The sequence below is a fragment of the Muntiacus reevesi genome, chromosome 17, assembly GCF_963930625.1.
Source record: "Muntiacus reevesi chromosome 17, mMunRee1.1, whole genome shotgun sequence".
NCBI lineage: Eukaryota > Metazoa > Chordata > Mammalia > Artiodactyla > Cervidae > Muntiacus > Muntiacus reevesi.
In genome coordinates this window covers 5203601-5491958 of record NC_089265.1, presented here as the reverse complement: position 1 = coordinate 5491958, position 288358 = coordinate 5203601, and the positions used below count along the sequence as shown (strand labels likewise).

Genomic DNA, 288358 nt, shown 5'->3' with positions numbered 1-288358 from the left:
TCTCACCCGAGGAGAAGGTGTCTTGGTGGCACGGAGCGCCGGGCGCGATCCGCGGCCTGGTTCCTGGTGGTTCGGACGTCTGACAATTAGCGTTTGGGGGAGGCCCAGGAGCTGTATGTTGGGAGTAGAGGGTTATGGTCAGACCGCGAAGACCGGTCCGCGAATGCAGGGCACAGTGGGAAAGCTTGCAGGGTTTGTGTGCAACTGATCTGGTAATCCGATTGGAGAAATTTACATCAACTAGGACCTTGCCTTTTCGCCTCCATCCCACCTCCTGCAGAAAACACCCGCACATCTCGTCATCTCTACCCAGTGGCTGGATAGGTTGTTCCATAAAATCAGTAAAATCTTGTTTTCCACCTAACCTACCACGTGCTGGTTATCTATTTTAAAACTCCAAGTCTTTCTCTGTGCACTCAGTAGGGAGGTGGTGAAGCCGCCTGGTGTCAACCTTGGCAAATCAGGAGGGGAAAGCGTCACCGAGATTTCCTGGGTGTGCTATCAGCTGACCTCCCCCACCTCCCAAAGTATCGATGCGCATCCCATCCCCTCTCTGGTCCCTAATCTGTCCCCGAAAATCCCCTCTGCGGTCCCCGGCCGCTGCAGCGCCTCCTGGAGCAACGCACGGGGCAGCCAGACTCCGCCCTGCAGACCAGGCCACCACGGAGGGGCCTCGCTACTGGCTTTGGAAACTCCGTTTTTTCCCACAGTATTTCACAATCATATTACTTTTAACACCCTGTTAGGCAATAATAACACTGAACCTGCTAAATACTTCCATGCACCAAGTCAGCCCTCCCTCAATCACGGCCTTCATGGGCCTTCTCCTGGTGAGGAGATGGCTTTCTCAGGATGTGGCTGCGTTGGCTTCCTTCTCTCCTCTCCTGAGATCTATCTTCAGACCCTAGGAAGGTGGTCCTGGTGGTCGCTGCTGGGTGGGGGCACACAGCTGTGGAAGAGGTCTTAACCCTGGCCTTCAAGAGTGGGAGAGGGGATGGTTGTGGGGGGTGGGGGGAATGGATGTGGGGACTGTTTCAGTTTTGGTAAGTATGTGCTGCTAGCTGGGCCATTGTTCAATAAACAAGGCCTTGCTTCATACCAGGAGCAAGACAAGAAGTAAAACCTGGCCTGCACAGTAAGTCCTGCCTTGCCTTCAGGAGCCCGGGGCACAAGGGGTAGCATCTGGGCACTGAGGGGTCTGGGGTGGGGGTGGGGTTAGAGCCTAAGACCAGGTCCAAGAGCTTCCAAGCAGAGGAGAGGTCAGGCTGGTGAGGAAGCCTGGCTCCCTGCAGCAAGTCACCCTCTGGCTGTCGGGTGGATCCTGTGGAGTGGCACTTGCTCCCAGAGGAAGGGCAGAAGGAGCCTTAGAGTCCAGTTACAGTATTCTGGACCCCATCAGGCACAGTCGCCAACATGGTCCTGGCCCTCCCCTGTGTCCCAGGCCTGGTTTCCCCATGTGTACTGCCAGGTATAGTGAGGGGGCACCTTAGCAGGACTGAAGCAGGGGTCCTGAGCTTCAGTCTGAAGAGTCCGGGGAAGTTGAGAGTGATCCTCTGCTGCTCCTCAGGATCCTACCTCAGTTCTTCCATGAAGGGAAGCTATGATATCTGCTTTGGTTGGGGTGGGAAGGAAATAAGTTCTAAGGAGAGCCCCTTATGTGTGAAGCAGTTTGCAGGCTGCATATTGTTTAATCTTCACCAATTGTAAGAGGAGTATTTCCAAACCCTGTGTGTATGCAAGGAAGCTGGGTTGCAGAGATGAGGGACCTGGCCATAGCCATGGATCTGTGCCTCCAAACATACCGCAGGCCCCCTACTACCATTCCTACTACCTACTACCTACCTACTACATTCTAACCATGTCCTGTGAGTTGATGACACACCGAAGCCTGGGCCAAGTCTCCTGGTGATCTTGACAGGGAGTTGAGCTGCCTTCCATGAACCTCTAACATGCATTCCTAGAAGCTGATTCAGGTCATGGGAAATTCGGGAGCAGGAACTTGAAGCTTTGGGCACTATACAAGTTGTAGTGCTTTTCTACCACTTCCTCCAAAATATCCAGGATAGTGGAAGTTCCCAGGCTCTCTTCCTCAACTCAAGGAGCCCAGCATCCATCACATGTATTCCTCAGTGTCACTTATGGTGCCCCACACCAGCACTGAGATTGAAACTCTAATTCACTGGATTTGTTTCTGCTCTCCCACTAATATCTAACATGAGCCCAGAGCTCTCCCCTCAAAACTAGGGAGGCCTGGGAAGGGATTCACACGGTCCCTAACTTCCAAGGGCTGCCTCAGTTTTTTCTCCACTTGTTAGGGCTAGAGTTTAGAGTTGGTCGAGTGACCAGAAGGGACCACCCACCCCTAAGCTAGGGGAGGAGGACTGAGTGTGGGGCTTTGGAAACTCATGTGTCAAGTTTTGGTAGTGAAACCCTGGGAGCCCCACCTCCCAAACATTGTTATTTGTGTGTATCCACCTCCCAGCATTTGTTCAGTGGTTACCTCTTGGGGTCCTGGGCTCCCCTTTCATCCACAGAGAGGTGGTCTGGTGACTCTAGAGAAAATGCTTTAGATTTTGGATTTGAGGCACTGTGGAAGGTATGGTGAGCCAGAAGGCAGGAAAGGGCTATGTGCAGGCCTGTGGCAGGAGATGGTTGTGATTTGAGAGTTGCTTAGGGAAGTGATTTTTCCGTTTCCTGTACTACAGAGACAATCCCAGCCCAGATCCTCTCCATCCTCTATTCACTTTCTCCATTCCGTTTTTCTTTACTCTCCTGATGCTGAGCCTGGGAAAGGAGCATTATGGAGCAGGAGCCTACATCCTTCTTTTTAGGGCAGTCAGTGGCACAGAGGAGTGATTCCAGGTGGGCATTAAGGAAAAATTGTTTTAAAGAGCCCCTGAAGCCATACTCATCCCTGTTAAGCCCTCTTTTCCCTTTGGGCATGAAGAGGAAGTTCTGGAGCAGTTCCTCAATTTCTGCTTAATCTAAGAGCTCTGGACCCTCATTCCCTCTGGAACACTATTCTAAATCCGGAGGCAGCTAAATGAGTGGTCATTTAACAGGACTTTTTAAACCCTACAGGGTACATGAATTCATTTTACATTCATGGGGGAGTGGGAAAGAGGGAGTGACTATAGTGATTTCCTAAATGCCAACTAGTAGTTAGCCCCCCTATCCTGCCATTTTGTTTAGTTAACAGTGATGTATTACCTGACTCTGGTGACGAACAAGACTGATAGACAAATACAAACCAAGTTAGGGAGCCGCACACACGTGGATTTCTCCTCCGTCATCCTCTGTCATCATTTCCACCCCTACTTGTGGCGGGTTGGCCACATTCAACTTTAGGAACACCAAGTCCAAGAGACTGAACAGAGACTGGGATTAGATCGCCAGTCTGAGTTGAACTTGGTTTTTCTTCCTCTGACCAGAATGCCCTAACCCGGAAGTGAAATCTCCTCTCCTTGCAGGGACTCAGTCTGGAAAGAGTAAAAACAAGACATTCGAGATGGAAATGAAAAGGACCAGAAACTGTAGGAAGAGAAAGAAAGGGGGAAGTAATTGTGCACAACATTCGAAGAGCTTTCGGAACTCTGCCTGAGTTACCAACAACCGAAGCTAAAACTTGTTTGTCTCCATTTGGCTCGGTTTCTCCGCACGGTTTCTAGAGCGCAGTTCCCTAGCTCAGTATTTCCGGGGTTCTTCGCGTGGGAAGGGCACTTGCGAGCGAGGCTGCTCTCCTTCAGGGCTCTAGTCACCGGCGGTAGTACCGGAGGGGCACCGCGCCCACTGCCTCAGGGGAGCTTCTGGGCTGCTCACCGTTCCGGAATACTCGGACCAGTGATATTATTACAGTTATGACCAGGGTGATTTCTTAAGCCAAAACCAAAAAGAAACAGCTCCAAATGAGAACACCAGAGCAGCTGGGCTGTTCGCGCTGGCTGAGTGGGGATGGCGCCGGCGACAACGCCCCCAGCTGCTGCCTTGGCTCGGTGCCGGCCGACAGGCGCATGACAGTGGGCATCGAGCCGCGGAGGGTGCAATGGTGCCGGCCTGGAAGGCAGTGACGTGAAACGACTAGGCTAAGACACCCCTGGCTACTTAAGGAGACTTACTAGCTCCAACTTCCACCCAGCGGCAGGTTTAAGGTAAGTCTCTCCTTTCCTGAGGATGATATCCCTCCCCCAAAGCCTTCAAGGGTTCAGACAGTTCCAGGACTCTTGTAATACTAGGAACGTCGCGATGATCCCGCGTCAGCTCTTTGCCAGCGGCTGAGTGGCAAGCGCCTTAATGCATTTCGGGGCCAGGCACGCCTGAGCTGAGTCCTGGCTTCTGGACTTAAAGATTTGAGCCAGCATCTTAGCCTCGCGAACTTTGTTTTTACGTTTGAAAAACTGGGACCTGTGCCCAATAAGGGTTTGAAAGTGCCGCTTCTAGCCCTGGTGAGCCTTATCACTGTGTATTTGTCTTTGGGGAAATCCGCGTCATTTTTTTCCTAGAAACGCGGGATGTGATGGAACTGCCACCCCCTCTCCACGAAGTGTGGCTTCCTAAAAGACCCCCTGCCTCCCCTGACGACGGATTCTGGGGTCTCCAAGTCCGTCCCTTCGATCTCACAAGCGATTTGCTCTGAAATTTGCATTCTCCCCTCCCAGCCAGTGGGCGAGATCTGACCCTTGCATTCTTGCGACTGTGTTCCAGTCTGTTCTATTATTACCCTCTCGCTGCACGTCTCAGAAGCCAACATTAGACGACCCTACATTAGACGGCCCAAGAGGACCAGAACCTGTGCAAAAACCCACACTCCTGATGCAAGTGGAGCAAAGTCTCTTATTCACCTGCCAAACGAGCCAGGCCCCACATGCATGACTAGGGGGATTGGGAGTGGAAATGATGCAGTGGCCAGCTGGCCACAGGGACCAAGGGGTGACAACAACTGGCGGTGGAAGAACCCAGGGATTTGGGTCGTAGGGAGCCGCCTGGGTTTGGGGTCCTCAGATTGGCAGGTACTGGGCCCCTCTCACCGTGTGGTGCTTCTGAGGGAATCCTGCATTGTATGTCAGGCTCTTTTTAAAATTTTTTCACTAAGGCAAGTTAAACATCTTGTATATATTTCCATAGTGGCCAGGCCCTAATTACACCCAGGAGGGCACTGGGACCATGGAAGACGCTTGCAATTATACATAAATAGAAAAAATAAAGTTTAGTTTGGACCGTTGTGGAGTGTCCAGAACCGACAGGTTGGCCACTCAAAGCGGGCACCTGAATCCATTCCAAAAAGGGAGCCTCTGTGTCACCTTGCAGTTGAGAGCTTGAGAGGCAGTAGGTCAGTGAGATGAAGCTGCCTCTCTTGGACTCCTTCCTGGGCTCATATTTGGCCCGCACCACATTCAACTGGGAACCAGTAAAAATCTAAGTTTGCAGACTTGGATAGAGAGGAAGGTTGCCAGGCAACAGAATTGCGGTCACGTGAGATTTACTGCAGATCAGGAAGTTATCTAACTGCCAAAAATCTTCTGACTCCAGAACTCCAAATGTTGACTGTTTCTCACACCTCACCACCAGGGTCTGGGGTCTGCTTCCTTGGGGGGTTATCCAGATTGCCTATTCCTTTTCGGCTTCAATCTACCCCCACCTGCCCGGTTGCATTTGGAGATGATTTCCTTTTCTCCATTCCCGAGACCATGTGGCTCCCATACTTACCTGGGCTGGCTCTTCCCCCACCCACCCTCAGTAAGGGGAATTCCAGATCTCCTGAGGAGGGAAAGCCGGGTTGAGGAAGGGTCAGAAAAAGGAAGCGGAGCCCAAGTCCAGGCATGAAATATTATATTCTTCTCTGGGTGCCTTTGATTCATTCCAGAAAAAAGCACAACAGAAGAAGTAATTTTAATGTGCCCCCTCCTTTTTTTCTACTAATGCACTAATATCCAGTTCTGAGCCAGGTTCACGGGCAGAAAACTGGCCTTCTGTGGCCTTGGATCCCTCAAAGAGCTGGTAAAGATCTGAGCATACAGTAGGAGCTGGGACAATAGATCATGGTTGACAGACGGATGCTCCGAAGGAAAAGGAGCAATTGTTTGAGAGCAGCTGTAAATAAAGCTGGGCATGTGCCTGTGCCTATCCAGTTAATTTCAAGCTCATAAACGAGATCACCTCAGGTAGATCAACTCCTACTTTCAACACAGCGCTCAAACACAAGGGGGCCCAGAACCAGTCAATGGACAGGACATCAGTGTGATTTCTGCTGCCAGTGCTTCTCTCCTGACCCGCGAGTCTCTAAGCGATCTGAGCCCGCCCAACCGAGTTCACACTCAAGCCAGATTCACCCCAGACAACCAAGACCTTCTTGGAGACCAAAGCACATAAAGACCGTGCCTCGTGTGCCCGGTGAATTTACCCTGACTAATGGGGCACTCCGGCGTGCTCGAGTACCTGCGACGACAGGTGGGGCAGGGATGCTGCAGCGGCACCCTGGTCTTCCGCTTCAGATCCCCCTTCTCTGAGCAGACGCTAAGGTGCTTGAGAACTGGAGCTTGATCATGACTAACTGGAGAGGCTATAGTGTCACCCACCTGGATGTTACTGTTGTCTAAGGTAGTTTACTGCTCTTTTGGCTCTAACCTTCGCCTTGAGTATTTGTAATTAACCACAGGCGCCTACACAGTCCGTGTGGCTGCACCCGGAAGTACTTCCAGAGACCCGGAAGTGGTGGGAGCTCTGATGCAGCCGCTCTTGCTGGCCAGCCCTCTCCACTCCGCCCACTCGCGAGGAGCTGGGATTATCCAAGGCTTGTGCACCAGAGTCACTTCCAGGACTTCTCTGCCTCTGGGTCGCGGTGGGTGGCAGCCTGGCCCTCCCGATTGCTGGGAAGAGCCCTAGCGGATTTAGGGTCCTTAGAAGGTTACTGCGGAGGTAGAGGGAGGTAGAGGGAGGCAAAGGGAAGGAGGACTTGACAGTGGGCACATGAGGGCCCATTTGGTAACTCCTAACACAGTTAGGAGTTAGATGACAGGGTGACTCCTAACTCCTAACGTCCGTCGATAGGACACCTCGGGCCCAGCCTGGCTGGTGTCCACGACGGGAGAGCCCAGGGCCGCGCTTCCGTCCACGTGGCGGATCTGCTAGGGGCCTGCGGCCTGGCCTCGCCGTTTCCCTGTTTTTGGGTTCAGGCGCAGTTGGAGAAAGAATAATGTCTCTACTTTCAGGAAAAACATCAAAGACCGGGTCTGCGCAATATGGAACACATATGGAAGGTCTCGGAAGGCCGGGCCTGCCAAAACACGTTTCGCAGGATTTTCCTCCTCCTCTTTTTTTGTCCATCCCTGCCCCACCCCCACTCTAGTCTACTTTTTTTTTTTTTTTTCCTCCGGCAAATGGGAGGGAGCCACGGGCTTGGGTTCCCGGGGAGTCGGGCTTTCGCTTGAGGCGGCTGCGGAAGATCCACAAGGGCTTTGGGAAGGTGACTGTCACCCAGAAGGGACTGTAGGAACGGCAGAGCCATGACTCTGCCAGGGGCCAGAACAAAAGCGCCAGGTCGCTTTTAGCATTTTACCTGGTAAAAGCAGGTGAGTGTCCTGCTGGTAAGCACTCCCTTAATGTCAAGTTACACCAGCTGAGTCCCAGGCCTACCTTAGCGCATGGCTTCTTCAGTTCAGTTCAGTTCAGTCGCTCAGTCATGTCTGACTCTTTGCAGCCCCATGAATCGCTGCACGCCAGGCCTCCCTGTCCATCGCCAACTCCCGGAGTGTACTCAAACTCATGCCCATGGAGTCGATGATGCCATCCAGCCATCTCATCCTCTCTCGTCCCCTTCTCCTCATGGCTTCTTAGGTAAGGGCAATTCAATACTTAATGAGTGTTGAAGCGAAGGGTGGGCAGGAGTTTACACACCTGGCTCCAGTTTACTTATTACTTCGGTCTAAACAAGATTTGGGGCTTCCTAGGTGTCTCAGTGGAGAAGGCAATGGCACCCCACTCCAGTACTCTTGCCTGGAAAATCCCATGGGCAGAGGAGCCTGGTGGGCTGCAGTCCATGGGGTTGTGAAGAGTCAGACACGACTGATGGACTTCACTTTGACTTTTCACTTTCATGCATTGGAGAAGGAAATGGCACATCCAGTATTCTTGCCTGGAGAATCCCAAGGACGGCGGAGCCTGGTGGGCTGCCATATAAGGGGTCTCACAGAGTCGGACACGACTGAAGCAACTTAGCAGCAGCAGCAGCAGCAGCAGCAGCAGGTGTCTCAGTGGTAAAGAATCCGTCTCCAATGCAGGAGAGGTGGGTTTGATCCCTGGATAGCGAAGATCCCCTGGGGAAGGAAATGGCAACCCACTCCAGATTCTTGCCTGGAAAATCCCACAGGCAGAGGAACCTAGCAGGCTGCAGTCCATGGGGTCACGAAAGAATCACACACGACTTGGGGACTAAACAACAACAAACAAGATTTATTTAAAAGATGCAAACTCCTCTTCCTCAACAGCTATTTTAACATTATTATTACTACTGGATAATAGTAACTATCACAGTCTTTTCAGTTACCTTTCTGAGAGAGGCATGGGACAGTTGGCCCAAAGTTCAGGCAGTTTGCTTCAGGAATTTCTCAAGATAAAATCTGAACATGTAAGGGGTCATTAAAATGATCTAGTTTCAGCTTCTGGATTTCCCTGAAAATGAGCTGAGACCTAACAAGATAGCTACTTGCCCAGGGCACATACTAGGATGGAACTGGGGAACATGCTCTCTTTGAGCTTACTGCCCCTCAGTTGAAGGACAAGCTGGGTAATTTCTTCTCTCTTCGCTACTTCCATTAAATGGATTCCTATGATCACCTCTGAAAAAATGTTCTCAGGATATTCCTCAGCAAATTTACATGTAGAGTTGGTATTAAAGGCAGGGGCAAATTCATGGATTCTCCCATTTAAAAGCAGATCCATGTTGTCACCAGCACATGCAGCTTTTTCTAATGCACTATTGATGATGGTGGGGAAGGAAACATGCCACACATGGAGCATTAAACATGAATCTTACTGAATCTTCCAGTACCTGGTGACTTATAATTTGCCCACACCTGGGCCAGTGGGCAAATTATCTGACAAATAGTTAGAAAATCTGAACTTTCTACCTGGCTTTGCCATCAACCTGCTGCATGTGTGGACCAGTCGGTTTCTCTGGAGCTGTTTGCACATACTTTTAATTTTTATTATATACACATTTTAATTTTTATTTACTTATATGGGTGTGCTATATATTTGTGTATATACATATGCATGTATGTATGTCATTCATTAAAAATTTTTTTAACGAGTATAATTGCTTTACAATGTGTTTATTCTGTACAACAATGCATATTTCCTTTTTAATCTTGGTAATCTGTTGATTCATAAATCATTTGTCTTTATGTTGTCTGATGCTATTGTGTGTATCAACATATAGTGAGTCCCTTACTCATAGCAGATAGAGAAGCAGCAGAACCAACTATGGCACCCTGCTTATTTGTGTATTAAGTAAGCAATGAGTGTTAAACTTGCAAAGTGCTTTAGAGTTGCTTCTGGCCCCTTCTTGCAGATGAGTATAGGAGCCCAGAGAGCTGATTTCCCCAGGTTGCACAGCTGGAGAGCCCAGGATTGCTTCTTGCTCTGTGCCACATTCCTCTGTGAAAATTTTTACAAAGACAGGTCTCAAGGAGCCAACCATCTGCAGTCCTCACCCCATTTTCCCATTCAGAACAGCAGTACTTGAACCAGAATATAATAGTCTTGGGTTCAGGAGTACAAAATTAAAGCAAAACAAAATCAGCACCTTGTCACTTGTGCTGTTTCTTTAAACTTACCAACTCTGTTGTGTGAAATTTGAGCCCACGAGGACCTTTGGGACAAGGTTATAGTTCCTCTAATGAGGATACAGTGACAAGTCTCACTTGTTTTTAGAGTCTTGAACTCAGTGTAAGAGAGATAGAAATCCATGATCAAATAAAGAAGCAACATAATAATTAACAAATGTATAAAGTCAGTGTTCAGAAGTGATCCTTTTCCCTCACTCAACAGACTCCCAGATTATCAACAGTAGGGGCAGGTAGAAGAGCTAACAAAGGAGTTATTCACTATTAATGATAAGATGGTAAAACTGCTCTTGCTTGCTTTGGGGTAGCACCTTCTTGATGTGAGATATGATGTGGGGAACTGTCTGCCATGTTGGAAATTAAGTCTGGGTGCTTTCTCCTGTTTTGATTGACCTTGATGAGCCTTGCTGGAATCCAGGGGTATGTAGTGCAACAAGCAGTTTCTCTGCACTGAAGCAGTCTCTGCCTCTATCACCTGCAGGCTGGGAGACCTTGACAACTTGGAGGCTAAAAGAACCCCACACAGCACTGGGGCTGAGGGGTGTCCCTCAGCAAAGACCTTACGTCTGTGGGGATGGGCTGCCAGCCCAGACAACCACTCCTGGCTTGTCCTGGAGCAAAGATACTCACCTTCCACATTTGAGTCTGGCTGATTATGTAAGGTGTTCATTGCAACTCTAGCTAGAGCTCTCTAGCCCCTCCTTGTAAACCTCATCCTCAGGGTCCTATTCTAGAACTTTTTCTCTGCTGATATGAAAATCTCTCCCTGGGCAGTAGTCAGTCTAATCTAATCTAATCTTAGGAGTATCCCAGAGATTGTTATAAGAACTAAATGAGAAAACCTAATAGTAAGTACTAGATGCATGTTAGCAGTTATTATCATCACTTTTATTATTTTTAGCCATTCTGTGGTCAAAGATGATGTTGATGGCAGATTTTTCTACAATTCAAACCTTTTCTAGGAGCGCTAGACCTGAATATCCAACCCCATACAGGAGAGCATTTCCATATCCTAAGTAGATGTACTTAGATTTTTAAAATTCACCATTCTCAAAATGGAATGTAGTTGTAGTCCCTGTTGCAACTCATCGTCTGGTCTAGTCTCTGTGAATGGCACTGATAACAGTCGAGTTAGGCCTGACAACTATCGCCAGTTTCTCCTATTATCTTTCAAATCCACCTTCTTCACCTGCCCCCACCTCCTGCCTTAGTAATGACAGGCTCTGACTGTACTTGTGTCATTCTATCATTTCTCCTCCCGCCCGTGTGCACTTTAGTTTGTCCTTGAAGCAACCAGAGTCATCTTTATATAATGTGATCATATCATTTCCCTACTGTAAATCTTTCATTCACTTCCCACAAACTTTCAGGAAAATGCAAACATGAGCACGTGACGCTCCTTACATAACATCTCTTTTCTCACCACTTTCCCTTCTCACATAGTGAAGCCTGGCTCTGCTGAAAGGTGGTGGACACCAGTGGGTTTTTGCCTTCATGTCTCCACATGTGCTATCTCTCTACTCCATGCACACCTCCCTCCTCCCTCATAAGGTAGAAGGATGTCATTCTATTGGTCCTTCAGGATTCAGCCTGGGTGTCTTCTCTTTTAGGAAGTCTTCATTAAGCCTCAGGCAGATTACGGAGTTTATATTCTACAGGATTGTAATTTCTCTCTTTTTCACTAAGTGTGAGTTCCCAAGAGCAGTAGAACAAGTCTTTAATCTTGATGGCCATGGTGCTTTACTGGTATATAGAAGGCGTCCATCACATATTTGCTGAATATGAGAATGGCCTGGAACTAGAATAAATATATTTGGTTTTATAGCTTCTTTTATGCTGATTTGAAGCCATCCTCACTTTCAGTAAATATGTGATAGATACCAACACAACATTTTTTCCAAGCTGCAGGTTTTTCACCTGTAAAATGGGGACTAATGATGCCCCCTAATGTTGTGATGATTAAATGAAAAGTGAATGTAAAAGTCTGCTTTAAAGTGTATAGCACGGTGCCTGAGTCATTATAAGAAATGCAAACCCACATTTCCATACATGCACAAAATGTGTGCATGTTATATGCATCCAGGTGTCTGTTGGTGCACCTGCATGCTTACTCGGAAAAACAGCTTCCAAAAATTCACTGCTCTTGATCGCTCCGAACAGACCTGCTGAAATAGGTGGGTAGATAATTTTGATAAGTAGTCCAGGTTTAATAGCAGTGCTGTCCTGTTAGCAGTCCTATGAATTCATCATATCCATACACACGAATGCAAACTCAGTGCGAACTTATAGAGCACTGAACAGGTATTAGAATCCATTACAGCTTTTCTTACGACTGTGCTGCTTTTTCTGCTAAAGCACTTCCCAGTCGGGCTTTTGTTTTATTTTCACATCAGTTCCTGAACGCGTAGTTTTCCCAGTTTGCATGCCAAGGGGGTCCGTTCGACAGCCCTCCCCCTTTTCAGTGCTCAGCTGGGTGGGTAGCAGAGCCTGTCGTCTTTCCGTTCCCGGAGGTGGATGGAGGAAGTTTGTGCAGAATAGGTAATCGGTAAAATCCGCCAGAACCCATCAAGGCGTAAACCGACCGGTGCTTGTTTATAACGCTTTGAGTTGCCACCATTATGTCTGCGCTTCAGGCCTTCCCTAAATGTGGAATCTGCTCTTCTAACGTCTGTAGCGGGGGAAATTCTAGGTCTAGGTTTCCCAGGAGGGTAATTGCCTCTCCTTCCGCAGCGCGGGTTGCCAGCTCCCCGGCTGCCCCGGGGCTTTGAAGTGGGAGGCGCTCCGGGGCGCCCTCCCTCCGCGGTGCCCGCAGCCCCTCGCCCACCTCCTCGACCTCCTGCCTCCCGTTCTGCTCTGAAAAGCCAGGTGGCGCCAGCCCGCAAGCCCTGCCGGAGTGGAGGGCGCGGAGTTGGAAGGCAGGCAGGCTGGGCTGGCGCTCCCTCCCCTGCGCACCCCTGGAGGGATACGGGGTGTCCTGTGTGCCACATGCAGCTTGGGGAATGGAAGTAATTAAAGCCATGAGGTTTCTGGCTTTTCACGGTGTTTTCGGTGGGTTTTGATTTGGGGAAGGAGGGCGAGGAGTGGGGCAGGCCTGTTCCAATCTCGCAGCATCCTGTGTCCGCCCGCCTGCTGCAGATGACGCGCGCACGCGCGGGCAGGGTCGGAGACCTGGTGTCCTGAGCGACGCGTAACTGTGCTGAGTGACAGAGCCCTGAATGCAGGTCCTAAAGAGGCAGAACCAACCCGGCTGTGAAAGGAGGGCTTTGAGCTTCCCTCACAGGACAGCTGAGGGTCTAACTCTATTAGGGAAGGCACACGTTTCACCTTTCAAACCCCATTCTTTATCCTTCAAGTGTTTCCAGTCTTTGAGCTACTGTCATTTAACAGGGAGAAGAGAGAAACTCCATTATGCGATTCTATCGATTTACTTGATTTAAACCAAACTTCACTGAACAGAAATGTTTGTTGAAACTTAAGAAAATAACCACTTATCTGGTAATGAGAATTTAGCCATCTACACGTACTGCTGTTTCAAATCATCACCAAATTTTAAGATGAATCCAATAAAAGTAATTTTTTGGTATTTATTGGAAAACTAGGAACACAGAGTTGGTATTATGGCCTGTAGCAATTTTAGAACTTTAATAGAAATGACAGTAACACGTATGCAAACACATAGAGCTCTCAGCAATGTGGGTCATGATGACAGTGTGCTACTAATGCTACCTTTTCTGTGATACTGGTGGTGTGTTTATTACAGTGTGGACTTCAGAACAGTGTTTTTCATACTGCAGGTTGCTATCCATTAGTAACTCGTGAAACTAGTAATGTGCAATTTGACTAGCAGTTTTAAAGTGGCATAGAAAAGTTTTCCCCATATGTGTGTATACATGTATACTGAGTCACAATGCAAAATGTATTTCTTGTCGTGGATTACATTAAAAAGTGTGAAAGTGACAGTGGTAGAGAAATCCAACAAGGACCCCATCAGTGTTACGCTCTTGGAGTTTGGGGTGCAAGGCTTGGGCTCCTGCTGCTCTATGGTGAGCTAGAGGATATATGCCCTCTTGCAGACCTGACACTGAGCATGATCCTCAGTGAAAATGAGATAGGAAGATGAGGATTCAGTTTTTCAAATCTCAGCACTGTGGGTTTTTTCCTGGTTATAAAGTAATACATGATAAGAGATCAAGTCAGACCTCAGGTCCCAGGAAAAAGACTGGCATGGAAGAGTGAGATGCAGCCCCAGACCTCAAGGGGAAGGTAGCAGTGGTAAAATGAGGATATAGCAGAAGCCTGCTTATTCAGTCTGGGTGTAAAGGGGAGGGCAGCTGGAGCCAGACATTGGAAAGGGAAGTCTTCATCTTACCTTATCTTAGCAGGGGAAGGTAGAAAGAATAGTCTTAAACCAGTTCTTAAACCAATTCCCAAGCTCGGGAACCGACACTGGGTTGAGGAATGCTTCTGTCCCTCATCTTCCTCTCTGCCCCAGTGTCTAACAGGGGCAGATGCTTCAGGGCACTGATTAAACTGTATTTACTAGAGGGCAGGTCTTGTGTGTGAAGAGTCGATCTCGTATTTCCTGGTATAGGAGCCTGCCCTGTATGACACCAGGCATATCAACCAAGGTTCTCTTCTTCCACTCCAGATACTTGGATTAGTTATCTGAGCCAGACACAGACTGGATGTGGCCTTCCTTCTCTGTCTTCCCTGCATTCATGCTGGTCGTGACTTTAACCCTATCTCATATGGTCAGCCAGAGGGAAAGGAGACATAGGCTTAGACTTTAGGGTAATGGACCTAGCCCAGGCTCTATCTGAGCCTGACTGGGACCTCTGCTAAGGTATATGCTGTGTTCACCACTAGTAATCTAGTGGGCCTTGTTTCCACTTTCTGTTGCTCCAGAAATGCCTAATTTCCAACTGCGGGAGAGGGCATTTTTAGGCTACAGATTACTGGGCTCCGCCACCGCTTTGATGCACCAGGCCTGGGGTGCATTTTTAACAAGTTTCCAAGTGAAGCTGATGCTGCTGGCCCAGGACCAGACCTTGAGAACCAATGATCTGTAGACTCTTGGGAAGGGGATTGGGGGAGAAGGTGACTGGCAGGGCAAGATGAAAGTCTTCTTGGTATCTTGTCCTTAATACCACCTTAATTCCATGAACCCTGCTCCCCCCCCTCCACCCCAAGCCAGTCCCCTAACACTCAAGGCTGCTGGGGGATCAGATCTGGAGGAGGGTGACTCAGTAACACTGGCTCTGAGTGGTGTATTTGCGGACTCTCCATCTTGAGGGGACTCAGGAGAGGAGGGTTCCAGACATCTTCCTCTTGGCAGGCCACTAAGGATGTGGATGATTGTCCCTGAAGGAGAGCCTGCCCATGCCTGTGGTACTCTTGTGCTGGGGACCCAGGGTACACGGACTAGAATTCCCAGGACATCTGCAGCAAGAGGCAGGAGGTAGGGCAGGCACTGATAATGAAATGCAGTCACATCGCATTTGAAAGGCAGACAAGAGGAAGATACTTGTCTTTCCTCAGCTGTGGGGGTGTCTAGGAGGGCTCTGGAAGGTGGGAGTTTGGGTAGTGGCCCCATCCCATTGCCAACTGCCTGTTCCCCAACCTAGAGGGTGTGGGGGCTCTCACGGTGGCTGTTCCTGCAGCCCTTCCATGTCTACACTACTTAAGAGACTGTATTTTCGATTTCCAGCCTGAGGCTAAACAACTAGTTACTTGAGCGAGTTGGCCTGGCTCAGTGTGAACTGGTTGCTAGATGGACGATGCGGATCCCAGCCACAGTGGGGCTGCTTCCTCTGTCCGCCTTGCTGCCTAAGCCCCACCCTAACACCCTGAATCTGCAGATAGTATTCTGGAGCTGATTCTGTGGCTCAGCAATTCTTCCTGAGCAGAGGCAAGACTGAATCTATGTCACTTACTAATTTTTTCCACAAGGACTTGGTTGCTCTGCTACCGTCCCACTGCTCTCGGGCGCAGTGCCCCTCCCTGCAGGAGGAGACCTCCCCACTGTGCCATGCTCTGGTGTGACCCCGTGAACTGGCTCTTGCCAGTGAAGTGGGAGTGGAACTGACTGCCCTTGGTCTTTAGTCCCTCTGACTGCAGGTCAGCCATGATGCAGATAGAGGCAGCTCCCCAGCCAGGGTCCCAAAATGATGATGACGCTGCAGGAACCCAGGAGGGACATGGTGCTAACACTCTCAAAAAATATTAACTCTCTAGTAGTTAATTGAGTTCTGTGAAGTAGTTGGGATTTTAGAGGCCTCATAGGTTGTACCTCTCACCCCAGTTAAGGTTTGGTCCAAAAGAGCCAGTGGTTCTTCCAGATGCACCCAAGGGCTAGGTCAGCAAAGGGTGCAAGGAGTTAGTCCAAAGGCAGTCCTGTTATCTGAAACTTCGGGGTGGGGAATAGGAGAGGTTTCCAAAGGGATTTCATTACTGTAGGACTGTGTCACTCTCACTGTCTTACAGGATTTGCCAGAAATAGAAATATAAGGAGAGGCCATAAATGCCTTAATTCTTGTCTCATCTTCATTCTTGCATAATTGAAGGCCTAGGGAGACCATTCAAGTGACGGATCAAGGCATTAAATAAAATTTTAAGCAACGCTAATCCTATCCAATAGAGTTTCAGCTCCTTACTAGGTGAACCGTGGCCGGAACATTAACAGGGTGGACTCTCTGCCAAGACATCCCTGACTCTGAGGCCTGGCTCCTCGTTAACTGAGGCCTGTGGCTCCCAGAACAGTGCTCTGCTCTGGCTGCCGAGCCTCAGGGAACTGGGTTGTTTTGAAACCCAGTGCTCTTAATGAAGCAGTTCCTGGCCCTGAAATGTGCGGAAAAATATCTAAAAGTGAGACGAAAAACTGGTCTGTTGAAAAGCTAATGACCTTTCCAGGGTTGATTTTTAAATAATAGATTTGTTTTATTTGACACTTTGGTAAATGATTTAATAAAACATAACAAGGTCAGAGAAATTGCTCAGTGTATTTCATGTCCTGAAGCCTGGAATATCTGAACCCTGTGCTTGCAAACGAGCATCATTATTAGTGAAAATTTTGTTGTAAAATTTTGCATGGACTGTTTTGGAGTGTCAGACTTCTAGGCGCTATCACAGAGTTGGCAAGGTTCAAGAGATCTTTTTTTACTGACTTAATAACATTTTTCTTTATTGTCTCCATAATCACCTGCTTTATGAACTGTGGCTAGAGCAGATGTTGCAACTGGTAATTTTCTTAGAACCCAAATGCATTTATATTTTTCCATCTTTTGATTTTCATCATTTCTGGGAATTGTTAGTAGATGGAAAAAAAAGAGAATACATTATAAACAATTCAAAACACTAAAAACAAAATTCCTTGGACCTTTTACAGATACCACACATGCAAATAAATGTGGCTTTGCATTCCAATGACATTTGAGTGGGGATTACATTTTCCTCATTAACCTCTTTCTTAACCAAACAGTATTGTTTTTCAAGTCTGTTTTATTGAAATCAAGTTTGACATTTTAAATTAATTCACATTGACTCAGTTCAAGTGAAGAGGCAGAATGTCTTCTTTTGATCCCAGTCATTTGTGCAGTCCTGGTTGAACTGTGCAAAGTAGGAATGCCTCCTGGTTTAGGATGAAATTGGGAGGTTGATTGTATTGCTTGCAAAACCAAAACATTAGGGTACTAAGTATGTTTTTTCCTATCCTACTAAGGAGAGAGGTAGACAAAGCAATCATGGATGCACACCTCAGATGTGAGGTGCTTATTTTCTGTAAGTGAAAGTGTTAGTTCCTCAGGTACGTCTGACTCTTTTCAACCCTATGGACTGTAGCCTACCAGGCTCCTCTGTCCATGGAATTCTCCAGGCAAGAATACTGGATTGGGGTGCCATTTTCACCTCCAGGGGATTTTCCCAACCCAGGGATTGAACCCAGGTCTCCTGCATTGCAGGCAGATTCTTTACCATCTGAGCCACTGATGGCAAGCTATTTGTAAGATGAATATACTTACTCTAATCGAAGAAGCACCCAATCTGTCTTCCTTTGGTCATAACCCATGATTTCTCTGCTAATAAGTAGACTTAATTTGAAGCAGTGGGAGTCTTCTCTTTTCTCCAGGAAAGTCAACAGAGTTGTTTAGAAAGACTGCACAATTTTGGTAGGAACAGAAATCTAACTTGAGGTTTTATTTAAACTTGTATCAATACTTAGGCATGTATCTGCAATTCTTGCCCTAACACAGAACAAAGGTATACATCATTTTCAGTGTTGATATTTGGCAGTAGATGGTGAAATATTTTGGAGTAGGAAATCACAACCCACTCCAGTACTCTTTGCCTGGAAAATTCCATGGACAGAGGAGCCTGGTAGGCTACGGTTCATGAGGTCACAAAGAGTTGGACGCAACTGAGTGAGCATGCACACGCGGTGAAATATTTGTGAGTATTTAGGTATTCTAAGTAAAATGAGAGAGGTTAAAATAAGTCTGGGTCTGAGTTACATGCACCAATTTTAGGAAACCTTGTAGCAGTTGTCTTTGCTCTGCTGTTTGTACTCTCTTGTTTTGTCAGGGTTTCTTTTTCATTCCTCCACCTTCTCATGCATTGTTTTTAGCTCCTGTAATCCTAGCTCAAGATGGCATGAGTTAGAGTTGGAAAGAGAAGCAACACTAGTTTTCTCAGTGTCCACAGTTTCAGAACACACCCTTTCATGATATTTGACACCGTTTTGTACGGGTGCTTTCTTTAGTGGAAAATACGTTATTGAGAGTTTGTCAGATGATACCGTATTGCAAAATGTTTGCAAAACCGAATTGTTGACAAAATGCATGTGATTCCGAAAGGGACTGCTTGATTGAAAGCAGTTGCAGTATTTCAGCATGAGAATACTGCTCATTCTTTTCTGCTGTTTTTCTCTTTTGGATTTTACAAAGTATACCCCTGGACTTCTGCTGTCCACAGATAGCAGTTTCTACACTGGTAACTTAGAACAGATTGGAGCTAAGGTTTCAGAACTCTTTATGGCTCCTACTCCTGGAGTGAGCACTCAGGAGAATCGCTGTTCTATGATCAACTCCAGTTCACAGGAAGCAGAATTCCCCTGCATGCCTGCAGTGTCTCACACCACCTACTGAGTGGTGTAATCATGAGTGTGTAGTCCTAGCATGTGCGTTGGTCGTCACGATACAAGTGTGCCCTCAGTAGGTCCTTTGAGAAGATGCTCATTCAGAATTGATTTGCTGTTCACGCCTTAGCACCCAACTTGGGTGACACTTAGCCTACCTCTGCGAATGAAACTAGAATCAGTTCTGCCACTAATTATAATAGAAACAATGCAATTTCATCATGAAAGCACAATAGCCTCATGAAAAATTGCATTTGCATACTTGGGGATAATAATTGAGATGTTTAAAAAATTTTTAAAGCCCAAAAAAGTAGTGTATGTGATATATGGTGAGAGAGTTCTTCAAAAATATAATGTATTTTGCATCTCAGTTGCCTTTTGGCTAACACAGAATTAGCATCCTGAAAACTGACCAAGAAGGAGAAAAAAAATTTGCTATATTTTTTCATTTTCAATACACTTTCTTTGTCAAATTTCTTAATTAATTAATAAGGAAAACCATCCACAGCAATGTAGTTCATCCTTATTTGGAATTCAGAAAAGTTACTGTTCCCAACTGTTTTCTGAACTTTTCAAAGAATTTTTTGCTGTTGAGCTTACTCTTGTTTAAAGATGTTAGAGCTGCATTGAAATTAATATCAACAATCAGAAAGTAATATCACAGCTCTGGTTGTCATTATCCTGTTTAGACATGCTAGAACTAGATTGCCTGTGTTAGCTTAATGGGTTAGAGAAAAGAAACGTTAAGATTCATCATGATGGGGGCTTCAACTACCCTGGCATCACCAGATGCCTCATTTTCTAAACTCAGAACAGCTGATAAATTCATGATTCACCTTAATTACTGTTCTCAGCCATGTCTGGCTGTTAGAATAATCCCATAATTTTTTTTTTAATAGGTAGAACAGGCTCCACCCATTCTAATTAGAGCAGAATCTCTAGGAGTAGGGCCCCAGACATTGTTTGTTTGTTTGTTTAAATGTCCCTGCCCCCAAGTGATTCCAGTGTGCAGCAAGGTTGAAAGTCACTAACCCACATGATAATTTCATCTTTCAGAAGGGAGAGGATTAACACTCTGCTTCTAATTCTGGCCAACTCAGAGGCCCTGCATGGAAAATCAGAAGTGACAGGAATCCTGGAAGCGGGCCACCTGGCCATCAGAAAATTCCAGAGGGATGTGGTCACTACCAGACACACTCAGTTAGTTTGAGTTTTAAAATATCTCAGGAAATTATAAAAGCTTGACTTTGACCCCTTGGTCTCCCCTGGTCTGAGGGTACAAAAAGAAGCAGGGGAGAGTTCTCAGAAGGAAATTCTGATGCTAAAATTGTGAATGGTCCAAAGCAAGGGCTGGGGACCAAGGGGAAGAAGAGAAGAAAAGAGAACGGGGCAGCCAAAAGGATTTACTATCTTTGTGCAGGAAGCTGGCTGTTGAGATGTTTTTCAATAGTGTATATAAATGTGAAATATGATCTGAGAAACAAGCATGGATACAAAAAAATCTGTCAAGAACATGTGAGAAAAGAGTCATAAAGACTAAATGCAGAAGGAGGCCACCATTCCCGATAATGAAGAGGGTCATTTGAAAAAAAGCAAGTACGGAAGCCACACCTGGCTGGATGGCGTTTCAGCCATGTTATGTCAGCAGGAAAGGCACAGGGTGACCACACCCTCAGACTGTTTCACACTTTAGAAAGGATGGGACAGAGTTTGGTTAAAAGGGATTGAAGAATAAGATCACTAAGGAGCAAATGCTTGCTGACCTAAATAAGTTCAAACACTTGTCTGGAAATAACAAACTGGAATATTAATATAATTTTCAGATGAAATTGCTTTAATCTTTAAAAATAAGAATGTAAGATGAGCCTGAGGACTGTTCCACATTTTTTTAAGAGGAAAGTAGAAAATATCTTTGAAGTATAGACTCAAAGACCTGCTGATTCTTCAGTTCAGTAATTCTAGGACGTACTTTAAAATGCAGTTTGAATACATGACTTGCCACATTAAATCATACCAATGAGGTAGTTAACAGAGCAGAGACAAGGAATTATAACCTTTTAAATAATCTAATTCAAATTCAGAAGTTCAATAAAGAGAATTTGAGAAAAGCTGAAAACCCTCTTGGAATAGTTAAATAATACATTATAACTGACCACCCCAAAACTCTGTGGCTTATAACACTATTAATTTGCTCACAATTCTGTTTTCCTGGGCCCAGCTGGCTAGTTTTGTCTGGTGTCCCTTAGGCAGCTTCATTCATCTTTATCTAGAATGAGGCTGGATAGACCAGGCCAGCTTCAGCCACCTGTCTGGTGGGCATTGCTGGCTGCCGCCGCACCACAGCTCTGCCTCAGGGATGCAGGGCTCGTTTACATGGTGGCAGCCTTCCAAGAGAACAAGAGCAGAAGCTGCAAGGTCAAGGCTTACAAGTCACCTATCATCACTTCTGCCTCATTCTGTTGCTCAGGGTGAGTCACAAGGCCATCCCAGACCAGGGGACAGGGAATCAGATAATACCCTTCGATGAGAGTTGTTGCAATTTGTACATCTTATCTACCATTCTCTTTTCAGAGAAATGCTTCTACACTAATATGCATGAGATAGTTTACTTTCAGGGGATCCACAGACCCTTGCAATCCATGTTAAGAGTCTTTATTCTAACCATTGGCCTATTTAAACAAGGAAATTAAAGTCCAAAGACACTAAGAACTAGTTTGTTTAGGACACAAGCATTGGAGAGTGGGCTGTCACATAAGTTTCATAACTCCCAAGCCTGTGCTATTTTCATCCTGCCCAGTTGATAATCACCTCATTATTATCGGAAGGGAATTTTAGTGATTTTAGAAGTCAACTTTGATTCCCAAATCTGGACAACAATTCAACTGAAATGTATACAGTAGAATGTAAGTATTGAATATTTGATGTCATATTCTACACATATATCCAGGGAGGAAAAATGACTGGATAAAATAGATGTGGGGATTGAATCTGCCTGCAATGCAGGAGACCTGGGTTTGATCCCTGGGTCCGGAAGGTCTGGAGAAGGAAATGGCAACTCACTCCAGTATTCTTGCTTGGAGAATTCCATGGACAGAAGAGCCTAGTGAGTTACAGTCCATGGGGTCACAAAGACATGATTGAGCAACTAACACTATACCACTATGCTATTATTTTATTAATTTGTAAGCTGGCACAACTATTTATAAGTTATGGGCAGTTCCTTACATGTGGTTCTTTTTTTACTGACAGCTATTCTTTATGCTTCAACTTACTCATGCTGAAAAGTTGATTACACAGATAATTTGAGATTAGCAAGATTCTTTTCACTTTTACACCATCTATTTAAAATGCATTCATTAACAAGAACAGCACATTTTCAGTTATATTGATATTTACCAGGCACTGTTACCATTCAAGTTTTTGTTTCTTCCTCATAAGATAAAGACAATTAAAGGAAAGTTGAAGTGGTTTAGTTTAAATTACTGCCTTTTGTTGTTGCCAGTGGATGACTTTATGTGAACACTGCAGATTTTACTTAAAATTTATGTTAACCATTATTATTTTATTATTTTTTTGGTAAATTTGCCAGGTGGATCTGGTCCAGATGGATGGAGAGAAATGAATTAATTTTGAAACATCTACTTTTCAGAAATTACTGACTCATGAAGTTACAGGGTTTGTTTTAAAAAAACTTTTTATCATAAAATGTTCAAGCACGAAGAGAAATAGAAAAAAGTACAACAGATACCCATAATCCCATACTTTTAATCCATAATTGTCATCATTTTGCCATCTTTGCTTCATCTGTGTTCTGTTGTTATTAGGCCATTTTAAAGTCAGTCACCCCAAGCACTTCAGGACACATCCCCCAGAAATGAGAACATCTTTTTACATAATCCACTTAATAAATTAATTCCCATATCTAGTCCATATTCAAATTGTAATCTTGGCTTTATAGATTGTTTTTTTTCCAATTTAGAATCCAATCAAGGAGGGCATGTTGCAGTTGGTCTGTCTTCAGTTTCTTTTTATCCAAAATAGCACACACACACCACTTTCCCATGCTCCTGACTTTTAGAAAAGGCCACGCCAGTTGTCTTTTAGAATGCCCTAATTCGGGACTGCTTGGATTCTTTCTTCATGTGGTTTAACACATTCCTTCATGTTCTATATGTCCTGTAGAGTCTCTATAAGGCTCAGGTTACACATTTGAAGAATATTCCATACATGAGAGCATGTGCCGCATCGTGCGTGACACCAGCTGGGCATAAGCGTGGCTGCCACACTATTACTGATGTCTGGTTTGACCCCTGAGTTAAGGTGATGATAGTCCCATCTCTCTCCATTTGTAAGGTGGGTTTTCCCTTTGTCAATTAGCAAATCATCAGTCGAGCCATGAAAATATCCAGTTCCCTAAAGTTAGTCTGTTTTTAAAGCATACCTCACTGTACTTTCTATTTTAATAAAGAATTATATTTGGTTTTTCAACACTTTCATCAAGTTGGTATATTCAACTTAAAATTATGAAAACAAATCAATGTCTGCATTAAGCCAGTAGGTAATTATTCATTCTCTCCCTCCTGTCTTTGTCATTCTTGGCACCATTCTGGCTTACAGTGGTCATGCATAGCTGGGCTAGTACATTGGCCATCATTTGGTTCCCAGAGCTGAGTGTTGTAGTTTCTTCATCCACTCTTGGCATTTTATGGTTGCTCCATGCCTGTGTTCAGACCTAGAGCAATGTAGACTGCTGTGGACGTGAATGACATATTGTCCTGAGTAATGAAATGAGATCCAGGCAGGACCCAGTGACCAAGAAGGTGGGCTTTCCTGTAGGTATACGATGGCTGCTGGACTCTGACCATAAATGAATTGAGCCACACACTGGAAGTGAAATGCAGGTCCCTCAAAGTGACTTCTTTGTTTCTTTTTTTTTTTTTTAACAAGGTCAAAAGACATGAATGAAAGCAGAGCAGTAACCAAACATGGTGGTATGAAGTCTAATTAGGAATAGAAAATGATTTCTAAAATCTGTGTCTGTTCATTCTCTTTCTTCATTTGTTTTCATTTTGCCCTCATCTGTGATCTATTTGCCTTTCGTCATCTTCTACCATGGCTTCTGCAAAAATATCCATCTTGAAATGTCCAGCATGGCTCGCACCCACTTCAAACATTGTTTACAATCTCATTTATTATTTTGTACTGCGGTCTCACTTAAAAGCCAGGTTACTGAAACTGCAGAGCACATACCTTTAATTCCCAGGGTTAGAAGGAGAAAGAGAGAGAGTGGGAGGGGGGGATGTGCTAAAACTGTGAGACGCTCCACAACAGACATACCAGGAAAATAAGAAAATTCAGAAGACTTACAGGCAACTAAAATCTCTAAATGCAAGGAAACTGGGAACTGCTCAAACCTGGGCTCAGTAGAGTATAGAAATGTGATGAAGACCAGGACTGGTATTTTTTTTTCCCCAACAAGAGGTTAGTTACTTAAGGACCACATTCCCAGGATTAGAAGGATTTGCCTGAATAGCCAAGGGAACACTTATCTGCAGTAGAACTAGTGAAATGAAGATGGGGATTCTGTGCAAGCTGCCTGTTATAGGAGACTATATTTAGAACTTGAAATTGGCACTGGGAATAATCATATTAGATCGATATGAGCAGATGAAAGCTATATTAAGTAGGAATTATGTTTTGCTAATTAACTTAAATTTTCAGATACTAAAATCCAGGTGTTTGGGGGAGCCACTAGGGTTTAGCATTTCCTATACAGAAAAACAAACACAAGACCATGTGGGGGACATATCAGGCCAGGAACTTAATCATATTCATTCAGCTTGGTTCCTTCCTTCGTGCCCAAATAGAAAATAGGCACCTGCAGTAGAAAACTGGGCTTCCCTGGTGGCTCAGTAGTAAAGAATCCACCTGCAATGCGGGAGATGTGGGTTCAGTCCCTGTATCGGGAAGATCCCCTGAAGAAGGAAATGGCAACCCACTCCAACATTCTTGCCTGGGAAATCCCATGGACAGAGGAGCCTAGTGGGCTATAGTCCATGGGGTTGCAGAGAGTCAGAGACGACTCAGCGACTAAGCAAGGAATATATAACATTGCATTAGTTTTCAGGTGTACAGTAGAATGATTCAATATTTGTATATATTGCAAAATGATCACAATAAGTTCAGTTAACATCCATCAATATACACAGTTACAATTTTTAAAAATTTAACTATAGTTGACTTATAATATCATGTTAATTCCAGGTATACAACTTCAGCTTCTTTTCCACTGTAGATTATAAGATACTGAATATAATTCCCTGTGCTATACAGTAGGACCTTGTGTATCCATTCTATATATAATAGTTTGCATCTGCTAGCTCCAAACTCCCAGTTCATCCCTCCCCTCTCTCCTGGGCAACCACAAGTCTGTTCTCTGTGTCTTGTTGAGTCTGTTTCTGTTTCACAGATACGTTGATTTGTGTCATATTTTAGATTCCACATATAAGTGATATCACATGGTATTTGTCTTTCTCCTTTTGAGCTACTTAGTATGACAATCTCTAGGTCCATCTATGTTGCTGCAAATGACATTTCATTCTTTCTTATGACTGAACAATATTCCATCGAATATTGGTCAAGAATATTGGTCTTCAATGACCAATTCATTGAATATTGCTCAAGAAAAGCTATGAAAAACATAAATAGCATATTAAAAAGCAAACATTACTTTGCTGACAAAGTCCTGTCTAGTCAAAGCCATGGTTTTTTTCAGTAGTCATGTATGGATATAAGAGTTGGACTATAAAGAAAGCTGAGCACTAAAGAATTGATGCTTTTGAACTGGTGTTGGAGAAGACTCTTGAGAGTCCCTTGGACTGCAAGGAGATCAAACCAGTCAGTCTTGAAGGAAATCAGTCCTGAATATTCAAGGGGAGGACTGATGCTGAAGCTGAAACTCCAATACTTTGGCCACCTGACGCAAAGAACTAATTCATTGAAAAACACCCTAATGCTGAGGTTAAAGGCAGGAGGAGAAGGGGACGACAGAGGATGAGATGATTGGATGGCATCACTGACTTGATGGACATGAGTTTGAGCAAGCTCTGGGAGTTGGTGATAGACAGGGAAGCCTGGCGTGCTGCAGTCCATGGGGTTGCAAAGAGTTGGACACGACTGAGCAACTGAACTGAACTGGGAACTGAATATTCCATTATGTGTGTGTGTGTGTGTGTGTGTGTGTGTGTTTGAATTATAGCTTTGTCTGGATATATGCCCAGGAGTGGGATTGCTGGATCATATAGCAACTCTAGTTTTAGATTTTTGAGGACCTCCCTACTGTTCTCCATAGTGGCTGCACCAGTTTATATTCCCACCAACAGTGCAGAAGGGTTCCTTTTTATTCACTCCCTTCCAGCATTTATTGTTTGTAGACTTATTAGTGATGGCTGTTCTGACCAGTGTGAGGTGGTACCTCATTGTGATTTTAATTTGCTTCTTTCTAATAATGAGCTATGTTAAGCTTCTTTTCATGTGCCTATTGACCAACTGTATATCTGCAATTAAATAATACTCAGATTAAAATCATTTTCTTGTAAGAAAAAAGACAAAGCAAAATATGCATTTCAATCAAGACGAAAAATGTTGGCTATACCTCCCCATAGACATGAACACAAACAGGCAACTATCTAAGAGAAAATACAAAAGAGTTGAATTGATAATTTTTTTTAATTTATAAAATAAAAAATTTTAAAGTCACTGACAGCACCAGATGGAGTCACAGGTGATGGAAGCCCAGCCACATTATTCTGGAGCTTCCATGCAGGGGTCCTTGCCTGCAGAGTCCCTGCACCAAGACACTCTTTACCTCTGGGTCCTTGCTATGTGTGGTTGGCAGCAGTTTCCGAGAGAGGGCCTCCTCCACCCAAGAGCTGGGGAGCCTGATGGGGGACTTGGAATTCTCACTCCTCTGGGAGAACCTCTGCAATATAATTATTTTCATTTGCAGGTCACCCACCTTGTGGGTTTGGGGTTTAATTATATTGCAAAAGTCCCCTCCCACCATTTTACTGTGGCTTCTTTCTTTGTGTTTGGATGTAGAATATTTGTTTTGGTAGGCTCCAGTCTGTTTTGTTTATGGTTGTTTAGTAGTTAGTTGTGATTTTGGTGTTTTTGTGAGGGGATGTGAGCTCAAGTCCTACTCCTACTCCTACCATCTTTTCTCTACTGCCATTTTGGAAACTAATATAATGTTGTATGTCAATTATATCTGGGGAAAAAATTTAAAAATCAACTTTACTTCCTAATTTATGTATTTGGCTGCCTCAGCTGCTGGGCAGGACATTAATTCCTGGCTGACAGGAATGGGTTTCTCTCCTTTGGCATCTGAATATCCCACGTCTGGCACAGTGCCTGGCACAAAATACATACTCAACTGATATATGCACGGTTGATAGATGAGTTAATGAACTAGTTAAATAGTGCCTAATATTTGTAGAATTGTTTTTGGTGAAACAACAGTTTTTCAGGGAACACTGAAAAGGCCAACTAATTTTCCCTTAAAATGGCTCACTGAATCTTCAAATGCTCTATAACTGTATACTTGAACTTATGTTGCAAGCATAATTTTTTAAAGTAAATCTATCAACACTCATTTAATCTTATAATTGAATCTCACCTGCTGTGATGGTTAATTTTATGTGTCAGCATGACTGGACCAAGAAGCGCCAGACATTTGGTCAAACATGGTTCTGGGTGTGTACATCTGTGAGGGGGTTGAGAGTGAGATTCACGTTTGAGTCAGTAGACTGAGGAACGCAGTTGGCCTGCCCTCATGTGGGTGAGCCTCAGCCAACCCACTGAAGGCCTGAGTGGAAGAAAAAGTGACACCCCTGTGAGTGAGACAGAACTCGTCCTGTTTGATCGCCCTTGAGCTGCTATATCAGTTTTTTCTTGCTTTTGGACTAAAACCAAAACGTCAGCTTTTTGGGTGTCAGACCTGCCAGTTTTTAGACTGAGATCCTACCATCAGTGCTTCTGGTTCCCAGGTCTTCAGATTTGGACAGGAACTGCATCAGTTCCCCTGGGTCTCCAACTTGCTGACCACAGATCTAATAATCTCAGCTTCCATGATGGTCTGAACCAGTTCTTTATAATAAACTTGTATGTAAACACATGCATGCACGCATATGTGTGTCCTGTTGGCTCTGCTTCTCTGGAGGACCCTGGCACTGGCAAAAGGAAATCTAGTTTTGTCAGGTTCAGCCATGAAGTATCACAAAACTTCACATAAAAATAATACTTCTAAAGTTAATGTACTGGAGCTGCAACTTGTAGAGGAAAGCATATACGATAAAGATAAAATATCCATGAACAGTCAAGCATTAGACATTAAGTTTTATTTTTCTGTTTTCCTCCTTTAAAGAAAAAGTCTTCCATGATAAACTCTCCATATAACAAATGAAAACTTTTGTTGAAATTAAGGAAGAAACAGGTAAGAAAAGGAAGAAGTGGAGGTAGTAAGAGGTCAGTGTGAGTCTCACTTTCAAAAGTCATTTCCAACCCCTACCTTCAGGAGCTAGTGCCTCTCATGGGCAGGCGGTTGCAGAAGCTACCAGGGTAACCAGTGCACTGTATAACCAGGCAATCCAATCCAAAAACTGGTTTACCTGATTTTTTTAAGCTCTCAAATGGCCACAAAAACTTTTTAAATAGATTTTAAATACTCATTGAGTATAAAATAGTGTCTTGTTGGGGGAGGGTTTGCTTAAGAGGAGACTGTTCCAGTTTTCATATTGAGCTGCCCTGTGGATGGGTGATTCTCATCCAGGATCCAGGTCAGGACACATAACTACAATCAAGAAACCAAGAGGAGGGACTTCCCTGGCAGTCCAGTGGTTTAGACTCCATGCTTCCACTACAGCAGGCACAGGTTCAATCCCTGGTCAGGGAGCTAGATTCCACATACTGCGTGGTGTGCCCAAAGAAGAAAAAGAAACCAAGAAGACTCTAAAAGCCTTTTTAAGCCTCCAACCTAAAAATGCATTGTTTTCTCCCAATGCACCCAATATTTATTAAGAACCTACTATGTGTTTGACATTATAGAGGATGATTTTAATTCTTTGCCTTCTCATGAATTTGGAATTTATTCCCATAAGTCAATCAACTGATTTCTTGTTTTCTGAGTCTGTATTGCATTTCAAATCTCAGTATCCAGGACAACTAGACTTTAAAAACTTTGTGTGTAGTCAATATTATTTCATCACATGGGCCAAGTTCCTATGTTTCTTTTAATTTTCATAATATATATAACATCTTCAGCTTTTATTTCTTTGTAAATACTTAACCTTCAAAGGATAAAAATTATCACAGTTTTGAAATTTGATTTTACTCTTACTCTTTGATCTTTGGGAGAAAATACATTTAAAGTCTATTGCTCACAGAGGTGTTTTTTTTTTAATGCCATGTTTCCTAGAGTCCACTGATACTTCATGAGATTTATTCATTTCAGTCACGTTTTGGTATTGAACTATGAACATGTCTAACTTTAAAAGCTAGTAAGTAAAACTTATCAATAAATGGTTACTAGTTAGGGTAAGTGTTTCTAAATGTTCACATAATGCTACAAAGTAACAATCAAGGTGCCAAATCAAGATAATTTCATTGAACTATATTGAAAAGAAATAAAGACAAAAGTTATAGAGCTTTTTTAATGTTGTATAATGCAAAAACTCAGTAAGGAAATGTCCTTATGAAATACATTTAAAACAAAATGGTTTTCCCAGCACCACTTATTGAAGAGGCTATCCTTGTCCCATTGTATATTCTTGCCTCCTTCATCAAAAATAAAGTACTCATAGGTGCATGGGTTTATCTCTGAGTTCTCTACCTTGTTCCATTGGTTTATATTTCTGTTTTTGTGCCAGGACCATACTGTCTTAAAGACTGTAGCTTGGTAGTATAGTTTGAAGTCAGGAAGGTTGATACCTCCAACTCCATTCTTCCTTCTCAACACTGCTTTGACTAGTCAGGGTCTTTTATGCTTCCATATGGGTTGTGAAATTTTTTGTTCTAGTTCTGTGAAAAATGCCATTGGTAATTTGATAGGGATTGCATTAAATCTGTAGATTGCATTTGGTAGTATAGTCATTTTCACAATATTGATTCTTCCTACCCAGGAACATGGAATATCTCTCCATCTGTTTATGTCATCTTTGATTTCTTTCATCAGTGTCTTATAGGTTTCTATATACAGGTCTTTTGTCTCTTTAGGTAGGTTTATTCCTAGATATTTTATTCTTTTTGTTGCAATGATGAATGGTATTGATTCCTTAATTTCTCTTTCTGATTTCTCATTGTTAGTATACAGGAATGCAAGTGAGTTCTGTGTACTGACCTTGTATCCTGCAACTTGTATTGCTGAATTCACCGGTTAGCTCTAGTAATTTTCTGATAGTTTCTTTTGGGTTTTCTATGTAGAGTATCATGTTATCTGCAAACAGTGAGAAGTTTTACTTCTTCTTTTCCAATCTGGATTCCTTTTCTTTCTTTTTCTTCTCTAATTGCTGTACCCAGGACTTCCAAAACTATGTTGAATAATACTGGTGAGAGTGGACACCCTTGTCTTGTTCCTGATCTTAGAGGGAATGCTTTTAGTTTTTCACCATTGAGAATAATGTTTGCTGTGGGCTCTTCATATATTACCTTTACTATGTTGAGGTAGGTTCCTTCTATGCCCATTTTTTGAAGTGCTTTTATCATAAGTAGATGCTGAATTTTTCAAAGACTTTTTCTGCATCTATTGAGATGATCATATTGTTTTTATCAATAAGTGGTGCTGGGAAAACTGGACAGGCACATGCAAAAGAATGAAATTAGAACACTACCTAACACCATACACAAAAATAAACTCAAAATGGATTAAAGACCTAAATATAAGGCCAGAAATTATAAAACTCTTAGAGGAAAACATAGGCAGAACACTTGGTGACATAAGTGAAAGCAAGATCTTCTATGACCCACCTCCGAGAGTAATGGAAATAAAAACAAAAATAAATAAGTGGGACCTAATTAAACTTAAAAGCTCTTGCACAGCAAAGGAAAGTACAAACAAAGTGAAAAGACAACGCTCAGAATGGGAGAATATAGTAGCAAAGGAAACAGCTGATAAAGAGTTAATTTCCAAAATATAGAAGCAACTCATACAACTCAATACCAGAAAATCAAACAACCCAGTCAAAACATAGGAAAGGGACCTGAAGAGACATTTCTCCAAAGAAGACATACAGATGGCTAACAGACACATGAAAAGATGTTCAACATCAGTCATTATCAGAGAAATACAAATGAAAACTACAATGAGATACCACTTCACACTAATCAGAATGGCCATCATCAAAAAGTCTACAAACAATAAATGCTGGAGAGGGTGTGGAGAAAAGGGAACACTCTTGCATTGCTGGTGGGAATGTAAACTGATAAAGCCACTATGAAGGACAGTATGGAGATTTCTTAAAAAGCTAGGAATAAAACCACCATATGAACCAGCAATCCCACTCCTAGGCATATGTCCTGAGGAAACCAAAATTGAAAAAGACACATATACCCCAATGCTCATTGAAGCACTGTTTACAATAGCTAGAACATGGAAGCAACCTAGATGTCCATCAACAGATGAATGGATAAAGAGCTGTGGTACATTTGTACAATGGAATACTACTTAGCCATAAAAAGGAACACATTTGAATCCATTCTAATAAGGTGGATGAATCTAGAGCCTATTATACAGAGTGAAGTTAAGTCAGAGAAATACAAATATCATATACTGACATATATATGGAAACTAAAAAGACGGCACTGATTAATTTATTTTCAGGGCAGCAAAGGAGAAACACAGAACAAGCCTACGGACACGGAGGGAGGAGAGGAGGGAGAAGGGGAGATGCATGGAGAGAGGGACACAGAAACTTACCACACCAAATGTAAAATGGGAACTTGCTTTATGACTCAGGGAACTCAAACAGGGCTCTGACAGGCTGAGGGTGGGGTGGGGAGGGAGATGGGAGGGAGGCCTGGGAGGGAGGGGACATGGGTGTACCTATGGCTCATTTTTGTGGAGGTATGACAGAAAACCACAAAATTCTGTAAAGCAGTTATCCTTCAATTAAAAAAATTAAAATTCAAAGCCAAATTTGGAATGGTAAAGGCTGGGATGGCTCTATGAACTGTGGGATGTCAAGATGATGACAAGGATAAAATAAATGTTAGGAAATCCTCAAAAAAAAAAAAAAAAAAAAAAGGTAAGTGATCCAGTTTGGATCTTTGTTATTTAACAGTTAGCTTTGGTTGAAAGGTAGTTTATGTGTGGTTTTTTTTTTTTTTTTTGGTCTTTGCTTCTTTTTTCTACAGTCTTAACGATCACTTGCTTAGCAATCAGCCTACCTGACACATTAATATGATTTAAACACCAAATCGCCTGTGAGTTGATGTCAGTCATTTAGACTGTGAATGCCAAGAGGGAGAGAGGGATCAGACCCATTCATCTTGCACCTCACCTCCCTATGACTAGCATGGTGGAATGCTTATACAGTGGAGACGCTCAGTTAAAAGAAGCCTTTTAACTTCTACTATAGACAGAGTGCCTGATGAACTATGGACGGAGATTCGTGACATTGTACAGGAGACAGGGATCAAGACCATCCCCAAGAAAAAGAAATTCAAAAAGGCAAAATGGCTGTCTGAGGAGGCCTTATAAATAGCTGTGAAAAGAAGAGAAGCCAAAAGCAAAGGAGAAAAGAAAAGATATACCCATTTGAATGCAGAGTTCCAAAGAATAGCAAGGACAGATAAGAAAGCCTTCCTCAGTGATCAGTGCAAAGAAATAGAGGAAAACAATAGAATGGGAAAGGCTAGAGATCTCTTCAAGAAAATTAGAGATACCAAGGGAATGTTTCATGCAAAGATGGGCTTGATAAAGGACAGAAATGGTATGGACTTAACAGAAGCAGAAGATATTAAGAAGAGGTGGCAAGAATACACAGAAGAACTATATAAAAAAGATCTTCACAACCCATATAATCACGATGGTATGATCACTCACCTAGAGCCAGACATCCTGGAATGTGAAGTCAAGTGGGCCTTAGGAAGTGTCACTACAAACAAAGCTAGTGGAAGTGATGGAATTCCAGTTGAGTTTTTTCAAATCCTAAAAGATGATGCTGTGAAAGTGCTGCACTCAGTATGCCAGCAAATTGGGAAAACTCAGCAGTGGCCACAAGACTGGAAAAGGTCAGTTTTCATTCCAATCCCAAAGAAAGACAATGCCAAAGAATGTTCAAACTACTGCACAATTGCACTTATCTATTACACTCACATGCTAGTAAAGTAATGCTCAAAATTCACCAAGCCAGGCTTCAGCAATATGTGAACTGTGAATTTCAAGCTGGTTTTAGAAAAGGCAGAGGAACCAGAGATCAAATTGCCAACATCCACTGGATCATCGAGAAAGCAAGAGAGTTCCAGAAAAACATCTATTTCTGTTTTATTGACTATGCCAAAGCCTTTGACAGTGTGGATCACAATAAACTGTGGAAGATTCTGAAAGAGATGGGAACACCAGACCACCTGACCTGCCTCTTAAGAAATCTGTATGCAGGTCAGGAAGCAACAGTTAGAACTGGACATGGAACCATAGACTGGTTCCAAGTAGGAAAAGGAGTACGTCAAGGCTGTATATTGTCACCCTGCTTATTTAACTTATATGCAGAGTACATCATGAGAAATGCTGGGCTGGATGAAGCACAAGCTGGAATCAAGATTGCCAGGAGAAATATCAATGACCTCAGATATGCAGATGACACCACCCTTATGGCAGAAAGCGAAGAAGAACTAAAGAGCCTCTTGATGAAAGTGAAAGAGGAGAGTGAAAAAGTTGGCTTGAAGCTCATCATTCAGAAAACTAAGATCATGGCATCCGTTCCCATCACTTCATGGCAAATAGATGGGGAAACAGTGGAAACAGTGGCTGACTTTATTTTGGGGGGCTCCAAAATCACTGCAGATGGTGATTGCAGCCATGAAATTAAAAGACACTTACTCCTTGGAAGAAAAGTTATTACCACCCTAGACAGCATATTAAAAAGCAAAGACATTACTTTGCCAACAAAGGTCCATCTAGTCAAGGCTATGATTTTTTCAGTAGTCAAGTATGGATGTGAGAGTTAGACTATAAAGAAAGCTGAGGGTCAAAGAATTGATGCTTTTGAACTGTGATGTTGGAAAAGACTCTTGAGAGTCCCTTGGACTGCAAGGAGATCCAACCAGTCCATCCTAAAGGAGATCAGTCCTGGGTGTACATTGGAAGGACTGATGTTGAAGCTGAAACTCCAATCCTTTGGCCACCTGATGCGAAGAGCTGACTCACTGGAAAAGACCCTGATGCTGGGAAAGATTGAGGGCAGGAGGAGAAGGGGACGACAGAGGATGAGATGGTTGGATGGCATCACTGACTCAATGGACATGAGTTTGAGTAAACTCCAGGAGTTGGTGATGGACAGGGAGGCCTGGCGTGCTGCAGTCCATGGGGTTGCAAAGAGTCAGACACAACTGAGCGTCTGAACTGAACTGATAACATCCTATACCACCTGGTAAACATATATTATGGTGCTTACCAATGATAAACAGATAAGAGAGAGGGGGGAAGGGAAAAAAAGAAAGGAAATGGACAGATCACTAATATGAACTGTAACCCTGTTCCTAACTCTGCCTGGCTTCTCCGTCTGGGCTGGGCCAGATGCTCAGCCTCCCGACAAAGGTAAGACCTCTGGAAAGGCTGTCTCTCATGTACTAGAGAGACATGCGTGCAGGCACAGAGCCTGGGCAGCTACAAGGCAGCATAAGCAACAACATATGCCTCTTACAGTGTCCATGGCCACATGTAGACAGTCAGGCTACAGGAGCAAGCCTCCCCCTGGGCTGGAGGGCAGCTCTTCCCTACCTACACCCAGAAGGCCAGACTCCATGAGCCCCACCCCTCGTTCCCTCACCCCTCCTTCCTGCAGGCTGCTTTGTTGGTGTCTGATGCTGACAGAGGAATTCGCTGGTAAGAATTTATTATTCACTCATTTATTCAGCATCTTCCCTCCAGTGAGAAGAGAACTGCTGCTCATATCCAAAAATATCCTAATAGGGAATTTGCTTCCCATCAAAGCAAAATCCTCAATACATGAAATCTGAGATCTAGCCAATTTAATGAATTCCTTATAATTTTTAAATAGCATATATTATTTTAATGCTTTACCCAGTTGGAAAGTTATTGAGGGATAAATTGGCAGGATCTCTGTTTTTTTTTTTTTTGAGAAAACAAATTCATAAAAATAAAGTGTTCAACATTTTTTTAATGTTATTATTTTGGGAGCTTTCTTTTTATGACCCAAATTCTGAGTCGTCTTATATTGTCTGAATTCTCAAAAGATTCAATTGATTGCAGAAAAGCTTCCTTAAAAATTTGCTTTGCCATTTTTTTCTCTGGCTAATCCCTGGGTGGTTTTATGCAGTACTTACTATTTAAAGGACCTAATTTATTTTTTATGGCATATCACCAATATCCAAGATAGTATCCAATTCCTTAATTCTGAACTCTGCCTTGAGTGACAGCCAAGCTAAACAAAATGAAAATACCTTGGGCAGTCTTTGTTTATACACGGTGGCAGGATTAACTAAGTTACATGGATCACTGCACTGGGGATACTCCGAGTCGCTGCTCTGTATGTGCCTGCCAGAAACTTTCTACTCCCAGCACTTCAGGTAAAGCAAGACATTGTGATCACCAACTCTGAGCAGAACATGGTGCTGGGAACCCACAGGCGGCCAGGCTCACTCACTGCCTGATCTGCGGGCCTGGCTGGAGTCGGGTCTTGCCCTGTGCTGTCACTGCCTACTCTGTCTCTGGGGCAGAGAGTTCTCACTCTTGCTGTTTTTCAGGAGACAGAGTCTTATTCTTGTCCAGTACATCTATTAAATGTTTATCTTCATAGGGCTATCTGTGTTGCTCCAGATGGCAAAATTTCATTCTTTTTGATGTCTGAGTTATTGTCTATTGTACATATATATACCACATCTTCTTTATCCATTCATTTGTTGATAGACATTTAGGTTGCTTCCATATCTTGGCTATTGTGAACAGTGCTGCTGTGGACATTGGTGGGCACGTATCCTTTCAAATTAAGAGTTTTGTCTGGATATATGCCCAGGAGTGGGATTGCCAGATCACACAGAGTTTTAAGGACCTCCATACTGTTCTCCATAGTGGCTGAACCAATTGACATTTCTACCAACAGTGTAGAGGGGTCGGCCCCTTTTCTTTGAATTTACTGTTCATGTGCATATAGTACAATTCATTTTGTGTGTGTACATTTCTGTAAATTTTGAGAGATGCACAGAATCATAGATGCACCACCATACGGACCCAGAAGCAACCACTCCATCCCACAGAAAGCTCCCGCTGCTGCCCTTTGCTGTCAGCTCCCTCCTTCCCACCGACCCCTAGCAACTGCCTTCTGTTCTCCGTTACTGTTGTTTTATCTGCAAAGTTTGTGTTTCTCAGTGGGTTTCAAAGTAGGGATGCATCCACTTTCCAGTCAGACTTTGCATCGTTACTGTGCTGGCCTCTCCACAGTCAGGGTCTTCCTCTGATGTCTGTCAGTTGAAAAGGGGAGTGTCTAAGGACCTTTTCAGTCTCAGTCTCCTTCTTCTGGGTTATGTAAGAGCGTCAGTGGGAGAGATGCAAGGGCATCGGGTGGCTGTCCTCGTCTGGTTGGAGCTCAGAGAGTGGCTCTCGGAGCAGGGCCATCGCCTTCATTCAGAGCATTGTCTGGATGCCCACCCACGTGCTCGGCACTTAGCATGCACGATGGAAGGGTTTTCATCAGTGAGGGGTAAGTGGGAGGAGTTTGTGGGCCTATTGGCCTAAAATATGTAGGGAGCACTGACTTACCATCTAGACATCATTGAAATAATTATTGAACACTATTGATTTTTTTTAAATAATTCCATTTTTACAAAGCCTTAGTTCCATTTGGGTTCAATTATTTGGGGAGAAATCTCCTCATACCCCACCCTCTTGTAATTAAAAAACATGTTCTTTTTAGATGATTTCAAAATGTTCTCCAACTCCCAAGCTTGCTAGCTTGACTGACTTGATGTGACTCCACATCACTGGAATAGAAGAACACGTGTGGCTTTGGGAATTCAGGTGAAGTGGAACTGGGAGCAGGTTAAAGCAGCATAGAGACACTGAACCTTGGAGGACCATTTTAACAGGAGTGTTTTAATGCTAATAGTTAGCTCCAGCTGAGGGGTTACAAGAATTATAGGCAAATGTCCAAGTTGTCTCTAAGAAATTGTTGGCAGGCTTCTCCCAAAATAATCCAAGGCAAAAAATATTCTGGCCTTTGGTGACTAGCAGTTTTTGTCAACAAATGCGGGCTTTTCCACCTTCCTCTCAGTCACATGAACCCAAAAGGCAACAGCTGCAGGTCATGGGTACTGCTGTGCACCTGTGCTGGCTTGTCTCCTGCGCGGATTCACTGACTTTTAATCTGCAGAGACTTGAGTAGTCGATTAGGTTAAATTCTAGTGATTCTTTTGCATAATACAATAATGCCTAGATTCTAGACCAATGCCCCAAACTGGGTCCTGTGATTCTTTCGTACAACAGGAAAATGCCTTTTGTCAGTAGACTGTTTACTCACATCCAAATAAAGAATAGACTACGTTAACTTGATAAATTATAATTAAGAAAAAAAAATTTAAAGCATTGCTTCAATGCATTGTGTATTCCATGAGAAATTTTTTGTTAGTCCACATGATCCAGAAAATTCCCAGCTTCCTGGAATTTTAGAAACATATGTGTGTATAGCTACTACCCCTCTGTAGTATTAATATCAGGCCCACATTTGGAAGAGGGGGAGAACTCATAGCTGATAATAGTTCAGAAAGTAGAGAAACTAGTTGATAGACTAAGTTCATTTTTTCCCCTGTGGACATTCATGGTTAAGGTGGCTAGATCAGGTCTGTGAGTCAAATAGAATATTGGCATTTTCTTAAAATCTCAAATAAAGTAAATGAACATAATATTTCAGAATTATACATCTTAAGTCTGTCATAGCCCTCAAATTGATCATTTTTTCCAGTTCACAGTGTACAGTTCAATTCACAATATACAGTTCACTATGTTTTTATAGTTTTGCATATTAATGCTATCATTTTGTTACATATTACAGAGTTGAATGCTAAAATATCATTAGACCAACCACTTATCTCAGGTACCTGGGACAGGGCTGAGTTAAGTATTTGTACTGTTCCATGTTTGTGTCAGGTATTTACCAGGCCTGCCTTATTGTTTTGTCCATCTTCCTCTTTACCTTCTGAGCCACCAGGGAAGCCTGCCCTAAGTGAATATCTTGTACCAAACTCAAATTGCTTTCTGATTGGAATCTGGGTCTCTCCTCACACCAACACAGCGTTGGGTCCCAAATTGTATAAGGTTCCAGTCCTAATGTTCCCATTTGACTATATCTCTCTAGATGGATCTTCCCTGTAGCTCAGATGGTAAAGAATCTGCCTACAATGCAGGAGACCTGGGTTCGATCCCTGGGTCAGGAAGATGCTCTGGAGAAGGGAATGGCAATCCACTCCAGTATTCTTGCCTGGAGAATCCCATGGACACAGGACCCTGGCAGGCTACAGTTCGTGGGGTCACAAAGAGTAGGATACAACTGAGCAACTAACACTGCTACACTGCACTGCTCTAGGTGGAAGATGATGGAAAAATCTTGTGAAACTTCTAATGAAAGGCCTTGGAGGTTTTTACTCTCTGCACACTGAACAACTGCTTGCTGGGAATTGTTCCTTGGATTCCCTTCCTGGGATAGAATGTAACATATTCCAGCTGGCGCTGTTCAAGGCAAGAAAATAGATCATGATTAAGTTGATGAATGACTCTGAACCTCTCACTGCTTCTTGGGAATTCTCCCTTCGAGCACACTGCCTAGGACAAGTCTATGTACCAAGTAAAGAATTTGTTTCATTTGACTGCAAGTGTAGTGTATTCTGCAGTTTACAAGGTTTTCTCCTCCTCCTGCATCCTCTTCTCTTTTTAACCTGTCTCCCCACAACCTCTTTTTTTTTTTAAACTTCAGATTGGCCATTTCGTCCATAAATGTTCTTTAAGCCAGCCGGATGTGGGCCTGGCTGGTTTTCCGGTGCGCAAAGGAAGATGTGAGGAGAAGAAAAGGACACCCTGCACACATGGGGAGACAGAACGCTTGCCCCACACACAGAAGACCGGTCTGGACAGGGCGTGTATTGTCAGGCACCACTGACACTCCACACTCCACACACACACTCCACACACAATCTTGGACTAAGTCTTTGCTGTCTGGTATGGAAGCCACAATCCTCATATGGTTATTGAACCCTTGAATGTGACTTGTCTGAATTGAGACTCACCGTAGGTATAAAATGCATGCCACACCAGGAAGACTAGCATAAAATGTGAACTATCTCCCAAATAATTTTATATTGACTGCATACTAAACTGATCATATTTTCTGTATATTGGGTTAAATATTAAAAAAATTTTTCAGTTGTTTAAAATCTTTATTTTTTTCCATTAATATTTACTAGTTGGAGGCTAATTACTTTATAATATTGTAGTGGTTTTTGCCATACATTGACATGAATCAACCATGGATTTACATGTGTTCCCCATCCTGATCCCCCCTCCCACCTCCCTCCCCATCCCATCCCTCTGGGTCTTCCCAGTGCACCAGCCCTGAGCACTTGTCTCATGCATGCAACCTGGGCTGGTGATCTGTTTCACCCTTGATAGTATACTTGTTTCAATGCTGTTCTCTCTGAACATCCCACGCTCGCCTTCTCCCACAGTTTAAAAGTCTGTTCTGTACATCTGTGTCTCTTTTTCTGTTTTGCATATATTGCTACCATCTTTCTAAATTCGATATATATGCGTTAGTATACTGTATTGGTCTTTATCTTTCTGGCTTACTTCACTCTGCATAATGGGCTCCAGTTTCATCCATCTCATTAGAACTGATTCAAATGAATTCTTTTTAATGGCTGAGTAATGTTCCACGGTGTACATGTACCACATCTTCCTTATTCATTCATCTGCTGATGGGTATCTAGGTTGCTTCCATGTCCTGGCTATTATAAACAGTGCTGTGATGACATACACGTGTCTCTTTCAGATCTGGTCTCCTCGGTGTGTATGCCCAAAATATTAAAATTAATTTAATCTATTTTTCATATTTTTGATAAGGTTACTAAAACATTTATGGGCTTCCCCAATGGCTCAGCAGGTGAAGAATCTGCCTGCCAATACAGGAGACACGGGTTTGATCCCTGGGTCCGGAAGATCCCCTGGAGGAGGAAATGACAACCCACTATAGTATTCTTGCCTGGGAAATCCTGTGGACATAGGAACATGGTGGGCTACAGTTCATGGGGTCGCAAGAGTCAGTCATGACTCAGCAACTACATACTAAAACATTTAAAACTCCACACATGACTTGCATTTTACTTCCATAGGACAAGTAGAGCACTAAACAGTTGCTTATCTGCTTTTTGTTTCCCTGACTGGACTCACTTGTATGCTTTGAAACTTCCCCAAAACAGGGTCAGGACGGCTATACTCCCCTGCTACACCCCAGCCCCTAACAACCTATTAGGAGCACTTTCAGCTCTGAGTTCAGGTCACCTCACTGAGTCCTACCATCCTGAGGGCTGTGAGGGTTCCTGAAATTCTCGTTCCCCTGAGGGAATCCAGGGGTATTCCAGTCCCAGACCAGCAGTGGTCTGTCCCTGGTGGACACTTATGCCCTGCCAGGGAACCCTAGAATCCAGGGCAACCCAAGGCCCCCTGAATTCAGAAACACAGACCTTATACAGGAGATATGCGTCCACTCAGGGCACAAGAATTTCTTCAGGGAGACGAGAGGATGCTGAGGGGTGGGACAGAGGGCCAACAGGACACACGGATGGGCAGAACCTGACTCCATCTGTCCACGGAGAGTAGGTGTGACTTCCACATACTGCTCAGGACACGCGCAGGTTTGTGAAGCATCGCGCCCATCTGCACACCTGCACGTGGGGCGGAGCCTCTCCTGGCTCGAGGTCCAGGCTCGCCCCTCCCCCCAGCCCCCAGAGCTCCGCCCACTCACTGGAGGCCGGGTTGTGTCTGGCGCTTCTTTCCTGGTGACTCGCTCCACGTGAACTGTGTCACGTCGGTCTTTGTCCCCCACGGCCTCTCCTCTGTCTGACATCTTGCAGGCACAGACGCTGCCACCTGTGTTCTGGATGGACTGTCTTCACAAGGATGCCTCACAGTGAATGGCCTGAAGTACAGAGGTGGAGTTTCCCTCTGCAGAAGGCCGGCAGCCTCACTTCCCACCAGACAACCCTTGCGTTCCTTGAGCTCACAGTGCCTCTCCTGTAATGCCACCTGCTGCTGTGCAGCTGTCGCCCCATGGGGACTGAGGCTGGGAGCTGCCACAAAAAAGACTGGCACTCAGACTGTTGCTGTAACTAAGCCTTTATCTCTGACCCAGGGCCCTGTGTCTTCTGCCAACACCCAGGACACTGGCATGCTGGCACCTCAGTCACAAGTAGGGGAGAATCTCAGACATTCCACAGTTCTCAACAGGAACTTAAAGCTGGAAATCTAAATGCACCTGGGCAAGGAGCAAGTGTTGGCACCTAGGGAACAAGATGAAGGGAATAGGTTCCAGAATCAAGCTATTAGGTATAGACCCCTGATTGCCCCTAATTATTTGTTCTCACTTTTTTTCTTTGTAAAAATATTCCTAACTATTGTTTTAGCTGAGAACATTATGGCTAACTAAAATCATACATTTCTCAGTCTTCTTCGTAGTCAGACCTGGCAAATCATGGAGATCTAGCCAAGGAGACATAAGTGGAAGTGGAAGAGAGTGTTCCTTCATTCTTGCTCCCTTTTTATTTTTGCTCCCTGGACTGCAGATATAATTGTTGGCACTCCAGCAGCCATATTGGGCCATGAGGTGAATTTGAAAATAGATTTCATGCATAGTGAGTAACAAGATAGGAGCAGAAGTCCTTGACACCAGGAAGCCACCAAACCATCCATGAACAGACTCCTGACCACTTTTCATGAGAGAAAAATAAACTATTTTCTTTAAGCCACTGCTGTTTTGGATCTTCTAGCAATCTAATCCTAACTAATACACAAACTCTATTTTCACTAAGTGTAGAGTATATTATAAATCACATTTCCTAGGAAAGGTGCCATCCTATGTCTGTTTGACAGTCAAAATGTTGAAAAGTGAGGGCTACAATTAAACCACGTGCATGTCTCCATGCAACCCAGAGCAAACCCATTTTAAACAAGTGAATTCAGTTCTATATTATGAAGAACTTACTCTTACACATGTGAATAGTATGTCTTAGCAATACTTACCTCAACCTACTTAGGAATGGCTTATTTCAAATATTTTCTAACACTTTGAACATAGAAATTTTATCACCTTAAAAAAGATTTCTTAGTTACTTTGAAAAATGTTTCATAACCCTGCATGCTGCCAGCACAGCCCAATTCAGGCCGGGTCTGGCTGCCAACCTTGGCATCCTTTCTGTTGTACCCCAGTCAGCCCCAATTTTAATTTCTCAGGCCAACCCCACCAGCACCACACCCTAGGACCTTGCCTCCAGCTGACCACTGCTGCCATCGGCTGCCTTGTGCAGAAGCACGGTCCTCAATAAACCCTTCCATAGGATGTGGAGAAGGAGCAGGACGGGGAGTGCTAAGAGCACTTGTGTTCTAGATTCTAGCCCCAGTCCCCGGGGTCCTAGCTGTGCTGCCGTCAGGAATGCATGGGCGTTCTGTCTGCATGTCCTCACCTGACAGAGAAGGAATGATACACGGGCTTTGAGGTTTGACTGAGCAATTCATGAGGAAGAGCTCTGTAACTAGAAGGGCCCCATCGTGTCACAAACCATGAAGTTGGGATTCCTGACAGAAATCCAATGGAAAAACGGAAACCAAGGGCTCAGCCTACTTGGCATAGATTGATTTTATAGGGGTGTCAGCCTCTAGTACCAGTGACTTCCTGGGGTCTATCAACCCAAACCTACTAGGATCTTCCTTGGAGAAGGAGGATCTCAGAGGAACTATTTCCTTCTCAAACACCATGAGGAAAACTTAATGTTTTCCTGGAGTTCTTGGTCAGGACTTTAGAGAGAAGACCAGGGTTCTGACACAGAGCTGCCAACATCAAATGCAGGGGCTCCTTGATTCAGTTGCCAACCTGCTCACCCCTAGTAGGTGGTTTCAGTTTACATCCCAGCTTTGCTGTTCGTTCTTGTAAAGTGTCTGCCTGCAAGGTGGAAAACCTGGGTTCGATCCTTGAGACCTGGGTTCGATCCCCGGGTCAGGAAGATCCCCTGGAGAAGGAAATGGCAACCCACTCCAGTACTCTTGCTTGGAAAATTCCACGGACAGAGGAGCCTGATAGGCTCCTCATGGGGTCGCAAAGAGTTGGACACGACTGAGTGACTTCACTTTTCACTTTCACTCACATGAGCCTGGTTCCATAACCAAACTTCAGTTTCCTCATCTACAAAATGGGAATAACAAAACATACTAGATGCTTGTTACCCTCAATCCCATTCCTCCTAATTTCTAAAAATAAAAAACAAAAACACAAAAGAATATCTACAAGATCAGAGACCACTGCTTCATGTGCCGGAGACTTGGGGACTGGGCCTCACTTTCTGCATCGTCACAGGGCTGGGAAGAGATGAAAGCTGATTCAGAGATGTGCCCTGGAGAAACAGCTTCAAACATTGTGTCGGATGGGACTCTTGGATGCCCTTAAATCAAAGAGACAGGATCGTGAAGTAGACAAAGTCTGTTTTCAGTTCCTCCGTCGCCTAATTCCAGGTCCCTTCTCCCTCCCGAGAAGGTGTCCCTTTGCTTCTCGTGGAGGCACTGGGTTGTCTTCCTCTCCCGTGGAAGCCCGGTAGCCAGGGTAGGTCTCAGCCCCCACTCTCTCATCTCACCCATCCTCATCACAGCTTTCTTATGCCCAAAGCTACCTTCAGTTCAGATGCTTCTCAAGGAAGGATGCTCAGCAGTTAAGGAGCTAGTAAGATTCTTGGACTTTCCCTGTTCAAGATAGTTTGCAGTTCCTCCTGTAGGAGATTTTAAGGCTAAGGCGCCACCAAGAAGCCCTTTTTCTATCTTTCCTAATCCCATCTTGAACCCACATGTGAGAAGATTTTTATTTGCCAAAGAGGCGAAGTAAAAAGCTGTCACTCATTGCTTGCCATTGGCTGAAGTCACCAGCGCGGCCTGGGCCTCACTTGAGCTCTGTTGGTGGCTTGTGAACCCATTACTAGGTTTCTGAGATTAGCCTTTAGAAATTTATAACCTTAAAAAAAAGGATTTTGAAAATAGGCTGGTATGGTACTGTTTTTTTAAGGCCATAAACTATGTAAGGGTCCACTTAGTCTACCGACAGGAGAGGCACATTTTGACCCAAAGCACTGCCTCTGCATTACCTGGCCTAAGACAGGAGACACTGAGAAAGGGGGGAAGTCCTTTCAGCCTTAAAGGTTGGGAACAAATCAGTGCTGAAGTGGCAAAATAAAACCACCCATCAACAAAGCTGCCGAAGGACCCAGCCCACCTCAGAGGCCTCTCCCCGACCCCCTGAAAACAGTGTAGCAAGAAAGCTGGCCCCCGCCTGCCTGCCCAGCATGGGCACACGGGACAGCAAGAGGCTGGGTAGGAGGGGAAATCCCTGGTCACAGGACCCAGGGAAAGATGCTTAAGAGTGGAGACATCTGTGGGCCGTTGGAGCCAAGGGGCTGAGGCCAGGGTTGCTGGGTTGCTGCAGATGGAGTCCTGATGCTCTGTGACAAGCTGAGCTGAGTGCTGGGAGGCCCACACACAGACCCCACACAAGCTCTCCATGCCCCATACCACCCCCCGCCCCATAGAAAGGCCTTATCATCTGTCACCCGGATATTTTCAGTCACATTTGGCTACAGGGAGAAACAGTGTCCACGATATCATCCTTGACTACAAAGGACATCAGGGCCAGAACTCAGGCCCTTTGCATTTGAAGATAGCCTTGTTAGCTACTGTGGAGACCAGATCGTCTATTGTCAGTAGAGCTTCTCAAGCTATTTATACCTGCGGTGACTCACACGACATCACCCCCCACCCCATGCCCCTGCTTTTAGCAGCTTCCCTGTGACACAGCAGAATGGAAGAGAGCCCGCTGGGTACAGTGACACTTCCAGCATTGGCTGGATGACCACTGAAACCACAACCACTGTGGGATTGAGGCCTCGCATTCTGGCAGCCTCTCCACCTCAGCCCATCTCTCTCTCTAATTCCCTGGGGAACTGAATCCATGGCACAGAACGCTATCTCATCCTTCATCCTGGAAACTCTGAAAGCCTCCCAATAGGGTAAATCACTCCGTGAGACTTCTTCAACGCCCAGGCTCGACCATGTCTGCAAGGATTCTTGAAGAACCTGCACAAGGAGGTTGTTGTAAGCATGTACAAATAGATGACACAATTCCAAGGCTTACACCCTCCGCCAAGTTAAACTGCTGTGGAGCAGCTGTGCACATGTGAAGTGATGCCTGGCACCTCCGGAGATCCATAAATCAGCCCCTGCGTACTTTCATCCAATTAGGAGAGTCTTAGAAGAAAAAATCCGCAAATTAAGATGTGTCTAAGACATGGATGACATCGCCCTCCCTCTCCAAATGCAGAAACAAATACAAATAAGTCTTCATTTTGCTGGGGCTTCTTTTCAAGGGACATGAGTTTCCCAGCACCTGAATCCTGGCAGAAAACTTTGTTCTGGACAGAGTCACATTGGGCTGGTTGGTTTATCTTTCTGTATGTTGCAGGCAAAAGAGAGGAGATGATTCAACCTGAGAGGCAGTTGTGTTTTAAAAGGAGTTGATGGGTAAGCCAGAGGCCAAACCCTCCGTGAAAATTATACATTCAGGGCCTTCTCTGTGCAGTCTGTCTCTTTGGTCTGACTTGTCCATCTGCAGGACAGTGAGATGTGGCAGAGGTCAGATGGCCAGGCCAGCAGATGCCTCTCTCCAGCTTTGGCTGGCCTTGGGTGAATAAGCTTAGCTAGAGAAGTCAGGTCAGACTAAGATGGAGTGAAGTTGCATTATTAAGAATGCTGAAGTGGTCACCCCAGCAGGAGACTGAGTTTTAGGCTATTGGGGAAAGCGGAATCATCTTTGAGTCTAAACAAGCTGATAACTCTCAGCTTCTCTTTAGCTGAGTGATGTCAACACAGACAATCCAGTCCATAGCTCAAATGACCCTGGGATGGCATAGAGGCTGCCATTAACATAAGTTAATTGAGCCTTTGCTTTGTGCTCAGTATGGCACTCTACTGAGTAGAGATAAAAAGGAAAGTGTAATTAATTCCTCATTTTATTTTTAAAAAATACTTGTATTTATTTATTTGGCTAGGTCAGGTCTTAGCTGCAGCATGTGGAATCTAGTTCCCTGACTAGGGATCAAACCCAGGCCGCCTGCACTGGGAGCATGGAGTCTTAGCCACTGCACCACCAGGGAAGTTCGCCTTGCTTTCTTTTAATTTTGCTTTGCAGAGTACAGCCAAGTAACCTAGGCTAGCTCCAAAGAGACTTGCTTTTATAAGGAGACTGGGGGCTCTTCCCGGGCTCCTCCCCTGTAGTTGGACCTATGGTCCTTCACAACAGCTTTCAAGGTCAGGGTCAACAAGCATACAGACTGTTAGCTGAAGCTGTTAGAGGAGGGAGGAGAGAGAATGCTGTATCTCTATAGAGAGAGGAGATCGTTTCTTCTGTGGCTGACTCTTCATAGACTCTTCATATTCTTCAATTTGTTGTTATTGTTGTTTAGTCCCTCAGTTGTATCCAACTCTTTGCCACCCCATGGACTGTAGCCACCAGGCTTCTCTGTGCATGGGGTTCTCAACTCACTGGAGTGGGTTGCCATTTCCTTCTCCAGGGAATCATCCTAACCCAGGGATTGAACTCAAGTCTCCTGTATTGTAGGCAGATTCTTAACTGTCTGAGCCACAGAGGAAGTCCAATTCTTCAATAGGAGTCCCCCAAATGTCATTTGAATAAGTTTATCACCTCCTCAGGGAACTACCGGAAAGAAACGCTTTTATTTGATTTGGGAAAGTTTATTTAAAAATCTCCCTGTCTTATTAGAGTCAGGCACATTAAATCCTTCTACACCACTAATAAAATGAAAACACGATGCTCTTATGGTGGCTACCACTGTTAGAAGGCAGATAAATATATGCTCTGTGGTTGGAACTGAAATTCTATCCTTCCTGATTATAGGAGCAAAACATTTTTATTAATAAAAAGTTGGAAATTTTATGAAAATAAAACTTAAATCACCAAAATTATTATTATTTTATAGTTTCATCCTATTCCTTTTCTGTGCACATATATTTTCACATAGCTGGAGTCACTGCACATCCATTTCAGTGTTCTGCTTTGTACCCCTGGCATTGTATTTTCATGTTTCCTGAAGCACATTTTCAAGTTTGTGGTTTCTGGAGCCCTTTACACTCTTTATAAATACTGAGTACCCTGAAGAGGTTTTGTTAGTTGTATCTATTGACATGAATCATATTAGAAAATAAAAGGGTGAAATTTTAAAAATGTATTTACTATAGGACTTTCCTGATGGTTAGGAACCCCCGTGCCAGTGCAGGGAACACAGATTTGATCCCTGCTCCTGGAAGATTCCACATGCTGTGGGGCAACTAAGCTCATGAGCTGCAACTACTGAAGCCCACCACCCTAGAGCCTGTGCTCCGCAACAGGAGAAGCCACCAGCCCGGGAAGCCTGCACCCCACAACAAGAGAGGAGCCCCCTGGCTGCAACTGGGGAAGGCCTGTGCAGTAACAAAGACCCAGCACAGCCAAATAAAAATAAACAAATAAAAATTTTAAATTATGTAAAAATTTACTATTCACTTTATGTTAATAATATTCCTTATGAAAAATAACATCTTAAAAAATCAGGGAGAAGTGTGGCACTGTTTTAATACCTTAGTGTCTGACTTCATGGAAGGCAGCTGGTTCTCCTATCTTCTTGGGCAATCAGTCTACTATGATATGTTGTTTGGGTGAAATATATGAAGAAAATCCATCCTCTATCACATATATCATTGGCAAAGGGAGAAGAGTTTTAACAGCCATCTCAGATCATTGTAGCTCTTCCTCTCTGACTCTGAACCACAACTGGGCAAGTGGTGTTTGCTTCAAGTTTACATAATGTGATTCTAAAACCCTTCAGTGGACTTTGAATTCCTTCCAAAAGCTGACATGTTTCACAGTGCAATATCCAAAAAAAAAAACAAAAAACCACAGTAATTAGTAACACCACTGACTCATCAGAAATGCCTCCAGTATTGAGAAGCTATCAAGCTCGGACAGTAGCACACACATTTTTCAAAATTCAAATTTTCACTTGAAAGTACACTATCACTGGCAACATTCCTTGAAGTAACTGGCTCACTTGGTTCATTTTAAAGAAAAGATATGACAAAACTCAATCTGAATAACTGTAGTCTGTCTTTCAAGTAAAAATACTGCTTAATGACAAAAGAGGTTCATTTAGCTTGTAATGTAGATAATGACACAAATGCTTACCCTTGTAGGACTTCACATGCAGTAGAAGTGCTTCATGTGTCATAGCATATTATTAGCAGGCATGCTCAGAGTTGAGATTGAATAAAAGTCATAATTTTTACTAATTCTTTAAGAACATGCTTAATTAAAATGGGCTTTTTTGGGTTCCTGTGAATGCATGGCAATGAAGAATGCAAGGCTGACCACACAGCTGGATGCCACGGCGCAGTTTCCCACTAAGGGGCCAGTTTCACCCACTGTTGCCTTGAACCGTGGGTGCAAACATCAACAGCATGAGAAAAGTAGACAATGTCTTAGCATTATTGTGACCTCACAGGTCCCCTGAAATATGACACTTACATGGGCCACAGCCTAATCACAAAGAAAATAAATACTAATATAATCCTCACAAGCATGAAGGGGGAGCATTTTTATTCTGTATTCTCTGAGTTTTAAGAAATAATTCTATATGATTTTACAGTTAATAAAGTGAAAAAATAATTGGCTTAGAAATACCTCCATTAAAAAAGTGGGTTTGGGGCTTCCCTGGTGGTTCAGTGGTAAAGAATCTGCTTGCCAATACAAGAGACATGGGTTTGTTCCCTGATCCAGAAGATTCCACATGCAGCAGAGCAACTAAGCCTGTGTGCCATAACTACCGAGCCTGCGCCCCTCAACAGGAAACCCACCGCAGCGAGAAGTCCACATACCGCTAGAGTAGGCCTGGCCCTCCGCGACTGGAGAAAAGCACATGTGCAGCAACAAAGACCCAGTGCAGCCAAGGGTATGTAAAACTGATTTTAAAAAGTAGGTTTGCATGATGTCTTAAGAAGTTATCATGTGGGCCCAAATATCCTTCAGCGTCTCCTCAAAGAGTCTTGTGAAATGTCCCCTAAACCCCCCAGTCGATTCTGAGACCTGGCAGAGTGTTTATTTCCTGCACTGAACACAACAGAGGAATTATGAAGGAGACAGAGGATGAGATGGCTGGATGGCGTCACTGACTCGATGGGCATGAGTTTGAGTGAACTCCGGGAGTTGGTGATGGACAGGGAGGCCTGGCGTGCTGTGACTCATGCGGTCGCAAAGAGTCGGACACGACTGAGCGACTGAACTGAACTGAACTGAACTGAAGACAAGAACTACATGTGATACATATTCACAAGAATTTGAATTTGAAGAGGCTGACTCTCTTCTGTCCTAGTTATCAGTTACATGCTCTGTAAAAACAACTTTCTAGAAATACATCATATGTTTGACTCAACATGGCATTTAAAAAAAATAATTTCTATAAAAAGTCGGACACTGGGTTCTGTATCAGAATTGTATTATGAATTGGGACTTCCCTGGTGGTCCAGTGGCTAAGACTCCATGCTCCCAAGGCAGGAGATCCAGGTTCAATCCCTGCTAGGGAAACTAGATCCCGCATGCCACACTAAGACCCAGCACAGACTAATAATAAATGTTAAAAAGAAATGTAATATATAATATTTCTTCAAAGAGAAGCCAGATTTAATTTACATCAATTTAACATCATCTTAAACATTTCAGAGGTATAGGTGTATCAATTAGTATGCTTTCTTGCAAGGAGAAAGGCTAACTGGTTTACTTGAGAAGAACATTGATTAATTCATGTAGTTTGGAGACCAAATCAGAGTGGGCTTCAGTGAGGCACATCAGGGTCTCTCTCTCCTCTGGATTCCCTCAGCCTTGTCATCCTGCCAGTGCTGGACCATCTTCAGCCAGGGTTCTGGTGCAGACCTCAGGGAAAGACTTCCCTGACTCTAACACCCCGTCCCTTGTTTTCCTGTGGCCCTTGCAGTGTTGGAAGCAGCCATCATGTACAATGACTGCTGCAAGTCAGCACAGCTCTAAAAACATACTCTCTGTCCTCGAAATGCAGAAAGAAAGCTGATGGCATATCATCACACTGCGTGAATCATATAAACTGTGAGTCAAGGTTAAAGCACAGAGCCACAAACGTAGAGATCAAACATACAAGGCGGAAAAAGGGTGGGTGTGGGATGAACTGGGAGACTGGGATTGACATATACACATTACTATGTATAAAATACATAATTAATAAGAACCGACTACATAGCATAGAGAGCTCTACTCAGGGCTCTCTGGTGACAAAAAGGGGGATATATGTTTATATACAGCTGATTCACTTTGTGATACAGTAGAAACTAACACATTATAAAGCAACTATACTCAAATAAAAATTAATTAGAAAACCAAGAAACATGAGAGTTCAGAGGAGAAAGTCATCAATAAAGGCAAGGCAGAAACATCTCCCCAGGACACAAATTCTCCTCTAGCTGTCTGGAGACGCAGCACAAACCCCACTCTCTCCAGCCTCCCTGGGTCTGGGGGCTCGCTCTCCACAGACAGGTGACCAGCATCTGCAGGTCAGTCTGGGCCACTGGCACCACAGCTGTAATAAGACCATCCCCTAGTCTTCTCAGCCTTAATCATCCCAGGATGCTAGGGCTGATTCTAGATAAAAATAAGGAATTTCATCCTTGTTGACCAACTTTGTTGATACAAGTCCTAGATCATTTCCCACCTGTTCTGTGGTAATTCCCTCTTGTTCTAGACTATTAGGATGTCTTCTAAGGGGTCTGAAAACCCTCTTCATAAGAGGTAAAACTAGAAGCCTCACTCCAGTCAAGAGGTTTTACATTGAAAGAGATTAGAAAATCCTCGAGCTGAATGAGAAAGGAATTTGTGGGTTCTTCTCCCTTCTCATCAAAACTACCACTTTTAGGCACTTGCTAACCTGATACTTCAAATGTGTGCTATGAAGCACCACGCATCAGGCTAAAGGATGCATATTGAAAGGATCCAAAAATATGGAGAAACAGCCTTCAAATTCCTACCACATCTGCCCTCCAGAACTCCTCAGAACGCGCAGACTGAAGCTGAGGTGATGACTTCAGATTTCTCATGAGTTTCATGAGGTGAAAACTAGATGGGAAGCAGCCATAGATTAAACACAAGGAAAGGATGCCAGACTGGTTGGTGTGTGTGTGTGTGTGTGTGTGTGTGTGTGTGTGTGTGTGTGTGTGTGTTGCTCTGGGTGTCTGACATAGTAAACTGTTTAAAGATTCTTCAGTAACCAGACTGCATGCTCTGGGAAGCTCAGGGAAACTTTGCTTCTTCTCTAAAGTAAGGGGGCAGAGAGCTTACAGTAGAAAGAAGATGGTGAAAGCCGGACTTCATGTTAACACAAAAGACAGTCTGTCTTTCATGTTCTCCTGGATTCCATGGAGAGGAATCTTAACCTCATTACTGAGCCATAGATGTTCCTGGTGAATTTGGGTGTGTGGGCAGAAGCGGTAGAGGGGGGAGTCAGTCACAGGCCAGGACCCTAACTAATCACAGGTTTTGGAGATGCTTAGATGAGTGAGGCCGTTAAAACCAAGACACAAGATATACACACTACTATACGCTCAGCAGCAATCTACCGGCCAGTGCAGGAGACGTGGGAGATGTGGGTTCGATCCCTGGGTCAGGAAGATCCTCTGAAGGAGGAAATGGCAACCCACTCCAGTATTCTTGCCTGGGAAATCCCATGGACAGAGGAGCCTGGCAGGCTACAGTCCATGGGGTCACAGAGCAGGACACGACTTAGCAACTAGACAGCAACGATGAATATACAAAAGAGATAACCAACAAGTCAATATCTTACAATAGCCTATAATGGAAAAGAATCTGAAATTTACATACATATATATATATCAAAGTGATTCAGTTATATAATATAAATGTTATATATAATACATATGTATGTATATAAAAAACTGAATCACTTTGTTGTACACCTGAAACTGTTAATAACACAATGTTGTAAATCAACTACAGTTCAATTTTTAGGAGGGGGAAAAAAAAAACAGCCCATGCAGGCAGGCCGGAGAGAAAACCGGAGAAGAGTGATTCATGGACACGCAAGCCCAGAAGCAGCGCAGCCTCTGCGCAGCCCACCAGGTGTCCCGGCGCCCTGGCACGCGGCCCGGTGTGCGCTGCGCACCGTTGCCGAGATGTGCGCACAGCTTCAAGCGCACCCATTACACGTGCAAATATTTCATGCACGTTTGTGGGCGGCATGTACATTGAAGAAAACAAGAATGCACAGAGCAGGATTGTTTTGCTTCGGTGTGTAGGTGAACTCTGATGGAACTTGGTAGAACTCAGAGCGTTTACGAGCATGACGGATGACCCTCCGGGGGCTCGTTTCCCACCCTCGGCTCCGCTGGAGCGCAGGCCTGCGGTGACAGCACTGGCTTCGGAAGGGACGAACAATGGGTCCTGTGAGTTCGCGGAGCTGGGGCTGCCCTGCCTGAGTGGGAGGTCCGAGCATCCGTCTTGAACAGCACATAATTCAGAGGGGACTGGAGGGGTTCTCGTGGCATGTGGAAATAGCAAGGGGGTAAAATGAGAGCGAATCGTGAAAGTGCACTCCAGTCACCCAACGTGCTGAGGATTGTTCATGTCAACAGATCCCACCGCTGAGAAGCCGCAAGTGAGCTTCCCGATCAGATCCAGGGCCCACTCTTCCGTGCTATGCCCCCTACAGCATGACCCAGGCTGAGAGGCACAGGTGACCAGCTGGCTCAGTTAGAAGAAAAGTAGCCTTTTCATCCCTTTAAAAACTTGTTCGCTTGAACTTTTAAAATTCTAATACAGGTAAATCAGCAGGACGGGTTGCTTCAGCTGCAAACCCAGAACAGGGCTGCCCCCTTCCTCTACCTACCATCCGTCTGCGAGTCATGGAAGCGCTGCGCCCAAGCCACAGGATCCCTGTTTTTCTTGATCTTAACAGATCTGGCGTGCTTTTCTCTGACTGTGAGCAAAAAGTTCCTGACATCCTCAATTTTGTGACAGGTGGCAAGGAGGTAGCAGGAAGAGCAGGCACCCTTCTGCACACTTCCTTAAGAAGTGGGTCTTTGCTTCCTTGTTTTTGATACTGAGGTTGTCCTCTGCTCTATATTTCATTTCAAAGTCATAAAGCAAGAAAACTGACCCAGCTAAAGGTCAATGAGATTCTATGTTCTTTCAGATGTTCATAGGCAAATCTCATATGCTGGACAGAATATTCATAAGGCCTTATTATTTTCAGAAACTATTAACAATGCAATGTCTATCATAATTTTATAGATCTTCTTAGGAATGGTATTACTGAGCCTCTCTTGGGTATCTATTTTACCGATTTCCAATACAGAGAGTATTTGGATCCAGCCTAAATTCTTCCTTCTGCAAATCAAACATATTTCCTCTTGTTCCATTCTTAATGGAGACCAGACTTCTTAAATAATCACCCTTCCTTAAGGTACTGAAGACCTACCCTCCCCACCACACATTCCACTGCACTGTCTTAGTTACCCAGCCTGACAAGGATATCCTGCAGGGAACGGGGTGTCTCTCTTTATGAACCAAGTGCAATTTTCTCCTTTCTAGTTTTATTAGCAGTAAGAACTTCTCTTCAAATAATACACTGAAGTGAAAGGTGCCACAGAAAATGCACCACTTTCAAATCCCACAGGGGCTTGAAACTGTCGCTCTTGTAAATATTTTCCAAGTAATGCTGTTTGTAGGATAACTACAGTCTGAGTTTTTCTGTCATCAGAATCAAGTGACTGGTTCTCTAGTGACATTTTTCTGCTCTAAAAATATAATGATTCTGACTGTTTCTGGCAGATTATATAGTCCAAGGGTAAACTTTAATTCTCTCTCTGTTTTCAAAGTGAACTAAAATGGAGTGTCATCAATTCAACATCAGTCAGTCTGGATAATTAAATGCTATCTCCTCTATTCACCATCTATCCTACCTCCCTGCTCTTTCTCTACCCTAACCACATACAGTAACATAAAGTTCTTTATTCTCAATATTTGATTCTTATGCCTAAGATTTTCCAGCTATTTATACATTTTCCCCACCTAGACCTTCTATGTTTGTTGTTATTGTTTAGTCGCTAAGTCATGCCCAACTCTTTTGTGACCTTGTGGACTGTTGCCCGCCAGGCTCCTCTGTCCATGGAATTCCCCAGGCAAGAATACTGGAGTGTGTTGCCATGCTGTCCTCCAGGGGATCTTCCTGACCCAGGGATTGAACCCATGTGTCTACTGCATTGGCAGGAGGATTCTTTAACACTCAGCCACCTGGGAAGCCCGACCTTCTATATGCTGCTAAGTCACTTCAGTCGTGTTCCGACTCTGTGTGATCCCATAGGCAGCAGCCCACCAGGCTCCCCCGTCCCTGGGATTCTCCAGGCAAGAACACTGGAGTGGGTTGCCATTTCCTTCTCCAATGAGTGAAAATGAAAAGTGAAAGTGAAGTTGCTCAGTCGTGTCCAACTCTTAGCGACCCCGTGGACTGCAGCCTACCAGGCTCCTCCATCCATGGCCTTTTCCAGGCAAGAGTACTGGACCTTCTATATAGGTGTCCATTAATCCCAGAGAATAACCATGTACTCATAAGATCATTATAAAATAAGATAAAACTGTTAATCACAACCGCAAAAGCTACTATTTGTTAAGTATTTCTTATAATCCAGTGTTTCTGTTAAGTGCCTCCTATAAATTACCATATTCCATTCTTTCAGCAAAATGCTGTAAGTTGAACTATATTCCCCCCAAAAGATACCCTGGAGTCCAGACTCACAGTACTTCAAAGTGAGACCTTATTTGGAAATAAGGTCTTTACAGAGGTAATTAAGTCAAGGTGATGTATCAGGGAGAACCCTCATCCAATATAATTCGTGTCCTTTTAAAAAAAAAAAAAAAGAGGAAATGTGGTCACAGAGACACACACATGAACGCCATGTGACTATAAAGACAACTGTCTACACCATCTACAAACTGAGGACAGAGGCCTGGAGCAAATGCCTCCCTCACAGCCTCAGAAGGAACCATCCCTTGGTCTCAAACTTTCAGCCTCCAGACCAGGAGGTAACATCCTTCTGTTGTTTAAACCACCAACTTTGTTACAGCAGCCCTAGAAAATGAATGCACAACCTTACAATTGCAGTCTTCTCTTTTTTAAAATGAGAACCCTGTAGCATAAGACAATTAAAGACCTTCTCCAGATCCTACAGGCAGTAGTGGTAGGGCTGCCATGCAACATAGATCTGTTCTGTTCCTAACGCTTGCTAGTCTGTCTTGCTGCCTCCAACCTAAGCTTGCACATGGGCTTACTGTGCACACCTACAATTGCACAATCAAGGGATTTTTATGTTGCTTACTCTGAGGAGAACTTTCTGAAGATCTACTTCCCTATGTTTTGGGAATGAGTTATCACAGGAAGTTTGAGAAGGAGGTAGAGAGAGTGACCTGGTTTGGAAAAGGCAAGGTTATATAAACAAAAAGTGAACTTTCCTGGTGGTCCAGTGGTTAAGACTTTGACTTCTAATGCAGAGGTTGTGGGTTCGATCCCTGGTCAGGCAGCTAAGATCCCACATACCTCTTGGCCAAAATATCAAAACATAAAACAGGAGAGATGTAACAAAATCCACAAAGACTTAAAAAATTTGTAGTTGTTGTTCAGTTGCCCAGTCATGTCTGACCCTTTGCAACCCACAGACTGCAGGACACCAGGCCTCCCTGTCCCTCCCTTTAAAAATGGTCCATATAAAAAAAATTTTTTTAAATAAGTAATTTTTAAACATAAGTAACTCTCATGTAATATTTGGGACATGCTTATATTAATTTTTTCCCTTGTTTAATCAAAATTAAAATTTCACTGGTATTTTTGTAATTTTATTTGTTAAATCTGGCAATTAAAATTCTACCCCAGGAGAACTTTTAGTCTGGGGCCTCAGTCCCCGAGCTGGGAGTGAGGGCATAAAAGTGGCAGCAAAGATGGGGACACCTAGGCCTGCTCTGCATGTAAAGTTCTTGAATTGTCTGGTAAATGCTTGAGAATGTTCAATAAATACTGCCTAGTTTTATTATGGGGGCTTCCCAGGTGGGTCAGCAGTAAAGAATCCACCTGCCAATGCAGGAAATGCAGGTTTGATCCTTGGGTCAGGAATATCTTCTGGAGAAGGAAACAGCAACCTGCTCTAGTATTCTTGCCTGGGAAATCTCATGGACAGAGGAGCCTGGTGGGTTACAGTCCACAGGGTTGCCAAAGAGTTGGACATGACTTAGCGACTAAACAACAGCTCTCATTATTATAGCAATTGGGAAGTAACCCCTTAGGTCCCAGGAGAAGATGCAGGGGAAGGCAGGAGGCAAGAAGAGAAGAGCTGTTATTATTATTCCAAGGGTGGTTTGGCACTGGAGGGCTTACGTAATGAGGTAAAAGAATGATAAGATATGCCGGTTTAATGTCGAAATCTGGTCTTCCTGTGCATCTCACTGGGCATTGAGTCAAGAGAATGAAAGCACAGAGATCTGACCGCACAGCGGACTAAGGCCTGGAGACACAGCGGCCGCGTACTGACTCCTTAGGGGATGCAGGAGAGACTCAGTAGATGTCTGACACACATGGAAATGGATGTCTTTTAAATTAAGTGGAATGAAAGAGTATTATGGCATTGGAAAACTGCCGGGAAGCCCAGCTACCAATCAAAACAACCAGAAAATTCCTTGCTGCTGAATGAAACTCAAGAAAAGCATACGGTGATCTTTTCGAACAGCTTACGCCTTCTGAGTTTCTGGCTAGACACTCCTAAGGAGTCATGAGAGATCCTTTGGAAAATGGAAAGAATGCCACAAGACCAAAAAAAATTAATTCAAAGTCGTGGTCATGATATTGGAAGCTCACTGATAACCCTTTTTTCTTTATAGTTTCTCTTTTTAAAAAAGGATTTTATTTATTTTTGGCTGTGCTGGGTCTTCGTTGCAGCACAGGCTTCTCTCCAATTGTGGTGCACAGGCTTCTCACTGCCGAGGCTTCTCTTATCGGGGAGCAGAGGCTTTAGTGTACACGGGCTTCAGTCATTTTGGCTCCCACACTCTAGGGCACAGCCTCAGCAGGTGTGGTGCACAGAGTTAGTTGCTCTGCTACATGTGGGATCTTCCCGGACTAGGGCCTGAACCCATGTCTTCTGCATGGGCACACAGATTCTTTACCCCTGAGTCACCAGGGAAGCTCCATCTTTTTTTTTTCTTTAAAATACACTTCTACTGCTGGGTTTACTGGATGTTACAGAACTATGCAAGTATTTCCAAAGCAGCCAATTCTTGTCAGTTCAGGAATCATAAAGTACATATGTTGTTTTCTTTCTGATCACTGGCATAAGAACATGGAAAATTAGCAGAAATAGATGATGACTGACAATCTTGCATGTTCCTATGCCAATAGGAAGAGATTCAGTAGATTTGTGAGAGAATATTTATGATGAAACCTTATCAATTCAAGACACTAGGTAAAGCAAAATCTCAAATTTCTGTAACTTATTTCAAATGGTTTTTGACATCAGATACTTTGAACCATTGTATAGGATCCTCCTCCTCTACAGAGGTAAACTGTTTAACAATTTAGAACTGTTGTTTTCCTCCATTATCTTTATGACAATTCTCCTACCTTTCAACCTTATTTCCTAAGATGTATCCTTTGATGGTGATAAAAGGAAAGAGACAAGATTCAAATGAACACTTACACTCATGACAATTCTGGCAAATGTGTGGATGGGGAGGGGTGGGACGTGACTGGCTACAGCTAGCACCAAGTACATGTCTGTGAACAGAGAAGTCTCTCCATAAATCCTTCAATAATTAATTAATGAGGGACTCAACCAATTTCTGCCTTCTGGCCATTATCACACATAATCAGAATTTCATTGTAACTATAAAACCATATGAAACGACCAGTGACCGCAAGTTATATTTTAAAAAATTAATGGGCATGTTAATGCCCAGTCTACTAAAGGCACATGTGCTCTAGTTTTCCAGCCTCACAAAGCGTTGGAAAACCACAGCTGTTGATAATGCTTTCTACTTGCCAGATACTGTAACTGTGCACTTGCCTTCAACATGGCATTTGTACCACATTAAAGCTTGGCAAGCTTAATCTTCACTAACCACGGGCAAATGGGAACATGCTATAAAATATAAAAATAAATTTCAGCCAAAAGCCATTATCAAGTATATGTTTGTTTGGATTTGACTAAGAACTTCTCATTTGTTCAAGCACACTTGGCATCTTTACATTCCATGTATTGATTACACTCGCATTGAATATATCACATGCCTAATAGTCTCAGCACAGGAGAGCAGGAAAGAGAGGGGAGAGGAAGAAGTACTATTTCACTTCGGTCAGTGTGAAGACATACCTCCTCTGTAAACCTTTGGGGGGACTCTTCCTCCTCTCCTGCCCAATGTGCCACACTAAAAGTGTTGTTGAGTAGTTGGTAGTTGATTCTTTCAAATCATCAGATAGGAGAATCCAACCTTGCATTTATCTAGCAACAAGCCTCATAATAGAATAAAACTATGCTATCTGGCTATTTGCTTCTCAGGTGGCTCAGTGGTAAAAAAAAAAAAACCCGCTTGCCAATGCAGGAGACTGGGTGGGTTTCAATACCTGGGTCAGGAAGATCCCCTGGAGAAGGAAATGGTAACCCGTTCCAGTATTCTTGCCTGAGAAATCCTATGGACAGAGGAGTCTGGCGGGCTACAGTCCATGGGGTCACAAAGAGTCGGACACGATTGAGCTACTACACAACAACAACAACCCCCCTTAGTGCTCCATCCACGCCTACCTTCCAGTATCTTGAGATGGCAACCCCATTCCAGGCATCCTTTTTCAGTGCCCAGTAAATGGACATGTGGTATGAATAAACGCCAAACATGTGTACCCACATTCTGGGTTTCAGTTGGATTTTGTTCTATCGAGGAAATAAAACAAAGCAGCCCCCTCAGACAAACCAAAACAAAGAAACAGATCCTTTTCTTAACAGTCATCGACTCGCTCGCTTCTTTATTCAGTCATTTTTGAGCTCCCACTAAGTACTAGGTGTGACCTTTGACACGATTCACTTCAGGGAGTGGACAAGATGACCGCTTAGCACAGTGCCTGTACCTAGGTGACTGTACTTAGCACAGTGCCTGGTATGTGGGAGGCAAGCCACAAAATTAGATTTCTTTCCTTCTCTAATCCTTATCCTTGAGCTCATCAATTGACCAAAAGCCATCAATGGCCAACCTGAAGAAAACGATTAGCTTCCAACCCTGTGTCATTGTCCCTTTAAATCCCCCCACCCACCATGCAGTCATACATTGTGAGGTTAAGCATGTAAGTCAGGGAGAATAAAGCCACACAGGCAGAGTCACGGCTCATGATTCTTGTTTTGCCACGTTTTATTGTAAAAGAGGAGAGGAAATGGTCAGTGAAGGGTTCCAGGATTTCTAGGCTGTATCTGATCATACACACACATACACATACACACACTTTGGGGAGGTTGTGTTGTTAATCAAGGCAAATAGCTTTGCAACTGCCACTAAGCATTTACTATGCTCTCTGGTTGTTTGTCTGAATTTAACTTTTATTTACAAGCAACTTCTATAAATAGATACCTTAAAGCCAACACTTTACGCCCCATTTTTGCATCCTACTTGACATTTTTTTCCTTGGCTCCCAAAACTAGGTCACAGACGGAGAAGAAAACAATCTGAGGCATCATCAGTTTGTCACTTTCAGAAGTTTTCATGATATATATCAAATGCCACCTCCAGATTGATCACTGCCACAGGGCAACCCACACTAATCCCTGAGACATCCAGAGTGAACAGACTGACATAAAAGCAGATGTAGAAGTCTTTGTGGGTCCAAGATATTTAAAGAACTCATCTATGACCTCTACTGGTCAAGCTATTAAAACACAACAGCTACCATGATTTCAGAAGTGTTTTCATTCATTCATTGATCAAACACTTTTTAGCGTCTACTATGTGCCAGGCTTCCCTGGTGGCTCAGATGGTAAAAAATCAGTCTCCAATGCGAGAGACCTGGGTTCAACCCCTGGAGAAGGGCATGGCAACCCACTCCAGTATTCTTTCCTGGAGAATCCCCAGGGACAGAGGAGCCTGGTGGGCTGCAGTCAGCGGGGTACAAAGAGTTGGACATGACTGAGCGGCTAATCACACATATGCCAGGCACTGATGAAGGAATGACAATAAACAAAACAGACCTAAAAGCTCCTTTCCTCTTAAAATTCACCTGGGCAGCATTTAAACAATATGTGTTGTAAATAAGTTGATTGTAGAGTATTTTGGAAGGTAATAAGTGCTTTTAAAAAGAGGAAAAAGTAAATCAAGGGAAAGAGACTCAAAAGCACAGAGTAGGTGGAACTAGAGAAGCAGCTTGCAGAATTAAATCAGATCCTCAGGATACGTGTCAGTGCAAGGGTAGAATTAAGCAAGGAGTCCAAGGAGGTGAGAATCTTAGTAACTTAAGATGTAACACACAGGAACTTCCCTGCCAGTGGCTAAGACTTCTGCAGTCCCAATGCAGGGGGTCTGGGTTCAATTTCCTGGTCAGGGAACTAGATCCCACATGCTGCAACTAAAGATTCCACATACCACAACTGAGACCCAGTGCAGCCAAATTAATTAATTAATTTTTCAAAGACAAGATTCATTTAAAAAAAGGCCTAACACATAGATTCTCAGATTAGTTAAATTAGACATCGACTGAGAGCAAGTTTCTTTTTCACAGTTTTGCAAGAGATTCTAGAGTCAGTGAGACTTGTGTTCAAGCCTGTATGGGTCAGCTTTGCTGCAGCAACAAACAACCCCAAATTCTCAATGGCTTAAAGGACAAATATTCATTTTTTTGTTTACGTCTCATAAAGGCTGGAAGCTAACTCTGAGTCGACGGTGACTGGGGGGCTCAGCCCTGCTCCAGGTGTGTCCTATTTCAGGGGTAGAGCTGAAGGGACAGCCACCTTCTGCGGTATGTTTTCCCCACAGAGGACAGGGCTGCACCACGAAACTTACAGCCTCTTCTCATTTGGGGCATGCATCAAGTTCATTCACATTCCGTTGACCAAAGAAAGTCCCACTGGCCAAGCTCAGAGTCAGTGGGAGCAGGGAAGTGTAAATATGGTCCAGACACAAGGGCACGGAGGGAGTGGATAGCGGTGAGGAAATAATACAGCGTCACTGTGGTGCATCACTCGGACTCTCCCCTTATCCATCAGTGAAAGAGGAATAGGAACAGGCTACCTGTGAAGAACAACTGAGATATTATAAACGTACTTAGCAAAGTAACTGGTTTATATGAAGGGATCAGTGAAAGTTAGTATCTTTTTGTCGTCTTCTTCCAGAAGTTGCATCATCACTCTGGCCCAGTTCCTCTGGAGGGTTGGGTGGCTGTTGGGTGGGAGGTGGGGTGGAATTCCCTGGCAGTCCAGTGGTTAAGACTGTGTTTCCTTTGCAGGGAGTTAAGATCCCACATGCTGCATAACCAAATAAACAAATAAGCCAAATGTACCTTTTAAAAAAGTGTTTAAAAAAAAAGAGGTTATGGGGGCAAGGAGTGGATGTGTGGGAAAACTGAGAAGCCTGGGACTTAAATCTTGATCTAGTTATTTCTCTAAATCCTGTATAAGTTACTGATCTATAAAGTGAGGCATCCATCTAAATGATCTCTAAGGTTCTTTTCTGGTGCTAAAGATTCTCAGTTTGGGATAAAACATTAACAGGGTTTTTTTCCTTTTTCTCTAGAGCCGCTGCTGCCTAGTTCTAACACCAGGTGGCGCTAGACAACAACTTAATGGAAAAAGATGAGGGCTTTTCTGTGGAGATTGGAGAGTCTAGAATTATTTTCTTATAGATTTGTTACAAAGCAGAGCTGTTGCATCTGATAGCTTTTCAGAAAGCATCACTTTGAGGAAAAACCACCCCCAAACATCAAATGCTCCCTCTAGTCCTAGGACCTCATGATTTGGGAAAGGACTCTGGGAAGTTGGGAACCGCCACAGTTTCTAGGGATTTTGGAATAGGAGAGGTACCTTTTTTTTTTTTTTTTGAGCAAAAGCATGAGATCATTGGAGCTGTGCTATAAGATGATACAGATAGCAGCCATGTGATGGGAACAGAGGAATCTGACATGGGGGAGAATTATTCAGGAGACTCATATGACAGCATGGAATCCATGTTCACGGATCTGAGACAAAAGAGTGGGAGTGAGCACTGCAATGGGTGAGATGGTGCAGCAACAGACTCTAAAACTTGGCAACTATTTACATCAAGAGGCTTCAAGTAGGATAAATCATAATGAAAGATGGCTCCCAGATAAGTAGGAAGATGTTGGGCCACTGACAGAAAGCACATGACTTTGGGAGACAGTATGACTGTTATTCCTGCACTTGAGATGCACACCCAGAAGAAGGAAACATGATGGCTCCTGCCTCTTAGGTTCCAAGAAAGCCCTGGTGCACGAGTATGGGTCCTAAAGGGGCCAGACTTGCCAGCTGTGTAAAGCATTGAAATGCTCCAATATGACAACTAGCCTTTTCTCAAGAAATGTTTCCTTATACATGATTTTAATGGTGGTACTTCATAATCTTGGAGTAGGAAATGGCAACTCACTCCAGTATTCTTATTTGGAAAACTCCATGGACAGAGGAGCTTGGCAGGTTACAGTCCATGAGTCTGCAAGGAGTTGGACATGACTAGCATGCACATGCGCACACACACACACACACACTTTAAAAGAGAATCTGTGTCCCACCCTGGATAACAATTGAGCTGGCAGAATCTGTCTGATGTAACTACTGTGGAACCCTGGACAGTTTATTGAAGGCTTGCAATGTCCAGGAGAAGATGTGGACAGTTAATTCTGGCCAGTTTCAGCTCTCAGGACAGCAGCCTCGCACCCTCACCCCCATGGCAGGCAGCTATGCACGGTTCCTGGAGCAGCTTGTCCACAACTTGCAGGAGCCTGAGTGGGCAAAATGGACACCAGTGGTCTGTGCTCTGATCACTGGTCGCTGCTGGTGACCACATAGGTCCAGACAAAAAGGCAGTGTCACTGTTATAGCACCTCTCCCCACTAATGCAAGTCCCTCTTCATCTGGCTTAAGTGACAACCAGGAGATTTAAAGGGAACAGCATCCTTTTCTTTTATAAAACAGTGAGGTGCTAACAAGCAGACCAACACACACATGCTAGAGGTCCCAGAAAGAGAAGAGAGAAAAGGGCAGAGAGGATATTTGAAGAAATAATGGCTGAAAACATGCCAAACTTGATGAAAAACATGAATATAAATATCCAGCAAGTTCAACAATGTTCAAGGATGGTGAGCTGAAAGCCCCCCAAAAACAGAACATCCAGGAAGCAGCAATATAGCAGCAAATAATCACACACAAGGGATCCTTAATAGGACTATCAGTAGATTTTTTCATTAGAAACTTTGGAGACCATAAGGCAGTGGGCTGATATAGTCAAAATGCTATAAGAAAAAAAACCTGTCAACCAAGAATTCTATATCAAGCAAAACTGCTCTTGGAAAGTAAGAGAGAAATTAAGATATTAAGATAAAAGTGAGGGAGTTTTGTTACTAGTGGACATGTTGTGCAAGAAATGCTCAAGAGAGTCCTGCAAGGTGAAATGAAAGGATACTTGAAGCCATGAGAGAAACTCAAATCTCTATGGAAAAATCACAAGTGTTAGTCACTCAGTCCTGACTGACTCTTTGTGACCCCACTGTCTGTAGCCCACCAGGATCCTCTGTCCATGGAATTCTCCAGGATTGCCATTTCCTTCTCCAGGGGATTTTTCCGATCCAGGGATGGAACCTGGGTCTCCTGCATTGCAGGCAGACTCTTTACTGATTGAGCCACCAGGGAAGACCATCAGATGGAAAAATCAAGAAGCCCATCAGACAGAAAAACATTTATCTTTTTCTCTTCCTCGAGAGCTCTGGACCCCTTTGTCCTCCTTGAGGGCCCTGGACCTCTTCCTCCTTCAGGGCCCTAGACTCCTTATCAACCTACCTAAGAATTAACTCTTATACAAGATGGAAAAATCAAGATCTCAATAAAGGTAAATACTTGATAATTACGAAAGCTAGTATTGTTGTAACAACGGTTTGCAACTGAACTTTTTGTTTGTACATGGCTTGCTGCTGCTGCTGCTGCTGAGTCACTTCAGTCGTGTCCAACTCTGTGTGACCCCAGAGATGGCAGCCCACCAGGCTCCCCCGTCCCTGGGATTCTCCAGGCAAGAACACTGGAGTGGGTTGCCATTTCCTTCTCCAATGCATGAAAGTGAAAAGTGAAAGTGAAGTCGCTCAGTTGTGTCTGACTCTTAGCGACCCCATGAGGCTAAGGCTCCTCCGTCCATGGGATTTTCCAGGCAAGAGTACTGGAGTGCGGTGCCATTGCCTTCGCCTTTGTACATGGCTTGACAGTATTGCATTTTAAAAATATAATATTTTACATTTTGGGGCATATGATGTAGACAGAGGTAATTTTATGATAACAACTGAAAGGGATGGGGGTGGAGCTGTAAAGGAGTTTGGGTATGTTATTGAAGTTAGGCTGGCATAAACTCAAACTATACTGTTATAACTTTAGGATGTTAAAGGAAATCCTTGTGGTAATCACAAAGAAAATAGCTATAGAAGAGGCACAAAAGGAAATGAGAAAGGAATTTAATATTTCACTACAAAAAATCAACTGAACACAGGGCCTTCCCTGGTGGTCCAGGGGTTAAGACTGCACTATTCCTTTGCAAGGGGACCTAAGATGCTGCAAGCCACACAACAGGCCGAAATAATAATAACTTTTAAAAATTAAATTAAAAATCAACTGAATACACCATAAGAAACCAAGAAGTAATGCAGGAGATGAATGATTTAAAAAAAAAAAGCTACAAGACATTTAGGAAACAAACAGCAAAATCACAGAAGCAAATCCTTACCAGTAATTATTTTAATTGTAAATAAACTCTTGTGTGGATCACAAGAAACTGTGGAAAATTCTGAAAGAGATGTGAAGACCAGACCACCCGACCTGCCTCTTGAGAAACCTGTATGCAGGTCAGGAAGCAAGAGTTAGAACTGGACATGGAACCACAGACTGGTTCCAAATAGGAAAAGGAGTACATCAAGGCTGTATATTGTCACCCTGTTTATTTAACTTATATGCAGAGTACATCATTAGACATGCTGGACTGGATGAAGCACAAGCTGGAATCAAGATTGCCGGGAGAAATATCACTAATCTCAGACATGCAGATGACACCACCCTTATGGCAGAAAGCAAAGAGGAACTAAAAAGCCTCTTGATGCAAGTGAAGTTCAGTTCAGTTCTGTTGCTCAGTTGTGTCCGACTCTTTGCAACCCCGTGAACCGCAGCACTCCAGGCCTCCCTGTCCATCACCAACTCCTGGAGTCCACCCAAACCCATGTTCATCAAGTCGGTGATGCCATCCAACCATCTCATCCTCTGTCGTCCCCTTCTCCTCCCGCCCCCAATCCCTCCCAGCATCAGGGTCTTTTCAAATGAGTCAGTTCTTTGCATGAGGTGGCCAAAGTACTAGAGTTTCAGCTTCAGCATCAGTCCTTCCAATGAACACCCAGGACTGATCTCCTTTAGGATGGACTGGTTCGATCTCCTTGCAGTCCAAGGGACTCTCAAGAGTCTTCTCCAGCACTACAGTTCAAAAGCATCAACTCTTCAGGGCTCAGCTTTCTTTGTAATCTAACTCTCACATCCATACATGACCACTGGAAAAACCATAGCCTTGACTAGATGGACCTTTGTTGGCAAAGTAATGTCTCTGCTTTTGAAAATGCTGTCTAGGTTGGTCATAACTTTCCTTCCAAGCAGTAAGCATCTTTTAATTTCATGGCTGCAGTGACCATCTGCAGTGATTTTGGAGCCCAAAAAATAAAGTCAGCTACTGTTTCCACTGTTTCCCCATCCATTTGCCATGAAGTGATGGGAACGGCTGCAATGACCTTAGTTTTCTGAATGTTGAGCTTTAAGCCAACTTTTTTACTCTCCTCTTTCACTTTCATCAAGAGGCTCTTTAGTTCTTCTTCGCTTTCTGCCATAAGGGTGGTGTTATCTGCATATCTGAGGTTATTGATATTTCTCCCAGAAATCTTGATTCCAGCCTGTGCTTCATCCAGCCCAGGGTATCTCATGATGTACTCTGCATATAAGTTAAATAAGCAGGGTGACAATATACAGCCTTGATGTACTCCTTTTCCTATTTGGAACCAGTCTGTGGTTCCATGTCCAGTTCTAACTCTTGCTTCCTGACCTGCATACAGGTTTCTCAAGAGGCAGGTCAGGTGGCCTGGTCTTCCCATCTCTTTCAGAATTTTCCACAGTTTATTGTGATCCACACTGTCAAAGGCTTTGGCATAGTCAATAAAACAGAAATAGATGTTTTTCTGGAACTCTCTTGCTTTTTCGATGATCCAACAGATGTTGGCAATTTGATCTCTGGTTCCTCTGCCTTTTCTAAAACCAGCTTGAACATCTGGAAGTTCATGGTTCACGTATTGCTGAAGCCTGGCTTGGAGAATTTTGAGCATTACTTTACTAGCGTGTGAGATGAGTGCAATTGTGTGATAGTTTGAGCATTCTTTGGCATTGCCTTTCTTAGGGATTGGAATGAAAACTGACCTTTTCCAGTCTTGTGGCCACTGCTGAGTTTTCCCAATTTGCTGGCATATTGAGTGCAGCACTTTCACAGCATCATCTTTCAGGATTTGAAATAGCTCAACTGGAATTCCATCACCTCCACTAGCTTTGTTCATAGTGATGCTTGCTAAGGACCACTTGACTTCACATTCCAGGATGTCTGGCTCTAGATGAGAGATCACACCATCGTGATTATCTGGGTCATGAAGATCTTTTTCGTACAGTTCTTCTGTGTATTTTTGCCACCTCTTCTTAATATCTTCGGCTTCTGTTAAGTCCATACAATTTTTGTCCTTTATTGAGCCCATCTTTGCATGGAATCTCTAATTTTCTTGAGGAGATCTCTAGTCTTTCCCATTCTATTGTTTTCTTCTATTTCTTTCCATTGATTGCTGAGGAAGGCTTTCTTATCTCTCCTTGCTATTCTTTGGAATTCTGCATTCAAATGGGCATATCTTTTCTCCTTTGCTTTTTGCTTCCTTTCTTTTCACAGCTATTTGTAAGGCCTCCTCAGACAGCCATTTTACTTTTTTTAATTTCTTTTTCTTGGGGATGGTCTTGATCCCTGTCTCCTGTACAATGTCACGAACCTCCGTCCATAGTTCATCAGGCACTCTGTCTATCAGATCTAGTCCCTTAAATCTATTTCTCACTTCCACTGCATAGTCATAAGAGATTTGATTTAGGTCATACCTGAATGGTCTAGTGGTTTTCTCCACTTTCTTCAATTTCAGTCTGAATTTGGCAATAAGGAGTTCATGATCCGAGCCACAGTCAGCTCTCGGTCTTGTTTTAGCTGACTGTATAGAGCTTCTCCATCTTTGGCTGCAAAGAATATAATCAATCTGGTTTCGGTGTTGGCCATCTGGTGATGTCCATGTGTAGAGTCTTCTCTTGTGTTGTTGGAAGAGGGTGTTTCCTATGACCAGTGCGTTCTCTTGGCAGAATTCTATTAACCTTTGCCCTGCTTCATTCTGTACTCCACAGCCAAATTTGCCTGTTACTCCAGGTGTTTCTTGATTTCTTACTTTTGTATTCCAGTCCCCTATAATGAAAAGGCAATTTTCAAAATACAATGAAAGCCAAAGAAGTGAGTGAAAAAGTTGGCTTAAAGCTCAACATTCAGAAAACTAAGATCATTGCAGCCGGTCCCATCACTTCATGGCAAACAGATGGGGAAACAGTAGAAACAGTGGTTGACTTTTATTTTTCTGGGCTCCAAAATCATTGCAGATGGTCAGTGCAGCCATGAAATTAAAAGACACTTGCTCCTTGGAAGGAAAGTTATGACCAACCTAGACAGCATATACAAAAGCAGAGACATTACTTTGCCAACAAAGGTCCATCTAGTCAAGGCTATGGTTTTTCCAGTGGTCATGTATGGATGTGAGAGTTAGATTACAAAGAAAGCTGAGCCCTGAAGAGTTGATTCTTTTGAACTGTAGTGCTGGAGAAGACTCTTGAGAGTCCCTTGGACTGCAAGGAGATCGAACCAGTCCATCCTAAAGGAGATCAGTCCTGGGTGTTCATTGGAAGGACTGATGCTGAAGCTGAAACTCCAATACTTTGGCCACCTTATGTGAAGAACCGACTCATTTGAAAAGACCCTGATGCTGGGAAAGACTGAAGTCAGGAGGAGAAGGGGATGACAGAGGATGAGATGGTTGGATGGCATCACTGACCCAATGAACATCAGTTTGAGTAAACTCCGGGAGTTGGTGATGGACAGGGAGGCCTGGCATGCTGCAGTCCATGAGGTCGCAAAGAGTCAAACATGACTGAGCAACTGAACTGAACTGAAATAAAATCTTCAGTCAAAAGACAGAGACTGGCAGAATTGATAAAAATACATGATATGACTACATCTACAAGAGACCCATTTTAGATCCAAAGACATAAATAAAATGAAAGTAAAAGGATGGAAAAAGTTACTCATGCAAACAGTCACTCATGCAAACAGCCACCAAAAGAGCACATGAGTAGATGTATGAGGTACTAGGAGTAGTCAAATTCTTAGAGACAAAAGTAGACTGGTGGTTCCCAGGGAATGGGAGATAAGGGAAGGGGGAATTATTGTTTAGTAGGAATACAGCTTTAGTTTTATACGATGAAAAATGTTACAGAGAAGGATGGTGGTGATGGATGCAAAATGTTATGAATGCATTTAAATACCACCAGGAGAGAGTGAAGGACAGTGCTGCAGTCCATGGAGTCACAAAGTCAGACATGACTGAGCAACTGAACAACCACTGGACCCACACCTCACTTCTCCTGTGTAAAACTGAGCAGAAAAGAGCATGTTTTTTCAGCTTTGAAGGTGCTCTACTGCCTGGAGAAAGTTACTTCATCTCTCTGCATCTTAATTCCACCCTTAACATAGGGGGAAATAATATCAGTCTCACAGTTTAGCCATGAGTAGTAAAGATAGGGTGGTTAAATGTAGGTTCTTGTTCCCTTTAAATACAAGGCTGTTAGGATGCCCTTGTATGAATTTATCAGACAAGCTCAGCATCAGCAGAGATAAATATAAGGCCATAGCTTTCTGTGGGCACTTTTTGCAAGAACCGTTGAGCTCTCATGATATGAGATATTCAAAAATCAAATCTATTAAGCTGGCCTATAGCTTGATACTAGGGATATTCACTGGTTCACAATAAATAAAGAGGAAGAAGGAGTTACACAATGCATCTCTGTTCTAATTACTCAATCACTACCCAACTGAAACCTTGCTTCATAAGAGATTAGCCACAGCTTCTGGGAGCAATAAACATCTTGCATTGCAAACCCCATTTTGCCATCTCACAGACCCTCCCTAAATCTCAGTTGTAAGTGAAGGCATCTCTTATTTATCTATGTAGCAACTATTTCAAGATCATTTTTACAACAGTCATCATTATTAGTCCTTTGGCCAACTCTCCCAGTCAGGGAAAGAAGACATTAATATGCAGGGTTGATATTTCTATTTTGCATTTAGGGTCTCCCTGGTGGCTCAGTGGTAAAAAGTCTGTCTGCCATTGCAGGAGATACACGTTCAGTCCCTAGGTGGGGAAGATCTCCTGGAGAAGGAAACGAAAACCCAGTCCAGTATTCTTACCTGGAGAATTCTATGGACAGAGGAGCCTGGCAGGCTACAGTCCGTGAAGTCCCAAAGAGTTGGACATGACTTAGCCATTAAACAATGAATAACAACAGCCTCCACAGAGAGTATTAGATAACCAGCAACGATTCCCATTCCATGTCTCCCCTTTTCTAAACAAACCCAGATTATCTGTCTACCATACCTCCAGCCACATTAACCCCAGACAGGGTTTCTTCAGATGGAGCACAACACAATTCTGCTCTGTTCATATTCAATCATTTTTCTGAGTCTGTGCCTGGCTCATCCTAACCATTCCCCATCTTCTCAGCGTGTCATTACAGGCTCTCAGAGAGAGTGGACTGTAGGGTCTCTCCCCTTATGTACCGATTCTTATTACTTCCACAGAGGGAGTGATTTTCCAGGTCCGGGAGCACTTTCGTAAGTGTGTGACAAGTTCCCGCAGCCTTCCTGGAGCAGGACGATGCCTCTCACTGCCTGGCTCAGCACCAGTTATTCTGTTCATCTGTGGCATGCCCTTGCGATGTGTTGTGTTTATTTTGCCTGCACGCATTCCTGCCTTCCTAGAGGAAGAGGTGAATAAGCCACCCGGCCTTTCCCCGCAAGAAAGTAATTTTTTCACCTTAGGTGGGCCATCTGTTTCTCTGAACAGAGCTCTGCTTTGACTTGACGTGATACATCTAGTCCCAGGCGTTTTGCCAGTTGTACCAAAAAAAAAAAAGCTGTAGGCTCCAGGAAATGGAGCAACTAAAAGTGGTTTCCCTGTGATGTCAGGTCACTTTTTCTTTCTGAAATGCAACTTATGGAATTAACCTAAAGGAAATTGTGCATCACTCTCCACAGGGGTGGTTTGCAGAGCGGCCGGAGGCCCTGATAACAACCAACCATGAATTTCCTAAGACTCAGTCTCACTGAGGTATGTCACTAGATCCAGCACTGTGCCTACAAATGGAGAGGAAAACTGGGTGCTTGCATTGGACCCCAGAGGACCCCTAAGCTGAAGGTTCTCCCCAACACCAGATGCAGACCCAGTCCACACATGGAGCTTCAGTATTCATTTCTCAGTCTCGCTCAAATGGCTGCTCCTTTCTTTTTTTTTTTTTTTGTATTTAACTTTTTACTTTATATTGGAGTATAGCCAATTAATGATGTTGTGATAGCTTCAGGTGGACAGCAAAGGGACCCCTCAAATGACTGATTCTGGTGCTCAGGTGTGTTAAGAAAATTTTCCTTCAACCATTTGGGATTAAAGATCTCTTCTTAAGCGCCCAAGCTGTTGGGGAAAAAAATATTACCCAGGGCAGAAAGAGTGTCAAAATATTCAGGCAGCACAGCAAAAGAAACACTGAAGAAAATGAAATGACATCCTACATAATCATAATGGGAAAAAAATATTTACAAATATTAAGTCTAGTAGGGGATTGATAGCTAAAATATATAAAGAATTTATTCTAAAATCCTATAGGAAATCAACCCTGAATATTCACTGGAAGGACTGATGCTGAAGCTGAAGCTCCAACACTTTGGTCACCTGATTCAAAGGGATGACTCACTGGAAAAGACCCCAATGCTGGGAAAGACTGAGAGCAGGAGAAAGGCAACAGAGGATGAGATGGTTGGATGGCATCACCGACTCAATGGACTTGAGTTTGTGCAAACTCCAGGAGACAGTGAAGGACAGGGAAGCCTGGTGTGCTGCAGTCCATGGGGTCACAAAGAGCCAAACATGACTTAGTAACTAAACAACAATAAAGAATTCATATAACTCAGTAGCCAAAAAAATTCAAACAAATAGTCCAATTTAAAAACGGACCAATTCTACTTTTGGTTTATTTAAAATGGAACTACCATGTGATCCAGCAGTTTTACTTCTGGGAATATAACTGAAGGAAATGAGAACACTACATTGAAGAGATGTCTGCATCTCCATGTTCATAGCAGCACTGTTCACAACAGCCAGATAATGGAAACAACTGAAGTGGTCACTGATAAATAAATGGATAAAGAAGCTGTGGTCTACACACACACACACACACACACACACACACACAATGGAATATTCAGCCATAAGAAAGAAGGAAATTCTGCCATTTGCAAGACGTGGATGGAACTTGAGGGCATCGTGCTAAGCGAAATGAGTCATACACAGAGAGACAAATACTGTATGACCTCACTCACACGGGGAACCTTGAAAAGAAAAACTGCATTGAAAAAGAGATCAGATGTGTGGTTACCAAAGGCAAGGGGTGAGAAGACTCGGGACCCTGAGCTACTCAGAAGGGACAAGACCATGGCTGATATTCAGCCTCTATGCACTGGCATGGTGTTCCTCCAAGTTAATACACAGAACTATGGCCCTGAAGGTTGATTAAGAGCTGAGGTTAGGCCACGAATCACTAGATGACCATCTAAGGTCACCCAGCAGGTGGCAATGGACTTGGGACGCTGGTCCATGAGCCAAGCAGCTCAAGGTTGGTAGCTACATGGATACAGACCCCGTGGGCGCTCAGGACGGGCCCAGATGGGCAGGTGGCCAGTGGGGGACAGCACTGCAGGTGGGAAGGGAAGCAAAGGGGCTCCAGGTACAGGCTCCATAAGCAGCAGCAGCATGCAAAACACGAGGGTCAGCTGATGCAGAACACGAGGGACAGCTGCCCAGTCACCCTCCCACTACCATGAGCTCCTGGCTGCAGGGGTAATGACCACTGACGTCACATGGAAGACAGCAGAAGAGCTTGTTTCTGCCCCAGAACTGTAGTTTAGAGAAGGGTAGTGCTCAGCTTCCTGAGAGTTTATCAACCACAAGCCCAACCAGTATTTTTTTTTTAAGATTTTTTTGATGTGGACCATTTTAAAAGTCTTTACTGAATTTGTTACAATATTGTTTCTGTTTTATGTTTTGGTTTTTTTGGCCAAGGAGACATGTGGGCTCTTAGCTTCCTGACCAGTGGTCGAACCTGCACCCTCTGCTTTGAAAAGCGAAGTTTTAACCACTGGACCACCAGGGAAGTCCCCACCAGAAATTTCTAAACATCAATAAGAGACTTAGAAATAATTAGAATGATTTGGTGATCATTTTATCTTATATCACAGAGTAAGTGGCTTCCGGATGAGTTTAGTTTAGAGAATACACAGGGAAAATTTAATGTTTTTACTTATATAATGATTTACTAAAATACATGTGTTTATAAAATGTATTTTGCCATATAAGTGGTTAAATACTCTGCACATCATCGTTAGGCTGGGCAGCGGTAAGCTGGGGGATAGCGACTCAGCTGGTGGAGCCTGTAAAGGCTTCGCTGAACCCCTGTTCCCCACCATCCCAGGACGACCAGACTTGAGCAGATGTGGGCTTCATTTGATTGACAAGTGAAGTGTCATTTTCCATCTGTGGCTGAGGACTGGGCCCACCACACCCAGTCAGGAGTTCCTGGCCGCTGCTGCTCTCCCGAACCTTCCACAGGGTCTGACCTGCTGTGCAATCACAGACTCTGCAGAGGAGTGCCGGGTTAGGTTGCTAGTGACCGTGCCAGGACAGAGGTAAACAGTTCTGTTTACCACTCAGCTCGTGAGCATCTAAATCGGGCCAGGCAGAGTCTGGGCACTAAGGACGCACAACAGAAGAGACAAAACACCCTACACCCAGGGTCAGTGAGGAATTGTAGGTGGTCATGATTCAAAGGCCGAGGATGGGTAGACTGAGCCCAGGAGAAGCCTCTGACTTCACGTCAGCACCCTCTGCTCTGCCCTCCTCGGGCCGGAGTATGCGAACACGGTGATGAATTCCACAGAACGGCGGGCTGATCTACCCTGAGACGGGTCAGCATCGTAAGGACAGGCTCCAGGAAAGAACTCCTGCTGTACACTGACTGCTCCTCTGTCACAATTTAGTGTCTAAAATTCTGCCATTCGAAAAGCATTTTCCAACAGGTGTTCCTTAGAATCTCATCCCTCAAGATTCTTAGTTAAAAATATTTTTTCAGCTGTTAAACAAATTTGGCAAACACTTGAGCTCTTGGTGAGTCGCAATGAACTGGCATACTAATCTGTAGGACCTCGTTAGTTTTGGATTCAAAATTTGGGCATCTCTATTTTTCTAATTATTTGTTTAAGCCTCCATCCCTCCACATTGTAGGTAATTCAGTATCTCTCTCTTAGGGACTCTCCATTCCCCAAATTGTTCACAACCTGGGAATTTACTTAGTCCAAAGGGAGCAGTCTTGTTTCAAAGTTCCAGAGAGAAAAAACTCTGATCTGCCCATTAGAAGTTCTGATTTTACAAAACAACGTGGAATTGGCACAAACAGACATATGGTCAATGGAACAAAATATAGAGCCCAGAAATAAACCCATGCAACTATGTCCACTTAATCTTTGACAAAGGAGGCAAGAACATACCATGGAGAAAAGACAGCCTCTTCAGCAAGCTCTTCTGGGAAAGCACCTAATCAATGAAGTTAGGACACACTCCCACACCCTACACAAAATGGCTTAAAGACTTAAAAGATAGGACACCATAAAATTCCTAGAAGAGAACAGAGGCAAAACATTCTCTGACATAAACCATACCAATGTTTTCTTAGGACAGTCTCCCAAGGCAATAGAAATAAAAACAAAAATAAGCAAATGGGACCTAATCAAACTTACAAGTTTTTGCATGGCAAAGGAAACCATAAACAAAACAAAGAGAGGGCCTACGGACTGTAGAAAATATTTACAAACAATGTGACCAACAAGAAATTAATTTCCAAAATACACAAACAGGTCATAAAACTCAATATTAAAAAATACAAACAACCCAATCAAAAAAAGTGGGCAGAAGACCTAACATAGACCCTTCTCCAAAGAAGACACATAGAGAGCCAATAGGCACATGGAAAGATGCTCAGCAACGCTAACTAGTAAAGAAATGCAAATTGAAACTATAGTGAAGTATTACCCTCACTATCCCTATGCCTGATTCATGCTGACATATGGCAGAAACGAATACAATATTGTAAAGCAATTATCCTTCAATTAAAAATAAATAAATTTAAAAAGAAGTCTACAAATAGGGCTTTGCTGGTGGCTCAGTAGTAAAGAATCAGCCTGCAGTGCAGGAGACACGGATTCAATCCCTGACCTGGAAAGATCCCACATGCCTCAGAGCAACTAAGCCTGTGTGCCACGGCTATTGTTCAATAAAATACGTTTAAAAAAAGAAAGAAAGAAAGAAAACAAGCTTATGGTTTCCAAGTGGGGGCGTATATTAGGGATGTGGAACTAACAGATACAAACTACCATATATAAAATAAACAACAAGGTCCTACTACACAGCATAGGGAACTATATTTAATATCTTGTAATAAACCATGATGGAAAAGGATACAAAACACACAGACACATATCTGAATCACTTTGCTGTATCACTTTGCTCACACAGCCTTATAAATCAACTATACTTCAATTTTTAAACTAGTTCTGATTCTAATCCTTTCTACGTGGTGTCACTGTTGAGAACTGGTTCTGTCAGGCTGAAAAGCTGTCCTTTGCTTCAGAACTCCAGGCAGGCAGCAGGGTGCCCCTGAGGACACAGGATCCCAAGTCAACACTATTGGATTTGCACTCACACAGCCAGCCTCTGTTCCACAAACACGGCTGCTTTGCCAAGGTGCCCGGGCGTAACTGGGTTTCTAGCCACAGCTGCACACTGTATCTAGAACACACTATCCCCCACAAACCTCTAGGCTCTGGTCTGGAGCCCAAGCCCCTGACCAAGACTCCCTCTTTTTTCTTGGGGGAACTTTTACGTTTTCTTGCTAACAGTGCCAGGGCTATCTCAGTTCTCAGGAAGCTGAATCTCAGAAGGGAAGAAGAGAGGGCCTTGATCCCTCTCCTGGAAGACTCTTGGTAAGTTCAATTTAGCACATGGTGGGGGATACTGAGAACAATCTTTGTAAATCTTCCTTCACTAGAAACATGAATATCAACTCACTTGTATTGGCATCATCGACAGTATTCAGGGAATAACCCAAGGAGATCCAGAGCGCCAATGTCTTGCTGCTCCTCCAGTCAAAAACAAATTAAAACAAACAAATATATATTTTTGTGAAAGAGAGATAGAAGAAGATATTTTCCCCTGCTAAAATTTTACATATTAAAGGGAAAGGGTCTCTCTATAGAAGCCCGTTGGATGGATCATAAGGTGTGTTCTGCTTCAGAGAGAATCAAGTTCCCAAGAATTCTCTCCTGAATTTCTTCCACTGAATTAAAACCCTAAGCACCCCTCCCACCCCCCACCCCCCACCCTACCGTGAGCTTCCTAGAAGCTAGTCCTCACCTCTTAGTGAGTCAAATTCCTAGTGGAGAAATCTCCAAAACTTTTAGGTCAGGGGGAAAAATTCCAGCATTTGCCAATATGGTTTGGACTCACTAATTTTCTGACCCTAAAAAGGTTGTCATTTCTATGCAGAGGAGAAATAAATGGAACTTGTATGATGGTCTTAAATCCCTCATTCTGATACTTGAACACCATTTTCTGAAATATTTTACATTGAGTAACTTAAGACACAAACTAAAACATAGCATACACTGCTAGAGCTCTCTTGATGTGGGATATTTTATACTTCAGCCCTGCTGGTCCAATCAGCACAAGTCACTTGGATTCTGTGGGAAAACTCAGTAAAGGTTCTGCAAGGTGGTCACAATGTGGGGACAATTTTTGCTAATTCATTCCCAAAGGAGCTCTCTTTGGAATACCAGTAATAAAGGCAAAGGTTGACTTGCCATTGATAGAACACTGTGTTACAGAAAGGCTTTGGGTAGAATTGTTATGTTTTAGATTAATTTTAGTGAATGTATACTTCCCTCGTGGAATGGAATGTGGACTTCCCTCGTGGCTCAGACAGTAAAGAATCTGCCTGCAAGGCAGGAGACCTGAATTTGATCCCTGGGTCAGGGAGACCCCCTGAAAAAGGAAATGGCAACCCACTCCAGTATTCTTGCTTGGAGAACTCCACAGACAGAGGAGCCTGGTCGGCTATAGTCCATGGAGTCGCAAAGTGTTGGTAATAACTGAGTGATTAACACACACAGTGAACATATTTGCCTTCCACTGTAATGCATGCCCATACCCTATGAAATAGTAAGTGATGTAACTTTTTTTTTTTAACGCATAGCTTATAGATCTTAGTTCCCTGAGCAGGGATCAAACCTGGGTCCCAGAAATGAAAGCACTACGTCCTAATCACTGGACCACCAGGAAATTCCCAGTAAGTGATGTTTTAAAAGTATTATAATATATGTAAAACATACCATGTACTGAGAGATGAAACATCCAGGAAAAATATTTCCAAAGCTTATTATTTCTTGGGATTTCCTGTGTCCTACTTGATAAGTATATTCACAAAGGGAGCTGCTTTTAGTTATCTAAGACCCTATTGTATTTATTACTTCAACTTGCAAATGGTTTTATTTGGATTTCCAAATGTGTAAATTTCAACATGTTTTATTAGTGAGGTTACAGCAATAAAGGAACAATTTTGAGGCTCATTTAACACCTATAAATTTCCCTGTTTGCAATGTAAAAGAAATGGCCTCAGCAGACCACATGCCTGCTCATATTTCAAAGAATATGAAATCTAAATACATCTAAATTGCTCTATATTGAGAGCTCTCTTCTTCCATAAAACACTAATGGGCTCATTGTTTATACTTTTATAAAAATGATACCTGACTCTGAACAGATTTATTATATGAAAATTATTTTTTCAAATAGCTATATTTGAGAAGCCATATAAAAGTTAGTTGATTATAAATCAACAATCAACCTGAAAAATGTTAAAAAGACATTGATCAAAATATTTGAAAATGTATGTGTATACAAAGCTTGCACACAAATGTTTATAGCACTTTTATCTACAAATGCAAAACTGTGACAAAGATATTCTTCAACAGGTGAAAAGATGAACAAACTGTGGTATATCAGTATCACGGAAAATTATTTGGTGATAAAGAGAAATAAGCTAAGAAAGCTTAAGAGTACATGAATGACTCAAATACAGATTGCTAAGTGAAAGAAGCCAGTCTATACAAATTACATACTCTAGGGTTCCAATTGTATGACAGTGAGAAAAACATAAAACTATAGAAATAGTGAAAAGATCATTAATTGTCAGGGTTCCAGGAATAATAGGTGAAGTCCAGGAGAAACAGTGACAGACTTTAATTTCTTGGGCTCCAAAATCACTGCAGATGATAACTGGAGCCATGAAATTAAAAGATGCTAGATCCTTGGAAGAAAAGCTATGAGAAACCTAGACAGCATATTAAAAAGCAGAGACATTACTTTGCCGACAAAGGTCCATTTAGTCAAAGCTATGGTTTTTTCAGCAGTCATGTATGGATGTGAGAGTTGGACCATAAAGTAGGCTGAGCACTAAAGAATTGATGCTTTTGAACTGTGGTGTTGGAGAAGACTCTTGAGAGTCCCTTGGACTGCAAGGAGATCAAACTAGTCAATCCTAAAAGAAATCAATCCTGACTATTCATTCAGAGGGACTGATGCTGAAGCTGAAACTCCAATACTTTGGCCACCTGATGCGAAGAGCTGACTCATTGGAAAAGACCCTGATGCTGGGGAAGATTGAAGGCAAGAGAAGAAAGGGACGACAGAGGATGAGATGGTTGGATGGCATCATCTACTCAATGGACATGAGTTTGAGCAAGCTCAGGGAGATGGTGAAGGATAGGGAAGTCAGGCGTGCTGCAGTTCATAGGGTCACAAACAGTTGGATACAATTGAGCGACTGAACAACAAGGAGATATTTTAGGGCAATGAGTCTATTCTGTATTATAATGTAATAGGGGATAGTGAATACTATGTGTTTGTCAAAACCCACTGACCTTTACAGTATGAAGACTGATCCTTAATGCATGCAAGTTTAAAAAGTATATTTAAGAGGTTGGGGTATCGCAGGATGGAAAGCAGAATGTGACAGAACAAGCTAATTATACAACAAATGTACAAAGCAACCTTTCTAGAGGGTGGGATGAAGAGAAAGGTGCTGACCTGAGCAACTTTGGAAATAGCCTATAAAACTGAGGGCAAAAGGCACTGCATGTAAACACTGTGCCCTAGCGGGTTGCCATTTCCAACTGCAGTGTAATTTTAGACTCACTCTCATTCCACTCCTCCTCCTATCAAGGCAACAGGCTAACAGCACAATTTTGTCTTCTTTCCGGCCTCAGCTCCACTGCTTACCTGCTGGGTAAACTTGGTCTCGCCGCTTGACCTTTTGGAGCCCCAGTTCCCCATCTGAAAAAGTACCTCAGGAAGGAATTTTGCCTGGGTGAAGTAAGTCAAGATTTCTAAGTGTTTGGCAAACTTGGCAATGTCATTTTTATCACTAAAAATGCTGATACAGGTATTGTCCTCATTACCAACTGACCAGAGGCTTGTAGAGGTTTTAGCACTCACTTGGAGTCGACAGAGAACACCCGTTGGCAACTTAACCTTTTCTCATTCTCAGTTTGATAAGTAGGTTGTGTCCAACAAACCACACAATTATTGTTGGGATCTGGGCTATGATTCCATTTACTGTCAGACCAAGGCCTCTTTTAGACTGCCAGGAAACCAAAGGGCTCATTTTCAAGTTTCCTTCTTTTTTGGCCTCTTTTCCTGCCAGGGTTTATTTTCATGTGAACATGATCATTCATTCTAAATATTCCATGGGCTCCTAAAACTGACCAGTTCTCCTTGATTCACTTCTCTCCTGAGGTCCGTTTTTCTGACTTTATTTCTATGATATTTAAAGATCAGTTTTTGTCACAAGATAAAGACTGCAGTGTCTGAGAAATGTAATTGATTATTTACCAGCAGGTTTAGCTCCATGTATCAGGATTGACTGACCTCTTAAACTTTGTACATAGTCACCAAACAATTCAAAGAAATTTCTCGGTTCTGCTTTCTTCTCACTCTTTAGGAGTCAGGTTGTTGGCCCTAGATTGCATCTGGTATTTAAAGGGACAAGCTTTACACTAGAAGATCAATATATCTAAAATAAAAACATGTGTTTGGGGATAATTTTTATTGCTGGGGGTGGAGGGGGTCAAGCTAACAAAAGCTTGTTCTTGGCATTCCATGTCTGAGCTGAAGATTATATAGAGGTAAATATCAGTAGCAGATTTCTGTTGAAATGAGTTATCTGTTCTTTTAAATCTCTAAATAGCCACCAAAATAAAGAAAGGTTAAACCTTAATCTTTCTACTAGGCTATTTATTGTTCATAGGTGTCAATGATGCCTATAAAAAAATATTGTCTTATCATGTCAAAGTGCATTTAAGCAATGGGTGTTCTTTGATCTGAGGGCTTCCCAGGTGGCTCAGTGGTAAAGAATCCGCCTGACAACACAGGAGACATGCAGAAGATGTGAGTTCAATCCCTGGGTTGGGAAGATTCCCTGGAGGAAGAAATAGCAACCCACTCCAGTATTATTGCCTGGAGAATCTTGTGGGCAGAGTAGTTCATGGGACTGCAAAGAGTTGAACATAACTGAGTAACTGAGTATGCACGTGCCTTGAGCTATACTTAAAAACATAAAATACTTTAAATGGTGATTGCTGTTATACCAAACTATTTCACTGTTAAAGTGTTCGTTGCTCAGGCTTTTCTGACTCTTTGCGACCCCATGGACTGTAGCCCACCAGGTTCCTCTGTCCATAGGATTTCCCAAGCAAGAATACTGGAGTGGGAAGCCATTCCCTACTCCAGGGGATTGAACCTGGGTCTCCTGCACTGCCAGCAGACTCTTTACTGTCTGAGACACCAGGGATTATTTTGAAACAAACTGAACAATAAGTTAGTGTATTCAAAAACAAAAAATAAAGATCAGATCCAAAAGGCTGCTCACCACCTCTACAGGTCAGGGAGTGTTGCTGTGCACACCCAGGCAAAGGAGATTGTGTATTTGCTCTTCTGATGAAAAATTTCTGAGCAGGAAGATTCTCCCCTGAGCCCCACTACAGTCAAAGCTGCCTGTCTGGGGTCCTAGCAGTTCCCAAGTGCATCCTAATTCCAACAGGAGGGCCTTTGGGAAGCAGGTCCCTTCCTGCAGCTACAGTGGCATAAGCTTGACATCACAGGCCACAGCCCCTTGGTGATTAACTCTGCTGTCTCCTCTGGGCCTCGTGGAGGCTCCTCAGTGGGTCAATTTTCCTGTTTCTCTGCAGTAGCAGAAAGCTAAATCTGGGTACTAGAGGTTATCTTGTTCAATCCATTTGCAAAAGCCATTCTCAGCACAAACGTTCCAGGTTCAGAGGAAATTTTAAACAGTTTTCATCAAAAAGAATACTCTTATACAGAGCTCAAAAGTAATTAAGTTAATAAAACAGGTAAATTGTTTCTTTTTAACAGATGGAAGATTTTGAGGGACCATTTCAAAGGCGATTTTGTCTGTAGTTCATTATTATGTCAACAAATATACTGTGAATTAGTTTTCAATTAGCTTCATTATTGTGAAAATCCTTCCGTCAAGATACTCACCTAAAACAGGTCCTCCTTCTCTCCTGGGAGGGGACCTGTGAAGGTTGAAACTTGAGGCTGCTTCTCTCTACACCTCACCCTCAGCCACTCCAGAAGGATTTAAGCCTGGAGGAAATAGGAGAAAGGGGCTGGTTAGAGAACAGCAGCATATCCTAAATCTGGGCGCAGGCATAAGCTCCCAGGTGGGAATCAGGGGAACAGTTTATGTATGCTCCCATTTTTTTCCCCACAAGTTTAAGATGTCCAATGTCTGCAATTACTTATACTTAAAACATCTCCCGAGACTTTCTCTGATTGGGAGCATTTTGCTGTTACTGTTACTTGTTTTTTAGGAAATACTAATCAGCCTGCTTTTCAAATTTAATATTGATACTTCTAACAAATGCTTAAGTTCTGTATCATGAATTGGCACTGTCATTACTTTGGGGGATTTTTCTATTTGGTGGCTTCCCTGGTGGCTCAGACAGCATAGAATCTGCCTTCAGTGCGGGAGACCTGGGTTTGATCTCTGGGAGGGGAAGATCCCCTGGAGGAAGAAATGGCAACCCACTCCAGTATTCTTGCCTGAGAAAAGCCCATGGATGGAGGAGCATGGCGGGCTACAGACGATGGGGTACCAAAGAGGTTGACACGACTGAGCGGCTTCATTTTCCTTCTGGTGGATCAGATGGTAGAGAATCTGACTGCAATGTGGGAGACCCAGGTTCAATCCCTGGGTCAGGAAGATCCTCTGGAGAAGTGAATGGCTACCCACTCCAGTACTCTTGCCTGGAGAATTCCATGAAGTTAAAAAAGCCTGGCAGGCTGCAGTCCATGGAGTAGCAAAGAGTTGAACACAACTGAGTGACTAACACTTTCTATTTGTAATAAACTTTGATTGGACATAAAAGTGATAACATATATATATATATGTATATATATATGCATGCAGGCATCCTAAGTCACTTCAGTCGTGTCCAACTCTGTGCGACCCCATAGACATGGCAGCCCACCAGGCTCTCCTGTCCCTGGGATACTCCAGGCAAGAATACTGGAGTGGGTTGCCATTTCCTTCTCCGATATATATATATATATATACACACACACACACACACATATATATATATATATATATATATATTAAAAAAATACACACCCAGACAGACACACTGGGTTGGCTGCAAAGTTCATTTGGGTTTTCGATACAACCAGGAATGCTTTCCCCCCTGTTCTTCATCCAGATAATCCTGCTCTATTATAATCTTTCTAACTCCTGGAACTCTGCTCAAAATTGAATTAAAACAACAATGACTAAAGGATAGTTAACAGATGCTACAATTCCACTTCACTCCAAACAGAATGAAATTCCTTTCATGCCTTTATTTTGAGGCACAGAATAGATTTCATTTTCAGTCATTTTATGTTTTGTTTTCCAGTGATGGATAACATTTGGGTGAGGACCTGGTAAGCCGGGATGGTTGCTGTTCATTCACTAAGTCATGTCCAACTCTGCAACCCATATGAAAATAAGACATCTAGATGGTGAGGAAAACTTGGCAAAAACACACAAAGAAACTGTGAAAGGGAAAAGATCCTCAGCCAACCGCCTTCCTAAATCACAGTGGCCATTCCTCCTGCTCCTCCCCCCTCCTCTCGTCTGCTTTCTCTGCCCTTATCTCTCTCTCTCTCTTTCACACACACACACACACACACACATGCCCTAAGGTAAAAATCACTCTGTGCTCTCTGCCTGCCTCTCTCTCTCTCTCTCTCTCTCTCTCTCTCACACACACACACGCCTGAAGGTAAAAATCACTCTGTGCTCTCTGTAAGTGCCTCAGGTTCTACACTTCATTGCTGTGACAGTCTGCCTCCCTGAGGTGCCTGTGCAGACCAGCTATTTCCTTCTGTCAAGAAGCTCTTAGTTCACTGCCACCTGGTTTGGAAGAGTCCAGGGGGCTGTTCTCCGTCTCAGCCCCGTCTCTCCCCACTGCCTTCTCTCCCATCTTGGCTGCAGTGGCCTGGCAGGCGGGCTGGCGAGGGATGAAGCAGACAAAGGTCCACTTGTAACCTCCTTCCAGCACCTCCTCTTTTCTCCTTTTGCCCAAACTCACCCAGTGAGTTGGAGCATTTAAGGAGATTCCTCTGCCAAGAAGACCAAAGGAAAGAAGAAGAAAAAGGGTATGTACTTTTTTCCTTAAAAATCATTTTAGGTAGTTGATTCTACTGCAAACTACTGCTATAGAATAGGGCAGAAGTGTTTTTGTGTCTGAGTCAGAAGAGAAAGGGAGATGGAGAAAGCCTCAGAGGAGGTGATGTGTGCACTTTGAGAAAAATGATACTTCCCAGGTTAGAGGGAAAGAATCAGATGAAAAGAGAAGAGAAAATGTACATTTCTTAACAGGAAAGGCATTTAATTGGGGGCTTAAAAGGAGGCAGCTCCCTTACTGCTGGTCCTTATTAAAGCCCCTCACCTACTTTGAATCTGGCCCTACAATTTCACTGCTCAGGACTATGTGAGTCTGACCGAAGTATATGAACTCCTTTTCGAGGCACTAGCTGTATCCCTATATTCCTACTTTACATGAAGTATAAAAACGGTGAGAAAGCAATTTTTTTTTTTTTTTTTTTGCTTTTGAAAATCCTGATTCCTAAAAAGAAACTTGTATAAATACATGAGACAAAGAGGGAATTCATGGAATTTATCCTCGGCACCCTCAGGATGGAATACAACACAGTGTCTGTACTGCTTTAATACAGGGAATCCTTTTCCCCTTTGGGACTTATGAAAATTCCTCTTTAAAGGTCCTTCACTTAGTTACAGAAGCTGTGAAAAGCTCTCCCAAATGCTGCAGTGATGATGATTTCAGGGAAATAATGAGAATGATGCAAGTCGGCATATTCATAGCATCCTCTGAGATGCTCCAAGGCAGATCACCTTCAGGGCGGATGTGGACTTTGTTTTTCCACTGATGAGGGTCTCTTGGAGCTGATAGTGTCTGTTTTAAAGATGCTTGGAAGGCTTATTCACCTTGTAATACCACTTCTGTTACTTTAACCTACACTTTGAGACGTTTCAATTCAGTGCTCAGTCATTTCAATATAAATCTCTTCTGGTACAGTTAATAAGAAAGACAGGGAATTGTAAATAAAAAAAAAAAAAAAAATCACTGATGTTCCATCAGCCAGGAAAGATGAATGGAAAACATCATGGACTGGATGTCAGTTTTCTTCTCTTCCAACTGTAATTTTGATATTTTAAATGTCAAGCTCTGGGTTGGAATTTTCATTTGCTTTTGCAGCCTTCACTTCTTTCTGGCCGTGTTACAAAAGGAATCATAAAGAGGGCTGCCCTTTCTGTCTAATTCATCAGTTCTGCTTCATCCCATGCTCTTAATGCCAGCTTCTAGAACGGACATCAGCTGTCTGCAGCAGAATTGCTCCCTGAAGGTCTGAACGCTTTCACGACCTAACCCTGCAAGTTTTGGCCATTAAATGAGATAATTTTTCTTTTTCAGTTTCCCCTTAAGTCCAACCATTCAGAAGCTTGCTGGTGCCAAATACCCTTACACAACCAACATTTGCAATGCCCTCCCTATATGATGGTGGCAGTGATTTATTGTTTAACCAGAAACATCTTGCCTACAGTCCTATATCCTCTGTATTGATCCTTTGAAAATAAGGCCACTATTGAGGGAGTTTGAGGGAGAACAGATGCATGTATATGTGTGGCTGAGTCCTTCACTGTTCACCTGAAAATCTCACCACATTGTTAATCGGCTGTACCCCACCACAAAATAAAATGCTCGAAAAAATAAACTTATCCAGGGTTATGATTAATCAGACACTTATCAGGTGATCTATATTTTTTGAGGTTTTTCATCTGAACTGTATTTGTTAATATCAATTATTAAACACGTAAAATGAGATACAATATAGCTTTATTGTAAAAAATAATGCCGCTATCCTATTGGGATAGGAATGACATCTTACAACATTAGGAACAATGTTAATTACATAAAATTGAATTAAAAAAACCAATCTGTAACTATTTAAAGATCTCATTTTTTCCTCAGATGTTCAGTTTTTAGCTTTATTTGCTGTTGTAATTTGCATGTATTCCAGGAGGAATTTAAAGGGCACGTCCTTCAACAGAATGAGGGGGAAAAAGAGAGCGATTTGCTTCAAATTGGTCAAAATAATTTCACTCTTGTTGGCATTTGAAAATATATGGTCTTGATGAATTGCTAAGGATGAAGGTCAGTGTCTTTTAATGAAAACCAATGTATCATGGGAACATACTGGGTCAGACATTTCCCCACTTGCAGAATAATAGTTAAAGCTATTTACCTGTACTTAAGTAAAGGAAGAAGAGAAGACTTCAGTTCAAACAGGTAATTTATAAAGTGTTTAAAAAAAAAAAGCTTCAAGCGAGTACTTGCCAGGTGTGGAACTTTCCACCCTAGTATGTGACTAAGGCAGACAGAAACACCATTCTGTGCTCTGGCCTGGACACAGCCAGAGAGGCACGCGGTGTGGCAACATACCCACTGCCTTCTTTAGCAATTAACTTGTTCCTTCTTTCAGCGGATGCTGTGCGAGCCCATCCTGTGAGCCTGGCCTGGAAGCAGGCCTCTGAGATGAGGGAGAAGGTGCACTCCCTGCCTCCAGGGACCCGGCTTTGCCCCCTCCAGTCCCACAGAGGCTGGCCCAGGCCTCCGCCCCTCCTCTCCTCTCCCAGCCTGCACTCACTGCCCTGCAGTCTCACCACGACAAAGACTAGCAGTAAACATCCCCATGACCCTCAAATTCATACCTACAGATTTGCATTCTGCTGTCTACTCAACATCTTCATTTCACATCTGATGGGCATCTCAAATTAACTTGTCCAGAAATTTACTCTTAAATCTCCCTCTGCTCAATAAATGTCAGTACCATTCAGGTCAGAAACCTAATAGGCATCCTGGAGTCTTTCTCTCTCGCCTCATCTCTTCCATCAACTTCTTTCTCCGACATACTTCCCACCCAGAACATAAATGTTAGTTTCCCAGTGTCCCTGGCCATCTCCATTTCTCCTTCTCAACATCCTTGCCACTGCATGGGAGGCCCAAGCGGGAGTGGATATATGCAAATGTATGGCTCATTCATTTTGTTGTACAGCAGAAATTAACACAACATTGTAAAGCAACTATATCACAATTAAAAAAAAAATTAGAAGTCCTAGGTGAGGTTAACAATGTCCTCTCCACATTGAAACTCTAGTTGATTTTTATTCTATCTGTGGTTTTCTGTATTTTCCATGCCTTACACTAAGTATTACTATTTTTTTAAGAAAAATAATTTTTCTTAAAAAAATCTAAATGGCTCTCATTAGAACCATCTAATAGAAAGAAAGCATAAGATGTTAACAGTCATGGAATGAGCTTAAGAACCAACTACACTTAAATGTGGGAAATATAAGAAAGGTAATAGGAGCCTAAGTTGGCTAAATGAATGAGTTTGTTCAAAAGTCACAAGAAATAGACAAAATTAAGCTAGATTACCAAAAATAAGTACATGATTACATAGTCAACTAGGAAGATCAAAGCTCAAAAAGATATGAAAAATGCCAACAATCTAAAGTAACAGAAAAATTCTAACACATTAAGGCAAAAAGATTAAAAAGAGCTTACAGCTCTCCTGCCAACTCCTCCCCATACTCCCAACCTTTTGAAAGATAGCAATCAGGGGAGGGAGGTTACAGAAAAGGCAGGTGATGTTTGTTGCTGAATCGTCTCATAATTGTACACATACATAGAAATATATATATTTTTAAGTCAGGTATGGGCTAGTCATCCAGAACAAATGCTAGTTTTGACAAAAATCAAGCAAAGAAACAAAAACCAGAAATTGGGATGTACATTTTAAAGTCAGCCTATTTAGAAAAAGTTAAATACAATGAATTAATTTATTTAAATTAAAACAACAGTGCCTGATGACATGCAAATTAAAGGATGTGGCAGCTCACTAACCTCTTCCAGTTATAAACAGTCCTCTGCAACTAGCTACTGAGTTTAGCAATCTCAGAGACTCATCTTTCTCTGGCTGTAAGCATCTAGAGATGAGGATGTATTGTTTATTCTTTCACTAACGTGACAGGCACTGTTAAAGGTGCTTGGGATACATATCAGAAAAAAGCCTGCCTTCCTGGAGCTTCCGTTCAATTTGGGGGAGACACAAATATAAAATAAGAATATTTTATAATAATTTAAAGGTTTATAAATTCCATGGAAAATTAGAGCAAGAAAGGCAGATTAAGAATCTGTGAAGGAAGACAGAATTTTATTAAAAAATTTTTTCTTGTTGTCGAAATACAGTACAGTTGATTTACAATGTTGTGTTAGTCACTCAGTTATATATTCTTTTTCAGATTCTTTTTTATTATAAGTTATTACAAGAAATTTAGTACACTTCCCTGGGCTCTAGAGCAGGACTTTGTTATTTATTTTATATGCTGTTGTCATTTAGTCACTAAGTTGTGTCCAACTCTTTTGTGACCTCGTGGACTGTAACTCGCCAGGCTCCTCTGTCCATGGGATTCTCCAGGCAAGAATACTGGAGTGGGTTGCCATGCCCTCCTCCAGGGGATCTTTCCCACCGAGGGATGGAACTCCATCTCTTATGTCTCTTGCATTGGCAGGTAGGTTCTTTACCACTAGCACCACCTGGGAAGCCCTTGTGACCTTAGAAATAACACCAAAAGCACATTACATTTTAAAAAACTGAAAAATTATACTTCATTAATTTTAAACTTTTCCTTCTTTTAAAATTTTAAAACATTTGCTTATTTTAAATAAGGTGAAAAGGAAAGTCATAGATGAAGTAAATGTTTGGAAATGTTTGGAAAGTATATATCTAATAAAGAACTTGTGTTCAGAATATGCAAAGAACCCTCACAAGAACACAATCCAATTTTTTTTAATTGGAAAAGATTTGGACAGGTCAACAAGGAAGATACACAGATGAAGATAACATATGAAAGAGGTTTAATACTATTAATCATTAAGGAAATGCTACCTAAAACCACAAGACACCTATCTGAATGTAAAAATTAAAAATATTGACCATATCACGTATTGGAGAGGACATAGACAAACTGGAACTCTTGCAGACTGCTGGTGGGAATTTTAAATGGTACAACCACTTTGGAAAAACAATTTAGCAATTTCTTAAGAAGTAAAACATACACCCACCTATTCCACTCACAAGTATATGCTCAAGACTAATGAAAGCTATCCCCTGGAGAAGGAAAATCCCAAGGACAGAGGAGCCTGGTGGGCTACAGTCCATGGGATAGCAAAGAGTCAGACACGACTGAGCATGCACACACATGCACACAATGAAAGCTATGATCTTGCAAAGCCTTGTACACAAGTGCTCATAACAGCTTTGCAACAGCCTGAAACTTAAAAAAAACTCAAATATCCATCAACAGATGGATGGATAACAATTTATAGCATACATAATGCAATAATTCTCAGCAATAAAAAGGAGTCAGCTATTGATACAGGCAATGGACAGATACATGTCTCTCAAAGTAAGTATACTGAGTGATAAAAGCCAGATAAAAAGAGAATACATATCTTATGACTCCATTTATATGAAACTGGAGAAAATGCACCTTAATCTCGGGTGAGAAAACAGGTCAGTGGTTGTCTGGATGGGAGTGGGGGGCAGGGATGAGTGAGATGGAGAAATGACAAGAGGGCAGCGGAAAACTTAGGGCTGATGGATCCCCTCACCATCTTGACTATAGTGATGGTATAATGGGAACATACATGTGCCCAAACTTACCAAACTGTATCCTCTAATATCTGTACTTTAGTATATGTCAATTTTACCTCAATAAAGCTGTTAAAAAAAAAAAAAAACTTTGCTTGCAGAGTAGAGTTCCATCTTAGACTTCAACATATCTTTTAAAGCTTAATGCTGATTCCTAGCATATATTAAATGCTCAATTAACAAGAGATTTAATTACCCTTCTTTGAAGAGTAATCTGAAAAAAAAATGTCAGGAAATGTAACCCTTTTTTTTTTTTTTTAATGTCAATTACCTTATGGGGAAAGAAGGCCTGAATCAGAAGTAACTGAGAACTAAATACCTCATAGAATTACATTTAAAAAAAAAATGCAACTTATGTTCCAATTTGCAAAGTGTAAGGTATTATTATTGGAAGGTATTATTCTATCTATACTAGATTGTGATGTAATACAACACTGTAGTGCCTTGTTCTCTCAAATCTGAAAAACATATAAAGTGAAATAAATCTCATTTTTTGGTCCTTCCTTTAGCTAGTATTTGGGGGTAAGAATTAAATTGAATATTTATAATTCTAAGAAAATATATAAGCAAAGCCAAAAATGACTAATTCAAATCAGAATATGAAATAAAGAAAATCTAAAACTCTGTCATAGTATGAAAGAGTATTTTCAGTTTCTAAACTCATAAAAAGCAGTGAGTGTACTTCGTTAAATGATGTGATTAGATCTGTATCTACTAAAGAAATTGAATCAATAATTAATAACCTCCCAAAACAGAAATCACCAAGGCCAGATAGGCTCCCTGGTGAATTCTACCAAACATTTAAGATACTTTAGCACCAGCCAACAAGATGAAATCTGAACGGCTGCGGTGTCTGATTCTGGCTCCTCCACGATCTTGCTAGTCTCCCTTTACTGCAAAAACCTCTATTCTCTTCATGTTTAATATGGAGGCCAAAGAAGCTAAATTCAATAGATCATGAATATTCCAGGTTGTTGTTCAGTTGCCCAGTCCCGACTCGGTGAGACCCCATGGAGTGCAGCACAACAGGCCTCCCTGTCCCTCACCATCTCCCGAAGTTTGCTTAAGTTCATGTCCATTGCACTGGTGATGCCATCCAAACATCTCATCCTCTGTCGCCCCCTTCTCCTTTTGCCCTCTATCTTTCCCAGCATCAGGGTCTTTTCCAATGAGTCGTCTGTTCGCATCAGATGACCAAAATACTGGAGCTTCAGCTTCAGCTTCAGCACTGGTCCTTCCAATGAATATTCAGGGTTGATTTCCCTTAAGATTGACAGGTTTGATCTCCTCGCTGTCCAAGGGATTTCTAGGAGTCTTCTCCAGCACCACAGTTCAAAGGCATCAATTCTTTGGCACTCTGCCTTCTTTTGGAATATTCCATACAAATACTATACTTGAAGTATTATCTCCTAAAAGAGGGATTTAAACTTGCTTGGTATGACCACAAGAGTTCAAATTAGAAATGATGGGTGGAAGCCACAGAAAAATATTTTCCAGGAGGGAAACATTAGAACTATGTCAGTGGAATATGTGGATTTAGTCAACAATTGAGTTCCCCATCATGGTGGGTGTCTAAGGACAGGCTAAAGGTCTCTTATAGGGAATTCAAGCCTTTGCTTTCAACTGAGGCTCAGATGTAACCTATGTGGGAGAAGTGTTCACAAATTACTAAAAATATGCAACAAAAATCAGTCCCCTAAATAAGTCTGAAACTTTTAAAAACTTAACTGTAAATATATCTATAGAATATAATCTGTCAGTGTCAGGACGAGTAGGCTTTTTGTTTCTGTCAGGGTGGGGTCCAGGTTACTTGACAATGTTGTTAGGATATGCAAAGTCAAGAATCACTGTACACAATGATGATATCTACTCTAGAAATTTACTTCAGTTTTATCATCTTAAAAGCCGTTTTCCTCTACTGAATATACTGGGAAAAAAGTGAATTTGGGGGACTTCCCTGGCAGTCCAGCAGGTAAGACTCAAGGGGCATGGGTTCAATCCCTCGATTGAACTAAGATTTCGTATGCCTCATGGTCAAAAATAAAAAACAAGAACAACTCCATGCCTGTGATGATAGTTACACAACTCTGTAAATATACCAAAAATCATTGCATTGTGCAAGTTAAAGCAAGTGAATTGTATGGTATGAAAATTACAGCTCAACAACAAAAAAAATTTTAATGAATTTGAGTACTTGAAAATGCAAGTGGCTCTTCCCATTTTCTCCTTCTCCCTCCCTCACACAACCCTCATTCAATATTTCTTTGTAGAGCTCAGGCATGTCAGTTTAAAGAAATATAATAAGTGGTTTTTATTGTAGATAGTCATAAAACTTTGAGAAAGACTTTCAAATAAAGTAGGAAAAAAATCAATTCTGACTCTTTCAATTTAAGAGTTAATGAGGATGAATTCCATCCTTTTAAAAAACCTATGAAACAAACATTGACACATTTTGGGTTTTCTTCTATCTCAGAGCCAAGAGCCAAAATGAAATTTACAGTACTTGCTGTCGCCATTGGACTAACTTTGCTGGAAGGACTCCAAGCCATGCCTGCAAACCGCCTCTCCTGCTACAGAAAAATACTAAAAGATCGCAACTGTCACAGTCTTCCAGAAGGAGTAGCTGACCTGACGAAGATTGATGTCAATGTCCAGGATCACTTCTGGGATGGGAAGGGATGTGAGATGATCTGTTACTGCAACTTCAGTGAACTGCTCTGCTGCCCAAAGTAAGGAAATGCAGTCACAAAACGTATGGTTGTAAAATGTATGCATAACAACTTTCTTAAGAAACCTTCACAAGGAGTTTGCTGAAACTTATCACCCTTTTCAACAAAATCCTATTCAGATCTCAGCTATTTTTTAGGATCATCAACATTATGTACTGAACTGGATGTTTTCATTTAAGAGACAGAGTTTGGCAGATTTTAGTAAAGCTAAATGAAATATCAATTAAGAACACTCCAATCTATTAAAAGGTTTTGGATAAAAGATCCCAGTGAACAGATCAAGTAACAGGATGGAAAAGTTTGGTAATAGCGACAGAAAAACTTTCTAGTTCTATATATGAGTTAACCAGAAATTAACTAAATTGAAGTTTCTACCAACTTGGAAAGTAGATGTATTTTAAGTATAATACAAAGGTAGATAAATCAATAAAGATTTTTAGCTCTTGATTTTAATGGAATCTTTTCCTGGTTATTGGGAAATCTCAAATACTATGATCTTGCCTATTTCATCTGAAATTAGCTTTTCCAAATTACTTTCAACATATGTCATCATATTTTTTCATTTTTCTAAGAAATCTGTGAGAGAGAAAGGGCAGATAAAACCGCTTTATCAGGGAAAGGTGCAGAGAGGTAAAACGACAAGCACCAACCACATAACTAGTTAGTATCAGCTCTGACACTAGAACCCAAGACTTCTGATTTGGACCAGGTAATTTTTCTACCAAGCCAGTTGGTTCTTAGGTGTGGTTCCCAGCACAGCAGCTCCAGTATCAGCTGAGTTCTTGTTAAAAATATAATTCAACCTTGGACCTCAGGCCAAACCAGCTGGATCAGAAACAATGGAGAGGAAGCAAAGCAATTATGGTTTAAACTCTTCGAGTGATTTTGATGCATCATAAAATGTGAGAATCACTTGATTAGACAATGATATCAAGAACTCAAGTTAACTGATTCCATAAAATGACTTAACTTTTCCTACATAAATGAAATGCCACCTAACATTAAAATATCATACTTAAAATTTTCTTATAAGGCTTGAAACTGATTTACTGAAATGTACTTGTAGTTATTTTATAATTTTGTGATCATCCATTGTTAATGGATGAGATAGAAGTATGAATATATGAAAGTAGTTTCTATCTGATTTTGGGTTACTGCTGTTGCAGTAGCAACAAATAGCTAAGTATATTTCTTTTTTTTTTAACCTGTAAACACAAATTTTGCATCTTTTTTTTTTCAGTTGCACTGAGATATAGTTAAATACAGCACTGTTCACTTTAAGGTTTACAGCCCAATGAGTTGAAAGAAATAGACAGTTGACCCTTGAACAACACATATTTGAACTGCATGGGTACACTTACCTGCAAATTTCTTTCACTAAATACATACTATAGCATTATATCATCTATGATTGGCTGAATTCTCCGATGTTGAACTACAGGTATGGAGGACTGACTGTAAAGTTATTCATGGAGTTTTGGTTGAACAGAAGGTCAGTACCCCTACTGCTGTGTTGTTCAAGGGTCAACTGTATTATGAAATGATTACCATAATAAGTGCAGTTAACACAAATCACCTCACATAGTCAAAAAATTGTTTTTCCTTGTGATAACTTTTAAGATATATTATCTCAGAAACTTTCAAATATATCATACACAGTGTTAGTTATGGTTATGTACAAGATTCTTGTACACTGTACGCTAAGTATATTTCTACTAAGCCATACTCACAACGCTACCTTGCACATACATATAATTTTATATTATTCCATGCATTTTTTCAAATGGAGTGGCATTTTATTACAAACAGCCCTCATTTTCCTAGTTAGTTGATCCATATTTTCCCACTTTAATAATTCCAAGTCCTGTGGGTCATATTTCGATTACACATAACATTAGTACAGAAGGTAGCATCACATTTTTATATATCACCTTAAGTGATTTTTCCAACAAGCGTAAAGTTGAGTAGCTCAACATTTCACCTTTCCCTATAAAACCTAGAAATGTATTTATTTGCTTCCCTAGAAAATTTTAAACTTCTGTTTCTTATCAGTAGATTTAAACATTATGGCCCATCCCCACCCATAATAGAGAAGTGAATTTTTTGGTATGATTGTAATGTTTTGAAGTCACCGAGTCTTCGCTTTTCTTTATCGATAAATGATAGCATAATGTCAATGGCAAATGGGGAGAAGTAGAAGAATTGATTACCTTCCTGATCTTTGTTGCTCCTGTGGCAAGTCTTCGCACTCATTCTCTTTGTACTTTATTCACCTAAAAAACACAGTTATGTCTGAAATCCTGGAAATCACTATCCATTTTTAGCCCAGCAAAGACTAACATATATCTTAATTTCCATCTGGATTTAATTCATGTTCTACTCTTTTTCAGAGATGTCTTCTTTGGACCGAAGATCTCTTTTGTGATTCCTTGCAACAATCACTAAACATCTTCATGTATTCCAGACAAACCACCCACAATTCCCTGCAAACCACGCTATAATAGTGTAACTATATTTCTGATTTCTGTGCTGTGCAATAAAGCACAGATTCTATAAATTCTTACTTGTCTAAGCAAACTTCTGTTAAATGAGTAGTAATAAAAATTCAATTTAATTTTTCTTTGTGGATATTGTTTAAAATTTTTCACTAGAAAATTTTCATCTATAAGATGTCTAATATACTTGATAAAAGAATTCTGGTTTCTAGATGCAAAGCCGTAACTGTGAATCAAAGATGAGGAATAATTTCACTTCTTCATTGACAGTTATTGACCATGTACACTTAGTGGAAAGAACCAGAGATAAATTGAGGTTCTTGCAAGGGAAACTAGAAGTTTTCTATTAATAGTAAGAGGGGAAAAAGGAGCCAATCTATGAATAAATATCATGCATGCCAAATACTTTAAGCATATTTGCATTTTGCTCTTTTAAAAACAACAAAATTGTCAAGATAAATATTCTTAAACCAATCTTTCAGACGCTAACTTGAGTTTAAGATATTTGCTAAAAAATCAAGACAGACTTTGAATAGAGTTCTAGTTCCAAAACACTCACATAGCCGTATCCTTAAAACTATGCAGCATACCCCTGACATGTCCCTTTTTTGGGGGGGACCAACAAAACACATATTAAAAGAAATGGATGTTAGATGAGAATTTAAAAGTCACATGAATTTTAAAGATAAATAAAACAGATTCTTTCAAAGATACTTTCTGGTTGTTAGAGGCAGTATTGGACTATGCTCCACACCTTAGGTGTGTTCACTGACTGGTAGCCAGCAGAAGTAATTTCAGAAAGTCCTTCATGTTATAAAAATGTATTAAATACTTGCTCAGTGCCAGTTATTTGGGGATGTTACAATTTGAGGATGTAGTAATGAATAAGATGGACTTCTCTTCTTGGAACTTGTATTCTACCAAAACAGTAATCATTACAAATATTTATAAATGTGAAGCCTGCTGCTCCAAGGTAGAAGTATAGGATGCTTTATAAAGTATTGCTGTGGGGAAACATTTGAGAAGCATCACACATGTAGTAAAACTAGGACATAACCATTTTGTGCATTAAAGTGACATTATTTCATTGAAATACATCCTTTGGGGTCCCTGATCTCTTTCTGAAGACCATAACCAGAACATTATCTGATATCTATTCACTGTTCAATAGGTGTTACTGGGCTGAACAAAATAATTTTTTGAGGTAGTCAGAATTCAGTTCCTCTTAAAAGCTACAAAAGCATAAGTCAGAACATGTTTTCAAATAGTATGACCTGTGCAAAAATGCGTGAAGTGGAATTGTTTAAAAAATTCAAATATATTGTTTTATCAACATAACATATGATTTGATTGAGCTTTTTCTCCTTTACTGAATTGAAAGGTATTAAAGTCAAACTAACTCATTAACAGAAATCTTACACTGTTCCTTTCTGGAACAGTGCATAGAATAGGTAAACAAAGAAAATTATCAGTAAACCTGTTACATTTTCTACTCAGCATAGACTGTCTCTGAGGAAGACAAAAAAATCAATTCAGCAATGGCTTTTTTAAAGTATCCCCTCTATGGCTGATTCACATCAATGTATGACAAAACCCACTGAAAAATAAAAAATAAAAAAATAAAAAATAAAAAAAAAATAAAGTATCCCCTTAATGCTGCAATCAAACCCTGATGAGAAAAACAGTTACTTGAAAAAAGGCTGAATATTTAATAAATGGAACTTTATAGATAATTATGATGATTTTCATCATATTCTTTCCTTTCTGGAAATAACTTGTAATATCCAATTATATTACGTTCTTTTAGAAACAAATGCAGTATAGAAGCACACATTGTTTTTTATATAAATTAACAAATAAATGTAAAAACATGAATGTTCACACAACTTATGCAACAGTTGCTGACTTGGTCAACATGTTTTTAAAAGCAAACGTTTCACCCAATTATTTAATGAATAGATACTTTTTTCAATAGCTTTTAGCTGCAAGACGACTAAACTTTTATTGAAAATGTACTAACACCATCTTTCAACTGAATGAGGTATGTACTACTATCATCATCCCTACTCTATGGACAAAAATGGCAAGGCTTAGAGATTAAGTGGTTTATCCAGAATTACATTATCAGAGCGGTACAGCCAGGTTTTGAATATGGCCAGTCTTCCTCTAGAACTCAAGTCTTTACCTCTGCTTTATTTAATAGCATCATCTAAACTATTTCCTTTTCAGGAAAGCAAACTTACTTGTATGAGACATACGACTGTACATTTCACAGAGTTCATATATGCTAAATGCTTACTGAATAACAATTTCTGTATTGTTGTCTTTGACTTTCTATATTTCTGTTCTTACTATAAATTCCATGGTGCTGAGCACAAAGTTGATGGTTGTGGGGAATACTTAACTAACATCTCATCTCTTCTTGATGAAATTTTTCTTTTCCTCATCATAACGTATAAGGATGACTTGCTTTTTTTGTTTGCTGGGATTAAAGATTGGAAGCAACATGGAGAAATAAAACAATGAGCAACAATTCTGAGGGAGAGAAGGACAGGTAAGAATATTCACCAATTATTCTGCAACTTTAACTTCCTTATAATTGCTCATAGATACACATGAATTCTTTCAATAATAAATTGTCTTAGCAAAGTATTATGGCAGGTGCTTCTAAAATGTAAATAATCTTGTCAGTAAACACTATGGGCTTTAAAATAATTTTCACAAAAGGAAAAAAATTATCAAATTCATATACGTCTAAATCATATTGCATTAACAGCCTATACCTGAATTTTTTTCTCAATTAAAGAGAAACTGATATTTTAAAAGTATAGTAAATTGACATTGAATTAGCTCCCTCAATTTACTTCTATAAAATGATATCACCAAAATGCTCTCATTTCTGTATAGTGTTATAACTGGAGAGCAATGCATGGCACACATGTAGCCAATATACTCTCAGAATTGTACAAATAAAGACCTATAGTAAATTTTAAATGAAAAAAGTATATGTGATCTATATTTCTAGAGTCTTAGAAGTCAAAATATAAGTCTGTTGGGTATTATGGATATAAAACTGACTTGATGCCCACTTTAAATATACATTAAAAGGGATGTACATACAATACACCTGCACATAAACATGATACACATGTACATAAACATATGATAATCCAGTAGCAATTAGTATGATTATTATTTGAGAACTATAGTTGACTATATAGACTATAAATATAACTGGGACATAACACATACAGTAAACTAAAGTTTATAGTATCAGCTTTTAGCTACAAATAAATATAAGCAATTTTATGATCTCAAAAAAATGAATTCTATAATAAATAGTACACACACTTGAAGAAAATACATATACATATATAAGACATTTCTTGACACTTTAAAACTAACTTCAGATAAAAGAATAAGCAATAACATGACAAAAATTTATTTTTGAACCACTATCACTTGCCTAGATCATAATCTAAATTTTGCTATCAACACTATGCAAATCCATGTAAATAGCAGTAAAGACAGCTGATCTGGCTATACTAATATCAAATAATATAGATTTTAAGTTAAAAAAATTGTACAAGAGACATTTTGTAGTTAAAAGGGTCAAGCTACAATAAGATTTAAAAATTACAAATATATACACACCAAACAACAGAGCCAGAAAATATATGAAGGAAACTAACAGAAGTGAAAGGAGAAAAAGACAGTTCTACAATAATAGCTGGAGACTTCAATTCCTTACTTTAAATAATGGAAAGACATCTAGACAGAAAATTAAAAAAGAAATATGGGATTTGAACAATACTCTAAACCAACTAAACCTAACAGACATATACAAAACATTTCACCCAATGATAACAGAATACACATTCTACTCAAGTGCACATGGAAGATTCTTCAGGATAGACTGAAGCATCTTTATGTTAGAACATAAAACATTTTTCCATAAATTAAAAAAATTGAAATCATACAAACTATCTTCTCGAACTATAATGGGATGAAACTAGAAATCAGTAACAGAAGAAAAACAGGAAAATCAACAAATATGTGGAAATCGACAAATGCATCCTTAACAATAGTGAGTCAAAGAAGAAAAAGATAGAAAAATTAGAAAATAATTTAAGCATGAATGAAAATAAAAATAAAACATACCAAACTTATGGGATGCAGCAAAAGAGGACCTCAGTGGAAAATTTATAGCTACAAACATATACATTAATAAAGAAGAAAGATCTCAAATCAACAACTGAATTTTGCACTTTAACACTAGAAGAAAAAGAGCACACTTAATCCAATACCAGTGGGAGAAAGAAAATAAAAACATTAGAGCAGATATAAATGAAATAGAAGATGGAAAACCAATAATCAACAACGTCAAATAAAAAATAAACAAAATTGATAAATCCTAGCAACACTACTGAAAAAAAGGAGAGAGAAAGCACACATAACTAAAATTACAAATAAAAGCAGGGGCGTTACACTTCTTACAGAATACCCTCTAAATCTCATTTTCTGAGAATTTCCTCTCAACCTCATTTTCTCAGAGCTATCTCATGCTCTCCTTCAAGCACAATTCCACTCACCCACCTTCTCTGAGAAACACTTCTCAAATTCCTTCTCTCAGAAATCTTCAAAATCTCTTCCTTTCCCTCAGATTCCATCAGAAATCTCCTTCTTTTTCTCAGGATTCCCTCAGAAGTCAGATTTTTTTTTTAAACTTCAGAATTATCTCAGAAATCTTCTTTCCCTCAGAATTCCCTAAAGAAATCTTATTTCCATCAGAAATCTCCTGCTTTCCCACAGAATTCTTGAAGAAATGTCTATCTCTGAGAATTCCCTCAGAAATCTGTTCCTTAATCTCAGAATTATCTCAGAAATATACAGAATTTTCTGCAAAATTCCCTGAGAAAACACCTTTCCCTGACAAATATCTAACTTTCTCTCAGGTATTCCCTACTTTCTCTCAGATATCTGTCTTTTCCTCAGAATAACTTTAGAAATTTCCCACTTTCACATAGAAACCCCTCAGAAATAACCTCCATTCCCACAAAAAAAGCCTCAGAAATCTCCTTCTTACCCTCAGAAATCACACAAAACTCCTTCATGACCTCCTTACTTAGGTCATTTTAAATCAGAACCTCTTAATTTCTCATAGATTTTACCTCAGAACCAATAGTTTGTGTCAGGTTTTTGAGAAATCTTCTTTTTCTATCAGATTGAGTTCAGAAGTCTCTAGATTCTGTCAGATTTTACCTCAGAACCCTCTGGTTCTCTTATATATTACCTCACACCCCTCCAATTTGGGACAGAATTTACCTCAGAACATAGTATGTTCTCTCATGATTTGCCTCAGAACCCTCTACTTTCTGTCAGATTTTACTTCAGAACCCTCTAGGATCTGTCAGATTTTACCTCAGAACCCTCTAGGATCTGTCAAAATTTACCTAAGAACTCTCCAGTTTCTGTTACATTTTACCTCAGAACCCTGTGGCTTCTGATAGATTTTACCTAGAACCATATGGTTTCTGTCAGATTTTAGCACAGAACCCTCTAGTTTCTGGCAGATTTTAACTCAGAGCATCCTAGTTTCTGTCAGATTTTACCTCAGAACCCTCAAACTTCTCTAAGACTTATCTCAGAATGTCCTAGGTTCTGTCACATATTACCTGAGAAACCTAAGGTTCTGTCAGATTTTACCTCAGAACCCTCTCGCTTCTGTCAGACTTTTACCTCAGAAACCACTATGTTCTGTCATATTTTACCTCAGCACCCTCTAGGTTCTGTCAGAGTGTACCACAGAACGTTCCAGTTTCTGTCAGTTTACCTGAGAGTGTCCTAGGTTGCCGGGGTTTACCTCAAATTCCTTTAGTTTCTGTCACAGTTTACTTCAGAACCCTTGAGGTGCTATCAGATTTTACCTCAGAACCTTCTAGTTTCTTTAAGATTTTACCTCAGAACCTTCTAGTTTCTTTAAGATTTTACCTCAGAACCCTCAAGTTTCTGTCAGACTTACCTAGAATGTCCTAGGTTCTGTCACATATTACCACAGAACCCTCTAGGTTCTGTCAGATTTTACCTCAGAACACTTTGGGTTTTGTCAGATTTTACCTAGAACCCTCGAGTTTCTGTCAGATTTTAACTTAGAACCCTCTAGATTCTGTCAGATTTTTACCTCAGCACTGTCTAGGTTCTGTCATATTTTACCTCAGAATGTCCTAGACTCTGTCAGATTTTACCTCAGCACCCTCTAGGTTCTATCAGAGTATACCACAGAATGTTCTAGGTTCTGTCAAAGTCTACCTCAGAGTGCCCTAGGTTCTGTCAGGGTTTACCTCAAATTCCTCTAGTTTCTGTCACAGTTTACTTCAGAATCCTCCAGGCTCTGTCAGATTTTACCTGAGAGTGTTCTAAGTTCTGTCAGATTTTATCTCAAAACCCTCTAGGCTCTGTCAGTTTTTACCTCAGAACCCTTGTCTTTTCTGCCACATTTTACCTCAGAACCCTCTAGGCTTTGTCAGATTTCACCTCAGAACCCTCTAGGTTCTGTCAGATTTTATCTACAAATGTCCTAGTCTCTGTCAGATATTACCTCAGAACCCTCTTCTTGCTGTCAGATTTTACCTCAGAAGGTACAAGATTCTGTCAGATTTTACTGCAAAATTCCCTAGATTCTGTAAGATTTTACCTGAGAACTGTCTACTATCTGTCATATTTTACCTCAGAACCCTCTAGGTTCTGTCAGATTTTACTGCAGAAGCCTCTAGTTTCCATCAGATTTTACCTGAGAACCCTCTATTTTCTGTCAGATTTTACCTCAGAACCCTCTGGTTTCTGACAGATTTTACCTAGAACAATCTGGTCAGATTTTAGTTCAGAACCCTCTAGATTCTGTCAGATTTTAACTCAGAAAGCCCTAGGTTCTGTCATATTTTACCTGAGAACCCTTTTAGTTCTGTCAGACTTTACCTCAGAACCCTCTCAATTCTGTCAGACTTTACCTATCACCCTCTGGTCTCTTTCAATTTAACCTCAGGACTCTAGCTTCCATCAGATTTTACCTCAGAATCCCCTAGGTTTTCTGAGATTTTACCTCAGAACCCTCCAGTTTTTGTCAGATTTTACCTCAAAATCTTCTCATTTCTGTCAGGTATTACGTGAGAATGTACTAAGTTCTATTGGATTTTACTCAAAACGCCCTAGGCTTGTCAGATTCTACCTCAGAACATTCTAGGTTACTTCAGATTTTTACCTGAGAACCCTTTCGGTTCTGTCAGTTTATCTCAGAATGTCCTATGTTCTGTCAGAGTTTACCTCATATCCCTCTGGTTTCTGTCACAGTTTACTTCAGAACCCTTTAAATCCTGTCAGATTTTACATCAGAACCATCAGATTTTATGTCAGAAAACTTTCAGTTCTGTTCAGTCGCTCAATTGTGTCTGACTCTTTGCGACCCCATGGACTGCAGCACGCCAGGCCTCCCTGTCCATCACCAACTCCCGGAGTTTACTCAAATTCATATTCATTGAGCTGGTGATGCCATCCAACCATCTCATCCTCTGTCATCCCCTTCTCCTCCCACATTCAATCTTTCCCAGCATCAGGGTCTTTTCAAAAGAGTCAGCTCTTCGCATCAGGTGGCCAAAGTATTGAAGTTTCAGTTTCACCATCAGGCCTTCCAATGAATATTCAGGACTGATATCCTTTAGGATGGACTGGTTGGATCTCCTTGCAGTCCAAGGGAGTCTCAAGAGTCTTCTCCAACACCACAGTTCAAAAGCATCAGTTCTTCGGTGCTCAGCTTTCTTTATAGCCCAACTCTCACATCCACACATGACTACTGGAAAAACCATAGCTTCGACTGGACCGATCTTTGTTGGCTAAGTAACGTCTCTGCTTTTGAATATGCTGTCTAGGTTGGTCATAACTTTTCTTCCAAGGAGCAAGTGTCTTTTAATTTCATGGCTGCAGTCACCATATGCAGTCATTTGGGAGCCCCCCCAAAATAAAGTCTGCCATTGTTTCCCCATCTATTTGCCATGAAGTGATGGGACCAGATGCCATGATCTTAGTTTTCTGAATGCTGAGTTTTAAGCCAACTTTTTCCACTCTCCTTTTTCACTTTCAACAAGAGCCTCTTTAGTTCTTCGCTTTCTGCCATAAGGGTGATGTCATCTGCATATCTGAGGTTATTGATATTTCTCCCAGCAATCTTGATTCCAGCTTGTGCTTCCTCCAGCCCTGCGTTTCTCATGATGTACTCTGCATATAAGTTAAATAAGCAGAGTGACAATATACAGCCTTGACTACTCCCTTCCCGATTTAGAACCAGTCTGTTGTTCCATGTCCAGTTCTAACTGTTGCTTCCTGACCAGCATATAGATTTTTCAGGAGGCACGTCAGGTGGTCTGGTATCCCCATCTCTTTCAGAATTTTCCAGTTTGTTGTGATCCACACAGTCAATAAAGCAGAAGTGGATGCTTTTCTGGAACTCTTTTTGTTTTCTTGATGATCCAACCTCTAGGTTCTGCCTTATTTTATCTCAAAATTCTCTAGGTTCTGTCAGATTTTCCTCAGTACTCTTTAGGTTCTATCTGATTTTACCTCAGAAGCATCAAGTTTCTGTCAGGTTTTACCTCAGCACACTCCAGTTTCTGTCAGATTTTAGCTCAGAAAGTCCTATGTTTGTCAGGTTTTACTCAAAATGTCCTAGGCTTGTCAGATTTTACCTCAGAACTCTAGGTTCTGTCAGATTTTTTCCTCTGAAGCCTCTTCTTTCTGTCAGGTTTTAGCTCAGAACATCCTAGGTTCTGTCATGGTTTACCTCTGAACCCTTTTTTCCCTTGAGAAATCTCTTTCAGTTCCTCAGAAATCTTTTTCTTTCCTGCATAATTTCCTCAGAAATCTCCTTTTCTTTAGAATCCCCTTGTTATTTCCTTCTTTCCCTCAGAAATCTGCTTATTTCCTTCAAAATTCCCTCAGAAATCTTCTTTCACTGAGAAATCTCCTTCTTTCCCTCAGAATTTCCTTAGAAAGCTTCTTTGCCTCAGCACGGGGTGGGGGTGGGGTGGGGTGGGGTGGGGGGAGGAAGCAAGGGCATTATGAGCAACCTCACAGAAAGTAAAAGTAGTATAAGTGAACGGTATGAACAAATATATGAAAACAAATTGTCTAATCTAGATGAAACAGACAAATTCCTAGAAACACACAATTACCAAAGTTCACTCAAGAACAAATAGAAAACCCCATCTACCTTATAATAAGCAAAGGATTCTATCAATAATAAAAAATTTTCCCTCAAAGAAATGTCCCAGACCAGATGGTCACCAGTGAATTCAATCAAACTTTTAAAGATCAATTGATGTCAATCCTATTTAAATTTTTCCAAAAAACAGAAGAGGCAACATCTTCTAACACATTCTATGATGCCAACATTATCCTAATAGTAAAGTGAGATAAAAACTGTAGAAGAAACTACAGACCTATGATATCTATATTCATATCCCTTATGAATATAGATGCAAAAGTCTTCAACAAAATAGTGACAAACCAAACCCAACAACATAATAAAAGTATTATATACCAAGTGATATTTTCCCCAGCAATGATAGGGTGGTTCAACAAAAGAAAATAATTCAATGCAATATATTACATTAATAAAACAAAGGAAGAAAGCACATGATTACTTCAATATATAGAGAAAACATATTTGTCAGAATTCAATACTCTTTCATGATAAAAAGAGCAAACTAATAGAAGGAAACTTTCTTTATAAAAGAAAGAGCATTTATGGTATACCCACAATTAACATTATACTCATTGGTAAAAGACTGAAAACTGTCTTCATAAGGAAAAGAACAAGACACAGATGCCTACTTTCATCACTCCTATTCAATACTGTACTATAAACCCTAGCGAGAGCAATTTTGCAAGAAAAATAAATAAAAGGCATCAAATTAAAAAGAAGTAAAATTATCTCTACTTAAAGATAACATGATTCTGTAGACAGAAAATCTCATAAAATCCACTAAAATACTACTAGAGCTCATAAATGAATTCAAGACAATTGCAGGGTCAACACACACTATCAGTTTTCTATACACGAGTAAAGAATGCCAAAAAAAGATATTGAGAAAACATTTCCACTTATAATTTCACCAAAAGAATAAAATATCATTAATAAATTTAACCAAGAGAGTTAAAAGACTTGCCCACTGGAAACTAGAAAGATAAAGAAGACCTAAAATTAATGGAAAGACATTCCATATTCGTGGATTGAAATACTTAACATTTTTAAGATGGCAATTATCAAGTGATCTATAGAGACAGTACAATCCTTATCAAAGTCTATGGTCTTTTTTGGGGGGCAGAAATAGAAAAACTAGTCTTCTAATTCATATGTAACTGCAAGGGTCCCCAAGTATCCTAAGCCATATTGAAAAAACTGGAGAAGAGAATGGCAAACCACTTCAATAGTCTTGCCTTGAGAAAGAGCAGTATGGCTTGCCCAGGAGCAGTATGAATAGCCAAAAAGATGTGACACCAGAAGATGAGTCACTGGGGTCAGTAGGTGTCCAATATGCTGCTGGGGAAGAGCAGAAAAGAGCTCCAGAAAGAATGAAGAGGCTGGGCTGAAGTGAACGGTCAATTGTGGATATGCCTGATAATGAAAGTAAAGTCTGTTGCTGTAAAGATCAATATTGCACAGGAACTTGGAATGTTAGGTCCATGAATCAAGGTAACCTGGCCTAGGAATTGGTGTACTAAAATGAATGGGAATGGACAAATTCAATTCAGATGACCATTATATATACTACTGTGGGCAAGAAAGAAATGGAGTAGCTCTCATGGTCAACAAAAGAGTCTGAAATGCACTACTTTGGGTGAAATCTCAAAAACGACAGAATGATCTCGGTTCATTTCCGAGCAAACCACTCAACATCACAGTAATCCAAGTCTATGTCCCAGCCACTAATGCCAAAGAAGCTGAAGTCGAATGGTTCTATAAAGGCCTATAAAACCTTCTAGAACTAACACCAAAAAAAAGATATCCTTTTCATTATAGGGGATTGGAATGCAAAAGTAGGAAGTCAAGAAATACCTAGAGTAACAGGCAAGTTTGGCCTTGGAGTACAAAATGAAGGAGGGCAAAGGCAAACAGTATTTTGCCAAGAGAATGCTCTAGTCATAGCAAACATCCTCTTCCAACAACACAGGAGAAGACTCTACACATGGATATCAACAAATGGTCAATACCAAAGTCAGATTGATTATATTCTTTGCAGCTGGAGATACTCTATACAGTCAGTTAAAACAAGACCTGGAGCAGACTGTGGCTCAGATCATGAGCTTCTTATTGGAAAATTCAGATTTAAATTACAGGAAGGGAAAACCACTAGACTATTCAGGTATAACTTAAATCAAATCTCTTATAATTATATAACAGAGGTGATGAATAGATTCAAAGGATCAGATCTGACAGACAGAGTGCCTGAAAGACTATGGACAGAGGTTCATAACACTGTACAGGAGGTGGTGACCAAAACCTTCCCCAAGAAAAAGAAATACAAGAAGGCCAAGTGATTGTCTGAGAAGGCCTTACAAATAGCTGAAAAAGGAAGAGAAGTGAAAACCAAAGGAGAAAGGGAGAGATATACCCAACTGAATGCAGAGTTCCGGAGAATAGCAAGGACAGATAAGAAAGTCTTCTTAAGTGAACAATGCAAAGAAACAGAGGGAAACCACAGAATGGGAAAGACTAGATACCTCTTCAAGAAAATTGGAGATACCAAGGAAATGTCTCATGCAAAAATGGGCACAATAAAGGACAGATACAGCAAGGATCTAACAGAAGCAGAAGATATTAAGAAGAGGGGGCAAGAATACACAGAAGAACTATACAAAAAAGATTTTAATGACCCAGATAACCATGATGGTGTGGTCATTCACTTAGAACCAGACATCCTGGAGTGTGAAGTCAAGTGGGCCTTAGGAAGCATTAACATGAACAAAGCTAGTGGAGGTGACGGAATTTCAGCTTAGTTATTTTAAATCCTAAAAGATGATGCTATGAAAGTGCTGTGCTCAATATGCCAGCATATTTGGAAAACTCAGCAGTGGGCACAGGACTGGAAAATGTCAGTTTTCATTTCATTGCCAAAAAAAGTCAATGCCAAAAAATGTTCAAACTTCCCACAAATTGTGCTCATTTCACAAGCTAGCGAAGTAATTCTCAAAATACTTTAAGCTAGGTTTCAACAGTACATGAACTGAGAACTTCCAGAAGTACGAGCTTGATTTAGAAAAGGCAGCGGAACCAGAGATCAAATTGCCAACATCTGTTGGATCATAGAAAAAGCAAGAGAGTTTCAGAAAAACATCTACTTCTGCTTCATTAACTATGCTAAAGCCTTTGATTGTGCGGATCACAACAAACCGGAACATTCTTAAAGAGATGGGAATACCAAACCACCTTACCTGTCTCCTGAGAAACCTGTATGCAGGGCAAGAGGAAATAGAACCAGACATCGAACAACAGACTGGTTTAAAACTGGGAAAGGAGTACATCAAGGCTATATATAGTCACCTTACTTATTTAACTGCTATTTACAGAACATCCTGTGAAATATTGGGATGGATGAATCACAAGCTGGAATCAAGTCACCTCGGATATCCAGATCATACCACTCTAATGGCAGAAAGCGAAGAGGAAAGAGCCTCTTGATGAAGGTGAAAGAAGGGGGTGAAAAAGCTGGCTTAAAACTCAACATTCAAAAAACTAAGATGATGGCATCCAGTCTTATCACTTCATGGCAAATAGATGGGCAAAAAGTGCAAACTGTGTCAGATTTTATTTTCTTGGGCTCCAAAATCACTGCAGATGGTGACAGCAGTCATGAAATCAAAAGACACTTGTTCCTTGGAAGAAAAGCTATGACAAACCTAGACAGCATATTAAAAAGCAGACATGTCACTGGGCTGACAAAGGTCTGTATAGTCAAAGCTATAGTTTTTCCAGCAGTCACGTACTCATGTGAGAGGTGGACCATAAAGAACTGATCCTTTTGAATTGTGGTGCTGGAGAAGACTCTTGAGAATCTGTTGGTCTTCAAGGAGATCAAACCAGTCAATCTGAAAAGGAAGTCAACCCTGAATATACATCGGAAAGACTGATGGTGAAGCTGAAGCTCCAATGCTTTGGCCACCTGATGCAAGAAGCCAACTCATTGGAGAAGACCCTGATGCTGTGAAAGATTTAGGGCAAGAGGAGAAAGGGGTGACAGAAGTTGAGATGGTCAGATGGCATCACTGACTCAATGGACATGAGTTTGAGCAGACTCTGGGAGATAGTGAAAGACAGAGGAGCCTGGAAAGCTGCAGTTCATGGGGTTGCAAAGAGTCAGACCAGACTTGTGACTGAATATAGTGGGAAAAAAAGGAGGACTCACACTTCCTGATTTCAAAACTTATTACACAGTTAGAATAGTCAAAAAAATACAGTACTGGCCTAATAGAAATACAGCCTAAAATAGAACTGAAAATACAGAAATAAACCCATATATCTATGCTAATTGATTTTCAACAAGGGTGCCAAGACCATTCAGTGAAAAACAGTTTCTTCAACCAACAGTGCTGAAAAACTGGACAACCTCATTCAAAACAATGAAGCTGGAACTCTACCTCACTCCATATATACATAAATTGACACAAAATGGGTCAACAACCTACATTTAAGAGCTAAAATTATAAAATGTCTAGAAAAAAAATAGGGGCTAATCTTTATAAGGTTGGATTTGGCAACAGATTCTTAGGCTTGACACCAAAAGTATGAGCAAATGAAAGAAAAAAAGTAATTGTACTAAATAAAAATTTAAAACTTTTTTTGCATCAAAGAACATTATAAAAAATGTGAAAAGGCAATCTACAGAATGGGAGAAAATATTTGTAAATCATGTATCACATATACAGTTAATACCTAGAATAAAGAACTCCTGCAACTGAACAACAAAAACAAACAACCCAATTTAAAAATGAATAAAGGAATTGAAGAAAAATACAAATCAAAACCACAATGCTATCACTTCACACCCAGTAGGATGGCTTTAATTTAAAAAAAAAGAAAAAAGGAAATACGAGCCTTAGCAATTTCGAGAAATAGTTGTTAATATAGCCACTATGGAAAAGTTTGGAGGTTCCTCAAAATATTACAGCATTACCATGTGACTCAGCAACTCCACTCCTAGATATATACCCAAGAGAAATGAAGACATGCCCACACAGAAACTTGTACACAAATGTTTATAGTAGCATTAGTCATAACAGCCAAAGGTGGAAATCAAAATGTCTAAATGTTCATTAATGGATGACTGGAAAAACAAATTGTCATACACACATATGCACACACACTGGAATGTCATTCAGCCATAAAAAGGAGTGAAGTACTAACATATGCTGCAATTTGGATAAACCTTGAAAACGTCTTAAGTAAAAGAAAAATCCACACAAAAGGACATGTGCTATATGATTCCCTTTACATGATATACCATAACAGGCAAATCCATAGATACAAAAAGATTAAAGGTTATCAGGGGATGGGAAGAGGTGGAATTGGGAATAATTTCTTGTGGGTGTTTCTATGGGGTGATGAAAATTTTTTAAATTAGAGCTGGTGGTTGCACAACATTGTGAATACACTTTGTTGATATTTTCAGTTGCTAAATCATGTCCCACTCTTTGCGACTCCATGGACTGCAGCACACTAGACTTCCCTGTCCTTCACTATCTCCTGGAGTTTGCTCAAATTCACGTCCATTGTGTTGGTGATGTTATCAAACCACCTCATCCTCTGCTGCCCTCTTCTCCTTTGGCCTTCAATCTTTCCCAGCATAGGGGTCTTTTCCAATGAGTTCATTCTTTGCATCAGGTGGCCAAAGTATTAGAGCTTCAGCTTCAGCATTAGTCCTTCCAATGAATATCTAGGGTTGATTTCTTTTAGGACTGACTGGTTTGATCTCCTTGCAGTTCAACAGACTCTCAAGAATCTTCTCCAACACCACAATTCAAAAGCACCAATTCTTCAGCACTCAGCCTTCTTTATGGTCCAACTTTAACATGCATACATGGCTACTGAAAAAACCATAGCTTTGACTATACCAATCTCTGTCAGCAAAGTGATGTCTTTGGTTTTTAATATGCTGTCTAGGTTTGACATACCTTTCCTTCCAAGGAGCAACATTTTGTCACAACTCTTCACTGTGACCCATCCATCTTGGGTGACCCTACATGGCATGGCTTATAGCTTCACTGAGTTACACAAGTCCCTTCACCACAAGGCTGTGACCCATGATGTGAATACACTAAATACTACCAAATTGTATAAAGTGATTAATTGTATATCATGTACATTTCAATTAAAAAAAACTTTATGTAGAAATAATAGACCTTACTTTATTAAGAAATACATTTCAGACATTAATTTTTAGCCTTTACCTAAATTATTCAGTAAAGGGTAGTTACCAAACAACTTCTTCAGCTCCTGCCACACATTCTACCCCAACAGCAGTCAAATTTTGATTCTTTTCCTGATGTTCTAACACTAAACATAATCCTTATCCTTTTAGAGATAGGAGTTTCCATTTACTTTCTCTTGTTCAGATACAGATAAGTACAATAAAGATTTCCATAGAACTCATAATTTTTAAAACTCAGTAAGAATTAAAATTTCTATGTAAAAGTTTTACTTTGCAGCTTCTTGAGTCTCTTGTCTTTGAGGGGGAGGCTCTTAAGTTCTGTTTTTCATGTTTTAAATTGCTCTAACAAGATTTAATTTCATTGGATAAATAAACACTCAACTCTCATTTCACTTTTTTATACAACTACATTTTATGCAAGTAATTCTATGAAATTAAGATTGAGAGGCAAAGGTTATATTCATAAACATGGATTTTAATGTCAGCAAATAGCTTCAAGCTTTTTTCATAAGAGGTAAAAATATTTAAAAGAAAACTGACAGAGAATGAAAGATAAAAGGAGGTACAACAGAAATCAAGTCAGAGCTGTATATGACCAAAATTTCAAGTTTATTTCATAAAATATAAGCCTGCAGTCAAGTTTCTACTGAAAAAGAAAGTTTATAGATTTAGGAAAAAATATAAAACATACAAGTAATACTTTTTTCAAACAAACCACCACATTTTGTAGTGTGTGGTTCATCTTCATTCAGCTAAGAAAAAACTTCTCATGGAGATTTCTGGAGTACTGGAAACAAGAGGTTTCTATATACTAATTATTATAGCCTCTGGCTCATCAATAAAGTTGCAAGTAAATCTTTAAATGGCCTAAACACCAGGATGGTGTTACTGTTCACCATAGTTTCTAGCTGTCAGTACACTCAGAACACTTAAAAATACAGACTCACCTTCTATTGAAATAAGATTTTCTTTAAACTTATCTACATAGTGGTTCCCAAGCAGGGGTGATTTTGTCCCCCCAGAGCCATTTGACAATGTCTAGGAATAATTTTAGTTATCACCTTTGGAGCTCTACTGTATTAGTATGTGGACTCCAGTGACGCCAAAAAACCTAAAATACACAGGACAGCCTCCCACAATAAAGAATTATCAGGACCAAATGTTGACTTTGAGATATCCTTAGCTGCATTAATGGGCTCATCCATTTCTATCCTAAAATCTGCACCACAGGTTTTGTTCTGATGTCACAAGCTATAAATTTGATTTGTAACTGTAAGCCCTTGGCTAAATACTACAATCTCATGAAAAGCAGAGGTAGAAATATTTAGGAGAAAACTGACAGAGAATGAAATATAAAATGAAATAAAACAGAAATTATGACCAAAATTTAAAGATCCTGATAAATTCTTGATCTCTCCAACTTAATAGTTTTAATTTGCATTGTAAACAGTATAGAACATGACTGAAAATTAAGGGGCAGTGCAGAGGTTCTTTCTATATTTGTGCCATGTAAATACTTTTTCACTAAAACAAAATTTAAAGAAATGACAAACTATTTAATTCTACATTCAGATTTCAACTTTCAGCACTGCATTTACTTTTGCTGACGTATTAACTCTTCTTTGGAAGGAAGTAGGCGTCAAACTGTTTGTTCTCTCTGCTATTTCGAACCTGTTAGTACTAAAAAGCACTTAAAAAATAATACTATTTAGGATATCCTTAATTCCAAATCAGATTGCCCCAGAGAGAGCAAATGGGCAACATCTATTACTTTTGTTAGTTTCTCAGAACTAAAAAAAGGGAAAAAAGGTAATAAAGTGATCTTCAAATTAAAATTTCAATTAATACTGGTCCCTAAAAGTCATTTTAAAATAAAAATCAAGTTCCACAAAATAAATACACTGAAGCAACTATAATAGCAATAACCTTTATTTAAAATACCTTTAATCTAGGAAAGCTCATTTTACATGAGTTTCCAACTAATTAGAGTCAAAACAAAGAAAATAAAACCAGAGAAAATCCTCTGTAGAAAAAATACACAAGGAACATTTCTACACGTGGAAAAGCATTAAGCGGTCTTAACATCTGAACATCCAAGTTTTAATTCCATCTCTCCTAGTGAACACTACTATCAACCTTGAGATCTGACTTGTTCTTGTCATTCTTCACTGAGTAGATGAAATATGTTAAGGTGTCTTTTTCATTCACTGGAATAGACCTAAAGTGGCAACCAACTATCTATAAAGAAAAAAAATTGAGGAAATTAAATTATAGATATTAATAGATTTTATAAACCAGGTTAAAAAAAAAAAAACACTGTCATCAAAAGAAAAAGTGTGGTAAGAGCTTTTTCCTTTCAAAAATAAATTGTATTTAACAAAATACCAACAGGACGAAAGGCATATAATAATAAGATGTTATGAACAAGAGATAGTGTAATTTCAAAAGACCCCTTAGCCCACTCAATTAAGTATACAGTAATCAGAATGTGTACTTCACTTTATTTTAAATTTTATAGCTGAGACCTAGATCAAGAGATAAATACTCTTACTTGTAAACTTCAAATATCAATGAAATAAAACAGAATGTAAGAGTCCACATGCATTATACAATGGTTTAGTCTCTACTTATGGAAAAAGAACAACCATTAACTCGGAAAAGTTTTGGTATGATAGAAACAAACCAAGAATTATCTTACAAATATGTTTGCTACAACTTAACATTCATTCATTCACTCATTGGAAATATTCTTTGTTAAGATGCCCTGAAATTTTTTCTGTATAAAAATTATGGATGAGAAATGAGAAGGGAAAGGATGTCCACTGAAGAATGTTTACCTGCCTTCTTACCTTTTCATTCTGCTAATGTAACACATGCACTGCAACTACCAATAGAAGTATATTAGACTAAACTGGGGCACTGAAATGCATATTTAGATTCCAGAAGGTAAAACTTCTTAAAGAAAAAGATAAGACACTTACAGAGCCTGGTCACTCAACTCTGGAGTTGTTTATAAATATCTGCATTTCTGACTAAGTTATAACACTCATATTATTTGGATTTCTCATTTCTAAATAAGAAAACGGATCTTTAAAAGAAGATCAGATTATCAAAAATATCAGGCTTGATTTCTGCATTTAAAAAAGATATATTTAAAATAACCAGTTCTTGGGTTGTCATTTGTCCCAAAATAAAAGCACCTTCACTATGTATCTGTATATATATCGATATATTAATAATTTCATCATGGCAGGAAAAATCTTTATGTTATATTAATGTACTATATAACTTGAAAAGGACTTGATTTTTTAAATCAAATTTAAAGAAAAATTAGATTGTTGTTGTCTAAGCAAGAAGGAAAGAAGAAATTCTGGCTAAAGCCTTAATGTTAAAAAGCATTCTGCCAAAGAAGTATACCTTCTATTCACCTATGTTATTCAATATGGACATTTTGTAAAATGTGGTTTCCTAACAAACTGAAGAATATGGGAAAACTGATTTACATATTTATTTATAGTTTGTCAAGTAGGTTAAGCATTTTTATTTTAAACATGATAGAAGTATAAACATATAAATCTATAGATATCTTAATATGACACAGTTTCTTGGCTCTCTTATTTCCTGAGAACACAAGCACTCAACTTTTCAAAACTCACTGAAGGACTGCGAGTCCTATATTCAGGAACCTATAAGTAAAAGTGTGGATAAAAGTCTTTGCGTTTTCTAGTCATAAAAACAGGGATGCTTCAAATAAAACAAACTAACATCAACAAGTTCTGAAATTTTTAAATCAGCAAGTTATGGGAATACTGTTTAGAGGTTTATCTGTAAAATCTATTCCAACAAAAACTTCAAGAAAACTCTAACAAAGACATCAAAGCTTACTAAGTTATTATTATGCCTCAATTAGGTGCTCAATAAGTGTTTACTGAGTAAATAGAATTTTAAAAGAAACAGGTTTCTAGAGAGAGAATAAATAAACCTTTTACTTACTATTTCTGCAAGTCAGTATTAGAAGATGCTTAGAAAACTGCATACAATCTACTGAGTAATCATTATATAAAGGAATTTCCTAAGTGGTAGACAAACATTTCTAGACAACTAGATTCTTCCACAATAGATTTATTAACTTTGATTTTTCTAATTAAAATGTATTGTTATATATGCTAAATTAACATTACTAGCATTTAATGACTTTTTTTGTATTATAGGTTAAATAGTTTAAAACTCATATATACCTCAACAAGCTGTGCTTTATTAAGTCCCGGTCTGGTTGGGAGTTTGAAGTGTCTTTTGTATCTCCTAAGTGTATTCACCTGTAATTGGTATAAATCAACCTAGAAAAAATTAATGTATGTGAGTTAGTTCATACCATTTGCTAATGATTAATATTTGCTATAAAAAACATTTCAAATTCAACACAATGAAAATTTAATTCCATTATTTTAAAAGGCTTAAATAATCAAAACTAAAAATGCATTAAACACTTCAATCTTTTTGAGGATGATTATTAAAGACGGGGGACTATAAGAATTGTCAATTGAGGAGGGAGGTTCAAGAGGGAGGGGACATATGTACACCTATGGCTGATTCATGTTGAAGTTTGACAGGAAACAACAAAATTCTGTAAAGTAATTATCCTTCAATTAAAAAATAAATTTTTTAAAAAGTAAAAAAAAAAAAAAGTTGTCATTTGAAGCCATAACAAGTCAAACTGCATAACTGCATGTTAACTGGCTATATTTAATTTTGCTTTCGTTTTTAGAGTTTTCAAATCCTTCAAGTATTTTTCTAATTTGTTCATATTTTTAAAATAAAACTTTCAGAATAGAGCACTTAAGTTTTACATTTAACTTACAAAGCTTTCACCTACCTCCGGAGTATCAATATCTTGAACAGGTGAATCTCCTCCATCATCATCACTCCCTTTTCTCTTTCTCCTGTTTCGCACACTCTGAATTAAGTTTTTATGATAATCACAAATGTAAAGATGTCTTGCCTGAAACAAAAGTTTCACAGACGACTTATGATCACAGGAAAATGTGTTTATGTATTAGTAAAATACATAGTTACAGTGAATTATTAAAAATATAAACATTAGTAACAGGCCATTGTTAAGACAACGCACGTTTCTTGCTACTCTTAAGTCCTAAACCCAGTTAAAACATATCATGTCTAGCAATATTGTTAAAGAGGACTGAGGGGTGGGGCGGGGAGAAGGGCCAGTAACGGAAGGGAGAGAAGCAGAGAATGAGAAATTCCTATGCTCTGGATTCTGTCATCAAATTGCAGCGATGGTGAACTAGATTAGTTCAGCTGTGCCGTTTTTTTAAATAAGTGAAAAATGATGCTGGCCACAGTTTCGCTATTTGAATAGTATTTTCTTTACTTAAAAGAGCATTTAAAAATATTAATACCATAGTGAATGCTTCCTAATCTAACTTAATACTCAAATTATAATCCAGACACAAAACCATCCACTTTTTACAAATTATTGATTTCACATCCTTACTAAATTTAAATTTGAATTATGAACTTTCCTGAGTATTAAATAAAAGCATTTATTTATAATACGTTTTTCCAACCAAAACAATGTGAAATGATTCAAGTATACCTGGAAAGATTCTCAAGTACAGAACTGAGGAACTAACTGAATAGGCAAAAAGTATCCCAAATACAGTTCTCAAAAACGTTAATTACATAGTTCTGAGAGCTGTACGGTAGCCTCTGAAATACTGGGCATTGTATATCAGCAGTTACTTCTTTAAAAAAAATTGAGGAGTGAGCTAACAGGTTTTCAAATTAAACTTTCAGCTAAAGTGTAAGTTAAGAAGATGCAGGACGTGTACTGGTTCTCACATCTTGTGATTTATTACCGCTCCCCAGGGCTCGGAAAAGTGGAAACGGTCGTTTCTAAAAACCTCATAGATGGTCAGAGGAACAGACCTGTGAAAGGACGAAGAAAGAAACCCTGATGGCTGCCAAACGGAGGGCTAACCCGCAGCGGCTGCCCGCTCCCCACGTCTTGAGCAGCAGCCCTAGATGATGACACGGCCGCGCGGCTTGCAGCCGGGTGTCCCCCACCCCGCACCCGCGGGACCCGAGACAGGGTCCTAGTCGCCCGCAGCGTCCGGTCCTGGCTGATCTCCACTCCTGGACCGAGGAAGCTACCGCTCGGGCAGCAAAACAAAGAAGGTACCTCGGTTCCAGAAGGAGCCGTGGGTTGCAGGACAGCTACTCTGGGTTCTCGGTGCGGCCGCCCCCTTTGTTTCACTACCGACCCCCGCAGAGGAGGAGTGGAGGCCCTGCGCGGGTGGGGGCGCTGGAGCGGGTCCCGGGGTGCGCGAGAGTGTCTACTGCGGACGGCGGACCGAGTTGCAGCACTTTGTTGTTTGTTTCCTACTAGGGACCCCGGAACGGGATCGCGAGGTCTGGGGCTCCCGCACCCCCACCGACACGCGTCTGCTCCTCTCCCCGAGCGCCCCTGGGTGCGGGCAGAGCAGATTCGTACCGCCGTCACTTACGCTCTTATCCAACTCGATCTTCACCTTCTTCTGGGAGATGCTCTTCTGGATCCTCTTGCTGAAGCTGGCGTTGCCCGCAGCCCGGCCGCACCGCTCGCCGTCCTCGCGCAGACAGCACAGCTGCCCGGGACCCGGCCCTGCCGCTCCCGGCGGCCCCGCCGCCGAGACCGCCCCTGCGCCCGGCACCTCGGCCCCGGCGCCAGCCCCAGCCCCGTTCCCGGCTGACGCGGCGGCGGCAGCAGCGGCGACCACGGCGGCCACAGCGGCGGCCGCGTCCCCGCCGCGGCTCATGTCCTCGGGAGTGAAGCCGTTCATGTCCCCGCACTCGCAGCGCCGCGCTGACAGAAGCCCCGCTCTTCGCGCCGCCTGCCTCTCTGGATGCCGGGGGTCTCGGCGGTCCCTCGCACCTGCTTGGCGGAGACTATTAACTCTGAGCCAGGGTCCTCCGGCCAAGACCACGGGGCTCCGGCCTGCTGGTGTCTGCAGGCACAGGGTCAGTGGACGGGGCGTGGGATCGGGAACTGGAATCTGGCGTCGCCAGGAGCTGGGACGCCGCTCACTGTCACATGGAGACTCCTCAGCAGTTGGACCTCGAGACCTCCGCCTCCCTTCGACCCTCGATCTGCGCAAGCGCGTTGCGCCGTTGCCCGTCCCGCCCCTTCCACTATGCCCGCAGGGCACCACGGGAATTGTAGTTCTCTTTTGGGGAGCCAACCTGAGCTCCAGTCTGACATCGAGCTTAATGGTTTAGGGGAACTACTTACCCCAGCATTCATCGCGCGGAGGCGGACCTGGATTTTTTTCGGTAATACATTGAGAAAACAGGGGCGTGTGGTTGGAGGGGGTTGCTCCCGGGAAGTTGAGTTGTGTTTAGCTCTTGGATTTTGCAGAGCTGGCACTTTAGACGAAGAGGTCACTTAACTCCTGAAGCGAAGCACAAAAGGCGGGAGGCGGGGTAGGAGGGGAGGGGATGCGAGGGTAGGAAGGGAGGGGATGAAAGGGGAGGGAAGGTGTGGGGAAAAAAAGTTTCGGGCCCTTTTTGTATCTGTGAAGAAGTTTTTGATGTAAATATGTCTTTTGTGGGGCTTCCCAAGTGGCTCAGTGGTAAAGAATCCGCCTGCCAAATGCAGGAGACATGAGTTTGACCCCTGGATGGGGAAGAGCCCCTGGAGAAGGAAACCCACTCCAGTGCTGTTGCCTGGAAAAGCCCATAGACAGAGGAGCCTGGCGGGCTACAGTCTGTGGGGTTTCAAGAGTCAGACACGACTTAGCAACTAAACGTTTTTGTGGGAAACCCAAACCAAGGAGAACGGCGCTCTGGCAGTTTTGGGGTCCCAGAGGTCCCATGTCTAACCCTGGGTCTGGGTAGCAGCTCTGCCGACTGACACCCGAGATGGTCCATCAGGGCGCCTGTGAGGGCGGTGGGCAGGGCGGGGAGACGTGCGTCCCAACCTCCCCTTCAGCAGGACTGGAGGTTCTCCAGATCCGAGCATTGTCCGACGGAGGATCGCGCTGGCTTGCGAGGCGCACTCTATCTACGGCCTCCTGAGGTGGAGCTCAGAACGAGTGGACTTAAAAGGGCTGCTTTCCGCTTCCAGCCCGGGCATCTCCACTTTGTCCTCGACGGAACCGGGAACCTGTCTAATCACACTTGAAAAATAAAAAGCAGAACCCCTCCGAGTTCTGGTCAGCCACGAGCTCCCAGAGACCGAAGGCGCGCGCTCGGCCGAGCGCCGAGAAAGTGGCGCTCCGGATTCGTGAGCGCGCGCACGCGTGTGTCTCTGTACGTGTCTGTGTGCGCGCGCGTGTGAATGTACGTGTGTACGCCTGCTTGTGGAGGGCGGTGTGGAAGGTTGGGAGTGGCTGGTACGAAAGCTACACCTTTGCTAATGGTAGCGCGTCATTTATCAGTACGCATATCCTGTTCAATCCCATTGTTTAAACAAAAATAGAAAGCAGTAGGGTTTTTTTGAAAGCTCTTTTATATTTGCTGAGTAAACTGAGTGATAGATGAGTTTTTAAAAATGTAAACTGTCATCTACCCTGAAATTCACAGCCATCCAGTCCGTCTGTGCACTTCCACTCAAAGAAACAGCAAAGGAAGAAAAATATTTTAAATAAATTTAGTGGGCAAAAGATGTTGAATGGTGAGTGTTGTGTTTTCTTTTCAAGCTGCGCCGTCCAATAGGGTGTCTGCTTGCCTTATGGGGCTATCGAGCACTTTAAATGCGGTTAATTGTGAATGAAAAACTGAATTGTTCATTTTAATTCATTAAAAAATTTTAAACTGATTTCACTTATTGGAAAACTTCTAAATATGTTTGTAACAATCTATTTTTTCTACTTAAATGTTAAGTCTAAACTTAAAACCTGAACTGAGATATCCCAGTACATATAAACTACCAGCAGGATTTCAAAGACTTAGTACCATTTTTCTTAAGAATATTAGTTTATTTTTTTACATTAATTACAAGTTCAAATTATATTTTCGCTATACTGGGTTAAATAAAATATAACATTAAAATTGACTTGTTTCTACTTTGCAAAATATGCCTACTGTAAGATTTAAAACTACACATTTAGCTCATATTATGTTTGTATTAGATATTGTTGGCTTAAAGTATTAAAATGCAGAATAATACTTGTTTATGGATATGGCTTCTTAAATAATAAAAATGAGAATATATGAACAGGATGGACCAACTTCAGAGTGGTGGTCATGTTAGGAGAAGCCAATGGATGTTATCTGGGAATGGCTGAAAGGTGGTTTCCATTTACAATCTAAAGCAGACATGATATTAGGATGTTAGATTTTCATATTTTGGGTACTTTTATATAATTTAAAATAATTTATAATACTGTGTGGTTCTTGCCCTTAAAAAGTTTATAACCTATCTTCTGCAAATATGATCAAATCAGTTCATGTATGGTATAGTTATATATCAGTTGCATATGAATTTTACTAGTGATAAACTGACTATGCCTCCTTTACAGACAATGCAATGTTTTTAAAAGTTCCAATCAAATACTCATTTATTGGCATGCCGGAATCTTTTCTGGGCCCTTGGGATAGAAAAATAATTGGGAGAGGGTACTAATTTTGGAGCTCAGCCTAAATGGGGAGACAGGTAGCTTAACAAGCACATGATACTTGATGCTGAAAACGAATGTTTGGGTCCCCACAAAATTTTTATCTTGAAACCAAATGCTTAATGTGATGAGATCTGAAGGTCAGGTCTTTAGGAGGTGATTAGGCCATAAGAGTGGAGCCCCCAGGAGTGGGATCAGTGCCCTAGAAAAGAGGCTCTAGAAACCAACTTCATTCCTTCTGCCATCCATTGCCACCTATTAACCAGAAAGTGGACACTAACCAGCCATGAACCTATCAGCACCTTGATCTTGGCCTTCCCACCCTCCAGAACTGTAAGAAATAAATGTTTTGTTTATAAGCTCCCCCACCCACCACCCCCACCAAACGGTATTTTTTATAGTAGCCTAGACAACCTGGGCTTCCCTGGTAGCTCAGCTAGTAAAGAATCCACCTGCAATGCAGGAGACCCTGGTTTGATTCCTGGGTCAGGAAGTTCCCCTGGAGAGGGGATAGGCTACCACTCCAGTATTCTTGGGCTTTCCTGGTGGTTCAGACAGTAAAGAATCTGCCTGCAATGTGGGAGACCTGGGTTCAATCCCTGAGTTGGGAAGATCCCCTGGAGGAAGGCATGACAACCCACTCCAGTATTCTTGCCTGGAGAATCCCCATGGATAGAGGAGCCTGGCGGGTTACTGTCCATGGGGCTGCAGAGAGTCGGACATGACTGAGTGACTAACACACAGACAAAGACACATCCCTCAATAAAATTAAAGGAAAAGTATAGACTTAGCATACAGAAGGAAATGATTCACCTCTGGCAAGTAGAAAACATTGTGGAGTAGATGACATGTAAATTCACCATCCCTGATTTAAAAGTTATCTCTTTAGTAAATCTGTTGTCCCTACAAAGAAATTTTCTTAACAACCATGGTTCATTGTTTATTTCTACAACTTCTCATATTCAGCAGGAGGTATAGAAATGCTCTAAGTATAACTCAAGTCAAGGTTGGAATCAGGTTTTGGGGAGCTTCAAGTCCATGGGATCCCAATGAGTCAGACACGACTTAGCAACTGAACAACAACAAAGTTTATATAATCTGAGGGATCTTTAAGAGAAAACATACAGAATTATGAATGCAAAATTAGATACAAGCCTTGTCCACGTGAGGGACTTTGAACCTTATGTCCATTTGCTTCATGGTAAATCTTCCTCACAAGAGACAAAAAAGAAATATAGATTAAACCTAAATAATAAGGGTATTTTTGAGATGATCAAAATATTCTTTATTAAAAGCTTTAGAGAGTTCAAAATATTCTTTAAAAAATAATTTTTCCCTGCCTTTCTTCCCTCTAAAGCTTTTAATGTGATTGAATTTTTTTCTAGTTTTACTGCAAAGTAAGCAATTCCATAATTTCAAAAGTATGCAAATTGGTCCTTAATCCTCACATGAACATGATTGTAAGTTCTAATGACACAAAAAGATTCAGTATGAAAAACCAAAGACCATTTCCCCTCATCTCTCCAAATCCATGTCCCTAAAAGCAACTAATGTTAATTTCCTACGTTTTCTTCTAAGAAAACAATTATGTGTATATACCATAAATTGGCTTCCCTGATGGCTCAGAGGGTAAAGAATCTGCCTGCAATGTAGGAGACACAGGTTCAATCCCTGGCTTGAGAAGATCCTGTGGAGAAGGCAATGGCTACCCACTCCAGTATTCTTGCCTCAAGAAATCCACGGATAGAGGAACCTGGTGGGCTACAGTCCATGGGATGGCAATGAGTTGGACATGACTGAGTGAAAAAACATACAAGTATATACATCTTTACACAGGAATAATTCTACTTTATTGCAACTAAGATCATGCTGTTTTACTCCATGCTTTGTCCTAGTTTAAATTACAATAGGCACAACAAAAAAAGTGCATACCACATAACTGTCCAGTTTAAGCAGTTGTGGTAAAATAACCATCCTTATAACTGCAACCCAGCTCAAGAAATAGAACACTGTCAACAGGGCCAAGGCTCAGAAGGCTCAGGGCCACTGCCTCCAACTCCTTACTCTCTCCACTCTGCTTGTAGCTCAGTGATTACCATGATGAAATTCTTAACCGCTTTTCTTTGAATTTGTGGGTTCTGTCGGCTCTTTCCTCACCCATCTCTGCTCTGCCTTAGCACTGAAAGCTGATGGCAGGGAGTGACTGCTGGCGTGGGCAGTCCCTCCCTCTCCCTGCCAGCAAGCTGAGTGGGGAATCAGGCCCCTGAAAGAGTCTGCCTTTGACCAATAAGAATCGCTGTACCAAGGGAGAGCAACATTAAATAGCAGATTAGAAAAACACTGTAGCAGGTCCAGAGACAGACCAAGGAAAAAGGAGAAGACGTTTGTAGGCGGCATCACCAACCGTGCAGCCGACCCTGACTGACTGCTGGCACCCTATGTGCTCCTTTCCCCTCATAATCTTCTCCACGCCAGCAGCAGCTATGCTGACTTACGATGTTCACTGCCTCCCTTTTCTTTATCATTTTACTGCACAGTTATGAACTCTTAAAAAGACTTTTTAGTTGCCTGTTTTTGAACTTTATGAAAGTGGAATAGTGTCCTTTGTTACTGTTTTCTCTGATTTCACTGATTTGAATATCTGCTTGTACCTCCCTTAACTAGCTCTCTTCATTGTGGATGAATAAAATACACTTTAACCCATCCTATTGTTGATGGACATAGGAGTTGGTTCCAGTTTGGGGCCATGATCATTCTTGTGCATGTGCTCTGGTACATCTGTGATCGCAGTTTAATAGGACAGGTATTGGTGAACAGAACTGCTGAATCATGTCTGAATTTCCAAACATATACATATGGTCTGGTAATTCTAAATCCTGTAAAATTTAATGAGGTTTGCTTCTTAACCAAGAATATGGTTAATTTTTAAAAATATTCTGTATGTTGTTAGAAACAATTTATTTTCTGTGTTAGGTTAGTGTTCTATTTATGCCCATTGGGTACTATTAAATGGACTAATCACTCATATATCCTTAGACTTTTTTGTCTGTTTGTTCCACTAAGTAAAAATATCCCACTTAGTTTGATTTCTCTCTTTAGTTCTGTCAATTCTTGCTTTACGTATGTTAAGACTATATTATTAACACATATTAAAAACTGTTATGTAAACCCAGAGCTGAACATTTTAACATTCTGTAGTGACCTTCTGATCTTAGCTTTAATTTTTGTCTGGTTGGTATCAATGTATCAATAGTTATAGCACCTGTCTTTTATTTGATGTTGGCATGATATATTTCTCCATCTTTTTACTTTCAGCTTTTCTGTATCCTAATGTCTTAGATGTGTTTCTAGAACATGTGGTTTAGCATGTTTTCTTTTTAAATCTAGCCTGATAATCTTTGCGTTTAAACTAGGGCATTTAGCCTATTTAGAGTTATGTAATTACTAATATATTTTAATATATTTAAATCCAACTATAAATCCATGGCTGATTCATGTCAATGTATGGCAAAAACCACTACAATATTGTAATTAGCCTCCAACTAATAAAAATACATGAAAAAAAAATAAATCCAACTATACTAATTCTTCACTTTTTGTGCTTTATATTTGTTTTGCCTACTCTATGTTCTTTTTTTCTTTTGGATTATTTTTTATAGTCCCATTAGTTAGTTTGGAAATTATATATTTTGTTTTGATGCTGAAACTTATGTCTTCTTTACATTTTTTAGCCTAGGATTAATCTTTACTTTGCCCTCTTTCATTTGGGAATCTTTTTTTCTTTTCTGACTTCTTTTAAAAGCTTTTTTCTGTCTTTGATCTTCTAGTTTCATTTAAAGTAAAATGCCTTTTATTTTTAAAATTCCTACTTGGACTTTATTGGCTTCTTAAAGTAATATGTTAGCATCTTTAATCAATTTTTAAAAAATTTTCAGCCATTATTTCTTCACATATCACCCGATGCTGCAGTCCATGGGGTGACAGAGTCGGACACAACTTGGTGACTGAACAATGATAACAATCATCTGGGCCTTTACTGTCTCATTCATTTCTGGGGCTCTAATTCCATACATATTAGACCGTCCCAGTGTTTCCTCCATGTCTCCTGCTCTATCTTCAGTATTTTATTTTCAATTTTGTCTCTCTTTTCTTCATTTGGGATGTTTTGTAAACCTATCTTCCTACTCAATGTCTCTTTAGGTGTGCCTAATCCGCTCTAAAATTTACCCAGAGTTTTAATCCTTTTAATTGTTCTGTTTTCTAGTTATATAACTCCAATTTGGTTATTTTTCAAATCTTAAAAGTCACTTTTTATGGTTTCCAATTTCTTGACAAATTTTATAAGCTTGACTTTTTCTCATGAATAGAACAAGCATAGTGGTATAAAGACTATGCTTGTTATTAAGTCTTTTTCATTTGTCTGTGGTTTCTGTTGGTGCTGGCTGATTATGACTATCCTTTCATCCCATCATCTTGGATTATTTGCTATTCATTTTATTTGAAAAAGTAATTATGGAAATAATATAAGGCACTGGATCATGTTGCATTCTTCCAAATAGGAGTTTCATTGCTTTCTTTCAGGTCCTTAAGGGTCTTAATAGTCTTGAACCAATACTTGAGGATTTCTGAGCCAAACTAATGATCCTAGCCCACACCTCCACTTTTGGGCTATGCTTCTTGAGGTCCAGTCACAGCCTGGGAGATGTTTCACTAGAGTTACCATCTTTAATGTGTATTGGACTCCAAGCCTAGACCCAAATGACTGACAAATGCTCAGCTTTTTTTCTCACCTCTTAAGTTGCCTGGTTATATCTAGTACCATTCTTATGTTAAAAACAACATCTGCAATCTAACACTGTTCAGAGTTTAACATCTTGGTCAGCCTATCTCTGCTGCTTTTATGATTTTCTTCTCACCAGAATGTGAGGTGTACAAAAAGCAGAGATAATTCCCAGGTAATGTAGGAGGTTGCTCTACAAATACAAAATTATTTGTGGCTGACTACCAAGATGGAATAGTATTAATCCTCAAAAATAAGTTGAATATAGCTTTAAATCCCCAGGATAAACCAGAATTCTCAGGACATCTCTTCATCCATAATCCAACTGGATTATGATAAGATCCAGTAAAACCCTCGCAACATTCCTGCACTATGCTCTAATCATCTGGGTCTAGGAGAAACATTTTACAAACAATTCTCTTTTTAGCATATCAAAATAAAATGTAGTTTCTCTCTGAGGCTGTTTCACTTAAAAATTTTATCTATAATGTAGACCCCATATGATTTTCCATTAAACTACTTTGTCATATTATATTCTAACAATAGGCTTAGTGTCATAGTAGGTGTGAACATCCATAAGTGCATGCATGCTAAGTCACTTCAGTTGTGTCAGACTCTGTGTGACCCTACAGACTGCAGCCTGCCAGACTCCTCTGTCCATGGGATTCTGCAGGCAAGAATACTGGAGTGGGTTGCTGTGCCTTCCTCGAGGGGATCTTCCCAACACAGGGAGTGAACCTGCACCTCTTATGTCTCCTGCATCAGCAAGTGGGTTTTTTACCACTAGTGTCACCTGGGAAGCCCAAACATCTATATAACTGGCTCTAATTAGGCTGGTGATAACTAGAACATTCTTGTTCATTACCTAAAGCCAATAATTATAGTACTTTCAGAGACTTTCTTCGTTTCTTTTAAGAACATGGGAGAAAAATTAATTATATAATCATTGTATAAGAACATGGAGTCTGTTTAGTTCTGAAACTTTTTTTCATTTCCTGAAATCTATCCATAGCAACATGGAAATGAAAATAAATCCACAGAAACAATTTTCAGCAAACAGCTGACTAGTAAAACTCCAAATTACATGTGAATACTGTAGCAGGCAACTGAGACCAGAAAGAGTACATGTGTGCAGGAGCTCGAGAGGGCATTTGGGGAAAGGACTGAACTTGAACAAAGTTCAAACATCCAAGAGGGTGAGACAGGACAGAAAGGAACTAACCAGAGATAGCAGATCTTAGAAAATACCAGTAAAATAGCTTTCTAAAAGCAGTAATATTATTTTGGAAAGCAAAGCCTTGGTCCCTGAAGCCTGTGAATAAATCAGGAAGTTGAGAACTATGTGCAGAAGCTCTTCAAAGCCAGGTTAGGTAGTGAGAGGCAGAGGAAATGTAACTTCATAAAGCTGCCATATTATAGGGAAGTCATTTGCTATAGCAAAGGAGGAGAAAGCCCACGAGAGATTAGCTCTGTAGAGCTATCGTGGCCCTTTTTCCTACTTCCTGATGATAGTCTAGGAAAATTAAAATATAAGGATTTTGAAAGTCATATGCATAACAGTTACTGAAAGATACAGTAAGAAAACTGTGAGTGGCACAATTTTCTTACAGAAGATGAAACAAATGAAATTTATAATTTCAACAAGAATCTGAAAAGCTTAACAAAACAATCATAGCTGTGAAGTAAAATCACAAAGAAATAAGCATAAGACTCAGGTAGCTGGGAGCCAGACAATAGGTTATTAATGTCTACATTTTATGAGAATATAATCAGAGAATTGAGTGTTTTGACATCTTGGGGATGTGTAGTAAAGAATTAACCTTACTGGTTGGGTCTCTGCCCTCATGTCCTGGGAGTAATTTCTAAGAAGAGTAGCTTTGTTTACCTGGGGCCTGGGCCACATGGTATCCTTTCTACCTCCAGAGGGGCTGGAGACTAAAAATCAGCCATGAGGGCCATCAACCATGTCCACATATCTGAGCCCCAGTAAAAACTCTGGAAACCAAGACGCAGATAAGCTCCCCTAGATGGCAGTATTCTGTGTGTGTCATTGTACATTGTTTCTTGGAAAGTAATGCTGTCCATGACTCCACTGGGACAGGACAACTAGAAGCTGCACATTTGGATTTCTGACCTCTGCGTGTGCACCAATTCTCTTGGCTGATTTTAATCTGTTTCCTTTTGTTGTCCATAACTGTGAGTATAACCGTTTTCAGTAAGTTTTCTTCATCCTTCAAATATATCATCAACTCTAACAGGGTCTTGGGAACCCTGAACTCTGAAGCTGGTGTCTGAAGTGAGGGTGGTCTCCTATGAACCACTTCCCTAACTTTGCAGGAAGTTTTTGAAATTTGGCCACAAAAGACTGTATAATCAGGTTTGTAAGTCACACCTACTGATGATAGTCTGGCCTTTCCCATTTCAATGATCTCAGGCTGCTTTCTGGCTCCCAGGATTAGCATCTTTGCCCTAGGGCTGTCTTCCGAGAATGAGGACAGCACTGTCAGGGCATTTTGGAAGAAGGGCCTGGCTCTCCTCTCAGCAGGTCTCACCTAATGACTGACAAGATCTGTTGTAACAGATATCCTAACTCTCCTGCCCCTCAGGTGGGTAACTTTGAGGCCTGGGTTTCATACTAATTCCTAGTTTTCCCAGAGGATTACTCCAGGCAGTACCAGTGGTAGCCAGCCGGCTTGATAAGGCACCCTTTATTTACTGCCTTCCCTTCTTTGTCTGACTTCCCCACCTCTGACTGGTGTTTCCTGAATCCTCCAGATAAACTACCTGCACTCAAATCCTTGTCTCGGGATTATAGAAGGCATTTCCACAAGGCTATTTCCCTAAAATCCGCCCAGGAGCTAAAGTACTTGGTCCAGTGGGTGAGCACATGATTCAACCCAAGCCAGCTGGAATCCTTCCCAGGGAATTTTGTTCAATCTGAAATAGGGAGATGGGAGCTCTTTTCCCTTTTTTCTTTTTCCTCCTCCCTCTCAATGTATTTCCAGTAGAACCTAGGACAAAGTAGGAACTTGCTAAATATTTGCAGAATATTTAATGCACACAAGTCCTATGATTTCTTTGCTGCCAAAAGACATTAATGATCAGGCATTCATTTCAAATGTGTGAAATACTCTTATTACAGTATACTATGGTGCCATAGCACAGCGCAGTAGCTGATTGAGCATGGGCTCAGAAACCAGACTGCTTGAGACTCAAGCTCAGCCACTTGCCAGTTGTTTGACTGTAGGTTATTTGTCTGTAGTCTCTCAGATTCCTTCTCTAGCATCTCCTCTGGATTGCAAGGGTTCTGGAACCCTAAACAACATGCTCCAGACTCACTTGCCAGGACATCTCCAGTTGGGTTCTGCTGACAGGAGCTCAGTAGTCAGGAGGAGGGCGGAAGGCGCTCTTCCTTTCTTGGGGCTCCAGTAGCCTCAGCAGCGCTGTGTTCCTCTGTGCTGGCTCCAGGAATGGGGGGGCCCGAAGGCTGCTGGCTTCCTGTAAAGCAACTAGCAGAGATCATCCTAATAATCCAACAGTTCACTTCCAAAAATCTCAGGAGCACACATTTGTGGGTTTTGGATAACACAGCTTTCTGTTTCCCCAGGGCAGGGATGCTAGGTCTTCTTGCAGCACCCTCTGGATGGCAACTCTCTCCCTTTTGGTCCTTCAGTCCTTCTGTCAGGATGCCCTCAAAACAAAGGGAATAACATTCCTTCTGAAATGTCCAAAGTGGCTTTTCTTTTCCTGACTGAATATGAAATGATACTATGACCTAGGGCAACTAACTTACTCTCTTTGCCTCAGTGACTTCCTCTGTAAAGTGAAGATAACAGTAGTATTTCTATCTCATTGGTATTATTAGGATTAAGTATTTTTAGAGCACTTAGAACAGTGGCTGGCACAAAGCAGACACAATGTTTGTTAAATAAAATGGCATTGCGTATCACATTCTCTTGTTAAATACATATGACATTAGCCACGAACGTTGTAAGTCTAACATCCCCCAGCACACATCTGTCACTATGTGCAACCTGCCCCATGGTCTGCCCTTATCATTACTTGCTACTTGTTACAGTCGCCTCTCTACCTCTGTCTTGTCTTCTCCTCTGCTCTTGTATCATAAATCAGCATGTATGTTTTCAGTGTTTTTTTCCTCACCTGCTTTAGACATAATACAGGCATTCAGAGGCAGGGAGCTTTACGGTTTCCCTGAAGCTGTTGTAGGGATGGGAGGGGTGTGCAGGCTGGGCAGCAGCACCGGCACTGGCGGACAAGCATAGAAGCTAACACGAATCCAGACTCTTGAGAGGGGAATGCTACAGGGATTTTGTGCAGGAGAAAGGATTGAGAAACACAGATTCTTTGGGTTAAATCTTATCCATGTTAAGATTATTTTACATTTGTATGCAATTATCCCACTGATTTCTGTTTTTGATTTTTGAGCATAGACTTGCTTTTGATTTCCTACTCAGCAGGGAGAGCACACTCAGGTTCTAGGTTACATTTACTCCATTCCCAAGATCCTTGAGACCAGTCCTCCTCACCCTGCCACTCCCCGAACCACCCCCTCCAAAAAAAAGATACCCCTCCACACACGGGTTACTGAACAGACAAAATACTGCTGTGTCTGTACAAAGGAGGGATCATTGTCCAGAGAACTGGTTATAGAAATTCCTAGAATGACAAAGTTCTTCACAAAGTAAGATCAGTTTAACTTTCATTTCAGCTTGTCCTACTATGCAAAGAATAACTCTTTCTTCTTTATTAATTAGTCCAATCTTCAACTATGGGTAATTTTTTTAGTCTAACTAGAATTCTAGGCTTTGAATTTAGATGGATTTTTTTAAAGTGTATCTGAAAAATTTCATATTGTTTGCAAACATATTTTTAAATACCATCAAATTACTAAGCATAGTAAACTATTTAGAGGGCAAAGTTGTATGTCACTCCTATGAGTATTTACACCAGAATTTACAATTTTTACCATTACCAAACTTTAAATTGTCATTGGCTAGATAAAAGATCTGCATACTATTAATATATCACAAATTGACTGTCACTGGAAACACCTACAAAAAAGTAGACCAAAAAAAATTTTTTTTAAGTTACAAAAGTTCTTTTCCTACTGTATGAAAGCAATATATATTCAGTTAAATATGAGCCAAATGAACAATGCTATTACCCAATTCAATAACTGCTGACTCTCTTCACTACTCTTTTCTAAAACAGAATAGTAGTCATTTCCTCTCAAATGATCCCTCTGTTTTCATACTGTATTTTGCAGTTCTCATTGCTAAATGTTAAACTGCACTTGACTATTCTGGATTCAGTACTCTGCAAGTGGAAAAATAAATCATTGGCCTTTGAGGAAAAAAAGCTTTACTGAGGCATATTTTACGTATCACAAATTTACCCACTCACATGTACACTTCAAAGATTTTTAGTTAATTTATACAGTTGTGAAAAATTGAAGGGGAGAGGAGAAGGGGACGGACGACAGAGGATGAGATGGTTTCAGTTTCAGAACATTTCCATCTTCTGAAAAAAGCTTTATGCCTCTGTACTGTCAAATTGGTTTCTACGTTCAGCCTTAGGGCAACCACTCTTCTGCTTTCTGCGCCTTTTCTAGAAATTTCACATAGAATCATACAATATGTTGTCTTTTGTCTTGCTTGCCTTAGTATAAATTTTTTTTAAGGGTTCATCCATGTTATAGCTTAAATTAGTGTTTGTCCGTTTTCCCCTTGATTCCTTTTTATTGGTGAAGAATTCCGGTATATAGACATACCACATTTTTGTTTATTTGTTCATCAGTTTGTGGACATTGGGACTGTTTCTAGTTTTTGGCTATAATAAGACAAGCTGCTATAAACATTCATATACACATTATTTCTGCAGATATAGGTTTTCTTTCCTCTTGGGTAGATCCTAGAAATAGAATTGCCAGGTAAATATATATTCAAATCTTGAGAAACTGCTTAACGGTTTTCCACAGTGACTGTATCCATCAGTACATTGATGCGTTGAGTGTTCCAATTTTTCCATATCTTCACCCACACTTGCTATTTCCTGTCTTTTCGATTATAGGCACCCTAGTAGGTGTGAGGTAATAGTTTACTGTAGGTTTAATTTGCATTTTCCTGATGATTAATAAAGTAAAACACATTTTCATATGCTTAGTAGCCATTAGTCATTGGCTTTTTAGCACAGATTTATTCAAGACCTGGTATCCTACGTACAGGAGGATGATTTTTTGCACATGTACATATCTATATATGTACCTATGTAAATATATATACATATATCCCTATATATGTATATGTGTGTGTGTGTATATATATATACATATATATATATATATATCCCTATGTGGTTCACTGGTAAGGAATCCGCCTGCCAATATAGGAGACTCAGGTTTGATCCCTGGGTCAGGAAGATGTCCTAGAGGAAGAAATAGCAACCCACTGCCATATTCTTGCCTGAAAAAGTCCATGGACAGTGGAGCCTGGCTGGCTACAGTCTGCAGGGCCGCAAAGAATCAGACACAACTAACCGAGCACGATAAATATCTTTGTAACTAGGACCCCAATCAAAGCATGCTAGGCGTATTACAGCTTAATACAAATGATTACTTTTATCATTTTCTGATACAACACACAGAAGATCCTTACTATTTAACTCCATTTATTTGTCCTATCTCTTTTTATAGTCTACTTCTGTGCTGTGCTGTGCTGATTCACTCAGTCATGTCCGACTCTTTGCGACCCCATGGATGGCAGTCCGCCAGGATCCTCGGTCTATGGGGATTCCCCAGGCAAGAATACTGGAGTGGGTTGCCATGCCCTCCTCCAGGGGATCTTCTCAATCCAGGGATCAAACCCAGGTCTCCTGGATTGCAGGAGGATTCTTTACCGACTGAGCCACCAGGGAAGCCTAGAGTCCACTTCTACATGCTATAAAACCCCACAGTTCAGTTCAGTCACTACTAGTAGTGTCCGCTTCTTTGCGACCCCATGGACTGCAGCATGCCAGTCCTCCCTGTCCATCACCAACTTCCAGAGCTTACTCAAACTCATGTCCATTGCATTGGTGATGTCATCCAACCATCTCATCCTCTGTCGTCCGTCCCCTTCTCCTCTCCCCTTCAATTTTTCCCAGCATCAGGGTCTTTTCAAATGAGTCAGTTCTTCACATCAGGTGGCCAAAGTACTGGAGTTTCAGTTTCACCATCAGGCCTTCCAATGAATATTCAGGACTGATATCCTTTAGGATGGACTGGTTGGATCTCCTTGCAGTCCAAGGGACTCTCAAGAGTCTTCTCCAACACCACAGTTCAAAAGCATCAATTCTTTGGCGCTTCAACTCTCACATCCATACATGACTACTGGAAAAATCATAGCTTTGACTAGACAGACCTTTGTTAGCAAAGTAATGTCTCTGCTTTTTAATATGCTGTCTAGGTTGGTCATAGCTTTTCTTCCAAGGAGCATGCATCTTTTAATTTCATGGCTGCAGTCACCATCTGCAGTGATTTTGGAGCCCAAGAGAATAAAGTCTGTCACTGTTTCCCCATCTATTTGCCATGAAGTAATGGGACCAGATGCCATGATCTTAGATTTCTGAATGTGGAGTTTCAAGCCAACTTTTTCACTCTCTTCTTTCACTTTCATCAAGAGGCTCTTTAGTTCTTCTTCGCTTTTTGCCATAAGGGTGGTGTCATCTGCCTATCTGAGGTTATTGATATCTCTCCCAGCAATCTTGATTCTACCTTATGCTTCATCCAGCCTGGCATTACTCATGATATACTCTGCACATAAGTTAGATAAGCAGGGTGACAATGTATAGCCTTGATGTACTCCTTTCCCAATATGGAACCAGTCTGTTGTTCCATGTCCAGTTCTGACTGTTGCTTCCTGAAAAGGAAGCAGGTCAGGTGATCTGGTATTCCCATCTTTTTAAGAATTTTCCAGTTTGTTGTGATCCACACAGTCAAAAGCTTGGGCATAGTCAGTAAAGCAGAGATAAATGTTTTTCTGGAACTTTCTTGCTTTTTCGATGATTCAACGGATGCTGGCCATTTGATCTCTGGTTCCTCTGACTTTTCTAAATCCAGCTTGAACATCTGGAAGTTCACAGTTCACGTACTGTTGAAGCCTGGCTTGGAGAATTTTGAGCATTACTTTACTAGCATGTGAGATGAGTGCAATTGTGTAGTAGTTTGAACATTCTTTGGCATTGCCTTTCTTTGGGATTGGAATGAAAACTGACCTTTTCTAGTCCAGGATAAAAACCCACAGGACATTATTATTCTGTATTAAACAAATAATTCTCTTAAAATTTACATAATTATACTTGCCTGTAATTTTTTTCTCCTCCTGAGGATTTAGGATCATTTTCCTTAAGCAGGATTGCAGGAAGTGAATTATCAGGGTTTTTTTTTGTCTGAAAACATCTTATTTCAGTTTGATTCTTGAAAGCTTTTTCTCTACATATATAACTTGGTTAGCTTTTTTTTTTCCTTTAGTAACTTAAAGATGTCATTCTATGATCTTCTGGATCTCACAGTTCTGTTGAAGAGTCAGGATTCAGACTTAGTGTTGCTTTTTAAAATTTACTGTCTTTTCCCTCTGGTTCCTAACATGTTATCTGTCTTTTGTTTTCACATTTTTACTATGATTTGCTCCAGATGCCCCCCCCTACTAGCAGAGATTTGACCTTTGTTCTATGAGACAGAACCAACCTCTCTAATAGGTAGAAGAATAAGAGGCCGAGTATCTCAATTCAATGAGGGACTGAGTCATATGTATCCAGGCCGTGTTGTAAAGTCTTAGTAAGATGCAGCTCACATCTGCCTCACTCCTAATCCTTGAATATTGTCACATGGGCTTGAGGTCCTAGTGGTCTCTGTCTCCTTATCCTTGAAAGACTATCAAAGATTCATTTCTGCTCTTTTGGTGGACATTTAGTTTACACTAATTCACAAAAGTAATAGTGTTTTTTTTTTTTAAATAAATAACTTCGTTTTCTTATCACTTGTCATTGAAAATGCTAGCAGCAGAAGAGGTTTTTGTTTTTCTTAACCTGCATTTTCATTTCTTCAAAAATTTACTGTTGAGTGACACCACTCTGTTGACTCTCTGAACAGTTAGGCCTCAGAACTAGTGGTCTACTCACAAGTGGATGTACCCATGTGATGACACTTCAGTATGCTTATCCTTCTCTCACCGCCTTTAAAACAACTTGAAAATATTAAACTCCAATGTAAGAGTTAACTCCAATTTAAGATTCATCTTTCAGAAACTACTATGTGTTGCAGAGCAATTAATAGCTTTCTGTTTTTCATATTAACTATGCAACTTGAGAGAACAATTATTTTACATGCAACTTATCTTATGGAAAGTATACTTAATTGTGACTATATGAGTTGAGGGGCTTCTCTGGTGGCTCAGTGATAAAGAATCCACCTGCACTGCAGGGGACTAAGGAGACTGGAGTTTGATCCCTGGGTCAGGAAGATCCCTTGGAGTAGGAAATGGCAACCCATTCCAGCATTCTTGCTGGGAAAATCCTATGGACAGAGGAGCCTGGGAAGCCACAGTCCACAGAATCACAAAGAGTCAAGACACAACTAAGCAAGTATATCATCAGGTAATGATGAGTTGATGAATGAATAAAATTAATAGTAATTATTGAGAAATTATTCACTGCTTTGTGTGTGTGAGGGGGAGATACAAAAAAATGTATATATTTTTCTTCCCTCAAGGTTTTCCAGTCTGATTTGATGATTAGATTATGAAAAGTACAAATTTTTAGGATAATTGACTCAGTAAATGACATGAATTTCAAAAGGTAGTACAACCCAGAACACTTCTACACAATCCTGCCAGGGTGACATTGCTATAGATAAATTCCAGTTTATCTATAGAACAGCTACTTATACTTATAGGATAGGGGACAAACTTTGGAAACAGCTTTGATCTTAGCTCATAATTAATTTACTGCTAAATATTTTCACTGTTTACAGTTAGTGAGATGCTGAATTCAGGCAAAGTTTGGCAAATAAAGGGATATACTGGTATCATCTAGTGGAAAAAACCTTGGTAAGATCATTTTACCAGAAGACTAAGATGACTGAACAGTAGTGTGTAATCCAAAGTTTGTTCTATATATTTTAGTACATTTGATAACTGTAAAATTCTAACTTCATCAAATACTGTTCTGAAGTAACTGGGCTCACACTTACTGGTACTTATAACCAAAGGATTTGCTGGAACTAAGTTATTTATCTTTTAATACTAATTATAATCTCTCAAGCACCTAAAAATTGGTAATATTAAAAATATTCCTCATATTATGATCACACTGGAGAAGGAAGTGGCAACCCACTCCAGTATTCTTGCCTGGGAAATCCCAAGGATAGAAGAGCCTGGCGGGTTACATTCCATGAGGTCTTAAAAGAGTTGGACACAACTTAGGGACTAAACAACACACACACACACACACACACACACACACGAAGGAAATGACAACCCACTCCAGTATTCTTGCTTGGAAAATCCCATGGACAGAGAAGCCTGGCTACCATCCACAGCATCGCAAAGAGTAGGACACAACTGAAGCGACTTAACAAAACATGATCACATACGCACAGAATTATAGCGGTTGTCCCCCAAATGTCACTTTACTGTCAACTAAGTGTCTAGAAATGTTAAATGTAAATGTACCATTCAAAAATCACAGCCCTTGTTGCACTGTAATTTATACATTTAAAAAAATAAAAAACATAAACACTTTCCTCTCTATCATCTTTTAGAAAGATGCCAGTATTCTAAAAAAAATAAATCTGGCAAATTAGTTTTGGAATATACAAAATTGATGTTTCTGAAAAGAAATGGCTTTAAAGTTGACCACCTTTTCTTTAGACATACAATCTTACTTTCCCATTTAGAACCATTGCAGGATTAGAAGCAAAATGAGAAACATCTTTAGTACTATCTCTTCATAGGAAAATTCAGTTTTCTGATAAAGTCACAATAGTATGAATATACTAAGTAATTCATAATAGTGAACTGGCCTTTTGTATATTTAATCCATTCTTTCTGAACAACATTTGGGATTAAGATTTTTTGTGTGTGTGATCCAACTCATCATCTGACGCACTTGCTCAGTTGCTTAGTCGGATCCGGCTCTTTGTGACTCTATGCACTGTGGCCTGCCAGGGTCCTCTGTCCATACCAGATTCTCTATATAGTTTCTATTAAAAAAAAAAAAACTGTTCTATAACCAACCACTGTCTAGATCTCACTTAAACCTTATTTCATTTGACTTCATTGTGCATCTCAATGTTACTTTTAGATCAGGAAGTACAGCAGAGTGAAGACTCACATAGAGCATAAAAGTAGACTAAATATAGAAATGTTTTCCTGTTCTTTGCTGTAACGAATAAAGAATGGAAATTGGTGTCAACAGGGTTGGCTTCTTCTGATGGTTGTAAGGGAAAGATCTATTCCAGACCCTTTTCCTTAGCTTGTAGATGTCCATCCTCTCCCTGCCTTTTCACATCATCTTACCTCCATGCCTGACTCTATGGCCAGACTTAACCTTTCTTCTTACAAGGATACTAGTCATATTAGATTAGGGGTCCACCCAGTTCCAGTATGACCTCATCGTAACTAATTACGTTTGCAATGACCCTACTGTCAAATAAGATCAGTTACAATTGTGCTATAAAAACACATAAAAATCCAAATAAAAAAAATCATACTACATTATTCAAATAGCAACAAAAAGATCACTAATGCCTTAGTTTTCAAATTTATTTTTAAACTCAGTGATACTAAGTACACGCATAACATTGTGCAACTAACATCATTTCCATCTTCAAAAACCTAGTTTTTATTAATAAATCTATATCGATAGCTGCTGGAACTGAGGTTCAACCGAGTAGGATAACTGTATATAAACCAAACAGGAGCACGCAGTCTAACAAATGCCAGCGAACTTACTGAGAAAAAACAGAATATTTAAAATCTGTTGAAACCAACTGTCACTGTAACATATGCGCCAACAGGAAAAATAACCCTCCAAGCTAAATACGAAATAGAAAAAGCTTAAGATGTCAGTCAACGTCCTCCTACCCCTGGAAGGGCGACTGGTAACAACTGGAAGCAGTAAGTTAAGGTCGCTTGGATGCGCTCGCACCAGAAACTAAAACGAAGGTTGGTAACTTGGGCTTGGAGAACCCTTGTAACGACAGGGTACGCTTAAATGCGGTGGGGGGTGCAGAGCGTTCACGGGATCTTCGACAGGAAGGTTTTTTAAACGACCTCATTGCAGGGACCGGACTGGGACCTTCGCGGTGACAGCGGGAGGGCCTTAAAGGACGGGGCCGCAGGGCTTAGAACCCTCGGCAGAGCGATCCGGTGACGGATGATGGGCGAAGGATGGATGTGAGGTGTAGACCTAGCCCCGGGTTCGTGGCCCGGGAACTAGGCCCGGATGCAGGGGCGGGGCCGGGAAGACACCGCCTACCGGCGTTCCTATTTACCCCGGAATATGACGCCCAGACAAAGGGAGAGGGAAGAGGGGTCCCGCAGGGACTTCACAGGCGTGGCTATAGCCCCGAGGGGTCGGGAACATCTCCCCCCCACCCTTCGCCGGTCCGCGCCACCCGTCTTCCTCTGGTCCTACCCAAGCCTCTGCGACAACCGGCGGGGCTGGCCGTCGGCCGCAGCGCACGCTCCTCAACCTGCCCATTTGTTATTCTCTGGATGGGGCGGCGACCACCGAGCCGGGAGCCTGGGCTGCGGGCCGCGCTGGGGCGGGGGACAAACAGGATCGGGGCCAGCAGGGACATTACTTCTGCAGCGAACCCGGAAGATCTGCCCTGCGGCTCGCGACTGGGAATTTTTAAATCTGGCTGGGTTTACCCCGCGGGCCAGCCACGCCCCGCGCCGCCTGCCTCAGCCAGTCAGCGCCAGGCCCGCCATTTTTCAAACCCTCTTCTGGCCGCCAATCAGGATCGAGTAGCACATTCCTCTCCTGACCGGTTCTAACGGGTCTGGGAGTTAACGACCAGGGCGACCCACCGAACCTGCTAGGCTGCGGCTGGGGGGACGGACCTTGTGACATACCGACCAATAGAAAGCCGTTTTGGTGAGGGGGCGGGGCCTCCTCGTGTTTGAATAATCCCCAGGGCCAATCGGAGAGGCGGGGGAGTGGCCTGTGACCCGGCTCGTCAAGTTGCCGTGGCGCGGAGAAGTCTGCAAAACAAGAGGCGGAGGATTGCGTTAGCGACGAGCCAGTTCACGCCGGAGCCGGGGCAGCAGCGTCGCGGTGAAACGCGACCGCTGCGCCGAACTCTGAGGAAAATCTTTCGCCAGGCAAGAGCCCGCTCCGGGCCCTGGGTGCGCGGTCGGCTGGCCTCCTTTCGTAACGGCTTGCTGGGGCGCCGCGGCTGCTGGGGGAGAGCCCCGCCGGTGGTTTCCGGGTGCGGGCCTGACGGGCCGGGCTGCGGAGGCGGGAAGCTCGGTCGAGCCCGGCTCCGGAGTCTTTTGAACGCGGGGCGCGAGGCAGCAGCTGGGAACGCGGCTCGCGGCGTGGAAGCCCGGGGCTTTCCTGTCAGGAAGGGCTGGGCTGGGGCGGGCGGCAGGCTCGCGAGTGTGGCGTGGGGGAGGGCGGGGGCGTTTGGGCGGGAAGCAGCCCCGCCCGCCAGCGCTCGACCGCTCTCCCGCCAGGTGGACACGCCGCCTCCGCCGCAGCAGCAGCAGCATGGGGAAGGGCGACCCCAACAAGCCGCGGGGCAAGATGTCTTCGTACGCCTTCTTCGTGCAGACCTGCCGCGAGGAGCACAAGAAGAAGCACCCCGACTCCTCCGTCAATTTCGCAGAGTTTTCCAAGAAATGTTCCGAGAGATGGAAGGTGAGCCGGGGCGCCCGGGGGCCTCACGCGGGCGGGTGGCCGTGACTTTAAACTTCCCCTCGCGACTGACGCGCGCATGTTTTTTTACGAGTTTGAAGTTCAGGACTTAGGGAACTGAGGGGAAAACGGTTTATTTTAAGGGAACTGAGGCAAAACGGTCCTTACTGAGGAAAACCGGGAGCTAAAGAGGATCACGCTCTTTCGGAGACGGATGCGGGTTTCGAGCCCTGCTATATATTCACTACTCTCTTTATGCTTACAGACTATGTCGGCCAAGGAAAAGTCCAAGTTCGAAGACATGGCAAAAAGTGACAAAGCTCGCTACGACCGGGAGATGAAAAATTATGTCCCTCCTAAAGGTGACAAGAAGGGAAAGAAAAAAGATCCCAACGCTCCGAAAAGGCCTCCGTAAGTGTCTTTTAAAACCAACCGAATTGCCCCCCCGCCCTTTTCATTCAGGTTATTACAACTCTGTTCCTTCCTTTCAGATCTGCCTTCTTCCTGTTTTGCTCCGAACATCGCCCAAAGATCAAGAGCGAACACCCTGGCTTATCCATTGGGGATACTGCAAAAAAATTGGGTGAAATGTGGTCTGAGCAGTCAGCCAAAGATAAACAGCCGTATGAACAGAAAGCAGCTAAGCTAAAGGAGAAATACGAAAAGGTATGTTGTCCTCACTTTTTTTTAAGCCAGTGTGAAATCCAGTAATATTTTCTAAATCAGTATGTTAGAAATAGAAGCTGTAGAAATTTGGGAGCTATACATAATTCTGTGTTAATGGTTTTCAGCTTTGTTTTAAAAAGGTCTAGTGAGAATTGTACACTTAGGCAACACAAGCTAATTGAAACTTTTCTTTTGGTCGAAACCAATGTCTGTAGCGTTGGTAGGTTGGTGCATTCAGACTCATTTGTAGTAAAATAGAGGTCTCTTAGTTGAGAAGACTGGAGGGCCAAATGTTTTATGTAGATGTATCTAAGATGTGAAGTTAGGGGGTGGGCTATGTGAGATTAACAGATAATGGTAGTGAAAGTACTGACATCAGTCTAATACACCCCAGTTATTTTACGTCATTAGCTTTCTAAGACCTAGGGGGATCAAATGCTCTCAAAACCCGAGTTTTAGACTGTCATTGGGGTTATTGACCAATAATCGCAGATTGTTTACAACTTAGTGGTTTTCACGTTGGGTAATGACACCGGATGCTGATTTTATTTTTTTTAACTATTTCAGGATATTGCTGCATACCGTGCCAAGGGCAAGAGTGAAGCGGGAAAAAAGGGCCCTGGCAGGCCGACAGGCTCCAAGAAGAAGAATGAACCAGAAGATGAGGAGGAAGAAGAGGAGGAAGAAGATGAAGATGAGGAAGAGGAAGAGGAAGATGAGGAATAAATGGCTATCTTGTAATGATGTGTGTGGAGTGTGCGTGTGTGCTCAGGCAATTGTTTTGCTAAGAATGTGAATTCAAGTGCAGCTCAATATTAGCTTCAGTATAAAAACTGTACAGATTTTTGTATAGCTGATAAGATTCTTTGTAGAGAAAATACTTTTTTAAAAATGCAAGTTGTGGCTTTTTGAGGGGCTACTACATACAGTTAGATTTTCAAGCTTCTGATGTTAAATGTTCCTAAATATTTAATGGTTTCTTTAATTTCTTGACTTGTGTATGGTAGCACAGCAAACTCATAGAAATTAGCATCAATAGCAGATTTTGGGTTTTCTAGAACGAGAATGTTGCGTTTTCTTTTTTTAAAAAAATTTTGTAATAAAATTATATATATTATTTCTATTGTCCTTGTCTTATATGCTAAATTAGCTTTTACTTTGATGGTCTGGAGCCATATCACTTTTTTGTTTTTCTGCCTAATAGTTTTTAGACATGGTTGACTTAGTAAAATGTTTTGTTAAAAGTCAAACATGCCCATATTCATATTTACACAGAGCGTTCTTTAAAAATCAGTTCTGGAATTTAATGAACTTTAAAAATTTATGCAGTCTTACATACTGAGCAAGTTTTGTTCTTGACATTTATGTTCATTTGTTAGCTAACTTGGCCCTTGGGTTTTTTCTTTTTAGTTGATATTTTAAGATTTCAAAAATCAGTGTGGTCTTAAGCCTAGAAATCTGGGTAACTAACCCAAGAAAGCTTTTGAGAGGATTATTGTGATTTTCCATGACTATCGAGATGAAATTCCACTAGGATTTCTATTTACAGGTGAAAGCAGTTATTAAGAAATGCTCATTTGAGAAAAGCAGTTGCTTGTATTTGAATTAGGTAACTATTTCAAATCGTTACCAAGTTATTAGTGAAAGTTGACCAAGTGTTGGCTGGAAGAGTATAGAAGAAGCCTATTGGTTGGTAGTTTGACAGTTAAACCTGACAATCTTGGTTACCTATTCTAGTTTTTACAATAGAAACCAAAATTCTTAATACCCAACCATGGAAGCCTTGGTTGTCTTATCTTATGCCATATTCAGAGTAAAACATTTTAAGATTTCTTTCTTAACACAACATTGTTAAATGGGAGGTGTAAGCTAACAGCATAAATCCCAGAGCAGATGGACTCAAGTAAAATCTCCAAACTTCTTAGTGATGGCCCTCCATTATCATATCACAGTTGTTATTTGGGGGCCTTTTCTGATCCTAAAAACTAGTTTTACGTGTCTAAAAACTATTTTCTGATGTTAGGTGACTTAACACTAAAATATTGTGGGGTAATGTTTTTCACCAGCTCTACCAAATCCTGTGTGGACTTTGCCTCTGGGTTTATTTCTCTCCATTTGTGTATGGGGCCAATATCTATTTCGAAGTGTTTTGATGATTAAGAATATATTTACAAGTACTTTACAATAGTCCTTAACGCTTAGAAAAGATGCTAGTTTCTAAAATTGAAATACAGTCAAAGTCTGTTTCTTAAGGATTTTTTTAAAAATTAGATCCATGAAGCAGACCTATCAGGTTCTTTGTCACTTTTTGAGATTTTTTGGGACTACTTTCATTTTGTTCTTTAAATGAAATAAATTTTAAATGTGTAAGCTAAGAATGACACACTTTTTAAAAAATGAGCTGCTGCGTAATCTCAGCATTTGCGATGAGTCCTCATTTGATATTTTCTATTAAGTGTTGATCAAAATTTGCAACACCCTTATTTTTAAGACTAAATGACTTCAGGGAGTGGTTATGTTGGAAAGCTTTAAAACACGGGTAAAAATCAGGTTCTATTCCAGACCAGTCAGTACTTGGAGGGTGTGCTTATGAAGACCATACCCCTGTTTTTTTTAAAAACAAGTCATTTCGTTATGTAAATGGGCTATATAGTGGGTAGTTTACAATCTTGATTTCCAACTACCAGCTTCTCCTAAGAGGCAACTCCAGGAGTACAATGATACATCCTTCAAGAGAGATGGAAGCATAACAGTCATGTGATTTCATATGTGTTAATATTACACAAAGGAAGCTTACTATATATGTTGTCCTGCCCCTTAATTCTCATTTTAGGTTCTTGGCTCAACAGAATTGCCACATTTCACTTAAAGAGCCATCTGCATATTACCCCATTGAAAAGATCATAATTTAACCAGTTCCCTAAAGATAGTTATGTTTGAATTTGTTTGCTTTAAGGACATTGCCATGAATATCTTATAGTTATGATTTCAGAAATTTCTATAAAAAGCATTTAAAAGTTTGCACATTAAAAAATGTGCTAATTATAATAGCTAAAACCTGTACTTGGTATACGCTGGAACCTGCTCTCTGGCTGTTAACTTGCTGAAACTTGCCAAAATTGCTCTCAGAAGTTGTACTGAAACATACTCCACAGGAATGACTACTGTTTCAGAGGGCCTGTTTCCTCAGCAACGTTATCAGTCTCAAGCTTAATCTTTGCTATCCTGATAAATAAAAAATGGTTCCTCCTATTATGAATTTAGCATATTTTTATGTTAAAGAGCCATTTGTATTTCCCATGGCCTTCTGTCTCATTGGTCTTTTTTCAGTCATTTGTGGGAAACGAAGATGACCCTTTGTGACATGCATTGTAAATATAGGTATTTTTTCTTGTGTTTTGACTTTATGATGCTTGTTTTCATACAAAGATTTATTTTTATGAGGCAAATTTATCCTTTAGTGGCCTTGGGAGACCTTTCCCAAAGTTATCTTTGCTTTTATCTTAATTAAATCTTTGATCCGTCTGGAATTTATTTTGGTACAAGAACTGAAGTAGGGTCTCAAGTTTCTTTCCAGATGGTAGCCACTACTTTTGGTCTTCTGATCTATAAAAGCTGGGTTAGAAGATCCTAAGGTGCCCTACGTATCAAAGCAGTAACTTGCAAACTTGCTCAATGCAAGACAGTAAGCCTTTTTGTATTCTGGTTTTCAACAGAAATCATTTACTGTAAGTAGTAAACCATGTTTGTCCTAGCACAAACAGCACTATCTTAAAGCTAACTTCATTACATACCACTAAAAATGTTGACAAAGCAGTAATGTCTATTTCTTGGGGAATAGCAAGAAGAAAGCTAAAGGACCTGTTTTGCCAATGCATAAGATGTAGTCCTTTTAAAAATAAAACATCTGTAGAAATAAGCCATCTGTGTACACGTCATGCCAGAAAGAGCAGGTGATCTATAAACATTTGTAAGCATAAATGCCCAGGGTAAAGGTGACAGCTACTGTTCAGCTCAGTCCTGTTGCTTAATGGAAATGTGAGTCTAAGATCCCAAATCTCCCAAAATTTTAAGTGGAACCAGAATTCTAGATACTTGAAAAAATGTGAAGTCTGAATTGTAAACATTGGCGGTGAATTCAAATGTTGAATTCAAAGAAAACATGTCTGTAGGTAAGATTCTGTCAAGGGTCACGGATTGGTTACTTCTATAAATTAGTGTATGCAAACGTAATAATATTTACTTGAGTTAGGGCTGTTGGTAAAAGTTTATGTATAGGCCTCCCAGCTAAGCATTATTTTCCCAGTTGTCTAGAAACCTTCGCCCTGTATGGAAACTCATCTAACTCCTTATCCTGTTGTACAGTCTCTGAAATCTAAACGGAATGTCTCTGGGCTCCTGGGCCTTTGTTCTTCAGGACTTGGCCCAACCCTCTCTTACCCTCATCTTGGGAGTCACCATAGCTAATAGAATACCGGCTCAGGAGCACAAATAGTGTTTCACATTAAAATGAAACAACTTTTAAGCAAAACTGCAATTCAGTCATATCCATGTGTTATTCTTCAATTCTCTATATTTCTGCAGTAAAGCTGAGACAGCTTATACAGAGAACAAACTAAAATACAAACAGAAAAAAGTTATGAAAAATTAAAAGTGAGCTGATTTCAAAAAAGTGAGCTGATGAGCTTATATTGAGAATCAGATCAGTTTGAATAGGGCTCAGTTTCTCTTTTTAAGTGAATTATTTTTTTAATTAAAAATTTTTTTCTATTTTTTGCCTATGCCATGCAGCATGTGGGATCTTAGTTCCCCAATTAGGCATCAAACCTAATCCCCCTGCAGTAGAAGCATGGAATCTTAACCACTGGGAGGTCCCAGGTCTTTTTTCTGATCAGTTTGGTAACATCAGACCTGGCGTGTAAACTTTCAGTTTCCTCAGGTGTTAAAATCAGATTTTTCTTTTTCTGATTAAATGAGGCAATACATCCAAGACAACTCTCTTGGTGTTAAGAAAAATATTAGCTAAAAGTATGCATGATAACATGTATATATATTAATAATATAGTTGTCATAATAAGACTACCAGATTCACTTCTGAGATTCTTAACTCTCTAAGTGGAGAGGAAAACTAGTTATGTGGAAAATACAATAGAAATTCCTCCCACAGAGCTCTGGGGATACTCAATACTGGAGCTGTGTCCTTGACTTCAATACTAAATTTGGGAATTTGGACAAGTTATTTAACTTTTTTTTTTTTTTTTAAGTATAGTTGATTTACAATGTTGTATTAAGTTTTAGGTATACAGCATAGTGAATTCAGTTATTTTGCAGATCAAATTCCATTATAGGTTGTTATAAGATATTGGGTATGATTCCAGGTGCTATATGGTAAATTCTTGTTGCTTACAATTTTTACCTAATTTGTTAATCCCATACCCCTAATTTGTCATTTACCTCTTCGCTTTACCCTCTGGTGGTAACCATAAATTAACCACTTAATCCCATATTATTTATCCACATACTTTGATCGCATATTCATGTGTGACTTATTGTAGTTTTAGTTGTCTTTAATTTCACAAAACATATTTGTTGAATGAAGTCTTTTGGGAATTGCCTTTTTCACTCAACACTGCCCTACTGTTGTGTCTATAACCAGTTCATTCATGTTCATTGCCTTCTAACAGTCTATTGTGTGATAATACCACAATTGATCCACTCTCCTGTGGATGGATATTTAGGTTGTTCCTGGAGTTTTTGCTGTTACAAATGACACTGGTATAAAAATGGCTATACAGTTCTCCTGGCTTTCAAGCACAGCCCCCTCCAGTGATCTTGTCCTGTAAATCCCAGCTGACTCGGGCAGCCTCCTCAGCTGGGTTGTTTCACCAAGGCTTGAGCTCTGCTTTCCTGGATGGTGGTGGGGAAAGTTCTTCAGGCAGATGGACATGCTGAACCGGGGTTCACCCTGTGTGCTTCCTTTCTCTCACGTTATCACAGTCTGCTTTGCCTGTTAGCCAGTTCCTGAAAACAGCTGCTGCATATTTTTTTGTCCAGTTTTATAGCCGTTTAGGACAACAGCATACTGTTGAGGATGGTAACAATTACCATGCCGTGGCCAGACAGGGAAGTCTATTCATCTCTATTTTTTACTGAAAGTTTTAGTTTTGTTTTGGGCACTTAATCATTAAGACAGCTGGAGTTTATGTGCTCATATTAAAAGCCCCAGAGAAATTTCATTTAAAGATAATTGAAAGAATGTTCTTAAATGTTCTTCCAGATGCACAGTTAAATTATAAAGTAGACCACTGAAAACTACATTCTATACATGGTGTGAGGTAGAGGTAACAATTTATTCCCTTGTGGATAACCATTTCAACCCCAGTGTAAGAAGCTTAAGTTATGATCTTAAACTCTGCACTTGGAAAGTGGAGGCAATGACATGTCACATATGAAAGACAGGTGTACACACATACACATAGCCCTAGAGGATCTACAGTATAGCTGTTTTATTCTTCTGATTAAAGACTGATTTTAAGACTTTGAAACCAGATAACAATAAGTACCATTTATATTACTCTGACTACATGCCAGGAACTATTCTAAGCATTTCATGTATGTTAACTCATACAATCCTGATAAAAAGCCTATAAAATAGGCACTGTTATTTCCTTCATCTTACTAATGGGAAAACTGAGGCATGGAGAAGTATTGGTACTTGCCAGGGTAACACAAGTAATTTGTAATGAAACAGGGATTCCAGTACAGACAAGTCCACTGTCTGCTATTCTTATGAGCAGATTGTAAACATTCTGTTATGAGAATTAAGGAGCCCTCATCCCACTGCTGCTCAAATGCCCAAGGCCTGATCCACTTATAAAACTGAAACACACCAATCACAGTTATCAGCATTTCAAAATCTTAAAATTGAGATTGGCAAAGCAATTATTGAATTTAGCTTAGAAACAACCCTTCTATTAATCTCTAATCCCAGGGACAGTGCTTCTCCCAAATCATTCTTTGGTCCAATTTTTTTTTCAACAGATTCTAATGAATAATAAGCATTCTCATAGGGCTTGGTACTTCTAAAAGTGCTTTCCACATGGATGAATATTCATATACCCAATTACTGATCCATTAGCCGTCTGGCTCAGGTCATGCACTTGTCATGGTCTTCCATTGAATTATAAGTGGACAAAAAAAAAAAACCAACCCCCCCCCCCCCCCCACACACACACAGCTTGTCCAGAAATGATGTTATATAGTCCTAGATCCCTGTAAAAGACTACAAGGAAATAAACGAGCTCACATTCACTCCAGGCTGGTGCTCTGTCACTTTTTCACATTTTTCAGGCACAGCAGCTGAGAAGTGAAGCCACAACAACAGCTGAGAGAGTTTCCCAGACCAACAGAGCCACTTACTGAAATGCTGGCAGCAGTACCTTCTCTTGAGGTGTCATGGGTTGTGCTATGAGGTCTTACAGCCCACTTCTCACTTCACTTGGGAAGGCTTCCTTTTCTAGTTGATCTAGAAGATTGTAAAGACTTTCCTTAAATTTTTGTTTTTAATAGGCAATGGTATAGGAGAATACACTGCCAAGAAAGATATATGTTGCTGGGGTTGTGTTTTGTATTTGCTAAGTGACTTTTAAAAAGTGCTATACGTAAGCAACCAGGGACAAAAATAAGTCATTATGTTTCCTTCTTAGATATAAGCTCTGAGTATTCAAAGCAAATTCTAACCAACACTCAAGCATATACTCAGCATATTGTTGTTGCTGTTAATCAGTCACTGAGTTGTGTCTGACTCTCTGCAACATGGACTGCAGCATGCCAGGCTTCCCTGTCCTTCACTATCTCCCAGTGTTTGCTCAAACTCATGTCAGCTGAGTCAGTGATGCCATCCAGCCATCTCACCTCTCGCCCCCTTCTTCTCTTGCTCTGAATCCTTCCCAGCATCAGGGTCTTTTCTAATGAGCTGGCTCTTCAAATCAGGTGGCCAAAGTATTGGAGCTTTAGCTTCAGCTTCAGCATCAGTCCTTGCAACGAATATTCAGGGTTGAGTCCCTTTAGGATTGACTCGTTTGATCTCCTTGCTGTCCAAGGGACTCTCAGGAGTTTTCTCCAGCACCATAGTTCTAAAGCACCAATACTACTGTATCTTGCAAACAATGTGTGTGTTCTCAGTCACATCTGACTCTGCGACCAAATGGACTGTAGCCCCATCAGGCTCCTCTGTCCATGGAATTTTCCAGGCAAGAATACTGGAGTGGGCTGCCATTTCCTTCTCCAGGGGTTCTTCCCGACCCAGGGATCAAACCTGCATCTCTTGTGTTTCTTGCACTCATAGGTGGATTCTTTACTGCTGCGCCACCTGGGAAGTCCCTTATAAACAATAAAATCAAGCAATTATTTCAAACATGCAGTGTTTATATATAAAAAGGATTACAAGTACTAAAAAAAAAAAAAACCCATGGATTAAAATACAATATTTTATTTATTTCTCACCTAAAAAACAAGCAACCCAGAATTAAGATATACATAAACTTCTCAAATTTACCCCTAATAAAATTTTGACTATTTATACAATTTCTACAGAAACATACAGTGTATCAAAATCTGCATAAATCAAATTTATAAAATGTGTAGAAATGCATAGTGATATTATCAACTTACAAAGCAAGGATATGGAATTATTTCCAAAACAGCCTACAGTAGAAAATAGTCATTATGGCAGCAGCTTCTGATGTTTTTGTGTTTGGTAAGGTTTCTGATTTCAATATATAGAGTCATTTTTTATAGAGTATCTTAACGAATTGCACAAAATACCCATTTAAAATTTACATGCACAGTTTCTGTGCCACTGTTCTTAGGCCTATGCATAGTTAACAAGGTTATAATCTATTCAACAAGTAAAATGCGACCTACCTGCAAACACACAAGTATTAAATACCAATTCTCTTAGTTAATTACTTATGGTTGATTTATTTTGCAATCATATAGGCAAAGAAATGTATTCCTTTTTAAAGATCCCTAGAGATGAATGAAAGCTCAAATGATTGATCAGAGATCAGGAGCAAAATACAAATTGACGATTCAAAATTATAAATAAAACTCTTTAAGATGTTTAACTTTGACTCTCCAAATTTAAGAGCTAAGCTTGGAAGAAGCAAGTTTGTAGGCTTTTCTTTTTAAGTAAATGTAGGTGTTCTTTTCTGTTTTCTTTTTTAAGCTTTAGTGAAATATATTTTTCTCTAGTAGTAGATTGTGAATTCCTTCCATTGATCATGATAGCAGGATCAGTCTTTAATTTACTTGCCATTCCCTGCCTCATTAATTTCCTTTTTATTTATTTATTTTTTGCCTCTGATGGAGCATTTTAATCTTGTGGGGAATAAGAGAGTATTTAGATATTAAAATCAATTGATCACTTGCAGCATTTGGTTTTCCTCTTGTAGGTACTATCTCAATAAATGTGTAAATTCAAACAAGTCTTCTTTTCATTGGAAAAATACTAACAGAAATATGCTTCCTAAAAAAAAAAAAATAAGAAACACTAGGGAACTAACAGATAATTGAACAGAAAGGAGTTCATATTTGTTCATGAACTGTATTTTTCAATAGACTTTTTTAAAATTTAAAGACTGCAGGGAATTTCATGAAGATATAAATGAAAGGTCCATTCACCCTTGACTTTATAAATTGCACAGCTTAGGTTCTAACACACAGTAGTCTTGTAAGGCTTAATCCAACAAGGGTTTGGAAATTCTCGCCTTGGTTAGAACAAACCTTTGATGTGTTTACAGTGGTGTTGTGTTATTTGTGTTACCCTCATTTCAAGGTTTCAAAACTGAGAAATATTTATAGTTTTCTAAAGTGAAAGGTAATGGGGAAAAGCCAATCCTCAATGTCAGAGGACATTTTTTCTCAAGTTAGTCAGGCCCTCCTCCCACCTTAGGAGTTGGGACCGACAGAGGGCAATGGAATGCTGACAAGTAGAGGGGTTAATGCCGCACAAATCTTCAAACTTTACGGAATAGCCCTGGACGTTCCATCTTGTCATTTCTTTTTTGAGCCATACAGCATTCAATTTCAGAGCAAATGGCAGCAAGTAAATTCAGTCCTCAGACAGGTAACGATTCCATCAATACCATCCTACAAATTGCATTCAAAGCTCCTGAAACAGTATACCAAGAAATGAAAGAGGCACTAAATGTGTTGAAATTCACCTTTCAAAAAAGCAGCATGACTGTGAAGGAAGGCCACCTTGGCTAATAACCTGTGGCAGTGCTTCAAAAAGATGTAAAATTAAATAAAGACACAACAGGTTGATAATCACCAAGTTACATAACAAAGTCTGGTTACTCCAACCATTTTTTCAAGTGTGTTAAAAAAAAAAAATCAAACTGCCTTTCAGACCCCTGAGTGTAATCCCAAAGAAGACAACAATGCTTTTAACTCTGTTCTAAATAAAACTGAGCTAAATGCACAGATAACCAACATCATCTTAAACAAAACAAAAAAGATGTAAACATCTACAAAGTTTAAGGTAAAAGCAGTTTTGTAAACAGTAACTGCAGATGATCATGTTATTGTAAAAATCACAGTTTATCAATGTCCTCAGGCTCCCTGGGAGCCTCTGGGTTTGGAGCTGTACAGGTAACAATAGTTGCAGCAGGTTTCAGGCGGTTTTAGTCCTGTATAAGTTTACGTGTCAGTAGGTAGGTTATTGATTTTGTTCATTCCTTCTAAACACTATGGATGTTATTTATCTCCCACTTTTGAGTCATTTTGCTGGAGTCGCAGTCAGAGATGAACACTTGATGGAGGACCTCCGAGCGATCCAAGCACTTTCCGGAAGGAATGTGAGTCAGTCTGTGCAGGTTCTGGAAAACATAGGGAAACAGCGTTACACGTGAGCTCTGCACTATCACTGACATTAGACAGGTCACCTCCTGGCTTTCGTAAGAAGACAATTCAAGCAAATTGGTCAGGCGTGAACCAGCTTCACCTCAGACTCTGGGTTTCTCTTGTCAGTCTTCTACATTCTTTTGTTGTTCAGGCATGATGTACTGCGGGTACTTCCAATTCAACACATACAAACTTAAATTCGTCATCTTCCCCTCCAGACCAGCTTCTCTAATTCCTATCCAGCTAATTCAGCTGTCCTGAGCTTAGGACAGCGTGATTCAAGCTGCGTGCCCTCCGTTCTTCCTTTGAGTTGCCAGCTGAGCACGGACATTTGCAGGGACTTGGGCTTGTACCCTTTCCCATCCCCACCACCCTTGCCTTAATCGAGTCCTTGTCACCTGCTGGAGGTTCCTTCAATTCAGCTCTCAGAGTACAGTCCTCAGACTAGCTAAGATTGGGTCTGTAGGGTTGAAACAATTTCCTAATAATACAAAGACCCTAACTGCCTTTTCCACTGTATGGACATTTATACAGACTGTGCAAAAGCCGTGCTGGGTCAAACAGCTGGGGCTGTAGCATCAATCAAGGGGTCATGTTCTCCATGGCCACAGACTCACAATTAAAAAGAAAAAAAGCCAGTTTCATTTGAGAATGTCCTTGATGAAGCAGTAAAAGTAAAACGTGTTAGTTTTATTAAGTCTTGACCCTGAGAGACAGTAGGTAAGAATGGCCAGAACATGGGCAGTTGCTGGACTTGAGGGCTGAACGAGCGCCTTTTCTTGTCCTGTGACTTGAAAGGACAAATTGCAGGCAGATTACAATTATGCAAACTTGGGGCTGGGGAGACATTTTCCAGAAAATAAAGTGAGCCTGTCACTTCAAGGGCCGGGGGCGGGGGGGGGGGACAATATAAAGCTGACAGTTATTTGTTGCCGTTGACAAAATCTAAGTTTTCAAGCAAAAATTTGAGTTTTGGAAAACTTGTATCCATCATCGAGAATGTGACAGCTTCACAAGATTAAAAGACTTTTCTGGTGAAAAGTGCTTATATTTGTGATTTCGGGGGCAGTGTATGATGAAATGTGCCATCATTTGGAAGATCTGCATGACTTAGTGAGTCAATATTTTCCAAATGAGCTGTGAAAGTGTGATGTTACAAAAGATCCACTCGAAGTTTAAGACAGACAAGTGGGTTTAATGCAAGAGGACAAAATGTTCACTGACAAGGATTCCAGATTCCACATTGCAAATAACTTTTAAGAAACTCCTGGTACTTCCCTGGTGGTACAGTGGATAGGAATCTGCCTGCCAATACAGGGGACACAGGTTTGATCCCTGACCTGGGAAGATCCCACATGTGGCGAAGCAAGAACCGCTGGCAACTCCAGAAGTGCACCACAACCCCTGAAGCCCATGCTCTAGGGTCCGGGAGCCACAGCCATTTGAAGCCTGAGTACCTAGAGCCTGTGCTCCGTGATGCACCACAGCCAGAGCAGCCCCTACTCACAGCAACTAGAGAAAGCCTGGACACAGCTATGGAGACCCAGCACAGCTATAAATAAATGAATGAATAAAAAGAAACTACCACCTACACACTTGTGTAGCACAATTAGCTGAAAAGGCTATTAAATTATCCCTTGTTTTCAAACTGCATGTCTAGACAAGGCTGGATTTTCCTCGGATACTCAGCTAGAACAACATCTCACATCTAACTAAATGCAGAAGCAGAGTAGGAATCCAGAGTTCTTCTATTAAACCAGACACTAAAGGCATTTGTGAAACTATAAAACAATGCCACTCTTCTCATTGTGGTGGGGAAAATAGCTATTTTTCATTAAAAGTGTTATTTATATTAACATGTAATATGGTTATGAGTGTTACTTTAACATGAATACATACATCAAGACTCATAACAGTTCTCAGGTTTTAATTCCCAATTCAGAAACCCCATTAACTGTAAGCTGCATAACAAATCTCTCTGGGAGTGTGTCAGCAGTTAGTAAGGATGTAAATGGGTCCAGAGGAGCAGAGTGAGAACTGCTGACTGAGCTGGCCTCCTGCTCACCAGTCCATACTTGAAAATGTTTCCAGACTTATCTTCCTAAAAGTACCCACTGTTTCCTATCACTGTGATCCTCAGCTAATGTCGGTCACTCCCCAAAGACCATAAAAAGTTCCATGCTCTTTCCCATGGAGGACAACTTAGGGAACCAGAAAAGACCCAGCTCCTAGAATTCTCTACACCAAGACGCTACAACTCTGCTCACTCATTATCTCATTTATCCTCCATGAAAAGCCTTATAACACCTCAAGATCCCGTGCAGTGATACTTCCTATCTGAAACTCACCAGAAACAAAGCCTCCTATTAATCTCTTTCCCTACCCTATGGCACTTTATTTCTTTAGTAGCTTGTTTTTTGTTTCTTATTTATTATTTTTGACGGTGCTGGGTCTTCCTTGCAGGGCGCCAGCTTTCTCTTCTCTAGTCGTGGTGAGCAGGGGCTACTCTCTAGTTGTGGTAAGCAGGCTTCTCATTGGGGTGGCTTGTCTTGTGGAGCACAGGCTCTCAGGTGCATGGGGTTCAGTCGTTGCTGTATCTGGGCTCTACAGTTGCAGCTCCCAGGCTCTGGAGCACAGGCTCAGCAGATGTGGAGCACAGGCTTTGTTGCTCTGTGGCAGTGGGATCTTCCTGGATCAGGGATCAAACCTGTGTCTCCTGCATTGGCAGGCAGATTCTTCACCACTGAGTCACCAGGGAAGCCCCATTTTGCTTATGTTTATTTCTACATTTTTTTCCTTCTCTTCCATTATAGTATGATGGGCTTTAGCTATTTTTTGAAAGGCCTCAGTGAATATTTATTAATAGTAACATCTGATGCATAAACTGATATTCAGTGCTATGCCCTTTAAAATATGGTATCTAAAATATGTGCATTTCATTTTTTATCCATTCCTTCTCATATCATTTTGCATCTGTTAACCTTCTTTTACTAGTTAACTAATATTGTCCTTACTCACCCCTACGCTTTACTGCTATTATTCATCTTTCTTTGTGGAAATAAATGCTCTGTTCTCTGGGAACTATATTAATCTTCTTCTTCCTAACATCAGCAACTGACACAAACTTACCGCTTCTTGGTAATTATCTATGCAACATATATAATTCCCATAACTGGGAATATTCAGCTAGGCCATTAACATCGTCACTGCATGGCAAACAAGTGTTTTCTGGCAGGAAGGGCATGACAACAAATACAAGATGTGTAAAGAAAGTTAAGGGCTTCCAGCTTCTTTCAGTTTGGAGGAGCTTTTTCAACTTTTTGTTTCACAATAAATTGATTTACTTTAGCCAAGTCTAGACTTTGAAAACTATACAGAGGACCATTCGAATGTTGGAATCCTTAACTTGGCATACAACATGGAAAATTCTCAGCTGAAATAGAAACACTGCTCCCACAGAGTCAAAGGAAGAACTAAATGTGGCCTTTAAAACAAGCAACAGGCAACATGTATCCTGCATTTAACAAACAGCCAGGAGGAGAGGCTGTGAAGCCTGGCATCCAACACATCACCTGTTCATCTCTATCGCCACCTGCTGGACAGCAGGCAGCAATATTTTAAAAGTTAATAAACTAAACGAGTCATTCATTAAAACTATATATACATATGCATATATAAATGAGCCATTCATTAAAATTATATATATTATCATTTAGATTAAAAAGATCAGATTTTTATATTAGAACAATGGTGATGACTGCCTCAGGGAACACTGGTTTCCCTGTGTAGATAAATGAGCAGTGGGTCTGCATGGACCCTGGGTGGTGCCCAAACGTGATGATATAGTACTAGAGAATAAAAGGGGCGCTCTGTTATCAAATGGTGATTCTCCAGTGATCAGGAAAATGAGAGGGAAATGCAAGCCAGTGAGAAAGCAGGTATTAAGGCTTACATGTCTCAATTCCATATGGTAGGTGTTATTAAAATCAAACAGCATATATTTCAGAACTAAGATGCAGAATACCTTGAAGTACTGCCATTCCTTAAATTCATTCAGATTGCAGTGTGTAATCATAACTTTGGATCCATCAGGCCCCTTCGTCAAACACTGGTCGTACTGCATGAGTTGATTGGCTTCGTTGATTCGGAAAAGCTATTTAAAAAAGAAAGAAACTCAACTCATATAATTAGACTCAATGATTACCCTATTTCTCTATCACATTTCTGTATGTTCAGAACTACAAGTCAAAAGACAGGAATTACTCTTTTTTTTTTTTTTCATTTATTTTTATTAGTTGGAGAGGAATTACTCATTTTGATGGTAGTGAAGACCACTTCTAACTATTAAAAGCTTATGTTCTTTAGCCTTTTAGATGCAGAATCAGTCGTTAAGATATTAATCACACCAACAGTGTAAGAAAATGAAAATGTGGAAACAGACCTGATAATGTATCACCATCTAAATTAGAGACAAGAAAATACTCACATAGGAGAGGAAGAAAATATGTGGTTGCTGTTCTCAGTCATGTCTGACTCTTTGCAATCCCATGGACTGTAGTTTGCCAGGCTCCTCTGTCCATGGGATTTCCCAGACAAGAATACTGGAGTGGGTTGCCATTTCCTCCTCCAGGGGATCTTCCCAACCCAGAGAACGAACCCTCGTCTCCTGCATTACAGGTGGATTTTTTACCATCTGAACCACCTGGGAACACGACTGGCAATAGCATCCCAGCTTCTTGGAGGGAATATGTGGAAAACTGAATGATATCTGAACAAATAAAACTCTTAGGGAGTGAGGCTTACACAATTATACACTCAAGCAAGAATATATTCTAGTTTCTTATATGAGACACAAATTCTAGATTGTGGTTGCTTACGTAAAAACCAATATTGCTCTTATCCCCTCGTTTAAGCAAATGCTTCAGCACTGTTGGTTTTCCACAGAATGTTTTACTTTATCAAACAATCACAGTTACCAAACTGAAAACCAGGCTAAACCCTGTGCTGCGTCAGCTCGTTGGCTCCCAGGGCACACCAACCGCCTCTGGAAGCCTGGAGCCAGCTGTGTACCTGATTCCCGCCCATCCTATGGCAGGGGCCCAGCTCCACAAAGCCTCCATTGGTCTTCCCCATGCTGTCGATGCAGTACGCAGTTTCAAAGCCTCTGATCTGAAAAACATGAATGAAGGATCACAGGCGGGTAACAGTTCAGATTTCAATAAGCTCTAGCAGGAGGTCAGAGAACTCTGTCTTGAGGCCGAGGTCCACGTGGAGGGTGGGGTATGTGCAGCTGGTACCGACTATCCTGTCAGGCCTCTGGGAGCACAGAGCTACAGTCATCTCTCAAACCACTTATGGTCTTTTTTTTTTTCTTTTCCTACTTATCATATTTATTTGTGAAGCAATTTTGTTACATGCATGGGTTTCCTGTTGTTCCTAGATTTATAAGATTGTTTATACATGACTTGAAAAGCCACTGGTTAGGACTTCCCTGGTGGTACAGTGGACAGAAGTCCATCTGCCTATTCTGGGGACAGGGGTTTGATCCCTGGTCCGGAAATATTCCACATGCTGAGGAGCAACTAGGCCCGTGCTCCACAACAAGAGAAGCCACTGCAATGAGAAGCCCGTGCACCACACCTAGAGAGTAACCCCCGTGGGATGCAACTGGAGAAAAGTAACCAAGACCCAGCCCAGCCAAAAAATAATAATAATGATAACAATTAATTAATTAATTTTAAAAGCCACTAGTTAGATAGCGTGAAACCACTTATGGTCTGAAAGTCAACACTGGAAGGGGCTCATTTCAATGAAGGACCTTGGCCTACAAATTTATATAAAAGACCAAGAAGAAAGAAATAAAAAAATACCATTAGTACCATTTCAGATTCATAAGAAGTAGATAGAGCAAAGGGACCTGACTACAGTAGTCACAGACACTGGCCCAAAGTATCTAGACCATCAGTAAACCTGGGAAGTAAGGCTCTCACTTCTGACAGCTGTATCCAGGGGCTGGGGTTCATGGTGGGGCGCAGGGGTAGCTGTGACCAGCAGGCCGGCCATTGAGGCTCCTCTCTGACTATGGATGTTGTAAGTAATAATAAATAATGTGTGTGCTCAGTCATGTCCGACTCCTTGCGACCCCATAGTCTGTAGCCTGCCATGCTCCTCTGTCCATGGGATCCTCCAGGCAAGAATACTGGAGTGGGTTGCCATTTCCTCCCCCAGGGTATCTTTCCCACCCAGGGATCAAACCCAGGTTTCCGGCATCTCCAGCTTTGGCAGGTGGATTCTTTACCACTGAGTCAAATGGGGGGAGTCAAGATATAGCTGAAAAATTAAATAATACAGACCACCTATGGAAAAACTGTACATGTTGTAAGTACGTGGCAAACACGTGCTTCCATCTCTGGAATGCATGTTTTGTACAAAAACAATCTTCTCCCTTTTTGGAAATACTACTACAGATTTATAACTTGATTAGAGATCACTATTGGTGTCCGCTGGCAGCTGGATGTGCTCGTCGGGGCTCTGGGACAGAGGTCTGGGTTAAAGGTGGACATCTGAGAGCCATCAGCATGTGAAGGGTGGGCTCTGAATCCTGTACTGGGCAAGCTCACCAAGAGAATTCATCCCTTCCACACAGAAGGCTCTAGGCTAGCGAGGAATTCTTGAGAGCAAAAGATAACCAAACCAAAATGCAGTCTAGGCTTTTAGGGGCTCTGGTCCAGTTGGGAGTTAAACAAAATAGAAGATGGAAATACGGGACAGAGAACTGTTAGGACAGAGGAGCAGAGAGAGAGAGAGCACATCCTGCTACCCAAACTACTGACCCATAGGGTCAGGTCCCTTCGCTCTATCTGCTTCTCTAAGTGCTGGGGCTCCTCAGGGAAAGATCCAGCCTCTTACCTCTGCATTCTTCTCATTCAGTCCCGTGAAACATGGTGCTGGCTCCAAATATGTTACATCCTTAGATCTACATGTAGCCTCTTTTCTGGGCCCGAGGTCTCCTGGACAGCCCAGCGGGGTGTCTACCAGGCCATGAGTGCCCTCCTGACCCCTCCCCATGCACCCTTACTGGCAACTTCCTCACCGTCGCTGCCACCCAATTTGCTGGGCAAATTATTGGGTTTGGCCAAAAAGTTCATTGGGTGTTTTCTGTGACGGTGCATGGAAAACCCAAATGAACTTTTTGGCCAGACCAATAAAAGCAGACTAGCTGTCTGCCTGGCCCACACCCTCCGCTCATTTGCCTTGTTTTCCACCAGACTTCCCCGCTTCAAACTCTTCACTCTTCCCCGACATTTCTGTCTCGCTCTGCTTTCGCCTCCTCAGTCTCTAAACACACACACGACCACCCAGCTGACACTTACTTCTCCCCAGTCGACATTTTTGGGCGGCAAAGGGTAGTGTGAGGTGATGTCATATGCTATTTCTTCCATGAACCATTTGAAACTCTTACAGTTGTGATCTTCTCGAAACTTCTTCAGCTCTGATATATCCCCATATGCTAAGGCCTTCGATTCAGGGCGACTGGCGTAGAAATAGTCTTTGTACTCATCCCACCAAACCTCCACAACTCTAACATAATTCTGGGGAAAAAAAGAAATTAACATTATTATAAAAAAATAAAAATATCTGTACTATCATAAACAATCTCTCCCTGACATATGAAATACGACAAACTTGTTTCAGGAGGACTGTATATTTAATTAAGTGCGTGCAAGCGAGCTCATGACCCTGACATGTCACTGTCATGAGTGTTCAACCAAAGAGAGGTGGACACAGAATCTGGTGTCACTGCACTGAAGGTCACATGTGCATGCATGCTCAGCTGCTCAGTCGTGTCTGATTCTTTGTGAACCCATGGACAGTAGCCCACCAGGCTCCTCTATCCATGAGATTCTCCAGGCAAGAACACTGGAGTGGGTTGCCATTTCCATCTCTAGGGGATCTTCCTGTCGTAGGGATTAAACCTACATTGCCTGCAGTGGCAGGCAGGTTCTTTACCACTGCACCACCTGGGAAGCCCTAAAAATGTTACATGCTCTAAGATAATATGCTCTCTCCTGCTGATGAAGCTGAGTGAAGAAAGCATTCCTGAGAAGCTGGCTGGAACCACCCCCACCACCTCACCCTGTCCCCTGCCCCTGCCCAGAACAATCTCCTCTCTGAGCACCACACGGTTGGCACATGCAGAAACCACGGGGATAAACAACAGCTCTGCTCACTCAGACACAGTCCTGCAGGTGCCTCTGCCTGTCTGGTAACAGCTATACCTGAACCACTTCACTGTAGCCCAGAATGAAGTGGATATTTCCCCCTCCCCACGCCCCAGTGGTGCATCCTGAAAAGCAACCAAAGAACAATCAAGTAAGTTGACATGTGATAAGGAAGACCTAACTTCTTCTGTTTTACTGAATGCAGGTGTGAACGGAAGCAACGGATGTAGAGACCCAGCGAGGTCCTTGCACTTGGACATCACCTGGCGGTAAACTTTATAAAGGACTCGGGAGTCCATCTTTTTGGCTGGGTGGCCGTAATGTTTCTGTTACTCATCTCTGCTGCTGCCGTGAGAAGGCAGCACAGGCAACATGCAAAGCAACAGCAGGCCTCGGTTCCAACGTTAACTGTACTTACTAAAATGGGCTGCACTGGGCCCACTGGCCACAGTGACTGACCATTCTACATCAGGGACCGGAATATCTAATATTCAGATTAAATGTTTTCTTGGCTACAAGGTAACTGTCATAGGGTGAATGCCTGGCCATGGGCATGTCGCTGCAAAAACCTGTGGGCTCAAAAAGTTCTAAGTGGCAGCCTCCTAAAAGAGCACAATATTACTGCTAAATATTTTGAATTCTTGCAAATGCATCCAAAGTTAGACACACTCCGTGTCTTCTAGGTACTCATGAACATGAAGAATTCAGGGCACATGTATAAGGTTAAAGTAACAAGAAGGAGGAGCATTTAGGTATTTGGGATGGGGGACAGGGCTGGCTTGGTATGAAGGAGTGGTTAGTGAGTTGGGGTCGGGACTTGCAGCAAAGGGCAACACAGCTATGTGACAAACCACAGTGTGTGTGGAGCCCTGAAGGGGACCTGTTACCACCTCTGGATGCAGGATTCACTGAGAGAAAAGCTGCCTCCATTTCTCCATTTAAAGTGAAAAGTGTGTTAGTGGCTCCAGTTACGTCTGACTCTGCAACCCCAAAGACTGTGTAGCCCGGCAGGCTCCTCTGTCCATGGGATTTCCCAGGCAAAAATACTGGAGTGGGTTGCCATTTCCTTCTCCAGGAGATCTTCCCGACTCAGGGACTGAACCTGCCTCTCCTCCAGTGCAAGCAGACTCTCTACTGTCTAAGCCACCAGGGAAACTCCTTCGGATAATAAGTTAATCTGTGTGAAGCATTTAGATTTTTGTACACACTCAGCTCTCACAAAGTGCCAGCTCTCAGTGATACCAGTGTCGTTTTCAGGGACTTTGTATGTCACCTCTCAGCTGACAGCCATCTGCATAGAAAGGTCTATGCAGGCAGTGGACGTCAGATTCAGTTTTCAAGGGAATAACCCTGAGGAGAGTGGAGATGGCCTGAGTGGGGGGGGCTGAGGGGGTGGGTGAGCACCCATGGGAGGCCTGAGGGCCTTTGCTGGGCAAGGGGAGACTGGAACAGGGGCCGTGTGGGAGGTGGAAGGTGGTGAAGGGACTGCCTGCCTTCTTATCTCACCTCGTGGGCCCAGGGGTCACAGAAAAAGGAAGTTAAGGAAAAGTTAAAGGCTCAGCTCTGACAATGCCGAGTCTAAAACGTCTGAGGACCACCTAAGATGAGGGTTCTAGGGAATTCCCTGGAGGACCGGTGGTTAGAGCTCTGTGCTTTCACTGTTCGATCTCTGGTTGGGGAATTAAGATCCCATAAGCCGTGCAGTGCGGTTAAAAAAAAAAAATTAAAAGAGGAGGAGGGTTCTGGGCAACAGCCGATGTGAAAAGTTTGCAGTTCAGAGAAGACCACTGACTGGAGAAACTGCCCTGGAGGCTGGCGGGGACACATGGAAGCAGAGGACGGAGATGCTGGCGATGGCTGCATTTGCTGGGCTTTAAGGAGACCCACGGTTAACCTGACAGTGATGGGTGTTTCTGTCTCCTCTCTCTCTATTCCTCGTAGCACAGGCTTCCTGAACTGACCTGACTTCATGAATTCCTGGTGACTGTGGGGCTGATTCCAAGGGCAGCTTCTCTTCCTGCGAGGCCATCAGGCCTGGTGTTAATTGGAAACTCTGTCTAACAAGGCTCTGTGATGGTCATTCTTAAGATAATCTGGCCAGTCAGAGGGCTGTGTTGGTTCTCATAGCCTCGTTTCTGCTTCAGTTATCTATTCCCTTTGGGGAAAAGTTCTGAGTTGCAGCTGTAGCCAGAAATAGACTTCCTTCTGCTTTTGACTTGGTTAAGGGCTTTGGATGCTCTTATGGAGGCCACTCAGCTCCTACGTTGCTCCATCAAGGAGTAAGGCCCTGGTCCTGCCAGCAGCAGGGCCTGTAGACTCCAGGGTGAAACCCTCCTGGTTTGTCCCTCGTTTGGGGGACAAAAGATACTAAACTATTTTTAAAAAATTTTTTACTATTATTTTTACTTTTTTTTTTTCATTTTTTTTTGTTTTTGTTTTTTTGTTTACTGTTATTTTTAAACTTTTAATTTTGTATTGGGGTGTAGCCGATTGACAGTGTTGGATAGTCAACAGAGAGGGCACTCAGCCATACAAAAGATGCTGAACTTTTACAAGCACTGTTCAAAACTCTGATTTTGCTTACTACACAACCTCCTATTATAATCACTTTACTTTTAAAAAATCAGACAAGAACAGTATTTTACTGATGTGTCAATAATAGAAATGGGTATTTTCTTTCCAACTATTTTCCTACAGTGTTAGCTTTTAAAAATTAATTTGAGGTATCGTCACAGAAAATACTCAATATAGGAATGATAATCAGAGTAGGATACAAGGAATAATCTTAAACAGTAAGAAGTTTCACAAATAAGTCTAGCCTAAGTTAAAAGTGACACCCAGCATGACAGCTTCAAAGGTGTCACCCAGCCATCAAGTTGACATTAAGTGACCATGTGGCACGTATGTGTCAGCTCCCCGCCTCCCCACTTTTAACCAAAAGACTCACCTTTAGGGTAGGAGAAGACCCGACGTAGACGGGTGGAGGGTTCCCCTGCCAGCCCTCAAGACGGTAGATGTGCCCGACACGGGAACAGGGGACAAACAGCAACTTGCCCCCACACTGCCAGATCTGTCAGGAAAGACACATGTGCAGCTGTCTCAAATGCCAGCTCTGTCTTACGAAACCTAAACTAGACTGTGTTCACCGGGAATTTACACACCAAACGGATCCTGCAATGACTTCCTGTTTCTCGAGCTCACAAACTAACAGAGGCTGTTGGGGAACACAGATGTGCCCGGGACCCAGGACCCCTCCCTGAGTTCCTGCAGCAGCCGAGACGCCCCCATGGTGACCTGCAGAGCCGCACAGACCTCCCAGACCTCACTCCCTGTAACCCCCCTCCCCGCTCCACCAGTCAACACGGCTCCCACGGGGGCGCGTTCTGATCAAGGCCTCACCAGTTCCTGCACCTCTGCTCCCCTCTGCCCTCGCTGCCCTATTTATAGTAGAAGATTATGCTGCTGAAGGGCAGCCGGGGCTCATGCCCTCCCCCTCAGGCTCTCTGATGGTTCCCACTGCCTGCTGGATCAGCAACAGTGTAATAGCAGTGGAGGCTCCTCACTGTGGCCCTAAAAACCCTGCCCACATGGTCTTCCCTGTCATCTGGGTCTGATTCACACAATGGCTTCTGCCACCGTTCCTGTCTCCTGAACTCTCATATCCCCTGCCCTGTGCCTTTTCCCGTTCTACTTGCTTAGAAGCGGCCCCCAACCAATCTCATGCCCATCTTCCTAGTTCTGCCTTGAACACTTCCTCCAGCAGGATCCCACCAACTGCTCCTTGATCTCATCAGCTGAATGTGGGTCCATCTTCTAACTGTGTTATGAGTTTAAGTAGAATTCCCGTCTCTTATCGACTGTAAGTTCCTTGACAGCGGGGACTGGGTTTCTCCTCTCATCCCTCACGGTGCTGAGCTCCAGACATTCAAGACAAGTTGAACACTTATCTGTTCAACTCAAACCGGAACACCATTCTCTTTCTTTGGGGAAGAGGGTGGGGAGCTGCAGCTCCCGTGTCAGTGTGAGGACGCACAGTCCCTGCTGGGGTCTGCCTCTGTCCTGAAGCCTCCTGTCCTATAGGGAGGGAAGGCAGCTTCAGCAGCTGACTGTCAAATGGGAACCCGGCACCTGCTGATTCCCCCAGGGGCCCTGATAACAAAAGGCTCCAGTATAGAAAGCCTTTGGGGGAGGGGTGGGGGATGGGAGAGGTGCTATTTTTATTCTGATGGCTTGCTGGCCTCTGTTTTTTAGCTGAGCCATGTACATATGTAGTTGGAGCTTGCATTTTTTTCCCCAAAAGGCAAGTATGTTTACTAGTCATTTCCTTATAATTTAGAGAAATGCATTAAACAGTCCCCCCTAAACCCTGAAAGAAACCAGCCTTGTCTGATAGTCAAAAGAATCAGTAACTGCTTGGAAAAATTTCAGTTGTTTAAATGAAATGTTACCTTGTATGAGATCTCAAAGTTTTCACCACCCCAAATCTGGAGGCCTGGATCATAGAGACCCAGTTCAAAGAAGAAGTCTCTTTCGATGGCAAATAACCCTCCAGCCATGGCTGGAGACCTAAGGGAAAAAAATGCTGAAACAACTTTGAAAGACAAATGCCCAAGACCCCTTCAACCACAGACAACAAGGCTTTTTGCAATACAGCTAAGTAATGCGTAGAAGAGACAAAACTGATGGCCAAACATTAAGGAATTATAAAGCCTTCACCAAACAATTCTGTTCATAATTCCTTATGAATTCACTGCAATTTTTAACTGAAATGGTATTATATATTTCATCACAAATTAGAGTATTACATCATTTTGCCATTAGAGGGCATCTTAGTTCCTTGGTTGACTTAAAAATTAAGCCTTGTGAGTTAAAACAGAATTTTCGCTTTCACACCTCAAAAGGACTGAGCCATAAGCCGTGGTTGGCTAACTGTTCCCACAATGATTTGTGAGTCATTCTAAGATGAGTGAAACCATACACCATGGAAGTAGTATCTCATTTTTTAAACTTTATAGCTCAGCGGTTTGCCAAATGAGAGAGTAGCTCATGGGAAGACAGCCTGGGTTCATTCTGAGTGTGCAAACGTGGCACAGTGACACAGGAGAATGAGACAGTTATTTACTGTGTCAGGATGCACGGATGCCAAAGGGTGACTCGGGGGCCTTCTTAAGTGGGATACTGAACTGGGTACTTTTTCAGGACAAGAGGAAAAAAAAAAGACTTGGTAGCTTTCTACAGTAAGCCCCTCCCACCATCAGGAGACGTTAGAGGAGAATAATTTTCATCCTGTTCCCTTGGGAACAAAGGATTATCACTGCATACGACTCAGGTGGGTCCCTCCATCAGAGCCTCTTCATCAGCACACCTAATATCAATCTATCGACAACTCCCGCCGATTCCACCGTCAACTCACATAGTGAGTTCACATCGTGAGCCCACTTCTTCCCAGCCTCACTGCCGCCACCCTAGACCACGGACGAGCCCTGCCGTGTCCTCCTTCCTGCCCCATCTGAGCTCCCCAGGCAGCTGGGGAATGCTGCCCTGCTCTGCCGACCCCCTCCTGCCCCAGGGCCCAGTCTCCTGCCACGTCCTCCCTTCCCGCTGCTCACAGGGCTGGCCCCTCACCCCTCAGGGCCGGCCTCAGGAACACCTTCTGGGCTGCCCTTCTCACCACTCGTCCTACTTGCTGCTCTAGAGTCATTCCTGTAGTGAACTGTTTAATTTCTGTCTCGCCTGCTGCGTGGTAAGTGCCATGAGGGAACACGGCTCATTAAAGGGAAATGTCATCACATCAGGGGAAAGTCATCCTCTCAAAGGCTTTTCTTCTCCAAGTACGCGGCTGAACTCACTAAATAGCACTGGTGCATTTTCAGTTATATTTTCACACCACGTTTATTTAACTGTCATTTAACATTATTATGACTATGCCCTTTTGATCTTTAAACATATTCCCACTTATCTCAGTACATATTTGAAAAACGTATCTTCATGTGAAAGCCAGTGAGTTATTTAAAGGGAAACCTTCCTTAAATTTTTCTAGCACATTTTAAAAAATTCTCTTTACTAGCCCATAGGTTTGGCGAGAATATACCTGTAGTCACCACCCCTTATTTTTTCCCCTCTCAGAATTCTTTGAGAGTCAGGTTAAGCAGATCTATGGCAGGCTCTTGGACAATTTTGGGGGGGAAAAAAAAAACCTCAAACGGAAATTTGGAAAATGTCACATAAAGTTGAAAGGCTGTATAATTTCCTTATGTTTGCCATTTCAGTCTCCTGGTATCACGACATGCCCAGACCCCACCAGCTTTTTGCATGACATCAGACACTGTCCCCAAACTGATTTCAAGCATCATCAGTAACGTAACAGGAAGAGAGAGACCAAAAGCAGAACCATAAGATCAGAAAAATAAAATTAGACACATTTAGAACCCACACTAGCATCTAACTAAACAATTCATTTGGGGCCAGTCTAAAAGATGGTAAAAATGTTCCAGTAAAAAGACCAAAAAGAGAGAAGAGCATAAATTGTTCTATTTGAAGAGGCACAAGAAGGGAGAAAGGAAGATTCTGGAATAATGTGCCTTTTAATCAAATGCTCTTCTGAGAATGAAGTCTTATGACTTCACTTACAAGGATTTTGTGTAACAGTTCCCAAAGTCATGTATTTTTATTCATCAAATTTAACTGGCAAAAAATTAGTATATAAAACAAAAGAAAGAAAAAAAATCTTGTTACTGACTTTTGTTGTTAACACTACCCTCCAAGGCATCAAAGTAGACACAAAACTCGGATGGTAAGTAGAATTTACACATTTTAAACTTATAGAATGATATTACTGTCAAAAGAACAAATTTTCATGTCTAGTCCACTTCCCAGGTGGGCTCAGTGGTAAAGAACTGCCAGTGCAGGAGAGATGGGTTCGATTTCTCGGTTGGGAAAATCCCTGGAGGAGGAACTAGCAACCTATTCCAGTACTCTTGCCTGGGGAATCCCACGGACAGTGGAGCCTGGCCGGCTACAGTCCATGGGGTCGAAAAGTCAGACAGGACTTAGCGACTAAACAAAATAACAAACAAAAACCTACTAGGAGAAGACTGCAAAGCTTTTCCTTTTTTTCACCTGTATTTGGAACTGATATTATAAAACATGCCCACCCTCCAAGTCTACCCCCAAATGGAGCTTGCTTTTAAGAAGAAAGCAACCACAAAGATGAAAGGGTGAATTTAAACCCCTGAAATAGCACAAAGAAAGAAATCCTTTCAGAGTCTGATACAGCATCTACAGTGTTAATTATATATATATATGTACATATATATATACATATATATATATTTAGCTTGGCAAGAGGTTAATAGGTTAGCAGCGACTGGAGAAGAGAAAACAAGGTAAGTGATTTAGTGATTACCGATATGGTTCAGTTTTTGTCTTTCTCAGTCTCTTCTCTCGGGGCGTCAGAGGCACCCGTTTCCAGAGCATACTCCAGTCCCATGCTCCTCGGGCATACCCATCTTCGTCACCACCCCCTTGGGGCACAATTTCATATGTGTTGCCATTTATGACATCTATGAGCGGCACAGTGCAAATGGTTCTGTGTTGTGTTGTTGATGGATGGCAGCGAAGATGAAATGCAAGGGCGTGTGGGGACCCACGTGTTTACACCAGGACATGGGGAAGGAAGAAAAAAAAGTACTTAGAGAGAAACATTCCACGTTAAGAAGAGGAAGTAGTGAGTTTTACCGATAAGGTTCAGTTTTATGTTTTCTTTTGGCCTTTTCCTTGTGACTCAGGGGGATTCGCTTCCATAGCAAACTCCAGTCCCAGGCCCCTCTGGCAAAACCATCTTCATCCCCACCTTGCTGAGGCTCAATGGAATAGTCATTCCCATCTATGTAATCTATTAGAGGCACAGTGCATGTGGTTCTGAAACATTTACAGAAAATGAAAAAGCATTTAAGAAACCCAACACTTACTAGTTGAGTGGGTCTAACTGTATTATCTCTTGTTATTCTGGGTTGCTCTATTTTTTTCCCCCACTAAGGGACCTTAGTGCTTCCCTAATGGCTCAGACAGTAAAGAATCCACCTGCAATGCAGGAGATGCAGGTTTGACCCCTGGATCAGGAAGATCCCCTGGAGAAGGAAATGGCAACCCACTCCAGTATCCTTGCCTGCAGAATCCCATGGACAGAGAAGCCTGGAAGGCTACAGTCCATGGGGTTGCAAAACAGTCAGACACAATTTAGCAAGCAAGCAGCAGCAAGGGACATTAATATCTAATGGGAGACAGACTGAACGAATGCCTTGAAAAGTCAAGGAGGCTGTTTTCATAATACAAGGGGAGAGGGGACATCCCTGGGCTCACAGACAAATGTTGGGGACAAAGAGCCGAGTCCTTGAACTTAGCAGCATTTCCTCATTTTCACTCTGGTCCTACAGGCACCCTCTCTTGGTAACTTCATATTATTTACCAGGTTTCCCTGCCCATTTTTTTCCCTCCTTGCCCTTCCATTCAAAATGAGTGTGTGTGTGTGACTTCCCTGGTGGTCCTGTGGTTAAGACGTCAAGCTCCCAAAGCAGGGGGCACGGGTTCGATCCTTGGTTGGGGAACTATCAGGAAACTAAGAGCCCACCTGCCACATAAGGTCTGGCCTAAGACATAAAACAAATATAAATAAATAAAGATTACAGTTTCTTAAAAAAAAAAAAAAAAGATGAGCGGGTGTGTGTAGAAAGATAATACCTGCAACATTTTCAGCAATGCTCCCAACTTTTTGCTGCTTTTTACTTCTTTGGAAGAAGTTGTTATGAAAATCTGTTTCTGTACATTTACTTGATCTTCTATCCTACTTCTTTTATTGCAAAAAATTAGCTTTTATCACACACACACACACACAAAAAACACACACAAAAATCCCTCAAAACCTGCTGAATAGCATAAATAGTGGCCTGAGAATTTGGAGCAAAAAAAAATACCTTTTATCTGGGCTTCATAAAAATGCTAGTGCTATATGACTAATTAGGTATAGTGCCAACTCTAAGGTAATTGGTACACTGCTTGTTCTGCTGCTTATTTCATCAGAAAGGGTTTTAAAAGGCATCTCCTAAAATGGGGATTACAGTTTTTTACAACCATGGTTAAGGTGCGTTTTAGATGTTTAGAAACCAAAGAGAAGGGGAAAATCCTTGGGGCTCAGAATTTCGACACAGGGGCTTTATTCCCTCCTGTGGACTCCTGAGGTCAGTGGAAGGTCGGGGGGATGACCTCACTCACCCTGCCCACACCCCAGATGACGGCCCACTCTCACCAGGAGAGGGGAAGGCTGGCTATCTCTCCTCGTGAGAGTCTCGTGATGCTCGGATTTCTAAGTATGCAGGGGAAGGTGTCCCAGAGGGATCTCAGGTGGATTCTTTATAAACTGTCAGAGTTGGGGCAAGTTCATGAATTTCTCTCAGTCTCGGCATCCTCTTTAGTTAAAGAGAGGTAGTAATATCTATTTTGCAAGATTGCAGTGAGGATAGAATCAGACAGCACGTAGAGATCATTGTTGATAGATCCTGGGATGATACAGTCCTCTGAAAGGTCTTCCTCTGACTCAGGCCACAGACACAGGGACTTGTCTTATTTACTTCTTAAAATTTCCATTTTAATTAATTTATTTGTTTTTGGCCGCTGTGGGATCTTAGTTCCCCGACCAGGGACAGGACCCACGTACCCGGCATTGGAAGTGTGGAGTCTTAACCACTAGACTGCCAGGGAAGTCCCCCTTTATTTTTTACTAGATTCTGAAATAGTAAGGAGTCTGGACTGAAAGCAGGGAAGGCTTTGGGAACCAGAAGACTGGTACTGCTGTCAACAGTTTCAGATCCGCTGTAAATTGAATGGTGATCACTACGTTCCCATGGGACAGCTGTCCACTTCTAAGCTTTACAGGTCATGTGGAAATCCAAGGCTCTGACACAGATGACAGCTGGCCCATACTATGTAAAATAATAATTTCCAAGGTCAGGCAAAAACCAATGGGCATAATTTCAAAGCATGTTCCTTCAAGTCTTCAGAATGTTACCACAGTGTGGAGGGGGCAGTTAACATTACTCTTAGAGCAAGCTTGTGGAGCTGGAGGAAGTCTCTTTACTGACCCAACCATAAGGAGATTCTAAATGAGATGTGCTGGGCTTATTCCAAGTGTCTAACTGCCTGCATGTGAATCAGTCCCACGTTTCTGTCAAGCTCCACTCAGGGAAACAACTAGCTAGAAAATAATACTCAACATACAACTTGATACACTGAATGGAAATGAAATCAGGATGGGAATATTATTTGTCCTTCTAGGATGAGGTCTACTTTTCAACCAGGAAAGGAAATAAAAGCGAGGTAATGTTACCTGTCCTTAGATATGGGAGCTACAAGTGGTGCATACCAGTTAACCGCTACCTCACAGTGGGCATCGAGGTATATCAAAACCTTAAAAAAAAAAGAGGCAGGGTGAAAAAAAACTCACCTATGTGTCGTCTATCACATACAATTTTAAACCAGATGCTAAAATAAACTGGCCATAGAGTCAAATTTTGATATTTAAGTTGTCTGCTTAAGTTAGCATTTTCATTTCAATTTTTAAAAATTAAAATGGTACCTAAAAATGTACATGATATATTATAGTTACAAAATCTAAAATAGACACAACAAATATTGAATGTTTCCTACCTGTCCAAGTTTGGCCTTCTGGGCACCAATACTTCGTGCCTGAATTAAACCTTCTCTTCTCTCATTTCGAAATACCTTGACTAGGCCATTCCACAGCTTAATATAGTCATCCAGTTTTTCTTTTAAGTGTTCTATGAATAAAAAAGTCAGTCAATATTATATATTATATTTGTGGTTATAGATCAGTTAAGCTATCATTTTTCTCAAGAAACAAGGATAGGCAACAGGTCAGTAATTTTACACAGAAGCATGCTCAATGTTAATGTATAGAGAAGCAAGGTGAAGTGTATTATTAAAGTTAAAATTCTGAGCTTAATACACCTATGGAGAACTATTAATAGTTAGCCTGAGAATGATCAAAACTCTAAACATACAGAACAAGTAATGACTAAGCCAACTAACATGAAAACTTAAAACGATTCAGATGTTAATATCCTATCTAAAAGCTTTCAGGCACCAATAGTTCTTTGGCTTTTGGCAGAAGCAATGGTTCGGGATTTCTGAAAATGCACTTCCTATAAATAACATTACATAGCCTCTTGGAATCCATACAGGGTATAGGTTAACATTTGTTTCTGAGCCATCCTTCCCCTACAATCAGTGATGAAGGGAGTAGTCTTGATGTGATGATCAATATAGTACCAATCAAGTTGGCAAATAACAATAAAAAAAAATCCCATCTTCTCTGTATTTTAAGCATCAACACATGTGTGCATGTGTGTGCACTAAGTCACTTCAGTCATGTCCGACTCTGCAACCCTATAAACTGTAGCCCACCAGGCTTCTCTCTCCATGAGATTTTCCAAGCAAGAATACTGGAGTGGGTTGCCATTTCCTTTTCCAGGGGATCTTCTGGACCCAGAGATTGAAGCTGTGCGTCTTACGTCTCCTGCACTAGCCAGCAGGTTCTTTACCACTAGTGCCAACTGGGAAGCCCCCAACAAGTGTGTATGTGTAAATACTTATAAATATATATTTATATATTATAAATTTATGTATTCATACTTAATGTATAAATAAATATTTATAAATTTATAAATAAATACACATTTATCTAATAAATGCATGTATCATTTGCATATTCAAGGATGTATATATGGGCTTCCCTGGTGAGTCAGTAGTAAAGAATCCACCTGCAGTGCAGGAGACACAGGAGACCTGGGTTCAATCCCTGGGTGGGGAAGATCCCCTGGAGAAAGAAATGGCTACCCACTCTTGTATTTTGGCTTGGGGAATTCCATGGACAGAGGAGCCTGACAGGCTGCAGTCCATAAAGTCACAGAGAGTTGGATACAAGTGAAACTAAAGCAACTGAGTGTGCACTCACACAAGCATGCACATGAAAAGAAAAGTGAAAGTCGCGTCTGACTCTTTGTGACCCCTTGGACTATACAGTCCATGGAATTCTCCAGGCCAGAATACTGGAGTGGGTAGCCTTTCCCTTCTCCAAGGGATCTTCCCAACCCAGGGAGCAAACCCAGGTCTCTCCCACTGCAGGCGGATTCTTTACCAGCTGAGCCACAAGGGAAGACCAAGAATACTGGAGTGGATAGCCAATCCCTTCTCCAGGGGTTCTTCCAGACCCAAGAATCGAACTGGGGTCTCCTGCATTGCGGGTGGATTCTTTACCAACTGAGCTATCAGGAAAGCCCTACACACACACACACACACACACACACACACACACACACACACACACACACGCACACACACACGCACACACACACGTTTGTAATTTGGTAGAGAAAATTTTGGGTTATAAAAACAAGATACATTTGTTAAACTTTCCATCTTGGCTTCTGAGCTGCAACAAAATGGTTTTTGTTTGTATCATTATGAGCCCATGAAATTGGTTCATCACAACCACAACTAATTCCTGGATTCTTAAAGACATTTCTTGAGTCACAAAAGTTCTTTTCAAGTTGTTTAAAATTTTAGCCCACTAATACAAAAACAAGGCAAAAAAATTTGTATTTAGTGATGAGCTAGTGGTTAATGGGCAATTCAAGCTGTATACTTAATACTTCACTCATTTTTAAGGAGCTTATAGTTAGCAAGACACCCACACATGAGTATTCAAAATTGAGAAGAAAAAATTCTTCTTTCTCTATTTTGGCGTCCAGTTTTAATGAGAATTATAAATAAAATTCTCATGCTGAATTACAGTTTTTCCCCAGAAAGTCTTGGTAATTTTCCCTTCAGTAAAAGGTTTTGTTTGTTTGTTTGTTTTTAAAGCTCTTACTTTTTTTTTTTTTTTTTTCAGTTCAGTACAGCCCTAAGTTGTTTTTTTCTAAAGCCCTTCTGAATTGCCTTAGGTATTTTTTCATGTATGTTATCTAAATAAATCTAAAATAAATTGTTATCGTCAGAAACCTGTTTCTGGGTAAGATAACTTGGCTGCCATGGGGTCTCATTGATGCCAACACCGAGACAGAGGGATCAGGGTCCCAAACAGGAAACACCTCTCCTGGGGCGTGATCATCCTGCCCAGCCTGGGACCACATGCTGGGCCACGTGACTTGCTGTGACCAATAAGAGGCGGGAGGAAATGATGAGTAGTTGTGAGCGGAAGTGCTCTTCCAGGCTCCTTTGCTAAGCCCTAGGAGGACGCGTGGTCCCTTTGCTGGAAGCACAGGTGTTCTCAGAGGGGTGTTCTCAGTTTAAAGGCCCGAAATCCTTGAGTTTTGAGGACACTGTAACTTCCAGAAACTCGAGGCTTCTGAGCAGCCACCTCTTTTGTGGGGTTTTATATTAATTAGTTAAATGTTTTGTCTTTCAGAGAAAAATTATAACTCAAAGTTTTAATTATTGAATATACTGGGGAAAGAAAACAACACTAGCTTCAGTCAAGTCATGTTTACCAAACTGTACAAGCTTACTGAGGCTAGGATTGACAAACGTCAAGGTTGTTTTGAAATTGGGAGAAGTAATTAGAGACTTTCTGAACTTCTGTCCAAGGGTAGCCCCAACCAATGACTCTGCACTCTGAGAGAAGAAGATCCTATATGTAATTGCTTTTAATGTGTTACAAGAGGCTGTGAGAGATTTGGAACAATAGAAGCACTGATTACACAAAAATTAAACTGGGCAAAAAACTTAACCACAAAATTTTGTTCTTCTTTCCTTGGGCCAAGCAAGAAAGCAAGATTTTAGAATGGGAAACACCTTATGATGTACCTTCACTTTTTAAAAGACTATGCGGAGCTTTTTAACTTGTGTTAATGATGTAGTGGTTCTTAAAATTGGTACAGGCCTGACATGGAATTTGTTATTTTTGGTAGATTTAAGTTTTGCTAAATTTAAAACACTGTTGGCACCAACAATATCACTTAAAAGCATATTATCAAATATTTATCTTGAGACAGGAATAGCATTCATAATGAAAATATTCCTACCACAGAAAATTGCAACCAAGATGTCTCAGTTAAAGGCATTTGATGACTGAAAAATATAAAGTTATACATTCTCTCTGCTCTTTACTCTAAAATTATAAATTCTCTGCTGTGATTAGTTGAAGAAAGTGATTAGGTGTATAATGAGGAGGGGAAAAGGAAGTAAGTAGGTCATATTTCTATTTCTCTCCATGCTAATATACTGTGTGCAAGATCAAGATTCTGGTTGTGTCCTTTCAAAAACAGCAGAGGTTTATAAACTTGGTTTAGAACTTGGAGAGTTCTAAATTACGTTTTGGAGGAAGCTTTTTTAAAGCCATTTTGAAGGTTTTTTTCCATGCTGACCATGTTCTAACTTCTTTTCTAACATCCTGGAGAAGACTCTTGAGAGTCCCTTGAACTGTAGCATTATCTATCTTTTGATATTTATGTCACTAAGAAGATATATTCGGCTTACAATAATGGATCTATTTGAAGGGAGAAAAAAAAACCCACCCCACTTAACTGGAGAATTATTGCTCAATCTCTCCCTTGTCAAGTGGAACCAAGACTAACTGATGCCACCATAAATGCATTAGTGCTCAATCCATAAGAAGAATAAAAAATAAAACAGTTTCCTTCTATTCAAATATCCTAAATCAAATATAGAACAAAGGAAGCTTTAGTAGATACTTTCTATTATAAACAAAATAGCCCATGGTTTCTGGTGAAATTCAATGTTTGCACCACCATTCAAATGCAAAATAAAGTGTCCGACATCTTGCGAATCCATGAATCGCAGCATGCCAGGCCTCCCTGTCCATCACCAACTCCCGGAGTTAACTCAAACTCATGTCCATCGAGTTGGTGATGCCATCCAGCCATCTCATCCTCTGCCATCCCCTTCTCCTCTTGCCCCCAATCCCTCCCAGCATCAGGGTCTTTTCCAATGAGTCAACTATATAGATTTCAGTATATAGATTTAGATAGGGCTTTGGGTGACATTACAACATACATGCCACTGCATTTTTTTCAGTCATTTAATGAATTACCTTTACAATTAAATTTTTATAAAATTCAAGGCCCAAAGAATTGGTATAGTACAAGACCGTGATTAAATGTGCAGACTATATAGATGGTGAGGCAGCTGTTAATTACTACCTGTCACCTCTGCAAGTTACTTAACATGTCTTAGTTTCAAGTGCAAAATGAAAATGAATGATATCTTTCACAAGGATTACTGTTAGAACTAAAGAAACTAATTCACATACAATGCTTAGCACAGTGCCAGCTTGTTGATTATAGATGCTATCAAGGGATACCATTAATTTTCACAGTACTTTGAGATTACATGTTTGCGACTATTTATAATTTAAGCTTACTTTATAGATTAAATGTCAATCCCTTAGCCATTACCTTTGTTACTGAAATCATCAATTAACACGATTTCTGCTAAGTATTTCCTTGGAGTCCTTTTAATTACACTGTGGACTGTTCTCATAAGGGTAGACCACCCTTCATTATGGAAGACAATGATGATGCTGGCTGTGAGGAGGTTTTCATCGTAATGCCAGTACTTGCATCTGCAAAAGGAACATTTCATCATATTTATTCAGAGATAATGTGCAATGCTTGGTTCCAAACTGACAATGACTATGTTTTCTGGTTGGATTAAATATTACTGACTTTAAGGTAAGTAAATGAAATCTGTTGTTCAGTCACTCAGTCCTGTCCAACTCTTTGAGAACCCCATGGAATGCAGCATGCTAGGCTTCCCTGTCCTCCACTATCTCTTGGAGTTTGCTCAAACTCATGTCCATTGATTTGGTGATGCCATCCTACCATCTCACCCTCTGTCAATCCCTTCTCCTGCGTTCAATCTTTTCCAGCATCAGGGTGTTTTCCAATGAGTTGGCTCTTCACATCAGGTGGCCAAAGTGGATGAAATATAACCTTTTATATTTTAAGAGAAACCCACAGTAGAAGAGAGAAACTGCTGTGAGATGAAGTTACTCATATTCAAGTTACTTCTTCACCAACCAGCACTTACTGTGACAAAGAGAACTTATTTGTGAATTTATGCTTCGTAGCTGGGGATGGTATTAAGGTTTGTTTTTCAGGTCTTTAAGCTCAGTTTATTTTCTGTTTTAAAACTCGAGTTTCTGGTGCAAGGGATTTATTTCACTTGCTGTGAATAAACCACTGTACAACTGTGTTTGAAAGCCGTCCTGTACTAATAGGGCTAAAGCGTTCAGAAAAAATTAAATGAACTGAACTTCAGGATACAGGAAGCATTCCAAAATTAACTGCTGGGTGAATAAACAAAGTTCTAATAGTGTTTAGAGTTATTAGATTGGCTAAAAGGACTTTAACTATTTTATACAAAATTGCTTGAAACAGCTGTAGCAGGAAGAATGTTGCCAGAAGCCTTTCTCTAATTGGAAGGAAACCCAAAACAGGGCCTGATAAAGACTTGGGGAACCAGGGGAGGTTCAGTGATTTTCACAGAACCATCACACACACACACACAGAGTCAACCCTCCATATCTGTGTGTTCTGCATCTGAAGAGTCAACCAACTGTGAATCAAAAATACTAGGGAAGAAATTCCAGAGTTCCAAAAAGCAAAACTTGAATTTGCCATGGCAACTATTTGATAGTGCTTGCCTTGTTTTTGTGTTTCGCTTAGTCCCTAGGTTGTGTCCCACTCTCTGTGACCCCATGGACTGCAGCACTCCAGGCTCCTCTGTCCATGGGATTCTATAGGCAAGAATACTGGAGTAGGTTGCCATTTCTTTCTCCAGGGGATCTTCCGAACCCAGAGATTGAATCCATGTCTCTTGCATGTCACCTGGGAAGCCCTACATTGTGTTAGATATTATAAATAATCAATTAAAAGTATACAGGAGAGTGTGTATAGGTTATATGTAAATACTAAGCTATTTTATATCAAGGACTTGAGTATCCACAAACTTTGGTATTCAAAGGGGTCTTGGAACCTATCTGCTGGTGGATAACAAGGTATAATCATGCTTATACTATGCATATACAAGCATATGTGTATACACATATATGTGTGTATGTACACACACACATACACTTTTTCTCATTGGTTATGGGAGAACAAGATAATAAGAATACTACAGGCCAATAAGAAAAATTTGAGACCCATGTTTTTTCTGCAGGAGTTAGTTTTCAAAACAAGCATCTGGTGCTAATTATCTTCCTCTTGATAAGTGGAAGGGAAAGAGTATTTTTTAATTCCAAAGCTTTCCATGAAGTAGTAAATAAGCTTATTCCCAAGGTTAAATTGAAAACCATAAAAGCAGTCCTGAACATTATCAGCTTGATAACCTACACCATCATTATCTAAAATAGGACCTGGCCCAATAGAGATGCAAACAACTTTATCTCCAGGTGTTTATGTCCCTTTCACACCTCTCAGTTGCCTGTGTTCTTTGTTGCTGTTCAGTCGTTCAGTGTCCAACTCTTTGCGACCTCATGGACTGCAGCACGCCAGGCTTCCCTGTCCTTCACCATCTCCTGTTCTTAAAAGGCTATTTTTACAGAAATGCAGACTGAGTCTGGAATCCATTTTTTTCGTACTTCTTACATCTGCATTTCCTTGTTGAAGGAGTAGAAAGTACATGGTATGTTCTGAGCTAGACACTAGCTCAGCATGGAGGAACACACATGCTCTCTGCTCTCAAGAAGCCCACGGTCCCACAGGATGGTGAGACATGAAACAAAAGTCTGAGTGTGTCATTGGGGAAACCATGGTGCATTTGACGGGTAGATCTCACCCAGTCTCAAGACAGGTGACCACAAAGGCGTCCTGGAGCCATGGGGTGAAGGTGAGACCAGAAGGATGATTTAAAAAGCACTGAGACCAAAGAAGTGGGGAGGAAAAGATAAAAGCACAGCAATGAATTGTGTGCACGTGATTCAGATAAAAACTGAGTAGATGGATGATCTATGTCTTTGGAAGGTAGAATTAAAATCTGAAAAATAGCAAAGAAGAAAATTTACAAGGAAGGGCATTTGCAGTCTAATAGCAAATACTAGTATATACTTACTATGTGTCAGACACTATCCCATGTGCTTTACTTTTATTGACTCATTTAACCTCACAACATCACTATGAGGTTAGTACTATTAATCTCCCCATTTCACAGATGAGATGACCGAGGCTCAGAGATGAATGGCTACTTAGTATCACTCAGAAAGTAACGAAGTCAGGACAGAATCTAGCCTGTCTCGGGTTTAACAGGAAATCTTGTTAAATGTAAAATAAAAGAAAAAAAAATTCTAGCTATACCTATCCATGAATGGTTAAGACGTGATTTAAGGTCTGAGAACTGATAATGACATTGAATATAATGTCAATACAAGGCACTCATTGAGCTTATTATGTGATAGGTGCTCTCTCCTCTCCCCCACTTCCCTGCCCTGTGCAGCCTTGAGATACCCAAGGAATGGGGTGGGAGGGCAAGACTCCCTTTGGCAACAAATTAAAGCAGGTTTTCCAAAGTTGGGAAGGGCCACACGCTCTTTCAGAATAACAAGTTAAAAAATACAGTAATGGCTGTACCAGCTTACATTCCCACAAACAGTGTTAAAGGGTTCCCTTCTCTCCACACCCTCTCCAGCATTTACTATTTGTGGATTTTTCGATGATAGCCTTTCTGATCGAAGTGAGGTGATATCTCACTGTAGTTTTGATTTGCATTTCTCTATTGGTACAGCCACTATGGAGAACAGTATAGAGGTTCTTTAGAAAACTAAAAATAGGGCTATCATATGACCCTGCAATCCCATTCCTGGGCATGAAAGTGGAAAGTGAAAGTGAAAGTCACATAGTGGTATCCGACTCTTTGCGACCCCATGGACTGTAGCCCACCAGGCTCCTCTGTCCATGGAATTCTCCAGGCCAGAATACTAGAGTGGGTAGCTGTTCCCTTCTCCAGGGGATCCGTTCCCAACTCAGGGATCAAACCCAGGTCTCCCACGTTGCAGGCAGATTCTTTACCATCTGAGCCACCAGGGAAACATATACACCCAGAGAAAAACATGGCCTGAAAATATACATGTACCCCAATGTTCATTGTAGCACTGTTTACAATGGCCAAGACATGGAAACAATCTAAATGTCCATCAACAGAGGAATGGATAAAGATGTGATGTGATGTATGTGTGTATGAATATTAGTCAGCCATTAAAAAGAATGAAATAAGGCCATCTGCAGCAACAGGGATGGACTCAGAAAGTGTCACGCTGAATAAAGTAAGTCAGACAGAGAAGGAGAATTATCATATGACATCCATCCCTTATTTGTGGAATCAAAAGAAATGATACAAATGAACTTACAAAACAGAAAGAGACTGACAGACTTAGAAAATGAGCTCATGGTTGCTGGGGGGAAGGGACAGTTAAGGACTTCGGGAAGGTCATGCTATATTTAAAACAGATAACCAACAAAAGCCTATTGCATAGTACCTGGAACTCTGCTCAATGTTATGTGGCAGCCTGGATGGGAGGAGGGTTTGTGGGAGAAAGGTTACATGTATATGTGTGGCTGAGTCCCTTCACTGCTCACCTGAAACTATCACAACATTGTTAATTGGCATTAAAAATAAATAAATAAATAAAAAGCAATATGAAAGGTATAAAGATGTTCCAAGTGTAGGAAACAGAAAAGTGTGCATAAATATATTTTTCATTCCCCTCCCGCCACCAACCCCCCCCCCCCCCCCAAAATAGTGTGGAGGACTGCAGATCTTGAAAGATGTGATGAGTGTTTCTGGACAGAAACTAACCCAGGCACGTATGTTTAATTTTGGATGAGTAGGGACAAAGATCTCCCCTCAAAAAAGAAAAAAAACTATAAATACAACACTCTGATAAGAGATTCAGGCAATAATTTTCTTTCTCTGAGTCTAACCACTAGGCTTAAAGAAGCAGAACCAGATGGGAAAGATACTGATTTTGATTTATATCAGATACTAGAACTAGTGAAAAATACTTACATCATGGGAGGAAATTTGGAATTTGCTGATTTCCATGGCAAAAGATGACAGCTTGGGGAAACAAGCCAGATGAGGACTTTGAATGGGAGACAGAGAGGAGGTGAAAACGTAGCGGGGATGAAGGAGGAGAGGAAGAGGACAGAGTGAAGATGAGAGGGAGTCCAGGCAGGACGCCTTCCCGTCCTAGCGACTCCTTGTGGAGACCGTCGGGAGGGGACATGCATTCCTACAGGACAGGGGGATGAGAGGTGGTTGAGTGAGTTGCCTGATTTCCCCATCTTCTCTCAACCATATACGGTTTGGAAATAACTCCGAAGATGTAAACTAGATTGTGTGGGAGCTCAATCGCTCAGTCGTATTTGACTCTTTGTGACCCATTATACTGCAGCCCACCAGGCTCCTCTGTCCATGGGATTCTCCAGGCAAGAATACTGGGGTGGAGGGCCATTTCCTTTTCCAGTGGATCTTCCTGACCCAGGGATCGAACCTGCATCTCCTGCATTGGCAGGTAGATTCTTTAGCACCAGTGCCACCTGGCGGCTCAGACAGTAAAGGATCTGCCTGCAATGTGGGAGACAACCTGGGTTCGACCCCTGGGTCGGGAAGATCTGCTTGAGAAGGAAGTGGCAAGCCACTCCAGTGTTCTTGCCTGGAGAATTTCATGGACAGAGGAGCCTGGCGGACTACAGTCCATGGGGCTGCAGAGTTGGACGCCACTGAGCAATTAACACACAGTGCCACCTAGGAAGCCCTCATAAACTAGCTTACCTGCCAGTAACAACAACTCTTGGTGTATATTTTTCCTATTTTCTTTGTCTTAAAAATTATACAAAGAACGATATTTTTTTCAAATATATCTCCTAAAGGGAAATAAAAACAAGTGAGATCTAATTAAACTTAAAAGCTTTGTGCAGCAAAGGAAACTATTAACAAATTGAAATATAACCTATTGAATAAGAGAATATATCAGCAAATTATATGAGTGGTAAAGGATTTATATCCAATATATATAAACAGCTCATGTAACTCTAAATCAAAAAACCTAACAATCCAACTGAAAAAATGGGCAGCAGAACTGAACAGATGTTTTTCCAAAGATGAGATGCAGATGATCAACCAGAGCATGAAAGATGCGTGACATCGCTGATCGTCAGGGAAACGCGAATGAAAACCACAGGAGACATTATCCAACCCCTGCGAGGCAGAGGAGCCCGGCCGGCCACTGTCCATAGGCTCACAGAGTCGGACACGACTGAAGCGACTTAGCACACCCAGTGTTCATAGCAGCATGTTTACAATTGCCAAGGTATGGAAATGACCTAACTGTCCGTAAACAGATGAATGGATAAAGAAGATGTGGGATATACATATACATGTATATGTATTCACCCAACGGAATACTACTCAGTCATAAAAAGAATGAAATTTTGCCATATGCAGCAACATGAATGGACTTTATGCTAACTGAAATAGGTCAGACAGAGAAAGACAAATACTTATGATATCACTTATATGTGGACTCTAAAAAAAATACAGCAAATTAATAAATAGAACAAAAAAGAAGCAGACTCGCAGATATAGAGAACAAACTAGTGGTTCCCAGTGGTTGGGGGGAGGGTCAATGGTGGGAGAGTGGGAGGAACAAACTATTGGGTGTAAGATAAACAGGCTCAAGGATGGATTGTGTAACATGGGGAATATAGCCAATACTTGGTAATAACTATAAATGGAAAGCAACCTCTAAAATTATATAAAACTCTTTTAAAGATGGAGAAAAAAATTACTAAAGCAATACAGAATTTGTTGCACAAAATCCAAACAAGACAGACATTTATAAAGTAAAGGTAAAAGTTCCCTCCTGTCCCTCTCCCCAGCTGTGTCAAATCTTACCTCCTAGAGGAAACCACTGTTACTAGTTGTGTTTATTTAGATGTCTTTATACTCACGCAGACATATAAACATATGTCTGTGTATATGTACAGATATATTCAGATGCGTATGTACAGACTCTTCTTCCATGTGAGTATGTCTATCTTGATGTCTAATTCTTGGCAGCTATTGCAGAACGTTCCATAGTGTGGCTGCTCTGTCACCTATGTGAACTTCCCCTTATGGACAGACATTTCAGTTGGCTCTACAGTGACAGTGGTCTCTCTTAACATGTCAATCTCTACGCCCTTGCCTGGGAATCTTTCCTACAAAAGGCTCCAGACTGTACGCTTAGTGAGGACAGGAACGTCATCTGTTTTGCTCACCCCCTTCTAGCATAGAGCAGCTGCTCCATAAATATTTATCAAATTGCTTTGTGGATATTTTTGAAATGCCTCTGGATGTGTTTTCTCCTCTGAGTAATGTCCACTCTCCACCCCACAGTGCTCCTATTTTGAGGCACTTTCAAGAATAAGTCAATCCATATGGCAGGTGGGGGTGGGAAAGAAAGGGGAGGCAGACGCTCCTCCAGTGGGAGGTTGAGAATCTGGAGGAAAGCAGGTGGCAGGACAGAATAAAAGCAGATGGATACTGGACAGAGTAAAAGCAGATGACAACTCACTGACATATACACTGTTGTTACTATGCATAAAATAGATAACTAATGAGAACCTACTGTATAGCACAGGAAGTCTGCCCAATGCTCTGTGGCGACCCAGATGGGAAGGAAATTCAAGTAAGAGGGGATATATGTATAGGACTCATTGGAAAAGACCCTGATGCTGGGAAAGACTGAGGGCAAGAGGAGGAGGGGGTGACAGAGGATGAGATGGTTGGATGGCATCACCAACTCAAAGGCCATGAATCTGAGCAAACTCTGGGAGATAGTGAAGGACAGGGAAGCCTGGCGTGCTGCAGTCCATGGGGTTGCACAGACACAACTTAGCAACTGAACAACAGCAATATATACGTGTAGCTGACCTGCTCTGCTGAATGGCAGAAACTAACACATTGTGAAGCAATTATACTCCAATTTTAAAAAAGCAGATGGCAGGAGGGGCTTGAGCCTAGCTTCTGTTTTTGAACTTTAGGGGAGAGGCCAGGCGGGGAGGCTGCAGTGTAGGACAGAAATGATGCTGGGGATAGTCGGGCAGCAGGGAGCTAGGTAGTCCCTTCCCACCTCCTGTTTGCAGTCTTCTAGCCTCTAGATGGAGCCAGAGAGCACAGATGTTTCCACCTGCTGGCAGCACAGTTAAGATCCAGGGCTTCCAGGAGCCACCACATAAGGGGTAAGATGTGCAGGTAAGTGACAGGGTGTTGGACTTAAGCCAGGCCTGGTCCTGGGGCTCAGAGGGCCTTTGTACCCACGAGAGCCCTTGTGGAGATGAGTGAGCGCCCACAGTGGGGAAGCTTGAGGAGGGACGCTGGGGCAGGCAGGTGAGGAAGTTTAGTACATCTGGGAGTGGACGGCAGAGATGGAGGGTACAGGGGCCAACACCACTTGGACACGGTACCCTCTGGTCGCTGGATGCTACAGGAGAAAGGGCGACCCCTTGGAGCACAGGAGCAGCTGGAGAGGGTCTACACTGCGGGCCGTCAGGTCCTGTCCCGGGAGACCTTCCAGCCCCCACAGACTGAGTGACCTTTAATCACAAGCCTTCGGTTGCCCCCGTGAGCCTGAAGGCAGGCTCAGGACAAAGCTCAGCTCTTTGGGCGGCTCTGCTGACTTCCCGCTGGGAGAGGAAGATGCTGGGAAGGATGCAGAGAGTCAGAGACGGGGACGATGCAGGGCCTGGACCAGGAGACAGAGCTGGAAGCAGCAGCCTGTGCTGAAGTCCTACTGTCTGTTCTGCAGCATCTCTCTCACTTTACTGGCACAGAATCACGGTAAGTTTTAAGAGGAAGGAGGACCAATGGAAACACGAGGCCACGCTGAAAAGGGAGTGTTCTGTGATAGACTCACGAGTGATTTCTCCTTTCTGGCACTGTTTTCCAAGAGACCTTAATGGCCCTGTGATGTCCAGGGCATCATGCTCCAGGGTGAGTTATCACAGACCTGCTCTGGCCACACATGCTCACGTTCAGATCCCTGGTTTGCAGGGATTCAAGCTGCAGTTTTCTGTTTTTTAATTTATTTTACTGAAGTATAGTTGATTTACACTGTTGTGTTCATGTCTACTGTACAGTAAAGTGATTCAGATTTATATGCGTGCGTGGTAAGTCTCTCATTCATGTCTGACTCTTTGCGACCCTATGGGCAGTAGCCTGCCAGACTCCTCTGTCCATGGGATTCTCCAGGCAAGAATACTGGAGTGGGTTGCTGTGCCCTCCTCCAGGGGACCTTCTCGACCCAGGAATTGAACCTGCATCTTGTGCGTTTCCTGCATTGCTGGTGGATTCTTTACTGCTGAACCACCAGGGAATATGAAAGGTATCTTTTTCACATCCTTTTCCATTATGGTTTATCACAGGATATTCAATATAGTTCCCTGTGCTATACAGTAGGACTTTGTTTACCCTGTAGTGTTTTTCTTAAAGTAATTTTACAGAATATTTCCAAGACAGCTCTGTGGGCCAAGTGCTTGTATCAGAAGATAGAAATGAAGAATTTTCTTTCTTCCTTTTTTTTTGTTTTTTGCCACTTCTGCATGACATGTGGGATCTTAGTCCCCCTGACCAGGGATTGAACCCACCCCCCTGAATTGGAAGCACAGAGTCTTAACTCCTGGATTCCAGGGAAGTCCCCAGAATGAAGAATTTTCATAGTGACTTTTCTGTAACTTAAAAAGTCAAAAATAGATTTCATAACAGAAAATGACATGCCTATTAGCAATTTTCTTCTGTTTTACACTGTCCCAGCTAGATTTTTTTTTTTAACATCTGCAGTTTCATATAAAGCCTTTATGTATTTAGGCTTCATCAATAAATAATATCTAATTCAGCCGACTATGAAAAACTGGTTACAGCTGGAAGGTTGCTTGGCCAGCCTGAGATCTGAGCATCCTGCTGGTTTTGAAAGCTGCCTGCTTCCACTTTCACAATAGGGATTGCTGAACAGACCAGGTTCAGACTCGGGGCCCTCCCCCCCCCCCCAGATGTCTGGGAATACAAGGAACACAGCTGTTCGTTGGCTCCTCTGATCTCACCCCGATGTAAGCTAGTCCCTTCTTGATAATATATTCTTTCTTTTCACTGGGCACATAAAATTGAAGCACGATAAATTATTTTGTATTTCATCATTTTCTCTACGTCCATTGTCGTGAAGTTTGTATCCCTCTCCTCAATTATTAGAAAACTCTAGGAGGGTCTCATTACTTTTCCTCAATGGTCTTATTACTCAGGCTTCCCTTGAAGATTAAAATTAAGTCAGTACTACACTGCTATATTTAAAATGGATAATCAACAAGGACCTTCTGTATATAGGACAGGGAACTCTGTTCAATGTCATGTGGCAGCCTGGATAGGAGGGGAGTTTGGGGGAAAATGGATACATGTATTAATATGTGTATGACTGAATATGTGGTCTTCTCCAGCACCACAATTTGAAAGCATCAATTCTTCAGTGCTCAGCCTTCTTTATGGTCCAACTCTCACAACCGTACATGACTACTGGAAAAATCATAGCTTTGACTATATGAACCTTTGTTGACAAACTGATGTCTCTGCTTTTGAATACGCTCTCTGGGTTTGTCACAGCTTTCCTTCCCAGATGCAAGTGTCTTTTGATTTCATGGCTGGGAGGCAAGAAACCAGAATGGTCAGAAGGCAGGGTTGATGGGTGGCTGCAGCTCAGCACGCCTGTAACCTCTATCAAGTTCACGCCCCCAGTCAGTTCAATCTAAATTAAAAAGCACAGTCTGGCCACGTGTGCAAGCTTTTAAGACAAGTTCCCTGGTTCCAACTGGGCAGTTGCATCTCAGCTTCATTTTTCTGGGGCTGAGAGTTGAGGGGCTCAGATTTATCTCCTGTCCAAGTGACAACGTATTGGAAGAAAGGGGGAAATTCTTAGTAGAGCAGAATGAGTTGGACCAGAAATTCTGTAGTTCATCATGGCTGATTCCTAAGAGAGGAAGTTATAAAATACCATAGCTCTATGTATCTCCCATAACAAACAGCAAGACCACCACCTACAAAGAGCCACGGCTGTATGTATCTCATGTAACAAACGGCAAGGCCTCCTGTGAGCTCTGGCTCTCTGAAAAGCCTGTATCTGTCCTATTTCCACTTCCTCTACCCTCCTCTGGCAGGCAGTTTCCCGGCTTCCCTGCAGGCAGTGGGGGACAGCTGTCCAGGCCTCACTCACGACTGTTCAGTGGCCAGTGACCCTCAGACAGTCATAGTGCGGCTGGAATTCCTATCTCCAAAGAGCCAGAGGTCTCCTGAGGTTACATCACCCTGGGGCCCTGCAGCGACTTGGGATGGTGCCCACAGACCCTGGGGTGGAGACCATGGAGGACGCTCCGAGAACGCCTACATCTCTGCTGTGCTGTCCCACCAATGCTCTGGCTTATTTAGCATCCTGACAAGCAAGCAAGGGTGAAGGGCGTGCTCTCCACTCAGAGGGGCTCTTGGGAAGACAAGGATCTCACAGGTGGCAGGTGCCAGGGTGACTCCAAGGATCTCACAGGTGCCAGGGTGACTGTCCCTATGTGGAGGACACCAAGGAGGGGGCAGCAGGACCTCAGGTTTCGGGAGCACTGGCTGGGGGGCCTGCAGGGAGGAGTCCACGAAGATTCTTTTTCAAAAGAGCTGGGAAGAATTTGAGGGAGCTAAAATCCTAGCGCCGTGGATCATGTTTGAGCCAAATAAGTGGCATTTTTCCTCTTAGTGACCATGATTTCACTTCATCCCAGGCTGGGGAAATGCATTTCTACCAGGCTGCATGGTACATACACGGTCACACCTGAACAGTCCTCTGGGGGCTGCACTAAGGTTACACGATTTGCTCAAAGTCACAGCTGATGACAAGTCAAGATTTAGATGAGAATGGTTTCACTTGAAGATTATTTCCCCTAAACCATAGATTTACCAGGAAATACTCCCCAACATCAGGCTTCCCTGGCAGCTCAGATGGTAAAGAATCTGCCTCCAACGTGGAAGGCCTGGGTTCGATCTCCTGGTTGGGGAGATCTCCTGGGGGAGGACATGGCAACCCACTCCAGTATTCTTGCTTGGGAAATCCCATGGACAGAGGAGTCAGGCAGGCTATAGTCCATGAGGTCACAAAGAGTTGGACATGACTGAGCAACTAACACACACACACATAACCAACATATGCTTAAAAACAAACAGGAAAATGAATTTCTATTTTCGCTCAACACCCAGGGGATACAGGGTGGTGAACAGACGGTGGCACTCACTTGTGTGGATCAATTTCTGCCTGATTTCAGGGCCAAGGGCACCAAGTGTGTCCGGGCAAACTAAGAAAGCTGACAGTCACTGGGTAGCTGTCTTCAAATGATCTTTTTTTCTTGAAAAGGAAAACATGCTCAGACAGATGTGTCTACTTAATGATCTGAAATATCAAACCACAATTTAGGGGGAAAAAAAATCTGGCAGGGAATCTTAGTACTGGACATATGTTCTTGTGCATTTCTCTAAAACTCCTTGGGAAATGAGAAAGAACATTTCACAGTGGTAGCCATATGCTTCCAGCTATCTTGGACTCTCAGCTCACACAGGAGCTTGCATACCATGTTCTGACTTTATGGAAGCACCAGCTTAAAGACCGATAGATCTGAGCTGAGACAGGCACCGCTACAGGAGTAAGGGTCTGGGTGCTGTGGCCTGGATATAATGATGCTAAGGGCATTGACCAATGCTGGTTTGCATCTGTTACTTATTAAATTACGCTGTGCCTTATTCCACAAAGGACTTCGAGAAGCTTATGAGGACACACAGGATACGATATAAAACTTGAAAATAGAGGAGAGGGAAAAGATGAATAAATAAAGCCTGAGGGAAAAAAAAGAGGAAGGAAAAACAAGGCTTTAAAAGCACATACCAGGGGACCTCCCTGGTGGCCCAGTGGCTAAGACTCGGAGCTCCCAATGCCAGGCACCTGGTTTCGATCCCTGGTCAGGGAACTAGATGCCACATGCAGCAACTAAGAGCTCACATGCCACAAAATAAAGGTGCCACATGCTTTAATCAAGACTCGAAGCAGCCAAAAGAAAAAAGGGCGTACCAGAAGGCCAAGGGGTCCTGCATGCACAGTCCCGGAGTGCCATTCACAGAGAAGACCCTCGGACCACATCCAGCCCCTGCCTTCCTGACCTTGCACCCCACCTCTGCTCCATACCGAGAGCGGATGGGTCACAATTGGTTTGAATTTCCCAGCAGTGAAACCTGGTCAGGGCTGTGTTTAACAAACCAGTTGTTCGGAAAAAAAGTACAATATACTTGGCGTGCAGACCAGATGGGATTTTTTCCCCTGGGGGGCCTCCTTATGGTGAAGGCAGTGATGCGTCTCCTGGGCTGTTTTCAGGGAGGCTGTCAGTGGAGACCAATGGCGTTGTACCAAAACACAAGTCAGTGTAACAGTTGTGTGGAGACCAAGTTGGGAATTTAACTTCAACACTGATTTGAAGATCACACTTTGCAAACATTCCTTAAAATGTTTACTGAGTCATCCCCTGTTCCATGTTTCATCGCTCAGTGAGTGATTATATGCCTTCTCCGTGTGCTCCGGTTTCAACAAGGAAGTCACCTTGACCATGTGGAGGATTGTATTCTGAAAGGCAGGTTTTGGCCCTGGTAATGGCTGGAGAAAAGGTATAAGCTTACGGGGAAGCATAGTAAACGTACTCTGGACTGAGCAAATAGTTTCCCACCGGGGAACTGTTAGGTGTTGAAGGAGTTATCAATATAGGCTGTAGAACATTTACTTATGGAAGGTCTTAAACACTAGCTTATAGTGATGTTCCTACAGCAAGATGATGAAATGTATATATATTTTATCCAGGGGTTAAGAATTCGCCTGCCAATGTAGGGAACAAGGGTTCAGTCCTTAGTCTGGGAAGACTCCATATGTCTCAGTGAATAGCTAAACCTGTGTGCCCCAACTGCAGAAGCCCACAGGCCCTCAGAGCCAGTGTTTTGCAACAAGAGAAACCACGGTAATGAGACGCCTGCTGACCGCAACTAGAGAGCAGCCCCCTCTCATTACAACTAGAGTGAAAGCCCAAGCAGCAACGAAGATCCAGCACGGCCAAAAATAAATAAATAGTTTTTTAAAAATCTATTTAGTGGGCTGTGCTGAATTTTCACTGTGGCACAAGGGATCTTTAGCTTCGGGATTCGAAATCTTAGTTGCAGCATGTGGGATCTAGTTCCCTGACCAGGAATTGAACCTGGGCCCCTTGCATTGGGAGCTAGGAGTCTTAACCACTAGACCACCAGGGACGTCCTCATTATGTTTAGCAGTTTAGCTTTGAAAAGGTACTAAAAAGTCAGGTTGCTTCTTTAGCATGTAGTAAAATTGACACATCAGTTTAGTTCAGTTTAGTCACTCAGTTGTGTCCGACTCTTTGCAACCCCATGGACTGTAGCATGCCAGGCCCCCCTGTCCATCACCAACTCCCAGAGCCTACTCAAACTCATGTCCATTGTGTCGGTGACACCATCCAACCATCTCATCCTCTGTCATGCCCTTCTCCTCCTGCCTTCAATCTTTCCCAGAATCAAGAACTTTTCCAATGAGTCAGTTCTTCGCATCAGGTGGTCAAAGTATTGGAGTTTCAGCTTCAGCATCAGTCCTTTCAATGAATATTCAGGACTCATTTTCCTTAGGATGGATTGGTTGGATCTCCTTGCAGTCCGAGGGACTCTCCAGAGTCTTCTCCAATACCATAGTTCACAAGCATCAATTCTTTGGTACTTAGCTTTCTTTAAAGTCCAACTCTCACATCCATACATGACTACTGGAAAAACCAAAGCCTTGACTAGACAGACCTCTGTTGGCAAAGTAATGTCTCTGCTTTTTAATATGCTGTCTAGGTTGGTCATAGCTTTTTTTCCAAGGAGCAAGCATCTTTTAATTTCATGACTGCAGTCACCATCTGCAGTGATTTTGGAGCCCCCCAAAATAGTCTCTCACTGTTTCCACTGTTTCCCCATCTATTTGCCATGAAGTGATGGGACTGGATGCCATGATCTTAGTTTTCTGAATGCTGAGCTTTAAGCCAACTTTTTCACTCTCCTCTTTCACTTTCATCAAGGGGCTCTTTAGTTCTTCTTCACTTTCTGCCATAAGGGTGATGTCATCTGCATATCTGAGGTTATTGATATTTCTCCCAGCAATCTTGATTGCAGCTTCTGCTTCATCTAGCCTGGCATTTAGCACGATGTACTCTGCATGTAAGTTAAATAAGTAGGATGACAAAATACAGCCTTGACATACTTTTCCTACTTGGGACCAGTCTGTGGTTCCATGTCCAGTTCTAACTGTTGTTTCCTGACTTGCATACAGATTTCTCGGGAGGCAGGTCAGGTGGTCTGGTATTCCCATCTCTTAGAATTTTCCACAGTTTGTTGTACTCCACAGTCAAAGGCTTTGGCGTAGTCAATAAAGCAGAAGTAGATATTTTTCTGGAACTCTCGTGTTTTTTTATGATCCAACAGATGTTGGCAATTTGATCTCTGGTTCCTCTGCCTTTTCTAAAACCAGCTTGAACATCTGGAAGTTCACAGTTCACATACTGTTGAAGCCTGGCTTGGAGAATTTTGAGCATTACTTTACTAGCATGTGAGATGAGTGCAATTGTGTAGTAGTTTGAACATTCTTTGGCATTGCCTTTCTTTGGGATTGGAATGAAAACTGACCTTTTCCAGTCTTCTGGCCACGGCTGAGTTTTCCCAATTTGCTGGCATATTGAGTGTAGCACTTTCATAGCATAATCTTTTAGAATTTGAAATAGCTCAACTGGAATTCCATCACCTCTACTAGCTTTGTTCGTAGTAATGCTTCCTAAGGTCCACTTGACTTTGCATTCCAGGATGTCTGGTTCTAGATTGGTGAGTGATCATACCATCATGATTATCTGGGTCATGAAGATCTTTTTTGTATAGTTCTGTGTATTCTTGCCACCTCTTCATGATATCTTCTGCTTCTGATAAGTCTATACCATTTCTGTCTTTTATTGAGTCCATCTTTGCATGAAATGTTACCTGGGTATCTCTAATTTTCTTGAAGATATCTCTAGCCTTTTCCATTCTATTGTTTTCTTCTATTTCTTTGCACTGATCACTGAGGAAGGCGTTCTTATCTCTCCTTGCTATTCTTTGGAACTCTGCATCCAAATGGGGTACATCTTTCCTTTTCTCCTTTGCCTTTAGCTTCTCTTCTTTTCTCAGTTATTTGTAAGGCCTTGTCAGACAACCATTTTGCCTTTTTGTATTTCTTTTTCTTGGAGATGGTTTTGATCACTGCCTCCTGTACAAAGTCAGGAACCTCCATCTGTAGTTCTTTAGGCACTTTGTCTATCAGATCTAATCCCTTGAATCTCTTTGTCACTTCTACTGTGTAGTCATAAGGGATTTGATTTAGGTCATACCTGAATGGCACAGTGCTTTTCCCTACTTTCTTCAATTTAAGTCTGAATTTGGCAATAAGGAGTTCATGATCTGAGCCACAGTCAGCTCCCAGTCTTGTTTTTGCTGACTGTATAGAGCTTCTCCATCTTTGCTGCAAAGAATATAATCAATCTGATTTTGGTATTGACCATCTGGTGATGTCCATGTGTAGAGTCTTCTCTTGTGTTGTTGGAAGACAGTGTTTGCTATGACCAGCGCGTTCCTTTGGCAGAACTCTGTTAGCCTTTGCCCTGCTGTGTTTTATACTCCAAGGCCAAATTTGCCTGTTACTCCAGGTAGCTCTTGACCCACCAGAGAACCACCAGAAGTTACACAGGGTTGGGGAAACAGACTCTTGGAGGGCACAAACAAAACCTTGTGTGCACCAGGACCCAGAAGAAAGAAGCTGTGACCCCACAAGAATCTGACCGAGACATGCCCGTGAGTGTCCAGGGGTCTCTGGCAGAGGCGTGAATCAGCGGTGGCCTGCTTCAGGGTCAGAGGCACCGAGTGCAGCAGTGCATGTACAGAACCTTTGGAAGGAGCTCGCCATTATCTTCATTGCCTCCACTATAGTTTGGCCTCAGGTCAACCAACAGGGAGGGAACACAGCCCTGCCCATCAACAGAAAATTGGATTAAAGATTTACTGAGCATGGCCCTGCCCATCTGAACAAGAACCAGTTTCCCCCTCAGTCAGTCTCACCTATCAGGAAGCTTCCATAAGCCTGTTATCCCTATCCATCAGAGGGCAGATAGAATGAAAACCACAATCACAGAAAACTAACCAAACTGATTATATGGACCACAGCCTTGTCTAGCTCAATGAAACTATGAGCCATGCCGTGTAGGGCCACCCAAGTCGGATGGGTCATGGCAGAGAGTTGTGACAAAACGTGGTCCACTGGAGAAGGGAATGGCAAACCACTTCAGCATTCTTATCTTGAGAACCCCATGAACAGTATGAAAAGGAACAGTATAATTGATACATAGTGATGTTTAATACTGTAGAGGAGGAGCTTGGTAATACTGTTTCCAGAAACCACTGAAGTAGTCTCTCTCTTTACTTGTATTAAATTATGTTTGCTTCTCCCTTACATCTTTGCTTCATTGTAATTTTGTAGAAAATCAAATACTTGAGGAGGTAATGAGTCACCAGAAGTGAGATGAAGTTAGTTATCAAAAGGGTTATGACTCAGAGATGAGATGTTATCACAAGGTAAGTTAAATAAAGAAGGCTGAGCACCAAAGAATTGATGCTTTCGAATTGTGGTGCTTGAAGAGACTCTTGAGAGTCCCTTGGACTGCAAGGAGATCAAACCAGTCAATCCTAAAGGAAATCAACCCTAAATATTCATTGGAAGGACAGATGCTGAAGGTGAAGCTCTAATACTTTGGCCACCTGATGCAAAGAACTAACTCACTGGAAGAGACCCTGATGTTGGGAAAGATTGAGGGCAGGAGGAGAAGGGGATGACAGAGGATGAGATGGTTAGACAGCATCACCGATTCAGTGGACATGAATCTGAACAAACTTCAGGAGATAGCGAAGGACAGGGGAACATGGAGTGCTGTAGTCCTCTGGGGTCACAAAGAGTCGGACACAACTTATTGACTAACAGCAAGATGTTACTGACAGGGTAAGTTCATTCTCACCTTGAAGAAGGCAGATGCCAGAAAATCTCAAGTCACAATTTTGGGAAACCCTGTAATTCATTAAACTCTGCCAAAGGAACCCAAGGACTGGACACCTCTGAGATCACAAATAGGGTGAGTCATCAGCTTGCTGCCTTTTCTCCTCGGAGGCCCTAGGTTTCTAGCAGGTCTGCAGGTAAACCACACGCAAGGGAGACAATTACCAGAAAAAGAAAGAAAAAAGGAAAAGGGCAACAGGAATCTGATCTGTGCGGGGTGGCAGCTGGTGGAGCAGCGGGGACCAATGGTGTGATGAGCGGTGGGGAGAGTCAAGGAAACACCCCCAGGCACGAGGAAAGGTTACTGATCCTTCTATTTGGTTGGTCCACTGGGATGCGTCCCGCTGAAATCATCCATGTGGCAACAAGACTGAGCTGGCAGCTACAAGGAGCATCTGTGTAAAAGCTCCTGCCTGGCTGTGAGGTGACTTTTATTGTCTTGTTTTAAATTTTCTGTTAAAGATACTTCCTCTTCCAAAATATTGAGACGTAATATTGCTACTTGAGACAATCACAGCCAAACAGAACACCACGTGGCAGCTTCATAAGCATCAACCCCTTGGGCAAGAGGTCTGCCTGATTCCTCTTTTTTTTTTTTTAAACTTTCTGGCCACACCATGTGGCATGTGGGATCTTAGTGCTCCAACCAGGGATGGAACTCGTGCCTCTTACAGTGGAAGCCTGGAGTCTTAACCCCGGGACCACCAGGGAAGTACCCTCTGGTAGCTCTTTTCTAACTAAAACCTTCCCACGAGGGATTCCCAGTCCTAGAATTCCCCGTTTCCCACAGCACGTGCTCTGTGGGAGGCTTTACCTGAATGCATCTATTTTAAGCGAGGACACATTTTATAAAAACATGACTATTTACACCCATGTGAATTTTGATTCAACAGTAGGATACTGGACAGGTTCTCACGTGGGTGCCTCCGTGTTTCACTTCTGCCATGCTTTCCCTCCTGATACTGACTGGTTATGCCATCGAGATCCATCTGATTACAGAGCCAGCCCTCCCTGGGGTCTCCATCCCATCGCAGGGGCAGGGCGGGGACAACACAGAAGGGGAGGGCGGCTGTCCCTGGAGCTGACACTGCAGGGGCCGGAAAAGGCTGCCACAGAGACAGATGTGAGAGCCGGAGAGCTGGGGGCTAGGGAGGTAAGGAGAAGAGGCCGTCCGGGAGGGCCAGCTGCCAGCCTGGGGAGGTTTACAAATCCCAGCAAGAAAGTCAGTTCTTCCACGTGCCAACACAGTGCTTCCAGCATTACTGAAAAAGTACGTCTAATTACCACCATTTTAGAAAGAAAGTATTTCATGCAGTAGAAAAAAATCATACTTCTTCAAAATCCACCCAAGGCCTTAGAAAGCAACCCTAGATATTGTGAAGCAGTTTTAAAACAGTTCTAGACGTTCTGAAGCAAATTGAGAGATGTTCAATTATGCTTCTCAGGGAGTAAAAAGGTTTCTTTTTAAATTCCCTTCGAGGGACTTCCCTGGTGGTCCAGTAGGTTGACTCCAAGCTTCCACAGTGGGGGGCGTGGGTTCAGTCCCTGGTTGGGGAACTAAGATCCCACATGCTGCACAGTGCAGGCAAAATAAATAAATAAAAGGAGAATTTAAAAAAAATTCCTCTCAATACTGTAAGTAGACATCACTAATGTAACACTTATGCCGACCCCGGTTCCCACACCCTGAGCCCCTCTGACCTGCCTGGCTATTTGCCCACATGTGGCCTGGCTGGCCACACATCTGCTGCCCCAGGGGAGCCCCGGAGCAAACACCCCCGTGGTGAACTTTCATACAAAGACCTAAGGCATGAGAGACAGCCATCTCTGCAGCTTCCTCATTCCCTAAGACAATAGAAAACCAAAAACCATTTCCCCCCTACAATTTTTATTCACATAACACTTGTTACTCAAAAAAAAAGAAAGCATTTCTTCCCCTAAGCAAGACCTCAGCGGAGCAATTTAATTGAATCCTTTGGCAATACAAAGTCTTGTTTTCTGAAGCTGATGCCAATCTGCTCAGTTTCTCTTCTAGGGAGCAGAGACAACCATGCTACTGCCACAGTTTAAAGGAAAGAAGTTTGTCTGTATTTACCGCCAGAGTATTTTCCCCTTAATTTTTAAAGATTTCTGTGTGATATGATCCATATCCCTACATACCACCAGTAACAGCAGTAACAGCACCCTCGGTACTTCTGCAGAATTCTCAAAACTAGTGGCTGTACTTCTAAATACGTTTCATTAGCATTTTGTATTTTCAGATTCTAGAAATACGAATGTGTATGTGCTTAGTCGTGTCTGACTCTTTTTGACCCCGTGGACTGTAGCCCATCAGGCTCCTCTGTCCACAGGATTTCCCAGGCAAAAATACTGGAGTGGATTGCCATGCCCTCCTCCAGGGGATCTTCCTAACCCAGGGATCAAACCAGCGTTTCTTGGGTCTTCTGCATTAGCAGGTGGGTTCTTGACCACTAGTGCCTGGGAAGCCCTAGAAGTATGCATCCATGGGTATTATCTTGCTCTCTTCTTCACAGGACTTTTGTAAATAACTTGCCCACAGTCAGCTGGGTGGGGGGTAGGATACTGGATCCCACTTGTGTGTGAGACCTCCCAGCACCATGTCTGCGAACTTTCCTCCTCAACAGCTGTCCATCCCTTCTCCTGCAGTATGACAAGTGACTTCATGACCGTGGTCTATTAGACTGTGCTCCTCTGAGATGAAGACCTAAGTAGGAACCAGATGGAATGGGCTTTGTTTATGGGCTACTGGACAGAATTCCAATCACTTCTCTTGAAGAAGCTGCTGCTGCTGCTGCTAAGTCACTTCAGTCGTGTCAGACTCTGTGCGACCCCATAGACGGCAGCCCACCAGGCTCCGCCATCCCTGGGATTCTCCAGGCAAGAACACTGGAGTGGGTTGCCGTTTCCTTCTGCAATGCATGAAAGTGAAAAGTGAAAGTGAAGTTGCTCAGTCGTGCTCAACTCTTCAAGACCCCATGGACTGCGGCCCACCAGGCTTCTCTGTCCATGGGATTTTTCAGGCAAGAGTCCTGGAGTGGGGTCTCTTGAACAAGAGGGGAGATAAAATTTGAGCATATTAAGTGTTCCTGATAGAAGTTGAGGCTAGTTACTAGGGAAATAAACATTCAATGCAGCACCTAACCACATTGGTAAGTGATGCGTTGGAGCTTGAAACTAAGATACCACCACCTTCACCTGGTCACCAGTCCCTCAGAAACTCTGGTTAGGTCTGCTCATCAGCAGGGACTATTTCAGCACTGAGTCTAATAAGTATTCTAAACAGTGCAGGACACCTCCTGGTTCATAGCCCCTGTGCTGACTGCAGCAGCCTTTGTGAGTTTTCTTGGCCCCACTCCAGCCTCCTTCCTGAGCCCTGTAGCACTAAGACCCAAAGGAGGTACCAGCAGGTGGGGGAGGAGGAGACAGAAAAGAAAGATGAATGACCGGGTACCCTGAACCACAACGGGACCAATTTATTTCTGTTCTCTGAATGGAAACACTTAACAGTCTATGCTTTTTGGTCTTGACATTTCAAAAAGCCATTATCAGATTTTCTCTCTCGTATGAATTAACAAAACATATTTCGTTTATCAGATTACCATTTCCAGTGTTATGAAGATTTGCATTTACTGTAACAGGACACTAGGCACTTTGTCCAGTAACTATAGACTAAATATTTCTGTGATTAACCTGTACTCCAAACTAAAATATGCAGGAACACAGTGGCTCCTTATTTTTCATGGATTCTGTGTTTGTTAATCGGCTTACTCCTTAAAATGTACTTGTAACTCAAAACCAGTACGTGGGACATTTTTTTAAAAGACTTTGTTATGCGGACCCTTTTCAAAGTCTTCACTGAATTTGTCACAACACTGCTCTGGTCTTATGTCTCAGGTTTTTGGCTGCGAGGCATGTGGGATCTTAGCTGCCCAACCAGGGGTCAGACCCGCACCCCTGCACTGGAAGGCAGAGTCCTAACCATTGGACCACGAGGGAAGATACTTGGGACGTTTTCGTGGTTATTGAAGAGCACGTGCAGAGAGGGGAAATGTGATCAGGTGGACACAAGATGATGCTCTTCCTCTGACACTCCTTTTTATGGTCTGTTTAGTCCACTTATTTCTCATTTTTGGGCTTTTGGTTGCTGAGTTTGCTGTTTAAAACGGCGCCCTGAGCTTGGGATGCAGTGCTATGTGGGGTTGCTGTGTGGGGTTCCTGCATGTGCGAGGCTGTGCTGAGACTGAGGGGGAAGCGTGTGTGTTACACAGGCTTCTTGCAGGCATGCGTCCCCTGGGCTGCTGGCCGTGAAGTCAATGTTGTGATGCAACAGTACACATTAAGTAATGTGTGTTTAGATAGAAACACACGTAAAACAAGGTGATGTATGAGATGGGGGTGGAAATGTGCCAGAGGTGTGTGAGAACTCATCCTGTGTTTCCTCCATGAGTGATGGTTCTGTATTCCTCGCCCAGTGCTCACAAGGACTCTAGGAGCATCACCACCATGACTGCAGCGGAAGTGCTTAAGACTGTGCCTTCCAGTGCAAAGGGTGCAGCTTTGATCCCTGGTGGGGGACCTAAGATCCCACATGCCACACAGCCAAAAAAAAAAAAAAAGAACCAACCAACCAGAAAACAAAATCAATTTTGTAACAAAATCAATAAATGAAATGGTCCACATCACAAAAAATCTTAAATAATAACAAAAAGGACTGACTGCACATCAAAGTGCAGATGCACAGAAGCTATGTGTCTGCAATGAGGACAGTGACAGTGGCCACGTGAAGCCTGCCACTCTGGACTGCCCACTACAAAGGGGAAGAGTGGTGGGTGGATCTCTATTCTACGGGCAAAGGCTGCTGGCTGCCAAAATAACCTGCAAGGTGTAAGAGGTAGAGACTGAATTACATTCCCTCCATTAAAATTAGATTTATGCTCTGAAAACAATTATTAGACCAGAGAATAGAACTTTAATCAGTGGAGCCATAAAAAGTCAGGGTAAGCTGGGAAAATTCTGTAAAATGTTCAGAGATGCCTTCTATAAAACCGTGCCCTGAATACTGCAGGAAGCTGCCAAAAGAATAGAAAAAGAGGCTGAAGAAGAGAGACCTTTAGCGCTTAGCAGGGACAGAAACGGAGAAATGGGGCTTCCCTGGTAGCTCAGTGTTTAAGTACATGCCTGCAATGTCAGAGACATGGGTTAGATCCCTGGGTAGGGAAGATCCCCTGGAGAAGGAAATGGCAACCCACTCCAGTACTCTTGCCTACAAAATCCCACGGACAGAGGAGCCTAGTGGGCTACAGTTGATGGAGTCACAAAGAGTCGCACATGACTGAGCTGCTAAAAAACAACAGAGAAATGAGCCTGTTTCACTGGCAAGCCTACCCTTTTAAAAGACTGTGTTCTCTTGCTTAGACGACAGGATAGGCTCCAACGATGCTTAGAGGTAGAAGAAATACAGAGTTAAACTGGAAAACAGATGTGTGTTTTTAGAAATTACAAAGGTGTTTATTATTATGAAGTATTTATTTACATACTACACCCCACAGCCCTACTGTATCTTAATTCTTTCTTCACTTCTCTTAATGATGCTTCAGTCACCCCACACTTTCCAGTAAACTAGCTCTTCATCTTAAGCTGACGTTAAGGATGCCTCCTCCTCTCATGGAACAGAATGACTGGGTAGAGGACAATGGAGAGGGTAATATGCCCTAAGGATGGGGCTGAACACACCCCCTGCATGATGAGAGGCTCGCAGAGAAAGAGCTTTTGTGGGGTCTCTGCTATGCCAGCTGAGGGTGATTTCTGATCAGTGGGGCTCATAATACCCAGTGTATTGTATGACTTTTACATTTTTTTTATCCCCTGGAGGAGGGTATGGCAACCCACTCCAGTATTCTTGCTAGAGAATCCCATGGACAGAGGGAGCCGGTGGCGGGGCGGGGATGGGGAGGGTGAGCTATAGTCCATAGGATTGCAAGAGCTGGACACGACTGAGTGACTAAACAATGATATCAGATTTAATACTCACCAGGAAATAGAGTGTGTATATCTATCACCCATATCTGCCAAGAAGAGGTGCAAGCTCTCTGACTCCTCTCAGCTGTGAGAGGTCCATGCCTCGCTGCACCCGTGGGCTCGGGGCTCCCAGGCACCTGAGGCTCCATCTCCTCAGGCTCCACCTGCTGCCACACCCCGTCCAGCGCAGGGCCACTGCAGAACCCACCAGGTGGGGGCTGCCAGATTCAACACACCCGGAGGTGTGGAGACCCACGGACAACTCGGGGGATCGCTCCTCCACAGCATCTCCTCGGCATGAGCTGGAGGCCGGTCCAGGTGACAGGACCTCACATTGATGGCGGATCTGCCCTGTCCCTTAATACAGACCCTCTGCTCGAGGACCACACCCGCCCCCCCCGCCTGCCCCCTGCTCTCCCTGAAGTGTCTTCTTCCAACTCAGATCTAAGCAGAGGCCCCTCCTACAGAGGGATAGGATTTTAAGTGCCTCCAGTTAAAGAGAGAGTCACGTTGTAATTGATAATACACTATTATGTTTGCTTTGCTCCTAAGCAGAACACTTAATTACTATAAAGATGCTTCATAAACATGCATCACAGATAACACACTTAAATGACTCTCTGAAGAGCAGGCCTCCTGGTCTTTAATGAGGGTGGAGAGGGCCGGGAGGACCAGATGCCTCCTGTGGGCAGGCACAGGGTTGAGGTCGGGTTCTGTCCCACCCTCACCCCCCAGTGCCTGTGACTGCAGGGCTGGAAGCAGAGCAGCAAGTGTCTCTGCCCTGATCCTACATCTGCTGTGACTTTCCAAGAAGAGCGGTCACACCGTGCAGGGCCAGGGTACCCCCTGCCCTGGGTGGGTGGTGGGGATAAGCGATGGGACTCACATCCTGCTAAGCCAGACTGGCAACCACTGCACACCAGTTCTTCTCAGCCTTGCATCTAGAGATGCATTAGGAAGACTGGGGGAGGATGTAGAAACAGAGAGAAAACTACCTGGAAAATGGAACAGACCTTCGTGGATGCCTAATCGAGTGGTTTCCAAACTGGACAGGGGAGCCTGGGGGTTTTGAGGAGACGGCAGGACCAGTGCACGGAGATGCTCCCCAGGGAGCCGCCGGGAGAGGATTCTGCAGATTCTGTGCCAGAAATGAGCTAAAAACACTGGTGACTCCCTTTCTTCATGGATGGGGAAACTAAGACTCAGAGTGGGCTGTGGGGGACTTCCCTGGGAATTCCGTGGTTAAGACTCCAAGCTTCCAATGCAGAGAGTGTGGATTTGATCCCTGGTCAGGGGACTAAGTTCCCACATGTTTCAAAGTATGGCCAAAAAAAAAGAGAGAGAGAGAGAGAGGACTGTGGGGAATGTGTCCTCAGAGAATTCCTGCCCTGTGAGAGCAGACACACAGAAGCAACAACCAGAGGTGTGTCACCCACACATTACACTTCATAGTGGAAACTGATGGGAAAAACAAGACAGTTCAAATGCCCTGCCGGGCTGGTTTTGTTGTGTCAAGGACATGTTATCTTGTATCATAAGCACTCGCATCTTAAATCACTTCAGCTTTGACTGCATTCCTCTGATTCCTCTGTGTAACTGCTCAAAGTTTTGCAATCATTAGAACAGAAATAATAAATGAAAAAAAAAAAAAGAAATAATAAATGCCTTGTGACTACTCAGGTATTATATAGAAGACTCTTTTTTTTTTTTTTTTTAATGGAAGGGGGAGAGTAAAAATAATCAATGCATGTCTTCAAGTTGCTGTATCATCCTGTTAAAAAGCTTTTGTGTACCCACGAACAATTACTGAAATACCACCAGAGATGTCTGCATGTTTGGCCACAGGTGTTCTAAAGTTCATCACAAAATCCTCACAGTTAATAACTAACTTCATTTTACATTTATTTACTTGGCTATTTCACAGATCTCTTGCCTATCTCCCCCCAAGGCTGTAAGTCTCATCTATTTTTCCCATCGTGTTACCCACCCCCTGCTCTGGTCCCTTCCCCTCCACTCAACATTGTGGTGACTGGCCCTGCAGAGCAGCGATTATTAACCAGGAGAGAGTCTGCCCTACAGGGCGCATGTGGTGAAGTCTGGGGACATTCAGGTTGTCACGGCTGGGGACAGGGAGGGGCTGTGTGTGCCATGGGCATCGGGTGGAGAGATTCCAGAGATGCTGCTAACCATCCTTCAAGGCACAGGGCAGCCCACCTGCCAAGACCGCCAATAGTGCTGAGATGGAGAAAACGTGGCCGAGGAGCAGGAAAGATTTCTGCAGTAATGAGAGAAAAACCTTTGCCCCTTTACCTTTTTCTAACTTTCTGTTTTCCTTTTTTAAAAAAAGTGCAGGCTTCCCTGTTGGCTCAGTGGTAAAGGACCCCCCTGCCAATGCAAAAGACACAGGTTCAATCCCTGATCTGGGAAGATCCCACACGCCTCGGAGCAACTACGCCTATGCACCACAACTACCAAGCCCACACACTTGGAGCTCGTGCCCTGCAGCTCGCCACCCGACCACAGCTACAGAACAGCGCTTGTTCGCCACAACTAGAGAAAGCCCACACAGCAACGGAGACCCAGCACAGCCAATACATAAATAAATTACATTAAATTAAAAAATCATTTTAAAAAGAAGTTCCTTCCATCTTAAAAAAAAGAAAGTTAATGTGATGTATATACTGCAATGAGGGGCTTCCCAGGTGGTGCTAGAGACAAAGAACCTGCCTGCCAATGCAGGAGCCGTAAGAGACACAGGTTCCATCCCTGGGTCAGGAAGATGCCCTCGAAAAGGGCATGGCAACCCACTCCAGTATTCTTGCCTGGAGAATCCGCATGGACAGAGGAGCCTGGTGGGCTCGAGTCGCAAAGAGTTGGACTTGACTGAAGCAAACTTAGCACACACGCACATGTACAATACACCTCCTGGCCGTTAGTTTATCGTCACTAACAAGGCAATGTGGTGAGGAAGCCAGAATCAGGGTCCCACCACCCCAAACTTCTAGTTATGTGACCTTCAACTTTTCTGCTTCTGAGCCTCAGTTCTGTCCTCTGTAAACACAGAGGGGAAAAAAAACTCATGCTGTTTCAGCATAAATCTAAGAAGGGAGACAGTGTGTGGGAGAGCGCAGTACACTGCCAGACACCCAGCAGGTGCTCCGTAAGCGGAAAAGGACGCTGTTGCTCCTGCCGGGTGTTAGCTGAGCACCCTGTCGTCATCAGCTGCGGCAACAGAGAAGAACGAACGAATCAGCCTGGCCACGACAGTTCATCATGTGGGAGTGGAAGACAAGTTTAACCTCATTTTAAGATGACTGAGAGGGACTTCCCTGGCAGTCCAGTGGTTGGGACTCTGCTCTCACTGCTGAGAGTTTGGGTTCAATCCCTAGTCGGGGAACTAAGATCCCACAAACATTGTGGCATGGCCAATAAACAAATAAAGCAACTGAGAAATATTTCCCCCAAACCATAGGAATAAATGTAAATGAATGCCTCGGGGCTGGAAACTTCGTGCCCTCGGTGATGGCACAGGACCGCAGCACACCCTCTCCTCAGCCTCCGCCCCCCATGGCCCCCCCACAGCCCCTACCCGGCGACAGCCAGGCTCCACCGCAGGGACAGTTCATTTCAGTTCAGTCGCTCAGTCGTGTCCAACTCTTTGTGACCCCATGGACTGTAGCACGCCAGACCTCCCTGTCCATCACCAACTCCCAGAGGACACCCAAACTCATGTCCATCAAGTCAGTGATGCCATCCAACCACCTCATCCTCTATCATCCCCTTCTCCTCCTGCCCCCAATCCCTCCCAGCATCAGGGTCTTTTCCAATGAGTCAGCTCTTCCCATCAGGTGGCCAAAGTATTGGAGTTTCAGCTTCAGGCTCAGACCTTCCAATGAACACCCAGGACTGATCTCCTTTAGGATGAACTAGTTGGATCTCCTGGCAGTCCAAGGGACTCTCAAGAGTCTTCTCCAACGCCACAGTTCAAAAGCATCAATTCTTCACCACTCAGCTTTCTTTATAGTCCAACTCTCACATCCACACATGACTACTGGAAAAACCATAGCCTTGACTAGACGGACCTTTGTTGACAAAGTAATGCCTCTTCTTTTTAATATGCTGTCTAGGTTGGTCATAAATTTCCTCCCAAGAAGTAACCGTCTTTTAATTTCATGGCTGCAGTGACCATCTGCAGTGATTTTGGAGCCCAAAAAATAAAGTCAGCCACTGTTTCCACTGTTTCCCCATCTATTTGCCATGAAGTGATGGGACCCAGATGCCATGATCTTAGTTTTCTGAATGCTGAGCTGTAAGCCAACTTTTTCACTCTCCTCTTTCACTTTCATCAAGGGGCTCTTTAGTTCTTCTTCACTTTCTGCCATAAAGGTGGTGTCATCTGCATATCTGAGGTTATTGATATTTCTCCCAGCAATCTTGATTCCAGCTTGTGCTTCATTCAGCCCAGCGTTTCTCATGATGTACTCTGTATATAAGTTAAATAAGCAGAGTGACAGTATACACCCTTGACATACTCCTTTCCCAATCTGGAACCAGTCTGTTGTTCCATGTCCAGTTCGAACTGTTGCTTCCTGACCTGCATACAGGTTTCTCAAGAGGCAGGTCAGGTGGTCTGGTATGCCTATCTCTTTCAGAATTTTCAACAGTTTATTGTGATCCACACAGTCAAAGACTCTGGCATAGTCAATAAAGCAGAAATAGATGTTTTTTTCTGGAATTCTCTTGCTTTTACGATGATCCAACAGATGTTGGCAATTTGATCTCGGCTTCCTCTGCCTTTTCTAAAACCAGCTTGAACATCTGGAAGTTCATGGTTCACATATTGCTGAAGACTGACTTGGAGAATTTTGAGCATTACTTTACTAGCATGTGAGATGAGTGCAACTGTGCGCTAGTTTGAGCATTCTTTGGCATTGCCTGTCTTTGGGATTGGAATGAAAACTGACCTTTTCCGGTTCTGTGGCCACTGCTGAGTTTTCCCAATTTGCTGGCATATTGAGTGCAGTACTTTCACAACATCGTCTTTTAGGATTTGAAAGAGCTCATCTGGAATTCCATCACCTCCACTAGCTTTGTTCATAGTGATGCTTGCTAAGGCCCACTTGACTTTGCATTCTAGGATGTCTGGCTCTAGATGAGTGATCACATCATTGTGATTATCTGGGTCATGAAGATCTTTTTTGTACAGTTCTTCTATGTATTCTTGCCACCTCTTCTTAATATCTTCTGCTTCTGTTAGGTCCATACCATTTCTGTCCTTTATTGAGCCCATCTTTGCATGAAATGTTCCCTTGGTATCTCTAATTTTCTTGAAGAGATCTCTAGGCTTTCCCATTCTGTTGTCTTCCTCTATTTCTTTGCATTGATTGCTGAGGAAGGCTCTCTTATTTCTCCTTGCTATTCTTTGGAACTCTGCATTCAAATGGGTATATCCTGTGTTTTCTCCTTTGCTTTTCACTTCTCTTCTTTTCACAGCTATTTGTAAGGCCTCCTCAGACAGCCATTTTGCTTTTTTGCATTTCTTTTTCTTGGGGATGGTCTTGATCCCTGTCTCCTGTACAGTGTCACAAACCTTCATCCATAGTTCATCAGCACTCTGTCTATCAGATCTAGTCCCTTAAATCTATTTCTCACTTACACTGTATAATCGTAAGGGATTTGATTTAGGTCATACCTGAAAGGTCCAGTGGTTTTCCCTACTTTCTTCAAAAAAGGAGGGACAGCCAAACCCTAATCTAGGAGGCTCCATGTCTTGCTCAGCACAAACTCTTCTTGGCTTTCAATAAGAACCACCATGTTACTTTGAGGAAGGAGTTCTCTGCCTTCCTGAAGCCCCCTCCCACTCCCCTCACTGAGAGAAGCCCCGGCAGGCCTGCACTGAGCCCGTCCGCCTCTAGGGGGAGCTCCCGCCTCACGGAAGACGAGGCAAGCGTCTTTGAAGGCCGCCCCCCCCAGCCCCTTCCTCTGCGGGGACAGTCCTAGGAACATGGAGCTCAGATGCTTATATCTTTCTCCAGAGCCCTTTTTCCCAGTTCTGATGTGCCTGCCGGGCCTTGCCATTCTGGAGAAGGTGTGGATGTTTTCCTTTTGATCAAAATGGCAGTGCTCCTTCTAAAAGGAGCTGCCTGTGTGCTAAGTTGCTTCAGTCCTGTCCAGCTGTTTGTTACCCGGTGGACGGTAGCCTGCCAGGCTCCTCTGTCCATGGGATTTCCCAGCTAAGAATACCATTTCCTTCTCCAGGGCTGCCATTTCCCCCTCCAGGGGATTTTCCCCACCCAGGGATCCAACCCGGGTCTCCTGTGTCTCCTGCATTGGCAGGAGTGTTCTTTACCACTCAGGGCACCTGGGAAGCCCCTGAAAGGAGTTACTGAGGTTAACTAAAAATGACAATCTTCTCCACATTAGCTACACTTGGTACTGCGGACGCTCCCTGTAGGATTCTGGGATGAGGAAAGCAAAACCGTGGCCATTCCCCAGCAATGAACTGGACGATATTACTGAAGTTAAACTATTTTTATATCATTTTAACCCATGGAATTACTTTGGCCTTTCTACATTTTAGCATTGTTCACCTTACGTGTTGCAAGGATGATGAAAGAGTAATTCTATCGGATACTAAGTGCATTTCTTACATGTCTGTCTTAAAGTGAGCAAAGGTGACTAAGAAGTGCCTCCACGGAATCCTACAAGTCCTCCCTCTTGCTTCCCCCATGGCCCCCACTTGAGAAAACATAATGCACTGACTCCCGGGGACTTGCTGTCCCAGGCGGGAGTCGCCCGAGCGCACGGCCAGGCCCCCGGGACAGCTCTGCCCCAGCCACCCCGCCTCACCTACACCCACTCACCTGGCTGACCTCCCCTGCTCATCACGGGGCCTGATCAGTAAGTGCCTGTATACCCGCCCCCGGCCCGGCTAAAGGTTGCTCTAATATTTGTATCAGAATGTCGCCACTGAGACAGTTGATCAAAGGGGCCGTGAGGGGCGTGCTCCTCTGCTGGTTTCCCTGGTAACTGATGTGCCCACCTCATTTCAATCCCTCCTAGGACTGCCAACCTCAGTTTTCCCCTGCCCGCCCCAGTGAAGGCTGCCACCTTGTTCTGCCCACCGCCTGCTGCCTGAGGTGGGATGTCTGTCACCCTAGGAGCTGGTTTCAGGTGTGTGAGCTCCCCCATCCATGGAACCACTGATGTCTCAGTCGCTGACTCTGGGCTCTTTCTTCAGTCCAGGCAAGTTCAGGGTTTGGTCAGGACAATGACCAAACTCTGAAAAGACCATCAGCTCCAAAACTCAGATGCTCCAGTGGGACAGGGTACCAACCCCCACTCTCCTCCCTTATCTCCATGTCAGTTCTCCAGATGGGTGGGAAACTCGCCCTGGAGAGAAAGGAAAAGTCAAGGTCTCCCTGACATGGTCTGTCACCAGGCTGGGCTGCTATCGGGTACCTCATGGCACCTCCACGAACATTTCTCTACCTAACCTCCAGGGAACTTACTCGAAATCCCTGGTTGGAGGTGGAGGGTTCCGGAAAAACAAAACAAGCAGTCTGTGTTTCTAACTTTTTACCAGGCAAACTGTGTCCTTCTACAACTTGGTGGTGGCGGTTTGAGGGGAAATGAAGTTATGTTAGTGGGAGGGACCTCATTTACCAAATCAGGCCTCAGCATGTTTGGTAACATGTTCCCACGAGGGGTGGCAACCACCCCTACAGGCCATTGAGGAGGAGCAGGGGTTCAAAGGTCCTGCTGCTCTGCTCATTGGGAGCCTGGAGCAACTGATGACCTCATGTTCAGTTTCTGGAGGCATCGCTCTAAACTGCTGTGTGAGCTGGGGTGACTGGTCACCCCAACCTCTACAGTAAGTCCATTTTGTCTCCTGTGGTCAGTAGGGCCTCAAACAACAATCATCTGTGCCCCTATTACTCAGAAAATTCCAGAGTGCAGTGTGTGTGTGTTTAGATGTGTCTGTGTTCAGATGTTGGAAAAGGCAATGGCACCCCACTCCAGTACTCTTGCCTGGAAAATCCCATGGACAGATGAGCCTGGTAGGCTGCAGTCCATGGGGTTGTGAAGAGTCAGACATGACTGAGCTCCTTCACTTTCACTTTTCACTCTCATGCATTGGAGAAGGAAATGGCAACCCACTCCAGTGTTCTTGCCTGGAGAATCCCAGGGATGGAGTCACACAGAGTCGGACACGACTGAAGTGACTTAGCAGCAGTAGCAGCAGTGTTCAGATGTGTGTCTATGTTCGGATATATATGTGTGTGTGTTTAGAAGAGAAAGAAGAAACTAGGAATCAGAACACGATTTATTTCTAAAGTTAATGTGGAAAATCTCTGACCTCACAGAAAGTGGCTTCCAAGAGCAGAAACTTTCAGACCAGTTAGAGAGCAATACTTTCTGTATGCAAAAGCAGCAGCGTGTCCATTGCGGGTCATCCGAAACCAATTTAAAATGTGCTTCCTGTACGCAGGGTCAGCTCTACGCTGCCATACTGTACTCTGAGAAATGAGATGTGCTTTGGGCAGTCCGAGAGGGGAAAGGAGCGAGTGCCAGTGATTGTGACCTGTGTTTTTGGACGGGGTTGTGTAGAACCAGCACACACGAGCTAATAGAAACTGGGATAAACACTGAAGTTCACGGTGCACTTATATGATTCACAGGCACATGTGCGTACATCATGTATGTGCTATGCTGTGCACTAAGCTGCTTCAGTTGCGTCCAACTCTTTGCAACCCTGTGGACCATAGCCCGCCAGGCTCCTCTGTACATGGGATTCTCCAGGCAAGAATACTGGAGTGGGTTGCCAGGGAATCTTCAGGGGAATCTTCCTCACCCAGGGATCGAACCTGTGCATTTTCAGGGGGGTTCTTTACTGTGAGGCTGCCAGGGTTAACACCATGACAGGCGGCCTAGACCTAAGTTTCGGCTTCCCCCGAAATGGTAAGATTCCCTACCCCCATCAGGTAACCTGGAGCCAGCCAATCAATATGCGCCCAGTAAGAAACAAAGGGAAAGCTGAAAAGCCCGCAAATGCCCAAGTTTGAAAAAAGCCCGCGGAAGTTTGTACCAATAAAATTGCTTTGCAAACATGTAACCAATCCGCTTAAGCCAGCTACTAACCACTTATGCATACCCTATAAATTTGGGTAACAACTTTGGCTCAGGGCTCTCTGATCCTGCACCACTGTGTTGGTTGCGGCAGGAGCCCTGGCTCGAATCAGTAATAAACTTCCCTTTTTGCGAATTGCATTGTCTTGGAAGCCTTCTCTCTTCCCGCTCGGGGATTCGGACATCGGGCATAACGTTTACCACTAATGCCACCTGGAAAGTCCCATGTACATCATATATAGATTATTCTAATATTCATTTTAATCTCTTACGAGCAGCTCCTTACTTCTAGTCAGTGTTAACTGAAACCCATGGGTCATGATCTATAGAAACTGAAATTAGAAAAGAACTCCGTAGCATAATTTGAAAATATTAATAGCAACTATTTGATAAATTATAGCTCTATATTCTAAACAAGAGCATCAGAAAGAGCCTTTAACATGGAGAATGAAGACAGCTCACGACCACAGCTACCTTAAATAAAACTAGAGTATAAACGTCAGTGTTTTGGTATCAGGTAAGAATAGAATTACCAAGTGCATAAGGCAGGAATGTCAATGTGTAATATCTTTAAAAAGAAGAAGAAAAAACCTCAGTTTCCCACAGACAAGCTTAACAAAGTTATTAACAATTAATCGTATTAACATTTGCAAAGCTCTTAAGAGTTTTTGAGGCACTTCATTATTTCGCTCTGTCAATGTGACTGAGATAGCTTTCTACAAAACAGAAATTCGACAGGAGTGTAGGCAGGAGGAAAGGTTAAACAGGAGAAGCAGATGAATTTGCTCAACTAGTCAAAATATTTAATTCTTTTGTTTGAAATAAAATAGCTTGGATTCTATACCCCCTGATTGTCTGTCTTCTTGGGCAGAAAAAGGGCAAGAATAATTTCCATGTATTTGCATCAGCAGTGAGTTCACAGTAAAGGAAATAAAACTCTACGCTTTATTAGAAGAAAATCTAACAGACCACAAACGGCACTTCCTACACATGGGCTGCTCCAGCGGGGCTCTGAGAGGTGGGGTGGGCTTTGCCCAAGGCTGATGTCCAGGCACAGCAACTCCCAGCAGAGCAGTTCTTCTGCCCTTTGCCCCTCCCTGGGCAGCGGTGTCCTCTTTTGTGTCTCTGGACGTCAAAGCCTTTGACTGACCCTGATTCCTCCTTCCTGCCCCCATTCTAACTCCCCGAGTCTCCTTTGTCTGCTTCTGTGGACTCCACTCAATTTCCTGCGGCCATGCCAGGCGCCCACCCTCTGCAGAGTCTGACACTCCTCAGGTTCTCCTTATACCTCTGGGGGGTGGTCTCCCCTGCATTGCATTCAGCTCAGACTGTGGAGGGCGTTGGGGGCCTGCAAACAGGACCCTCCCTGAGCTTCCAACTGTATCGCCACACCTGCTGCGGGATCCACGTGAGCTGCAGCACCTGCCTTCCTCCCAGTCCCTGCCTAGGGGCCTGTAACCTTCTCCCGGGAAAACCCCTCATCCTCGGGCCTGTCTCTAGTGTACCCCCATGAACCCTTTCCTGCCCCCCTGTAACTTGCTGTGGCCCCCCTCCCCTCCTCAGGCTCCTACATCACAGTGACCTTTCCCTTCCCCCAGGGGTGGATGGCGCGCGCCCTGAAGGCAGGGACCACACTTCTTACTGCATTCCCGATGGGCTAGCACAGCACCTCCTTACTGGAGACGCTCCATCTCTGCTGAACCATGCAGAGAGCCATGTGCATGTTTTTTTATAGAGAACAAGTGTGAAGGCAGGTGAAGTCATTCTTGGCTCAAGTCTATAAAAAAAGAAGCAGGCCTCCGGTTCACTCAAAACACCGTTACTCACTTTCCTAACGAGCGATCAACAGCCAGCAAGTGAGTCAGCTCGGGGATGGGATTCAAAACTGAGAGAGACGTGAGGCTGAGTCACCCCAGCAGCCGGGCGGTCCTGTCCAGATTTTCATCTGAAAGGACGACCGAGCGGCCACAGAACACGCAGGTGAGCCCTGGCAGATGCCGCAGCCGGACAGACGGCCCAGAGCTGGGTCTCTAAGCATGGCAGGTGGCTCTTTGGTATGTGCAGCAGAGGCCAGAGAGCAGGCTGATCAGACCCCACAGCTGCAGAAATTCAGGCCTCGTGAGGAATGTCCTCCACAGGGCTGAGTATTCAAGAGGGTGTGCATGTGTGACATGAATGCATGAGATGCTTTCATGCTGTCTGTAGAGCACGTGTGTGCATGCTCAGTTGCTAAATTGAGTCTGACTCTTTACAACCCCATGGACGGTAGTCCGCCAGGCTCCCCTCTCTGTAGGGTTTCCCAGGCAAGAAAACTGGATCACTGGGAAAGACCCTGATGCTGGGAAAGACTGAAAGCAGAAGGCAAAGGGGGTGGAAGAGGATGAGATGGTTAGATAGCATCACTGACTCAATGGACATGAATTTGAGCAAACGTCCTCCTTCCTCCTCCCAGGGATCTTCCTGATTCGCAGACTGAACCTGTGTCTTCTGCACTGGCGGGTGGCTTCTTCACCAGAGCCACCCAGGAAGCCCGCCTCTGTAGCAGAAGGAAGGTGTTGTGCAGAACAGTTCAGTGCAGAACTTAGCCACACTTTCTTTGCTGTTGACCTTTTTATTTTGCAGAGAATTCTTTAAGACTGAGCACATTCTAATTGATGAATAACTCAACTCAGAAACTATTTATGAGTCTACACTGAATTTTAAAGTGTTCAAACAGGAAAGAAGCCTATCCCATTTTTTTCAAAAGGGTGAGAAAGAATCAAATGTTTTAAAGTCATCTGGATTCAGTTTAAAAAAATCTTTTTTCCTGGGAGTTATGATGTTTGAAGATTTTGAATATAAGTTTTCTCACTAGCATAGAATTTGATAAAGGAGCTTAGGAGCAGTTTGTTAAGATAGTCTTGGCCCTTTTATCTGACTGGGGCCACAATGTTCGCCGGAACATGCAATAATCTCATTTCTGAGCAGTGCTCCAGTTATGCCAGAGAAAAGAACAAAGAGATGATCAGCCTGTGAAAAGGCATGGCAGGAGGGAGGAAGGGAGATTAGAAGCAAGAAGAAAATTAGAAAGGAAGGGAGCGTGCATGGAGAATAGAGAGAAAGACAGGAAGAAAGATGATTGTAGGAGAGCAAGACCCAGAGAGACAGGGGCTTCAGAGGTACCTGGTGTGTCTGGGATTATCAAAGGGGATGAAGGCTCAGCCATCAATGGAAGTGCAAGGAGAAACAAAGTCATGTGGACATGGCTGTGTGGGGCACCCACATTTTCCAAAAAGCAACAGAGGACCCCAAAGTTACATAGTTTAGACAAACTGTGACCTGAAGAAAGTACCATAGCAATTACAAAAAAAAAGCCACCACTACTTAAGTTTCCAACCACTAGGCCTGCGGTGAGATTCTTAGTCTATCATGTCCTTCAATCCTGATGCCAACCTGGGGGCAGGCACTGGCAGACCCACGTTACGGATCAGGTTCCTGAGGGCTGTGGGGTAAGGAGCTGGTCTAAGATCTCGTGTCTGGTGGTGGTGCCAAGGTCTGACCTCAGCAGACTCCTTCATTCACTCCTTTATCTACTCATTCATTCTCTTCCCAGATGTTCCCTGCTGGGCATAGCCAAGCTCTTGGATGTCAATTACTGGAAGGAGCTGGAGAAGAAGACAAATTCCTTGCTCTCAGGACCGTATCATCTAGCAAACCCTGCCCTGAGGCATGTGGTCCAGGAAGGTGTGGGTGGAGGAGAGAGAAGGGCCACGGGGGTAGGACCACAGCTCTGCCATCTTGCTGGGCAGACAGAAAAGAACTCACAGCACTGAGCCTCAGACTTCACGTTCATATGTGGGAACCCTCTCAGTTTAAGTCCTGGCCTACAGCAGAAGGTCAGTACCCCCTCTTTCCTTCTCCATCAGGAGGAGAGGAGAAGACCATCAAGAGGTTGTCTCAGAACCCCAGTGACAGACTCAAAGTCCGAGTCTATCTCGGGTGACTGGCAGGCACTCCAGGTGGGGACCACAGACTCTGTTTAGGGTCCCAAAGGGTCTGTGCACGGCAATTCTAGCAACAAGCTCAGCCCCTGCCAGGAGGGCTGCCATAAAATACAGGATGCACAGTTAAATTTGGATTTCAGATAAACAACAAATATTTTCAATGTATAAGTATATCCCATACACTATTTGGGGCATACTTATACTAAACGTTTTTCATTATTTATCTGAAATTAACTTTGACTGTGCATCTTCTTTTTTTTTTCCCTCTCTCTCTAAATGAGGCAACTCTGAAACTAGGCAAACTTCTGCCTTGATCAGGAACAAACTGCTCCCACATCCTCCCTTTTCAGTCCACTGAGATGTTCCAACTCTTCTCTGTACTGGAGGTTATATCTCTCATCCCCTGGTTCTCTACTTCTTCTCTTTCTTTTTTTCTCTGCATCTCTCATGCAACCCCTTTTACTCCTACCAAATCAATATATGAAGCCTCCGGAGCAGCCCCAATAGGTCCAAAATTCGACTCCATGGTCATAAAGGATGCTGCTGTGGGGTCTGTGTGTGTGCATGTGCCTGCTATGTTCACCTCCTAACATGAGGACTATGTTAACCCTGCCTCACTGGGAAGACACCTGGAAAGTTCCCTAGTAGCAGGAATTATGTTTGCATCCACAATAATGGAAGATGCTTAGATCCTCTGAGTAGAATCAGTTGCTGCATAAACTGAGAGAACAGCTTTGAGTTCATCCAGTAAGCACCACAATCGAAAGCCACGAGCTAGAAACCCTTTGTTTTAAGTCACACTATGTGAAAAGGACTGAAAGTGTGGGTCACGGTTTCATCTGTCTGAGGACACCCTTACACGTACTCGGGACTTTCCACCTCGTTTCAGGGCCGAGTGGACAACAGGTAACTGGTGGGAACCCGCGGTACAGCACAGGGCACCCGGCTCGGTGCTCTGTGGTGACCTGGGGGGGCGGCGGGGAGAGGCACAAGGGAGACTCAAGAGGAGCGGACACATACATGACCGATGCACACTGTTCAGCAGACACTAACACAACAGTGTCAAGTAATTATTCTCCAATTAAAAACAAAACAAAAAAACGGAAGGTGGCAAACATCCAGTTAGTTTCAGGGGCATCCCCAGCAGTGTTCCTGTCTACCATCCTACAATGAGACAGGGAGCTTGGTACAGAGGGAAAAACCATGCACTGAGAAAGTTCTGCTACTAAAACACTCTCAGGTGAAACTGAACAATGCACTTAACAGTGAGTCCATGGCCTGGGACAAGCTCGTTTATCACTGTGGACTGTGAGAAGGGGAAGTTCTGACCAGTGCCTGTCTGGGGACCACACTGTGAGCGGCACAGGTGTAGAAGACCCCAGAATTTTATATGCCGCATCCGAAATAAAATAACACAAATGGGGAGCTCTCCCCTTTCTGCCCATTTTGTAGACAAAAGATCCTCTTATTCCCCTGAAGTAAAGGCATATATATATATATATATATACACATACATACACACACACAGCATTCTGACAATCTAACTTAGTATCTATCCACACAACCATGCCCCCAGATTAGAAAGAGGAGGAAGGGGTGCTTACTCTTCTTGTCGCAAGTCGTTGACACTGCGGTCCAAGGAGATCATGTCACTGGCCACCATATTAAATCCAAACTCTTTAATGCTGGCTTGAACTGCGTGTTTGAATTCTGGTCCCAGAACCAATGGCTTGGCTTTCTCTCCAGGCCCACCGACCACTCCGGGAGGCTCAGGCTCTTTGGGCTCAAAGTTCCCGAGGACCCCCGGGCGGAGCACAGGATCACGGTAGGTGAAAGTCTGGGGTTTAAACGTGAGATATTGCCTCTGCATGATGTCTTTCTGGTTCTCTCCTCTGGAGCGGTGCTCTTGTTCATGTCTGGCCTTGTTCCTTCTTCGAATAGACTCCAAGTCCACTTCTACGCCTTCCACATGAGGCCAGGGCACCACGGGTTTGAATCTGTCATCCCCGAGGGCTAGTCCGTTGCCCCCTCTGTCAGGCATGGGATTATTAACAGCTCTGTCTTCCTATACAAAAGGGAGGGGGGCATACAGTGAGTACATGAAGGCAACCACAGCAGAGTTTATGACACCAATGTGCACATTTTAATAACAGCCCAGGCAATGATAAAATGGTATGAATCATGAAACTAAAGCAGGCCATGAACCAGGACCCCCTCATCAGAGGAGACCATTCCTGGCGAGGAACGGCATACCAGCAACAGAATAATTCTTTGTCCCCGTTGTTGTTTAGTCTCTCTGTCATGTCCAAATCTTTACAACCCCATGGACTGCAGTCCACCAGGCTCCTCTATCCATGGAATTCTCCAGGCAAGAATACTGGAGTGGGTTGCCATTTCCTCCTCCAGGGATCTTCCCAACCCAGGGATAGAACTGGGGTCTCCTGCATTGACAGGTGGATTCTTTACCGCTCAGGCACCTGGGAGGCCCAATTCTTCTGCCTTACTGTTCCAAAATAAAGGGGTGGACGCATTTTTTACTTCTCTCCGCATAAACTCAACTCTCTATCAAAAACCCCTTAATAAAGCACATTGCTGGACTTCCCTGGTGGCTCAGTGGTAAAGAATCCGCCTGTAATGCAGGAGACCCTGTTTTGATCCCTGGGTCGGAAAGATCCCCTAGAGAAGGGAATGGCAACCCACTCCAGTATTCTGGCCTAGAGAATTCCATGGGTAGAAGAGTCTGGCGGGTTATAGTCCATAGGGTCACAAGAGTCAGATATGACTGAGCAACCAACCCTTTCAAAGCACATCGTTACAGGCTGGAGCAGTGAGGCTCTAAGACCTTTGACCAAAGCAGGCACTTGACAGGTCCTGTGTACGGTGTGGTTTTCCCAGTTGTCTGGTGGACGAGGAATATGACGTTCTGTCGGTCACATGGCCACATGGTGTGGTGGTGCTGGGTGTCAGCCCGCCCAAGGGCGGCTTAGTGGCCCAAATGGCAGAGGACGGGGGCTGGGCTATGATCTTGACAGCCCCCACTGAGTATTTCTGCTCTGGGAGAGTTTAGCTGAGTTCAGAACTATAAAACAAGCTCTGACGACTGTAACCGAGGCTAACAGAGCTCTTAAACCACACCCAGGACCTAGCTGGCCCCGTTCCAAAGGTGGTCCCAGGAAAACCGGATTCTGTGTGCATCAGTGTCCCAGAAGGTTGGCCTCCCTTTCTGTCCAGACGCTCCTCGTCAGCTGCACAGATCTTCCTGTCAGAAGACCTGCATGCTTCTGTCCCTGGGGTCACGTGTGAAGTTTCTGTTTAGTCAGCGCCAGTATTTGTACAGCCCTGTTTCTCAGCATCAGCCGCACCTCAGTGGCGTTAAATACACTGACGTCAGTGTCCCACCCCTCAGATACCAAGATTTAATGGGTGGGAGCGTTTGGAGTTTTAAGAATGCCCCAGGTGTTTTCAATATGCAGCAGGCTTGGGCTCCAATGGCTTAAAGGCAGGGCTGCCGGCTGTAACCAGAAGAGGAAGCTACAGGCTGTGTGTGGCCAGTCTAGGGCGGGTCTGAACCAGGGTCAGTCTGAGTGGGTCAGAACCAGGACTGCAGACCTGGCTAGCTGATCTGCCACCCTCCCTCCCCGTCAAGCCCACGATCCCCCGGGTCCTGAAGAGAGTCACAAAAGAGTTCAAAACCGTCTGACCGACATTTTTCTACAGTGTTAGAGCTATTTTGAAAAGTCAAGTTAAAGACTTTGGAGAGTGCAGAAGTAAGGCTGATACGCAGGTTGCTGTCCAGTGGTGGTTTATTTAGAGACAAAGGTCTCTTTGGAAAGTCAGCTAATTCAAACGTGAATTTAGTCAATGTCAAAGTTTTGGTAAGGGCTAGCTGAGGACTAAATTGACAGAGTTCAAAAAGGAACTTAACAAATGTATGTTGAGAGTCCATTGGACTGCAAGATCAAATAAGTCAATCCTAAAGCAAATCAACCCTGAATATTCACTGGAAGGACTGATGCTGAAGCTGAAGCTTCAGTATTTTGGCCACCTGATGTGAGGAGCTGACTCACTGGAAAAGACTCTGATGCTGGGAAAGATTGAAGGCAGGAGGAGAAGGGGACGACAGAGGGTGAGATGGTTGGATGGTATCACCGACTTGATGGACATGAGTTTCGGCAAACTCCAGGAGATAGTGAAGGATAGGGAAGCCTGGCATGCTGCAGTCCATGGGTTCGCAGAGTCAGACATGACTTGGCAACTGAACAACAATTTCTTTGTTTAGGTAATACTCTAAGCATGTGATACAACATTCATAGGATCCTTAACGGTATATCACGAAAGGCAATCTTCCTGCCTTCCCTCTGGTACAGGCACTCACAGCCAGAATTTCCTTGTGAATCTTCCAGGTATACACACACCTGGGCATGGATGATGAGAACTTTTTGCTGAACAAGGGACACAGATTTTTACTGACCCATTAATTTTAAGAAGGAACCATAAGATGTTACAACCAGTTCAAAGGTGAATCCTTTGAATGACCTGGTGAAGAAGAGATAAACATATAAACATCAAGATTACTTCAAAGAATTGACAAATAGATGCAAAACTGGAGGTCCATACCCAGAGGGCAATAAGCAACTGCATTCCACAGGACACGGTTTAAGACTCTTGCGCATTACTATCAGTTTTCTATCATTTACAGGATTGTGAAACAGGTTGGAGTTCATGCAGCGATGAGATAACCTGCAAAGCTGAGTTGGAAAATGCACCCAGTAACCTTTTGGATCCATTTCAAAGTTTTCCCACAATTTTTATCCCATAACACAGAACTAAGTGCAACATGCGGCACCTCATCCGACCATCTAAGAGCATGCCTTTGTTCAGGTACATGTGGATAAGCCTTCTGCACCAGGCTTCTGACCACTGCCCACCTGAGTCAAGTAGCAGGCACTTGTTGTTTAGTCACTAAGTCAAATCCGATTCTTTGCGAGCCCATGGAATGTGGCCCATCAGGCTCTTCTGTCTATGGGGTTTCCCAGGTAAGAATACTGGAGTGGGTTGCCATGTCCTTCTCCAGGGGATCTTCCCTACCCAGGGATCAAACCCTCGTCTCTTATGTTTCCTGCACTGGCAGGCAGGTTCTTTACCCCTAGCTCCACCATGGGAAGCCCATGGGAAGTACTGCAATAAACAAATTAAAATAGAGAAGTCCTTATAAAACTCTAAGATACCAGACTCAAGTTGCTGGTGTTGAACCAAGAACCCCACAAAAAGGAGGAAGACTCAGTCTCTCCCTTCAACTTTTCACATCAAGGCTCCAGTGAACTAGTAACTGGAGAGGAAAAGAGTAAGGGGAGGGAAACAGGTTCAGAAAAGTAGACTGAACAGGTCATCAGCCGTCCTAGGACATCCTCTGTGGTGTCTGATATCCCACTGGAGGAAAGCTGCTTATGGGAAGAATGTGGAACATGACAATGAGTGAAATCTAGGTACCCAAAGCAGGAGACATCTGTTGTGGTTCGGTGGGCAGGTACTGATGTGAGACTCACGAATATAAACATTTCTCAGGCTCACCCACCTCAACAAGAGAATGTTTAATGGATTCAAACCTCATGCTCATCTTTCTTCAAAAGTTGTTTTGATCTTCCCTTTGTCTAACCTTTGACTTTTCTATTTTTTGGTCATGCCATGTGACTTGCGGATCTTCGTTCCCTGACTAGGGATCAAACCCGGACCCTTGGCAGTGAAAGCAGAGTCCTGACTGCTGGACTGCAGGGACGCCCCCAGCCTTTGACTCCTGGTATTGCATGTAGATCTTTTAGGAGCCTGCCTGTTCTCCTCCTCGTTCTAGCGTCTCTTCATCTCCCCAGCAAGGTGACCAGGTTCATTTGATCTTTCCTCCCTCTGTGTCCTCAGCCCACATCTTGCTTCTCATCTCTGGGTCCACAGTCAAAGGCTTCCTGAAAATTTCTACTGGGGTCACCCTGGCACGTAAACTTAAGATGCCCTGGAAGGAACTTGCTGTGATTCCACGGCACACACCTGCTTCATTCACTGTCTTCCCCACCTCAGGGCTGGGAACTCCCATCCACTCAACTGATCAAACTCAAGTCCTCCATTTCATCCCCAGCCTCCTGTTCTGACATCTGAACAATCACTGACTCCTGCCTGTCCCACTGCCCGTGTGGCTCAGGAATCTGGCCATTTTCTCCACACCCTTGCTGTAGTGAAATAAGATTCGTATTTTATAGCAGGACAAGAAAAATTTAAAGAACAACAAAAGCTCTTCTCTGCTTTTTGCCCCCTCCCTCCTCTCCACTATGCATGGCATATCTGCATTATGCATCAACCAGACCTCCCCCATCAACAGAAATACCTGCTTAGTCCCAAAGAGCAGCATTCTCCTAGCATCAACAAAACAGCTCCTTAAAGATAACATTCCTTCTTGAACGTATAAGGGTTCATGTGACCCATAACAATGATACTAAGATCTGGATTGCATAAACTGTCAGTAAGACCTCATTTGATGTCCAGCCCTCTGTCTAAAATACTCACATACCTGTGCCTTGACTTCTAACAGGTGGAACAGTTCTCAAATGCACTTTCTAGATTATTATCCTCAAATCTGGCTCCCATAAAGTCTCCCATATCTTTCTTAGATCAACTAACTTTTTGTGGACACTGCAAAGGCCTAGGACAGGCCACACTCCCCTCTGAACAGGATTACTAGAATAGGAAGAACAGTGATGACTGCAAACACTCTGTCCTTAAGTGCTTCACACATATTTATTATTGTTGCTGTTCAGCCACTCAGTCGTGTCCAACTCTTTGCGACCCCATGAACTGCAGCCTGCCAGAATTCCCTATCCTTCACTATCTCCCGGAGTTTGCACAAACTCATGTCCATTGAGATGGTGATGCCATCCAATCATCTCTTCCCTCGTGGCTCAGACGGTAAAGAATTTGCTTGCAATGCAGGAGACCCAGGTTTGATCCCTCGGTCTGGAAGATCCCCTGGAGAAGGGAATGGCAACCTACTCCAGTATTCTTGCCTGGAGAATTCCATGGACAGAAGAGCCTGGTGGGCAACAGTTCATGGGGTCACAAAGAGTTGGACACAACTAAGCACATGCACACACACTGTACAGACAAAACAGCCCACAGAGAAGTGACCTAATGTCAGGATCAGTACATGGCCAGGTGAAGCGTGCATCCAGGCAGAGCCATGCTCCTGATTCCTAGGTGTTAGCACCTCCCATTCCAATGCTGCACTCACTGTCCTTCATCATCGTTCTGCAGCCAAAGCAATGGTGGTGGTGGTGGTGGCTTAGCCCCTCAGTCGTGTTCGACTCCTTTGTGACCCCCTGGACTGTAGCGTTCCAGGCTTCTCTGTCCATGGGATTCTCCAGTCAAGAATACTGGAGTGGGTTGCCATTTCCTTCTCCGGGGGATCTTCCCAACCCAGGGATCGAACCAGCATCTCCTGCATATCCTGCATTGGCAGGCGGATTCTTTACCACTGAGCCACCAGGGAAACCCGTAGCCAAAGTGACTTCCCTGAAATTCAGGTATGAATAGGTCCCTTCTCCTGCTTGCAAGCTCCACGTTGGTCCTCTTCCCCAAGAGAGTGGATGCTCTTCTTGGGACATTTTCAGCTCCTGCCTGTACTCACCTCTTCACCTCACCCCCTGGAGCAGGAAGTACTCCAGCTCTTGGACCACAGGGTCACTACAAAGATGTCACTGTAGTGCCCAGAGCAGCCAGACAGGGTGGATGGGTAGGGCTGTGTCCCTACAAAACCTCATGTACAAAGACAGGCAAATGGGGATGGATCTGCCCCTCCCCCTCCAACTCTGCACTAGACTCTAAGTTCCATGAAAGGGGAGGGACCACATCCATGGGATGCGCCACTGCACCCCCAGTGCTTCTGCCATGCGATCCTCAGTAAGCATTTACAAACAGATGCCTGGATCCCACCATTTCTGCCTGGTTTATGGAAGGGAGCCTGAGATGGAAAGGATGAGAATGGGGCACACGGACTGGGAAAGAGGGGCTCTTTCAGAGAGAACCTTCCTGGCAATGCTCGAGGAATTCCGCAAGAGAAGAACTTGATGTCCCCTGCACAGTGCTGTGCCCTTAGTAACGCTATATAATAGTCACTGGAAAAAAACTGGATTTGCTCACGTCTCAAATCCGAAAGCAAAACCAAAATGAGAACTATCTGCCTGACTTCAAGTCAGTTAAGAAAAATCATGTCAAATCCCCATGTTCTATGATTCAAAGGATGTAGTGAGACAGTGTAATAGTAGTAAGCTCCCTGGAGAGAGGATACGTGCTCCTCCTCCTGGATGCTGAATGAGACCTGAGTTGGCTTTGTGACTCGCTGGTGTTCACACACCTTCAGAAGCACCAGCTGATTCCTTCTACAGTCGAAATCAACAGGTCACTGTGGACCAGAAATGGACAATGCAATCGGTGGGTCATCTTCTAAGATCATTATGTCCTTAAAGGTGGAAATGTACTGAAAAGCAGAATCACTTATTCCCAGAAGGAAACAGGGGACTGTCAGGAATCAGGTCAGACTGCTCACTTTACGTCTCACAATTTACAAAGTTCCCCATCACCCCCAAATCACCCTTATGGTATCTTCCCGAGACAGTCATGCCCTGGTAGAAACGATACGAACACAAAGGAATTTAGAGCCAGTGAAAGTAATGCAGGCATGGCTCGAAAGCTAAGTTGGTAATGAAGAGCTCCTGCACACACCAGAGGTCCTGAGAAGGCAGGTCTGCTCTGCGACACGGCCACCGCTGATGGCCGCTTGCAATTCGGCTGTCTTTCTGCCTGAGCCAAAGAGCTTAGGACTTAACAAGTCAAACTAAATTCTATAGTTTAAAAGCCCTCTTGATAAAAAAAAAAACACCTTTAATTAGAAAAATCACATCAGCATCCCTTCTCTAGCTGCACTTGATCATGCACCAAGAAGCCCAAGAAGTGGAAAAGATCAGGAGGTGGGGGGCGGGGTGGGCATAGTCAAGGAGTTCAGAAGACACAGGGTGTGCCCATGGGTTGGGCATCCCCAGCCTGCCTGCGGCAGGATGTGGGTGGGGGTGCGGTCTCTCTCTGGTACCTAGAGCTAGATTCTGAGCTGGCCCTTCCCCAGCTGACATCCTGTGCTGATAAAGACCACCACTCTGGCTCCTTCCAGAGAGCTGAGAGCTGACTGCACTGCACTGGGGATCAGTGGTCCATCTGGGTGTGGGAGGTGGGGGGTTGCTGTCAAGTAATTTGCTCAATCAGGGTTTAAAATGGATACACTCAAGATTAAACAGAGACCTTGAAAAGTGAAAAAGTCAAAGGGTTAGTCAGGTCCGATAGCCCTCCAGGCTCCTCTGTTCATGGGATTGCCCAGGCAAGAATACTGGAGTGGGTTGCCATTTCCTCCTCCAGGGGATCTTCCCGACCCAAGGATTGAACTGGGGTCTCCTGCATTACAGGCAGACTCTTTCCCGTCTGAGCCACTGGGAAAACCCAAATAGAGACTTTACCAGTCCCTGAATATGTAGGATGCATTTTCTTATGGAAAAGGACCCTATTCAAATACATTTTAAGACCAATGGCAATGCCTCCATTGGCAATAAAGGCAGAACTGGAAATGGAGGAGGGTGTGGCTCATCAGTGAGAAAAAGGATTACCTTCTGATAAAAATAACAAATAAATTAAAAGTGGTTGGCAGTAATATTAGTAAGTCTGGGTAATAAAATCCATCATGTTTCCTCAGAAGCACATGGTACAATTTTAAACAAAATGTAGTTGAACCAAATTAATTGATCAAAATGGTTAATATTGTGATAAAATTTACTTTGTAAAAACCATGTCGATAAGGAAGGTAAACTGCAAATTCCTTAGTAATATAAACTTTCCATTTTCAACATAGAAATTAAAGTTACAACTGGAAAAGGGGGAGATTTATATTCCTTAGTAATATAAACTTTCCATTTTCAACATAGAAATTAAAGTTACAACTGGAAAAGGGGGAGATTACAAGATCCTTCTCTGTATTAACACTATCACCTCTAATGTTCTATTCTCCAAGTATGAAATAAGTTCAAGCCTGCAGTTTTTTGAACTCCACCCGTCCTCTCAGGTCCCAGAATATTTCTAACACTGCCCTTCTCAAGTTGCCTTAGGATCTGTTCACAGGTTTCTCCCCAGACAAAGGTTCTCAGGGTCGTTATCTGTGTGTACACAGTAGGTACTCTGTGCATTTCTTCATGGACTCAACAAATGGGGAATGTCTTGTTCTAGGTTGTGTCACCTATTTATATGCTGGAATATAAACTGGCTTTGCATCCACTGGCTATGTCACTGCTGGATTTGGTTTAAGGTAGTAGCATTTCTGAGTCAAACCAGTCCATCCTAAAGGAAATCAACCCTGTATATACATTAGAAGGACTGATGCTGAAGCTGAAGCTCCAAAAATACTTTGGCCACCTGATGAGAAGAACTGACTCACTGGAAAAGACCCTGATGCTGGGAAAGACTGAGGGCAAGAGGAGAAGGGGTGTGACAGAGGATGAGATGGATGGATGGCATCACTGACTCAATGGACAGGCATTTGAGCAAGCTCCAGAAAATAGTGAAGGACTGGGAAGCCTGGCGTGCTGCCGTCCATGGGGTTGCACAGAATCAGGCGTGACTGAGCAACCAAACAAAAACAACAACAAAGTATTTTGAGAATTTGAGTGAGATAACTGAAAACATTACTTTCCCTATGAATCTAAGTCTTAAATAATCCTTTTTTAGTTTTTCTTCTTCATATTTGAATAAATCATGCCTGCAAGTGCAGTTTGTTATTTCGTGGAAAATGAGTACTTTATTTAAACACGAGAAAGTAAATCTGCTGGTGTTAGTCTGAGCCTGTAGGCCAATTTACCTCACCAATGGTCTCTTGTTAAATTTGGTCCTTGTTTTAAAACAGAAATAAACTAGAGATTCTAAATCATGTCAGAAAACTACCAGACAGTACTCAAGAAGGAATAAATGAAAAGAAGAAATGGAAATAAAGGACCAGAATATAGGTTAATGTCTACAAATAAAAGGATAATACATTGGTTATTCTTTTACAGAAAATTTTTATTTGTGAGACTGTTTAATGGCCTAGATCAAAGTTAATTACCATACACCACTAACCAAGAGGTCTATGAAACATGCAATTTAAACACTTTTATGAAATCCAAATAACTATTTTTCATGCCTTAGCTCATTAACTGAGTTACATACATATGTTGTAGATTTAAAACAATATTTCTTGTTGTGAATATTTAGTATTACGTTTTTAGCTGACGAGAACTGAATTTTAAGAATCAACTATAAGTACTAAACAACTGATCAATAAATCATTTTGTAGTACATTTCAAAAGATGATGAAGCTATATTTGTCAAAGTTTATGCCACGATTTCAGTGGCCAGAGTACAGACCTTAAGACAGGACTGTAAAAACAAGTCACACCAACGTCATTTAAAAGCCCCATCTCCCACAAGTAATAAAAGGCAGATTATAACACCTCTCAGAAATCATGAAAGGATACAGTTGGGCAGATTTTAACTCTCTGTGTTTGGGAGATGAGCAATTACTGAATTTTAAAAAGAAAGCTCCTAAGTGATATTTTCATCCTAAAAACAGCATATAATAAGTGTTACACAAAATATTTTAATAAAAGTGTCAACATTTCACACTACAGATCCCACCACATTATTCCCACAAAATGACCTATCTAAAAATAAGGTAAGGATTGGGGGAAGAGTGAGGAGAGAAAGACAAAGGCAAAGCAAGGGGAGAAAATGGTAAATTAAAATCTGTGAAGATTTTTAAACACATGAATAATGTATGTATGCATATATATTATGTATGCAGTGGAGAGTGGGAATATACATTTAAAAGCCAAATAGCCTAGTAGGATGAGAAGCAAGAAATTAACCCTGCTGAACAAACCCTTCAAAGGAACAGCTACAGCATTTTGTCAGGTGGAGACAGAGGACCCCCTGAGCTGAACCAGCAGAAAAACGAGCCCCGCACGTCTGCTCCTCCTCTGCCCACCCACTCTAGAACCTTCTCTCAGCTGTGCCGTCAGCTCCGCTTTCTTACCTAGAAGCGCCGAGATTCTCCACTCTTCTTTCTAGATCATCTTTATTTATTTTTTTGGATGTGGACCATTTTTAAAGTCTTTTATTGAATTTGTTACAAGGCACGTGGATCTTAGCTCCCTGACCAGGGATCAAACCTGCACCCCCATGCATCAGAAGTACAGAATCTTAACCACTGGATGGCCAAGGAAGTCCCAAAATTATTTTTAATATATTTTAAAAGAGCAAGTCCTTCATCAGTCCCTGGGGACCACACTGTTATGACTTTTTCTTTTTTTAATGCAGGGACGTGCTTATTTAATCCTATCCTTTGGTTTTTGTCACTAATATAACAAAGAATTGATGCTTTTGAACAGTGGTGCTGGACAAGACTCTTGAGAGTCCTTTGGACAGCAAGGAGATCAAACCAGTCGATCCTAAAGAAAATCAACCCTGGATATTTATTGGAAGGACTGATTCGGAAGCTCCAATACTTTGGTCACCTGATGCAAAAAGCTGACTCACTGGAGAAGACCCTGATGCTGGGAAAGACTGAAGGCAGGAGGAGAAGATGGCATCACTGACTCAATGGACATGAGTCTGAGCAAAGTCCAGGCGACAGTGAAGTACAGGGAAGCCTGGTGTGCTGCAGACCATGGGGCTGCAAACAGCTGGACAGAAGTGACAGACTGAACAACGACAAAAACATAACAATGAACCTCATAATGTGACACCAGTCAAACCAAACAGACAGTTTCATTCTTCATTCTCCTTCACATCTGGCGATCCCAGTGAAGACACCTAATGATTTCCAAATCTTCCTGAAAACCTTCTTGAAAAGTATGTCGCCACCAGGATCATCAGTAATGCTTAGGATGTGAAGGAAAGCATTTTACTGAGGGAGAGCAGAAAGAAGTCAGACATAGCCTTTGTGTCCAAAGAGACCGTTGGGAATACCCTTTAGAAAGCTGAGCAAGCGGTGCTCTTTCATCCTTGCAGGGAAGAGCTCAGGAATGAACGGAGCGCCCTTAAGGCGGGTGCTACTGCTGTGCATTCTGAGATGCGTGGAGAGCGTCCTCACTCTGCCCTGGAGTCTGCCTCCATCACAGCTCAGCAGACAGCGCTCAGCAGACAGCACTGCCGTGTGGGGCTTCAAAGCACAGATGCTGTGATTGGGATAAGATAATCTTCTCTTGCAAATCTGAAAAAAGTAATATCACCTCAAGGAAGAAAACACCTCAACGTTCCCAGGGCAGATACCCCATTTTAAAGTATGGGACATTTACTACTGTGTCGTGACAAGAAATTCATTTTAGGAGGTGGTGACAAGGAAACCTATGTACGTGAGAAAGAAAAATACAGAGCAGATCGGGGTTATTCACTAACAAATGTTCTGACATTTTATTTTTGAATGGCAGCAGGCCTGCTCTCAAGAGGGCGTGCTTCTCCAGGGATCCGGCAGCTCTATCATGAGTGTTATTTGACATTCAGGTCAGTATTTATATGTATCATTAAAAGGTGAAAGAACTGTCCTTCTGGTTATCTAAATACTTGTTATAGGTCTGCTTCCTGCTAGACACTCTCCAAGGTATTAGCAGGTGACCCAGGCTTCTTCGCAGAGGAAGGGAGGCTGGGAGAAGCTGGATCTGTGTTTGCAGACACTGAGGCACAGGGATGGGGGGATGGTTGGGGGATAAGAAGCGGGGGTGAGAGGTGGGGCTTGGCAGCATTCTAGACTAAGACAAAGGCACAAAAGCATTAAAAAGAACAGGGAATATTCAGGGAACTAGAGATGGTTCAGTGTGACGAGTGCAGGGGACACATGGGGAGGAGGCAGGAGATGTGATGCCAGTGTGTGTGCATGCTCAGTTGTGTCTGACTCTTCGCGACCCCAGGGACTGTAGCCCACTGGGATCCTCCACCCATGGGATTCTCCACGCAAGAATACTGGAGCGGGTTGCCATTCCCTTCTCCAGGGGATCTTCTCGACCCAGAGATCGAACCCAGGTCTCCTGTGCTGCAGGCAGTTTCCCGCATTGCAGGTCGACTCTTTACCAACTGAGCCAGCACTCAACAAGGCTAAAAACTAGGTGTGTTATTAAATGAACGAGAACCCTGAGGCCCGAGAGGCGGCTTAGCTCTGTGGCAGGACTCACTCACGGTTCCGAGACACATGAGGACACCAGCTGGGGCCAGAAGCCTGGGTCCGGGGGTGTCGGGACTCCTCGGGTTTATCTTCTCCCCAACCACAAATGGCAAGAGCCCACTGTTTTATCACCCGGTGCTAGAGGTGTCCCGTGGGCCTCGTGTTCTGAAACGTCTGACTGACGGATTTTTGAGCCCCCGCTCTGTGGCTGCAGGGACACAGTGGTGCATACGCACCCCTGCTCCAAGGGAGCCCTCCATCAAAGTGGGAGACATGCAATCAAGTCATCACACAAACGGGGTGCCCTGGGAGGTCTGGTCTGGCCTGGGAAGTTAGGGAAGGCTACGAGAAGGAAGGGTTATGCAGGACAAGGTCAAGAGAGGAGGGAGAGCGTTCCAGGTCAGGATTGAGTACTGCAAAGTCCCCCAGAGGCTCCCTGTGGTGTCAGCGCAAAGAGGGGGCGGGGAGGATGGTTGTCTGTGTGTAGACAGTAGGTACTCAGTGCATCTTTCTAGAATACCTCATAAATGACTGGAGCGATCATTCCATTTCACGAAACGTCCTGGCTCTGTGGGAAGCAGAACCACAGCTGCTGAAGAGAAATGGGAAGCACCTCTCCACGAGCAGAGGGAAGGCAGTCCATCAGAGATGTTAAATGTCGCTGCTCTGATACATCCCAACCAACCTCGGCCGGTCAAACATGACTGCAACCAGATCTGTAGCCCCTCACGACCAGTGGTAAAATTCTGATACATAATAAGCATGGCACTCGGGACAGTCAAGACTCACTAAATGCTTTGGTTTTATTTTGCCATTAATCATTCAGGTTGTTTTTTTTTTTCTTATTAAAAACATTCCCAAGGACTTCCCTGTTGAGTTGGTGGTAAAGAAATCACCTGCCAATGGCTGATTCATGTCAATGTATGACAAAACCCACTGCAATGTTGTGAAGTAATTAGCCTCCAACTAATAAAAATAAATGAAAAAAAAAAAAAAGAAATCACTTGCCCATAGAGGAGATGCCACCTGCTGCAGGGAGACTGAGTCCGTGCAGCACAGCTGCTGAGCCTGCGCTCTAGAGCCCGGGAAGGGCAACTACTAAAGCGCCCTGCACCCTCGGGCCCTGATTCCACAAAGAGAGGAGCCGCCTCAATGAGAAGCTTGCACACCTCAACGAGAGAAACACCTGCGCAGCGATGAAGGCCCAGCACAGCCAGAAATACATAAATAAGACTGTAAAACAAAACACACATTTCCTTCTTGTACTTGGTACTTTGAAGGTAAGCAAGACATTTATCTTGGTATCTACAGATGGTGGGGAAAAAAAGCACAGGGAAGGCTGTGGCCAAGGTGTCAGAGTACACCCCAAGTCTGCAAAGTCAGCTCAGAGCCTCCAGAGGTTTAAAAGAGAAAAAGGACTTGGAAAAAAAAAAAAAAAGACCACAGTGGTAAACCAATCTGTCACCCAACGTGTTTTACTGAATGTTGACTTCCCAAGGTGATGACCACAAAGGTGATGGCAGGGGGAGGAGGCAGAACGCTGGTGATGTAACGAGCCCCTGTCTCTGGTCATCCTTGTCATCAGCCTGGGAGCTGGGTATCAGGGCTGTCCCATTCTGCAGATGAGAAAACCAAGGCACAGGGTCTGAGGGACTTGCTGAAAGCCACACGCTCTGGGGGTGGCAGAGGCGAGACACAGACACAGGGCCTCTGATGACAGAGCCCACATTCTGAACCCCTTTATTCTCTCCTGGGACGGAGGCACCCATGAACCTTTCATACCTTTTAACCATACAAATTGATAAATATCATTAAGATTTCTGAAGTACAAAAGTTAAAAATACAGTCCTTAGAATCACTGTTTATTTCAATAAAAAATTTACTTTCAAACCAATACTATCAGCTAGAATTAGTAATAAATAGTTCAGAAAGGGCTGTTTTCATATACAGAATATTCTAGAAGATTACTTATATTTCATATATATTTCCTATAAATAATCTTCTAGAAATACTAAATCCAATTAGCATTTCAAGAATTAGTAGTAACTTGCTATGAGGCCCACTAGCCTAGCTGACTATCGGGATGTAAGAAAACGGACTGACTGTATCTTTTTTCATGTGACTTTATTTCTGCAGAAAGAACAAGTGAAAGTGAAAGTCCCTTAGTCGTGTCTGACTGTTTGTGACCTCATGCACTGTAGTCCACAGAATTCCCCAGGCCAGAACACTGGAGTGGGTAGCCTTTCCCTTTTACAGGGCATCTTCCCAACCCAAGAATCAAACCAGGGTCTCCTGCATTGCAAGCAGATTCTTTACCAGTTGAGCCACAAGGGAAGCCCAAGAATACTGGAGTGGGTAGCCTATCCCTTCTCCTGCAGATCTTCCCAATCCAGGAATCGAACCAGGGTCTCCTGCATTGCAGGCAGATTCTTTACCAACTGAGCTATCGGGGAAGCACTATTTCTGCAGAGAAAGATAGAAATTAGCTTCAGCTGGTCACTCGGGCACACAGGGCTGGGCTGCTATGCCTCCTATTCTGATTTCACAGAAACAGAGAATGGTTTAAAAAATCTTCTATTTGTCTGACAAATATGAAGTAAATGCAATAAGATTTTCAAATTCACACTGAGGAAGAGTTATAGAATTCAGTTTCTAGTTCCATCTAAACTGTTGGTCTTCTGCCCCTACCTGGGAGCATTCAAATGTTTCTTTCAGTGTCATTTTATGTATAAGTTTATGAGTATATACCTTCTGCTCTGGAGAAGGAAACGGCAACCCACTCCAGTACTCTTGCCTGGAGAATTCCAAGGCCAGGGGAGCCTGGTGGGCTACGGTCCGTGGGATCGCAGAGTCGGACACGACTGAGCTCACAGCACACAGCACAAGACCCCTTACTCCTGTTTTCCTGAAAGGCAGCCTTGGTTTCAATGACAGGGACGTTCCCCCAAGATCCTATTTTCAACAAATTTCCCGCATATCTACTTTGGTTGATGCATGTTGCTATGCTTCTAGAAAGCTAATCAGTGGTGAACTTGAGAAACATAAAAATCTCCTCTTCTAAACACACATCAGTGGTTCCTAACATTTTTAGGGTCACAAAGATTTCACACCCTCTTCATGGGGAGGGGAGTATAAACAGTGTAACTTTGGTAGAGTTCTTTGTAGAACCATCTAACCTGTATGTACCAACATCCTTAATAACCTTCCTTCTGAATACAAATTTCAGAAGTGGGAATGTATTCAAGGGGGATAATCCTAATCACAGTGAAGATAGTATGCATAAAAGTTCAGTGCAACATATACCAGCGAGTATACTAGAAACAAACAGAATGTCCATAATGAAGACTAGTCAAGAAAATTAAGCTGCACTTATGCAATTGAATAGTACTTAACTATAAAAATGTTAAAGAAAAATAATTCTTGCAGAAAATCCTTATGATATAATGTTAGTTTTTTAAAAGTAGGAGACATACATTAATTATGGATACTGCTTGCTCCATATGATCTCAAATACAAAAAGAAAAACACAGAAATGACTAGAAGGAAAGTTACAAGTAGTAGCTGTCTCTTTGGTGAGACTGTAGATTATATTTTTCTTATGTCCTGGAATTCCTTGGTTTCTATACTGAACATACGTTTGTATAAAGTTTTTAGGAATTGTCCAGCTTCCTTTTAAACTTGATTTAATAATTATTAACAAAACTTTCTCACTAGAAAACAGTTCATATAATAGCTTGAGATTTTTTTTTTTTTATAAGGAGGCTGAACATCACAGTAAGCTATAAAGTTGACAGCCAAAGAGGTTGTCATACATGACTTAGGAATAAGACAGAGAATACACAACAAGTACAGCTTAGAGGAGACTCAGAGAAATAGTCTTTATAACCACAGAGGTTCACACACAGGGCACAGCTAGAAACATTCTTCATTCGAGGACACAACCAAACTATCTAAAGTTTTTTTTTTTTTTAAGTTTAAGTTTTTTTATTAAAAAACAAACAAACAAACAAAAAAATCCCCCAGCTTTAGCAAATTCTTAAAACAAGCACAAAAGCCAAAATGTGAATTCAATTATTAATCACTCAGTCATCTATTATCAATCACTTAAAAGCAAAGGATGTCATGAGAATTATATCTTCTAAAATAAGACAGTCATGAGGTAACAGCCCACATCACACACTGCATAGCACTTAAATGAAGCTGCTTCTTTTTAAAAAAGAACAAATAAGTACTTCACTTCAATCTGTTCTCTACTGATCTCCCCTATACCATCTCCCAGTTATATCATTCTAAGATACTTCTTTAAAGGGAGTTAAAGATATAAATTCAAAAAATTAAAGAAGTTAAAAGTCTTTATCTTGTTGTCTCTCAAAAGCCGTAGACACACACAGTAAATTAGAAAGAAGAAATTAAAGGTAATTAATGATAAAATGGATTTTACCATTAATTTTGATGTCATTTTTTATTATGTTGTATTTTAACCATACACTAAAGTATATGACATACACATAATTTTAAGACATTTCATTTCTAGTTTAAAGAATATGATAAAGTAAACAAATTATGTTGGTGGGTGCCAAAATTTGGAGTACTGAGAAATGATTTTTTCTTTTTTAACTTTTAAATCTTGTATTGAGGTATAGCCAGTTGACAATGTTATGACAGTTTCAGATGAACAGCAAAGGGTCTCAGTCATACACTGACATGTATCCATTCTCCCCCAAACTCCCCTCCCATCCAGGCTGCCAGATAACGCTGAGCAAAGTTCCATGTGCTCTACAGGGGGTCCCTGTTGGTTATCCGTTTTAAATATAACAGTGTGTACAGGCAACCATAAGGTCACTCTCTAAATCTGAGTCCCTTTCTGTTTTGTAAGTAAGTTCCTTTGTATCAAGAAATGATTACGTTTTAAAAACACTAGAAAGAACATACTGTATGCATGTATGTATTTCAAGATCCTCCAATAGAAATGAAGATAGATACAGCCCCCAAAGAAGGTAAAGAATAGTACACGTTCAAACTACAGCCTGGACTAATTCAGGTGAGACCATCAGGACTGTCTGCTGCTGACAGCACTGACTCCCCCACATAAGGGAGAGGAAGGCCAGGGGCTCAGGACACCCTACTTCAGCCTTGCACCCCCAGGTCCAAGCAAACTGCTGGCGGGAAGTCTCTGAACCAGGTACGGGGGAGTACGCAGCCCTCTGCTTCAGCTTCATGCAGAAGACAGACTGCTGGGACAGACAGACAGGCAGGATCGGAGAGGGTCACTTCCTTCTTCAGGAGACACAGGATGAAAGACGGAGCTGCGAGAAAGGTCTGGAGCTCCAGGGTCCCCTAAGGCAGCATAAAGGCTGTTTCCTGCACTGGTTTCTCTGAGAAACTCTCACATGTGGTTAAAAAGGCAGTAAAATTCTGAGGACTGGATTAGAGATTCTAAACATCTGATGTTTACAAACAACAGGAAAAGGTTTGCTGTTGCTTAGCCAGCTAAGTCAAGTTCGATTCTTTGCAACCCCACGGACTGTAGCCCACCAGGCTCCTCTGTCCATGGGATTCTCCAGGCGAGAACACTGGAGTGGGTTGTCATTTCCTTCTCCAGGGATCTTCCTCACCCAGAGATCCTGCACCAGCAGGTGGATTCTTTGCCACTGAGCCACCAGGGAAGGCCTGGTGAAAGGTAACCTGACGGTAAACATTCGGCCTGGCCAGGATCCTGTAACGCGAGGGTTAAAGGCTGACAAAAGCGAGTTACAAAGAAAGCCTTTATATTTACGATGAGGGACCAGAGCAAATTTTTTTCTTTACTTCTTTGAATATACATCTGCAATAGGAAAAACAGGAATAGGATAATCAACAGGAATTTTTTTTTAAAAGTCTTTGTCAAGGACAGTTTGTCTTGGAGAAACTATACCAAGTTTACTGGTGATACGGTGGGTGCCGTGAGAACCCCCAGGACCGCTGACCCCAGCTGCAGGGGCTACGAGGCTGCCTCCCCCGAGGCCAAGGCCCCTTGTGGGATGGGGCAGCCCAGAGGGACTGTCCAGGCGGAGGTCCCAGATTCAGCCTCCCTCTCCCCAGGGGAACCACCTGCGATCCGGGCTCTCTGGGGTGGGCCTGGGACTTCTACAGCCCCCATCACAGCTCAGCCTTGGGGCCAGCCCCTCCCTCCCAAAGCCACCGCCCTCAGAGTCCCGGTCACAGAGCCCCACACCCAGCCCAAGGCAGGGCCACTTCCTAGAGAACCCAACTCCCACGAAGATAAGCGTGGTGTTTTCCTGAGAAAGCCATTTGATAAGCAGAGACCGCAGTCTTTACATCAGTTTCCTCCCTCTAAAGTTGGAACAATAAGAGGCAAGCATAGGGTCACGGCAAGGATGAGATGAGGTGATGTATAGAAACGCCGAGTGCCTGGCAATGCTGCACACGTGACAAATGGCAGGCCGTTATCAAAGAGATATTAAAATGTCTTTCAAGACAGATTACTGCTTAAAGTCCTCTGAAGAACTGTAGGGAAGATGCTGGAGAGAACAGACTCTGAAAATATGAAGTTACTTCACGGCAGTTGCTCTTAAGCTCCCTACATTCCCTACCCGTACCCCACCCCCCCACCAAATTCTTGATTTTTCTTCTGTTTCACAGTCAATCCCTTTCTTGTTTCTTTCCATTTTTCTCTCTGTGCCAATTATTTAGCAATGACATTACAATCAAATTAGAAAAATGTCTCAAAAGGAATAAAAACAGGTGTGAGGGGATTTATTACTCAAAGCAAAAAGATCTCCCACCTTTTAAAAATCCTGAAACTGAGCAGGGTGAGACAGCATGGATTTATTTGTAAAACAGAAACCTACAAGCTGACACTAATAACTCCCAAGACTCTGACTTAAAAGATCTGGGGAGTACAGAAATTTGTACTTTTAAAAAATCCCCAGGTACAACAAGAACTGCAAAGAAAATTTCAACCTCTTCAGTTTCATTCTTAATAGTCTGATAGTCTAATTTCAAACATATGTATATATGAAAGAGGTAAGCAAATATATTACTAAGAACCAAGACTTTCAAAATAAAAGACATAAAAGTGTTCAGAAAGTTAGTTAAATTTAAATCATAGTACCAGTACGACTACATGATTAAAAGAAGTCCACATATTGCCTTGTTCTTAATACTGAAAGGGCCTAGAAGCAATGACATAAAAGTAGAATTAGTGTGTCTAATGTCAGCTCTTTACTTCTAAATACCATACCTTTCCTGGCAGTCCAGTGGTTAGGACTCTGAGCTTCCAATACAGGGAACTAGGTCGGGGAACTAGGATTAATTGGTCAGGGAATTAGGATTCCTTCTGCTGTGCAGCATGGCCAATAATAATAATAATAAACAGAAAAATAAATATCATCTTTCAAGAAAAGGAACCAGGTCCCATTGGATAAATGTCTGATTCTGGGTCTGAGGCAGGAAATTATAAGGTGAATCAACTGGGTTATGTCAGAGAGGAGAGTGGAACTAAAAAAATGGTGGGAAAGTCTGATTTAGTGAGAGCTACTCCAGACACGGTAATTAAAGAGAAAGCATTAAGCATTTACCCTGGCTTTTCAGAAGGAGCTATAGACAAGCCTCAGAGAATGGGCGAATGGTCTGCTTCACAGAAGAATGCCAGCTGGGTCTGAGGAGCAAACACTGGATCTTGGCAGGGGCTGAAGGATGCTGAAGCCCTTAGATGAGGATCAGCTGCTGGGGGCCATGCACATGGTACCCAACATCACCCTGCATCTGACTGGCAGCTCCTACCACGAACAAGCGATCGCACAACACCGTTAGTAACGGGACGATCTGGCATCGTCCGCCTCCTAATGTGCTGTAGTATGAAGCGCACAACACAATGAAGAAGCATTACCTAAACAAAATCAAGCTGAGACACACAGAGAGGAGGTCTATGCGTACAGAGGGAAGCGGAGGAGAGGGTGGGGTAGAAAGTGAGTCTGTCAATATTATTAACTGTTGATCTAAGAGGTGTTCATAGGAATGGATGTTCACTGTACTATTTCAACTTCTTGTAAGCATGCATCCATAGTCGCTCAGTCATGTCCGACTCTTTGCAACCCCTTGGACTGTAGCCTGCCAGGCTCCTCTGTCCATGGAACTATCTATATTGGAGTGGGTTGCCATGCCCTACTCCAGGGGGTCTTCCAGACCCAGGGATCGAACCCATGTCCCACGTCTCATGTGTCTCCTCATTGCAGGCAGATTCTTTACCAGTTGAGCTATCAGTTCAGTTCGGTTCAGCTGCTCAGTCATGTCCGACTCTTTGAGACCCCATGAACTGCAGCACGCCAGGCTTCCCTGTCCATCACCAACTCTCAGAGGTCACCCAAACTCATGTCCACTGAGTCGGTGATGCCATCCAACCATCTCATCCCCTATTGGCCCCTTCTCCTGCCCTCAATCTTTCCCAGCATCAGGGTCTTTTCAAATGAGTCAGCTCTTTGCATCAGGTGAACAAAGTATGGGAGTTTCAGCTTCAACATCAGTCCCACCAATGAACACCCAGGACTGATTTCCTTTAGGATGGACTGGTTGGATCTCCTTGCAATCCAAGGGACTCTCAAGAGTCTTCTCCAACACCATAGTTCAAAAGCATCAATTCTTCTGCACTCAGCTTTCTTTATAGTCCAACTCTCACATCCATACATGACCACTGGAAAAACCATAGCCTTGACTAGACAGACCTTTGTTGACAAAGTAATGTCTCTGCTTTCTAATATGCTGTCTAGGTTGGTCATAATTTTCCTTCCAAGGAGTAAGCATCTTTTAATTTCATGGCTGCAATCACCATCTGCAGTGATATTGGAGCCCAGAAAAATAAAGTCAGCTACTGTTTCCACTGGTTCCCCATCTATCTGCCATGAAGTGATGGCACCGGATAACATGATTTTAGTTTTCTGAATGTTGAGCTTTAAGCCAACTTTTTCACTCTCCTCTTTCACTTTCATCAAGAGGCTTTTTAGTTCTTCTCCACTTTCTGCCATAAGGGTGGTGCCATCTGCATATCTGAGGTTATTGATATGTCTCCCGGCAATCTTAATTCCAGCCAGGGAAGCCCCTAACTTCTTGTGTATTTGAAGACAATTATCCCTATAAAAATTTTAAGAGAAAAAATTTTTTTTTAAGTTTTAAAAATGATTCTGAGGTTTGACAAAGTTTGGACTAGGGGCCTCATTTATGGGAGTTAGTTTTACTGCCAAAGGGAAGAAAGGAATTGCCAGAGAAAGCATATCCCACAGAACGCACTATGCAATTTTTTAATTTAATGTTTTTATTGTTGAATACCTTACTCTTGGTCACAGAGTTGTTTTACATAAGAACAGGTATCATCTGCTTCTCGTAGATCAAAGTTTAACCACTCATGTAATTCAAGCTTAGAAATCTTACTGTACTAATTTAAAAAATGATTATTATTTATTCATCAAATTTATTGAACACTTAACAAGGGTTAGAACAAGGCAGGATACAGTATTAAAAGAGGTGGGAAGGGCTACTGCATGACTTTTTGATGATTAGAGTCAGTATCAAGTTCAAAATTCTGAAACTCACTCGTTAGGCAGCTTTCAAAGGGCTCATCTTGTTAAAATGAGAGGACTGCTTATCCTTAGGAAGCTCCATCACAGTACAAGTGGTTCCTGGAACTGATTTAGAGAAGTGCTGACACTAACTAGGATGGGGTTCTTTTTTTTTTTTAAAGGAAGAATTTCACTGTGAAGAAAATTAAACTACTATTATCCCCAAAAGATCCAGGGTCAGAAACAGTCTGGTGCTTTGACCTTAGTAGTAATTTTATGTAAAACATTGGAGTTCAGTGATAGAAGGGGGATAGTCTCAGCTCTAAAATAGGAGACAGGAATTTGAGTTTCCAGTCCACATCTTCCCCTATCTATGTTGTTATTTAGTTGCTAAGTCATGTCTGACTCTTTGGACCCCATAGACTATAGTCCACCAGGCTCCTCTGTCCATGGAATTCTCCAGGCAAGAACACTGGAGTGGGTTGCCATTTCCTTCTCCAGGGGATCTTCCCAACCCAGGGATTGAACCCGAGCATCCTGCACTGGCAGGCAGAATCTTTAGCACTGAGCCACCTGGGAAGCTCAAATAGGCTCAGGTAAATTGAGTCAGCTCACTGGTAAACAGGGACGGTAGAGAGACTCTGACTTCACAGAGCTGTCACGAGCATCAAACGAAGGGACTCTACAGAAAAGTAGATGTGACAGGTCGGGGCGGGGAGAGGAGGTTCACAATTTCTAAAGAAGTGTTTCGAGTGCGAAAGTTTTCACTGCTTCATATGCACAACTTTGAAAAGCAGGTGATTTTAAAACAAATCAGTACCAAGTGGACATAGGGGGTATAGACCACAAAGCTGATGCTGAGTTCTCTGTGAGACACACGGGACGCTTATGTGACTGCTGAGCCTGTGCTGGTGGGCAGGACTCGATCGAGACCCACGGGAGGGGAGTACAGAAGATTAAGAGGCAGTATTTAGAAACTTCAAAGCGATTTGATAGCTTAATTGTATATCTTCCAAATCTAATACAGGTTTGAACTGTGTATGTTTTTTATTATAAGAATTTTTTTTTTAATTTGTTACAATATTGTTTCTGTTTTATGTTCTGGTTTTCTGGCCAGGAGGCATGTGGGATCTTAGCTCCCTGAGCAGGAAGTGAACCCACACCCACTGCATTGGAAGGCAGAGTCTCAACCACTGGACCACCAGGGATGTCCCTGTGTATAGTTTTTTAATACTTTTTTATAAATTTCCACTTTTCTGTTAATTCACTTTCATTGTATGGCACAGAAATACTGGTTTGTGATTGGATATAAATTAAAAACAACAAAAAAACTAAGTGTGTTCCCTTTACAGAGCATGGTGTGAGGAAAACAGTCTGCCTCTTTTAGACTCCTGCCACAGTTCAGGCGCATCTCTCACTGGGTCAACCTCTCTGAACAGTAGTAGTTGAAGAGTGGCTGCAGTCGAATAAATCTGAATGGCACGACAAGAAGGTAAGTCCAGTTAGTTATTGTCCTTGCCTATACAGGAAAGTCTGGTGCGACAGCCACACTTGCCAACATTTGAGTCAGATCTGGATTTTAAAACTAGTATCTGACCTGTACCCTTTCCAGATGAAGATACAATAGTTAACTGAACAACCATTTAATAGTTAATCTACAGAAATATTAAAGTTCTCAATAAGTTAAATGCTAAGAATCTCCCAAGACTGAGTCTAGAAATTGCTTTTTTAGAATCTGGATTGGTTATCTCTATGGGTGATTCCACAACTCCAATTAGTTTCTTTAAAAAAATGTGTGTGTGTATGCAGTTGTGTCTGACTCTTTACAAGCCTACGGACCATAGCCCTCCAGGCTCCTCTGTCCATGGGATTCTCCAGGCAAGAATACTAGAGTAGGATCAAAACCCAAGGATCAAAACACCCGAGTCTCCTGTGTCTCCTGCATTGGCAGGAAGATTCTTTACCACTGGTGCCACCAGGGAACCTAATGCTTCCCTAATTTAAAAAAGTGGGCCTAAGACCTTAACAGGCGTCTCACCAAAGAGGGTGTCATCAGGGAAACACCAGTTCAAACCGTGAGACAGACACCACGACAGGGCTAGGAGGATCCAGAGTCCAGGACGCTGACAACACCAAATGCTGGAGAGGAGGTGGAGCCACAGGAATCTTGTTCTCTGTTGGTGGGAATGCAGAATGGTAGAGCATCTGGAAGACGGTCTGGCATTTTCTTACAAATCTAAACATACTCTTACCATACAACCCAGCAACCACACTACTTGGCAGTTACCCAGGAGCTGAGAAGATATGTTCACACAAAAACCGGCACATGGATAATTACAGCAGCTTTATTCACAACTGCCAAAAATTTGAAAGTAACCAAGATGTCCTTCAGTAGATGAATGGATGAATATATTGTGATACAATCAATGGACTCTTATGCAGGGCTAAAAGAAATGAGCTATCAAGCCATTTCTTGACTTGACATTAAATATGCAGTACACGGGATCGCAAAGCATCGGACATGACTGAGTGACTAACACACACACACACACACACACACACACACAAGTGAAAGAAGGGCTTCTCTGGCAGCTCAAACAGAAGATTCCGTGTGCAATCCAGAATTCTGTGTTCAATCCATGGGTCAGGAAGATTTCCTGGAGAAGGGAATGGCAACCCATTCTAGTATTCTTGCCTGGAGAATTTCACAGACAGAGGAGCCTGGTGGACTACAGTCCATGGGGTTGCAAAGAAGTCAGTCACTTCTTAAGTGAAAGAAACTACTCTGAAAAGGCTATGAGTCCAACTCTGTGACATTCTGGAAAAGATGAAACTATGAAGACAGTAAAAATATCAGTGGTTTACAGGAGCTAAAGGGAATGAAGGGGTGAGTAAGTGGAGCACAAAGGATTCTTAGGAGAGTGAAAATCTGTATGTGACTATAATGGTAGTCGTGCATTTGTCCAAACTCATGAAATGTACAACGCCAAGAGGGAACCCTAATAGAAACTATGGATTTTCGGTGACTGGCATATGTCACTGCAGATTCATCAGTTGTAACAGGTGTACCAGTCTGGTGAGAGATGCTGATAATGGAGAGACTACATGTGTGTAGGGGGTCAGGGGATATATGAGAAATCTCTGTATCATTCCCTCAACTTTGCTGTGAACCTACAACTGCTCTAAAAAATAGTCTTTTTTTTTTTTAAACCTTTCATCTCATTTATTAATTAGCTTCTCACCAAAGAAAGGATCATCCTAAATGATTGATTAGATCTACTCCGTTTGAAAAGTTCAGCTCCATATTTGGTGCTTCTGTTTTATTTGTGTTGACTTTTACTACTGGACTGGAGATTAACTTCATAAAGGAAGAGATTATTCCTGTCTTTTCACTGCTGTATCCCTAGTACCTAGTAGATCTCCACGAAGACAGATGTTAACAAAAAAAAAGGGAATCACCGAGATGACCAAGCACCTGCAAGCTGCTGGCGACTTGAGAGCGGGGCTCGTGGCTCAGTCATCTTTGCTTACTGAGCACCTAGGAAAGGGCTGGAAAGAGCAGGGGCCAGGGAGTGCTGATAAAATGAAGTGAACGGACAAGTGGATGGATGGATGGATGGATGGAGGGAGGGACGGGAGCACTGAGCAATTTCCAAAAGTAAGATGTGCTTTTCACTCTCAACTAAAACTATTTTAATTTTACAATTAAATTACAATTTAACTCTTAGTATACATTTTTATTTCACTGTTATTATTTACATGGCATATTATCAATCCTACAACCCACACAATGTGAACAGTAATGCTCAAAATAAATGTAAACAGGAAATCTAAGTGGTTGAGAAACTTGTCAACTTGCTCTCTTTTAGAGTATGTGTACAGATTTCCTTCAAATAGCCCTCCATTAAAAAACAGGCACGCACACACACACACACTTCACAACAGTCACGGCTGGGAGCTGTTTCTATAGCAAAGGAAACAAAATATTCAGAGAATTTTAGGTAAATGTGATACTATCTTGTTCTCCATAATTAAAAGAATCCTCTTACATTTACTTTAAGATAAAGCTTTTTAGCTTTCAAAAAAACTTCTCACATTTATTCAGTTAGAAGGTTTTTGGAATGGAACTTCTCACCTAATCCCAAATGCCAACCATCTCTTCTAACCCTGGAGCAGTTGAATAAATTTCTTTTTCCTCTGAAATATATATATCAGAAGCCATTTTTCATTCACAAATGAAATGACTTCTAATCTACAGAAAACATTTCTGTGAAGATTTGAGGGTAAACAATCTATCTTCATTATCATTTAAACTTCTTAAGAGATTTCACCAAGCCCAGTGAATAGCATAAAGTATCAGAGTTTAATCTGTTTTCCTACCCTGTCTTGAGAAGCCAGGAGAAAATTTAATGAAGTGATTCAGTCAGATAAATTAAGGTTATTATGAAATTTAATCATAGAACTCTGTGGAGCCTGATGGCTTTATGATGGTATTTTATAAACAACTGTCAGCACTGTTGGCATTTTTTTCCCTTTAAGATGGAGCTTCTGTCAGTGGCGACAATCTTCCATAAACAAGGTGGCAAACTGATCAGCTTGATCCTTGAAGACTGTCAGAGTGAGGTCAGGCTGAAGAACATCTGTGTCTCCCCAAAGCTGCAAATCTAATTTATGATGGGTATTAAGTTCCATTCTCACGTATATCATTAAGTACCTATGGATAAATATGGGCATGAAGGTTTAAGGAAAAATACAACAGCAAAACCACCCCCTCAGATCACTTGAAGTGAAGAGATGTAAATGACTCTGACACCTGAGTCTCTGGCCAACGTACATATTAAATCCACCTCAAATAAGAAGGCTGTGCAAGGAAATTTTGAGTTTCTTTTCTAGAAAACTATTTTAAAATGCACAAAATAGGAACTTCCCTGTGGTCTAGTGGCTGAGACTGTGCTCCCACTGCGGGGGGCTCCTTTGGTCAGGGAACTAAGATCCCCCATGTGATCTGGCATGGCCAAAACACACACACACACACACACACACACACACAAATAAAACTGTAATATTAAAAAATAAAATATAAACTAATTAAAAATATATTAAAAATTTTTTCAATGCACAAAGTAAAACATGCTTTTCTGTTCAACATTACAGTCTTAAAGGTGTTAGATAGTTACTAATTATAAGTAGGGCAAATTAATGGAATGATGCCACATGAAATAAAAATGGTATCTTTTGACTAAAGTAGGATGTATGAGGGCCTCTCCAGTGGCTTAGTGGTAAAGAATCCTCTTGCAACACAGGAGACGGAGGAGACGTGGGTTCGATCCCTGGGTCAGAAAGACTCCCTGGAGGAGGGCATGGCAACCCACTCCAGTATTCTTGCCTGGGGAACCCCCTGGACAGAGAAGCCTGGCAGGCTACAGTCCATGGGGTCACGAAGAGTTGGAACAACTGAGCACATACACACAAGGATCTGTGAAATGTTTCTGATCTAGATTTGGAACTATTGACTGGTTACAAGGTTTACATCTACCCTGGCACTTTTTATGAGGAAAGTGTCTGCAAGAGTAAATCAGTGCTTGGAAAAACATTAATGGAGGGGAGAATGAGCTCTCAGAACCAGCTGACACATGGCCTTTCCTCTCAGTAACCACAAGCCAGTTCCAAAGATCCGAATGTTTGGGAAAATGTAGTCGAAACAACAGTTTCAGAATAACTGACAAAGAAAGTTGTAGTTCTTAAAGGATGCTATAATTCTAACAATTCATTAACCAGAGAAATGAGCTTCCTGGTTAATTCAAATAGGTAGTTTTACTCTACTACCTGCCTGAAGAAGTCTCCAGGTTGCCATCCTCTCAATGACAACTAAACCTAAAGCACTATGAGATTTTCTATACTTACAGGACCTTAATTACTGAGTTTTTCATATCAACTTCATTTTCATGTGATCTTATTTGTCTCATAAAACAAAGACTTTGGCATGTTTTAACTTTTTGCCTTTGTATGACTGTTTAGAGAAACAGATTCACATTGTTGTTGTTGTTGTTCAGTTGTTAAGTCATGTCTGACTCTTTGCGACCCCTTCCCTGTCCTTCACCATCTCCTGGAATTTGCTCAAACTCATGTCCATTGAGTTAGTGATGCCATCCAACCATCTCAGACTCTGCTGCCCACTTCTCCTGCCTTCAATCTTTCCCAGCATCAAGGTCTTTTCCAATGAGATTCACATACAGGCTTTTATTTATTTATGGTTGTTTGTTTTGCTTGCTGTTTTAAATACAAAATTACTGTTTTTACAGCTAGAGAAAAATACCAATGTTACTGCTGCTGGAACTGTGATCCAGACTTTGGGTCAGCTCTAGAACTTTCTTTAGGAGCCTAGGTGCCAAGCGCCCCAGGGACTATCAGATTGCTCCTTGAAAAGATTCCCCATATCCAGGACATCATCTCAGGTGTTGAGATGAGCAGTGGGCCACTGCCCAGCTAGCAGCTCTGATCCTTACTTAACTATTCCCTCTAGGACTCAAGTGCATTTAAAAAGAGAGAAACACACTACTCAGATCAAGAAATAGAATATTAGTAGCATTCAGGGCTACTTATGCTACTCCTAGTCACTATACTTCAAGGTAACCAATATCTTCACTTCTGTCACCACTGATTTGTTTCATAGTTTTGAAATTTGATATAAATCAGTATAAATGATCTCTTTTATGTCTGGCTTCTTTTGATCATCATTGTGTTTTTTGAGATTCATCCATCTTGCTACACGTACCAATAGTTTCTTCAAATACACTGCTGTATAATATTCTATTATATAAATACATTGTAATTTATTTATCCATAAAAAAAAAAAAAAGAGAGAGAGAGAGAAACAGGCATTTCTCTGGTGGTCCAGTGGTTAGGACTTCACGGGGTACACGTTCGATCCCTGGTGGGGAAGCTTAGATTCCACATGCCCCATGGTTAAAAAACCAAAACATAAAGCAGATGCAATATTGTAATAAATTCAATAGAGACTTTAAAAATGGTCTATATCCAAAAAACAATCTTTTAAAAAAGAGACAAAAATGTGAGGGGGCTAACTCAGAACCTCTTGGCCAGCTGGATTTGCAGCTTCAGCTATCTCCCTCTGTTTGCCCACTGTGTTCCGGGCAAGTAACAGACAAAGAGTCCCAGTACCTGCCTTGGAGGAGCGGAGGCTCTGCGGGCAGGTAGGGAGAGAAGGGAGCTGCAAGCAGTAAGGATCAGGTTACAGAGGGCGCGGGTGCAGCATCCAAACCACAACTTGGCTCCCGGGCCTGGCACGTGGCCACGGCCCAGGCAGAGCGAGTTCCTGAAGCTCGACTGCAGGCTGGGGGCCAGGACGGGCTGGTGCGGCTCTCATACGGAGAGCCACGGAGTAACGCTCTGGAAACTGTCGGGCAATAATTGGGGCTGAAGGAAGAGAATGAAAACGATCCACCGAGAGGCGGGTCTGGGAGCGAGGCGGAAGGCAAAGGCAGCAGGTGAGGCCTGAGCCAGGCAGGTGGCTGCAAAGCCTCGGCTGCCCAGCAGGGTAACTCGACGCCATCGGGCTGAGAACTGGGGTCCGTGGCTGCAGGCCTCTACTGAGAGCAGACAAAAAGGTGCGCAGGGAACCAGCGTTCTCCTCGTCCTCAGGGTGTGCCGGGCTCTGCCCTTCTTTCCCTCTGAGGATGTCTTACACTCTCGCGTGCCTCAGCGCTCCCAGTCCCCGGCAGGCATCCTGCCCTGTGTCCCGGGGGAGGCTGCTCAGCGATAGAGGCCTGAGGCCACTGCCGCCTACACAGTGACCTGAGCGCTGATTGCTTCTCAGGATAAAGCTTCTTGGGCGATCAAAATCCAAGGGCTGAAATACTCACAACATGGACTCTTCTGGAGTTTTTCGGGAGCTTGGTACTTCTTCTGCATTTTGAATTGAACTTTATTGTTTAAAGGAACAACACTTGAACTTCTTTTAAAACATCAGGTTAGAGGAGACAGTCTAATGATCGCATGTTAGGTAGGCCTTGCAAGAAAATATAAGTAACAATGGGCTGTGTGTTATTTCCAGAAGCCTCCTGATCTTTCTGTGAACAGGAGATTGTTTGAGGTTTACCAAATTTGCCTGGAGCCATGGGGAAGCTCCTGCATTAACTTTAAAAAGTAAAATATTAGCAAAGAGCAGGAATCAACATCTCAATAACACACAGTGGAAGAATCCATTTAAACTTACCTAAAATCCTTAGTCTAAAATCTAACTTCTACAAAGAATTATGAAGAATAGTTCTTAGTAATTAAAGGAAAGGCTGTTACATAATTCATTATGGAGATTGAAGACTTTTTAAAACTAAAGTTGATTAAAAAAACTAGATTTGATGTGCTTTAATATTTATTGGAAGTGCTTTAATATTTATTGGAACAGTTGTATTTTTAACTTAATCTTTAATTTCATAAGAGTGGATTTAACTACAAGGTTTTTGGTTTGGAAGACCTTCAAAAATTACTAAGAAATAACCATCATATAGTTATCAGATCACAGTTTTCAGGATATGTATAAATAGTCTCCTTAACTGATTGCAAAGTATGTGTGTGCTAAGTCGCTTCAGTCATATCTGACTCTTTGCAACCCCATGGACTGCAACCCGCGAGGCTACTCTATCCATGGGTTTCTCCAGGCAAGAATAGTGGAGTGGGTTGCCATATCCTCCTTCAGAGGATCTTCCTGACAGTATGTAATAAAAATATCAATGTGAGACTCTTCTAAGACAATGATGATCATTCCTATTTGTCCATCACTGTTCATCTGTATCAGAGATTACTGCTCATTGCCTGACCAGATTTGCAAACATCGCCACGCTCCCCCGTTTTTTCTGTTCTCATCGGCTTCCAGCCCACTTCTCCTTAACATTCTCAAATGGCATTGGTTAACAGACCCCCAGGTTACAGGGAGCAGCTCCTCATTGAGGCCACCTGAACACACACAGAGTTCAGCATCAGGTGTATCATTCTAATTGTGCAATAAAACTTTCCAGCACAGAAAGACAAATGCTACCAGATAGGCAGAGAATGCAAATAGAGAAATCATATTTCTTCTTATTTAGATTAAGGATCTTGGATACTGAAAATACATCAGATCATTTCAAAAAAGGAGTCTTCTGTTTATCATTTGGTCAACTTAAACTTATTAACGAATACATATATTTTTCTCAGATATTCAGTATAGTAAAAGTCATTTAAGAGCAACACAAACTCTATTCATATACAACCCGCTGCATTATTTATTATACCTACTTTCACAAAATGGAATTTTCCCTCAAGTGATCAAGTGTGTTAAAAGGGAAAACAGGGTTGTGGTTCCAGGTCTTAGTATTTTCCATAAAAGATATTTTAAAAACCTGGCTATTGTAGTCAATCCTAAGAAATCTACTGGTGGAGAAATAATTGCTCTCTAACGCCCAATAGTAGACAGACAGACGGAACTCAGAAACGCTGAAGCCATGCTGCTCGCCTGTATTCCATTGTGTATGTGAGTCCAGAGGCCAGCAGTCAGACCTCAAAATGCTTTTAATCACTCTGTCACAGCGAATCAGCACGTACTCACAGGTCAGGGCATTCCAACAAGAGAGTGCCATCACACCCAGGAAAAAGTGAGGCAAGCCAGAGGACGGCGGCAGACCAGGGGTCGTCCCTGGGTGACCTGGAGACCTTGATCTCCTCACGTCTCGGCTGGAATTTTTCATTTGTAAACAGAAGCAAAACTAGGGCTTTTCTCTGGTGGCTCAGATTGTAAAAGAATTGGCCTGCAATGCAGGAGAACCGGGTTTGATCCCTGGGTCGGGAAGATCCCCAGAGAAGGAAATGACAACTCACTCCAGTATTCCTGCCTGAAGAATTCCATGCACAGAAGAGCCTGGTGGGTTACATACAGTCCCTGGGGTTGCAAAGAGTCGGACAAGACTGAGCAACTAATATATACACACACAGAAGCAAAACTATGGAGACTGTATAACGATCGGCGGCTGCTAAGGGCAGAGGGATGAACAAGTGGAGCAGAGAGGACTTTGAGAGCAGTGGAAACATGTCGTGTGATACTGTCATGAAGGAAACACAGAACATGCGTTTGTGCAACCACACCAAGAGGGAACCCTAAGGGGAACTATGAACTTGTGGGTGATGACGTGGTGGGGTAGGTTCCTCAGTTACAAATAATGTACCATCTGGTGGGGGATGTTGATAATGCGGGAAGCTATGCATGTGAAGGGGCAGGGGGTATACTAAAAATCTGTACTTTCCTCTCAACTTTGCTGTGAACCCAAAAGTGTTGCTTTAAAAAGGTTCTGGTTTTTTTTTTTTGAAAGACAGTCAAGATAATCTAGACTCAAGACTCTTTCAACTAGGAGTCATAAAACCAGCCTGATTACTGTTAAAAGGCTGTTTAAACAGTCCAGAACTTGTAGGGTGCAATGAATACCAATATTTTATTTCATAGGCCTTGTTAATTACTTGCAATTTTCGTAGGTGGACATATACTGGGCTTTTTTTTTTAAATTATCACCATTTAAAAGAGAAATTTTTTTAAGCTTTATTTTTATTTTTTTGGCCCTGCCACAAAGCATATGGGATCTTGATTAACAGTTTCCTGACCAGAGATCAAACCCACAGGCCCTGAATTGGGAGCTCAGAGTCTTAAATCAATGGGCCACCAAAAGGAGCCCAAACAAACTGATTTTTAGTAAGAATGTGAATTAAAGAACTAGGAAAATATTTTAATAATTACAGTCACTTGCCTTAAATAAAACTGTCAGATAATCCTGTAAGTTTACTCATGCCATACTGAATTAGTGTTGTTTTTTTTAACACTAAGTTTGCTTTTTAGCAAATAGTTTGCTCCGTATTTTTGACTCATCTAAAACAATCCTGGCATTACCGCTGGATGACCTGAGGTTTATTATCTCCCTGTGTAGGACATGGGCTGCTCTTGTCAGCTCTGAGAGAAAGAGAAGAAAGCCATGTGACTCACCAGCAGAGAACTGCATAAAATCACGGGGCCGTCAACCACACAGGGGCCTGCTGTTATCTGTCCATTCTGTCGCTGGCTGCAGGACATAGAAATTTCACCTGAAAACCTTGAGCTGAATATGTTTTTCACTCTTTGAAAACTGAGAGGCTGACGAACTTTTATATTAGGTCATGATAACCAGAAATACATTAAAATAATTTCAATGGGCTGCAATTTTGATATAGGCTTTTAAAAAGCAGTTTCAAAAGAGCAATTCATGATGCTGCAAACTAATGCTAATGTCTAAAAGACATCAAGGGAATGGAAGTTCATACAAAATTGACCTAGTCACGTCCATCACAATGAAACTCGAATTAACAAGAGCACATAGACAGTGTATATGTGTGTGTGTGTGCTTGCATGCGCATGTGAATGTGAGGTGAAACACATACCAGTATTTTACAGTACATTTAATTTCCTGGTAATCAAAAGAGTAATCTGAAAGTCACTTTTGCTGCCAATCCCTTTGTTGTTATTGAAGATCTACGTACAGTAATAGTATGCTTCCTTACACATATGTTAACAATAGTGAGAAGCAGGGTACAGTAAGAAGGATGCCAAGTTTGTAATCGGAAGACTCAGGAGTGAAGGTACCCTTACTTGGGAAAGCTGGACGGACTGGATGTGTTTAGTCATAGGTAAAATGAAGAAACTGGGCTAGCTCAGTGGTTTTTAATTAAAGGAACTTGTCGGGGGACTTCCCTGGTGGTCCAGTTGGGGAACTAGGAGCCCGCATGCTGCGTTAGAGAGGTCAACGACAAAAAAAAAGGTAACTGTCAGAATCACCTATGTACCTTTTTTAAAACACACATGCCCAGGCTCACACACAGATTTTTACCATACCAGATCCTAATGAGGGTCCAGACAGGAATGCACATTTTGAAAAACTTTCCCAGTGGTTCTAGAGAACTCCTTGTTGTAGTTTAGTCACTAATTCGTGTCTGATTTTTTGCGACCCTATGGACTGTAGCCTGCCAGGTTCCTCTGTCCTTGGAATTTCCCAGGAAAGAATACAGGAGTGGGTTGCCATTTCCTTCTCCAGGGCATCTTCTCGACCCATGGGTTGAATTCAAGTCTCCTGTGTTGGCAGGTGGACTATAACCACTGAGCCACCAGGGAAGCCCTAAGAACTCCTAGAAACGGTTATTTGCAGTACAAGAACAAAGTAAGATAATCCTACATTTAGAAGATGGCCTCATGTGTGGCTGTCAGTGTTTGAAACGCGGCTGGCCCACACTGAGATGAGCTGTACTACACATCAAATGTCAAGGGGAAAGGAGAATGTTAAAAAGTATCTCATTTTTTTAAGTATTGCCTACATGCTGATACTTTACCTTGGCTACACTGAGTTAATTATGTTAAAATTAATTTCACCTGGGTTAAAGCTTTTTACTGGGGCTACTAGAAATTTTAAATTACATATGAGACCTGCATTTAATTTTCTCATAGATAGCACCAGAAGAGAGTTTCAATCAAGTACCTTCCACAGAAAATAGTTAATTTTTTTTTTTTTTTTTTTTTTTCTTTTTGGCTGTGCTGGGAGGCATGTGGGATTTTAGTTCCCCCACCAGGGATCTAATCCATAACTCCTGCATTGGAAGCTCAGAGTCTTAACCAGTGGACCACCAGGGAAGTCCCAATTTTTAATTTTTCTGAAGAATAAAAAAGAAGGATGAGACCAATATAGCAAATATAGAAAGAAAAAGAAATAGAGAAAGTAATTTTCTGCTTTCATTGTCTTCTGCTAGAGATGTGTGCAGGGTTGACTGTCTTTCACTTGGCTGTCAGTGTGTTTACGAAATCATCAATGAAGGTGAGTTCTGGATATTGAAATTCTAGCTCCTCAAACACAGGTGCCAAGCCCACACAGACTCAAAGCAGAGCTTTCCTGGCATCCTTCCTGCCAGGAGGTGAGCACTCATTTCCCAGGCTGGCACGAGCCGGGCTGATGCTGCGGTGTTTCCGTGTGCCTGTTATTAAATATTTCCGGAATTGCCAGGTTCCCGGGTCTGCCTGAGCAGAGAGGCACACGAGGTCAGGAACTGTGCTGAGCCGCTGGGACGGGCTGGCAGGTGGGTGGGAAAGAGCTCAATTCAAGGAGCCTAAGGCCGTCTGCGCCCTCCCAAGGGCACAATGCCAAGGCGCATAAGGCTGCCAGAGATGGGAGGGCGGTGAGATGCAGGGATGGATGCAGGGCCATTCCGGCTAAGGGACTATTTTTCTTTTGGCTCCAAGTCACTACAGAAAAACATTCACAGAATCAGGGAAGATTCGGGTTTTTCAACTGGTAGAGTGAGACAAAGCCTGAAGGTGGATGGGGTGCATGTGACACAGAAGTGTGTCTCCTCCTGCCACTGTGATGGTTCCCAGAAGAGATAAGAGATGTGGAACTTCCCTGGTGGCCCAGTGGCTAAGACATCATGCTCCCATCACAGGGGACCTGGGTTCAATTCCTGGTTAGGGATCCCACACTCTGCAACCAAGAGCTAGCATGCCGCGCCTAATAAAAGACCCCACATGCCTCAAAGAAGACTGAAGATCATGTGTGCCTCAGTGAAGACCTGGTGTAGCCAAAAGGAAAGGGAGCTAAGAGATGGGCCAGCCCCAGGCAACCCCACTCAAAAGGGGCCATGCCGAGAACCTTTCTTCCTGCAGAAAGGAACAGTAAACATAACACCAGCAACACTAGGTCAGAGGAGTGTGAAGAGTGACAGGGTGGGGAGAGACGTGCCCTGCAGATATTAAAATGAACTCTGAAATTACAATGGAAGGTTGGGCACCATTGTAGAAAAGACAGACTAATGAAACGAAGTTCAGACACAGACTCAAAGGTACATAAGAATTTAGTATTTAATAAATGTGGTGCTTCAAAATGTTGGCTTGTTTAGTGGATGATACTGGAGCAATTGGCAAACCACCTGGACAAAAACTAGATCCCTAAACTAGCCCACCCACCAAAACACATTCTAGAAATTCTAATAACTGAGATTTAAATGTAAGAAGGAATTCACAGAAGTACTGAAAGAAAACATAGTCTTAAACTGAAGAACTTTCTAAACTTGGTACCAGAGGTAGCAACGAAACCACTTGTGGCTGTGACTACAGAAAAAATGTTAAAATCCTATCCATCCAAAGCCATGGTAAGGTTTGGCTTTCCTCCTTCTGAGAACCTACTGAAACTAAAGACAGGGCTGTGGTTATTCAGTTGCTAAGTCGTGTCTGACTCTGCGATCCCACAGACTGTAGCCCACCAGGCTCCTCTGTCCATGGAATTTCCCAGGCAAGAATACTGGAGTGGGTTGCCATTTCCTTCTCCAGGGGATCTTCCTGACCCAGGGATCAAAACTGCATCTCCTGCATTAGCAAGTGGATTCTTTCCTACAGAGCCACCTGGGAAGATCTAAAGACCAGGTACAAAGAGGAAACCTGTGACTGGGAAGAGAAAGGCAGAAGGCAGAGCATCATTTTCCTGCAAGAGAAGGAGCAGATGCGAGAGTGCTGCGAGGCCAGGCGGAGACGGCTGCGGTCCATGCAGAGCACAGAGAAGACGCAGGCCCCCACGGGCAGAAGGGCAGGAGCAAAGGGGAAGCGGGTCCCATGCTCACTGGAGGAAGTGGGCTCAGCCCCTCTCGGGAAGGGATCTCCCAGCTCCACCCATGCAGAACCACCCTGGAACATACCTATGCTCTCCTCCCCCCGATGCCCATCAAGCCCAGGAAGAAGCAGGGGCAGTAGGTCTGCCTTGTCTAGTGCAGGGCTGCACCCACCGATCTGTGTTTCTCCTGCGAGAACTTCTGCAAGGCACCCCTCAGCACCATCCCCTCACCCCACACTGAGGACTGCCAGAAACACAGCCTTAAAGAGCGTCTGCTTCTCAAGTTCTCAGTAACGTGGGAGAGCTGTCACCTTTCAGCAAAACAAAGACACCTGGCATACAATATCAAGAATGCTATGAAACAGGGATAATTATCAGAAAGAAGAAACAAATTAATGCATATTATGAATGTGAAAATCAGACTTTCTATCAATTCATAAGGGCTTCCCTGGTGGCTCAGTGATAAAGAATCCACCTGCTAATGCAGAAGACACAGTTTTGATCCCTGGGTCGGGAATATTCCTCGGAGAAGGAAACGGCAACCCACTCCAGTATTCTTTCCTGGAGAATCACCTGGAGAGAGGAGCCTAGTGGGCTACAGTCCATGGGGTCACAAAGAGTCAGACACGACTTAGTGACTACACAACATAAATCATAAAAATAGGACCTGCTGAGTTTTCTCTTAGAAAAACTCTTTCCTCTCTTCCTCTCTTTAGAAGTATAAACTTAGGCAGACTGTCACTTCTCTCAAAACGTCAAAAACCACTAAGAGACAGGTCTGACAGTTCGATGCCTTTCTATGAAGTAAAGCAGCAAAATGGCATTATAACGGGGGTGGATGAAGAGCTGTTTGTGGGGTCTGGACTGGCTGGAGCATTCCCAGGCTCTGCAGGGCAATTAAAATGAAAGGCTGTAGGACGCTGCCTGCAGTTAGCAAGAAAACAATGCTTCTCCTAAGATGCCCTCTCTGACACCAATGGGTGGTGTCTGCTCTGAGTAGGAGGAGCATTTCCGTTAACTTAACACAGTGTTGAACTTAATCCCATAGACTGAAAATGACTTGCCAGTTCAGCTTAATACAGAAATAGGATATAACCCAGTTCTCTTTGCTCAAAATAGATTGCACTCTTGTCCTACAACAACTGCGAATGCTTCAAAGCACTTGAGGTTTTTTTCTTTTTTTTTTAATTTGGATTCCACAAGGCAGCAAGGTACACTGGGAACAGCGTTTTGCAGTTAATCATATTAATGTCAACCCTTTTCATTTCCTACCTGTGTGACTCTGGTCAAATTTGTAATTAGTTAATTAAAATCAGTTAACTTAATAATCCTACTCTTTTACGGAAAAGGATATGAGGTGGTCTACCTAAAGACATTGTTTCCGAGGTGGGTCAGTAGTAAAGACTCTGTCTGCCAAGCAGGAGATGGGTTTGATCCCAGGATCGAGAAGACACCCGGAGAAGGAAATGGCAATCCAGTCTAGTATTCCTGCCTGTAGAATTCCATGGACAGAGGAGTCTGGTGGGCTATGGTCTATGGGGGTTGCAAAGAATTGCACACAACAGAGTGACTAAAACAACCACCACCTAAAGACATGCCATAAAAATACAGCTTTTTTGTATTTTTTAAAACATTGTCCTTTTAAAAATATCAGGCAGAAAAGAGAAACAAAGACAGTAAAATCAAGGGGGGGGAAAAGACAAACACAAACTTCATTCTTAAAGGTATTATACAGTTGCTAAAAGTTAAGTGAAAAAAAATCTGGCTTTGAATTTTAAAGACATTAAAACAACATCTAAACAATCACTTTCAAACCCATCAGACAACACACTTAATCTGAACAAATTTACTTGAGATAGATAACATCACAGATCTTGAAGGTTTACAGTAAGAATTAAATGCTCTGTGAAAACACCTCATGTAATCCTAGCTCACAGAAGCTGTCCCATAAAACATCTCTCTTCTCAGGCTTTGCTGTGATACATTTCCTCATTTTAAGCCGGGGTTCAGAAGTTGTATTTGAGAAAGGCTATTCTAATCCCCTTTTTATTCAGAACATTACTTTTGCCTCACTGAAATAAAAAGCAACATTCAATACACTCCATAATATAGAATTTCAGGATTATAGAATCTCTGTACTAAAAAGAATGCAAATGACTATATTCTGCAAATTATATTTGCTGCAACGTCCTTAATGAGAAAACATGGCTTTGCACCCCTTAGCATCCTCTCCAGGTCAGATAGCATTAATTTTCAAAAGGACTAAAACTGCTGTCAGCAAGCAGAGGAGAATATATACTATTCAAATTACTAGGTCTTACACCTGGAACCTTAAAACATGTAGGAGGTTGTCAGCTATCTAATATTAGTGTGGTAAGGATTACCCCCACCTTCCAAAAAAAAAAAACAATATCAAGTAATAAACTCATTTTTTCCCTTTCTTAAAGTGTAGAAACATACAGATTTTAGAAAGTGCATCTGGGAACAAAGTGGTTTAGAACATGTCATCTGCATGATGACACGTGCAGATAACTGAAAAAGACTTTAAAAACAATTCATCTGAGTGGCTGTCTTTCTGCCTTAAATAATTTAGGAAGAATGTGGCTCTCTCTAAGAAAAAGACCTGACATTTCCTTCTCTTGACATAAAATTGTCCTGTTGCAGAAGGTGAGAGCTTTTCAATGGAATGCAATGTAATTAATTCCAAAGGCCTGCGACAGAAGGTAGACATGTAATTGGATAGCTAAATGACTTCTTTCATGTACAAGTAGAATCTGAATCCTAAGCTTCATGAAAATCCCTCACTTACCTAAATGGGTCAGCACATGAATTCTCTGGGTTATGAAGGCTTGCGGCAATTGATAGTTTCCTATTCTCTACCTGGACTGCTCAATCGTCTATGAATTTGAGATCAATAAAATGCTGAAGTATTCCCATTAAATTTGAACTTTTGTTGATTCAGAAGGAACACGATGACTCTTTTAGTGCCTTAGTGTCATTATGCCAATTTACTGCTATTACAATATCATGACTCTCATCTCACCTCATCCTTCTACAAGAGGCTCACTGTGGATCTGATGTGCTCCATCCTACCTCCAAACCCTCTTACCACCTTCCACTTATCCAAAATAGAAGACAACCAAGCTTGAGACTTACAAAACCTCAAGAATTTTTTTTTTTTTTTTTTTTTTTTGGTTAAAAGTAAACTCGGGAGCGTCCCTGACGGCTCAGGGCTAAAGAATCCAACTGCCAATGCAGGAGATGCAGGTTCGACCCATGGATCAGGAAGATCCCACGGGGAAGGAAATGGAAACCCACTCTAGTATTCTTGCCTGGGAAATCCCACGGACAGAGGAGTCTAACAGGCTACAGTCCACGGGGTCGCAAAGAGTCGGACACGACTGAGCATGCACACTCACAATACTCTAAGCAGGGACTTCCCTGGTGGTCCAGGGGATAAGACTGTGCATCCAATGCACAGAGCCTGGGTTCAATCCCAGATTAGGGAATTAGATCCTGTGTGGCACAACTATGACCTGTGCAGCCAAATGAATAGTTAAAAAAGAAAAAACTCCTCTGGACAGCCTGGTGAGGTGGTAGGATCCCCATCTCACACAAGGGTGAGGCTCTAACAGGTTATGTAATATTCCCCAATCTACCCGGAAGCCCAGAGGGTGGGCGAGGGCTCCTGCACCCAAGTGTAGGCCCTGGAACCCTTGAGTCCTGTCCCCCTCCTCTCAGCCTGCTTGTCCCCTCACACTAGGGTCCCGGCTCTTGGTGGCTGGTAAGAGATGGCAGCCAGGAAGCCTCAGAGGTGGAGGACAACCCAGCTCCCGCTGACCCTGCTTATACAGATCCTGGGATCCCACAATTAATTCCCAGACCAAAAGGAACTGTGGTGAGTTATTTTTCAATATTGGACCACATTAGGTACAGTGGCACCGAATTTGTTGCTCAGTCGTTAAGTCCTGACTGCAGCACGCCAGGCTCCCCTGTCCTTCATTATCTCCCAGAGTTTGTTCAAATTCATGCCCACTGAGTCAGTGATGCCATCTAACCACCTCATCCTCTGTTGCCCCCTTCTCCTCCTGCCCTCAATCTTTCCAGCATCGGGGTCTTTCCCAGTGAGTTGGTTCTTCACATCAGGAAGCCAAATTACTGGAGTGTCAGCTTCAGCAACAGTCCTTTCAGTGAATTTTCAGGGTTGACCTCCTTTAGGATTGACCAGCTTGATCTCCTTGCTGTCCAGGGGACTCTCAAGAGTTTTCTCCAGCACCACAATTTGAAAGTATCAATTCTCCAGTACTCAGCTTTCTTTAGGGTCCAACTCTCACATCTGTACATGACTACTGGAAACACCATAGTCTGACTATAAGGACCTTTGTCAGCAAAGCTCAAAACAAAATGGGAATATCTCTAATGTCAAGTAGTGCCATTTTCTATCCCTCTACAGGGTAAGATTTCAGAAAGAAGAGAAAGGGCTTTTTCATATTTTAGAATTGAATTGATTGGGAAATGAATTACTTTTATCACAAGAGCTGGTTCAAGGTTTATCAAAGCCCTTGATACCCTTTCTCTTGTTTCATTTGCATGAAATTTCTTGACGATTCTAAAAAAACATGTTATGATAGATGCAGCATAAACTTATAACAGCTCAAGTTACAGAAATCCTGCCTGGCATATCTGTTTTGTTTAAGACAGGAATATAATTTCAGAGATAAGAGTGTGAGACTCTGGGGTTACTTTTAGAGCTTATAAAAAAGAAGGCATTCATGGAATCAGACCCCATACTACCTGTATCTTGACAATCTCAAATGATATAGCTTCTTTTGTTTCCCTGCAAAAAATAAATAAAGAAAACTAAAAGAGGATCTAAAATTTTCACCTTCTCTGAAATACACATACCTCTCAAATGTACAAATCTGCCCCTGGATGTCAGGTGGGCTTCTTGGATGGCTCAATAGGTAAAGAATCTGCCTGCAATGCAAGAGACTCAGGGGACACAGATTCCATCCCTGGGTCAGGAAGATCCCCTGGAGGAGGAAGTGGCAACCCACTCCAGTATTCTTGCCTGGAGAATCCCATGGACACAGGAGCCTGGTGGGCTAGTCTATAGCGCTGAAAAGAGTTGGACACAACTTAGCAAGTAAACACATACTAGATGTCGAGTAAAGAACCACACCTGGATATGCATCAATCTGATATTTAAAAAACAGAAATGAAGACAACATTCAAAAAGCAAAGTTCAAAATGTTCAAAAAGTTCAAATATGTTTCCATATTTGGAAACAGCTCTGAGGTTAGATCATTACTACACTTGTTGTTTAGTTGCTAAGTCCTGTCTGACTCTTTTGTGACCCCATGGACTGTAGGTTGCCAGGTTCCTCTGTCCATGGGATTTCCCAGGCAAGAATCCTGGAGTGGGTTGCCATTTCCTTCTCCTGGAGATCTTCTCAACCCAGGGATTGAACACACATCTCCTGCATTGGCAGGCAGATTTACCAATGAGCCACCAGGGAAACATTATCACACTACAGCACCCTAACTGCCAAACTAGTTTGTTTTCATGACAACCAAACACCAATCTTCATATGATCAGACTAACAGTGCCTACGCCTGCTTGAACTCCAGGTTCCTTTAGAAGGTCCTGTGGAATACATGCGTTAGTCAAATACATTTCAACTCTAGACTTTCCACTATTAAAATATGAACCAGGAGACTGCAGTGTAATTACCTATAACTTAATATCATGCATTGTACAAGAGTTAATGTTTCCCTGTTAATTAGGGAACTATCAAACAACTATAAGTGTCTCATTCATATGTGAAAAGAAGTGAGCAGTTGGGGCTATTATTAATTTCCACATCACTTGAAGGCAGCCACACTTTTGACTTTATGATATCAATAAGAGGCTCATTTTAGTTTGGGGGTTTAAATTAAAATGTCGACAGGAGCCACATGGTGAGTCTTCTTCCGTATGGCGTTGTTAAATTCCACAAAGCTTCTTTGCATTCCACACCTGATCCAGTGTCTGTCTGCTAAGACCACACATCTGAGTACACCAAGCCCAAGTTCCCTTCCCCACCTCAAGAACCACATTCACAGGAAGCATGGAACAGGACAAAATCCTTCGTAGTGATCACAGACTGTCCAGAGAAATTTGTCAAGGTAAGGAGGACTCCATTTATCTTCAGACCCAGTGTCCCTAGAGAAGAAAGTATATCTCTGGCTTTCACTCAGATACTGGAGGCCCCGGGACATGAGGGGGTGTTCCATGCTGCTTTTGTTTGTTTGCAGAATGATCCTAAGAAGGAGAACTGACTCAAGCTCATAAATTTAAATTCTGGAATGAATGGAACTGCATTAGACCCAGAGAAGTGTTCCAAATATGAAACTTACTGTAAAGTTAGCCTAGCCAGTAACTCAGATCCCCTTCATTCCTTGGAAGACTGTTTTGCCTATCTGTTTAACAGCGGGGGTTTTGAAAGTATTTATTTATTTATTTGGCTGCACGGGTCTTAGTTGTGGCATGTGGGATCTTTAGTTGTGGCATGTGAACTCTTGGTTGCTGCATGCAGGAACTAGTTCCCTGACCAGGGATTGAACCTGGGCCCCCTGCATTGGGAGTATGGAGTCTTAGCCACTGGATCATCACGGAAGTCCCTGATAGATGATTTTAAATACCCTTTAAGATGTAACTAATGTTGGTCACAAATACTTAGGGATGAGGCTGAATGAGTAACACTAAGGTATAAGAGGTGTGACAGACTTGTTTATCAAGCTCGTCAGGCTCAACACACAATTTCAAATCCCAGAGGCACACTTTGTACTTTGGTCTTGATATTAAAGGAGAGAAATGGCTTTATAAATACATCATGTATGTGCATGTGAAACCAAATCTTATGAACAAATTGAATTTTTAGTATTAAATGGGCACTGAAAACTGGCACCTGCCACTTAAGCAAGGGTTCTGGCTGAACTTTAGCAAAGGAAATCTAGGTTGGAAGTTCCCGGGTTCACACAGGAACTGGTGTTCTTCAGTTCACTGGTCTCTTCAGCAGTCACAAGAGATGGAGAGGACCCGGTCTAGAGTCAGGTCTGGGTGCTCCCTCAGCTAAAAGCCAGATTTATCTCTCATAAAATCCTCATCGAAGACTCACACGAAACCACCTCCAAAAAAGGGCTTAGATTCAAAACTTGATATGAGTTTTGATTTATCATCAGCAGACATCATCTTTTCCCTTGTTTCTAACTGTAATAAATCCCTAAGTTTACACTCAAAGCTACTGCAATTATCAAAGTATTGACAAAAAAAAAAAAAAATTCCCCAAACTTTCCAAACGTTTTCTAAAAGTTGCACCATGGTGTTTACCAATCCTTGGAACTAAGACAGACGAATTGCCCACATTAAATTTAAATTGCCCCTCTAAACCCAAGGCATGTACAAAACACACCTCTATAAATACTCTGCATTAACGAGTTACATTAAATCTGACAATAAGAACTCCAATTAGCTTACATCATTAGGTTTCTTAACCTTCTATGAGCTCTGAATGCTTTTAACACTCTGTACCCTAACCAAATACTATAAAATAAATAATAAGTCGCAAAGCAATTAGTTGGACCATTACAGAAATATTTAATTAGACCATCAAAAAGACCTTAAATCCATTTACAAATAAGAAAGCTGAAAACTAAGTCTAATTGCCTTTACTATAAAATTCTGTAACTATATAGTCTGTGAACAAAATTTATATTAATATTAACCCAAAAACTCAGAGTAAATACAGCAATAAAGGATGACTATTGTTAACAACTAAATGTGTTTAGCCTCTTCTTTAAAACTTAATATTGTAGCCTACAGCTTTGGTACAATCATCTATTTTATAATCCACCCAGACACCTCCCAGTAAATGACAGATTTATTCCCTGTTCATTAGGTGTATATTCTTCAGAAACCAAGTAAAAATGATACATTTTCTTAACTGGAAAAAACATTTTAAGTTTTGAGATTATAGTTAAAGCAAATGTATTACTCACTCGTTAGTCCTATTAACTAAATGCCAACAAATTGAGAGGTAATTCCTTTTTTCTTCTTTGTTGCCTTCTGGGTTATCATTCATCTAAATAGAAATTACTACAAATTCCATATAAAATACTATATATCACAATTAATGATTCTTTGCCAAAAAAGATCAACAGAAAGCCAGGCATCTTTAAAAAATTATGGAATGGAGGGGGGTTCAAGATGGGGAACACATGTAAATCCATGGCTGATTCATATCAATGTACGGCAAAAACCACTACAATACTGTAAAGTAATTAGCCTCCAACTAATAAAAATAAATGAAAAAAAATTATGGGAAAACAAATTATATTTTGTACAAAAACATGCTTTATCTTTGATGGCTGTTTCTTACACACAAAGGTGAGGTCCGGGGAGAGAAGCGGGGTGGGAGCACCTTCCTGTCTGTGATCTGGGAGTCCTGCTCAGAAATCTCTAGCTTATACAAAGAATTCCCATGATAGTAATTCACGTGGGTTACAGCAGAAGATTATTTCTGTACAGGTGCATGTTACTCATAAATAATTTGTGTGTAAGTTACAGATGCCCATTTAAGTTAGCTTAAGCAAAATGGCATTTATTATAAGGATGCAAGCAAATGTCATAGAACCTAATTTGAAGGAAGAATGGGTAGGTCTCAGGGAAATGAGAAGGTTGTCAGGCAGAAGTAGAATTGTTTCCTGGGCCTGTCCTTCTCTGAACACCCTTCACCTCTGCTTCTGGGAAGAAAGTCCACCTTATTCCTATTCCTGATGACTGACTTCTTCACCAAGACTTCTAGGTTTTCTTCCCCAAATTTTGCCCTATAAGTCAGGGGTCCACAAACTTCTGGGATCTAATGCCTGATGATCTGAGGTGGAGCTGATCTAATAGTAATAAAAATAAAGTGCACAATAAACATATTGTGCTTGAACTATCCTGAAGCCATCTTGCCAACTCCCGCGTATAGAAAAACTGCCAAACTGTTAAAGTTGGGGACTGCCGCTAAGTGACTTTGATGCTTAAAAAGCTGATCACGGTGCCGTGTCTACAAACCACCTCTAGTGGACAATGCCACGTGACTCAAAGGCCCCAGGACCAAGGCTGTGATTAACCTAGCTCAGATACGGCTGCTCCCATCAGCTGCGTCCGTGGACAGGGCCATGCCTTCCCCCACAGAGGGACAGCCACCAGGCTGTGGCCTCAGGTCCGTCTGAGACAATGCTATCCAGGGGATGACATTAACCACTGGCAGAGACAGGAACACGGAGGACGAGAGGCTCAGGCAGGTGCAACCTGATTCCTTCCCTAAAAGTTAATTCTGCTGCCTTACAAGGTGACGATGACCACGCAAGAGCTCACCTGCACAGGTAAAAGTGACACTACCCACCTCCCCCTGACTCTGCCCCAGGCTTGGGCTTGGCGCTGTCAACGTCTGGCGATTCTGATACCCCTCAAGACAAGCCCCGTGTATGGAAACTAGGAATTGTTCTGGGAGGGAAAACGAATATCAAGACAAGATGAGACAGCTACAGCTTGAAGGTTTAAGTAAAAAATAACAGGACTCTCTTGCTTATAAAAATGAACATCTAGGCAAGAACAGAGCTAAAGGACAGAATTGTAATGGACGCAGTGGGAGGGAGAACACCTATCAAACTCCAAATTCTGAATCAAGAAGATCCTCTTAAAGTCCAAACAAGAATGTTTCTAGGGCAACTGAATAAGGCTTCTTTGTAACACAGAGTAAACATAAGAACACACGCCATCTTAGCGTAATAACTACTTCCTTTTCCTCCCCAAACCTGCAGCTTCTACCTGCCCCCTTCCCCACCACACGCACCCACAACTGCCCCCCAGCCTGCCAAGGTCCTCCCTCTGATGATGAGCCCCAAAGTGCATTCTCCTCCACAAGCTTCCCTTCTCCACTTTCCAGGTACAATTCACTCTATTTGAATCTTGTTTAGTCGCTAAGTCATGTCCAACTCTTTGCAACCCCATGGAATGTAGCCCGCCAGGCTCCTCTGCCCATGGGATTCTCCGGGCAAGAATGCTCGAGTGGGTTGCCAGTCCCTTCTCCAGGGGATTTTCCCCACCCAGGGATCGAACCTGCGGCTCTTGCACTGGCAGGAAGATTCTTCACCGCTGAGCCACCTGGGAAGCCCTCTATTTTAATACTTATGGTATAGTATTAGTTTCTTCACATTTACCTGGTTCCACAAACTAGGCTGTTACTTGCTTGACTGGTGACACAGCCTGCATTCTCATTAGCTTTGTTTCAAGGCCAAGCACAATGCAAGAGACCGACAAAGTCTAAGTGGTTTTCAGACGAGTCACATAAATAAAACAAACTCAAGAAAGGTTCAAGGATATGCATAAACAGTAGTTTCATAACAGGTTTCAAAAGGAAAGAAAGGGAAGCCAAGGCTGCATCCTTAACTTGGAGGCTGCAAGGATGGAGGCGAGCTCTTTGCGGTCCTGGTGCAAGACAGGTGAGCAACCTGGAAAAGAAAGCCTGTTCCTGTCTCCTGGGGAAGATCACAGGATCTTCCCACATCAGGAACAGTCCATTCCTGTTCTCTGAGTTCTCTCAGTGCTGTTGGGCCCAAAACCTTCAGGCATGAACTTTCCAAACGAGGACTTTAGGCCCAGCAAAGATCTCACTGCTCATTCGACTACTGTCTCTCCATGCCAGCCCTCCCTTCTCTCTTCGACCCTGGCTTTGGGAACTCTCCCAACATTTCTCCCTGGACGACTGTCTCCCCTTTGGGCTTTGCCAACAGGAGGCACGCGAGGGAGGCAGGGAGGTTGGAGAGATCTCCTGTTTGCTTGCTATCTGAGTGAAGGCCCTTCACCACAGCAGCATGGATGGTTCCAGAAGCTAGCATTTACCCCACTCAGCCCCCACCCTCATTCAGCCTCATGACACTCTAGAGAGACAAGAGGCCAGGGCCCCCACCAGGCTGCCCCTGAGGTCTGAACCCCGAGATGCAGGGCCTCCTGTGAGCTGCCAAATTCTGATAACCCCAGCTCTTCCTGTCGCCACTCCCTGCCCCAGGGGTGGGAGCTCTTCTTTCAATCACTCAGTTTTCTCAAGATTCCCATTGTGCTCGGTCACTTCTCCACTGTGAGACCTACTGCTCAATGCTGCCATGAGAATCTTTTGCTTACTCCTCCAAAGAACATAACCCTTTCCGCGTGGTTGATTACCTTTGCCAACCCTGAAAAGGCCATACCTCCTCCACGTTTCTGACCTAAAACATCGCATGCAGGGAGGAGAGACTGTCCCAGTTAGCAGGAAAAAACGACCAAAAACCATTTCATCTATTAACAATCCAACAAACAGCAGATCAGGATTTTAATAACGCATAGTAGCTCAACGTGACAGCAAACTCCCTGAAGGCTTGTGTTGAAAGTGCTGCTTGGCGGGTGCCTAAGTAAAACCTTGTCCTGTTGATGCGAGCTCAGCAGACAAGCCTGAGAGTCTCAGAACCACCAGTTAATCAGGTGACAGTAAATGTTAACAGACTTTAGGGACTTCCCTGGCGGTCCAGTGGTTAAGACTTTCCCTTCCAGTTCAGGGGAGGATGGTTTCGATTCCTGGTCATGGAGCTAAGATTCCCGTATGCCTTCCAGCCAAAAAACCAGAACATAAACAACAGAAACAATATTGTTACCAAATTCAATCAAGACTTTAAAAAATGGTCCACATAAAAAAAAAAGTAACAGATTTTAAGTTTGGGTCAAAAGATTCCCAGAGAAGGAAATGGCAACCCACTCCAGTATTCTTGCCTGGGAAATCCCATGGACAGAGGAGGCTGGTCCACGAGGTTCAAAAGGGTTGAACACAACTTATCAATTAAACAAGAAAAAGAACAAACATGCGCCAGATATCAAAACCAAGATGATCTTTTCAGGGAAGGGGAAGTTAGGAGGCCTAAAGGTTGAGTGACAAGTGGTTTTTGACACCTGTTTTACAATTTTTTTGGCAACTTCCCTGGGTTTCCCTGGTGGCTCAGATGGTAAAGCGTCTGCCTGCAATGCGGGAGACCCGGGTTTGATCCCTGGATTGGGAAGATCCCCTGGAGAAGGAAATGGCAACCCACTCCAGTACTCTTGCCTGGAAAATTCTATGGACTGAGGAGCCTAGTAGGCTACAGTCCACGGGGTCGCAAAGAGTCGAACACAATGAGTGACTTCACAATTCACAATTCAAAAATTACAACTTTATCATCAAAAAACAGTACATGTTATTATTCTGTGGCAAAGACCACTATTCCTCCCAATTTCCTTTCTCTTCTTCCATCTCATTGATTAACTCCTCCTAATCTCGCAGTCTCACCCATGTTTGTGGACATGTAGAATACAAACACATGCCCAGCATCCCTCAGAGTGAGGACATTCGGTCGGCGGGACATAGCTGAAGGTGATGTTAGAGGTGGACCAGCCACCCCTTTCTGCTTCCATCCTTCCTACTGTGCGGGCGCAGACCACGAGTTAGTGACCGAGCAACAGGGCAGAAGGGGCACCGATGCCAGCGATGTCATACAGGACTACCCAGGAGTGGCTGGGTCAGTGCGGGTATTTACGTAGCTAGGAAAAGTCCTAACTTTTTAGACTTCTGTTAGTTACACTAGTCAAATCTGGATTTTGACATAAACCCCAAACATCTAAGCACCACCCTTCACGTTCACATGGAACCAGGAGAGCCCTCCCTTTTCCCCGGGACGGCTGGGATGATGGCAGGAGCCCTCTGTCTCAGGGGCATCCAGAGGCATTATGCACACTGAACAGGCACTGAAAATGCTCAAGACGGATGATGCTAATTTTCAACACACAACTTCCTTGGAGCAAAGGAAGAATATCTGTGATTACTGTAGGGCATTTTCAAAATAAAAGGTGGTGCTTTCAGTGTGAACCTTATTAGATGCATATTTTAAACTTAGAAGCTTCACTCAACCTTGCCTATGTAAAAATAATGTATCCACAAAATATACATGACATGGCTTTGATTTTCTGTGCCTGCAAAATGTCTATAAAAGTATTTATTTGGTTTAGCAGACCTGCATTGATTATTTTCATGATATGAAATTAGTTCCCAGGAACTGAAACATAATTTATATGCTGGACATCTAATTCTACATGAATAGAAATCTAATATGGGTTATACCTAAAACCATGTGTCTAACAACCCAAGTCAAAGAACCACTTGCATTGGGATTCCCTGGATAAAATAAATTCTTAAATATAAATACTCAGACTTATCGGGCTGCTGAAGCAATGGGGCAAGACGTAGGACAAGCCAAGCAGTGTTGCTCCAAGAGACCTACTTGAACTGGTCGGTAGGATTTTTCTGTAACTGTGAAGTGTGTGCTGCATATGAGAATTTAACAACAGAACTGAAATCATGTTTGATGAATAATACGGCAGGATCAGAGAGCTGTTGGAGAGCAACACAGGAGCTTGCCAGAGTTTCCAAAGATGATCACAGGGTCCTCGGGCCTGAGGACCGAGGATGAAGTGCAGGCACCACCCACAGACAAGGAGTGTTTGTCACTGGAACAGAAGCTTCTAGAAGGGTTCAGGCCTGTCTTCTCCAGCCAGTAAGACACGGCTGATGAGCAGGAGACCAAGTTGTTATTATTATCCAGTTGTTCAGTCATGTCTGACTTTTTGGGACCTCATTGACTGTAGCCTGCCACGCTCCTCTGTCCATGGGATTCTCCACACAAGAAAACTGGAGTGGGTTGCCATTTCCTTCTCCAGGGGGTCTTCCTGACCCAGGGATCGAACCTGTGTCTCTTGAGTCTCCTGCACTGGCAGGTGGGTTCTTTACTGCTGGTGCCACCTGGGAAGCCCTATGCAAGGACTAAACAGGCATAATTCTCATTTTTAAACACTCCAAGTATGGAGAACAATATCTGAGAAAAATAAGAAGTGGTGGAACTGAATCAGTAAAAAGAAGAATTAGTCTTCACAGCACAGAGACAGGACCAAGATCAGTAAAGTTAACGATGCGTTTACTAAGCCTCATAATTAACCCCACAGTGATGACTTCAAGTTCTTAACACTCATTCACTAAATGGAGGTTTAAAAGCTCAGACTGCTCAGCAACCACAGTTCAAAATTACATGTGGACGGTGCCGGGGAGACAGCGCGGGAGACAGCGGGGTGCGCATCCAGCACAGACCGGAGGCTTGTCCAGTTGTGTTCGCCTTCCAATCACTTCTGTTTTTCTCCATCTAACCGTCAGGTTAGCCATGATGCACCCCAAATTAGCTAAACAGCAACTTTTATAAAGCATCTAAAAACTCAGAATCATATTGATGCTTTTTTATTTTTTGGTAAGGGGCAGGTGGAAAAACAACTCTGCAAATATGATTATATATGATGATGTCGGATCTGTGATTCCCAGGACACTGGCATTTCTTTTTTTCTTCCTAACATCCTCTTTCCCATAAATCACCTCCATGCTAAAATGACCAGACGTTAAAAGATTAGCTTACAGAACTACATCCTAGAAACAATAGATAAACTGAAATATTTCGACAGTGACATTTTTAAACAGGCACTCCACAAAGTAGCGCAGACATGGCCTGCCCCCGCGCGGTGCTCAAGTCGTTTCAGTCGTGTCTGACCCTCGGCAGCCCCAGGGACTGCAGCCCGCCAGCCACCTCTGTCCATGGGATCCTCCAGGCAAGAGCACTGGAGTTGCTTGCCTTGCTCTCCTCCAGGGGATCTTCCCAACCCAGGGATTGAACCTCCGTCTCATGCTTGTCAGGTGGGTTCTTTACCACGGAGCCATTGGGAAAGCCGGAACATACATTTTTACTTCAGGAAAAAAAGTGTGACTCAGAAGTAAACAAATGATAGTGTTTTCCTCTTTCCCCATTTTAGGCTGTGAGCTCACTGAAGGGCATAACTGAAGGGCAGAAATCTAAAACTCTAGGACACCCAATCCTTTTTCACTGATAATTCAAAACAATGAATTCACATCAAATTTGCATAATATAAGTATTTTCACTCTTTTAAGCACCCTGAAAACTACAGACAAATGATTATGCTTTTCGAAGGAGGAGGAGAAAGGGAAGGAAGAAAGAGAAAACAGGATGTATAAAACTAGAACTGCAGGTTAACCCAGCCCCGGGGCTCCGCGCCAGGTGAACTGTCAGGGCCCAAGGCTGGCGCTGGGCAGATCCTGGGTCTACCTGCCGGACAAGGGGGAGACTCAGGGAAGCTGTCACCAGGCCAAAGCCACCAGCATGGCTGACAGCGTGTGCACCAGGGTTCGACCCAGGTCACTCGTACCACGCGACTGACGTCGGCTTTTACTTTTAATCACCAGCACGTCCTGGGGAGGTACCTGCCACACAGGAGGCAGAGTAACATCAAAGGAATTCCCCCAGGATATTAGGTATTCATGGGGGTTAACATGCATAGTTATCAACCCACTTATTTTTAAAAAGAGAAATGTATAAGTGGGATAGGAGCCTCATCCTTCTGGCTCCCCCCATCACGGCTCAGGCTCAAGGGCAAGTCCTAGACCAGGACCCTGGGCCTCAGCAGAGCCCTCCCCTCTAGGGGGACCCTCCCCCACTCTTCCCACACCTTCCAGCTCACACCCCCTGCCCTGCAAGCCCGGGAAGGAATAATGTAATCAACTTGAACGCACCTTCCCTAGGAATCTCGTTTCGTTAATTCTGGACTTATTTGGGTTTTCTGAAATTTCAGTGAGAGTCAGAAGAAAACACCAGAGAAGCACTATGTGATGTGCTGTGCTTAGGTGCTCAGTCTTGTCTGACTCTTCGAAACCCCAAGGACTGTAGACGGCCAGGCTCCTCTGTCTACGGGGATTCTCCAGGTAAGAATACTGGAGTGGGTTGTCCCGCCCTCCTCCAGGGGATTTTCCCCACCCAGGGACAGAATTCAGGTCTCCCAAATTACAGGCAGGTTCTTCACCATCTGAGCCACCAGGGAAACCCTGGATTATTGCAAAAACACGAGGCTGCTGCATCTCCTGACCCTAAACAGAGCTTGTCTCCTGCTTACCTGTTTATAGGACACACATTCTTTTTTTTTCGGAGTGGGGGGAAGATTTTTCTTTAACTTTTAAACATTTATTTTTAATTGAAGGATAATTGCTTTACAGTATTATGCCGGTTTCTGCCCTACATCAACATGAAGCAGCCACAGGTATACATAAGTCCCCTCCCTCTCGAATCTCCCACCCTCTAGTCGTTACAGAGCCTGGTTTGAGTTCCCTGCATCATACTGCAAACTCCCACTGGCTCTCCTTTTCACACATGGTAATGTATGTTTCCCTTCTACTCTCTCCACTGTCCCACCCTCTCCCCGTGTCCCTGCCACCCCGACCCCACCCCACGCCGTGTCCACAAGTCTGTTCTCTATGGACAGACACGTTCTGATCAGAAGCCAGAGGCATGCTCTGTGGTTGCCCCAGGAAATAAACCTCCCCACAGCACAGACGTGGCCTCCACTACCCTCTGCTAGCTCATCTCAGAGAGGAATTCTAAGCTGTGTATGCCTGGGCTTCAGGTCTCTTCTGCCTGTGTCAAATACCCACAGGTTCCAGTTCCTTACACTGCCTGGGACAGGAAGCATGCACGAAGGCTTATAAATCATTCAGCTGTAGTCCCTGTATTCTGAGAACCTCAGGGAAGTCTCTCAGGGAGTAACTACAGTCATCCAAATGCTCAAGGATGCTAGCTTCCCCCCTACCCGCCCCCCACGAAGTGAGTTCCCCACCTTTCTTTCCGAGGCTCATTCTCCTTCACTCCAGCAGTCAGGCAGGCATCTAAGAGGGGTCGACACCCCAGGAGTCCCCCATGTGCCCGCCATCCAGCCGCTGGACACTGTACATTCTCCAGGTAGACAAACGGGATTCCAAGTGGTGGTGTGCAGATAGGAATGCAGGTTTCTCTTGCTTTCTGCTTCACCACAGACCAGTCCAAGCCTGCTGGCTTTGTCTGTTGTTTTAGGGTGTCAGTTATCCAAACAAAAGCAGCTATGAGGAGCAGCACTAGCCCCTAGATTTAAGAAATAAGTATATCGAATACATATCTAAATGGAAAGCACTAGAAATAAATCCAGGAGCAGACTTAATAAGGCATTGCACATTTTCTGATCTTTCTTTTTTTAACCCATAAATACTCTGACAAGTGGATTCATGCCTCATCATCTGATGAGAGACGGTGGGCATGAAGGGAAGTAGATTGAAACCTTCACTTGCAGGGTGTTAACACATTAAAGCATCACAGTATGGTTTTCTTTTTTTTTTTCAATAATGTTATCAAGTAATGCTGCATGTTCCACTTGGTAATTTTAATTTCATTTGACTTTCATCACTGCATATATGAGGCAGTTTTAAATGAAGCCTATGCCAACCAAGGAAAATCGGTAGTTCTTTGGCAGGAAGGAATCTCCTGCAAGAACACTGCATCTTTCATGTTACTTCCATTTCTGGTCAATAGGTCACAAGAGGCCACAGCTTCTTAGAGCATCTTGTCAAAAAGTGAGGCATGTAGGAGCTGTGGGGAGAGGTGCACAGCAGTAACAGAATGAGCAGAAAGGTGTGGAAAAGGGTTGTCTCTAAACTTAGAAATGAAATTTTAATTTCTCATTAGCACTGACTCATCACGAGAGTTATGGGTGTAACTGTGAAGGCTCAGTTATCTTAATTAAAAAGAAATGGGTATTTTCAGAAAAGGTAATCTCTGTGTGTTAGAAAATTCTGAGTAAGCCTGCTGGACTTACCGTTCAGAGGCAACATGCTGGGTGCCCAAACAGCAGGCTGGGGTTTTCTAGCTACTCTGTGGTCAAGAAAACATATGCCTGACATTTTCAACCTTGAAGGAATTATTCTCATATTCAGTACCCACTGGGACCCAGAAACACTAATCAACTTCTCCACAAATGTCTCATAACCAAAGAAGGCAAATCTTCTGTCCAAGGGAGGAAAAACTTGTTGAGTAAATTTATTTTCATGAAGAAGTCAAAAAAATAGTAGGAAAGGCATCATAATTCATTAGAAAATAAAAATAGTGAACATGAATATACTACCTCTGCAGTTACCTTAAGTTTGCTTTTCTATAATATTAAATATCTATTTCTCAACTGTCACGACAACGTCCTTTCAGGTACTGTCTGCATTTTATCAGCCCTTTGAAGCCATAAATCACTACACAAGATATGTCTGCTTTCAGACACAAGTAGCTGGTATTTAAGCTAAAGAAGGAGATGCAAATCAGAATACAAGTTGCAAGTCACTCTCTTTATCTTTGGGAAGTGATTTTTTTTTTCTTGCCAACATAGAACAAAGACTTTAGTGTTGACTTTTTCTCTCTGAGTTGCTAGTTAATTGGGCAGAGGTCGAGGATGGTAACTGCCTCTAGGGAAACAGGCCTATTCACTGTAAAACGCTGTACTAGACTCTGCCGTGGCTGTCTTCCATTCAGGCGCAGGTACGGCTGGTAGTCTTCCAGTGGCAGTAATTCATGGGAAGGAAGATGAAGCCAGGTTCATTAAAGTCTTCCTCAGATTTCAAAGGGGATGATGAAGAGAGAATCTAAGAATACCCGTGCGGAATACGTATCCTCTGGCCCACATTTCAGGCCATGCCAGCGCTTCTCAAGCTGCAAGGCAAGGAGGACCTGTGGAAAGCTTGGCCTTGGGGGCTCTACCATCCTTGCAGGTTTGAGGTCGCTTTTCAAAGTTTTCAAGGTTAACAACTGTGTTTATGTGCCCTGTGCTTTATTTATTCTCTCTAAAGTCTTTTTTATTTTATACTGGAGTATAGTTGATTAACAAGGTCATGTTAGTTTCAGGAGTACAGCAAAGTGATTCTGTTATACATACACATGGATCTATTCTTCTTCTTTTCCCATTTAGGTTATAGCAGATTACTGAGCAGAGTTCCCTGTGCTATACTATAGGTCCTGTTGGTTATCCATTTTAAAAACAGCAGTGTGCACATGGAAGGAAAGCTATGACAAACCTAGGCAATGAAATAAAAAGCAGAGACATCACTTTGCTGACAAAGGTCTGTATAGTCAAAGCTATGGTTTCTCTAGTAGCCATGTATGGATGTGAGAGTTGGACCATAAAGAAGGCTGAGTCCCAAAGAACTGATGCTTTCAAACTGTGCTGCTAGAGAAGACTCTTGAGAGTCCCTTGGACTGCAAGGAGATCAAATCAGTCAATCCTAAAGGAAATCAACCTTGAATATTCATTGGAAGGACTGATACTGAAGCTGAAGCTTCAGTAATTTGGCTACCTAATGCCAAGAGTTGACTTACTGGAAAAGACCCTGATGCTGGGAAAGATTGAAGGCAAAACGAGAAGAGAGTGGCAGGGGATAAAATGGTTGGATAGCATCACCAACTCAGCGGACATTACTTTGATCAAACTCTGGGAGGTGGTGAAGGACTGGGGAGCCTGACATGCTGCAGTCCACAGTGTCACAGAGTCGGACACAACTGAAGAGACTGAACAAGTGTGTACATGTCAATTCCAAAACCCAGGCTATCACTCCTCCTCCCCAGATCCTTACATTTATTTTTTTAACTTTTTATTTTGTACTGGGGTATAGCTGATTAACAGTGTTGTGGCAGCTCCAGGTGAACAGTGAAGGAGCTCAGTGGTACATATACATGCATCCATTCTCCCCCAAACTCCCCTCCCATCCAGGCTACCACACTCACATTTACAGAAGTTATATGTGTCGTGGTTTGGAGCTAAATGATAACTATGAAAAGAAGAGAACCTCAATTTCATACTGAAAATGTACTCCTTTAAAATACCAAGGTACTTGGAAGTCATTCTCTTCTATTAGCATATTTTTGGAATAGAGAATTTTAGAAAACTATCTGCTAAAAGTATTATTCTCTTGACCACCCACTAAGAGCTCCCTGGACTGTAAACAAATTTATTTTAATTGACCACCACAATGGAAACACTCTCTTGCAAACTTCTTTTATAAACACTGGATTTCGAATTGCCCAAGTCCCCATGAAGAGCAAGTTAATGAAACTGCATGCCTGTATTTCCCCATTCTACCAAGTCTTTGCTTAAGCACTAAAATCTAATTATATATTTTACATGATCAAAATTTCCAATCTTGACAGTGATTATTTAAAACTAAACCCTCTACCATAGTCAAAAAATCTGCATGTGTAATGAGATTTCAGTCTTTTCTATGCCATTATTCTAAAAAAGCTCTTTGTCATCATTTGTTCTGTACCATAAATGAGCTTATTTGCCAAAAAATCAAATGGATTTTAAAATTCATTTTAAACACCCTGGCAAGAGTTGGTAGATTTTTGAACATGGGATTTTAAACACTTTCTTTTACAAGAAAAGATGTAAAATCCTACAGATTGTCAAGGTAAAAACACTAAGACTTACATAAGACACCATGCTATATTAGTGACTATGAGACAAATTATCAGATTAAATTTTAAGAAGTATAATGATGAAACTGTCTATAAGCTATGGTAAAATACTAAATTTCGTGATGAAATACTGGGAGAAGTGGGTTGGATATAAATCATCCCAAGTAACCAGAATTAAAACCTCTATCTAATAAGTCAAGAACTGTAGAAAATGTCTCATACAAGTTTTCAAATGGCTGTACAAAGTAGACCTTTGATTTTTCAGCTATAAAGGCCATGACTAACCAACAACTCCAGTCCAATATAACCTATCACAGGGTAAATTTTTCCAGGCAAACATTTTCCATCACAAGCATATTTTTCTTAACAGCAATAAACAATCATGTAAACAAAAATATCTTAATTTAACTCCACTAGGTCTTTAAGTCATTTTTGAAATGTTTAGACAAGTGACTAATGAGCCATAAGTCTAAAATAGCAGTGGAATCTCCCTCCCAATTTTCCATACCTGGACATCTTTATCCAGGTACCTTTGATATATTCTGGCAAAATGAGGCTCGCATGACTCACTTAAGTATAGGGATCACTTTGGTTTCTTCTGGGGGGATAAAGGAGCTCTTTTATAGAATAAGAGATGTTAATAATATATATATGAAATATCTGGGCTTCCCAGTTGGCTCAGTGGTAAAGAACCTGCCTGCCAACGCAGGAGACATGGGTTTGATCCCTGGGTCGGGAAGATACCCTGGAGAAGAAAATGGCAACCCAATTCAGTATTCTTGCCTGGGAAATCCCATTAAGAGGAGCCTGGTTGGCTATAGCCCATGGGGTTGCAAAGAGTTGGACACGACTGTGCACGTGCGCACACACACACACATGAAATATTTCCTTTAAATTCAGCAGAATAAAATTATTTGAAGTGCAATAGTAAATGCTGATGAATAAAGAACCTCTAGAGTACATCAAATAGGGACTCTGTTAACATAGTATTGTACCTTATTCTATATTTTTTTCTGTTTAGCCTTTCTAAAGAATTTATCAAAGAAACTTCTCCCAGAAACATAGAGATATTTCACTGGTGTTATGACATCACTTCTCAACAAGTACAATTCTTAAAACTCTGTATAACTGTTCAGAAGTGTCTTCTATACTGCACTGAAAACCCAAGGCTGCAATTTCACTTCAGTAGCTGGACTCAGTGGGGTTGGTTTGAAAGGCAGGGTTCTTGCTGGTAGAGTGAAGCATTCCCATCACTGTGAAGCTACTTGCAAACCTCGCTTACACTCCAGAGAGCATTTTATCATAGGGTTTTCTTTTTCCTTTCCTTCTTCTAGTGTTTTCATCAAAAGGGAAAAACCAAGAGTCAAAGGATAATTACAGACAGTCTCATAAATAAATATGTTGGCACACCCCCCTTCTCGTAAGAGTGACAAAAAAAGTTTTGGCAATTTCTTTTAAGACATCCTTACTCTTTAAGTACCAACTCTTTCAATAAAGAGCAAACATCACTGGTGAATATTTCAATCCTAAACCACCTTATAAAATATTGTATGCACTTCCCTGGTGGCTCAGTCAGTAGAGAACCTGACTGCAATGCAGGAGGCCTGGGTTTGATCCCTCTGTTGGGAAGATTCCCTGGAGAGGGGAACAGCAACCCACTCCAGTATTCTTGCCTAGAGAACCTCATGGACAGAGAAGCCTGGTGGGTTACAGTCCATAGGGCCGCACTGAATCATATTTATAAAGACAAGAACTACAAATGCATAAACAATGTGTAAGCTGGATAATCACTGAACGCGCAGTTTACTATTGAGCAGAGTAACATCCCTCCAAAGGACCAAATGTATTCTTAAACCCAGGGACCCAATAAAAGATTTAAAAAAAGAGAGAAATGAGGTCATCTCTGCTATACTACTCTCATGCAGAACGGCTCCCAACAGTATGTGATTTAATTTTAATTCATCCAGTTTAAAATATCCTTGGTAATAACATATTCCGACTGCTTGGCTTGGAAGCCTCTTAGCAGGTTCGTTGGTATTGATATAATGCTGCAGCTAATTGTACCTTCTAGATTTGGGAGACCGGGCTGTTCTGCGGCAATTCTACAAACCTAATTAGATAATGCAAAGTTAATTTTTTCCTCAAGTTTCTGTGTAGCGGTTCTTATACTCGGTGAGCTGGAACAGGCCTCCCTACTGGTGCGTTTAAATGCTTCTCAGGAGCCAGTCTTTAAAACTCTCTGAAGGCCAGGGAGCCCAGGAGGGAATTTATAATGGTGCAGAAATGAGAACGTTTCTCATTTTGAAATATTCAGGATCTTGGCAAATGAAGCAACTGCAAGTTAGTCCTCCTCTCTCCAGAAAAGACTGAAGGAAGTCTTGGGTAATTGCAGTTCAGCGTGTCTTACTGCTGCTTTAGGGATCACGGGACTGAACCAGAATTAAACTGTAGACCTCATTTCACAAAACTAGCACTACTGAAATGCTAAAGCACACAGTTTTGTTATTGTTTCTTCCTTTGGTTACACATCAGCCAAATTAATGTATTATTAAAAACTAAAAATTTCCTAATAGCCTCAATATAAAATTCCTCTCCTTCCCAATTTCAAATAGTAAAATGTTGTTCCAGCCACTGTTTTACAAGTTACTGGGTTTCAGATTAAAAGACTGCTCCAAATGCCTAATATGTATTATCGTCCTATTTTAATATAATGTATATAGTATACACAGTATGTATTATCAAAGTTACATGACTGTGGTTCAGCTTAACATATATGTACATATGTGTCTATGTCTGCACATGGGTCGGGGGTGGGATGTGGAGAGGCACCTAAGTCAGAAGAGAGAGAACCCCACTTCCCAGGTGGCTCAGACAGGAGAGAACCTGCCTGCCAGCGCAGGAGGCACAGGCTCGGTCCCTGGATTGGGAAGATCCCCAGGAGAAGGAAATGGCAACCCAGCCAGCACTGTGCCCTGGAGAACTCCGTGGGCAGTATTCTTGCCCGGCAGACTATAGTCCTTGCGGTTGCGAAGAGTTGGACAGGACTTTGTGACAAACCAACCAAACCATGTCATTTGTGGGCAGTCCCTCTGCGGGAGTCACACTTCTTGAGTAAAACCCTCCTCTCTGGCTGGATCTGTCGTTTTCCCCTGGGAAGGTGCGTGTTCTCTGCCTGAATGTTTCTCCTGAGCCAGCGTACCTGGGGTTCAAGTTAACTGGATGCTCCACAGGCCCTCCTCCACCCCCGGGACCAGCCAGCAGTGCAGGCCCTGGGGTTCCTGCAGTTGCGCTTCTCTTGCATCCTTTGTTCTCAGCAGTTCTGGTTGAGAAACACTCTCCAAGCCATCCTCCTTCTGTCTATAGCACTGATTCCCACTCTGGGTTCCGTCTAACCTGCAGACACCCCAACTCCACTGAAGTGGAATCACTTTATGCCCAAAACACACAAATGTTTTATCTTACAGCCCCCAGCTCTACTCATCCTCTGAACCACCACTTTGCAGTCTTTGCAAAGACTCTCAAAAATCCAGTCCCTAGACTAGCAGCTTCACCTGGGAATTAGCTACCATCACAAATTCTCCGCCCCACCCCGGACTTCCTGATTCAGAAAGTCTGGGCAGGAGGCCAGATGACCCGGGTTCTAACACACCCTATGGGCAATTCTGATGCCTGCTCAAGGTTGAGAACTGCCGCTTCAGATGGTTTGTTCCTTCGGAGGAACCAGCATTGAATCCCCACCACCTCGTCCAGTGAGCGCAGCTCCTGCTCCCACCAGCCACACTGCTAATTCTATCATCATCACCTTCCTCCCCATGCACTCGCTTTCCTGGCCCCCTCCTGTTTAGGGTTTGGCAGGAGCCACGGAGATAGTTCTCTCCTCCCTGAAATCCGGCCTCGGCACTGTTCCAGACCACCCTGTGGAGCCAGCTCGGAACATTCAGAGTACTCAGTGTTTCAGGCGCAGGCTCTGTTTCTCTCTCCAGGTTCTCTTCCAGCCACCTGTCCCCAGGGTCTGCAGAGATCTTTTCTGCTTCTGCACGCCCATTCCCTGTCCCCGTGCACTCGACCTCCAATCCTCCCTCCCAGGGACCAGCTGTCTGACCGCACCCCACTCCTCAGGACGCCTGAGAGTGACTGTGTACATGACCTTGGGCGGAATTCATGCCTCTGGAACTCAGGGGCCTCCCTTCTACAGTGAGGATTACAGGAGACTGCGCTAGAGGGATATTACTACAATTAACCTCACAGAGGACTGACTGTGTTATCTGTTATCACCATGCATTTTACTGCCTGAGAGGATCACCACTGACCAGTGAGGAGACAACAAGGGTTTGCATCTAATCAGGGAGTCAGCAGCGGAATGTCACCACTTCCCAGCTCCACCTTGGAGGCTTCCAAAACGCTGCTCTTCCAGCCCCATCAGTAACACCCACCCCGGTTCCTTAGCCTCCCATTCAGTGCCTTCAGAACGCGGCCCAGACATACTCTTCCAATCTTGGGTTCCACTGCTTGTCATGAGTAAAACCAGCCTCCATTTGGTCTCGTCCAGAACGCTCTTCCCTGTGTGAACCCCACCCTGCTCCAGATGGAGCCGAACGCCAGGCTCTGGCCTCCGAGCATGCACCTCCTGCAGCTGTGGTGGGACCTCTGGGTGGGGGTGACACCCCCCTGGGGGTGCAAGAGGGGACGGAGCCTGTGTCCAGGACATCCCTATGTATCCAGCGCCCAGCCGGGAGCCACGGGGGTCCTCCATTTACTACTGAGAGCAGATGGAAGGCTGGAGGTTGGGAGGTATGGTAAAAAGGCCTGATTCATGAATGAAAAGAAAACTGCTGTTTTAACAGACAAATACCTTCTGTGTGGTCACTGGGTCAAGACCCGAGCAACATCTTTACTACGTCAAAAGCTTTCCACCTCCTCCACGGCACCGAGTCTCTGAGGCCTGGAGCGACGCGTGGCGCTGCAGTGACACTTCTACTGAGGGAGTGACTGCCATGTTTACACGGCAAAGACTCTCCCAGCTCTCACGTTGTTAATACACCTCCTACCCTTTCACCCTTCCCTCTTCCACCTTACAGAACCCAAACAGAAAAACATTCTTGAGATTCCCTGGTGGTCTAGTGGCTGAGACTTCGAGCTCCCAATGCAGGGGACCAGGGTCCCATCCCTGCTCAGGGAACTAGATCCCACATACTGCAATTAAGACCTGATGCGACCAAAAAAAAAAAAAAAATCATTCTTTTCATAGCCTCAGGTGGTGTCCATTCTGCTCTACAGAAATTTCAAATTCTTGATTTCACTACTTTTCTTCTTCTGTCAGATTGTGCATTTGTTCTACAGGGATGAAAATTAGAATCCAAAATATGAACAAAGACAACAATTGAGATTGAAGCTGAATAATCACAACCTGGTTCCAATGTTTGAGAGCTGTTCAAATCTTGCTGACCAAGCTTTTTTTTTTTAATAACTCAAGTTGGAAATTACAAATAATGTTTACAAATGGCCCAAGCTCAGGATTCTGACGTTCATTCATAATGCATTACTTTCTCTCTCTCATCTCTAATTTACTATTAACTGATCTAATGCAGTCTTTACCAGAACCAAACTGAAGCCGGTACCTCATCTCCCTTTTCAGGCAGCTCGTCCCATCACAAAATAGTTTCCCAACTTCTGTTTCCATGCTTTCTTTACTAGTAATTGTGCACTCCCTGAATGGCTGTTCTAAGCCTTCTCCACCTGCTAAGGAGACATCCTGTGACTGCTCCCAGAGTAAAGGAGGGGAAGGGAGGGGGAGGCCAGAGTAAGGAGGGGAAGGAACCAAGGCCATCTGGGTGCTCAAGTCTCTTCTTCAACTAGGATGTGATCCCTTTAGAGCAGGGGCTTTTCCTTGAGGCCGTCTTGGTGCTCTCAGTGGGGTCTGGAGCAGGGGGTGGGGGTGTGTCCCAGAAATTAGAATTGTATTTTGGGTATTCATCCCTGAAGAATGAATGTACAATCTGAGAGAGGAAGAAAAGTAGTGCTATCAAAAATGTGAAATTTCTAGAGCTGAACGGACACAGCCTGAGGCTGTGAGAGGAATGCTTTTATAGTCAGGGTCTGTACAGTGGAAAGGGGAAGGTGAGGAAGTAGAATGTGTATTAATAGCACGGACAGAGTTCTGTGAGAACTGGGAGAGAGTGGCAGTCACTCCCTCAACAGATGTGTCAAATACCCACCGAGTGTTTGCTAAGCCCAACCATGGCTCTAACAGGACTGATGTCTGACCCTCCACCACCAGACGGAAAACACTTCCACCGAATCGACAGACACAGAAATTCTTAGGGATGTCTGCATTTCCAGGGCGCCCAGCCCTGCAGGGGAGAGACGTGGATGAATGCTGCAGCATTGTGGAAGGGGAGGGAGAAATTCCACGAGCAGAAAACATGAATCCTGCCTCTCAAAGACTCAGTGCTTCACAGGCATCTTTAAGAAATGTGACAGCTTCAGAGTCCCAACCCAGGAGAATGCATGTGTATGTAAAACTGCATTAATTTCAGGAAGACTGTAGAACCCAAATTTCTTAGACTTGGTAACATGGGAGTTTTCCTCTGCAGGAATGGGAGAGGACAGCAAAACAGAGAACAAAAGCCAGTCCTGGGGCATTTCACTTGGGCAACTGAAACAACAGTGACCTCTTCTGACACTACACTTCTGCTAAGTGACAGCTCCATCCCTAATAAATGAGCTTTTGTTTGAAATAAAATATCATGGTCAAGGGCAGTTTTTCTGGTTGCAGCCGATCACAGCTGAGATAAAAGGCTTTGCTAGGGTAGAACCTGACCAACTGGGTAGCCAATTCAATCACAGCCTCATTAACCAAGGCTCCTTTCCACTGGTCTCAGCTTATCACATAAAACCTCTCCATCTAGCAACAGGTCTTGAATGAGTCCTACTCTGCATGCCCTGAATCTAAATGACATTAATAGTTTGACTCAAGCAACATTAGCACATACTGAGAACCACCGGCTCACATGCAGCTTCTCACCAGCACTGAATTTGTTATAACAGAAGCACAGACAATCTTCCAATATCTCCATTTTAGACCTTTATTTTTGGAGGCTAATGATTCAATGTTAAACACTCAGGGCTGGAACCTTGGAGAAATGGTCTAGGAGATACTGTAATTTATTTAATTAAAGGAACTGTCTACACTTTGGAAGTGCTAAACAGATGGTTGTAGTACAAGCTGACCTTAAAATATTCTGAGAACAAAGCCTAAAAAGATAAGTCTTCACATTAGAACTGCAAAATGTAACATTAGAACTTACGGATTTTGGTCTTCAGAACCTTCCATGTAATAAACAACCTGTCACTCTCCTATCACTTATTGGGTGCCTCTGGTCACCTTCCTTCTCCTTCACTCCCTTGTGCAAACACCTAGTCCTGGTACCTCTGCACCTCCATTGAATAGCTCTTGAATTAACTGACTTTTCTCCCCTCCCCCTGTCGCTCTGCCAATTCCATCAACGTCACATCCCACCAGGGCTATTATAACCTCCAACAGGAATTCCCATCTGCTCCTGCTCAAAACCAATACCACCAGAGTGATCTCTTCAAAGCACAAATCTGATCGTGTCTCTCCTCTATGTAAAAATCCTTCCACGAGCTTCATCTTTGGAGTTGATGGCTGCTCTAAAGACCTGATCCCTGGCCTGATCTCTGCACCCTCACTCTTCATGTCCTAACTGTTGTTGCTCAGTCATGCCTGACTCTTCATGACCCCATGAACTGCAGCACTTCATGCTTCTCTGTCCTTCACTATCTCCTGGAATTTGCTCAAATTCCTGTTCATTAAGTTGGTGATGCCTCCAATCATCTCATCCTGTTGCCCACTTCTCCTCCTGCCCTCAATCTTTCCCATCATCAGTGTCTTTTCCAATGAGTCGGCTCTCTGTATCAGGAGGCCAAAGTAATGTTCTAACTCCACTGGTCTTATTCTTCCTCAGATCACCAAACTATCTCCTACCTCAGCGTCTTTTTGCACATACTCCTCCCTCTCAGGCCTGCCCCCCTCCCACTCCCAGATCAACAGTGACTCTTCTTCAGATCCTCAGAGTCTAACTCAAAGGTCATTTCTTCAGATAAGGCTTTCATGCCCAAGCACCACCAATTTGTTACCCGCTGTGGGTTTTTTTTCCACAGCATGTGGCACAGTTTTTATTTATACATTTGTGAAGTCTTGATTAATGTGATTTTTGACCCAGTAGCCTACATGATTCAAAAGTTTAGGGGCAAGGAGTATTTCCCTAACAACTAGCACCAGAACATAGGAGATACTCAAAAATGTTTGTTGAATAGATGAAAACTTATCCAACAGAGTATGATTTGAATGGTAAGATCACCTTTCACATCATTCACATCAGAAAAACAGCAAGAGGCCCAGAGATGAGAAAGTGAAAAGCAATGTGTTTCTGTTGTCTTGACCATAGGTGACCTGTTTTGCTGGGCAGATCTACAGGAGGAAGTAGTCCAGGGAAAAAGTACCAGGCTGCCAGCAGACTTCTGTGCCTGGAACACTGAAAGATTAAGGCAGGAAGCTACATGGGGTGAACCCGCCAGGACCAGCTTGCTAGAGTAGAGGCAGAATTTGTATTTGGTAAATGGGATTATTCCAGACTATCTCAGGTCATTTATCAGAATCCAGAAAGTCCTATAAATGGACCAGCATTAAGGAGAGGCAGATGTTTCACCATGTTTCACCATGGGTGGAGTATGTGTAATCATAAAGTAAAAGACCAGATGGGGGAAGGGAAACTCAGGCATCTTCCCTAAGCAAGATATCCTTGGATAGCTGCATCTCAGAAGCTCTTAGCTTAGTTTTGATTAAAAGGGAGCAGTAGTACATTATTTGCGCTGTTATGACTTATTGGCTGTTATCTTCAACTGCTTAGTTAATATTTACCTGCAAACTTAATAAAGACGTTTGGCTCTTGAGATACATAAAACAATCTTCTTAATGTTAATTGTTTGAAAGTCTTAAAAAGCTAGCTTTGGTCTTTGGCAAATGGCAGAAATTATACTGGATCCACTGATAAACTAATATTCAATAAACTGGACCAAAAATTAAGTTATAACCACCCTCTACAGCTATTAAATGAGCTCGTGGCCCAGTCCCTGTATTAGCATTTCATTATTTCAGGACCTTGGGGCTGACACTCCATCACTCCTTTGGAAGATTCTGTCATCTGAACTGCAGGACATTCTGAATATGGCTAATTCTGTCACTCTTTCCTCAGTTTCTCCCCCAGGAAATGGCGTTTAAACGTCTCTAGCTCTGTTAAAGGCCATGTGTGATCAGAAATACTTTCAAACAATTGCAGTATTCGGTCGTCTTGGTAAGTCATTTTGAAAGCAAAATCATAAAAAGGTTACCATCACTCCATGAGAGCTGAGGGGTTTAAAACCACAAACACATTCAAAAGGAAAACTGGGTAATTTTTATTATCCTTAATTTAAATGACTTTAAGGGAAACCCCCCACCCCTCCAAGACGTTACAGAGATCCCAGCGCCAATAAGTCTTCAAATAGACGCTATAACTTCAGAGTACATCTCAAGAGTAAATCTAACCCCATCACAGGGGCAGGAGCTGATAAGGAAATCTCTTCCTACGATTCTTAGTGTTGAGAGAATGCCTTGTCACAGAACTTCCAGACGCTAACTTTCCAGAAGGAAAGTTAATAAAGGGGACCCTTGGATGCAATGCAGATGCTGTTTGCAGAAGGCGCTGGAAGCGGCACGTCTCCCACCCCACCCTCCGTCCCCCGCCCCGCCCCGCCCCGCCGCGGCCTGGTCGCCCCCCGCCCCCGGGAAGGAGGGGCGCGGCCGAAACGGGGGGCGCGGCCGGTCAGCGGTCACCTACGTCCCGGGGCGCCGATGGAGCCCCACCGCCGGGGAGCGTCGGGCGGCGGACAGCGCGTCCGGAGGAGCCCCTCAGCGCGGGCGGCGACGGCTCAAGTTAGTTTGGGCGCTCGGCCGCAGCCAGGGGAGGGGCGGGGAAAGGGGTGTTCCGGCCCGACGGGGCGGCCGGGGGAGGGGCTCCGAGACTGGGGGCCCGGGAGTGGGCGAGGGAGGCCGGTCCCGGGCGAGGCCTCGGCGGCTCCTCGCCGCTCTCTGCGCCGGAGCCTAGGGGGCGGCGCTCTTCTCGGGGCCGGGGGCGGGGCCGCGCGCTCCCATCCTGGCGGACGGTGGGGGCGCCGAGGGCCGAGCAGCCGGAGGGCGCCCGAGACGCGCGGGGGCGGCGGCTGCCGGACCCCGGGGCCTGGTCCGCACCGGGCGGTGGCGGCGGCCGCGGCCCCCTCGCCTCCATCAGGCCTGCCCGCGCCACAGGCCGCAGCCCGGACCAGCCCCGCGTCCCCGGCCGCCGCGGCGGCGGTCCCGGCCCGGCCCTCCTCCGCTCCCGCCCGCGGTCCCCGCACGGAGGGCGGCCGCCGAGCCTCCGCCGCAGCGTGGGGCGGGGAGGCGGGGAGGCGGGGGCCGGGCTTGGGGGTCCCCCACCCGCCGCGCCACCTGCGGAGCCCGCGCGCGACCCACCGCCCCCGCTCCCGCCAAGCGCGCGAACAAAACAAGTTGCAGGTCGCCGCCGCCGGAGCGGGGCGGGCGGGTCACTCACCCTCATCCTGCTCAGCGGGCTCGGCTCGTCCGGCCGCGGGGACAGGGAGGACCAGAGGACCACCAGCCCCAGGAAGCTGCCCACCACCAGCAAACTGCGTAAGAGGAGCCCGATCTTCAGCCTCATCTTCCTCCGGCGGCGAGAGGCGCACAGCCCGGCGCAGCCGCCGCCGCCGCCGCTCTCCCCTCCCCTCCCCTCCCTCCTTCCCCCTCCGCGCTCGCCGCCTCCGCCCGCCCCCGCCGCCCGGCGGCCGCCCTCCCCGCCGCCGATCCGGAACTCCCCTCGCCGGACGGGCCGCCCCTCCCCTCGCTCCCTCCCTCCCCGCCGCCGGGTCTGCAGTCCCTGCTCCGCCGCTGTCCGCTCGACCCCTCCAGGTCCTGCTACCTCGCGGCTGACTAACTTACACTCTTCCCCAGGGCTGTCCTCAGCCTCGGCCCCAACCGCTCAGCGCTTAGAAGCTGCCCGGGTCTCCCAACTTTTATTGTCCATTGGGGCAGTAACTCCGGCCTTAACGCCTGTCCCGCCGCCCCCCGCCGCGTTCCCCCAGCCCCCGCCGCGGGGCCGGCTGGAATGGAACCAGGAAGTCGGGGCTGCAGCCGCTGCCGCAGCTCCACGTGGCTGATTTATAGCCGGGAAGATTTTTTTTTTTTCCTTATTGATCGTTCTCGCTTCTTCACACGGCTCCTTAAGGAGGTGGATTTGTAACCGCCAGGCCCGGTGTAATGTGCAGATATCACCGTACCGCGGAAGCACTCTTGGAAAGCGGACGTGTAGTGCGTCGTCGCCCTGCCTGGAGCTAATTAGAAGAAAGCCAGCCTGGTGTGAAGTCAGCAATACCTTGTTCAAGGGCTCAGTTTTATGTATCCCCAGGACCGAGGATTTGGGGGGCGCGGGGCTTAAAAACAATACTCCACCCTCATCGCTTCCTATTTCAGTCCCGATTTTTGCCACTCATGGAGGTTCCTTGATTTGTGTTTTTTAAAAGCCTTTCTGCCTGAAACTTAGATTACCCAGGAAGGGATATTGTCAAATGTTTACTCACATGCCCCACCCAGAGGAAATAATTTTTGTGCCCCCTGTCTCTCAGTAAAGATGTCAGTCACCTCACCTCATTGCCGAGTTCACATGATTATGCTATCCGTGTGAGATAGCCTAATTGCCTAATGGAAGCTGAACAGTTTGTTTGATTACCTTATCCTAAGTTTGGGGATGGTAAAGATGGATCCTTCTTCCTGTTAATAAAACTGTCTCTTACCTGCAGGTACTTTAAAACAAATATTTTTAAAACATGGTTGTTTCAATCTCTAGAATGACATAGAGAATTTGAATCATCAGGCTAGATAAAGAATTTGACCGGACCAACTCCACATGCTTCATGACTTGGGTTACAGTACCTAGTACATTGGGGAATTCCAATAGATGCCCTCGTGTCAGAATTTCCACACAGTATTTGCACTGAACAACAGTGGGAAATGTAGAATGGGTGACAGCATGTTCAGGTCTGTTCTTGGCTGGATAATTGTGCACAGTAATGCGAGTCAGCCCGGTACATATAGCACCTGGAGTACTGTCAAGGCTTGAATACAAATCACCGTCTGACTCAGCATTTTTATCAACAGCTTAAATCAAAACCAGTTGCTTTTCCTGTAGGACAAGGGAGACTTTGCTGAAGACCTTTTTTTTTTTTTTTTTTTTAATGAAAAAGACCTGAAATATTTAATTGATAAAAGTATGAATCGCCTGGGTCGTGGAGAAAGTTACCACCCACTGCTGGGTCAATTCAGGTTCGTATGGGGACCTAAGCATTACCTGTACCCAGGTGACTCTGACCCAGCTCATCTCTGCACCACCTTCAGAGAAACAGTGAAAGGAAGGTGTGCTTGGGGAAAGCTTTATTTAGATCCGAGGTTCTCGGCCTCTGGGATCTAATGCCTGATGATCTGAGGCGGAGCTGATGTAATAATAATAGAAATAGATTGCACAATAAATGTAATGCACTTTAATCATTCCCAAATCATCCTTCCCCCCACCCCAGTCTGTGGAAAAATTGTCTTCCACGAAATCAGTCCCTGGCGCCCAAAAGATTGGGGACCAATGACTTAGATAACTGGAAAGCAGGAACAGGGTCATTTCTAGACCTCACTTGGGCTGTTTACAAATGAGGAGGATTCCTCCACAAAACTGCCTTCCCTAGACAGAGTCTGGGCTTGGAGAGGTGACCTTCAAGGGGTCTTACTCCAATCGCAAGAGGGAGTAATTCCATTTGAAATCAGCAGCTAAGGTCCACCAGGAGTAATGAAACCTTTCATTTGTGCTCTCATTTTCACAGTCAGAGGAGACAGTTTTTGATTATTAGGGAACTAGGAATCTTTATTTGTACTGTTACAAGCATAGTCAGGCAGGTGTGCTCACTGAAAGTGCTCCTTATCGCTTGCTAAGGTGAAGAGAAGGAGTCTGGGGCAGAAATGGTATTCAGAGAAGACCCTGTCATCCCTGTGTGTTTTGCACAGAGAACTTAAAATATGTGTGAAAGGACACAGAATTAGAAGTTGACCAGTGGGTGTGTAGCTGTGAAAGCCCACAGTTCCTCTGAGCCCTAACAATGTTTAAAAGAAACTCAAAGTATGAAATACATGCCTATTGGAAACACTTGCAGCCAGGCTGCCTCAGCAGAATTGACACAGCTCTGCTTAGAAAATGAGCTATGTGTCCACAGCTCAGGTCAGGGTCAGTTAACCTCTCTGAACCTAGGGCTCTTATCTGCCCAATAGCGATTACAGAACCACTTCACTACATCATCGAAAGGAGTAATGGAGGTCAAGTACATACGCAAATATAACTTCAGATAGAGGAACAGGGCAAGTCCTGGTGTGTGGGAGTATAATTCTTTTTTTTTTTTTTTAATGAATACTGTTGCAATTGTTGTTTAGTCAGTCGTTTCCAACTCTTTTCGATCCTACCGACTGTAGCCTGCTAGGCTCCTCGTCCATAGGATTCTCCAGGCTACAGTGGTTTGTCAATTGCTTCTCCAAGGGATCTTCCCGATCCAGGGATCCAACCCGAGGCTCCTGTATTGCAGGCAGTTTCTTTACCACTGAGCCACCAGGGAAGCCCAAAGTTATCTCTTACTGCATAGCAAATTACCTTCAAATTTGGGGTCTTGAAAACAACAAACTCTGACTGTTTCACACAGTTCTGAGGGTCAGGAGCCCAGACTGACTGAGCACGCCTCCCGGCTGGGTGGCCCTGGCTCAGGGTCCCTCCTGAGGTTGCTGCCTGGCTGTCAGGGGGGCTACCCTCATGGCTTAGCTCTGCCTGGAGGCATCCGCCTCCGAGTTCACTCCCAAGGCCTGCAGGCAGGCCTCCCTGGCTACTGTGGGACATCTGTCACAGGGCTGCTCCAGACGAGACCTCAGGCTCCCTCCAGATGGAATGATAGGGAGGGAAAGGGGGAGAGAGAGAGAGAGAAGACTCCGGGAGCTGCAGTCTGGTGCAGTGTGGAAAGGGGCCACGCAAAGGTGTGAATACTAGGAGGCCAGGGGCTTCGGAGGCTTAAGAACAGCGTTGGAAATCAGCATACTCCTTTTTTTCACTTATCATTTGTAGTAATTCAGTTACCATTATGCTACACTGAAGTCTTTCAAAAAGAATCCAGGTCTTAAATAATTGCTCATTTCCGATTCTCTTGCAAGGAAATACTCTGTATACTCTGTGTACTGTCTTCACTTCTTCTATTTTTTTTTTAATGAATTATTTTATTTTTTTATTATTTTTTTGTGTGTGTAATAAAGTTTTATTAAAGTATAAAGGAGATAGAGAAAGCTTCTGACATAGGCATCAGAAGGGGGCAAAAGAATACCCCTTCACTTCTTCTAAAATGAAGGTGTTGGACCAAAGAATCTTGAATACCCCTACCAGTTCTGAAATTCTGAAATTGACCTGTGATGTTAATAGATGGTTGAGACTTTTAAATTTCTATTCTTGTGTGGAATACAACCAAGTCAAATTCTGCCTCTATACCCGCCCCCCCCCCCCCCCCCCCCCGCCCCGCATGGAGTACTATTTCTGTAATAAGTTTAAAAAGATGGGTAATTCCTGAGTTGTGCTCATCTGGAATAAAGACTATTGTCACTGGGCTTCCATTTGATGAGGTTAATGGTCTCCTACAGTGTTGTGAAGGCAGAAATGCTTATTTAAAAGCACTTTTAGATTGAATGACATAGAATACCACCTCTCTGGGAGCTGGGGCTGTTTCCAGACTCCCATGATTCAGAGGGCTCTTCTGATTCGACCGTTTATTTAAGTGGTGAATGAAACACATTCTATCTCCTAACACTCTTGTTTGGAACCCCTTCAGCAGCTTCTCTTTTTGCTCTCAGAATTAAGCCCAAACCTCCCAATTTACTCCAAAGACTGTAGCAAGCCTGCCTCTGCTACATCCACAGCCTTAGGTGGCCTGCAAGTCCTCTGTCCCAACCTAAACTACAGCTACGTTGACTTTCTCCTGTTTCTGAAACAAGTCAAGTTCTCTCGCTCCTTTTTTTTTTTCTTTTTCTGGGATCATAATGACAACTCAGTTATTCCCTTACTCAGAACACTCTCTTAGTTTCAAAACCAACTATCTCCTACCAAACTCCCAAGCATCCTTCAGAATCAGTTTATACATCTGTTCTTCCAGAATGCTCCAGTTCTCTTCAGACCCCAGCCCTTGCCGCATGCTCTCCAATCCCCCGTCCACATCTGGTCATGGCGTGTAAGGCTCGGCCTTAGCATTGCTCACCCAGTGGTCTGTCACCCCCACCAGGCCTTGTCATCTGCGGTTGTCTCCCAGATTTTTGCAGTGCCTGACACACGGGAGCTGCTGTGCTGGGAGCCAGGAAGTGAAAGCAAATTCCCACATGCTTCTTTCCACAAGTTCACTCTGTTTTAAGCAAATTTGGAATCATTGTGTGATAGAAGATAAGCTGCATATAAGTACGGGAGTAGAAAATATCCTTGTTAGAAAGTAACTGAAGAAAAGGTGAACTTTCTGGGCATCAGCAAGATGCAGTATGACCTGCATGCATGCTAAGACACTTCAGCTGTTTCCAACTCTGCAATCCCATGGGCTGTAGCCCACCAGGCTCTCCATGCCATGGGATTCTCCAGGCAAGAATACAGGTTGCCATGCCTTTCTCTAGGGGCTCTTCCCTACTCAGGGATCAAACGTGAGTCTCTTGCATCTCCAGTGGCAGGTGGGTTCTTTATCACTAGCACCACCTGGGAATCCCTGCACTATGACATAATTGGGAAGTAAAAGATTTTGAATTAGCAGTTATCTGCTCCCTCTCCAGCCTCTAATTCTCAAATCTTTCAAGGTAATCTCTCTGCATAATCTCTCTGCAGTCTATACCTCAGTTTCTTTATTTGTGTGCAATTTGTATGCACGGACAGCAAGGAGATCAAACCAGCCGACCCTAAAGAAAATCAGTCCTGAATATTCATTGGAAGGACTCTTGCTGAAGCCAAAACTCCAATACTTTGACTACCTGATACAAAGAGCCTGCTCATTGGAAAAGACCCTGATGCTGGGAAGGACTGAAAGCAAAAGGTGAAGGGGCCGGCAGAGGATGAGATGGTTAGATAGCATCACCAACTCAATGGACATATATTTGAGCAAATTCCGGGAGATAGCGGAGTACATGGGAGCCTGGCATACTGCAGTCCTTGGGGTCACAAAGAGTCGAAACAACTTCACAGCTGAACAACAGCAGCTCCTCTGAAATGTCTGAAAAGGCTTCTTGCACAGTCCATTATTGAAAACAACATAATTATTTTTATAACTAATAACGAATATATCAGGTACTTCTGTCACTAAAAAATAAAAATCATAGAAACTAAAGCTACACACTGCCCCCTGCTTCACCTCAGCTATGAAGTTCTTTACTTGTTTTCCCTCACCTTTATGAGTTTCAGTGTGTTTATACAACTTAATGTGTATAGAGGTGGGAGTGCTTTTTCTCTCCCGTGCTTTAATCATTTTGAATTAGCAGATCTTAAAAGGCGATACCCTGTAAGTGTTCTGTGAAAGTATTTTAGAGGTAGGTGGCTATGCCCTTATGTAGGGGCAGGGGAAGGAGGGTTCACTGTTCTACATTTTTATCTGACCACAATGAGTGCTGTAATTCCTAGATAATAAACCGAAACTACCTATCTGCTCAACAATTGGGAAGTTTATACTCCCAAACTGTTGTACTACCTTGACAAATTTCAGTTTTGAAGACTTTTTCCATGTCATTTAACCACACTCTGCCGAGAACTTGAATTTTTCTTCCGTGAATTTCATACCTTAATTTCATGAAATTTTAATCCTTGAAGGGAAATTAGAAATGTGACTAGACAGGTCTCTCACTTTATGTATGACAGGTGGGTTCTCTGTGCCTCTTACTGACAGGGTTTCTTTCTGCTCCACCTCTGATGTGTCACAGTCATGGTTTGACAAATTAACAGTACAGTCATCCATCCGCATCTGAGGGAGAGTGGTTTCAGGACCCCTGGGACCAAAATCCAAAGATGCTCAAGTCCCTTTTGTGAAATGGTGTATATTTACATATAACCTCTACACATGCATGTATAGTCCTATCCAACTCCTTGCAACCCCGTGAGCTGTAGCCCACCAGGCTCCTCCACCCATGGGATTTTCCAGGCAAAAATACCAGAGTGGGTTGCCATTTCTTCCTCCAGGGGATTTTCCTGACACAGGGATCGAACCCAGGTCTCCCGCATCTCCTTCCTTGGCAGGCAGATTCTTTACCACTGAGACACCTGGGAAACCCAACCTCTGCACATCTTCCTTTATGTTTTAAGTCATCTCGAGATTGCTTGTAATACGTAATAGTGTAAATGCTATGTAAATAGTTGTAAATACATTGTAAATGCTATTTAAACAGGTCCCATTAACTAGACAAATTCAAGTTTTGCTTTTTGGAAACTTCTGGAATTTTTCTTCTGAATATTTTCAGAATGAAGAGCCAACGGCCAGCCATAGTACCAAGACAGAGCCTGGTTTATCCTGAAGGTATCAGGTCTCCATATTAATGAACTGAGATTCTGGGTGATGCAGTTTGCCTAATCCCTCTGGCCGGGCCACAGTGGATGTAGCTGGATAAACAGGGTCTCTGCAGAGACATGAAGACGTATGGACCAGGAGAAAGACACCCAGGAGGGAGGGGGACATTCTCCTGCTCGTCCAACCTGCAACCCCAAAGGCACTTGATGGGAACAAGAAAGAAGCACTTTGCACCCTCTTCTGAATGGTTTTGATTGGTTACAATAAGATTGGTCTGTTTTTAGTAATGGACTATGCTTAGAAGCCATTTCATACCCTGCAGAGGAGATAAGCAAAGTTGCATACAAATGAAATTGAGGTGGAGGCTCAGTATACGCAGAGTGGTACCCTAAATGATCCAGGAATTAGAGGCTGGATTGACTGTTGGTGTGTTTGTGTGCGCGCACACTTAGTTGCTCGCTCCGGTCTGACTCTTTGTGACCCCGTGGACTGTAGCCCACAGAGTCTATGGGATTTTCCAGGTAAGAATACTGGAGTGACTTGTCATTTCCTTCTTCAGGGGATCTTCCTGACCCAGGGATTGATCCCACATCTCCTGCATTGGCATATGGACTCTTTACCACTGAGTCATCAGGAAAGCCTGGATTGAGAGTAGATATCTGGTAGTTATAAGCCTTATGTTTTCCAATGATGCCATTCCCCACCTTGCTGGTGCCCGGAAATTTCATCCTTTTAGTTATTC

At 42.8% G+C, this 288358-nt stretch overlaps 4 protein-coding genes and 1 non-coding gene across 8 annotated transcripts; 2 read left to right on the top strand and 3 right to left on the bottom strand.

Moving 5' to 3' along the window:
* Positions 1 to 83386: 83386 nt before the first annotated feature.
* SCRG1 (stimulator of chondrogenesis 1) lies at positions 83387 to 94989 on the top strand. 3 transcript variants are annotated; one of them, XM_065908227.1, is made up of 4 exons: positions 83387 to 83457; positions 83749 to 84096; positions 92210 to 92465; positions 94856 to 94989. In XM_065908227.1, the coding sequence occupies exons 3-4, from the start codon at positions 92224 to 92226 to the stop codon at positions 94908 to 94910; spliced, it is 297 nt and encodes a 98-aa protein (XP_065764299.1). In that variant the 5' UTR covers positions 83387 to 83457; positions 83749 to 84096; positions 92210 to 92223; the 3' UTR covers positions 94911 to 94989. The 3 variants fall into 3 exon arrangements, with proteins under 3 accessions (XP_065764299.1, XP_065764298.1, XP_065764297.1); XM_065908226.1 differs by lacking the exon at positions 83387 to 83457 and adding an exon at positions 83608 to 83640 and having other exon boundaries at positions 83721 to 84096; XM_065908225.1 differs by lacking the exons at positions 83387 to 83457; positions 83749 to 84096 and having other exon boundaries at positions 92153 to 92465.
* Positions 94990 to 112349: 17360 nt separating this feature from the next.
* SAP30 (Sin3A associated protein 30) lies at positions 112350 to 117574 on the bottom strand. Its single transcript, XM_065908274.1, has 4 exons — positions 116961 to 117574; positions 115310 to 115435; positions 114675 to 114773; positions 112350 to 112674 (listed from the first exon to the last, which is right to left on the bottom strand). The coding sequence occupies exons 1-4, from the start codon at positions 117273 to 117275 to the stop codon at positions 112552 to 112554; spliced, it is 663 nt and encodes a 220-aa protein (XP_065764346.1). The 5' UTR covers positions 117276 to 117574; the 3' UTR covers positions 112350 to 112551.
* A 20483-nt stretch (positions 117575 to 138057) lies between these two features.
* HMGB2 (high mobility group box 2) lies at positions 138058 to 140533 on the top strand. Its single transcript, XM_065907820.1, has 5 exons — positions 138058 to 138215; positions 138570 to 138753; positions 139016 to 139161; positions 139242 to 139416; positions 139984 to 140533. The coding sequence occupies exons 2-5, from the start codon at positions 138604 to 138606 to the stop codon at positions 140140 to 140142; spliced, it is 630 nt and encodes a 209-aa protein (XP_065763892.1). The 5' UTR covers positions 138058 to 138215; positions 138570 to 138603; the 3' UTR covers positions 140143 to 140533.
* Positions 140534 to 147822: 7289 nt separating this feature from the next.
* Positions 147823 to 280747, bottom strand: GALNT7 (polypeptide N-acetylgalactosaminyltransferase 7). Of its 2 annotated transcripts, none has more exons than XM_065908159.1 (12): positions 280569 to 280747; positions 212594 to 213054; positions 174035 to 174201; positions 169248 to 169378; positions 168928 to 169007; positions 166284 to 166466; positions 162995 to 163112; positions 161494 to 161616; positions 157698 to 157916; positions 155395 to 155493; positions 154349 to 154477; positions 147823 to 150299 (listed from the first exon to the last, which is right to left on the bottom strand). In XM_065908159.1, the coding sequence occupies exons 1-12, from the start codon at positions 280692 to 280694 to the stop codon at positions 150162 to 150164; spliced, it is 1974 nt and encodes a 657-aa protein (XP_065764231.1). In that variant the 5' UTR covers positions 280695 to 280747; the 3' UTR covers positions 147823 to 150161. The 2 variants fall into 2 exon arrangements, with proteins under 2 accessions (XP_065764231.1, XP_065764229.1); XM_065908157.1 differs by lacking the exon at positions 166284 to 166466 and adding an exon at positions 165952 to 166134.
* TRNAW-CCA (transfer RNA tryptophan (anticodon CCA)) lies at positions 187904 to 187976 on the bottom strand. The gene has a single exon. It is a non-coding gene; the product is annotated as a tRNA-Trp (tRNA).
* Positions 280748 to 288358: the final 7611 nt, after the last annotated feature.

Coding starts and splice junctions, on each gene's coding strand:
- SCRG1 (XM_065908225.1), top strand. CDS start 92,167: ATGAAACAAACATTGACACATTTTGGGTTTTCTTCTATCTCAGAGCCA. Junction 92,466..94,855: donor GAACTGCTCTGCTGCCCAAA/GTAAGGAAATGC, acceptor ACTCTTTTTCAG/AGATGTCTTCTTTGGACCGA.
- SAP30 (XM_065908274.1), bottom strand. CDS start 117,275: ATGAACGGCTTCACTCCCGAGGACATGAGCCGCGGCGGGGACGCGGCC. Junction 115,436..116,960: donor AGATCGAGTTGGATAAGAGC/GTAAGTGACGGC, acceptor CTTTTGTTTCAG/GCAAGACATCTTTACATTTG. Junction 112,675..114,674: donor ATAAAGCACAGCTTGTTGAG/GTATATATGAGT, acceptor TTTTCTTTATAG/ATAGTTGGTTGCCACTTTAG.
- HMGB2 (XM_065907820.1), top strand. CDS start 138,604: ATGGGGAAGGGCGACCCCAACAAGCCGCGGGGCAAGATGTCTTCGTAC. Junction 138,754..139,015: donor AATGTTCCGAGAGATGGAAG/GTGAGCCGGGGC, acceptor TTATGCTTACAG/ACTATGTCGGCCAAGGAAAA. Junction 139,162..139,241: donor AACGCTCCGAAAAGGCCTCC/GTAAGTGTCTTT, acceptor CCTTCCTTTCAG/ATCTGCCTTCTTCCTGTTTT.
- GALNT7 (XM_065908159.1), bottom strand. CDS start 280,694: ATGAGGCTGAAGATCGGGCTCCTCTTACGCAGTTTGCTGGTGGTGGGC. Junction 174,202..212,593: donor AACGACTTGCGACAAGAAGA/GTAAGCACCCCT, acceptor TTCCTTTTGCAG/ATGCAAGTACTGGCATTACG. Junction 157,917..161,493: donor GGTCTTCTCCTACCCTAAAG/GTGAGTCTTTTG, acceptor TTTTTTCCCCAG/AATTATGTTAGAGTTGTGGA.